Source organism: Melampsora larici-populina, assembly GCF_000204055.1.
Source record: "Melampsora larici-populina 98AG31 unplaced genomic scaffold MELLAscaffold_2, whole genome shotgun sequence".
Lineage (NCBI taxonomy): Eukaryota > Fungi > Basidiomycota > Pucciniomycetes > Pucciniales > Melampsoraceae > Melampsora > Melampsora laricis-populina.
In genome coordinates, this window is record NW_006768766.1 from 535,103 (window position 1) to 817,487 (window position 282,385).

Consider the following 282,385-nt stretch of genomic DNA (forward strand, 5'->3'; position numbering starts at 1 on the left):
CTGAAGATATATTTTGCTAACAACTTGGACAATATGTCGTCTACAGACTTTTTAAATTCAGTACGTCCAAAAGAAACAAAATTTTCAAACTTGCTGCTACTTGATCCATGAGATTGGACCTTTTAACAATCGGCAGAGTCTGCCTGAGATCTCCAGAAAATAAAACAACTTCAGTGCAATGGCCACTCGAGCAACTGCAGAGAAATACTAGAGAAAGTCGGCGTCCCTGTAATGATGTATGGATGCGACTTGTGTACAAAACTGGGCCATGGAAGTATTCTTGCTACCCCCAGAATCATCCTAGTTTGTAAGAATCTTGTCAATATCATTGAAAATGGCGATAGTAACGTTTATGAGGAATGTTATTGTTCTCTACCATAATGATTCTGCTATCATCAAAGAGAAACTTTTATATTGGAAATTTATTGAATAATGAAATATATATATTTTTTGTCTAATAATTTTAGATGAATGACCCTATGGGAACTAGGGAAATATATCATCCTAAACATCCATTTCTTTATGGTGACATCATTGATCTTTCATGATATGAATGGAATGATCCTCATCTGAAAGGAATGGACATGTCATTCCCGGCTACTTCATTATCCGACAACCCGTTCCCCTCATAGATCTACCGGTCTCTACGATAGAAAGGCCGGTGGCGCAGTCGGAAGATAGATTAAGATCGTAAGAAAAGCTTACATCAAATCTTGTAGCAGCTCTATCGAGTACACTCATAGCTCTTTGTCAGATCATGATTCTCTTCAAGAGATTCAACTTTTCCGAACAATCTTGTTCAAATAAATCTTCAATCTTGTTACCTTGTTTAAAATAGGAAATGAAAATAAGTTGATTCCTCTTTCATATAATAAAAGAGATAAATTAATAACCTAAGTTGATATAAATCAAGAGTTTGTTTGATTAACTTACTTCTCTAAACGCATCTTCACTTCCATGTTGAATTTCCAAAGTAAGATAAGTTTGCCAAAACTCTGGAGCAGTACGTGGATCACAAAATTGAGAAGCGTGTGTATAAACTAAAAAAAGGGGAAAAAAGACAATATATCAGGAATCTATCGAGACTATCTTTGGTATAACAGTGAAAGAACATGTTTCGAGTGAAACATATAGAGGTGTAAAAACTCACTAGCAGAGCTCTATCAATTTCACCTAATTTTATGAAGCAAATCTTACATCTTAGCTGTTTGATTATCAATTAGATTGAACAAGTAGATTGTAAGCCAAGTTTTCTGTAGCTTTTGCAATATAATACACAAACATCTAAAAAACAATCAAAACAAATCAGTATCTCAAATCTTGAGACAAGATTGTAAGAAAAGCTTACATCAAATCTTTCAGTTAAAGCAACTCTAGTAGTAGCTCTATCGAGTTGATTCTCCTAAAAACACTTGAAATGACCAAGGTTTATTGTACAGGTCAAGATTCATCATGAAAATCTTGTTCCAATCAACTGGTATCATTGTAGCTCTTTGCATCACCTTCAAAGCTTCTGTGTAATTCCTGAAGAATGATCATTTCACAGAGATACATGATCAGTTGGAGCAATTGGACCAAATGTCAGCCCTCGAGCTTTCGCGGAGCAAAAGCCAAGAGGACTTCAAATAAAAATATACATATAAAATCACAAAAATAAGTACATCACCTTGCGTCTAGTTTCAAAGACAAATTAATAGTAAAAGCTTTGGATTTACACCTTTATAGCACCTCGCGTCTAGATACCAAAAGAAGGATGTAAATACACATTAATTTTTATCTCCTACACTCTTATAAATACAAACACCTTGCGTCGAAGTGTCAAAGACGAAGTACAAATACCCAGATATCTAACAACCTTCAGAATTAGAAGAAATCGTGAAATATCTTTAGTGACCAATACAACTAAAGAAACAAACAGAGATTCCCAAAAGGGAAGTAACCATTCCTTGTCCAGATCCGTCTAAACCACAAACCGGCCCAAGACAACTGAATAAGTAACTTAGAGAACCACTAGATAATCATAATACGAGCAGAAGGAGAACATGGTAACCACAGGTCAGCCATCAAGACAGCACATCTATAAATAACAGAGTCTTATCCCGGATATCTAAAAGGACTCACTTCTTTACTAGCAACCATCTTATAAAGATAATAGAAGACATCCAACTATTGTTAGTAAACCATATGTTTGAAAGCTTTTTATAAAAGGATCTTCAGTAAGTTACTCATTTACTTCTGTCTTTCATCTTTTTTCTTAAAGCACTCCTCTTCAATATATCCTTGTGGGATTATAGCTTTGCTATAAAGTCTCGAACTATTCTCATTCCTGGGATAGTTATATCTTGGTCACGTACCACTGGTTCTGCAACGTAAAGTTGACAGAATCCCTGTGTCTAGTAACACAGGCGCTTTTGTTGGGATTTTTTACCATCAAAGGAAACTACCGGTTCAGAGCTTGACCATCTCCACGCTGTAACCCTACAGTGGACCGGGACAATCTCGTTGATAAATCTAATTATCTCCATAACATATTATTTACGCACTATTTGTTTCTCCCTGTTACAGAATATAAGTTAGTGCATCATCTTACGGAACCAGTAAGATACTTGTCAGGACTTTAAAGTGAGTAGTTAGCCATACTCACCTGCTTTAACTATAGCCACCCTGACACCAAACAAATAGAATATATGAAGAAAATGGAAAAAGATACTAACTCATTCCTTACTTTCATCTCTGCTCACTCAATCCATATTTCAGCCAAATCATCCACCCGTGGAAATGAACCTTGATTTCTAGCATTCACAAGATCAGAAAACCCTTCACCACCATCATCTGTCACCATATTAGCACTCTAACCAGATTCTTCAGACCGTTTAGCAAAATTTACAAGTATTTGATCAAAATTAGCCGTCGCTTTTTTAGGATTGATAGTCTTGATAGCTTTGACATAAGTTTCCACAGTTTTCTCATCTTGATCTTTATCATACAATACAATACGTTTTTGTACATCATTTGGATTTCTTTGTAAATCATGGAACAAAAACGGTTGTTGATGTTCAACTTCTTTCATCTTTAAATCTAATTCTTCTTCTTCTTCTTCATTGGAAATTAATTCCATGAGAGATGAAATATATCATTCTGAGAATTTGGCATATGCATCAAAGATTGTGGTGAAATCTCGAATGGTTAAAACTTTACTAATTCCTGTTTTGGATACTTCTTTAGCTTTTTCAAATTCGGTTATCTTAATTGAATAGGTAGCCAAGTTGAATCAGACCTAGTTGATCTTTATAAACATTGAAACCTTCTAATTTGGTGATTTTTTCAAAGAGTTTTTGAGGGTTTGAAGGATCGGTGTTGGGGTCATAGGCTTCTGTTCGATCTGCCTGTCTAGGGTCAGAATGTCGAGGCCTACAGCCTGGTGACCTTTGCTTGAAGTCTCGTTTGTTCCATTGTTTTCAAACTGATACCGAATTGATTAGGAGATGAACTCAATCTAGGGCCTCTTTCCATTGGGTGATTTGTATTTTCCTTTTCTAGCTTTTCTAACTAATCGTAAAAGTAATTTACCAGCAATTAAAGATTGATGAGGTCTCTTTGTACCAGATTCTGTGACACCTTGTTCATCTCCATCTTCTCATCTTTGTCATCCTCAATAGAATCAATTTGACATAATGAGCTGTTAAAAATATCTCCTCCATACTCTCACACAAGTTTCACCACCAGCCACTTTTTCTGACCATCTTAATTAAGGTTTCCAACTGGTTTTGTGTAAAAAGTTCTTGAGGCTCGATTGAAAGTATGGCGCGTATGACTGGGATGTAAAGGTGCAGGACAAGCTGGATGCGTCAAGAGAGTTATATAAGATCACCAACGCCTTGGCACTACACCAAATGACATCTTTACCCAGGGGTATAGAAAAGTAGTGTGGGCATAGAAAACTATGGTTAAAGTACTCTTCTATATCCATAGAGATAGTATCATCTATGCCTAGACAAACCATTCTGTTCTATACCCACAGATGAAAATATTCACATGACCACAAGGACTGTATATATAAATCGAGACTCAAAGCCCTTCTTGAGTCTTGTCCCATGGGAAAGCATGGTCCATCAGTCATATTGTACATATGTAGAGAGTGTCTGTCAATTTGTGTAAGATTGTGCATAAACTGCAAAGAGAATGAATTTTACAAGGTGAAAAATGATTGCATATGACCAAAATGATTTATAATGCAGAATTAATGCAGAATAATGCAGAATTAATGCAGAATTAATCATTTTGTAGATTAAATGTAATCTTTTTTCACCTTGGAAAACTACATTATCTTCACAGTGCATACATACTCATATACAATGCTGAACATGGTTGAAGATCTCTTGTATCAGCATAGAATTGTATTTTGGCGTAAAAATATCAAAAAACAGAAAATTGAGATTCTGTGCACTGTAACACTGCCTTTGGGTCCCAATACATACAGCTGAGTCAGCGCAAAGAAAATACTCAATTTCTCAATCTCAAATATTGTACATAGGTGTATCAAAAGCATTGTTCATTGGTATAGAAAAGTACCCTACCAATAGTTTTCTATGCCCACACTACTTTTCTATACCCCCGGGTAAAGATGTCATTTGTTGTAGTGTGGCATCTAGAGATCAAAAGGTGGTCAGCAATTCTGAGTGAATTGAATGAATGAGAAGAAGAACAAAAACAAACCTTTGGAAGCCAAATAAATGCACACTCGTGAGCACTTGCAAGTGCTTTCCATTCACACCAACCTAAATGACTATCTAACCATCCTTCCCATTGCCTATCACGTTCATTTTCTTCTAATCCTTTGTCTTTTTTCATTAAATGATCCAGTACGTTCTTCACCATTGGTCCCATCTGATCTTCTCTTTTTTGTAACCTTCACATTGAATGTATGCGTAGGTTGACCAAGATTGACACATCTGAAGATAATCCTTCCAAATTTGTAAAAATAAATCAAACATCACTCATAAACTGAAAGGAGAACAGATAGTAATTATTCGGCGGTCATATTCTTGACGCGGAGAAATGCTTAATTACTTACAAGTTTTTGGCAAGATGTTTTGGATTCAACCCAGCTTGATGCGGACCAGATGATTGAACAACACCAGTTTGCCCAATCAAGAGGCCACAAAGGCCTTTGTCCTTGCACCAGTCAAGTGACTAAACCTTTGTTTGCAAAAAGTTGACAAGGCGAGGTTTCAATCCAGCTTGATGCGGACCAGCTGATTGAACAACACCAGGTTGCCCAATCAAACTGGTCACCAAGGTCTTCGTCCTTGCACCAGTCAAGTGACTAAACCATGGCTTGCAAAAAGTCGACGGCATGTTGGTGGTGGTAGAAGACTCTGAGGTCGCGTCCACGGGATGAAATTATAACCAATAGTTTATAGAGATAGTTTGGGTTAAGCAGTTTGAGGTGAGAGAGCCGAAGTCGTTGGAGCTCTTGCTCAGGTGAACGGGCGACGAGAGGATGGATTGAAGCTGAAACTGTGTAAATCGAAACAATCCTCATTCAGTTCCTGGCCAGACAGGCACCAGCATGCAGCAAAAAAATGGGGAGCTGACCTTTTCATTTCAATCTCATTGCTCGCATACGATCTCAAGTTCAAACGGAAGAAATTCTGAGCTCTCTGCAGGATCCTGTAGGGGATTCACCAATGATCAAAAGACACCATGGTGATCTTGAGGTCAGTGAGGCGTGGCGAGATCAGAATGGGTGGTGTTGGTGGGTTGTGGTAATACGTGTCATGAGGGGAGCTGATGTGGTGTATGGCGTGTTGTGGCGTGTTGTGGCGCGTGGTCAGGAGATGTAGAAGTGCGCGATTGAGTGGGTGATGATGCCAATGCATGAACAATTTCAATCGATTCAGCCTGACACATATATGTTCAAGCCGTCACCCGGAACCAAAAATCCAACAGATATCCAACGGAGCAACCGTCGGACCCAGGTGACGGATGGGACCTTCCAACCATCCGGTGGCCGGATAACCGGTCAGTCCGGTAGTCAAATGAAGGGGCCAGAAAAGCTGATTTCAGCCGGATATCCGGCGGATATCAGTCAAAAAGGCAGGCATGTATTTCATATTGTTGTAGGTTAAAACATAATAAAAATTTGTAAAAAAAAACAAGCGGGGTGACCACAAATCAAGTACTATTTTCATCACCATCAAGTTCAATACAAGTAGGAATTTTCAAAGGCCCAAAAATTGGGTGCCAATCTTTTACGCATAAAAGTGTCTCAACATGCAGACTTGACAGGCTACTACGCTGAGGGCCCAAGATCCATTTAGTTTTATTAAATTGGCCCTCTGAAGGACAACTAGTTGCTGGAATAGCCAGATACTCCATCGCCATATTGGCCAAACCAGGATAGATGGACATGTGTTCTTTCCAAAATGTCAACACATGAGTGTCACGGCTTTCAAGCTTGTCGCCGAGGTATTGAGCAACCTCACTTTCTATTGAATGCTCTTGTGAATTGTCTCGAGTGCCAAAGATTGTGTCTTTGAAATATTGTGAGGTAGACATTGCAAGAGGTGATCGTTTGGTAGAAATCGATGTGGTAATCGATGCTTTGGTTTGAAATCTCCTGGCCTCGCCTTCAAAAGTTGACCTAAAGTCTGAAACATAGATGTCATACTCAAAGAGAATTGCTCGTTCCTTGTTCAATCAATATGTTGGTCAGTACAAATATGATGTAGAAAGATTAGATTGGTACTAACTTGGAAATAGTTTAACTTGAGACAAGGATCCAGTATGGTGGCACAGATCGGTGCCGGTTTGGTGAGCACTTTCTTGAAGTAATCTTCAAGTTTAGCAATCATGCTTTTGGATGCAGGTTTCAATTGATTGAAATCATATTGTCCAGCAACCTATTACAGCTGAACAAATTAGCAAAGGGCGATGTGAATTTGAGTTCAAAAAAATGGCTTACCGATTTGAGTCCTTGTAAAACTACAATATATATAGGGACTACTTGATGCATTGTTGGGAACTTTGATTTACAAAGTATCTCAGTAGCTTCACTGAGCGGTTCCAAGAATTCACACATCTGTTGGACATAATTCCACTCAAGAGGTAAGAGAGCATATTTTTTGAAATCTTGACCCTTGCAAAACTCATTGCATGAGTCTTTGAGACGTAGAAGCCTTCTAAACATGTGATAAGATGAATTCCATCTTGTTGGAACGTTGACCACAAGTCAAGTTACAACGTTAGTGTTTAATTGGCTGGAGCTTGCCAAACGTGATTGATTGTCGGATCTTCTAACATGTAGTCAATTGCATCCTGGTCCGCATCGTCCACAGAATTGGTAGGAGGTTTGACAGCACCGGTGGAGTTAGGCGCAGCTGCAGATGCCATTGCCACAGCGACCTTGTGTCGCATCTTGACAATGTTAGCAAACACTTGAGCATGTTGAGGACTTGAGCGGGTACACGTCACTAAACCATGGCATCAATTATAGATAGTCTTGAGATTAACTTGATACACATTGGGTGGGTCAATAAGATCGTGGATGTTTGAATTGGATGCAGCCTCATTGTCATTGAAAACCTCGCCAAACACCTTTCAGCCTTCTTTTGTGGCGAGGTTGATGACATGAGCTACACACCCATGTACCTGGGTGGTATGATCAAAGTCAATGCCTTCAGTCGAACCAATTTTGCGTCCGTTGCGGCATTTGTGCTGATGTTGTCCGCGGTCATTGCACTCAACTTCTTTGAGAGATTGTATTTGTTCAAATAATTGATGATGATACCAGCAAAGTTTTTTGCATTATGTGCACCTGGAAGTTGTTCATTCAATCAGTCAAATTGATTTGGCTGAATCAAAAGGAGTAAAAAACATACCTTTTATTTCTGCAATACCTAGGCTAAGATCCAATAATTCCCAGTTTTTGTTGATAAAGTGACCAGTGAGTGACATGAAGGGTACATTGTTTGGCGAAGTCCAGCCATCTTGAGTTATTGCAATCAATTTGCAAGGTCCAAAGTGAGCCTTCTTGATGAAGTCCTCGTAATAATAATAAATTCTACGCATATGATTAGCAGTTGCAGTCTGTTTGCCTAGCATCCCGGATACATGAGGGCTACAGAGTGCCAAGAGCCTTCAAAATTATGGTTTTTTGACTATTGAAAAGGGGAGATCACAATTGGCGATGAAACTTGTCTTGAGGCTTGTGGTGTTGAGTTTATTCTTACACAAGTTAAAAAGATTCTACATACTGCATTTGCATGAAAGCTTGTAAAAAAAAAAAAAAAATTTCTCTGAAAAGCATAAATTTGGCCCCGATTCAAATAACTACTCAAAGCCGGGTCAGCTAGATGGGGTCTGACTCAATACCCCATCCAGCATACCAGTGGTTTTCAGCTATACGGTATACCCCAGCCAATACCATCCACGATTCCTCGATTCCGCCACCCTCAATCAATCTCAATTGGCCACCAATCCACTACCTTGTCTTCACTCAACTCTGCAATGCCACCAGACATCAACCTCACACGTGGATTGACTGCAAGCAATGTTACCCCCCAATTTAGAAATCAAGGTGAGTTTGTTCTTCAGATTGTTCTCCTTTCTTTTCTTTGATTGTTCTCGTTTCTTTCATTCAATCGTTCTCATTTCTTTTATTCAATCGTTTTCGTTTCTTTTATTCAATCTTTCTTGTTTCTTTCATTCAATTGCCATTTGTAATGACAAACCAAATTTCTCCATTTCTTCTTCAGGTTATAGGACCACTACCATCCACAACCGATTGTACACAAGCTTTTGTATGTGATTGTACTTCAATCAGGGTAGGAAGAATCAGTTTCCTTTTGAATATGACATTTGTTTTGTCTTGTGTTTTGTATTTGAGTTGTTTCTTTTCTCTTATACATGCATTTCATTGTGTACTACTTTTTTTAATCAATCTCGTCTATAATTCTACATACTTTTTTCAAAGAGTTTACAGATATATCAACCTTAAGGCTTTTGTTTTCATTTGAAATATCTTGAGCTTCTTATTCTGTAGACATCAGTGAGTATTAAGGGACAAGTGAATCAAACATATGAGATAAGCATCTCTTTCTACTTGTGATTTGAGGGGTAAACAGTCATAATTTGCATGATAGATAAGATACATTTTTAATGAGAAGCATAAATAATGAATGAATGAATCAACAATGACAATACAAGACAGATGAGTTTTTAAAAGATGGTAAAGAGATTAAGAATGAGTCAAGAAGAATCAAAAACAATACAATTCCAAGACCAGAAAGATATCCAGTTGCTCAAAGTAAGAGAGAGTGAATTGGCCGCGGATTGAAATCGATCGAAGATGGTGGATGCGTGGATGGTGCTCAAAACCACTGGTATGCTGGATGGGGTATTGAGTCAGACCCCATCTAGCTGACCCGGCTTCAAGTAGTTATTTGAATCGGGGCCAAATTTGCGCTTTTCAGAGAAAAAAAAAATATTCTTTTACAAGCTTTCATGCAAATGCAGTAAGCATCAATAATGGTTTTTCTTTCAAAATAAGTACAACTCACAACATGTGCTGTTTTGGCTTTCTTGAAAGTGCCAATGATGTTACCTTGATCAGGTAACATGCCATCGCGGACACCGTGTTTGATTTCAAGGTGATTCTTCATAGATGATGTACTGCCCTTCTTATCACGGGCTAACTACTTCCCGCAGTTGTTTCCGTCCGCCATTTGAAAAAAACACTTATTGAAGTCTTTATCAGGTAGCTTTTTGAAATACCTCCAAACCCAGCTCGTATTCGGACGAGAAGTTGTATTTGATGTGTCTCCGAGATTGCATTGATCGGCTTGTGAGGCTGTGTCTGTAATGGTCCCTGGGCCTGAAGACATATTGATTTAAGTTCAATTTGAAGGTGATTAGGCAGTACGAGGTGGTTTTCAAATTGATTGATGACTCTGAATAACTATAATTGAGATGATTGAGCGGTAAATCGAGATTCAGTGAATGTCGATTCTTGATTCCCAGTTCAATTCAAAAAAAAAATTAAAAAAAATTTTAAGGTCTGAGTGAGGGCACTTCAGAAGATGGAAAAAGAAAAAAGCGAGATATGGCCCCGGGACGGCCAAAGAACTACCCGGGTAGCCCCGGTTTTGGGTTCAATTCCCAGCTACGGAGGTTTTTTTGACCCAATTGCCGGATATCCGCCGGATATTCGGCTCGGTTGTCGAATGGATATTTTTTGAAAAAAAAACCGTCCGGTTTTTTTCCGACGAGTCTGGATACTGTAAATATCCGTCGGGTCGGTTCTCGGAATGCCCAGAGGTCGCCGGATAGTCGCCGGTGTCAGGCTGAATCGATTGAAAAACAAGGCGCTCTAGCGTGCCCCTCTCGTAACTCTTTGTCAGCCAGTTTGACTTCATCACTTCTTCCCTTCACTGAGCTTGAACCTTGAGGCCTCTCCTCTCAATTTTTCTTACGTCACGCGATATCAGATGGCTTCGTCAGCAACACACACCTTGAAAGTACAACGACTGAGCCCTGATGCTACTATCCCGACCAAGGGAAGTTTGGCAGCGGCAGGCTACGATCTTTACGCGTCGGCAGATATGTTGATTGCCGCCGGTGGCCGAGCGGTGGTACCTACGGACCTCATCATCGCTGTGCCACCATCGACTTATGGTCGCGTTGCTCCTCGCTCGGGGTTGGCTGTCAAGCATGGTATCAACACCGGTGCAGGTGTGATTGATGAAGATTACCGCGGGCCAGTAGGCGTAGTACTGTTCAATCATAGTCAAGAAGACTTTCAAGGTGAGTGATCAGTCCACTTATGATTCGCACTAAGCTCGTGTTTTAATTGATTCTGTCGCTTTTACCCTCCATCAGTCCGAAAAGGAGATCGTGTTGCTCAACTGGTCATCGAACAAATTCTTACACCCGCCATGCAAGTGACATTTCTCTTTCAACATAACAGTCTTCAGAATATTCAGTAGCATGATGAGAAGTGAACTCTGATGCCCATGACATGTCTCAACAGTGTCGAAGTGCAGTCCATGGAAGAGACAGAACGTGGTTCTGGTGGGTTTGGCAGCACTGGGGGGTTCGGATCCAGCGTAGCTAAATGAGTTCATCGGAATTATGACTAGAATCTCGTCTGCATACTCTTAAACCCATCGCGCTTGATGATTGATTAAACAAATGCTCCAGTCAAGGATAGCAATGATCCCTATGATCCGCATAGACGACTTACTACCAGATTATTCAGTCAGCATGAGATTCGAGACTTGTAGACAGCTGTAGCCACAGCCCGGATCAAATTGTAGTATTTTCGATGTCGTCCAATCAGGCTTTAAAGATCTTCATCAAACCTCATTCAATATACCTCTGTAGGATATAGCATTTACGGTCTTACATATTTCATCGTTTGTCAAGTTCCCACACCCGATGTCTGGATGAATGTTACCATTGCTCACAACGCATTCGAGTGTGATGACCTGAACGCCTTCCAATGTCAGAACTTTTCAGTCTGATCTATCACGCGCTTTCCTGGCATGCTACAACAAGAATATGATGTCACATTCATCCTTCAGCCACTCCTGATTCGCCGCAAAGGACCCGCGCGACAGTGCCATTTTCTGTACTTGTTTGTATTTGGACTGGTCGACTCACGGTCCCAATAGGTCCCAATAGACTATTGCCAAGCTCGGATTCTCCATATCTCTGCATGAATTGAGGACTTATTTCAAGGGTGACAAACGAAGCCGGGAAGCAGAGTGAACAATATCTGCCGCAGTAACTCGGCTCAGTAACAGGATGACATTGAGGCATGTGTTGCCCAGATCTATCATTACATAGTCATTTCTTTGCTTTCATCATTCTTGCGAAGAGATTTCCGTCAAGGTATATACAAAATAATGGAAAATTTGTCGATTGGACAGTGGATTTGTTTTTCTAAAAGGGACAGCTTTTATATGCCAAGTGTATATGTCTGAGGTGTACGTGTGTAGTATATCCTGGCAACGCGTTTCTAAAATAAATTTAGTCCGTACCACCCACACCGACTTGAGTTTTATCAGGAATAACTCAATCTGGGAAAAAACATCAATGATTTTTTGATATTCATCCCTAAGAAGGTGGCCAAAAGCCATTCCCAGGTATTTCTAACAAAGTGCATACTTTACCATCGCACCCAGCTTGATAGATAGTATTTCCAACCTATTGAAAAATCGGTCCATTCATAATACTTTCTCAGTCTGAATATTCATTTATATTTATGGGATTAGATAATCTTTCTAGATCGGAAGAACTGACCCAGTCATACGTTTGTCCATTTAATTTGAATGCAATAACATATACTAAGCCAAAGATCGCTATACCGGCTGGTATCCCACTGCCAGCGACAATTGCATATTTCTCTAATGGATTTGAATCAGGGATTTTAATGACATGGAGTAAATATTTGGTATTCTGGGGTATATGATACTCCATGACTTACCATACCAACTCAAGTACCATCGCTTTAAGTAACCCTGAAAGAACAAAGCTAGTGCAAACATTGGGCTAGAGGATTCAGGAAACAGTCACAATCAGCATAATTCGAACATCTGTATGTGTCAGGGGTCCTTCTCTCAGCTTCATTGCACTTACGTGACGTTTGCCAGGCTGAGACCAGGGTAATAACGAGCTCCATGGAGAATGGCAGACTTTCGAAGACGTCACCTCACCATTCCGAAGAGTCATTTCACAATAAGTTTACTACAGACTCACTATTTTCATGTATCTCAAGCGAGAGTGAGGCCACTGCTTTGTGGCGAGCCAAGGGATGAAAGGTAGAATGACACCAACCCTAAGAACGGGGTATAATATAAATCATCAGAAAATCTATTACCGATTCAGGTAGCACCGAAGCCAAAAATTGATGACATGCGGTGGACAAGTGAAGGATCGACTTACAGAAACCCATAGAGACAATATCGATAAAGTGCCCCAGTTTGAGTGAATAAGCGCGCTGGTCCCACGGCGCCATAAATGATCGAAGCACTTTCTCAGAAAATGATGAGGAGAGAAGTCAACAAATCGTGAAAGCCGGGTAAAAATCATGGATATGAAAAGATACCTGAAGAAGAAAGAATAATCTAAAGAAAAGGATCAAATTGTCAGTTGATGTCATTGGCAACGTCGTAAGAATGGTCTTACTTCGGCAAACAAGATGCTGTGACTGAGACGATGAACAGAAGTCAGGGAAGGTTTCGATCTGCCAGTCGAGCACTGGGTAACCGACCCACACCCATCATCAGCACTATTCCGAAGTCATATTTGGTTGATACGATCTTGTAGTACCTGCAATAGCTAGGAGCATCGAGAATACCGTCGCAACTGTTTGACAGATAAAGACCGCCCGCGGAGGTAGCTTCAAGGCAAAGGATGATGAGTAAGTGTACAAATTGAAGTGATGCTTCAGGAAATCGAGCCCACTTTCATGTAATGGGCAAGCTGATCAAAAATGAAAAGAATCAACAATGAAATCATTATCCAAGAGTCGCGCAATGAAATGTTCTTACCTTCATATCTGCAGCAAACGAATGAGCTTGCATTACAGTCTGAGTGGTGTAAGTTTTGAAGAGCATGTTGCCAAGAGGCCTTTGTAATCAAAGAAATGCGATCAGCTCAGTGTAGTACATATGGTTATTGGTGGAACGGCACAGACTTACCGGCCAGGAAAAATATACCCGCCCACCAGCTCTGCCAGCACCTGCAATCAAGTGAGTCTTTCAGCAAGTCTTTATTGTCCTCAGGTAGCAAAATATCTAACATTAAGATGGACTGGTATATCTGCTCCGGCTCGAACTGTCACATTTGATATGGTCAGATCGGATCCTGAACTTGAAACCTCAACAGATCACGAGACTCACTTATTCCAGTAGGGATGACGAAGAGAAGTGAAATAAAAAGACTGAGGGCCTGTTAGGTAGGACATGAGATCAATTGCAGAGATCAGTTGAATAGTTCAATCCCTTTTGCGAAAACAAATCAACACTTACAAGACCCCAAATTGGTAACTTAGTGTCGCTAAAAACATCAAATTTCGATCAGTCCCGCAATTTAGTCCAGGGAAAACTCAACGCATAACTGACTAAAATTCGTTCATAAAGATTGCAAGAGCAATAGAAAATACACCAATCACCACAAACCAAGAATTAGGAGCTATATATAGGTACAAGAACAAATCAATGTAAGATATTCTGACACCATTCATTCCACTCAGACTTGAATAACTTACCTAGTGGATAGGATTGCATAAGTCGATAATGTATGTCATTCACATATCTTGGCTTTACTGCTGACTTTTGCTCGGAATCGCCTTTAAAGTTATTTTTACACAAGGCCCAATAGTGAGAGAGCCCTTCGGAGATGAACTTGCGATGATGAAGTAGTGATTCTATCACTACAGTGGGGTAGACCGCGAAATACCCGGCATAACTGGAAGTTTGTGCAGATCAATTGGTTCGTAGTCAGTAATCAGAGATCACTCATACCCGATTTAAATTTGGTAGTCTCACTATAAAGTCTGAGACGCAGACATGAAGGGTGGGCTGTATGCTTCGTACGCATTCTAGAAGAGGAAAGGGAGGTCAGAGACAATCACTAGACGGAGAAAATTCTTAAAAGTCTGGTCGAGCTACCTGATCGAATCCACCCATCGTATCAAGGAGTCTGCTGGCGTTGTAACGCTTCCTGGATACGAAAAAGGATTGGTAGTAGTCATTGACATAAGTATAAATGCGGATGTTGTAAGGTTTGCGCCTAAAACATACCCATGTCGGTCGAAAACCACTGGATACTCGTCAAGAAGCGAGTTAGAAGTCAGCCCGATTCACACCTGGAAAGAAGGTTGATATCTCACCACTAGTATTGATCGGTAGGTACGATGTAAACAGCCAATTCTTGAAGTATATCACACTGATAATCACCGAGGCACATAGAGTACCAATGTATGTATTGGTCTAGTAACCAGAGAGACTGAGATTCATCATCAATGTTATCTTTTGCAGATCAAAGCTTACAATTGTCCATAGTGGTTGTATGATAGGATCATCAAACATGATATTCCAGTCCAAGGTCGGAAATGGATTCATACCCAGCCCGCTGACTGTGCCGGTGATGAGGGCTAGCTTGACATTATCCGGCGCAATCCAGGTTGTCCAACTGAAAAACCAACAACCAAGAGTCAGTGTGTGCCCAACAAGGAGACAAGTCATGTACATACTTGAAGTAGGAGAGACTCTCGAAGAAGACACTTGGAAGTATGAAGTCTGGGGAAATTTTGAGCTAGTATCAATAACAGCGGAGAAATTGAGAAACATCGATTAAATTGAAATCTCGAGGTACTGACAAATTCCAGATGCAATCTGTGGGACATTCCGGCTCAGTTACATCAATCCATTTGAGTTAAGGACAATTTGACTTACTGTGCAAGCGAAGAAAAATTTCATAGGCGTTATCTTCCATCCATGGACTGGGGATCGACTACTTTTGACGTGTAAGGCTCGTATTATGGAGATCTGAGGAAGAATCTCCCACCAAACCTTGAAGTTAAAAGCAAATCAGATTGAGGCCTTCAATGAAAACAATAGCAACTGTAGAGCGCTGGCGTACCATTTCCCGATAATAGACTAGGAAGCTGGCGGTATATTGAGTCGATTCAGCACGCTTGCCGCGAGAATACTGACCATGCTATAAGATAAACTCACCTTCTTGTGACTCCAGCCAACGCATATCCCATCAGCTGTGTACTGACCAATAGAGATATTTGAAATCCCAGTTTGCTACCAAGAGTGGGATTATTGTAAAACCGTTTGAGTCTGAGTACAGCAATCATACTTGTTGCCTGTCTCAAGGCCAATCAGCTCTTGCTGGACCTCTTGCTGAAAGTAGAAAGGTCCATAATGCAAGTTAAGATTCCCGACTCACATAGGGTGTTCCGGACGTGTTCAGCATCTTGGTCCAATTCAATGAAACAATAAGTTTGAAGAGTTGCAGAGCGCGATATGGTGAGTTGAGCAGAACAGGACTCAACGATAGTGATCAACGCGTGTTCTTTGATGCTGAAAATTGAAACAATGTCAAAATCGTGCGAGCTTCCTCTGGATCATGACATGTATGTAGGACCTTACTTGAAGGGACCAGGATTCAAAGTGAAGGATCGTCGCCCGAAATGAAAGGATCGCGTCGGGATGATTTTTGCCATCAAAACTATTATAGATCAAGAGATTGATTAATGAACTTTGGACGGTTCTGACCAAGATTTTCTGTTCTGTCTACTTACTGCCCAGAGGAAAGGCGATCACCTGCATTACCGTCGCAGGCAGGTATAGTTCAGGTTCTCGAGCTTGAAAGAACTGATTGAAGACGGCGGTCACAGCTACTGATGCTGCTCCGATGATCCAAACTCTATGGTCGGTGACCGTCAGTAGTATACCGTTACGGCTATCATAATGAGATGGAAATAAACTTTACCTAAAAGTCATGGTCGGCATCGTAGGGTCATCAGACGCGTCCACACAAGCCCGGACCTGTCAAATTCGGCCAGATTAATATTTCATCGAGCGCAGAGATGGCAGACATCGGCTTTCTTACCTCAGGATAAGGAGAATTATCATCTGCTCGCTTGAGCTCAGCCCGAGTGGCTTCTGCAATTTCACATATGTCTTGAATTGGTATATCGGGTTGAAGAGCTCTAGCGGCCTTCAATAGAACACCACTCGGATAATTCAAATCCCCCGTCATGATGTCCCTGATTTCAGTGGGTAGCATGGAGGCATCAGTTCCGCATTTCGAGCTAAGCTTGAACCACATCGAAATGTCTTTGGGAGAACAGGGTGAAGGAAAACAGCGGGCTCACTCGGTCTCATCAACCACTTTCCTAAGGTATCGAATCACCCTCTCCACATTTTCTAGATCAAAGCTTTTCTCCGCCTCAACTTCTTGTGAAGACTGGCCGAAATTTTCATGCGAATAGGATGAAGACATAGTCATATCTCAGTGCGAGTCCGAGTGTTTAGGCTAGGAATCAAAGGCTATGCAAGGCTATGTTGAAGCTGTTCGGGTTCTTATGTGGATACGATCGAGATGAGAAAAATCTAATCTCACGACTTGCCTCCTTGCCTTCCCTATCACGTTTCAACAGGTTTCAATATCACATTCTCATCACCTGCCAAGACGTGCCATTCAGAACTGTCTTTCCACGGAAGCATACAGAGGCTTTGGAGGGCTTTGGATGCATGAACTTTGGGGATCCCGAACCTTGGGTATGATCGATGTGGAGAACGAGCCCGGACATGGTGAGCCGGACCGGCCTCGCGACAGTATTTGAGAATGTCTCACTCTCAAGACAAGATTCTCATTTCTAGAAAGACAATCACAAACCCGATTCATAGATGCGTCTTAATACCTGAGGCGTTCTTTGAAAATGATGTAGCCAACACAAGAACCCAGTTCAAATCAGTCTCAAGGAAGAACAATCACTATGAGATTCATTGAACTGACATTATCAAAACTGTCTGCAAAACTGAAATTCTTCATAAACCATGCCCACTAAAAACAACTGAGTCATAAATTGTGAAATACCTTTAACAGAAATCATTCATGTTCATACAAAAATCGTTTCCAAACCAAACCACAACCCCCCCAAACCAAACCACCTCATTCTTTTTTCTCTTTCAAAGAATTTTGTTTTAATTTTCTTCTACTAAAGAAACCTTTCAGTTCTTTTATCAAACAAACCAAAAGTGGAACAAAGATTGGACCGAATAAAGGAGTATAAATCGCATATTTATGTTCATCAGGAAAATAAAGTAATGATAACATGGTGGGATTGAAGACGGCTTTAGATGATAAACTTGATGAAAGATTGATGAGATAGATTGATGATGTTAGTTTGTTGATCATTGTGTTTTTGGTTTTTAATTCATCTTGTGCCTGGATCGAACAATTTGAATCAAAGGAAGTATTGATGAATAAAATCGTTCAATGTTCAATGATCTAGAATTCAAAGTGTAAAAGAACAAACCATTTGAAGCGCTTTTAATGAATCTCTTACTTGCTTTTGAACATCTGATCCAACACGCATATTACTTTGTTGATCAATCAGGTTAAAAATCACATCAAGATCATTAATTGAATCCAAACTGGTTTCTAAAATTCTACGTCTCATAATCGAATCAATTTCAATGGATGGAGATTTCAATCCGAATCCTTTATCAGAAATTCCAAGTAAATTTAAAAGATGTGATCTAAAGATTTGCATGGGTTGAGTCAATTCTTTGACAGATAAGATTGATGTTGAATGGTTCGGTTCATTTGTATTCCGTTCAGGGTTGTAAATTACCACACTACCCCATTGTGGTCGGATAAAACTTCCATCGCGATCGAGTGATCCTGAGATGTATTGTATGAATAAATTAGTAAATATTCGTGATTCATAAAAACTACATGACATGTACTGACCATCTTTACGTCTGATTTTGAAAGGACGATGTTCAACAGAAGGGATGTATAGCACAAAATGCAATACAGGGTCCATAGATACCGGTGATCCTATTGCATGGCATCATAGGGAATGAGTTTAGATAATTTCAAACTGACTTAATAAGAGAAAAAACAGTACCTAGACTCCAGTCAGCTTCATTGATGAAAGCTTTCAAATCGTCTTCCTCAATAATAAATAACTTTTGATTCTCTTTTGTAGGATTATCACTCATTTCATGAAGCTCAGTAGGTTGAGATGTGAGGGGTGAATAATGTGAGATTTGGGTCTCGAACGTAAAGTTGTGTAGTGATGAAAGGCTAGTCAAGACCGGCGAAAGATGATCTGCAAAGGAAGACGAGAGATAAGACTTGGTGGTCTGAATCACTCGAAAGGGAAAGAAAACTCACCTCGAATCGATTCTTTTATCTCCCAGCCAAGTATATCGTCAGATTTAGTGATATCTTCATTCATAAGACTGAAGATCAGTTTCAAATTTGCCGAGTATTTCACCACGCGTGAATCTTTGCCTTGAATTGAAACAGAAGATCTTGACAGAGGTGCAAGCTTTTTAAGGAGTTCTTTTGATGGGTTTTTAGCTACAATAAACACATGGCATAAGTTTTGTTTTCGGAAATCAAAGTTTGAATCATCAAAGGAAGAAACTCACATCTCAATCGAATAGGTATTCCGCCGGATCGTGACGAGGTTTGATGTGAATTCGATAAAGCTTCATGGTTATACGTTACAATATCTGAAAATGTAAAGGATTGGAATCAATATTGAGTCTTGGAAGAAATATCAGATGATAAAATACGCACGATCATGACTTGATGAATCAAGTTGATAATCTAAATCAAAATCAAAACAACGAGCCGTGATAATATCAATCTCATCTTGATACTTGTATTTTTGACTCTCAAGTTTAGAAGACAGTTTGTTTATTTCTTCATTTAATGATTGGATTGTAAGGTCTTTGGAATTAGAAGTTAAATGAATAGGAAATCGAATTGGACATGGCTATTCTAAATGTAAAAAGATTCAGAGAATTAGTATGATGTTCAAGTTTCTAGAATTGAAAAGAATGATACAATCAAACAGAAGAACTGACCTGAAGTGATTTCCAATGTTCTAATGTAGATTTTGGTAATGGTTTACGTTCGATCTTTGTAGTTTGCCACCAAACTGGTAAACTCAAGATAATCACTAACCAAAAGCTCAGTATGATTTTAATCCTAACATCAAATGTTTGTTGTAGATAGGGAAGATGATAAGTTGATGAAGGCTTTGATGTCATTTTGGCATTTGTTTGAGTAGTGTTGTTTGTTGATATGAGCTTGAAGCTGTCGATCGATGTCTTGGGTGTGTTGGCTCTTCCAACTCTGGGACCCAAGAAGCGTCCGTTTATCCGGTCCTGGGGAGACTCGAAGGCATTCAGAAACTGCTCGGGCTGGACAACGTATCTTAGGACTCAGGGCCAGGGGGGGTCAGGCTTGATTTTGGGCGCAAACAACATGCGGATTCTGGAAGGGGGATTTGTCTGTCCGCATTTTCAACACTTTTTTCAACGGACTCAAGGCAACTGATGGAAAATAAATTTGAGCATTCAAACCACGCAAAGACAATGAGAGGCATCAAAGAATCCAACATATGTAGATGTTATTTGATTTATAGCACCATTCCCTCATGATTTGAACCAACATCACAGAGACCTGTGGATATCTCTAAGGATGGGTTGTGTTGTCATCAAGCTATAGCAAGCACACTCAAGACAGTTTGATACACAAGGGGAAATGACCTTTTGGTTCGCTGCTTTAAGAGGGCTTATATAGCCCTGAAAACACACGAAAGATTCAGACTTGGCTAGCTATGTAGCTGATAAGCACCCATCTTGCAACAGATGCCAAATACGGGTAAGGAGCACAGTTCAAAGTCCTCCTGTTAGTTCTATAAGACCTGAGCAACAAGCACAGAAGAAAAGAAAAGAATGAAGATACCTAACACGATTGGGAGAGACCAAAGACATATATGGAAGGTTCACAGACCAGAAGCTAAGGGTGAATCAGACATGAGGGTAGCTGTAGAGTGAGTTCCCAGCTAACAGATACATCTAATTGGATATATTTTTGTATTTTATTTGAAAAAAGAAGCTGCCTAGATCTCCCAAAATATTTTCTCGAATCAATTTGGTGTTGTAATCTTTGCATTTTAAGAGAAACAAAAAAAGTGTTTTCACATTCAGCAAGGATGCTGTTCAATTGATCAATTTCTCCTTGATGAATGTGGTTCTTCCTTGTTTACAAAGTGGTGAGTTTGTGTTCCTATAAACATATTCAATAAATTCAACAACTGTAGGCTATGTAATCAGAACCAACCTCATGATCCACAAAAGAAGTCATCAAGTTGTTCACTTATTGTGTTTGCATGATGAGTGACCAACTTCCAATCAGAATTCTATAAGGATACAATTTACTGCTACTGCTTATCTTGAAAGACACACCCACATCTTGTCCACAATTTCAGGACCTGTCTTTTTGTCTGATTGCTTGAGGATTTTGTGGAACCTGTGGGTGCTTTGATTCTAAATCATGGGAGTTTGTCTTGACATGCAACATATTCTTGAATGCCACTGCAATTCATTTATTCAAGTCAGACCTATGACCCCTCACGTCATAGGAGGGGAACGGAGAGGCATCGAAATGAAACATCATGAGAATGAAGTGGACGATTCCTTCCGCAGTGACTGCGCCCGATCACGTGATCAGCAAATATCCTCGAACAATCTTCAGATCAACTTTTTTTGGGAAACCTCACCTAAAGAATTCTCAACGTCCAACTTCTTCAAAATGTTTAACAAATCTTTAATCTCATTATCACGTCAAGTTTTAAAATCAAAACCCGCTAGATTCACAAACCTTTATCAAGCATCATCATTTGCGCCTCAACTTAATCGACCTACTTATTTTTCTACTACATCTTTCAACAGATCAGCTGGTCAAGGTTCGAAACCTTTTTTTATCAATCCTAACGTTTTATTATCTCAAGCTGACGGTTTTTGATTGGGGTTGTTTTATTCAAAATAGCTGATACTGAACTTATTGGAAGGCTTGAATCGGAAATCGAATATGAAAAAGAAGTGGAATCAACTAAAGAACCTACATGGTTAAAAACCTTCAAAGCCGATCAAACGTTTACTGTATGTACATCACTTTCTCATTCAATCTTTTTGAAACCCATCTCAAATCATTCACGAGATGTTTTTTTCAAATGTAGATTAATGATGTTCCTGGATCAGATGAAGTATCACTCACAAGAACATTCGGAAACGAAAAGTGAGTCTCATTTCGGGTTTTTATTCAAAACTCAAACCTACTTAAGCATTTGATATTCATGTTTTCTCCTTGAATTATGAAGGATTCGAATCTTATTCTCTTGTTCAGATATCGAACGTATGGATGAAGATGAAGAAATTGAATTAGAATCAGAAGATGTAGAAAAAGAACAAATCCAAAATACTAGAGTTAGAACGGCTATTAGTATTGTAAAGACAGGTAAAGGAGGAATGGTCATCGATTCAACCACAGATGGTAAGTTCATTTCTCTTAGTGTAAGACTTTTCCGATTGTAAGGAATACCTAATTGACTATATTCCGGGTTTGAAATTCAATTTCTTGGTGAAATAGGTCTTTCATTCGAAATTGATAACGTATCATTTTATGATGATGAACATTTAGCATTAGATGAATCTTCTGAAAATGATTGGAAACGTAGAGGACTTTATATCGGTCCTACATTTCTTGATTTAGATGAAGAATTACAATCTGGTTTTACTCAATTTTTAGAAGAACGTGGAATCGGATCGGAATTAGCTATGGTGTATGTCATTCATTTCTCTCTCTCTCTCTTTTAAGTTTCTCTTTTTTGCAGATTTCTGATTTTTGGTTTGTTGGTTTCTTGTAGGGTTGCAAATCTTGCTGAACATAAAGAACAAAAGGAATATGTCAGTTGGTTAAGTAAGATGGGTCAATTCATTAAAGCTTGAAAGGTTGAATCAAAGAGTATACATACCCTACAAAAGTCAATCAAGTCTTCTTTTTACAACGTTCATTGGATAGACATCCAATATATATATATCACTATTTCTGTTTGATACATTTTTACCTCACCTTAAGTTATCATAAGATTGGTAGATCATATATTGTGAGCTACCATGATAGCTTGATGAGGCAATTGCTACGTGTCAATATCTCCACTCATGAAAATTATACTGGATCTAAAAGAGATCTCTCAGCTCGAATGCTGTGGTAAAATACCAATCAGAGAATGGCGGACAATATCTTGGTTTGATTTTGTAATCCGGCTACCATTCAACAAAATCACTGATGTTCTCAACCCAGCTACAAACCAGGGGTCTCATTGAATTTCTGGGATGGATGAAGTATGATTTTTTACATTAGATGCCATGGTATGCAGTAAGAATAGTCATTGTGATAGGATGTAAAAGAAGTATCAAGATTAAAACTCACCAATAAATGATGAAGTCATGCACTCAATTTATCTTGGCAGAAAGCTTGCTGTATGCAACTAAACCACATCTCATACTTCTGTTGTATCCCAATGACAAAACATAGATCTGACCTTGCTGTTTGTTGCTTCTGTTATCATAATCTAACCTTGTAAAGATGACATGAATTCTAACGCCTTCCAACCCCAGTGCACATTGTACATTCCATTGAATTTGAAAAGTAAAGAGACTTCCAAAGACAGTCTGATGATTTTGTGATTCACTGATAACATTGAGCAAGCAGGAGGGAGTAAAAGATCAAATCTCACTGATTTGGATTGATCATAAGTGGGAGAAACAGTTCATATAAATAATGACTTAGAAGGCCTTCAGTTCTTTGGAGTTTGAGATGGATAAACATTGTGGGAATCTTTCTGGTCATCATTGCTCAACAAGGGTAGTCATTGTATCAATGATTGTGCTGAAGAATTGTGTATGCTGAATACTAGATGTGCTTCTAAGGTCCAAGGTTTTTTATCTCTCATGACTCCACTGCTTTGAGCTTAGAAACTTTGAGAGATAACTTACCCTAACTTACCTCATTTGAATGATGTGATCATATGATATTCAACATGATTAATCAAGATTGTCACAGATAAAAAAATCACATCCAGTGTTTGACTGCAAGGACAAGCATGAAACACCAAGGGCCCAGTTGGTATACATGGTGATAAAAATTGACAAAATGATTTGTTGAATGTTTTCCCATTTCTGCTTAACTCAGGCTTCCAGTAGAAGGTACACAGCTTTGATTGAGATGATCATAAAAAGTGATATGTACACTGATCTGTTGAATGTCTTACCATTTTTGTATTCAGGTTTCCAGTATAAAGATTCAGATGTTGAAGTGTGCAAAATTTACTTCCACCAACCAATCACAGAAGTTGATTTGCTTCAACCCAGGTCCACTTTGAGGGATCCAAATTTCCATATACAACTTCACAATGGAGTTGGTTGGTATAAGTTGAATGTAGGTTGGATACCTTTGTCATTCTTGTTCAATGTTTTATTTTGCAGATTTCCATCTCTCGAGTCTCTAGAGTATTGGTTCCCCTCCTTTGCGATTCTATAGCTCATTGGTCCTTCAATTTTTTTGGACATCATCTTCAATAGTTTGTGTTTGACTTGGTCCGTTATATGGATTACTCTTTGAATTTCAAAGGTTTAACACTGGCTCGTAACGGGGACGTGATTCGTCCGAGTTTGATCCATACATATCATATCCACTGCATGTCTGCTTCTTCCTGATAGTCATTGATCCTTGTGGGTTGAAGGTTCATCCATTCTGATCGATGATCATACCTTCCGATCATCACCTCCTGGGCTTGATCCTGTTTGATCAGATGACCAGTGAATACATGATTCAAAACCCATTTCCTTCTTGACTGCTTTTGATGTATTTATCGCAGTCGATGTCGAATTGTAAGAAGGTGAGAAGATGATGTGAATGATGTAGAAAGTAATATGTAAATTCTTTCTCATCACCAAAAAGTTCAAACTTCGTCATATTGTTGTAGCGTTAAATTGTTTTTTTTTCTTTCCCATTTTGCTTTTGGTTAAAGTATTTTTACCATTTTAAGTCAATTATAAACTACAAAACTGCATTAAGTAAATATACATTCACCAATCGATTCCTACACCCCTCATAGCCTCACACCAACTTACACCACGTCCACCACAATCCTTCTCATCATCACATCTCAATACTCACAGTCAACTTGCTTAAAGTTCTTTCAGTCAGCTAACCTTTGAAGACAGTTGAATAGTTTCAGCTCAACATGGATCGTAATGTAATCAAGACTAATTCATGATCGCTTACCACTCTGTCTTCAATTCTGATCATCATTCTATTGCTATTCTATGTTCTATTTAGTTCAATGTGGGAACCGATTACACTGTTTTGGATGTAGTAGGCGAAGGTGCTTACGGTGTAGTATGGTGAGTCTTTTGATTCTTATGTTCTTGAAGGGTTATTAAAACTGATCGAATCCTTATCACTTTTCGCTCCAAGCTCTGCGGTTCATGAACCTTCGAAACAAAAGGTTGCGATCAAGAAGATCACACCCTTCGATCACTCAAGTTTGTCTCTCTTCCTACCTCTTACTTCCCTATGTATCCTACTGAACCTGATTTCGATCGATTTGATAGTGTTTTGTTTGAGAACGTTGAGAGAGATTAAACTCTTAAGATGGTTCTCACATGAAAATATTATAAGTATTTTAGATATCGTGAAACCTCCATCGATTGAAGAGTTTTCAGAAGTTTATTTGATTCAAGAATTAATGGAAACTGATATGCATCGAGTGATTCGGTATGTGATCTTACAAACCCACACCTGATTTTGTTCGTTTTGACCTTCCAATCTTAACTTATGTTTTTCTTCTTCATCGATCGATCGTCGTAGAACCCAAGATCTTTCTGATGATCATTCTCAGTACTTTATTTATCAAACCTTACGAGGTCTCAAGGCACTCCATTCAGCTGCGTATGTGTCTTCACCCTGACCTCTTCCAAGACGACTCAAAGCTCTTTCTAATCGCGTAATCTTACCATCCTTATTCCATTACGATCAGCGTACTACACCGGGACTTGAAGCCTTCGAATTTACTCCTTAACTCAAACTGTGATCTCAAGGTGAGCATGAGTGAAGATCGCGAAAATACGGAATCTGATCTGATCTGGTTTGTTTTGATTCATCAGATCTGTGATTTTGGATTGGCTAGATCAGCTTTCATGGGTGAACAGGAGGCTACCGGTTTCATGACAGAATATGTAGCTACTCGTTGGTATCGAGCTCCAGAGATCATGTTAACGTGAGTATCTTGGATTCGAACGATCTTTATCAGGAGGAGGTTTTCTTGAAGATGGTAAACTGAAGTTATTGATGTATAACAGCTTCAAGGAATACACCAAAGCTATTGATGTTTGGAGTGTGGGCTGTATCTTGGCGGAAATGTTGAATGGCAAACCACTTTTCCCAGGACGTGATTATCATCATCAACTTACGTTGATCTTGGATGTCTTAGGAACACCCTCACTAGATGATTTCTAGTAAGTTCCGCTTATGTAGACAATCATCAAGACGTCTATAACGATCAATGCATGTTAACTGTTCCTTGGGTTTGAACAGTGCGATCAGCTCGCATCGATCGAGAGATTATATCCGAGCTTTACCATTTAAGAAAAAGAAACCATTCTCTCAACTTTATCCGAATGCATCGAATCTAGCCGTCGATCTTTTAGAGAAATGTTTAACATTTAATCCCAAGAAACGAATCACATGTGAAGAAGCATTAAAACATCCTTATCTAGCGGCTTATCATGATCCAGATGATGAACCTGATTCGCCTCCACTCGATCCTTCTTTCTTTCATTTTGATAATGGTAAAGAACAATTAACTAGAGAACAATTAAAACAATTGATCTTTAATGAAGTGATGAATTAAACCTTTCGTCCGTCGAAAAAAAAAACTTCTTTTTCTCTTTGCTCTTTGAATTTTTCTTTTTTTCTTTTTCGTCTTTCATTTTTTTTCATCATGATGACTTCTTACTGAGGTTTGTCTCAAATATCGTTTTTTTTGACTTGGTGATATTAATCTATCGATTCTTTTCAATTTGATTGATCGTTTCCATTTTTCCAATTTCTTTTATACATATTCTCTCTCTCTCTGCGTGTCTTTCTGCCTTTCCCACTTTGTTATCTTCTCAATTGTGCTTTTATTATTTGATATACTTTTTTTTCAATTTCACTTTCTTTCTTCCATTATTTGAATACAATGAGAAGTTTGATGGTGTGTTTGTGTGCAGTGTGTCTGTCCGGAGATAAGGTTTTGATTGTAAATAGATTCATCTTGTGTTATTGGTTTTTTTCTATGTTTGAGTGATGATGATGCATATATGTTGTTTTGAAGAAGTTGGTTTCTTTTGCTGATTGTTGTTATTGTTCTCTTCTTTTTTTGGTGATGGTTGTTTTGATGATGATGGTTGTTGTTGTTGTTGTTGTTTTACTGATGATGCTGAGATTATTGTTGGGAAAGAAGGAAGTTTTTATGGAATCTTTTGATGTAAATACTTCCGCCTTGGGTAAAAAATTTGCACTGATCTGCGTTTGTGACTTTTACATTATGGTGAGAAGTTTTCACTGTGAATATGATGTATTTTTCCAAGGTGAAAAATGATTATATTCATTTTACAAGATGATTAAAAATGCACCCAGTCTGCATTAATTCTGCATTTTTCTGCATTAATTCTGCACTATGGATTAATCATTTTGTGCAGTAAACTCAATCATATTTTGCCTGAAAAAAACATTTTTTGTAGTGTTTCTCATTGTGATATGTAAAAAGACATGAAGCTGTATTGTGGGAAAACATTTGGTAAACTTGTCAAAGGTTCATGGTCCTCAAACCTGTACAAGACTAATGTGCAAGATCTGTGAAAGATTTCTTGCAGCCATCTTGCACATTGAATGGTTTGACAACCCCTGTTATTGTGTTCCAACTGGTCCAAAAACTGTGCAAGACCAACATGCAAGATCTGTGCAAGGTCTATTCATATCTTGCACAGAACTTGCACAAATCTTCCTCTTCTTACATCCCATCTTAACCATAATAAACTTCTAATATTCAAAATGTTTATGCTACTGCAAGTACCACTCTAAACTATTCAATTATTTCTTGGAACAACAGACCTTGTTTGAGGTTTTTAGCTGGGGTATTCTTCTGTACTGGGAATTAACTTGGATCAAGACTTTGGGAAACTTCTCTCTGAGGTTTAGAATCCAAGAATACCTTGGATCTTTCAATTGTAGGTAAAGATGTTGAGGGATTGGAGTTGATCTTGATATTGATTAGTGTAAAACTTTGGTCTAACCAGTTGTTGAGATTCTTGTGTCTCAGAGTGATTGAGAAAAGATACAGAAGGTAAGAAAGGATCAATGAAAGTGTTGAAACCTGGAAGGAAAGAATATGGAACCCAAGTTTATGTTGAGAAATGTACAAGTGTCCTCAAGAAATCAGGCACCTAATGTGAAGCTTATATTGATACTTTAGTCTTATATTGAGTTCTCAAGGGTGATGTGGTCTTTTCTTTGCTGGATATTTTGAATCAATGCATGAATTCCAGAAGAACTCCTGCAGATGGTTCTGGTCTGGGAAACAGGCAAAGTGCAGTTTTTTCTTTGAAGACCATCTGCAGGTGATCCAGAGATGGTCTTGGGGAAAGTAAGTCCTCCTTGATCACCCCCTGTAGGACTTCCACAGATATTTTTGGGGTAAGGAACAGGTGGTTTGCAGATGTTTTTCACAGACCATCTTAGGACCTTTGTACAGGCTGATTTCAGGCTGATACCATGCAACTTTATGACCTGACCATTCTGGAACCTCTTTAACCATCTTTGGGCCCAGACTCCCCCTATGGTGTAGGGGCCCAAGCTTTGGGCCAATTCAATCAACAGTGCTTCCAATGCATAGCCAGAGTCAGCAAAAGAAATGAGAGCTTTGAAGATGGCCTTGATCTGATTGTCCTTTGAAGAGCAATTGGATGGTGATTGATGTGTAGTACTTTTGGTAAGCCATGATGAGGGAGATTCTGTTGTTGGAGAAAGAGGAATCCAGTGGTGAATCAGTTGGTCAGTTAAGGGTCACCCAAATCATGCTGAGCCCACTCAGAATCTTGGGCTTTGAATACTGCTTGGGGTAGAATAATTTCCCACACCTTACATACTCAATTTTGTTTTCTACTTTGGCACCACTTCCAATTGAAGACACTCCACCACCAAGCTTGGGCCTCTAGTTTAAAAAAACTTTTGACACACATTTTTTAGAGCTGCTGTATGTATGTAATATACTTCTTTGATTGAAAGATTTGAGAAACTCTAGGAAATAGTCTAGGGAGTCCTAATATGAATTCCAAAGCTATCACTGTTTAGGTTTTTGATTAAATTGCTTTGGTGAAAGTTCTTTGGTTGACAAGGTTTAGAAAAACATGAGTTTATCCAAATTTTAAACAAAAAGTGAGCTCTTTTAGTAAGAGTTTAAGCCTGCTTAATTAATTATCAACAGAACATGATTGTTTAACTCTGTTCTGACCATTGCCTGCCTCAGCCATGATATCTGGCTTGTGTAAAACTTGTGTAGGAATGTAAAGTTTAAATGGGAGCAAGAACCTAAAAATCAACCACACTATGTGGTATGCTTTGTTCAAACATAGGAGGGTGTCAATACATGATAAACATCATTACAAGACTAAAAGTAAGGAACTGAATAAGCTATGTAATTATGTCCAGAAGAATACTTCAGACGATTATGCAAACAGTATATGCTGATTTTTGACTTTCCATTGTGATTGAATGTTATTGCATGAAATGAAAGATGATCATTCCAAATAACCCCAGAATTCCCCAGTCTCACATTCAAGTTGTGTCAATTCATGAATCATTGTGATTTGATGGATTTTGGGAGCATTATGGTAATTGTCCAATATAAACACTGCCTGATGACTTGAACCTGCAGTCTTCCCGTACATGACTTGATCCTGAACTTTCCCCTTTACCCCTATCTTCAATGTGCCAGGCCAGGGACCAGGGACAAAATCAGCTAACCATTTGTTGGAAATTTATGTCAGTTCTTATGTTTTCAAGCTTGAACAGCATTGTCTTTGAAAAGGCTGGCTGAATGTATGACTACACTGAATAGATTTCCATACCATGTATAATCTCTTGATCTAGGTCATTCATCACCTCTCGGAAAGGTGAAAGTTTGCCTGAATATACCAAATTGATAACAAAATATTGGAGTCAAAGGTATGGAAAAATTCAGTCAGAACCTGTGAATGAGTCAAGATTTTTGTGTTCAAAGGGAATTTTTCTTTGCTTCTTACGATGAATGAACTCCAAACCTCCGCTAGAAAGTCTGCGCATCACTTTAAAACTCTTGTTCAAGTGGCGAAATGGGGATCTATTGCTGGGGATGTGAGGGTTCCCTAGGCATTGATAGAACTCCAGGACTTCTTCCCAGGCATAATTTGTTTCTTTGTACAACAAAAAGATGTTGATGAGACTCTGAACCAACTGCCATTTATTCTGGAAAAAAACCAATGGTAACTCACCTTCATCTGAAAGGGTAGACCACTTGGTGATATCTTTGCTTTCAATAAATGTGGCATTTGATAATGAGGCCAAAAGAAAGAAGACACATAATGCAAAGAAAATGTATCTCTCCAACTTGAACACATCCATGATGGGTGCTTGGTGTTCTGGAAAGATTATGCAACTAAATTGGCCAGGGAACGGGTGAAAGGGGCAGCTAATTTATAGGCAAGAAACAGATTAGGAAAATACAAACAATGGTGGCAATCCATGCAGAATTTTCATTCAATATTTTGATGTCTTGTTTGATTGAATGTAAACACATACAGAACATTAGACAAGCACTCTATCACCTTTGTTTCACTTCAGCACAAACAAGGCTGCTATTGCATTGTGGGTGGCTCCAGAATCAATGAGGAACAGGGCATGTGGGATCTCAATGGTTGTGCCACAGGGAGAGTGAGGTGTGGATAGTGTAGTTTCAAGAAATAACCTGGGATTTTTTATTGCATATTACACATTCACTAGAACCTAATTCCAATAAATCCCACTTCTCCTTTTGCTCAGGATAGGCACAACCTTCAGTCCTGAGTGCCTCCATGCTTTGATATATCAGCTATATTACTAACCTCTCCTTTATCACTTGATTTATTCCCTTTACCAATCATGGCTGTCAATTTGACCTCTAATTCTGCAATCTTGTTTTTATAATGATAATTTCTTTCAAATGATTTGTTCACTTTCTTGTCAGGGTACTCATTTCATCTGTGTCCTTGCACACCTCACTTGAAAAATGAATCAGTCATTAATCTATTTGCATGTACAGTGTCAGATAATCTAGTTTATCCAGCTGATAAGTCCATGGCATTGGGATTAGCTGCTGAAGTAGTAATTATACTATACAAAGCTGTTCCAGAAATTTCTCACAAATTTTCCAGAGCAATTCTCCAAAAAGCCAGAAGGCCCGAAGATGTTCTGTCTTTCTGGACTTTGATTATATGCACCCCACATTCCACATCCCTGACAAGATTACCTCTTTGATTACCCCTCATTATTCAAACATTGATCTTGTCCAAAATTGAGGTTCTTCTTGTCAGACATTTTTCTATCAGTCCTTTTGAATAACCTTTGAGCTTTTTATATGTGCAAAAACAGTTTTCAATTATCCGATCAAGTGGCTCTTGATAGTTCCCACTATACAAAGCGGTCAAACGTGACTAAATAGGCAGTTGATTCATTGAATGATCCTTTTGGCATTGGCTGAGCCTAGCTGGTCGCAGGGTCGGTGAGGTAAGACGGAGCAAAGATCACCTTAGTCCAATCGGTAGGGAACAGATACGGATGAGCCATCAAGTAGAGTTGGGTTTGGCTCGCCAAAACTTCAGATGTCCCTCCAGTCCCGTTGAATGTACATATCTGGGGTCAAGACTTTAGGCCCTTTAGGCACGGTCGAAGTCTCAGGATGGGATTGGAGAGGTGGCGTCTTGGTTTTAGTCAAGGGATCTGATCGTAAAACCTGCATCAGCTGCATCTGAGCCGCACGGCGTTCTTCAGCCTTCGTTCTCAATTCACGCTCATCGTTATTTCGGTCAATTGACTCCGAATTGCCTTCATCTCTTCAGTTGTGAGGTTGGATGCGGTTTTGAGAGGATCGGCAGTGGTAGTTTTAACTTTTGATCGGTTGGGTTTGCAAGAAACCCTCATGAGTCATGACATCGTGCTATGTTGACAAGACGAACGAAACTGTCCGAAATGGGCAAAGGGTTTCTTGCTATGTAAACTGTTGAGTATAACATCTTTCTTCGGCATCGTTTTTGCAAAAATTATCAGTAACGAGCGATTTATAGAAGACTCTTCAACGACTATCGCTAATTGCAAACCAGTTCACAATAGGGCGGTTCAAGTAGACCGTTTACAGCCTGTCTTAGAGTTTTACGAGTTGCTTGGTGCCTTAAAATTATAAGTATTATTTTAATTTTCGTGAACCAGCTCTAGAGCTGGTTCACGCACTTGCGATCTCCTATTTAGCCTTTATAATTTTAGAGCTTTTCGTTATAAAAAAAAAGGTACACAGTGGCAGTTTTTTTTGGTTTTTTTTTTGGTTTCTTTTTTTTTCAGTGTGTGTACCTTAATAAACGCCTCTCTTGAAAGGTTTTGTTCGATTCTTTGGGTTTGAGAGGTGGGGTGTTATCCGGTTTTGCCTCGTACCCCAAATCCGACCTCACGGATCAGGCTGGATCCTGGCCTTTTGCCCTTTCACCACCCCTCTCGAGAGCACGCCAGCTCAGCATTCGCCGCCCAACGTTCGGTTTGGATTTGCCCTGTTTCTTGGATCACTGGAGGTAGCCTTTCAAAGACGGCATAGGTAGGTCCTTCGATCTCCTTTCGATACGTGTCCCATCATCACAATTTTTCGATTTCCTTATCTCCATCTTCAATTTCCACTCTTCCCTTTCCTCGTCACCCTTGTTTTCGCTTGAACAACCTTCCGTGATCTTTGAAAATCATGTCACCAACTCCCACCGCGCCATCCAAGGTCTGTGTTTTTATTCAACCATGTCTACTGAAACGGATAGTTGCTGACCTTGCAAAATCTCTGTTCCTCTAGAGAAATCGTCGCACTCGCGCTCAAATCAAAGAAGACCTGCTTGCATCCGGAATATCCTCCACCTCTCGAGCTACTCCTGCGGCAATCAAAAGGTCTCGAGTCGCTGCTCAGAAACGTGCTAGCAGTGTCTCCATGACTGCGCCCGCCAAACCGAACCGGGACAGCCCTCCTTTGGACATTGTCGATTACCAAACGATTGTCGCATACCTCAGTAAACCCAACATTTGCAACTCTATCTTTGGGGGCGGGAGCCAGACCAGAGTCTCTGGCATGCCAATGAATCCCTCCACCTAATGCAGCGACCCGGCCCGAAAAAATCGGGTCGATCCCGGGATCGGGACCGGGTCAGACCAATCCCGGCCAGGGGCAAGGGTAAAACTAGATCTACCCGGTCCGACCCGGAGAATGTTGGCACAGGGGAAGTTTGGGACATTGGGCTCTCAAAAGTTGACTAAGAAGCAGAAACTTTTTTTTTATTTCAAAATACGTGTTTTTTAAGTTTAAAATACTACCATACTTGTATATTTTGTTAAAACTTGGCAGTTTAAATAAAAAATATGAAACTTTGTAAAAAAGAAATGAATAAAGCAACCATTGATAATACCTTGTTCCAAGTCTTGAGGCATACAAGAGCTTCAAAAGTGTCTGGTTTGAGACTATGGCGATGTTTACTTAAAACGCGGCCACCAAGTGAAAAGGCCCGTTCCGAAGGAGTACTACTTGCTGGGACTGAAAGAAATATTCGGGCTAATTTTGCAAGAGAAGGATAAGCTCCTTCACTACGGCACCAATAATCCAACGGATTACGAGATCCGGGCTCTCGAGGTTCAGCTAGATAAGATACAAGTTCATCGGCCAATGAGCGTTTTTTGGGGGCTGGTATGAACGATCGAGGTCCGTCTTCAACCATCTGAATGATTGGCTCAGATGTATCATCATCGTCTAAAAGGAAACTAAATCGGTGAGCCTCTTTTAAGAAGAGGTCTTGCAAATCTGATTGATTGTAAACACCAGCTTTTTGAAAAGTGTCTGGAGAAAGCTCTTTATCCTTGCTTCGAGGGTCGAGTAGGTGGGCACAGATATAGACTGGCTTCGAAATTGCTTCATTGAAATAGGTGGACAGTTTTGTCTTCATTGGAGCAATGGCGAGTCAAATGGTATGGTTTTCAAATGAAGTCAAAGCCTTGTCAAAAGACACAAGATTAGCAAAAAGAAAGTAGAGTCGAATAAAAAAAGAAAGTGCTTTACCTTGTCAAGTTGATTTTCAAGCCACTCATAAACTGGTAAGACCGCATCGATACTCGTATAAGTCGACTGAGAAAGCATATTGGTTGCTTTTTCGAAGGGGTCAAGAAATTGAACGAGGCAGGCGATGATATCCCACTCAGCAGGGGTGAGAGAAAACTTGCTCATTGATGAGTCCCTTGAACATTTAAGATCAATCACATCTTTGAGTTCGAGTGCTCTTTTGAGAGCATTGAGATCTGAGTTCCATTGGGTTTCGACGTTTCATATAAGTCCAAGACGGCGTCCGAGTTCAGATTCCACAAGATTTTCGAACGATTTCCTACGGCTAGGAGTTTTCATCACAGCTGTGATGAAGGCCATGATACGAGTTAGAGCTCCAGGAGTATTGATTTGATCAAACGTATCATCTTCAAGAATATCAGCTAGGTTGACTGAAGAAGCCTCGCCAAGTTTTTTGGAAAAAACCGCCAAACCAGCCCGAGCAACTAAGTTGATTACATGCGCTACACATCCTAGTAGGTTTTGATCCTTTTGAAAAGATTTGATCTCACCTGCGACTTCCCGTGCCATAGCTCCGTTTGTTGATGCATTATCAGCAGTAATGCAATAAATCTTCTGATCAATGTTGAATTTCTTGAGACAATCCATGAAGTAAACTGCAAGGTTGGCTCCCGTCTTTGGTCCATCTATCTCTTGCATAGCTAGAATGACTTCTCGCATCTCGTATTGATCATCGATCCAGTGAGCCGTGATTCCTAGGATGGGAAGATCGTTGGGTGAAGACCATTCATCACACGTGATGTTGACAGCTAGAGTATTATCCAATACTTCCTTGAGAAGAGTACGACAGACACGGAACTGAGTCTTGACAGCCTCCATCACGCAATCAGAACCAACAAGGAGGGGCGTGATTTCTCGATTACAAAGCTTAAGAAGTTCTTTGAACTCGGGGCGATCAATAATCGTAGTTGGCATCTCAGCGTTAACAATGAGCTTGACGAGTTGAAATTTAAGACAATCGCGAGAAAGTTTTGGAATCTGATTATTGAGAAAGGATGAAAAGAATCGAACATGAAAAGAATGAAACAAGGAAAAAAGGGAAAAAGATTCAAAAAAAGATGAAGAATGAAAGAAGAATTGAAAACGATGACTTTTGTCAAAAACGAAAACGCTTCGACTTACCGATTCCATTTTGCCAGTTTGGAAATAAGACTTGATCACCCCTTGTTGAGGCTCGGAATCCGGTGTAATCTTGTGTTGACGCTGAAGATGTCGAGCTAATGACTTGGTGCTCTGAGTTTGATCAGGAGTCATAGCAGCTCCACAGATTTGATTGGTTCCAGCGGGTTTTGCAGCTTGACAGATATACTTGGCCGTCCCACGTACTGTTTGGGTCTTGAAATACTTCCAAACCCACGAGGTTTGGTTCTTCGTAACTTTGACGGATGACGTGCTTAAATCCGTTGATTTCGTGCGCTGGGAGTGTGGAGCAGTCGATTCGTTATCTGAGTCCAGTACAATGGCTGATATGGTAGGCGATGAGCGCCGAGGGCGTTTTGGCTGCTTAGTAAGAGCAGGCATTGTCGATCCTTGCCTCTGATGAACGGTGCAGTTGTCCTGGGAGAGCGGGGATGACTGTTTTTTTTTGGTTCTTCTGTATTTCCCCAATTTTTCTGATTTTGGAAAAATTGGGGCTACCGGACCGGGTCGACCCGGCCAAAAATTATTTGGGTCCCGGGCCGTTTTCAAATTCCCGGGTAAGGTCCGGGTCGCTGCATAGGCTCCACCATTTTGAACTCACTCGCGATCAAGTTGAACAACAACTACCACATAAGACACAACTCTACCGACATGCGTCTGAACGGAAGAGTTTTACAGCAACGTTTGAAACGCTATAAGTCGAAATATCATAGTACCAAGGCTTTCAGTAAGAATACGGGTAGTGGTTTGTCTGCCAAAAACGTGGCAGACGGGATTTGCACAATGGACCAGCTTTTGGAGTCCATGTGCCCATGTTTTAGCGAGATGGACGCTTTGTTTCGAGACAAGGGTAATGTCAACCCTTTTGGGATTCTCGACACTGGAATCGACCCAGTTGCGCTTTTCGCCGATGACGACGACGACAATGAAGTCAACATTGGAGTCAGAAACACCAACTCCAACGATGTTAACCACTTGCCTGACGCCAATAGCGACGGAGGAAGTACAACCAATGGGCATGATCACTCGATGGTACTAGACAACACCCGTGGTAACAAAACCACTTGTACGTTCATTGCTCATCTAAGAAGAAATCATAACTGCTCCAACTAATCCATGTGAATGCCTCCGAAGTCATCACTCCGCGCCCTAAAGATAGTCTACCACCGCCAAATGCCCCCAATCGTTTCTCAAGCCCTGATGCTGAAGAGTTGGAAGCGTATCAAGACCTATTCGAGTCCCAAATGGCTCAAGATCACCCAATCCCGACCCCGGAAGATGACCTAAATGCTCACTATCGCAATTTCATTGAGAACGACGTTGATTCACCACCACCAACCCCGAAATGCACTCAGTCGGCAAGCAAGTCATTGAAGAGAGCTGCAAACATAGATTCGACTGAGACGGCGGCTCCCCCAAAACCGCCTGCGTGCAAGGTCAGCAAACGTAAATATTCGAAGAAAGACACCTTGACCGCGGAAGAGCGTGTGATGGATTCCTCATCAGGAGACGAGAACACCCCTGGTAACGCAGCACCCATGACCACTGCAACTCAACGTCGTGGTTCAGCACGTCCCACTCTGGCTCGACGCGCTCTCGATCCCCTGCCTTCGATTGACCCGTCAACTGTACGAGGTAAAGACTATAAACACCCTGTGGCCACAGCAATGCAAGTTGGCAATGCGGCCAAGATTGACATGTTACGGTCTGCCAACGAGTGGCGCCAAGAATTTGAGGCCGCCAAACAACTGGCCGAGGCTGAAGCTCGACAGTCCGATCTCAGTTGGGCCAAGGAGAAGTTTTACTTGGAAAGAGAGGAAGAACGTAATCGAATGGCTCTCGCACGCGAAGAGGAACGCAATCGCATGGCTATCATTACCCGCAACGAGCGCAAAGCCTTTTGCGAAAAGCTGGTACTTGAGGGCAAGACTCCTCAAGAACTTGAGGCCTATCTTCGCCTGGTATACCCCGAGGTGGGGCCCATGTAAGCAATCTCTCATCTAGTGGCCAAAGTTTTAGATTGGGTGCTTATCTTTGCTCCTTGTTCTTGATGTGATAGCGCGAGCACCTCAGCGTGACTATGACATCTGTTTGTTTCCCCTCGGGCCTGTGACCTCTGTCTGTATCAAGACCGAACTGAAGTATTTGTACTCTCAATTGAATTTGGGAGAGATAACTTTTCTCTTTTTGTTATGTGAATGTATTTGGTTCTCGAATTTCAAATTTTGAGAAATTTTCTCCTCTTGTTATGTGATTTAGATTTAGAAATGAAATGTTATCAATAAGTTTTTGAAATGAAATCCAGTTCCAAATGTTCTCAAAAGTTGAAAAAGAAAAGTTTCATCAAAACAGAAAAGTGATGTTAAAAAGAAAAGTCACATTGAACTTTTTAAAAGCTCAATGTTCTCAAAAGTTGAAAAAGAAAAGTTTCATCAAAACCAAAAAGTGATGTCAAAAAGAAAAGTCACATTAAACTTTTTAAAAGCTCACAAACTACTAAACGATATCATTTTGAAATGAAGTCGAGTGTCAACTCCTCACTTTACTCTGCTATAAAATGCGCTATCCAAGAATACACTTGAGTACAGAAAGGCCATGTTTGATTGCAGAAATACATGACAAGAACAAAATAACCACATCGATTTATGCGACACCTTTAATCAAGCTAGCCAAAATCGACAGACATCAATCAAATCAAAAGGGCCAAGTTACAATCAAAGAGTCCTGAAGACTCTACTTCGAGGTACTGAACAATCAAAGAGTACTGAAGACTCTACTTCGAGATACTGAACAGAAAGATTAAGACTATTTCGAGATACTGAAAAGAAAGATTAAGACTATTTCGAGATACTGAAAAGAAAGATTAAGACTATTTCGAGATACTGAAAAGAAAGATTAAGATTACACAATTGGAAGACCACCGTTTTCCCAGTTGTACGCAACCGCGTAGTCTCGCACAGCCTCACGTCGAGCTCTTCCTCTTTCAACCATAGCAATATTACACTCTAACTCATGAAATCTATCTTGACCAGCCTCGCCTCGCTCAGCAATGATCAGTTCTTGTTCCTCGTCCTCCCATGTGTTTCCGAGTTGGGCCAGCATATTATGAAGAATGATGCAAACTCGAACCCATCGTAGAATATGATACATATCTTCTTTCTCATTTCATGCCAATCGTAATCCCTGAAGTGACGCCCATCTCGATTTCAGAATCCCAATGCAATGTTCATTGCGCACACGAGCCTTCGCCACACACCAGTTGAACTCTCTGTTGCGCTGAACGTCACCTGCCTGGCCTTTGTATGAGGGAACCACAGAGTCAGAAGGTATGTATGCAGAATCCGCGATTATGTATTCGCCTGACCAGAAACATGTCAGTACAGTCTTTGAATCACACGGGTGGTGAAAGGAAAACAAGATGAAAGGAAAACAAGACATACCTTTATCAAAATATTTGTTTTGAGCGTTAGCAACATCGGTTTTTGAATAAGCCGTGCTGTCACAGCATGAACCAGGCCATCCACCATAAGCATAAGTAATTCGGCGATCACAGTCACAGATGATCTGTATGTTGATCGAATAGCGGTGCTTTCTGTCGAAAAAGACTTCACCATCACGTCCTGGTCGCTGGAAGAGGGGAATCGTAGTTCCGTCAACAAACCCCACACAGCCAGGGAAACCATCCCGCTCCAGCACCTTAGAAATGGCCTTGCGTCTGTCTGAGTTTGGCCACGTGACGTAGTGAGACCCCGCTTGTAAGATAGCCGCGATTACGCGCCAAGTGCAGTTGACTACAGAACCGCGAGCGACTTTGTAGTTCCTTGCAAAACGACCAACTGAAGCTCCATTGCCGTTGCTGCCGAGGCGCTCGAGTGTAATGGCAAGTTGTTGTTCCACTGGAGGTTGCGGATTGTTGGTGTTCGACACAAAAATTGGATGTAAGTGAATCATGCCTAAAAGAGCTCCGAAACCCTCTGGAGTTGTTCTCATAGCTTGACGAAAGTCGGTTCGTCGAGAATGCAACATATCACGGAGATCGAAAGTATTAGCTGGTCGGACACGCATTCGAGGCTCCAGGTATCGGTTCGAGATGACCGTGGTTAGCATGTCTCCCCACATCTCTTCCTCGTCAAACAGTTCATCAAATAATGTCGCCATCAATGCATCTTCTGGGTAGGCAATTCGTCCATCGCTAGGGTCAAGTGGGTGGTGTCCATCGCCCGGATCGTTGGTAGCCGCATTCATATGAGCAAACATGCATAACATGGTGAGATCTCGTATCGCAGCTGCTCGGTCAGATACCCGAGGCATGATTGAGGTGAAAAAGTGGATTGGTGTTGAAGATGTGAACTGGATGATCGTTTGGAAGCAGGGGTCGAGATAACCGGTTGGAGGGTAGATGAAGAGGTCAGGAGATATGAAAAAAAAGTCATTCATGTTGTAAAAAAAGACCGTTTGATACAACGAAAGAGGAGTTAACTGAATTTTCCGGACGTTGGACCTGAAAAGAGAAGGTCATAAATCCTAAATTTACAGACGCTGTCACTCTGCGAACGCAAATTTTAAGGGTGTCACACCCCTAAAATTTAGGTTTGCCAATATCCGGCGAGCTGTTCGCAAAATCTGTCTTGAACCGCCCTAATGGAACGAGAACATCAAGGAAAAGATAAACCAGAAATTTCAATCGATCCAGCTCATTCACTTCAAGCTTTGATTGATCAGGTAATCGTCAACAAAACAGAAACATCAAAACCCAGAAAAGAAAACTAATGTTAGATAAATCAATCGACTTTGAATTCTCCTTAAAAACGAACCTAGCTTGGACCCGATTACCATGAACTTGACTTGGAAAACTCAAATTCAGCATTTTCAATTCGAACAGAAAAAGATAATGAAATCGTTCCACAAAATGATTTTTCAAGATTTTTATTAACATTCCAACAACCTACTTCCTCATCATCATCATCGTCATATCAGATCGACCAAAGTTTATTGAATTATTCTAATCAAGATTTAAATTTCAATCCGATTTCGATTTCAAAAACCAATCCAAATTCGAATCTCAGGACGTGTACCGCAAATTCTTCAAATTTAAATCAAACTGATTTTCACATAAATCCCGAGAATCAAAGAGATGATCGAGATCAAAATCAGGAAGAATCACATCTTCAAGATATACTCCAAGAAGGATTCGAAGGTGTTGAGAGAGAATTTCAAACTGATCATTCGGAATTTGAAGAAGAAGACAAGAACCGGTTGTGTTTTGATGATATATTTTTAGCTGAAGATGAAATCCAAGACGAAGACGATCAACCCACCCAGGTAGATATGATTTCATCAGATGATGATCAACAACATAAAGAAGCAGTTAGATTAGCCATGATGAATTTACCATCCGAAAAAGAAGAAGAGATCATTGATGATTCAAATGATGATGAGTTTCTTGATATTCCAAAAGATAAACCTGGTGTGGCCGGTAGAGCAATCAAAAGCTTCAATGAATTTGATCAACCTGTCTTGGTGAATGCTAAACAATATGATCGGATCATCCAAAGACGAGCTGCTAGAGCCAGATTAGAAGAATTAGGAAGGTTATCAAGAGAAAGAAAGGTTCGATCGTTTCTTTTGTGATCTGATTGCCAAGGCATTCTTTTCTAGTATATCTGACTCTGTACATTAATGTTTTCATTAGCCTTATCTTCATGAATCTCGTCATAAACATGCAATAAGCCGTCCTAGAGGAGCTAAAGGTCGGTTTATGACTAAAGTAAGTTCTATTGTGGTCATTTCACGTATGGTCAAGCTTCCTTCACTAATTCATGTGTGTAATGTAAATACAATTTTTAGGAAGAAATGTTGGCAAATGGAATTAATACTGTTGAGAATGCTACTTGAGCGCGTAGGACAAATTCCAAGAATGGACCAGAGGAAAGCCTTTTTTAGATAGGTCAGTAGTGAATTTTTTTGAGATGCTTGGAATGATTTCAAGTTCCTCTTCTATGAGGGAAAAGAAGTAGGTGTTTGATATGTATAACTATGATTTTGTTATTTGCTATCTTTATCTCTGCATTTTGGGTTTGATTTTGTTGTAGGAAGAGAAAATGACATTAGGGGGTGTCAAGTTCAATTTTTTTACGGTAAAAACTGTAAAAAACTTTCCCGTCCCAGCATAAATTTACGCAAAATTTACGAAAACGGGAAAGTTTTATCTATCCCGTTCTGGCATAAACGTAAACAGATAAGTTTACAACATAGCTTTGAAGACTTAAATTTGACCTTTTCACTCTTGGAAAGAGGCGTGCTTGATAGTGGATGCAAAGACAACCTTGCATCCTCTTACCAGCAGTTGTCTCATTACCGTGTGGAAGATCAAGGCGAAAAAGTAAAAAAGCCTTGATTGTGGTTTCCAAGTGATGATAAACACTCGGGAAAGTTTTTCTACAGTTAAAACATAAAAATTTTCCCTTCTCATAGTTTTTTTGTTGTAAAAATTCAAACTTGACACCCCTTATTGAATCATTCTACAGTCAACCCTGGGTCAGCTATTTTGAGCTGTGCAATGCCAGCAGGCTATTTTAATAGTGTGCAACTAAATTTCAATTGCTCTGTTGTTACTTTCAGGGAGCGTAGCATTCCAAACAAAGTGAAGTATGGATTCCTTGTAATAGGGGGTTTCAAGTTGAATATTTTTACACATTTTTACGCTACAACAACTTGCCCGTTGTTGTAAAATATGCGTAAAATTTTAAAGCAGGACACCTTTTTAGGTGTCCCGATTTAAAAATACGCTGGTTTTACGCACATTTTTTTTTCAAAAAACTTGCCTGAATTTTTAAAAAATATGCAAAAAAAATCCAAACTTGAAACCCCCTAATGGGGGTTTCAAGTTTGGTTTGCATATTTTTTTACAAATTCAGACAAGATGTTTATGATTTTTTTGTACAACAAATGTATTTTTAATCTGCCACACCTTTTTAGTTGTCCCACTTTTCAAAAAATGCATCTTTCACAACAATGGACAAGTTTCCAAAACATAAATACATAAAAAAACAAATTTGAAAGCCCTTGATGTAACACCCCTCACACAATGCAACACAAGCTACTGCAATGTCACACACTTAAAGCGGCCTAAAACAACAAGTGTCATAGTATCAGAAAGAAATATGTGAGAGAAATTAGTATTAGAAACAAAGATCACATAAAAAAAGAGTATTGAGTGACTAGGAAGAAAGATAGAATTAAAAAGAAAAGAAATAAACAAAGCAGGGATTTTGGAGCAAAAAACAATGAGCTGGTATTTTAATTCATTCAAATACCAAGCTTCTGAAAAGCAACCACCAATTCTGTGTATTTTTCACCCAAGTCCATGCCTTCCCTGAACCAGATCCAAAGCAAGGCTTCAATGGTTCAAGGGAGCAAACTACCTGGACAAGATGTGCATATGTCTTTTGCACAAGAAAAGATACTTTCAGCAGCCCATGAGGACACAGTCCAAGCCAGATAATCCCATGCCATAATGGCAAGAATTCTATATTTCTTTTTGTTCACCTACCGATAGACCAGATGTCAGCTTCTCAGGTGAGTTGGGTATATTGAGACAATAGAAATTTTACTTACCTGTCACCATCGTAAAGTTGAATGTGGAACCATGATATTGTACTCATAAAGTTTCATCTTATGTCCCATGTTATAAGTAATTGTCAAGGTTGGTGTCTCAGACTCAGTATCCACCTTTCCACCACTGCCCAGGTCAAAGATCACAAGTTCAATCTTTGGGGAAGAAGCCTTGGTATTGGCTGAGTTTTGAGATGTACAGAACAAAGTTTGTGTCTTGAGAGAGGCAGCTTGCCTGTATTTCCAATAGAGCATTTGTAGATTGGCTTTGGCATTGATGGTAAGGCTTGAAGTACTGCCAAACTACCTCTTGAAGAATTCAATCCAGAAGAACAGATTCAATATGTTGCCATGAACCAAGTCTGACACAATAGATCTTTGTTGAGGTACTCTTTGGTCTTCTCTCTCATCTTGTCAAGCATGGGATACATCATGATGGATGCTGGATTATTCTATCAAGAGTATTTCAAAGTTCCACATACTTTTAGATGACCATGCACCCAGTAGGACCATTTCCCAGAACCCCAGTATGCCCCTATAAAGGGTAGTGATCTAGAAATCTGACCCTTGAGATGCCATGGAAACTTGTCCCTGGCTGTACCCATAGCTCTAAGACAGGTTTGATCTTTTCAATCAGCTGTATAAAACTATTAGCAACTCTGAAATGGGCAGAAACCGGCAGAAATCATACAAGCAATGTATAATCCCATGTGTTATCAGCCCTGAGTACTAAACCAAAGTACCAATGGGGAACATACTGTAATAAAAACCCCAAAAATAGCAATTACAACTCAAGGCTCAGCTTCAAGAGCCAAGCTACATATGATTTAGCATATGTAACATGTGCAGAACTTACATCAAAGGGTGTGAACATACATAACACCATAGGAATCAATTAGTTCAAAACCTGATTGAACCAAATTTTGGTGTCCGGGTTCAAAGTTTCCTCAAATTGTGAATTTTGTTCACAACTTGTTTGCAATATGTTTGCCAATTTCCCTTGAGCAGTACTCTGCTTGCTACATGTATGTACAGCTACATCATACAACCACAACACCTTGCAACATTAGTCACCACAGAATCACCAATTGTACAGAGGATCAAGACTGACAATGCATGACAAAGGAAAGATGGTTGAATGGTTGGAATTGGGGTTGTTGTTGTATGATGAATTCGTACATACATACGTGGGGCCAACAGAGTACCACACAAGGGAGATTGGCAAAGATATTTCAAGCAAGTTGTGAATGAACTTCAGAATTTGAGGAAATTTCAAACCCGGACACCAAAATTTGGTTCAGTTGGGTTTTGAGCTAATTAGTTCCTGTGGTGTAACTTTGATGCAAACCAAAGCCACACATATTTCACAGTCGTAACACATATGTAACAAGTGAAATATACTTATAATAACCCAATAGTCTTACTGTAATTAACCTAACCATAGGACCACAATTTGTGCGCACTTGTGTCCAAAGATTTTCAAGGTTCAGACTGATACATAAACCATGAAAACCCAACCAAATTGAGAAGAATCACATTATCACATTATCATTCAACAACTCACAACTTTGCTTTTATTCATATTCCTAACTTAACTAAGTCCCATGTGCCTCTACATTTGAAGTTTGTGGCCAAGGCACGAGGGACTTATATCTAATGTGACTTTGCTTGGTGACAAGCACATCAGCCTTTTGGTGGGAGAATTGTATCCCATTGTAACTTTTTTTGTATGATTATGAAATTTCTTGAAATTAAGGTATGTTAAACTTCAGCATCTTGCGCTGTCAACCATCTTATTGGCTTCTCCTCTTTCCATTTGAGTCAAACGTTTCATAATAGCTGAAAAATCAAGTTTCTGAAATTTGGAGGCCAAATTGACTGTAAAAAGACACTTGTGTAACAAGTTTAGTGGCAGTTGGGTTCTGAAATTTCAAAAGACACTCTTTTGAGCTCATTGAAAACTTTTTTTTGTGATTATGAAGAAAAAGACGCACAAGGAAGGAGATGTGGAACAAGCTGGGATTCAACATAGTTGAACAACAGACAATTTTGTAATCACACAAAAAAAGTTACAATGGGATACAATTCTCCCACCAAAAGGCTGATGTGCTTGTCACCAAGAAAAGTCACATTAGATATAAGTCCCTTGTGCCTCGGCCACAAACTTCAAATGTGGAGGCACATGGGACTTAGTTAAGTTAGTTCATCTTCCTACAATCTTTAAACTTTGATTATCAATTATCCAACTTTAAAGGCCTGATTCTAAAAACCTTGAAACTCAAACCTTGTGTCTTGTTGCTTATTCTCTGTTATCATTCAACTTTGTTTCTGATTAGACTCCATAATCAACAATTCTTGTAATATCCATTTGGTGAAATTACTTGTAAGGAAGTAGTCCTTGAGTACTGCTTATATCAGAGTTGGGATTCATGTGGTATAAGAAACTTCAAATCTATGGGGAAATCTCTTTTAGTCAGAGTGTAAAGTTCCTGGTGTTATATTACACTTTAACACCACCTTCTTTGACCTTTCTTTGAATAAGAAGTGAATCAAATTAGGATTGAGAGCTGAATGTTAGTTGCTCTTATTTTTGATCATTGTAAAGACAGTAATTAAACAAAACTCCTTGGGCTAAAGCCTTTGCTTAATGGTCAAATAACTGGAGTCTTTACTTGTTTATTCCATGTAAAGCTCTTAGGCCCATGTCTCTACCCATGCATAACTGTAGATGTTGATCTATGCAACTTCAATAGAAGTTGTTGGACCTTCTACAAACTTTTTATTGACTCTACTAGCCTGAAAGACACTAGTAGGCTCACATGTATTGTATCCCCACAGGAGCTCAAAAGTCACAATTCTAGATCACTACCCCTTATAGGATCATACTGGGGTCCTCATTGCCCTCAATATTGCTAGTCATCTTGAGGAACAGCTGAGTTAATGAAAGATCAATGGAAATGGCAAATTGATTGAGGAATTGATTGATGCAGTTGATATAAAGAGAGGGAAATCAATAGGATGATAGAATGGAGATTGAGGGGAAGTTTGATCAATAAATGGAAATGGTTCAGATGAAGATATTTATGCATTGATTTAATAGATCAGTTAATGCAAAACACATACCTCAAACTTGTTGTTGACCTTGTGGACCTGGGCGCATTCACAAGACAACATCTCCATCTTGTGAAAGTATCCATAATATATGGTTTACTGGTTTTACCAGGGGGTTGGTTCTTGGTGTGAACAATGTCCAGATCATCTTTGTAAAGCTGATCTATTACCTAAAAGGCAAGGATCCATCATCGGATTGACAATCAAGGAGAGAGAGCGCAAAAAGCATACTTCTCTGGCCATCCAGGCCTGGTCTCAACTTTTTTATGTGATGTTTCAGCAAGATCTTTCAAACATGTGGCAATCCTATGATAGACAAATACACACAATTTATTGACTTGTCTCCAATGATTTTTCCATCAGTACATTAGATCTGACAAAACACTGGTATCATTGCCAACTCAACTATGACCTTTGTATAAAACATCCCATAAGCTTGTGTGTTTCTGATGCGCTTGGTGCCTATAAATTAGCCTGTTTTAACCATTTCCAGATCAATTCCTTTGCACATTTTCTCAAGAATACCTAACATCCATCATGATTGTCCTCAATTTGAACAAGTTCATCCACATTGTATTATGCTGTTTATCCATTTGGGCAGCAGTATCAACTGCCACATTTGGTCCAAGTCACAATATTAGGATGGAATATTATGTCCCAAATAATTTGAGTGAGTTCTGATACTTTTCATTCAAAGGGGCAGTTGGAACCTAGGCTCATCCACATCTTGCTTTAAGTTTCAGGGGGCCAAGCAGAGGCTGCTTGGACAAAGGTTTTAGACTTCTATGAAAAATTAGGGGATTCTGAGACCCATTCTAAAAATGGACCATTCAGCAGGTTGAGGGGTAGATTTCAAGTGATGGGAAGGGACACTGGTGGCAATCTAGAGAGAATTGATAGTAAGTTGCAAAAGAATCCTTTGAAAAGCTTTTTACAGGTTCTCATAGATTTTTGACATATTGCACTTCACAAATTTGGTGGGGAATCAATCTATATCTAGGTTACCTTCCACCTTTTAGGAAACCAATGGCTGGGTTGGATCAACATCTTACACATGGTATGTGATAATGTCCGCTTTAATCATTTATTCTGCCAAAATGGTCAATGTCAATTCTCCTTGAACCTGTGGTCAAATCTCTGACAATAAATTTGAATAATTTATCAGCTATATATGTGTTAGTGCTTGAGGATGAGAAGCCGGACACATTTGAAATACATGTGAGGGGTGAAGTTCCAGATCAAGTCAAGGGAGGAAAAGTTGAATGGTTAAGTCATCAGGCAGTATTCAGATTTTCCACATATTTTGATCGTATCAAATTTGAACAAATCACAATACTTCATGGATTATCCCAAGAGGAATGTAGGCATGGGGATTTCTTCACTCAAATAGGAGAATCATTGCTCAATGAAGCAACCACAGATGACTCTTGAAGTTTGCCAACACAACATTCGCATGAAATTGATGTATACATAGGTCTCTGTGGTCTTCTGATTGTTAGATGTACACAACTTCTGTTGATCACCTGTTGAAGAGTCTTGTAGTGATGTCTCTCCTAGATTTACAGAGTAATTTGTTAAAACCAATGAGCAGAACACATATGGTGATTTTCTTTTGAGTTAGTTTTAACAATCAAACTTCACATGCCTATCCAAACCACATATCTGACTGAATCAGGGAATGATAAAAAAGGGGTTTTATGAAGTGTGTTTTGACAATCAAGTGAGTGTGATCTCTGACTAAAGGAGGCCACATTACAGTTTTAAAATTTCTCATAACTGTCCCTTACCTTGAGCAAAAGCAACCAGTACCCAAGTAGCGCTCCACAAAGTCAACAGGTATAGTGTGTGGAGCCAAGTTTTTGTCAATTTGAAATTGAGTAAATACTCAATAAATTGCCCATTTGGCCCCGCTAAGTCAAATTTCAAACCCCTTTGATCAGATTGGAGTCTACTGTTTTCATCACAATCTTTTTCAATTGTTTGCTGCCCAATCAACCCAAGTTTGATTTACTGTCCCAAATCAAGGAGCTCTTGGTCCAATTGGTTGCAAACACACATAGATAGAAGCCAAGTTGGTGATCAAGACCAATCCTTAGGACAACCATAAAAGTCATTGTATTTCTGTAAAAAGATATGCAAGAAATGCTCTTGATGAGAGTAATTCAAAACTTGAAAAAAAATTAATAAGTTGCCATCTTGGTATGTATTTATTGTTTGAAAAAAACAGCAAGAAAAGATATGCATGGGATGCTCTCAATGAGAGCATTCCAGAACTTTGATCAGCTGGCTGTGACAAGAAAGTTTGTGGTCTAGCAATTGTTTCAGGCCTTGATTTCAAATTGTCAATGAATTGCCTCCACACACTATACAAAATTGTGATTAAACTTGATAATACCAATTCAATATATGTTGGACTTCAAGAAAAAATGAAGTTTTTTACTACCAGAGCAGATTAAACTTCAAAGGTTACCACTGAAAACAAAACAAAAAACAGTCTTTGCTGTGTTTAGATCCAGTTGAAGACCAAAATTTGACCTTTTCCATTCTTTATCAATGTCCAACGTAAAACAAAATAGCTATAATACCAAAAACTTAAGATAGTGCTATTCACAGAAGCAAAAATGGATGCTCATTGAAATTTTCTTGTTTTTTTCAATGTTTGTTCAATTTTACTTCCACATTTCTTCCCTTTTATTCCTGTTTTCTTCCTGCTTGTCAGCTGATTACACGATCAACAGGAAATGAGAGGACGAACTAGGCCTTCCTCAGGCTTCGTTCCTGGGCAAAGAAGCCTGAGGGAGGGCAGGCCCATCTCCTCACTTCATCTCAGCACCTCAGCTGATCCTCAGTGGCATGCCTTGGAGCCTGCTGGTTCAGGATTTTGGACAAGGTTCTGAGCTGTTCTGAGTGCTCATCTGAGATACTGATCTCCAAGAATGCTCATCCAAGACAGAAATGAGCATTCTCCAGCAATGTCCAGCAAAATTTGAGTAAAATAGCCTGATCACCTGAGCACTACCAAAATTGTCAATTGAAAGAATCTGAAAGAAAAACAATTTTCTTTGGAGCCCTCAGAAAAGTGTACAATTCTCACCTGTATGTAAGCATCAATTTTGGTCCCTGTAATTATTGTGACAAAGAAAACATGTATTGGAAAGGATTCATTTGTGGGATACAAAGTAGAATCCAGGCACGTGCCCGACTTTGTGCCTGTAATTATTTTGGCAGTAAAATTTGATTTTCTGGGCAAAAGTCCAGGCCCAGAATTCAAATTTACTGCCAAAAAAAATCTAGGCACAAAGCTGGGCATGTGCCCGGATTCTACTTTGTATCCCTTAATTGAAGCCAGATTTCAATACATCATCCTTTGAGATAGATTTGCACCATGATGTGGACCATTTCAAAAAACTCCTCAATACATGTCCTGTTGACAAATTCCATTCTTGTGTGAGTTATCAAAACCATTAAGACTCATCAAGACTCAAGTGAGTTAACACTCCACCCACTTATTGAACCTGGACCAATCCAGATGGAAGAAATACTGAAGATGAGATGAAGGTCTACAATTTGTTATGTGAATAGGTGGGTGGTAGAAGAAAATTTCTTCATTCTGATAGATGATCAGGGGTAGTTCCATTCAATATGTTGTGACTTGGTGTGTCTGTTCAAATTTTTGTGAAATGTTTTTTCTCTTATAACCCAATCTCTCCCTTTCTCCCTTTTTGATCTTTTTCCCCATTGAGGAATTCGATTTTTAAGGTGACATTTCAGTCAGACTCTTCTTTTATTAATTCAGAACTTCACTGAAACATTTTATTCTTTTGTTATACTTTTCTCTTTTATATCTTATACTCCATTGGCTTTACTTTACTTTACTTTCATCCTTGATCTTACATCCAGATTGGTCATGACTTTAGCACTTGTCCATTCATTTTGTTGTGAGCCAAGTGTCTTGTCAACACGGCTAAAAGTACTCTGTCATCTTTATAAAGGTTTTAACCATTGTCTTTGTAGAGCTTAAGAGATTGTGTTGCATTCAAATTCTCACAAGTCCATCTTTCAAAGTAAGCCTTTAAATAGTGGAAGACTTTGAAAGTAGACACTGGCTAAAATTTCATGATCAAGCTATGGAAGTTAGAATAATGATTAACAAACTGTATTCATTTTCAAGAAACATTTTGAAAAGTGTGTTGACAAAATATGCACTCATCACTGCATTGCTCTCAATTATGAAGAAAATGTGACTTTATTTATTTCAATCACACTCTCCTCCACTCAGATATCCTGATGGAAAATTAAGCCTGCAGCTAAGTATGTTAAAGGTGCAATTTTCAATGAAACTCAATCAACTTCTAGCAGTCCTGTTGTCCATAAACATCAGGCCATTCCTCCACCTTTTGATAGCCCCATTGTCAAGAAAATCGAACATCAAGACATGCCTTCACCTTTCAAATCCCAAGCCAAGCCTTTTCCTTGTCTCCCTCACAGTTTCTCTTCTCCTCCATCTGATTCACCCAACACTTGTCTCAAATCACCTCCTTCTGACACATCCAACTTACCTGAGCTTGGTTCCAAGCCAAAGGGAAACTTGAGTTCAGAGGACAAAGCTCCAGCGGAAAAGCAACACCACCAGTCCAAGCTTCTACTTCTATTGACACTGCAGCCCAACTGATTCAAGTTGAAAAGCCTTCCACCCATGGTCAAACTGTTTCTATCATTTACAAATTGACTCATGAATGCACTCAATGCTACACTGCTTTAGATTTATTTGCTGAAAAGCATGTGATGGCTGAAACATACATCAATAAACTCGCTTGTGAGTGTGATGATTGGCTCCAATACATCTTCAACAAGTAAAGTAAGTAATTTCTTTTCTTAACATTCATTTAATACCTACTGACTCATTGTTTCTATTAATCTTCTCATTCTCTATGATTGACGTTCAACATGAACATCAAAATATCATCAAGTACATCTGTATATATACAAAAGATATAGTGACTGTCTGATCTTGAATAAAAATTATTAAACCCTCAAATAAAACATAGTGACTGTTTGATCTTAAATAAATTGTGGTTGTTGATGACTGTGATGGATGGATTTGAAAATGTATTGATTGGTTTGTAAGTCTTAATTGAAATACTGAAATACTCTTTTCAATTCATCTTTACCAAACACTTGTCTGGTGATCAAGTGGTCAACAACAATCATTCTGATATTTTGTTGCCCATTTTGGTCCACTGGTCGGTAATTGAAATTCTGTTTTTGTGGTCAATTTTTGGGAAAAGCAGCCAAACGGGCCCTAAGCTTGTTGTGAATGTGAATAAATGAAATTATGTAGATGACCTTGTTTTGCTTGATTGGAGAATCAATGATTATGAAAAAAATCATGGCTATTTTAGCAGGTGTTAAAAGAAGTTCTGAGAGTACTAAGGGTCCGTTCAGCTGCACATCTGGTGACCATCTGACTGTCATCTGTCACCAAAAACGGGATGACCATCTCTTTGCCCAACCCCAACTGGGCAGAAGGTCAAGTTGGATGTCAGATGAGATGGTGCAGCCAAATGGACCCTAAGCTACCTAAGTATGATTATGTGTGCTGAAGAGATGGTAATCTATTGCTTGACAAGAGCTTCTTCTCACTACACTGTCTGATTTACCAACAATAAGTCATTGTACTTCAATCAACTCCAGTGTCAAAATCACTAATCAAAATCTCATATCTTACCCACTTCATCCACTCATTCCTCACCAATGACTATTCTTGTGACCGGACAGATTGATGCCTGTCAACTGCAGGTTTCACATGTTGAGCATGAGCAACAAGACTGCCTTGCTTGATTTCAGTAAATTCAATTGTGCAAGCTCACTTTTTTGAGAAAACAAGCTTGACATGATTTGGAGGGTTCAGAGGGTAGATCAACTGTTCATATGTTGGTATCTTGAGATCAGAGGGTAGTGGTCAAGTGGAAGTACTGGATGTAGAGCTGGATGGATGGCTGTTGACTGTTTTGATGTGACAAAAGTTTACAATAAATCAAGTCGTAGGCTTTTGTAGATTTGAACAAGCGGACTGCAAGACTTGACGCGGTCGTACGTACCACATGTCTAAAACAGGTCCATAGTGGACCTGTCTGGATTTTAGTGTTATTGTAATGCTAAATCACATTGTTAACGCACCCATAGTGGATGCTCTAAGCTACTTAAGTTTGATTGTCTGTGCTGTAGAGATGGATATATATTGCTTGATAAGAGCTTTTGCTCACTACACCATCTGATTTAGCAACAAGAAGTCATTGTACTTCAATCAACTCCACAGTGGCAAAATCACTAATCAAAATCTTATATCTTACCCAATTCACCCACTCATTCCTCACCAATGCCTGTTCTTGTGACTAGATAGATTGATATCTGTCAACTGCAGGTTTCATATTTTGAGCATGAACAACAAGACTGCCTTGCTTGAATCCAGTAAATTCAATTGTGTAAGCTCAATTGTGTTGGAAAAACAAGCTCAACATGATTTGGAAGATTCTGAGGGAAGATCAACTATTGATATGTTGGCATCTTGAGATCAGAGGGTAGTTGCCAATTGAAGGTCTTGGATGTAGAGCTGGATAGATGCCTGTTGACCATTTTGATGTGCCAAAAGTTTACAATAAATCAAGTGGTAGACTTTTGATCACGTTGTTAATGCAACCATAGTGGATGCTCCAAGTCTATCATACCTTGGAGACCCTCCCTCCAAAAAACCCAAGGCACAATTGGAGTTTTGCAAGTTTGGCTCAAACACTGCCAAGTGCACTTTTGATGCTCTATGTAATGTGCCAAGCATGACCATGAAACCACCATGAACCACTACATACTTTCAAAAGAAGTGGTAAGTTTCAACTAGATTTGTATGACAAGAATATCATTACCAAAAGCTTTAAAGAAGTTCCGATTGGTTTGAAGATCAAATGATTGAGGATGGCTTTTATAGCTAAAGGATTGGTTGTGATTTGGCTGCGGCGCCTGGTAAGCAAGATCTTGTCTTGAGAGCAGATCATCTTCAAAGAGACTATTGTTGTTCTTTTCTGTGCTTTTCAATCTTTTGCCCTTGTCAAAATCAAATGAACGTTTATTCGACAAGTATCGATGTCCTTTGTATCTTTGTTCTGAGCACCTCAATGGGTTACATAAGTTGTGTTCACTGGTTGTTTTTGACCGAGTGCTCCTATATTATTCTGCTTCGAGTGAGAGTGGATTGAGTTTGATCAGATGATGATGATCGAGGTTGAGTGGAGATCGATGAACAGAACAGAATCAGATCGAATCGGATTGGGACTTGAATTGATTCATTACGTAATCTTATAGTTATAGTTTACCATAGTAGTGTACTTAGTGTACCACTTAAGGCTTTTAAGCTCAGCTTATATTGGACTAAAGCCAATAAAGCTGAGACTTAAGGGGTTTTACAAAGTGATTAAATACTTAGCACTAATTAGACTTAGTTTGACTAAATCCATCCATTCATCAACCAAAGGAGAACACCACTTCACTTTCAACACCAACACCAACACTTCAACCAACACTATCAACCAGAACTATCAACACTATCACCTTCATCACCATCATCATCATCAGAAAGCAATTCAACTCTCCTCAATCACATTTCTCATTCTCATCAATCAATCAACCAAGCATTTCTATTCTTCACTAATTTCAATCTGACTGGATCAGAATCTTATCATCTGATTCAAGTCAATATCTTATGCATTCAAACCAAACTAAAGATGATCAGATCTCAATTCAAACTTCAATTCAAAAATATCAAAAACAACAACACCCTTCAATTCAACCTATCATCAGTTTACCTACCTTAATCAGGTCACTACTTCTCTCTTTATCTTCAATTCTTTTCAATCACTAACACTCTCACATCATCACTCACATAGAGAACCAACCGCATTCGAATCAATCACAAACACTCTTCATTCATTCTCTTTATCAGCCTTTTCTTCTCAATTCAGGCATTCACTTCCAGCTCATCTTCATCTACAACCACCACAACCACAACCACAACACAATCAAACACACTCTCTTCGATCTTATCCTCCTTCTCTTCTCTCTTCTACATCCAACTCATCATCTCAGCTCGATCATGTGGTCTCATCTCATTGGCACACCTATCAACACAAATCCTTACTTCTCATCCTTACCAAACTTGGTCTCAAGCTCTGGGATACACATGACCTCGAAGGTTTGGTGGAACTCTTTTACGTACGATGGGATCAAATTCACCGGCCAACCGACTTTTCCTCTTCCCACACTCCAAAACTTCATCATCTCGCCGGTCAACCTCTTCCAGTCCCATCATCTGCTTGGAATCAAACTCATCTCAATCAATTCGATCCAGTCTCAGCTTCAATTATTCCATCTCATCATACTTCTCGTGGTGATATCTATGTGGCTGTACTCTTTGCTTCAGCTTCTCAACGCTTATCGAGGCTTGAAATTTACTCGACTAAGACAGCTGAGTTGGTCACCTACATGGACATACCCGGCATTGGAGTACAAATCAAACTCAATCGCCAGCTAGTTGTTGTGGCTACTAAATCACCTTTGGCGCTCCATATCTTTACGCTCCACTCTCATCGTGAGGGCATCACACCGACTGGTCAATCTAGGCTCTCACTCAAAGAACTACCCTATTCTCCTATTCTTGATCTTACCCCTAAGCCCAAGACGGGTGAACCAATCTTTTGCTTGGGCCTCAATCGACTCTTAGCCTATGCTTCCAACAAGGCTCCTCACGAGCGGGAGCCGCCTATCGCTACTGGACAAGGATTCAGCTTCGCCACCACTCATCAAGAAGCCCGTTCACCCTCGAAGACGGACTCTTTTGGTAGTATGGGTTCTAGTGTGGGAACTGGCGATCTCTCGACTAGTAGTATCAATCGACACAATGCCAATGGAACTAGCTGGAAGCATTCTGTTAGTCATAATCTTGATACGATTGACGAAACCGCTCGGAAAGTAGGTGGGGGTTTACTCTCTGGAGCAAAGCTTCTTACGTCATGGGGTCAACATGTCTTGATGAATGGTAATACAAATGGTCGCTCACCAGACAAGACCAAGATTCATGCCAATCGACGAGACAGTCAATCCAACTTTTCAAAGAGTGCACCTTTACCTTACATGATGAATCCTCATGATCTCGATCATTCTCATAATTTTGGTCGTGAGATGGCTTTCTCTCCTAATTCGACAGATGACTCAATTCATTCATCTTCAAGTCGACTCGGCGCTCATCCCGAAAGTGAACGTCTAACTCCTCACGAACTTCAGACTAGTGGATCCACCTTACATGCTGAAAACCCCGTGAATTGTGGTAACGTCAAGGTGGTGGATTTACTACCATCATCTGATTCCAAGCCACAAAACCGCCACTATCAACCGATTTCGCATTTCAAGATCTCTACAGATCCGTTACTATTCCTATCCTTCAATCCTTCATCTACTATGCTTTTAACCTCATCAATTGATGCTCACTCCTTTCATATATTCGAACTTCGACCGTATTCACGCGTAGGTAAGTCTTGTATCAGTGGAAGAAGATCGACTGGATCACATCGTGAGGCTACAGTCTGGCATCGATACAAACTTGTCCGTGGTTATACATCGGCTGATGTGAGGGACGTAGTTTGGGCTTGGGACTCGAAGATTGTGACTGTAGTAACTGATCGTGGCACCCATCGTGAGTTTGGTTGAGATGAAGAAGGATATCAGTATTTGCTTTCCATGAATTGACTCTGAATTTTTGTTCTATGAAATTTAGATTTATTTGCGATCCATCCAGCTGGAGGTCACAATCATCCTACTAATGATAATCCACAGTATTCATCTGTTGGTACACCTGATTTACCATCCATTTTGACATTGGCAACATCCAATCCACTCGTTTTTCAACCACTTTCAATTACCATCTCTAGTTTTACGACCATCAAACCTAAACATATCCTAAGAAATCAAAACCAATCAAGCTCTACCAATGGGATGATTATTCCTATGATATCCAAAGATCAAATCGAATCAAATGAAACTCATGAATCTGAAACCGATCATCATCATCTTCATCATCATTCTCAAACTAGTTTTATCTTTCTTCAACCTAATGATGAACAAATGAATGAAGAAAGATCGAGCAGAAGAGAAGAATTTGAAAAAGTCTTGAATCCTTTACATAAGAGATTACCCAGTGGATTATTATTTGATCATCTTACCCAAAGTGTTGTACTTTATAATTTAGATGTTAAGAAGAAATTGATGTCATTGAGTAGTAGTCATCGAACAGTTTCGTCTCCAACTAAAGCTGCTATGATTAGTGAACATCATTCTAAACCAAGGAAGAAATCAGCTCCTTCTGGTTTATCTCAATTAATGCAACAACAAGCTGATCTTAATGAACCACATCATCATCATCAATCACATTCGGTGAATTGTACAGCAACAGTAATCTGGTCACTTCTTCCTAATCAACCACAAATGGAACAAACTAGATTATATGAAACAGAAGACAGCAACGGTTTGGTTGGTGGTATTCATCAAGTTAAAAAACTTAAAGGAGAAAGATGGACATCGTTTGTTGAATTGGATACGTTTAGTCATTCGATCAACATTTTACCTAAATCGATTTATACTTATCATCAATTTGATTTTTATCATTTCAAAGAAACATATGAACAAATTGAAGATTTAATGAAAGATTTATCTTTATCATCTTCTTCATTATCATCAAGTAGTCAACGAAGATTAAAGAAATTGATTGTTAGACAAGAAGTGATTATCGAACCTGGAGGCAATCCGAATGAAGTGCCAGGCGAGTTTATTAACCTAGGGTTTCAAGAAAGAAACCAAATGAATGCGATTCGATATGAAGAACCTATTAAGTCAGCGGTAGAAACGATTTTAGATACATCAGCTTATCATCCAACATTGACACGAAACTTTTTGATGAACCCTTCACCTGGTTTTCCGAATGGACAACCAGGCAAGAGAGGAGGACATCATCAATTTAAAGTTTTAAGTAGATTAAGTTTACAGAATGCAACTAAACGGATCTCTTCTAATTCTACTAATGGTTCTTCAAAAGCTAAAGAAGAAAAGATTTCCATCTCGTTTGATGATGGAGTGATTAAAGTTGATAGTTCAGAAGAAGATGAAGATGAGGATGAGGATGAGGTTTCACCTATATCTGATTTAGATGTTGAAGAAGAAGAAGAAAAGATTGGGTGGGATGCTTGGGCTATTGATGAAGAAGAGTTTGGTAAACAACCGATTCCTGTCCAAGTTCAAGTTCAAGTTGAGGTGGAGAAGAATGCTGGAGGAGGTGGTGGTGGGGCTAGTAGTTCTACTGAAGCTTTTTCGATCACTGATACAAATACTACTAGGACTACTGATTCTTCAACGTCTGATGGTACTGGTAGTGGTAGTGGGAGTGGAAGTGGAAGTGGACTTGGTGGTGGGAAAGTTAAAGGTGCACAGAAGTCTAAGGGTAGTAATGGTGCAAGGAATGGTAGAGGTCCAAGGAGATCTTAAAGTTTGATTGAAGTGAAAGGAGAAGAGAGAAGAGAGAAGAAAAGAAGGTTTACTTGATTTTTTTTGACTTTGATTTTGATTTATCTTTAGCTTTCTGGTTATCACATGTATCACCCCATCCCTCTTTTTAATTTTTTTTTTCATTTCAACTTTTTTTTGCTCATCACCTTTGGATTTTTATGTTTGTTGTTCTTATTGTTGTTGTTTTTGTTGTTGTTGTTCTTTGATCATTCAATCATGATTTGTGTAGGAGTAAAGAGCTTATGAAGAAGAGGTAAGCATCAGTAATGTATGTCTTGTGTGTTTTTTTCGTTGAGGAAGTGAATTTGAATTTGAGAGAAGAAGAAGAGAGGTGTACTTACGGTAAGAAATTTGTGAAGTTGTGAGATTGTTGAATCTGGAAAGTGGTCAACAGTTGTAGAATTTCATAAACTTGACAAAGTCCCTTGCAGGCAGTAAAACCCACGGTAACACCCAAAGCGTGTGTAGGGACTTGTGCTGGATGTGACCTTCCTGGTGTGAGAGGTTGTGAGATTTAGTAGAGGAAAATGGACCCAAAGAAGACCTTATCACTAGATTTAGATCCTACATATCTTGAATCATTCTCAAGTTTTCATTGTCATTGAAATCCTTTCTTTTCAATTCTTACCATACAATTGTGTCATATGTGTATTATGTTGCTTTGGTTTTTTGATAATCAAGAATCTGATTTTTTGGCCTTCCATAGAAACTTGAAAACAGATCAAAAATATGTTGGAATTGAGTGAAAATCTCTTACTTGGAAGCACTAGCAGGACTTTGGTTTCCCCAATGCAGTTTTTGGAAAACTCTGGGTCCATTTCCATCCCCCCGCCAAACTAAACCCCACATCTTCTTATACCAGGAAGGTCATATTTGGAAGTTCCTATGAAGGTTATACCAGCTGTGAGGGACTTTGGTAAGTTTGAGGATTTCAGTGGTATATATTAATAATTATTTCTTTAAGCTTTGGTGAGAAATCTTTACCCTTAAACTACTGATTTTTTGGGAGGTGGGTAGGTTCAAAGAAAGATAAATCATCAAGCAGGAAGCTTGAAATGAAAGAGAAAGATGTGATAGGATGAATTTAAAAGGTGAATTTTTTGGGTGAAGGAAAAGAGGTAAGGAAAGGAATTTTCCTATGACCTTCTCAAACTTCTTGTACACATTGGGGAATTCTTCCCTCTTGTTATGGATGTTTCCCGCTTTCACCCATAGTCCAATACCCAACCCTGTGTTGTGGAAATAGACGGTATTGTTTGCAGCTAGCAGAGGTATCTTTTGAGGGATTTTAGCAGACAGATCTGCTCATGTGTGAATTATGATTGATCATTGATGTGAAACAAATTAAGATGTGCTGCTGGTTTCACAGACTTATGCAAGTTTATCTTGGTATATGTACACCATATGTTTGAAAGGAATGTGATGATGTCTCTGAAGGATTTTGATGCTACTTTTTCAAAAGGAAAGAGATGAATGTAACAGATGGTTTCATATTTTGTTGGTTTTCAAAGATCTGTGTCCCAGAGTGATAAGCATCAAATATCTCTGTATGTACCAGAGATATCAATTATGTATACTGTTAAGCAGCAAGAGCCACCTACATAATTGTTGTTCCTCTAAAAAAATCACAAAGCTGCAGAACGGGATCAAAGAAAAAAGCAAGATCAATCTGGTATCCTGGTCTTGAGGCATATACAAAATGATGACTGTTATGGGTCATTTGGGCAATAAAGCTGTTGAAAGCATACCAAGCAATAGGAATTTGAATCACCAGATATTCTTCAAAACACAGGGTCACAAGTGGTTTATCAAGCCAACAAAAATCATTCATGGAATCTTGAATGAAGGACAATCAAGAGAGGAGGACTTTTCTGAGTTACTACAAGATGAAGCTCCCCAATGGAAAACCATAACTAATTATTGACATAAGGAATTTCAATATGAGAATAACTTGCTGGTTGTATAGGTGCCAGCTGGATTTCTTTGACATATGTAGACAGTGTATCTTGATCATCTGTTTAAGAGTGATATTGTACAGTCAAACCCGCGCAAATGCATACCCGCGCAGGTGCATAACCCTTGATAATGCATAGAAAAAATCTAGAATCTTGACGCTTTTTACTGCCAAATTTGACAACAGAAATGCATAACCCGTCAAAATGCATAGCAAAAGTCTTCCACCCAAATTATGCGTTTGCGCGGGTTTGACTGTAATGATGTATTTCAAGATTTTCATACTATCCTTTCCAAATTGAGGAACAGAGCAGATAAAGTGGCTTCATCATCAGTTTGTTTCCTCATTCACACTTTACAATTTAACCAAGCCAGATATCTGACTGAAGAAGTGGATGACCAGAAAGGGTGTTTAGCAAGGTATGTTTTGATAAGCAAGTATGCTTGAGCTCAGACTAAAGAAATTTCCTTTTGATTTTTAAAACCACAATGTCTCACAACTTCCAACTCTCTTGATCAAAATCCATCCATAAGGACTCTAATATCAAGTCAGACAAATTTGGGATATGACAAGGAAGATGGTAATAAACTCTTTACAACTTGCTGATGATAAAAAAATCAGCACATGGTTTTGTGGCAAGAACCACTTATGGAATTTTTTTCAACATAAGACTTCCAAAGTTGCAAAACTCATCCAAAATACAAAACAATTTTGGGGCCTTCTCATGAAGGGCTGTTCAAAATTATCCTTGGTGGACCATTTTCTTGTTTTTTTTACAGTTGCAACAGGAAGACTGATAAGTTTAGATTTTTGGTTGAAATTACAAAATACTCAAATAATCATATTTTTATGTGAGTCCCTATTTATGAAGCTTGTCACTCTGTGCCAGTGATAGGAAGACTTACATCACGGTTAGAAATCAAATACAATTTTCACAAAGTCAGCTAAAAGTTTGGTGGTTTTGTAGCAAACTTCAATCAAAAAAGCTCCAAATTTGTCTTTGAACATTCCTGAGTTTATTGCAGAGCCACAGATGACACACTTCATTTCAAAATGTATTCAAATATCGAATGCAGGGTACATTTTCAAATCACAACCATTCATGTAACACATCTAGGACCCTGATGAGTTGATTGCAAGTCGCATGATGCTTATCTTGATCACAGAGATGAAATCCTAGCTCATGTCAAAGATTCAGACACCAGATAATTGAGCCTCCCGGCTAGTCAAAGGCACATATCTAACGTTATAGAGTTCCTTGATGGTTACTTCTCCCTTCTCATCTTTATCCACTTGAAATACTGCTTGGGAATCGGTTCCAACCTAACAAACATAGAGATACATTTGATAAGATGGTCATCAGGGAGAGTTTGGGTAAAGAAAACTACCTACTGGTATGAACATCCTACCTGGAGAAGCTAGCTGATTAACAAGTGTTGATGGCATCTGAAAGAACAAGGCAGGTAGACCAATATCAGTACACACACTCATGCATGTCTTGCAGCATTTGAAATGAAAACTTCTCACGGTAGGGGCTGCAGCGCCGACATGTATAGCATCCCAAATTCCCCCAAACTCAGTGCTTGGGTCTCGAGCATCACCTGCAACCACCTTGATAAATCCTTTAGCAAGAGGTTCATCAAGTCCATCATTTTTCAAGTTTTCAATGGATTCTTTTGCCAATTCGGGGATATGTTCAATTCCTATGCAGTGGAATTTGGAAGACGATTTTGATAAATTTGAATTGTGTTTATGAGTATTCTTGTAGCTTACCAATAGCCAGTCCAGCTTGTTGTTGATTATGGCTAGCTTTGATCGCAACTGGACTTGACACCAAGTGATACAAACAAGCAAGAATATATCCGCTTCCACTACCCACGTCTCACCAAAAGTAAGCAAGTAGTATCAACCGATAAGAATATACCATATGCCTTTCGTAGGTTATGACAGCCTACCTAAGACACGGGCTCCGGGATTTAAAAATGGAAGTAGGTTTTCCAAAGCGCTAGCGTGCTAGAAGGATACGTGATTGATCTTTTGATGTGTCAAGTTGCAATTAAATGTAATGACTACTGACCATGTGAGGAGCAGATATAGTAGCACCGTGCCCAATAGGTCTGAGTTGAATGATCGTGATGATCAATTTTCTTTCAGGTGCCTTTGACAGTTGCTAATCAGACTTTACACTTACTGCGGTCTATCTTGATATGCCTCACTCAAAGAATTTCTCAAAACGTATTTTGCTCGATCAACCTTATTCATTGCCTCAAGAACTCTTGATTGTGCATCATAAATTCAATCGGATGAAGGTCAGATTGTACCACTATTATGTGTCCTAGAGCTGAATATAATGCTTGCCTCGAGCTCTGGATAAGACCAGCCGAGTGTAATTTCGAGATGAGCTGCACGATGTAGACCAATACGGTATCAGTGAAGCCGAAACTAAGCGACATACAAGTATTTCTCAAAAGCTCGACGGTTGGTTCATCATCCCTTTGGGAATAGAATACAGCAAGAAGAAATGAGCGAGACTGGGTGTAGGAGTTTTGAAAACCGCGAGTTTCATTGGTGATCTTACGGCATCACGATCAATTTTCGCATTTCCTTCATGACTTTGAGTCAGTGGTAGTAAGTCACACCTCCATTTCAAGGATCCAAGGGCCACAGACATGTCCACTTTGAGGATCCAAAGGGTACTGCCAGCTACTGCCACTTCCCACGTTCAAGATTTTGGGAAGCGATATGTAGGCCGTCCCATTCTTTCGAAATGAATCTTTATGACCACGGAGTGAATGTCTAATGGACCACTCATCTAATCGGATTGTTCAATACATTAAATGGATGTGACTAACTTCGGCATTTGTTGAACCGTGACACCTCCAAGCCATCAGGTTTAACGATGAGCAAGATTCGCTTATGATATGTTGGTAACCGATGTAGGAGGGATTGTGAGATAAGGGAGGAAAGGGAACTTGCGAAATATGAGCAGCGAAATCGAAGAGCTTCGCCTATGAGTCATGACTCGATCATGCGGGGCCAAATCGAAATTACCCGGTGATCGGGACTCGGATGTCGGATTTTAGGAAGGGTTCAGGCTTGAACAGTGAACTCGGCAGGTTGGGCGAGATTAAGAATCCAGCCAACCATCAACAGTCAAAAGTTTCAATGTTTCCCAAATATTATGGAGCACCACAAATTTCACCGAAACAGCTGCTCAAAAGATCTATCCTGACATCTTCCCACTGAGAAGCACATCGCAGAAAGGTTTCCCATGTCACCCTCTACTCTTGAAGAATCTGGAAAAGGAAGTTCATATAAAATCCGTCTTGAGAGATTACCATTTGATTTATTTTGCAAAGGCACCTAACAATCTTCAAAATGTGTTATTCATTGCGACATGGAGATTTTCTGATGCCAATCAATTGATTATCACGATGCTGTCCCAGGGATGTGAATGTGAATCAGGAAGATTTTCTGCTTTTCGAGTTCATTGAGCTAATAGAATTGTCGCACTCAGATAACCATTTACCAATATATGCATAAGTTAAGCGACGAAAGCTGTGTAGACCAGTGTGATGATGTGATTGCCCTTCAGACGATCAAGGCTCTGGTAAATCTGAATTTTGACAGCTTAAGGGCTTGTATTGAAACAAAACTAGAAAGCACTACTCAAAAACACTACAATTCAATCAAAAGAAAGGCTTACTACATCCACAGCAAAAACTACAACAACGTTATGATACAAAAAAGAAGCAGCTGAGATAAAAACCCATTCTACCATTGAAGATGGTGATTTATCTCAACTCAGGTCTTTTTGAGAGAAGCGCGACTAAGAAACACTAGACCAAAACAGTTTTCAACATATATATGTCTACTTTCCATTTCTAGCAAGCAAGAACAACACTTCAAGACTTCGTAGACCGGGTTGCCAGAGTTGAGTTGTCAGGGGTAGCTGTACCCCAATCGGAAAATCTGGATTGGAACGGGTATGCTGAATTGGAAGAGACGGTCGAAGTAGATTCCCGATGAGGTTGACTGATAGGTGAAGTTCTACTTGTGGCTTGTCCTCTGTGATCTAACGTACTCTGTGAAATTGAGCTAGATTCAGTTGATTGCGAACGACTGTCAAATGAGTCATATATGAGTGATAAGTTTGGATTATCACGAATCATCGCAGTAGGCAATGATTTTGGTGGCTCCGCATCGCTACAATGCTTCTTGGTCACCGCATCAATTATTGAAGGATTTTTCCCTCTTTTCTCGGAAGACGCCATGAGGTGGTAGGGACCAGTAGATAGACGAATAGAGCTTCGGGCCTCTTGGCTCTTGAGGGAAGTTGAAAGAACGGCGATCAGTGTAATCTAGGCCAGGTGAATGTCAGCATCAGACCACCATCTCGATATTTAGGTCTGGAGGAAACTCATTTACTTCGTAGAATCGTGGTAAAATGCTAATCGGCACGTACTGCCATCCCTTCTCGTGCAGAGTGAAATAGAGAATGATGGAAATAATCTGTACACTGCTGAGAAACACTCCAGATGTCACCATGACTAGTGCTAATGAACGCAAGGATGATACATAGCTTGTTTCCATAACAATTCTAGTTAGCTCATCGAGGTTTCCATATCAGATAAATGAAGAGAAATCTCCCAGAAGCCTGTATAAAGACTTACTCATTTCTGCTGTTACGAAGATTCGTGACTTGTTTTCGGATTCCGCCTAGATCGCAGATGGTACTCGAGCTGATCAGGACGTCAACAACCGCTGAAAGCATATACCAAATGGGTGTAATTGCTGTGACCCTTGCAGCTTTGTCATTTGATGAGCTTGAAGTGCCTATGAGAGCAATATTTTTATTATTCTCGAACGGTCCAATCTGTAATATATATTTATATCAGTTTTGAATTTTAGGTTCGGATAATCCCAATGTAAAATGAGACTAACGGCGTTCACGATAGCGGAAGCGAGCCCGGTGGCTGCACATACTGCAATCAGGCATTGAAGTGCTTTCCATCGCCAAATCGAGGAGCCTTGGTGCAAGTACTGCGAGTGGGTGATGAGCCGACGATTTCGAAGTGCGACGGCCCACTCCTTGATGTCATCATCACCCGTGCTGATCCCGATGGAGTGACTGTCCAAAGAGAGCGAGGCCGCACCATCTTCATCGCGTTCTGTGGCTAATGCCGCTGAGTAAGTGGCGATCCTGTCTAACTTCTGGGCCCGTCCAAGTAGTGATACTTGGACTAGCGTCTGGATCATCAATGTTACCAGGCTCGATGACAGCGCCATACCTGCACGACCAGAACCGATCTTTAGCAACGTTGGACAATGGTAGGTTAAATTTTGTAGCAAATCGAGTTCTTACCATAGGGTATCACATACGGGTCCAACGAAAGGTTCAAATGACTTTGAACAATCACTAGCTGCCAGAGAACATAGAAGCGGATGATTGTTTGAGATGAACCTGCCATGTGAGTGGCAAAAACCTATGAAGCAGAAACCATAACGACAAGTTAAGCTAGAGTGAAAATTGATGATCTTGTCTGTAAAGCAATTTTGAAGCTCGACTTACTGTAAAATTGCGGAATGCGTATTCTCCAGAAAAGAAACTCGGAGCTTTTATTTTTAACCTCGCGGTGAGAACTGGGATACATTGAGGATATGTTCTTTTCATATCCGGAGAGGGTTCGGTCGTCAACTTGCCGATGCGGGACATTGCTGAGAGGTATTGAAGCGACAGGCCAAGAAAAAGACCAAATACTACCAATGGCAAGATCAAAGATACACGTCAGACCATAAATCCATACTCTAGATCCATACTCTAGACAATTGGACGCGTCAAGAAAAACTTACATAGGGTGGACAGCAAAATACCAATCAGCAGCGGACCCAAAACCTCACTTGAGGAGCTGCTAGCGTTTAGATGTGGCGTCATTGGGTCAGGTAAACAAACGATGATATAGTTTGCGTTTGTTGGGAAGGTTACAACCGAAATCGGCTGCTTGAGAGTCGAGGTTATTAACAAGAGTCAACCTCCACAAAGATAGTTATAAGATAACTGGAATAGTAATAGCCGCAGTGAACGATGGAGAGGCAAGATGTCTCAAATTCGGCGCGTAGTATATATATGGATCGAAGTTCGCCAGAGTAAGGCAGTACATCAATGAATCCGACACTGATCCATACAAACGTTGAGCCTGGGGTTCTAGACTCTCGATCTCAGGATGGATGTGTGAATCGGTTCAGCTTTGCAAGGATTAAAGTGAGCCGGCGAGTGTGTCCCGTTGTGGGCCCAGACCCATTCTCTGTGGTGTTCAGAACAGGGGGAGACTGGACATCGACCTGACCTGCCAGCGCTACAAAGCGAAAACCGGTTGCCGGCTTCAACTACAGGATGTAATTCTACGGAGTCTAGACTCTTTCGTGTCGCATGGGATCCTGGACTGAAATTGGAGTTGGTAATGCTGGGTGATCAAGTTGCCACGAGTTGAAACGCATGACGACACGCAAGGCCTGTATCGAATTGTCTCTGTCTGCAGGAAAAGACACAAAGAAATTGATCGACAAGGGACTCAAGTGGTGGGCGCGGCACAACTCTGACGCCCCAGTCGTGGGCGCATGCAGGGTGCATGCAGGGTGCATATAGTCAGCAGGTTTCAGCTCTCTCTCACCTTCAGGCTTCAACTTATCTCAGCTGCATCCACATGTGTTATTTGTACCACCCCACACCATCTTCTTCAATCATGGGAGCATTTATAGTCTGGATTAAAAGGTACTACAGTAACAAAATCTTGGAATCCAATGATAGCAACACATCTTCATTACTACTAATGTTGATCTGGTTGATTTTTGCTGTCCTACATACTGCTGATAAAGTTGTACAGAGGGGATTCATGTGAGACCAGTGATTTTTCCTGGAATGCAGAAGATGTGGGTGATGAGATATTATTCAAAAGTGGACCCACCTTTGTCTATTTTTTTGCGCGTCTTGTGCCCTCTTGCGTCCCCAGCCAAAATAAGGCCGCGTCCTTGTTCTCACTCTCGCGCCCACCACATGAGAAGGGACACTCCCTTTGTTCATCTTTCCCTGAAATATCTCGTGCGCTGAGCAAGTAGAGGTCATGACATGCATGCAGAATTTGCATTTCAAATTCCTGTGTGTGCATCAGTTGTACCTACGGCGCAGCTATTGCAGTGCACAACAAGTATTCAGCATATGGATTGGCATTTATGCATGGCTCCAGAAAACGCAGGGTGCATGCTATGGATTGCCTGGCAGATGAAATGATGGGCATGGTGTGTCTGGTCCGCCAGCAGACGCGCAATACGAGGCGCATCGGGCGCGGCTAGCACTAGGTGTAGCTCGTTGAGGAACTGGCCAATCTGATCTTATGCTCTTGTGTAAGCAGGAGCGACATCTGAATATCTTGCGCAGGTAAAGGAAGTTTTGGTGACTAAATTCATGTAGATTTTGGAAATCACCGCAAGAGGCGACTGAGGATCAGTGGTTCAACTCGCAAAAAAAATCTAATTGACAAAAACAATGTCGTAATTGAATAGATATCAAAAATGATCATCTAGATTAACTAGATGAAATACATAAATCTGGATAATATCAGCAAACACACTTGCAAGTGGCACTTCTCCAGATATAATCATCTATAAAATATATGTTGATACTTTGATGTGACTAGTAAACATATCTAATTCAAGCTCTGTTTAGTTGATGACTTAGAAGTTAGATTCACTCCCAAATTGATGGTGGTGACCATGATTTGTGGACTTTCAGAGGACCTTTCAAGTTTCAGCTCAAATGCTAAAATGTCATATCATCAGAAAAAATCTACCTGTGTACTTGGCAATCATAGGTGTATTATCACAGTTCAAAGAACAACTGATACAAATATTGGATTACAAGAGCTCAAAGACTCTTCTATTGAAACAAATCTAGAATGCACAACTAAAAAACAACAAAATCTGATAAAAAAGAGAGAATCGATACATCTAGAGTGAGAGAATAAAAAACACTATAGTCCAAACTAAAGAGCTGCTTTACATACACCCCTTCTCCTTTTCAGCAATCAATTGAATTACATAACCGGAATTTTTATGAGAGACTTATGAAAGTAACCCAAAGTCTAAATATTTGTCAATTTATACTTATAAACATTTCTTTTCTTCGTGATCAATAAGTATTGATACTCCTTCAAGACATTGTTGATGTAGACCGAAAAGTTGCAGTTTCAGGGGTAGCCGAACCCCAATCTGAAAATCTAGAATGGAGTGGATATTCTGGTTTGGAATTGATAGTCGAAGCAGATAAACGAGATACTGAACTATTGGGTGACAGTCTATCTGGATCGGGACCTCTTTCTCCCCATGTACACCATGAAGTCAGGCTCGTTTCCGGTGATTGTGATGATACGCGTAGCTGTGGGGGAGCATCGTGAGAAGTTCTACTATAGTGAATGGACAGCACATTTTCGCAATCCAGATGAGTGTCAGATGAGTCATATGTAAGTGATAGGTTCGTATTTTCACGAATCATCGCAGCGGGCATTGATCTTGGGGGTCTTGTACTGCTACGTCCCTCGCTTCCTGGATTAGTTATGGAAGATTTTTGTAGTCTTTTGGTGGAAGAAGATTTGAGTGGGTAGGCATCGGGAGGTTTGCAGTTTCGGGATTCTTGACTCCTGAGAGAAGTTGTAAGAACGGTGATGAGGGTTATCTGCGATACACAATTGTCAATATCAGATTACAAGCTCGATGATGAGATCTGAAGGGAAATGAATTACTTCATAGAATCGTGGTAAAATGCTGATTGGCACGTACTGCCACCCCTTCTCGCGTAGAGAGAAGTACAGAATGGTGGAAACAATTTGCACACCACTCAGAAATACCCCCGATGTTAACATTACTACGGCTAAGGAACGTAAAGATGATACATAGCTTATTTCCACAAAAAGTTTAGTTAGTTGATGGAGGTCTTCGGAGCATGTGAAATGCCGAAAGAATTCAGGTGCCCACTTGAATACTTACTCGTTTCTGTTGTTACAAATATTCAACACTTGATTTCGGATTTTTCCTAGATCACGGATCGTACTTGCGCTGATCAAGACGTCAACGATCGCCGAAAGCATGTACCAAATGGGTGTGATTAGTGTCACACTTCCTGCTTTTTGGTTTACTAAGCTGGAAGTGTTACTGAGGGCAATCCCTTGATGTCTCTCGAACGGTCCTATCTGCAATATGTATTTGTTTCAGCATGGCCGTTTTGCTGTTTAAAAAATCAACAAATCATACGATTGACTAACAGTATTCAGAACCGCGGAAGCAACCCCAGTGGCTGCACATATTCCAATCAGGAGTTGAATTGATTTCCATCGCCAGGCAGAGGAACCTTGTTGCAAGTACAGCGAGTGGGTAATGAGCCGACGATGACGAAGAGCGAACAGCCATTCGTTGTCTTCTTCCTCGCCCGGTTCAATTCTGATGGAGTGAGTGTCTGAAGAGAGCGAGATCGCATGGTTTTGATCACGTTCCGTGGCTAATGCCGCTGAATAAGTCGCGATCCTGTCTAACTTCTGGGCCCGTTTCAGTAGTGATATTTGGACGATTGTCTGTATCATCAATGTCAACAGGTTCGATGATATCGCCACACCTGTGCGAACAGAACCGATTTTTAAGAACGCTGGACATCCGTAGGTTGAGAGTGTGTTTGGAAACAAAACCTTACCAAATGGTATCACGAATGGATTCAAAGAAAGGTCTAGATGACTTTGAACAATAGCGAGTTGCCAGAGTAAGTAAAATCGAATGATTGTTTGAGATAAACCTGCTAGGTGAAGAGCAAGAACCTATGAAGCCAAAAGCATGAAGGTAAATCAGGCCACATTCAATTCGACTAGTGAAGATTGATGATTTGTTGGCAAAGCACTGTTCAACCCCGACGTACTGTAAAAGTGCGGAAAGCATGTTCACCGAAAAAAAAACTCGGCACTTGTCTTTTCAGCCTCGCGTTTAGGATTGCAACCAATCGAGAGCGCGAGCTCTTCCTAGCTAAACATGACTCGGGTGCCAACTTGCTGCTTCGGGACACCGCTGAAAGGTATTGGAACGAAAGACCAAGAACAATACCAAATACTACCGATGACACGATCAAAGATACTCGTCAGACGACATAACCAAACTATGCACATATCTCGAACGGCTGCTGGACGCGTACAGAAAAACTTACGTAAGGTGGATAACAAAATGCCAATCAGCAGCGGACCCGAGATATCAGTTGGGGCAGTATCAGCGTTGGAATCTGATGCCATTGGTTCGGGTAAAACAATATTGAGATAGGATGCTCTCGTCAAGCAGATTATACCCACAAGCGGGCGCTTTTAAGTGAGCGTGATCAAAAATCAAATAAGTGGAATAGCGGCAATGCACGACGAAGAAAACCTGACAAGATATGTGAAGTTTAGCACGTCGGATCATATATTGATGTTCTCTTTCAGCGAGCGAGGCTTAAAGCTTCATCTTTATCTTCGGCATATTGATTGGCATACTAAGCAGGGTTGATCGCAGGAATGAGGAATTTCATCATTGAATCCGGCACTGCTCCACACGAACGTTGAACCTGGAATTCCAGACCTCTCGATCGATGATCCCAAGATGGCTTGGGGATAGTGTTCTTCGTTACAAGGATTTACATAAACCGGTGAGTGTCTTCCGTTATGGGCTTAGGATCAGTGTCCGCGGCGGACGATGTTGAGAACAGGGGAAGAGGAGTCTCAGCCTGATATGCGAGTGTTGTAAAGAGAAAGCCAACTTCATCTACAGGATGCCAATTTTGGCAGTCAAGCCTCTTCCGTCCGTCATGATGTCCTGAACTGAATTCCAATATCACTCTAAGTTTTAAGGTCTGCCATTCCTTAAGGTCCATTCGTCGATTGTGATAACGGTCATGACGATGAATGATCGCATCCGCCCAGGTTGAGCTGCGGATCCCTTCATCTGCTAAAATGATCACCGTCGAGCCGCACTCAGTCTCTGTTCACCATCAGCCACACCACCGCACCGCGGCCTCGGTGGGGTAGATGACCGTTCGGCAACTACGGTTGGATGCTGAACTTCATGAAGGTGGTCGACCACGTCCCTTTTTCCTTCACCCACACCTTGTTAGGTCTTCGTCTGACTTTGATTTGTACCAGAGTATTTGATTTCTACATCACTTCATTCTTGATATCGTCAGAGCACCTTCGCGCAATGATTAAAAATGACGAAAGTCAGTCAACACATCTGAAAAAAGTTCAAAAGCAACCGAATCGCGGTGCTGAATCTTGATCATCTTGAGGTGCACGCTTGGCTTTATCAGTAAGAACCGTTATGTTCGAATAGCTTGGGTGAGCAAACTGACTCACATCCCAATGAGCATGGATCGAGCCATCTTCTTCCTGACGCAATCTGCTCTCAATTCTTGCGGCGTATTTGCTGAATCGCGCTTCATGACGAGAACCCAGAAGTCGTCAATCCTACTTTATTTGTACCGTGATCATCGAATTCTTCGTCTGCAAACTTCAGACACTACCTCAACAAGCGGAAGACAGCATATGGGTACTCAGTGACAGCCTCTAGGTGGGATCATATCATTTTTGGCATAATTCTATGCACCAGATTCAAACTGCGCTGGGTCTTATGCTGGGGCTTGCAACTTTGTCATGAAGTTTTTCTTTGTTCAACCCAGCGTGGAGGGTAGCATATTTAGCCAGCGTTCAAATTTGGAGCCGGTCACATGGGTGTACTTGGACTATCTCTCTGATAATTTTTCATGGTCATCTAAATCAAAAGGCTGGGTGAAGTCCGAAAAGTTGAGGATTTGTGAAAGTTTTTCCTGATCAAATCTTCTCATGATTATTTTTCCCGGACCACGGATTTAAGCAGAGTTTTGGCCCCTCGGGTGATGTATTGGAGATGCCCCGACAGTTCGGACACAGGCTTCACGGTTCAGGGCCAGGCAGTGCATTCAGTTTTTGACAAGTTTGTAGAAAATGTTGTCATCCTCAACTCTTTGACATGGACACACCACATACTTCGACATCTTCAAAGCTTTTACCTCAACTTACCCAAGCACCACCACAATACAGTGCTTTGGATGACTCTAACGGTTTTGCTGATAGCTCATCGAACCTCTTGGCCTCCAATACGTCCGAGCTAGCTTCAAAACATCCGAAATATGCCCTCAATTCGACTGCGTCTGATGATCTTGAATCAGGTTTCCAAGACTCCTTACCCGATGGCCAACCACCAGAATTCTCCATGTATCGAGCGTCTTATAGCACCGATTCGCTTGGAAACATCACCAGGTCAGTGACCTGCTCAACCAGATTTTGCTGCTTGTCACTCATCATCGATCTCTTTCGAACTTGTCAGTCACGATCCACATTTGAACTCTGACGGTGAAGCACTTTGTCGATTTATATTGCTTCACTCTACTACCCCACCTGAACTATTCGTGAAATTGACCGGAACCCATGAGGAAGTGAGGATTGAGACCTTCACTGAGACTGAAGATGGTGAGCAAGTGTTATCTCTAGCCTCCGAGTCATTTACTCTAGGCTTGCCATGTAGAACACAATTCTAACATAATCGTTAAATAGGTCGCACAGTTTACAAAACCCGTGAACGTCGCGACACCGTTACGGATTTCTCCTTCACTGTTCCACTAGTCTCCCAGTCTGATCTTGAATCAGCTGTGCGCGTGATTCATGTCGTCAACGACGGAGAAGTAGTGTCTCGTGGTGCTTGCTGGCGCCAGCGTGCAGACTGGAAAGGAAAGGATTTACTGCTGTTCAACCGTGCAGCCGGTGGTACTCGCTGGTGCGACTCCTCAGCCGGTTCTCGGGCCGTTGGAGTATCCTGGAAAGAAAGAAGGGCGGCAGATCAAGTTTCAAAAGAGATCAAAATGCGTGGTTTACCACCTTTTATTCGTATGTCATCAACCCATATATCGTGATTTGATACAAGTACTCATAATGTATTTGTAGCTCCTTGGATGTTTCCAGATGGAACGTTTTCAAGAGCTCCACCTCGGCCACCCCCTGAGTTCACAGGCCCTGATGTTGAATCGAGCTGCCAGCGTGTTATTGACACATTCATACACCAGAATCATTACCACCATAACCCTCATCCTCAAGACCAGATTGTGATGGAACAAGAGCTTCGAAAATGGTGTGACATTTATTGTCAAAGTACTAAGCGCCTGAAACAGTTTCGGGTTGAGAAGCGGTGTTTTGGTTGGAACCTTGAGGCTATTCGACGTGGTACGTTTCAAGCTTTCTCACCTATCCAATACGTCACTTATCCTGAATGTTTTTTCTCCCAAAAATGAACTCAGAGCTTTATTCGACTATTCGTGCTCTTCCTAATCTACGGTCAACCCATATTACTTGTGATTTTCATTCAACTTCTTCTTCTATCACAATCCGACCTGTCAATATTTTCTCAAAAGTCTTCTCACTCAGTTGGTTTCCAAAATTCTTATTATCCATCACACTCATTTATCCAATTTTATGGTTAATTCGATATTTCATACTTGGAGCGGAATTAGGTGTCATAAGGATTGGATATCCAATGGTTTATTGGTCTGGAGAAAGATCAAATGGTATGGATCAGGAACAGATGTTAGTGTTGAAGGGTCAAAAAGATAGTGAATGGTTACAAGCCAATTTGCAAAGCATCAAATTCGCTTGTCTAAGCGGTAAGATTGGTTCGTTGTTAGCGGGGTGAATTCCTCGTAGGCTGTGTTTGTATAATTTATGACAATGTATTCAGTATCGATATGAGTTTAGCAAAATAATTTGTATGTACCTTTAAGCACAGTCGGCATTTATGGTTCATTTAACCTCATGTAGTATTTCTCTATCCTCACTTTAAATTTCTGAATTCATCAAAGGTTCAATTTGCGATCTATGTTTGTGCTTCAGTTCATGTCTTTTTGCTAGACTTGCACGATTTTCGAGGATAAAATCAAAGCATTCCTGTAGATTTGAGTACGTCTCTGATCAACTTCTCCATAATGCTCTCGCCTGAAAAGAGTGGTAATATGAGGAATAAGTCATAGTTGGCGTAAAGAGAACTTGGTCATCACATAAGCAAAAGATAGGTTGATTCACAATCTATGAAAGATAGATTGGTTCACAATGGCAGTCCATGTACCAAATTATTTCTCGGCGATATAGGTGATTTAGAGACATTTATGGTATACAAATATTGTTCTGGAAATTTCCAGAAGATTTTTCCAGAACATCAGAAAGAAAAATTATAATGGTATCTGGCATTCTGGTGTTCTGGAAGTTTGAATGCCCCAGCAGTCCAGAATACCAGAATCCTGAGTACATGACTGCGACACAAAGTGGAACCTTATTCACAGAAATATAGTTTTGCAGAACACCAGAAGGGTTCTGGCGTTCTGGCAAAAACCTTCTGGAAGTCTCCAGAACGATATTTGTATACCATAATTGTCAAGTCAACATCTCACATTTGAGACTGCAAAATGTAGAACCACATGCTCAAGTGTGCAAAAAGTACTGTTTAAGAAAGATCGAATGAATTTCTGAATGCAAATCAGAATGTTCTGTCTTACAAAGATACTATCCAAAAAAAGCAGCTCAAAGCAAGTCCGTTATAAGAGAAGAAAGAAAAGCCCGAAGATTCAAGGAGAAGATAAATCCCAAGTAGATATAAAAGATGAATATCCTAATAATTTGATCTGATGAGTATCAATAAGAAGACAGGAAATCACAAGTATCAAAGACCGTTGTTCACAGTATCGCATTCAGTGGTCCTTTCATCTCTGTAACATTGTGGATCTTTAGAGTTTTGTAAACTGATTTGAATCTAAAAAAACACAAGCCAGATAGGAAAAGCGAAATGGGTGTTATGAAGATCAGTTAAAGGCAATCATGATTAATGCATTATAATGCAAACAACTCACAGGAAATATTTTCTTTCCAGCAATACTTGTGATAGTATATTGACCTCCGTATTGAAGGTTGCGATCGTCTAGAGGACACACCCTACTTATGATATCCAAAAGAGTAACTACATCATTTGTAGTGAACTGGTTGTTCAAGATCCGATATTAGTACCAATCAATTAATCAATGAGACCTTGATACGAGAAACATACCCTAGGTATACTGATTGCTTTAGCCGAGTTTGCACTAAGAGTTCAGTTGAAGTCAGTATTGGCATATCTTAAACCAGGAGTGAATAAGATGACATACAAGGTAAGAGCGCAGTCTCTGTAACCCCACTCCACAGTCCATTCTAAGATAAGAGATCAATGTAAGAAGTGGTATCATAATCCGTCAGCTATGGAAAAAAATCATTTTGATTGTGTTGGGATTAACATACTGGGTAGAGGCTTGAATTCTTCAACCTTGGCACTATTTGTCAATCCCAGACAGTCGTCCTGAGAAATCAAAGCTCATCAATATTTCAAAACATCAGAATGACTTGAAAGATCTCAAACTTGTACTCACTACTGACATAGCATGATGATGTTTGCCTATGAAAGATTATGGAGAAGGACTAAATGTTCAGTGGTTTGAATTCCATGAAAGCACCAAAGGATGAAACATACCTGGTTTATAACATTTCACGTGTCCATCTAATAGATTGATCTTCAAAGGGCTCATGTTGACGACTGGTAATTGGTGGTTTGGCGTACTTGCTGAACTGACACCTGGTGGTTTCAATCGAGAGTAGGCATAAGTATTTGGAAAACATAAAGATAGGATTTGAATAGAATGTCAGATCAAAGTGTTGAGATTGCTCAACGTACCTGTGAGGAATTGGTAAACACAAATCGCGATCAGAGAAAGAAAGGTGTTGGAGTGCATGGCGATTCGAGTTATGAACAGATGTGTTGTAAGGTAAAAGCCAGCAGAAAACTATGATGAGATGGATCTGTCGGTCTATGTAAACAAAATAAGCAAATGTGGGAAAAGCGACAAAGTACAGAGGGTGTGCAAGGATATATATACGTACGATTTAGGAAACGCAGGAAATGAGATAGACACGCAGGAGAAGTGAAGGTTTAAGACAACTGTCGCTTGAAGCTTTCATCTTCTTTGCCAAGGTAAAAAGTATCTGTTCTGTATTTCAGGGTGCGTATCCGCCACTTCAGGATCATAAAATTGGCAAAGCCATCAAGGGATGCAAGTATGTATCCATTCGGTAGGTTGCCACCGGTATGGGTTCAGTTGCAATTCACTTGCGACTCTCGTGGTTCACAGTCCTTTTTGTCTGTTCGCAATTCTGTGCTTTGATAAGCAAAGAAGACAAGCCACTCCTTCACCCCCAGAGTGGAGTGGGTAACAATTTTTGCCAAGACACAAGCCGGACAACCGCCACAACCACTTCATTGTTTGTTGCGCCCTTAGAATTTCTTGGAAGAACACGAAAGCTGGGCGGACGAACCGGGCGGGGTTTTGTCTGATTTTCTAAAGAGTGATCAAAGAGTTTCAAGCTTGAACTTTGACTCTGAGGGAACGGTAACTCCACCTCTGATGAGATCCCCTCTGCCCAGCTCCCAACCTACCACATCCGGATACCAAAGTTATCACATCAAGCCAAGATGTGGGTTTTTTTGTTTTCAAAATTGAACATCCTCAAGTCTGCTGACCTCTTCTATCCGAAGTTCAGAAATCCAACCGGGTTTAAGTTTAGATGCCTGCAGACTGAGTGTGATTGTGACAAAGAATGTGTGTACTTTGACAACCCCAGTCCCATATCTTTGGTTGTTATCCTAGGGAGTTTATGAAATGTGTTCATTGCTTCTCTTGCAACCATCATTTGAAAACTTGGACACCAATCACAGGATTGTGATTAGGTTTACCAAAGTACACACCTTCCTTTCTCGATCACGGTCAGGGTAAGGCAGGTTGAAATGTGGCATTTTCCATCAAATAATGAGTGAGGAGAGAACTGAAGACTGCAGTATGCATGACATCCCTTGACACTAACTCAAACCTATCTCATCTTCTCTCAATGGTACACTGTCTTCCTTTTTTAATTGACCACCCCACACTAAAATTGACAGTATATTTGATTTTTTGGTACACTGTTAGTACTTCAGGTTTATGATTATGTTTATGATCAAAGGTATCACGTTGTCCAGGCAAGAGGGAGACAAACTTGAATCTAAGAAAGAAATGAGGAGAAAGAATAGACATGAATGGCAACAAACTGAGGTCCATGTTCAATAACATTGCTGATAAACATCCTTCATCAAAACATTGACTCTGGTGTTGCTCAATGCGTGTAACATGTCGTCTATTCATATTTAACAATGCAGCTCAGCCGGGTCTGGTATCTATTAATTCAGAAAGCCTTGGATCTTTGATTCCACCCTACTAATGAATTTATACTTCCCCTGCAAAGAGCAAACAGTTTGTCCAATTTCTGTGTGAGATGTTGAATTTAGTTTGGTCTGATAATATGCAATGCGTCTGCCAAGATCTCGGATTGAAGAATCAGACCTTGCAAGTTGGACAGAGATCCTTGCCAGGTTTTGATCCGAGTGAATATCTTGGTGCATACCCTTGCATACTGATACCTCGAGGCTCGGAGGGAAACCTTTGACTTGGTCCAAGGATTTGCATATTTGATGCCTTGGGGTTAACCTTATTTAGAGTCCTCAAGATGTTGCCCGTGATGGCTTACATATGGACATCAAATGACATCATTTGATTTTTTATACGCGTCTTGGTTCTTTACCACTTCATGATTAAGTAATCTTGCTTGAGTCTAAATTCACTATTTATAGTCGAGTTCCTTTCTTTACGAACGTAACCACTTTTTACTTTTCCTTACCAAATCCTAAACCGTTTACATATATCATCTTTAATCTTTCTAGGTAGATTGCCTGCTCTTCGATAGTCTCAGCTTCGATTCATAGTTGATCGAACTGAGCCTCAAATCAGATAACGACCTCTGTTTTCCTTGATACTCATTTTCAACGGCAATTATACCCCTCATCACAGTTCAACCATGACGGATATCTTGATGATTCATCCAACAGATTGGTATTCCTTTCACCATGATATGTATCAAGATTTCCATGATCAGATCGAGTCTCTGTACGAGGTTCAAGAAGCAAAGACCATAGACGAATCTCTTGCATCCCTCGATGCGCATCCTAAGCCTAAAGTGGTCCTTCTAGTCCATGGCGAGATTTGTGACAAGGAGCATTCTATGGTGATCAAGAAAGTCTCGACATTCGCCAAACAAGGTGGAACTGTGATCATGTGTTTCAACTTTGCGAGTTTCTTACCATTCCCGACAACCAAATGGATCTTTCAAAAACATCTTGGTCTTACATGGGAGCTTGGAGCCTACACGAGACAAGATTTCAAGATCAACAAGATTTTCAAAAACGTTTTCAAGATTCCCTTGGACACCAATTATAACGTAAAAGCTTTAAACATCACCAAAGTCTCCGAGCATTGTCAGATATATACTGTGACTGGAGCGGTCAAACATGAATCATCGGTCATATTTGAAAGGTACACCGATACAGGATTCATTGGCTACATTGGAGATGTGAACAATCAGACTGGAAGTCAAACTGTTCTGTTAGCTATGCTAGGTGAGTGTTCCACTACCATTTCCCACCATTCAATTTTGAAATTTTATCAACGGCAACCTCTTGGATCTTTCGTCTGCGCAGATAAGGCAATCAACATCAATATTCCACGCACGCACCCGAAACATAGCAAAGGCAAAGCTAAGAAGGTGCCGATAAAAGCCGAGATTGAATCACAAGATGATCAAGCAGGTCAATCAACTAGCCTACAGGGTAGAATGAGTCAACTTACTATTTCGGCTACACAACCCACACAAACGAAGTCTTCGCATGTCAACAAAAGACGCGAGAGGAGAAAACTTGGCGCTCAAAATGCTCAGTCTAGCCAGCCAATAGATCCTCAAGTTAACAGAAGTCAATCTACTGCACCGGCTACTTAACTATCTCGATCAAGTTTCACCAAGACAGAGGATGAAGGGACTGGCAACAAACCTAATCAAAAGTTTTATTTAATTTGAGGACTAATTTAACATGAGATTACGACTTGTAGTGATATATTGAGTATACTTATCTGATTCATCGTATCTAATGTTTTTGACCTCATAAAAATGGTGTGGAAATTCAGATTGGATCAATTCTTATTCTGAAAGAGGAGTTAAGTTTTGCTGTTCTGATTTTGTATCTTTCTTCACTATGACTAAGAGTAGGTGTTTGGTGTGTTTTTTTCCACCGGTGTCACATTCTCTTCTTGTGGTTGTTTATCAGAACCACGGGATGCATCTCTGGGACGCTATTTGAATGGTTATCAGACCCAATCAGACTCCCCTTGAGCCTACCACCTCAACCAGAACATCCACAAACAAATCCATTCCATCTTCACTACAACCAGTAGTATAGATAAAGATGGAGTGGTGAAGTGTATCAAGATTATCTTGTGCCAGAGATGTTCATTTGATTATCTTGCTTGAATTGATTCATGGAGAGTGATCTTGACAAGGCCTGGTGATTCACAAGTTTAGGCAATGAAGAAATCAAGATCAATCTCAACTTCTAACCATTTTTCTCCAGAAACCAAGGGGAAAGATCGATTTCGAGGTACACAATCATCTGGAGACACCTAATACCAAAATGAATGAGCTCAATTTCAAAAAGGGCTTATTGATTATTTACACAAATATTATGGCCTTTTTGACTTGATATTGAATTTTGAAACGACTGCCCAGAGAAAAATCCACTCCATGAATATATTATATACACAACAAAAAAGACAAAGTCACTTAATCCTCCGCTTGTGACTGTCAGAGCAAAATAAAATCAATTTGGATTGCGTCCAACTATTTGACAAGATAGATGATATCAGAATTAGTTTTTCTAGCGAGATATAATTATTCTGGATCTGTACATGATGGATTCTTGGTAAGCTTCAGCTTATTGATCACCAAAAACGCACAAAATCAGATTAGATGATTTACGCGAAATGATCAAGACAAAAAGTACTCACTAGAATCTCTGGTAGAATGAGTGTTTGATTCATTGGTAATTAGGTTTGAGAGCATGTCTTTAGTCTTTGTGGATGATACCAACTTCTTGTCAATTTCAACTGAATTTACGCTGGTCGATTCTGAAGAGGTTGGCAAGAGGTTTAAAACTCGTTGAGGCGAAGCATTGCTTCTGACCCCTATTTAAATAAAGGTGTAGCCACTTATCAATCTCTGATTTCAATTGTAAGTGATATGAAGACTGAAGCTCATACATACCTTGTCGTCCGCCGTCAATTTCATCCGTATCTATTCTCTCTGTTCTTCGTTTCAGTTTGGGCTGTGCATCAATGAATGACAAAGAAAGCCTATTGGGGTGCACAAGAACATTATCGCTTTGTGTTTCTCGCAATCCTGTCACAGTAAAGACTTTTCCTGCTTTCTCAGGACCACCCAACATCGGGAACGGTCCTACAGTTTGAACACTTTCTTCTCGTTTTTCAAGAACCGTCGTTTCATGTTCTTCTATAAAATTAATCAGAAGTTTTAGTAAGTTTTACTCAATTTGATCAAGAGTTATTTAAGCTTTGTTTACAGAGGATATAAAATTTAACTCACCAGACAATTGGGACACTATGAATGGACTGTCCTGTTGATCTCCAGATACATGGTTAGGAAGAGGTGTGGCACGAATGTTGCAAATGAGTATAAAGCAGTAAAAGCATGGAACTATAAATTGGATCGTAAGCATATCTTAATGGTTGGCCTTTATATTTGAAAGACAAAAAATGGAATCAAAATTCCAAATAATTCGACCAGCGACGTTTTTGGCGGCAAGGATTATTCACAGAACAGATTAGAGGTGAAGTATGATGGTTTCAGAGAAGACAAATAAGAGAAATCAATAGTAACTTACATCATCAATTGAACCATGTAACTGAGGTAATGACTTCTTCGAAGAAACGTTACACTGGAGCTTAGGAGAGCCGCAAGGTCCACGCGATTCGGCCACGAGAATAGATAAGGAGATCCAAGACCCAAGTAAGTGACGAACCCTTTGTGGCTCTACAACTGGTATTCAAAGTAAACCCAAGCGAAGCGGAATCCTGATTCTGATTGTTAGCGACCGAGTACGACGAGTCTATGGCCTCGACATGGGTTGTAAGTTTTTTACTGGACGATCGAAGCTCAAGATGGTATCTATCATCATTCTTGAAGTCTATGTCTCCAGTTCGTAGGTGCCATAGTGACCTTTTCAACGTTTCATGCGAAATCCACTTCTTCGATCAGACTGATCTCGCACTCAGATTCTTCAGGTGTACTGTCAATGATCAACAGACTCTTTGGCTGTGACATGATAATCAATGCTCCAATATACAAAATCATTGTGCCAAGAGGTAATGATATTTTAGCTGACTAGTTCTGATACAGACAACTTGGGACGTAAGCACACAAGGGTCAATTGGACAATTAATTTGAAATTTGTTTTTGCAGGGGCTTGCGCATATTGACCAAAAATGTGGCTGCAAAGCCTATGAAAATGAAATAACAATATCCTGCCTATATAGAGCTTACCTGCATCAATAGTAGACTGCAGATGGCCACAAGGAGTTGTCTGTTCAATCTGATAGATGATCATATCAAACACATGGTTTTTCTTACAAAACCTCACTACATCTTGATTAATTCAAGTGGCATCTTTGATAAGATGTCCTTAATACAGCCCAAGTTCAATGCCAGGTGGTCCTCATCAACTGTTCCACTGAAGAATTTATAAGTGTAGCATTAAAACACAGGTGCATTGAAAGATGAAGATTTTTACCGGTGTTTCTAAAAAAACTCATCAGGATTTAAAGTTGGTGATCACATCAAACAGCCAGTTTTGCTCACTTTGTCTGTGCAGTAGTGCAAGGGGGGCTCAAGGTGTCTTTTCTGCTTTGTGTCAGTGCGGAAAACCCAATTATTGTGTCATGCCGGCAACTTTAGTATAAGTTAATGGATCCCAAACATAGCCAGGAGCAGAGAAAGCTACAGAGGTTTGAGCCCCCAAAAATCCAGAAGCAAAACTTTATTGTGATCAAAAGATAGGAAGGGTTAATTTTAGCACTAAGTTGATATCTGCGTGTTAGCCTAGGTCTTCATACACATAAGCAGCACGAGGGAGCGAAGGCATAGCTCGATCTGGCTCACATTTTCACTACGAAGTGTATACATCGTTACCAAAAGACTTTATAAGCATTGCAAAAGCTGCTCCTTATATCGAAAACACGAGATGACTGCCTCAAGTGCTTATGAGATGTTGAAACTCATCGGACATTTAGCATAATCCATGGACCAAAATCTCACCTGAAAAAGCTCAATGGGAATAAAGATGAATATGAATGAAACTCCTAGCAAAAGTAGTTTTACAATGAGGGTATATTGATTTGGGTTTGCGTACAAGGAAAAGTATAACAGGATGAATGTAAGAGACACCAAATTGATCTTGAAAGGAGGCGGCTCTGTAAAAGATAACATGTTCGATGTTCATTGTGAGAAATGATCATGGTCAGTATGGAGTCTGATAGCGAAAGGAAATTATAAACAAGACGAAGAAAGATGGGAAGTCTGACTAGACTTACAATACTTGTAACGGGTTGAGTAATCTATGATCAAGAGTGCAAGAAAGCAGGTCGGACATCAGGATGCGAAATGAAGCGAGTGGATAAGTATGAGAAGTTTATAAAGGACGAACCTTTAGGGCTGACTACCAGACCTCTTCCTTTACTTGCACCACGATAAATTGTCTCAACTATATCTATAAGCTAAAAAATGAAATTTTGTAGATCAGCTTCGGAGAAATAGATACGAGATCTTGAATTTTTGATAATTTGAACTTGCCTCTTGCTTGTCGTCCATAGCCCAATTTATCTATGATGAAAAAATAAGTTTGATGATGAGTACTTTGATGACCGTTCTTTCCCATACCAGAATCTTGGGCCTTTCATACCTTGTTGTTGTTTCCTGTACCTAAATCGATCATAATATGCTTATTTCTGTAGAAAAACTTTGATTCAAAAAAAACATGAATAAGTATGTTGATGAATGATGTTGGAATCTTCACAATCCAAAAACCCGAGAGTCACTTACCATAACAGTACAAGGATCATACAATTCATACATCTACAATCGAGAGACTTATTTCAGTAACTTTGACTATAAACAGAATTTCTAAGCAGGGAAATCGAAGAGACTGACTTTTGTAAAATCAGGTACTTTGGTAATATCAACTAAATAAATCATAGCAAAGTTTTTAACTTTTTCTGATATACCATAAAGAGTTTCATCCATCCTCATACATTCTGAATCCTATTCTTATTACAAACCGAACGAAATCAAATTGATTTCCTTTAAAAATATCAGAAATTGAACATAAAGAGCTTACCCAATCATGACCAAATCGAATGATCACTACTCGATTTTCTTCTGCTAAAATCGCTTGATCTACATGCCAACCAGAAGGTAAATGAGGTAGAAAATATGACATTTCTTGATGCTTTCAATTGAGTGATTGATTTATATTGGGCTTTCCGTTTGATTCGAAATTTAAAGTGAGTATAAATCAGCAAGTTTGGTCGAATTGACTGTAAAGGTTCGAAGTTGAAACTTGTTGAGGTGTTGCCGGCCAAAACAGCGATGGTGGCAAAGTAAAGAGCCTGTTTAGAGCCATATGCTTATGCTTGAGTGAAGTCAGGGCTGTGACCCGGCCCTGGCACAGGCCTGCCTGACACATCTCCCAGTCGGGGCCCACTTGGCCGGAGCTTTTGTAGCCCTCATCTCCGCGGGCTCGGGTCCCCGAGTGTAATTCCGAGCTTAATGATCAATTCTCCAGGTTGGTTATTCGCACGTTCGGCATTTACCGCACCTGATTTAGCGTATATAGTTTGTGCAATAAGTGTTGGTCTTTTAACGGCACGCCCGAAAAAGCGAAATATTCAAGAAGATCGAAAAGAAAGAATCTGCCAATGAGTCTTCTTAGACAGAAGTTGCGAAGGAAATCGAACGTACTATGTTGTAACTAAGGTGAAGTTTGGCTGTAAATATGTATATATGCTTTACTTTAACCTCAATTAGTTTTGACGCTGTTTTAAGTCAACTCCTTTTAAATGGTATCTTGTGAGATTGCTATGATGTTGCCATGACTTCATTTTAGTGTGATATGTTTTGTTGGAGATGGGACTAACAAGTAAATACAAATTTCTCGTGAGATTTTGTTTAACGAATGGAGACATTGTGAATATCTACATACAAATTTTATTTCTCACATTTATTGACGAAAATGAAAGATCTTCAGAAACGAAAGGGAAAGGAGATCTCAAAAGATATTTAGACTTAGAAATCATATCATATCATATCAAATCAACTCACCTACAGCTATATATTCTTCAAACCAAATCAAAACCAACAAAACTGGATACATATCGATCTTGGTTCTTCCTTTTTGAATCTCACTTCAAAGTTAATCTTATCATACATACACTTCTTTGGCATTTTTAATTCCGATCACCCCGGGCGGTTTTCTCTCTCTCTTGAACTTCTCCTGCTAGAACAGGACTTCATCTTCTTTCTTTAATCTTGTTTCCTTTAAGATTTTATTGCTCAAATTTTCCAAACCCCGATCTCACTTGTCTACAAAATAACCAATTGATCATAATAATGGGCGAAGGAATTAAAAGACCAATGAAATTCAAGTAAGTCAAGAACCTTAACTGAAAGGATCCTCAATAAAAACGCTAACCAAATCGAATAAATCTTTGTGCTTTGTTAGAACAAGGATTTTCTTGAACTTATCCATCATTCTTGTTTCTATATCAGTTTTCATTTTGAATATTTTTACAATTTTAACATTACAAAATTTAAATAAAACAAAGCATTCGAATTCATTACCAGTAGGATCACAAGGAGCAGGAGCACAAGACGTAACAGAAGATTATAGTTTTGATGATTTGATTAGTATTTCATTAGCTTTAGTTGTAATCACAACTTTAACTTCAATAATCACCGTAAGTCAAACTCCTTCTCCATCTTTCTTTTCTTTCTGGTATCATACTTACATTGATTTTTTATTTTATTCTGTTTTAGATTATCAATTCGATTTATTTAATATTTTTTCCATTCAAAAGAGTTCATTCATTAAATCTTGTGTTTTCAGTAGTGTTTATAATCTTTTCTTTAGGATCAAATATAGGTTATTCAATCTTAAGCTTTACTAAAGGTCCAACAACCATTCACACCAATCTATTTTTTGATCTTCCTAGTAATAGTAATAGTACAACCATTGATAATTATTATGATTTACAATCTCATCAACCTGTGATTTCGAATCCATTTCTTTATATTACACTTTGGTGTGTAAAATCATTCTTGATATGCATTTGGACATTTTCAATCTTTTCATCTTCAAGGTAAGCAATTTCTCATTTTTCTTCAATAAAGAATCCCCCCAAAAAACCTCCAAGACTTAGGCTAATTTTTTTGATTTTGGTTTTCTTTTTTCTTGTAGTATTATTTTCGAATTCATGGCCAGTAAATCAATCAATGAAGAATTTGGTCAAAAAGTTATTATAATTTATGATCATTTTTCTAATTCGAATTTAACTTCAAAAGAAAGAAGATCAATACCAAGTACTGTACCCGAAAAATTCATTCATCAATCTTTTATTGAATTTTAAGTCTCAAAAATAAACAAAAAAATAAACAACACTTTCATTTTGTAAAAAATACTTTTGCATTCTGTACATAAGCAGAGCTGGATAATCGAATCTCTTGTATTAAAATGCTTAGGTTTTGTTTATAGGATGTAAACTTAAAGCATCATATAAATTGTCTGTTTTTTTATAATACTATGCATTTTTTTCTTGATATTTTGAAATTCGAGACAAACCTATAAAACAAATCAAAATCAACCAAAGAGATGAAAGAAAGAAAATAGAGACAGAAGAGAAAAGAAGCATTTTTTTCCTGATAATGTCTGAAGTGCGCCTTTTGTAAAATGCTTGTGATGCTTAGACAAAAGAAAACCGTTGAAACTAAGCTTTGAGAATATAGGTCTCGGAAGACGGAAACGGTTGTGAGATGAAGTGTTAGCTTGAGTTATGATCTGGTCTACCATGTATGATCCTATGTTGATAAGACTAGACAACGGAATATGAATTTGAATCTGCACTTGGATCATGATTCATGACTCATGAGCTGCTCGTGCTGCGAGAGATGAATTTGAATGAGATGATGAATGCAGTATTGTTGAAGTGCAGTTTGGAGAAAGTGTAGTTATGAATAATGTGGTTTTGCTGATATATAAGCTGGATATCATCGAAGACTTAAGGTAAATGACGATTGGCTTCCTTGTAGTCTTCTTGGTTTCTTAAAGTTCATTAACTCAATCTCACATTCTTATCTCCTGATTCGGATTCCTGACTCTGGTCTTTTTGATTTCCATATCCTCTTTACCAGTTTACCTTGATTACCGAACCTACTCAAGAACTTCTTACTTCTCTCTTCTTTATCTAAACCATTCATCTCATCTTCTCTATCATATCAGTTTACCGAAAGTATATCTTACCTCTTCACAATCTAACATCATGTCTGACGATAACAGCGATATTGATATGGAGTACGATAGCACGGGAGGTTACGATGATGATGACGATGGTAACTGATCTCGCTTATACCTTCTTCCAAATCACGCTTTCACTAACCTTCAATCATACTTTACAATAGTCATCGATCTAGATTCTAATAACCTTTCCTCAAACGAAGAAGAAGAAGGTTCAGATTTCAATTTAGTGTCTTCAAACCCTCAATCCAATAAGAAGTTATATGAAGTAGATTTCAAAGTATTAGATGAAGATGAATTGACCTTTCGTCAACACGAAGAAATCAAACACGTTGCTGGTATCATTGGTATCGAACCTAAAGATGCTGCTTTGGTACTTCGTTACTTTGGTTGGAACAAAGATTTACTCATGGACAAATATATGGTCAGTTATTTCATTGCTTTGGTTCTATAAGTTCGACTGTCAGCTGAAGATTATGCAACTTCTTTCTTTAATAGGATTCGCCTGAGAAGGTTTTCACCGATGCCGGAATTTATCAACCTCATTTACAGAACTCACCAGATTCATCATCTAAATCCACCAAACGAAGGACCACTCGTTCGACCCCAGCTTTTGTTTGCCAGATATGTTACAATGATTCACCAGATCAAGCTACAGTCTATTTACCAACATGTCCACCACTCCAATCATCCTCTACAACCTCTAGCTCTAAACCAACTTCAGTTCGTCACGAGTTTTGCGAAGACTGTTATGCACATTACGTGATTGGTAAAATCCGAGAAGGAGAAGCTAGAACGATTGAGTGTATGGAAACAGGTTGTAAACAAATTGTAGATGAGAATACGATTATCAACCTACTCAAATCTATAGGTCAAGATCATTATGAGTATACTTCTCTATTAGAAAGGTTTCAAACTTTATTGAATCGGACATTTGTGGAAGATAGTGCTTCATTAAAGTTTTGTCCTGCTCCGAATTGTGTGTATGCGATTGAATGTCATGTTTCAAAGAAAAGTTTGGATGCCGTAGTTCCGAGTGTCACTTGTGATTGTGGATATAGGTGAGCAGTTTTCTTGATTCAGACTCGGTAGATCTTTCATTTCGGGTTTTCTGATGCTTTTTTTTGAGTAGGTTTTGTTTTGGTTGTAGTTTACCAGATCATCAACCGTGTATTTGTCCAGTGGTTAAGATGTGGCATAAGAAATGTGCGGATGATAGTGAGACAGCTAATTGGATCTCAGCTCATACGAAAGAATGTGCGAAATGTCATTCAACAATCGAAAAGAATGGTGGTTGTAATGTAAGTTTGGTTTTCTAAGTTGTCTGATTTTCAGAAGATTAAAGACTGACTTGTGCGTTTTCGTTTGGTGTTGATGTGTAGCATATGACTTGTAAGAAGTGTAAATATGAGTTTTGTAGGGTTTGTCAAGGAGTGTGGTCGGATCATGGTACGGCTTGGTATAGTTGTAATCGATATGAAGAAAGAGCAGATGCAGGAAAAGATCAACAATCGAAATCAAGAGCATCTTTAGAACGATATTTACCATGTAAGTCTTTTTTTCATCTATCCAAACCTTTTTACTGAACCAAATTCCTAATGATATACCTTTTTATCGTAGTATTATAATCGATTTGCGAATCATGAACAATCATTAAAATTAGATAAAGAATTACATGCGAAAACAGAAAGAAAGATGGAAGAGATTCAAGATTTTTCAAATTTAAGTTGGATTGAAGTACAATTCTTAGAAAGAGCAGTTGAAACTTTATCGGTTTGTAGAACTACTCTTAAATGGACTTATGCTATGGCATTTTATCTTGAGAAAAATAATTTTACTGCTCTTTTTGAAGATAATCAACGGTAATTTCTTTTCCGAGTTTTTCTTTTTTTGATTTACTTGGGATTGAAGAGATATGCGGTTTTTTGATTCGATGGGCTCTTTGGTTTTTGTAGTGATCTTGAACAAGCTGTTGAGGAATTATCTGGGTTGTTGGAAGAACCTATTGAACCTGCTACGATTGCAGCCTTGAGACAAAAAGTCACAGATAAGACGGTAAGAAGCTCCCCATCTCACACTTATTTTCCATCAGACTCAGTATTGATTGAATGATCTTTTTGCTTTCTGGTGGGTTGATAATAGGTTTATGTACATAAACGAAATGAGATTATGTTGGAAGAAACTGCAAAGGATTATCAAGATGGAAGAGTAGTTTGGAACAGTTTAGTCTTCTTCTTTCATAATCATTTTGTGTGAATCTTTTTGAAAACTTATTTCACACTTTGCCTTTTTTTCTTAGCTACATTCAAATTATGAGTTGATCTCGACTCAAGGGATATAAGGTTTTAAGAGAGATATAAAGAGAAGAATAAGAGATTTTTTTTTCAATCGACTTTTCTGAAGAATTTTTTTTGTTTCTTCCTCTGTTTGTTTGTATAGATACCAGGGTGTTTTCTTATTCATTTCCATATATATTTTTTTCTGTTTTTTTCTTTGCTTCTTCTTTCCTTTTCTTTTCTTTTTTTTGGTATATTGTTTTATCACAAAAACTCTAAATTTAGTTTAAAGGTCAATCTGCAGTTTTTAAAATGTTTGTTAAATGTGATTGTGATTTGATGGGGATGATCATGTTTGAGAGGGTTTATGGTGAGAAATTGATTTTGTGTATTCCAGAAAGAAGTCTTGAAAGGTTTGAAACAAAAAAATGTGTATGAGACAGGAATCAGAAGAGGGAAAGCAGATTCATGGACTTTTTAATTATTCATTCTTGCATGGAAAGTCAGATGGTGGGCGCAAGGTTGACAAAGAGTTGTGTCCGCTTACAAAATCCTTTATGTGAGGCGCGCGGCAATCAAGGCTGTGATAGAACCTTGGACCTAACTGGGACTTTGAAAAGATATTTCAAGTAAAGATGATCATATTTTTGAAAGAACAATGTGACAAAAATTTGTTCAACAAATGCTTTAAAGGTCACATGGCTTTTCTTGAGCTTGGGGCTCATCCACAACATTATGACTTTCTATGTCTTCAAAATGAAATCAGTCATGACAATTGTATATGTAAATTTTCGTCTAGTTCATGATCATTAGGGTCAAGAAGAGCTTCTGATCTTTGGATATTTGAGTCTTGCATATGGGTACTCCACCCTCCATTCTTGGAATTGCTTGACATACCCTGCATAAGTCATGCAGATTGTCTGAATAGAAAGCTTTATTACCAGTAAGCTTTGTGGAACTTGAGTTAAGTCCCAAAGATCTTGTGATCAAAGATGAATGAGAATCCATCATGCACACTGCGGTCCAGGAAGTTAAGTGTGGACCTTACCAGTTCATTTCAAATTATGTTAATTAATCAATCTTCTTGTGATCAATGTGCTTCTCTTTGAGGTGAGGTGGATGGGTGTGTCTTTGAAGAAAAACAACCTGGTGTATTGACCAGCACAGAAACATGTTGTAAGTTGTGCCTTTGCTTCAATGGGGATAAAAGAATGAAAAACTTGTAACAGTGTAAGGGATCAAATCCCTGATCAGAAAACAAACAAACAAATACTCAGTCTAAAGGATATCAATAGGCGGACGCTGAAGTGATAGGATAGTGATGAGGTATTTGGTTTTGTATGAATAAAGCTTAATGAATTGCTAATCATGTTAAACATATGAAGCAAGAATGAAAACAAAGATCTGAATACTATCATACCTGATCAGAAAACAAACAAAACAAATACTCAGTCTAAAGGATATCAATAGGCGGATGCTGAAGTGATAGGATAGTGATGAGGTATTTGGTTTTGTATGAATAAAGCTTAATGAATAAAGAAAAGCTTTCTGAACAATCTGATCATAGAATATAAAGCAGTGTTACAAGTTATGGTTAGGTTAAATCTTGTGTGTATGAAAAAGGAGATAATACTTAAGTAAGACGTAACAAGACATGTGTAATTATAACAGTCATTATGAAATAAAGAAATATGAATAAATGTATATATCTCCAACACAGTGTTGAGCCAGTGTGTTTCTACAAGCATGTATTGTAAGTCAATGTCAAGTAATAGGGATATGGAGCAACACAAGGCATTGTACCTGAGTAAAAGAGTGCCTGGTGGGTTTCTCCTTGGGGGTTTCTCCTTGTTGGGTTGTGGTTGTGGTACTGTTATGTACCTGAAACACAGCCTTGTGGTACTTTTGCCGGGGTATATTCCAGTGATAGGGTAGGTTGCCGACTTGGGAAATGTGAATCTTGTACTGTATTCCTGGACCAGGGACTCTCCTAGCATCTAGATTGGATTGACCACTCACCCAACTTCTTGTATTGTCAACTCAATGAAACCATGGCCTAATTCAACATTTCTTGTGTATCATGCTAGATTTACTTGTTTAGGCCATGTTTGGCTGGAACCAAATGCAGTTTTTGGCCAAATACTCCACCAAAGCCACAAAGACCAGCATTTGGCAATGGTTTTTGATCAACACCAAAAACTGTTTTTGATCCAAAAAGTCTTCAATTTTGAAAAACAGCCCTGAGGCTGTTTGTGAGACCAAAAAGAGTTTTTGCCCTCATTTGCCCCTCCATTTCAATCTTTTGTTGACCTATTTGGTCGACTGTTTGGTAAACAAAAAAGCCAAATCTCAAGTTTTTCAATCTGCCCCTTGAAAAAGGGGCAGATTGAAAAATTGTTTTTGTGTAACAAATTTTTGGAAAACCAGCCAAATGGGCCCTTAGTCTTAAGACTGTAGAGGATCAGGGCCAGTTGATTTCAAGCTCACACAGCACAACCAGTTGATAAGTCACAAGTCCCTCTCCAGTTCACTATGGTTGCAAAGCTTAGAAAACCCCTGCAAGAATTTGGGACTTGTCTTAAATGAGTTGTTAGCTGCTAATTGGCTGCCACAGGTCTTTGGAATTGCTGCTGGCAGATGCCTCCTAAGGTCCAATTCCATACAGATTTATAAGGTCTAGACAGTGAAGGATGTTTAAATCCACATTCAGGGTTTCAAATTGTCTTTCAAGACGAACACTGCCTTACCCTGATTTTCAATCTATTTTCACTTTGGTCTTATCACTATTGTTCAAGTTACAAGTCAGAACAGAAAGCAACTACATCATGATTCAAACCTGGGACCTCAGTATTAGCTGAGACACATGCTAGAGTGCTGCCTTGACCACTAGCTCACTACATGCAAAGAGGTGATGCTGCGGGTGTGGGGTTGCGCTGACCCCACAACAACCCCCGCTCTTGCAAGGTGCAAACCCCCCTTGTGTTTTGTGTGGCATGACTGCAACCCCACATCCACTGGGTCAGCACTTTGCATATTGTGTAGGGTATCCAGTCTTGTATCAGATTCATGAAGACACTCTTTTGCAGGATGATGTCCTGACCGTCCTACATTGATACATTAGGCTGGCATCCCAAGTTGGGACATCATTGAGATGACCCAGAGGTTGGACATCCTCACTTCAGCCTTTGGATGCCATGGCGGTGTTGTCAGTCCAAGCACATCTTGGAACACTCTGTGATGGTCTCTGAGGGGGATATCTGTTGGACGCCTTGCAGGAGACTGTGTCAGGATATCTTGCCCTATGCAAGAGGACATCCTAAATGTATCCAAGTGTCTTTGTGGTGTATGTGTACAGAGAGTACTGAACTGGGATTTGGCCAGTCAGAGTGATGAGGTCACGTGTGGGCAGCTACATGGCATGGACCAGTTAAAAATGATACATCAACCACTATGAGTCATGAAATTTGCGGATTTGACTCTGGTCATTGTGCTTTTTTCAACACCAATAGCCTCATCAAACTTTTGTGTCTGTTTTTTCTGGTTGAATGACTTGCCACCTAGGAATGGCATGCAGATGTGTCAGTGATATGTAATGATGCTTCTTCTCTGTCCCCTCCTTCCTTCTTTTTGATGATTACCAGATTATCATGATTAGGCATCACAGATCTAAGAGTACCAACAATAGATTATGGCCGGCCCATGGAGATAATCACTGTCATGTTGTGGGTGTGGCACAAAAAAGTGCAAAAAAGTTGTGCCTGGGAATCAGATCATTTAGGGGATACAAAGTTAAAACTGGGAGTTTTTTCCCAGTTTCCCAGTTTCCCAAATACAGCCAAAAACACAAACTGGGAAACTGGGAGAACGTGGGAAAGTTCCAAACACAGCCAAAAACAAAAACTGGGAAACTGGAAAAAAAATCCCAGTTTTAACTTTGTATCCCCTAATGGTAATATGGAGATATTTGTCCAACAGTATTCCTTGCTCCAAGCTGCTGTCACTTCAAAGAATCTTTTATAAAAGATGTGTGCCTTGGGCATCACTTGTTATGTTAAACCTCCGCACGAGGGACTTTGTTAAGTTAATCATAGACTAGAATTTTTTGTTGGTAACTATGTATCTGTTGGCACTCTGATACTGCTGGTGTAGAAGATTATTTTGCTTTTTATTCTACTTGTTATTGGAAAAGGGCGCGCCTGAAGCGCCCCAGTGGTGCATGCGCCCTTAAGCTTTTTTGTGCCTGGGTGCGCCCCTTTGTAAAAGCACGCACCCACAACATAAATTGAAGTTGGAACGCGTTTTACAGCGCTTCAAGAATCCTTCGGTTTATTTGGTGGTCTTTTTTTCAAAGTTTTGGACAAAACTCGGAAAAAGCTCATTTGGACAGTTCAAATTTGACAGATTCTAGTACAAAATCAGTTTCACCGAGGGTTTTAGCGAGGGTTTTGGACATTTATTTCGTTTTCATGCGTTAAAAAAAACCGAAGGATTCTTGAAGCGCTGTAACATAGGGGAATAGGTGATGGGATAGGTTTCGTTTGTGTAATCCAGAAATTGGCTTATTAGTTTCTTTCACTTTACATTGTTACTATGACGTATTGGTAAAGAGCACATTGTAACGGTTTTCAAGAAACCTTGATCTTTATAGTTCTCAAATCTGGTTTTCAGCTATTCGTGTTCTCTTCCCTTTTACCATCTGATTTTACATCCGTTTGTATTCATCATACTATTATCCGCCAAACACTATTAGTCTTACCGTCGTATTTCTCAGCTAGTTTTTTGTTTCCCACCATCCCGCCCATTGTTGTAGCGTGGTTATTCTTATTGTAGTGATAGACCGCCCCTCGGGTCTCGGAGCTTTTTTATCTCTCACTGCAATTCGCTCAGGCCCTCCGGGGTCGTCTAGCGTTTTAGCAGATCTCTCTTAAAAAACAAAAAACTATTCAACTTTCGTTTGAAACAAACTACCGTGTCACTGTACCTCTTCCCTCACTGTTCACGGGCAGATTAAGTATTCGCTCTCAAACTGGCGGTTCTGTTGTACCACCATTTTAAGTATCATATATTAATTCCCTCCTGATATCCATGACTGAACAAGGTGCCTGTTGACTTGTTTTTGATATTTACTGAATTCCAGGAGCATGTCAATTTGGATGGAATCTTGGATTCGGATGGAAACACAATCCTGATCCCTGGAAGATATAATGTCAAGCCAAGGGTTGTAAAAACCCCTGGATGTGCAGAGACTCTGGTTTGCCCATTGGGGCAATCTTGACACGGGAAACAAAGAGACATTTTCCTGTGGGAAGACTAACTACATTTAAAGCAGTTTCTGAACCAAAACACAGTGATCATGCAGAAATAAGGCCAAAATATTACATTTTAGCTCATCGACTGAGTCCGTGTTAAATACAATGGGGTTTCCCACCGGAAAATCACATCTTTTTTCCTGTGTGAATCGTGATGTTAACCTTTGTGAAGATTCAAGACATTGGAATTTGAAACATCACTCCTCACCTCGATTAACCGACCACCAAGACCTGATGTTGATTGGACAGACAAAAAACATCGACGTCTCGTGATCGGAATCCGTTTTGTCACCTTATGATTGTAAAGCGGCAAAACTTATCACCTTGTACACGCGTGTTTGAGTCTTTGTAAGCATTTGAATAAATAGAGAGTTTGGATATGAACAAAGACATTGCATATGATAACATATAAATGACCCAAAACACAGGAAAAAGGTTGAGATCTTGATGACCAACCCATCATTTGGTAAAGATGGGATCAGGCGTGAGACTATTTTTATTCAAGGTGACTTTCGAAGTCTTTGGGGTCTGTAAAAAATTGAGAAACGGCTGTGAGCGCATCTACGCAAGATCTCTACCTCTGAAGCAATCACGCCATGTGATTATGTCCAATCACCTCAGAAAATGGATTGGCCTCTGAGGTCAGATTTTAGTAGAAGTGAGGATGACGATTAATTTCCCATCGGATGATGATCAAGATGATTATGATATCAAACGGAATGACTGCAGATCTTCTCTGAGTAGAATATTTGAAGGCGATCAAACTGGTGTCAAGGTCCAGTCAAACTGTTTACCCCGCAACAACTTCCTTATCATTTGCAAGTTCACATTTTGGTTTGCTAACTCGATCAATAACAGCAAAGATGCCTCACGCTGATCAAACAATTGACATCATTGGTTAGTTCCTCTGGCTTCTCTATATGTTTCCTTGAGGGTTGCAGTTACTTAAATACGTGATCAATTTTTACTAGTGTATGGTGCAACCGGTTATACTGGCAAACTGGTTTGCACTTACTTCAAAACCCAATATTTAGATCACAATGGTTCTTCAGATGAGACGCTCAAAATCGGTATAGGTGGTCGATCGAAGGAAAAACTTGAGAAAGTGAAATCTGAATTAGATTTACCTTCTTCTTTACCGACCTTTGTGGTCGATTCATTCGATGCTGATGGTTTAGTTAATATGTGTAAACAAACCAAAGCCGTTATTACATTGGTGAGTCTTGAGATATTCTTTCCTGATTGTCATATATCTTGATTACCGACCTAATATTGAATTCTTGACTTAGGTTGGACCATATGCATTATACGGTGATGCACTAATTTCAGCATGTGCAGAAACTGGAACACATTACTTTGATTTGACAGGTGAACCATTATGGGTATCAAACCAAATCTCAATTCTAAACAAAAAAGCTCGACAAACACAATCGATCATAATTCCAAGTTGTGGTTGGGATTCAGTTCCAAGTGATTTGAATACAATGATTGCATCCAAAGAATTAAAAGAGATCATTGGACAAGAGATGAGTGTTGGTAGAGTTACTTCTGGTGTTGAACTTAAATCTGGTTCGGCTAGTTTTGGTACTACGGCTAGTTTATTGGGTATGTTTGATGGTGGAATTCCTGCATTGAGAAAGGTTATGGATTGTTATCTTTTGAGTCCAAGTATGTATGCGTTCTTTTTGTTGAAAGAATCGTGTTTGGCGGTCCTTCTTGACTAAGTCTGATTCGTTTTTGAATTATTGTAGTTGAGGGTATTCAAAAGGGAACTGGAGATTGGATTACTCGTGAAGATTCCCTTGTGGGTGGATTCTTCGTCATGGTCAGTAGAACAGATCTTTCACCTAAAAAATTATAATTCCAAAGACTCGAAAACTCATGAGATTTTTTAATCATAGGCTCCGCATAATGGAGCGATTATACGCAGAACATGGGGTCTACTAGAATCCGCAGAAGAATACGTACCAAATCATACAAAATATGGACCTCAATTTACTTACGAAGAATATTTAATCACACCAGGAATAATTACAGCTTTTCTATTAACTTTAGTTTGTAGAATTCTTGTAATCATTTTTCTTCTTCCTCAAATAAGATATTTAGTCAAAAGAGTTGGTCATCAGAGTGGTGAAGGTCCTTCAGAAAAGTAAGTCTTGATTGAAACTTGTTTTTTGAGGTTTGTTTGATCTGATTTTTTTTGGTTATTGGATGTGATTAATGTGATTAGAGAAAGAGAAGCTGGTTGGTTTAAGTTGATCACCATTGCTCATTCACCAGATGATGATGTACAAGTTAGAGTGAAAATGAGTGGAAATAAAGACCCAGTAAGTTCATTCAAGTTACTATCATCCATCTTTTTTTATATTTCAGTCTAGTCTTCAGATGTTGATGATGTGGTATGTTTGGTTTGAACAGGGATATGGTTGGACATCAATGTGTATTGCAGAATGTGCAGTAACAGTCATCAAATCTTATGACCAACTACCACCTCTTGCTAAATCTGGAGGGATTCTAACACCTGGTATGTTCATGGAACAAATCAAATTGAAAAATTTTGCAATTCATATTGACTGAAACCTTTTTTGGTGGAATTCTTTTTATCAAAGCTACTGGAATGGGTGATGCACTTCTTCGTCGACTTCTGTCGGGAAAAATCATTGAACTTGAAACTCAAGTTATCAAGAATGAAAAGAAAAAGATAAATTAGACATTTTGTACATTCAATTATCTTTTCAAATGCTTTGAGCTTAATTTGTACAGATATCTTTATCATCACATCAATGTAATTAAACAAAATAGGTGATCTAGAATACATGTCATGCCCAATTTTATTGCTTGTGGCTAACACAGACTGTAGCTATGGATATCATTCCAACTTGGACTAGATTATTCAAGTAAAAGCAAGAGAAACTTTTATTCTATCCCATTTGTGAATTTTCCATCAGATGTGTGAGTTCATTGAATTTCAGATCTTTACCAAAAAAAAATGAAAAGGATGAAGGATTCCAAGGAAACAAAATTGGCTAGCAAGTCACTAAAAAAGGAATAAACTTGTAGAGATTATAATCTACCAAGTTTAGGTATGGGAAAACAAGATTTCAAGACTGTACTTGCAACAGACAAGTACAGTCAAGTGCAAAAAGAATGAAATCTGAATGACAAACATTTGGGTTGGTGGTCCGTGCGCGCGGCGTATGTAGGCGCATCTGGACAGCCACATCATCCCAGTATGCCCTGTATCCTGGGTCACGTTACGAAGACTAGAATTTTTTTTTCCGGCTCCATCCGTCGTTTCTTCCTGGACTTCATCAACATTCCAACCACAAGTGAACCACTGATGGATTTCATGATGGATTTCATAGAAATCCCATTCGGTTCGATCGGACGGGGGTCTGAATTCCGTCACACCACCAAAGCACTTGCTTCATCACTTTTCGAAACCTGTTCTTTTGACTGCTCCTTGTCAAACGTCCACGCCTACTCCTTCGCCGACACAACCAGCCCCGTTATCATCATGAATCACAGTGCCTCCCCTAAAGTCCAACCTGGCCTCGAGTCTTTGTTTCAACCCCTTCAATTGTGAGTTCTTTCACATTCTTCACTCTATGTTATCCTGGCTAACCAATGCAATGTTTTCCTGGTTTAGCCAAGGGCTTACTGTCCCTTACAACCTTCCGTATGGAGATCAGTCCGATGGCTCACTGCCCGACCCTAACCTCGGCCTGCTTGACACCGAACCGAAGCTCGAATCAAGTGCAACCCCGATGAAGGAACCGGAGGTCAACTTGCCCTCCAGTGGTAAGGCGATTGTGATCAACTTGTGCATGAGCAAGCAAGACGATACGTATGAGTATGTCGAGGAAAGTCCTTCCAAAACCCCAGGTACGTCGCCATTCTCAATTAACCCATCATGTCTTCAAGTCGGCATCCTCATTGTTTTCCCTTCCCACTCACACCTTGTGGTTGCAATCTAGGCTCTCACAAGGAAGGTCTCATGCGGTTGCTCAGTGTATCATACACTTTCTACCTACTCAAAGGCACTGAAATCACCAAGGGAACTAGTTCGAAGAAAAAACCGGTTTACAGTTCCATCCCCCTCCCTACGACCAAGGTCTTATTTGACATGTCATCCGACAAGTTCACCGCATTGAAGATGCAACTGTTCATGTTATCCAGCGAGATCAACAAGAGTGACGACGACGCCAAGGGGAATGCCGCGATCCTGAAAGCCGCCGATGCGTGTAATAAAGTGGTAATTACCGCTTTCATCGTGAAACATGACACTTACGGAAAAGGCCTCAAGAGGGCTTTGAGCTCGGATCACGATGTTGGCAGGTTCTATGCCGCGGTCAAAGGGTCTCCTGGTGCTGATGCTGGATTCACCATTGTTATGGAGAATCCAGCCAAAGCAGCCCAAGAGGCAGCCAACGTAAGTTTTGTTCCAGTATCTTGTGCTTGACCTTTGTGTCGATTCCGCCCCTGAATTTTTTTGTTTTCTCTATTTGGATTGATGCAGAGTCTTACCAAAAAACAAGGCCAACTTCGAGCTCAGAACAGCATTGACAATGTGGCCACCACCTCGACTGCGCTCGCTCGCTTGACTCCGATCGAACCGCACAAAGAGTGGCTCCAGGCTTTACAGCTTCACCTGGGATTGTTCAAGAACCACAACAACGAGGGCTGGAGGGTTTTCAACCCGGACGATCTCAGTCAAAAAATGGAGTTGACTTTCAAGAACCTGATCGAATGGTCCAGAGAATTGGTAAGCGTCACCTGCAACCAGCACGATCAAGCTCATTGTTTAATGACCTCATGCTATCGCACAGGCTGCGGGGACCCCAGGTGTCACGTTGAAGAAACCGCCGGTTCACCCTGACTTTGTCTGGAAAGACATGGAACGACCTCCCCCCCTCGCCTCACCCGTTCCGGATGTTAAACGAGCCAAGGTCGAGGAGAAGGCACCCGCTTTCCCCCTGGGCAGCTATGCTGAAATGCAAGGGACCAACATCAATGTCGACTACGATTTCATCCGAAGAATCTATCCCCAAATGACTTTGTTTGACTACCTGAACTTTTGTGATTTCGGACACGCTACCATCGCGGAAATCACCAAGATCTTGTTGGCCAATGGAATCACTAGTTTTCACCAGTTCCTCTTCCCCGCGGTGTTGAATGCCGAGATCATTGCGACTTGGGGGATTTCATGGGGTAATGCCATGGAACTCATGACTCACCCTCGTCGTTTTTATCAAGAAGCCCAATTGGCTGATGACATCCCTTCAAAAGGAAAAGGCAAGGCGATCAATCAAGAGTTATGATGTTGATGGGGACTTATCATTTGGATCGAGCTCTCTTTGTTCAATTTCATGTCATGCCCACCTAACGTCGCTTATAAGACCACACATGATGTTTTAGATTGAAGACTTATGATAATTTGTATTGTTCTCTCATGACGACTTGATGTTTTTGTCTAGAAATATGTTCTCGAATGATCACCTGATGTTTTCCTGTTCCTCACTCAACGTCGCTTAGAAATAATCCGTAAGCGACATCATTTTTGACACTGCTTTTGAGTATTGGTCCCCATGAGATTGCACTAGATGAACTTTGCCCCCACTTCATCCAATCCAACCTCTGACGCTCGCCCCTTTGAGTGATTTTTTTTTTTACGTGAGAGCGTTCTTTGCGTGAGCCAAAGATCCATTCACGTGAGAGCCTTCTTGGCGTTATCACACCAAAGGGCCTGTAGTGTGTTAACCTCTAGAGGGATCTCTTTATCAAGGTCTTTATCGCGGAACTTCTCAAATTTGAGCGATAAAGTCAATCTCACTTCAATCTCACTGTTGGGCTTGGAGTTGGTCAAAAACCGAAGCTTTGCAAACCACCATATGACAAACTCAGCTCCTTAACAGATGAGAGTCTTGAGACAAACAAGCGTTGCAAAATAGAGGAAATCACAATATTTGTAAACTATAGTATGGATTTCAACCAAAAGGAGTATGATGGTGAACCTGAGGACAACAACCAAAGAAAATCCCGATGAAAACCAATCCTAGGTCAAAACAAGTTGATGATTTTCTATGTTCAACTTCAATCGTCAAAGTTAGCGTTGAATTGTTCCCAATACTCCGATGTGGCGTAGCCACTGAAAGAAATCAGGGGTTGTAACAGGGGACGAGTCATCACCTTTGCAGCCACCAACAGAAGATAATCACCACGGTCGTCGACCTCAAACCACATCTGTTCCCGACGCAATTGGGATTTCATGGAGTGGAAAGAATTCTCTATTGGGGTTAAGAACTGGAGAGTATGGCGGCAAATACACTAATAACACCCCAGCGTCCGAGCATAGTTTTTCAATCTGGCCACCATGGTGTATACGTGCGTTGTCCAAAACAAGGACGGAATTGACAGCAGGGTATCTGTTCATGACGGGTAGCTAAAGAACAAAACATTCTGATTAATGTTTGCAGATAGACTCATAGCGGCGGGGACGCTGCTTACCAAGTCCCTTTCCAAAAACAATTCCACATGTGTCCTCTCAACCGGGCCTTCGATGACCACCCCAGCAATCATACCCTGTTCACAGACGGCAGGAAGTATAGTCCAATGGTTGACCTCGGTGTGGGTCTTATGTTGGACGCTTCGGGTGCCTTTTGGTGCCCAACCCTTCTTTCAAACGCAGTCGCGCCCTCTCACACCGGACTCATCTACACAATAGGGAAAGCCAGTGAGTCGATGGGAAACAATCACATGACCTAGAGAGTAAGATGGGAAATGACTTGAGAAAGTCTTAGAACACAGTCTAAGTTGGGGGAAACAAACAGGTTCAGAGCCTAATCTTGGGTCTAACAAAGATAATGACTGGGAAGTCTTCTTTTCATAGATAAGGAAAGTAAGTACCTAAGTTGGGGGAAACAAACAGGTTCAGAGCCTAATCTTGGGTCTAACAAAGATAATGACTGGGACTAGAATAAGATAGCATAAATCAGAAGAGGTCACAAAGATCGAGAAAAAAGAATAAAGAAATAAGTTCACTTACAGTCTTCTTTTCATAGATGAGGAAAAGAAGACTGATGAAGGTTGTTGTATATATATGTAAGAAGATTGGGGTGATTCTGCTATAAGCATAATCTAGACTTGTATGCTTGTGTTGATTGAACCTCAACATGACTTACCAATCCAAACCAGGTATTCAGGAGGAATACGACCAATCCTCATCATAAACTCGGTTCAAGCCTGGATGGATTGCGCAGAATGAACCCCTCGAGCGACCAGGTGGGAGAGTCCCAATTGCTGGTGCAACTCGCGACCAATGGTAGATTGCGATACGGCAACTCCGGTGAGTTGAAAGAGTTGGCGTTGGATTTCGTCAATGTAAACAGAAGGGTTTCCGGAAACAAGCTTGTGGAGCAGGGCAAGATGCAGGTCCGACAAAATGTGTGGCCGGCCGCGGGTCTGGTATTGAGCAGGATCAACAATGACATTGTTGGTTCAAACGTAGAGGGATTTCCATCGCCAAAGTGTACTTGGTGATATGGAGGTTCGTAGGGTGGTGTTGATGGTGTCGAGATCGGCGCCTTCCATAGCCATTTGGACAGCTAAGAGTTTCATGTCCTTCGAGTAGGACTGAAAGCCCATATCAGTAGCAAGGATTGAGGATGTTGCAATCGACGTCGGAGGAAGGGAATGGGGTTTCCGATGGGGATTGGGGGAACGATCAGAAACGATGAGCATTGTGGATTTTTTTTGGGGTCATTTCGACAGTCCAGTATTTGCCTGTATGAGAAATTTGTGTCTATGGAGACGCAAATTTCTGAGAGATGAGGCGAATATGTGGCGGTTCATATCCGCCTGCTCACGCCACGGGCACGGTCCATCTAGCCTGAAATTTGCGATCGAGATTTCATTCTTTTTGCACTTGACTGTGCATACTACAATTAAAGAACCGTTGAAGAAAAGCTTTTTGGGGGAACTAGTATTTTAGTAAGGATTATGCACTGATTCTTCAGTGACTTCCCTTAATCAATTATCTTTCTAGCTAGAAATTGGTTGATGAAGAACAACAAACTCTTGCATAGTGTTTAGTACTTTAAACTCTGACTAATACAGGTACTACACAGGTTTGAAGCTTCTTGATCTGACCAAATACTAATCAGATCAATCAGCACGTAAGGACTATTTCCTAAATAAGTTGATTCCACAAATGGTAATCAATAACTATGAAAATATTCTGTTCAAGAACAACACCAATATTAGAGTGAAATGGAAACCATGAGAACAAGATAACTGAATCACAAATAAGACAGTAAAGATCACTTTACTGGAAGCATATGATCTAGTTGGTAATAAGGATTTTTTGAGTGAATAAAAAGTATTAAATTGTAATGTGATGATGATTACAAGGTTTGCATATTCAGAGTTCTTATAGTCTGAAGTTTGAAATTCCTATGCACACATTTTGTGGTGTCAAGGTTAGATTTTATTACATGTAAGTTATAAACATTTCTACTTTGTTACATACATTTTACAGCTGTGAAATGTATGTAATCTTGGGACTATAAAGGCTGTGTAGGTACCAAACTTAACTAAGTCCACCCCTGACCTGTACTGGCCATACAGGTCAGGGGGGGACTTGATTAAGTTTGTGTAGGTACACAGTCTTTTACATAAGTTGTACACATGTTACACATGTTAATTCATATGTAATTTGACTCTTGAAACTGAGTCTGAGTTGTAATTATTGTTTTTGAGGGTTTTCTTGTTATTATGTGTCATCCCTTGGTACCATGGCTTAGTACTCAGGGCCAACATGAGATATGTGAGAAGGAGTATGATATAGTTATCAGGAGATTCACATCATACACCAAGCAAGGTGGGACTGTCATCATGTGCCTTAGCTGTTGATTTTTCAAAAGGATCTTGGACTCAAATGGAGGCTTGGAACATATAGCCATTTCAAGAAAGACTGGCCACTTTTTTTTTGAGAAAGTTGTTGCCATAGCAAACAAAACAAGACAAAAGTCTTGTTTGTAGGGTTTATTTTTTCTGTCTTCTACAGATTAGCAGAGATGCAAAAACAATTGAGAGACCCAGGTTTTGCACTGTGATAAGATTTTCCAAAATAATCAATCTTTGTTGAAACAGCTGTATATGCACCTAGATTATATCCTTAACATGGTTGTTAGCAATGTCATCAAATTTGCCTTGGATCCTCCTTATAATGTGAAAGTCCTGCACATCAGCAAAGTCTCAGAGCAGTGTCAAATATTCATGGCGGTCAACAGGTTGGAACACAAATTGCTGGTCATATTTGAAATGTACACTAAAAAGGGGTTTATCAGCTATATTGGGGATGTGAACAATGAGACTGGAAGTCAGACTGTTCTTGGAGCTATGCTACGCGAGTCTTCCGTAACCTTTCTGCACCATCAGCTTTCACTTTTTGATCAGTTGCGCTCTCTTGGGGTGTTCCTCTACATTGATGAGGCAATTGACAACAATTCTCAATGTGCGCACCTGAAACCTGACAGACTAAACAGTAGAAATGTCACTGCCAGGCTACCACAGAATGCTGAGTCAGGACAGGCATCCAACCCAAAAAGTGACAGTCCTACTGTGCTGGCGCGGTCAGCCAAGCAATCCTCAAGGCCAAGAAGATCAACCTACCACCCTTGCTACTCAAGCTGAGCACTCAAATCCTACCAATGCCAATGAAAATGTGACTAACAACAGTCCCAAATCTCAGAGTGTCATTGTCAAGTATAGCCAGCCATGCAATCCACAAAGTGAGGAACTCAAATTGGGCACTTTGTTTGACTTTCACCTGATATTCACCAACAGACCATTTTTATGCACTCATTTGGATGTCCGTAACATGGTTTCAAACACCACTTCTAATCTTAACCCCAAAATTACAAGGTTTGACCCAAAAAGCCCCAACAAAGGCGGCCCACTTCAATGTTGTACCAGATGCAAGACTGTCAACTATTGCTCAACAGAATATCAGACAACTTCTTGGCTTAATCACAGGCAAATCTGCGCTGGAAGAACAAGCCCCTTAGAAAAACTCACAATCTAATAATCCAACTTCACCGTCTGAAGAAGCAGCTGCACAAAGAACAACTCATGGTCAGTTGAAAAAAGATGCAGCTTTAAGACGCACAATGCAAGAGCAGCTCAATACGCTCATGAGACAAGTCAATAGTTGTCTACCCCAGAAAGTATAACCCCTGAGTCCCACATCTAACTAGTAGCATAATTGAGTATTAGCATAGGTATGGGATTACAATAGATTGCAATTACATCGATATATAAACATCAAAATGGAATTTTTCTCTCCTTTCTTCAAAAAATCTTGGAGGAAACATCATGGTGGCACGCGTTTTCACCTACAGAAAAAGGAAGTGGGCAAATTGACTTTGGTCAGATGATCTAAGTTGTGATAATCACGTCTCCCAAGTTTTTGGAAAGTGAACTTGGTAACACACGGTATTCAGTACAGCAGTCTCTCACGGGTAGTTCTTTACCTTTTGTTGAAAACTATTCTAGTGTTGTCATCTTCTCTCTTTCTGTATGTACATACAGCCATTCCGATATTGCTTGTCGCACCTGTTTGAAAAAGAAAAAGTTTGTGAGCTTGAAACCTAAGTTTTAACCGGCTAAAACCTGGAATTTGGCTGTATTGCCTTGAATTACAGCCAAGTTTGAAGTTTTATTGAGTAAAAACAGGTAAAAACTTAGGTTTCACTTTTTCTTTTTCAAACCGGAGCGACAAGCAATATCGGAATGGCTGTACAGTCAAACCGGAAAAGCTTGCCACCGATTCCCCGCTAATTTGCTCGAGTTTTGCGGGCAAAATCGGTCAAGCTTTTCCGGTTTGACTGTACATAACTTTTATCATCTCTAAGTGACCGGACTTTTGGTTGCAGCAATTTTGGGTCAGACCCTCTGGGGCCTTCTTGCGTCATTTAAGATCATTCAACAGTATTATCAAATCTTGAGTCGTACCCAAGTCCCACGTGCCAAAAACTATTCCTTGATTATAATGTAAGTGGGTAGAAAATGAATTATATTAACAAATATCAAACACTAACGTGAACCTTAAGAATTGTTTGAGTGCTCAGAGCTGCTCAGATTAATGGCTGTGAACTTGGAGAAAGATAAAAGTTTTTTTTCAGAGTTATGATTTTTCTGGTGAGGGTGGGTGGAAAGAAAAATAAAACGACTTGAACTGAAACTAGAAGTGGGATTTGGTTGGAAATTTCTGCGTGCATGGATTGAGAAGTTGAGAAAGACAGAAAAGAACAGATGAGTGTCGGAATAGGATTCTTTTGATCGGGAATCTGCAATCATCAGGGCTCGGAGAAGAATGATTTTGTTCTGCAATCGACAGTTAATTGGAACACAAGCTACACGAGGAAACACGCAAATAGATACTGCACAATATCAACGGCAAAAGTGTCTTTGTGTGATGTAAATCGATGTGGATCGTGCATTGCGCCCACTATAGGCACATGGCATTACAAATCATCGAAAAAAATTACGCGAGATGAGTTTCCCTTGGGTATTAGAAATCAGTACTGACTTCATCAGTTTTTGAAATTTTCAAGATTAAGAGGAAATGTTATCTTCCTATTTTGGTAACTGATTAGTTTACCTTCTGATCGTTGAACTGCTGTTAATTGCCTTTTTTGAACACATTTTCAAGAAAAGGTAACATCACTTCCTATTTTTTTCAACTTCATCACTCCATATCTGATACTTTTAATTGCTATCAATTTTCTTTTGAAGGTAATAATTTGATTGCAAGTATTTCATCTTTGTATCAACCTGTAGACTATAGTTCATTTCCTGTTTATTATAAGTGAAGATGTCATTCAACACTGATAGAGAGCTTGATATAATCGGTACGTTCTTCTGAAACCTACAATCAACTTAGAAATCCGTATTAACTAACCCCACCCAATCTCATTTCATTTCAGTTTACGGTGCAACATCTTACGTAGGAAAACTAGTTTGTGAACATTTGAAAAATAATTATTTAAACAAATATGATGTAACATCAAAAGAATCAATTAAGATTGGAATGGGTGGTAGATCAAAAGAAAAATTAGAAAAAGTTAAAGATGAATTAGGTTTACCTATTGATTTACCTATCTTTGTGGTTGATTCATTTGATGTGAACGGATTAGAAAATATGTGTAAAGTCACTAAAGCTGTGATCACCTTGGTAAGCCTTTGAACTAATCTGATGCGTCTCAGTGCGCGTCTCAGTAAAAAGAAGAACTGATTTATCTTTCTTGATTCGTGATATAGGTTGGACCTTACGCAAAATTTGGTGATGGATTAATCAAAGCATGCGCTGAAAAAGGAACTCATTATTTTGATTTGACAGGAGAAACATTATGGGTATCAAACCAAATCACAAACTTGAACATAAAATCAAAACTATCTAAATCAATCATAGTTCCAAGTTGTGGATTTGATTCAGTTCCAAGCGATTTGAATACGATGATTGCTTCTCAAACTTTGAAAAAACTCGTGGGCAAGGATGTTGGTGTGGGTAGAGTGACTTCAGGTGTTGATGCTCGTGGTGGGGTTAGTGGTGGTACACTTCTTAGTCTTTTAGGGACCTTTGATGATGGGTTTAAGGCTTTTAGTAAAGCTATGGAATCTTATGTTTTGAGTCCAAGTATGATTCTTCCCATTCGGTTTCATTTCTCATGACGCACTGATAATTGATTTATTTATCATTATCATGTATGATCGTAAAATTAGTTAAAGGTATCCAAAAAGATACAGGAGATTGGATTATTAGGGAACCTTCTATCGTTGGAGGACTATTCGTAATGGTAAGTAACTTGAAATCCAACCACCAATTCAAAAATTAAAAAACCCACATCTAAGTTGTCTTTTCTCTTGACATACAGGCACCACACAATGGAGCCATAGTACGTTATAGCTGGGGATTACTAGAATCAAATAATCAAATCATCCCACAAGAATTGAAATATGGACCTGAATTCACTTACGATGAATTTATGATCACACCTACAACAATCTTAGCATTTATATTAACTTTGACTTTAAAAGTTTTAATCATTTTATTATTTATTCCTCAAATTAGACAATTAATTAAAATTTTAGGACCTAAGAGTGGTGGAGGTCCTTCAGAAAAGTAAGTTTTTTTTCGCTTGACAGAGTTTTTTCGCTTGAGATGAATCGGAATTGGTTTTGAATTTTTTTGGTTTATCTTGGTTGATGGGATTAGAGAACGTGAATCTGGTTGGTTTAAAATGATTACTACCGCTCATTCTGTGAATGATGATGTACACGTTCGAGTCACTATGAAAGGAAATAAAGACCCAGTAAGTTTCTTTACTAGTGTTTGATCTGGAATTTTCTCATCCGGCTTGAAATAGCTTAGTCAAAGAGAGTCTGAAGCTTTTTTGGGGGTTTACATTATAGGGATACGGTTTTACTTCCGTTTGTATTGCAGAATGTGCAATAACTGTGATCAAATCTTTTGATGATTTACCACCATTAGCTAAATTCGGAGGTGTACTGACTCCAGGTTTGTTTATTTTTTCCATATAATTGACTTGTCATTTTTGTTGAGAAAAACTAATGCAAGAAAAATCCTTTGAATTTTGTTATTTTTTTTAAAAAGTTACGGCTTTAGGTGAAGCTCTTAGACGTAGATTAGAATCAAATCAAATCATAAAAATTGAAACAGAAATTATAAAAGACAAAAGAAGTAGAAAGAAATTATTTTATGTTGATGATCAAGTTAATGAAAAGGTTTCATTATATCCTGATGAAAACTTCAAGGTTGTTACAAGTAAATTATCCAACAAATTAGAATCTGATCAAATGCTTTAATATTTTTACAAACAAAAATCACTCTCTCTTGCTCTTTCATTTTTTCGTGTTGCTCTTGGGCAGATATTGTCTTTCTCAAGTAATTTTGTAGCAGATTGTGTCATTCTTATCATTCTTTTTCAATTTTTATACAGTTCTTCTGTGACCTGAGTGTAATGCATGCAAAGATCATTTGCAGTTCTCCTATACCTTGACTTTACCAGTAGAGATTCAATACATTTTCCTGCCGCATCTATTTCTGGAGTCTTTCATGTATGTAGTCTCCCTTTGACTTTGGTCAAAGTAGAGCGTGGGGCTTTGGACAAGCTTGCTACTATGTCATCTTTGCTCTTTTCAAGTTTCAACACCAACTTAGAGTTAGTTATTAGTTAGGGCAAAAGCAAGACTGTTGTCCACTGTCCACTGTCTTATTCTAACCATTCTTTTCCTCTTTGTTCAACATATTTTGTAGCCTTGATGTATTTCATCCACAGATCGTCTTGACCATTTTCCCCTATGCCTTGACTTTATGTGCACAGAGGTTAAAACATTCTCGTCAAGTGGTCTGGAGACGATTTGAAACTTTGACTGTGAGCTTTGATTGAGAATTCAGCACGGAGATCAGGTGCGATCGGATAATTGATAGTGGATGGATCCGAGATATGACGGAGTAAAAGGTACCGCGTGCTATGACTTGAGATTGTGTGATTGGAGTGATATGTATATAGTTGACAGGTTGGGTGAAAGTGATAGTGACAGATCATGAATGTAGTTTTGAATGGGGTTTTAATGAAAATATCCAATTAGCTGGCTTACTTAATCCTTGTTGACTATTTTCCTCTTGACCTTACCCTCATTCTCAATAGTTCCTCAATCCTCAGCCCACATTCTCACTTCATTTCCATTCCAATCTGATCATCCATCCATCATGCCTCAAATCAATAATGAAACACTACCGCCAACAAGCAAGAAAACAACATCATCTACTGCTACTGCTGCAACAACGACAGCAAAACCAAAAGCCAATCCAGGAAAACTTTCACAACAACATAAATCACCACCTAGAAAGATCCGAAAACCAATCTATGAAGGAGAAACAGAAGAAACAATAGATCCAAGTCAAATCTTAACAGATCAAGCTGGAAAATTTATTTATCTTACACGTGGTTGTTTATTAGGTGAAGGTGGATTTGCAAGAGTTTATGCAATGAGAGATGAAACAACAAAACAATTAGGTGCATTGAAGGTTGTCAGTAAAAATCAATTGAAGAGTTCAAAGAATAAATCAAAACTTTATGCTGAGATTAAATTACATCGAGCAATGAATCATCCTCATATCGTTAAATTTCATTCTTGTTTTGAGGATCAACAAAACGTTTATCTTCAAATGGAATTATGTGAACACGGTGTAAGTACATACTTTCTTTTCGTATCCATCAGACAATTGAAATTTGGAATTTGAAGCTGATTCCTTTTTCTTTTTATCTTTGATATTAAAATTTCAATTTAAAATCCGATACTTTCATCATCACCGCGTTCTTCGAACCAATCAAAAACATCTAGTCACTGCTTGACTTACTCAGGCTTCGAAAATCATACAGTGAACCTGAAGCGCGATTACTCATGTTTCAACTCATCTCAGCCTGTGTTTACATGCACGCCTCCTCTGTAATTCATCGTGATCTGAAGCCTGGAAACTTGTTCTTTGCATCCGAAAATTCGTCTCTCTACGGTCAAGATGGTCACGATGAACCTGATCATGAACAAGGCTTAGCAGTCAAAGTTGGTGATTTTGGTTTGGCTGCATTGGTCAAATTTAAAGGAGATCGAAGGAAAACTATCTGTGGAACACCTAATTATATCGCGCCTGAGATTCTCTTTGATCAGACTAATGGTCATTCTTTTGAGGTAGATATTTGGAGTGTCGGTGTAATCTTGTGAGTAGATGATAACTACTTTATAAAGAAAAGTACTCGCTTGAATCATAACTGAACCATCTTTGTACTTCTATAGGTATGCATTATTGATCGGCAAACCGCCTTTTTACACAAAGGACGTCAATCAAATTTATCGAAATATCAAAGCTAATGCATACGCCTTCCCAAGTCCATCTCCCATCTCTGCTTCCGCGACAGCGCTCATTTCTCAAATCTTGAATCAAAACCCAAACGAACGACCTTCCTTACACGCAGTTGTCTTTCATCCTTGGTTCTCAGACGGACCATTTCCATTTATGATTCCGATGAGCGCATTAGAGTTTTGTCCGGATTTTTCTAATTTAACGGAACTTCAATCACGTCGATTTAGAAATGATTATATACGTAAATTAGATTTAGATTCAGTTTTACAAGATGAAGCAGCTGCAAATGCCAACTTATCACGCAGTCAGCGTACATTAGTGGGTAGTGTTGAAGAAGAACCAGAAGAGGAAGAGAACCAAATTGAAGATCGCAGATTAGATGGAATTGTAGAAGAGGAAGAAGATGAAGAGATGAAAGCTGTATCGAAGAAGATGTCAAAGGCTAAATTAACTTCGGAGATTCCTGTTGATCCAACACAACCTACTAAATCTAAGAGAGCACTTGCAGCATCAGCCTCAAGGAGTGATCGACCTCATCAACAGAAGAGAGTTGTTTCGTCAACTGCTGTGAGTGTTACACTGTCTGATCCGGTTAAAGCTTCGAAAGAAAGAAGACGAGTCGAACGTGAAGCACAAAGCGCACTCAATCCTGGTAGTCCAATCTCTGAATTACTCAAGAGTGCTCGTAAACCGCTCTACGTGTCACCACGTCATAATCAACCGAATACGTTTTCAAACAATGGAGTTGCTGAAGGAGGAACCCAATTATTTCAACAACTTATCAATGCAAAACAGAATGGATATAATAACAGTAAACAAGATCAAGAAAGACAAATCCTACCTAGTTCAACTACATCTACAACAACCCAACAAGATTTCAATCAAGTAGATGAAAACGTACCATCTAATGCAGAAGGACTTGGACAAAGTACAAGAGCAGAACGTAAAGCGAAACGAACGACCTTACCTAATCGAATCAAAGATGAAAATGATTTAGGTAAACAGAAAGCAAGGATCGCGAGTGGGATGTTAGATTTTGGAAACGGCAATCAACCTCATAGAAGACATAGATATACTTCTAATGAAGAAGAAGAGATTGGAGATGAACAGATTGGAGATGAAGTTGAAGAAGGAGGAGCTGAAGAGGTGGATTTGGTTTCTCATCCTGCACATAGACAACTACAAGCTCCTTCTTCTAAACCTCTATCTAAATCCACATCTCAGCAAAGTAAGTCTTGTTTTCTTTTTAAGTGATGTGTTCCAGAGACACCCAAAAGAGCTTTAAAAGTTTGATTGTGTTTTGATTTTGATTTTGATTGATCCTCTCAGGTCGCTCTTCACAACATGCACCAGTTGCTTCCTCATCGTCTAATCCAGCAACCGAAACTTTCCCACTAGGAATGAGTAAAACAAGAACAGCAGCATCATTCAATCCCACCATTGCACTTTACGAAGCATGTTATCAAACTTTATTATCAGCTTTAGGAGCTACCTCACCAGAAGCCTTAATGAAATTACCGTTTTATAATGGTACAGGAGGCAGAGAAGAACGTGAAAGCCAAGAGAATGATCAACCACCTGGTGTCTTTATTCAATCTTGGGTAGATTATACTCATAAGTATGGTACGGCTTATGCTCTGACTGATGGATCTTCTGGATTATATTTTAACGATGGTACTACTATGGTTATGGCACCAGATCGAAAGTGAGTAAACAAAAGAAATCTTTATTATAGGATTGTTTTTTTCTAAAAAGAATAATAAGTGAAAATAATTGATTGTTTTGTTTTGTTATGTTTGATTTTTTCCTCAGTCATTTTGATTATATTTTTAATAGAACAGGTATGATTTATCAAAGGAAGAATTATACATTGAAACCTAAAAATTATCCAATTGAATTATCTAGAAAAACATATTTATTAGAATATTTTGAAGATTATATGTTTCGTACACTTAAAAGGAATGTGAAATGGGCATATCGAGATTTAAGTAGAACCAAACATTTAGATTTTGTGGTCAAGTATTATAGAATGAATAGTGCGATTGTTTTTAAGATGAGTAATGATTTAATTCAGGTTAGTTTTAGTTTCTCTTTAATTCTATTTCAAGAAACAAAATGCGTTTTTTCTGACTTTATTTGAGTGTTTTTTTGTGATAGATTAATTTTTGGGATCATCAAAAATTGTTATTAACAGATGAAGGACGAAAGATTACATTGATTGAACCTGATTTAAACTTAAAGAGCTATTACATTGGTGAATTATTTAAAGAAGCTTTCGAATTAGGTTTATTTAAAGCTAAGAATAAGAAAAACAAAAAGAAAGAACTAGGTGATGAGGATGAAGAAGAGGAAAGAGAAAGGGAAAGAGATGATGAAGATGTTGGGAAGAGTGAGGAATGGATTGCTCATCGTGATAAAATTGCATTTGTTTTATCTAAGTTAGAGTGTAAGTTTCAATTTTTTGCTTGTTTTATTTGCAGGGGGAAACTTGACTGAGATTTTCGCTTTTGTTTGGGGGATGGTTTGTACAGATGCTAGAAGTGTTCTGAAGTCTTTGGTTCATAGAGCTTGTAAAGATAGAGATCATGAACAAGCAAAAGAAAAAGAACAAGAAAAGGATCAAAAAGAAAAAGGAAGATCTGAGAACCATTAATAGATAGTTTTAATCTTTCTTTTTCTTTCTTTCTATCTTACATTTGAATTTGAATTTGTTTTTGTTTTTGTTCTTTCTGTCTTTTTGTTGAGTCTGAGATCTGTTTTTGTTTTTGTTACTTGTTATTGTTATTGAGGAAAATTTACATTTGATTTTTCTTTTTCTTTTTCATTCGATTTTTCTCTTTACTAGTTTTTTTCTTTTCTTTCTGTATCAGATTTAATTTTACTTTTTCTCTACATTTTATGAAGCTTTTTTTTCTCAAGATTTTATAATATGATGATGATGGCACAATTCAAGTTCTCTTTTTTTCCCTTTTGTTTTCGTTTCTCTATTTTTTATGCATGTTTTTTTTGGAATTTAGTTGAGAAGTGGGATTTTTTTGTTTAGTATCCGGTTTTCTTTTTTTATTGGAACATACAATACAATAAGAATTTGAGAAGATTTAGGATTTTAAAATGAGAGAAAAGCGGACACATTACACGTAAGATGCAAAGTTGAAAGAATTTTGAGCGGGTTACTGGTGACTTTGAATTTTCTGCAGACTGGCACTACTACTAGGTAGCACCGAGTAACTTCATCCTCAAAAGTTCGAGGTCCACTTTGATTTCCCTTTGGAGTTGTGTGAGGTACCTACACCCACGCCGACCTCGAGCTGGTGCAAGCGCTGATCACGTTGGATAAATGCTATAAATGAGATGAATGGCTGAGTATCAAGACCTGTGACTTTCCACAGTCAAACTATTGATAAGGTTATGAAAGCACCGTCAGCTATTATCGGCTCCCCCAGGGATGGGTCTTCTCTTTGCTGTTGTTCAGTGAAGCTACATAGTCTAAAGTTATTATCCATCTTGAGTTTTTCAAAGCCTATGTTCTTATTTCGTCAATTCACACCATTCCCCTCCCAAAATCCAACAGTCATACTTTGTTCCTCCCAATCATGAGATTCACCAATTTGGCGATTATCCTCTTTCTAACACTGATGGCCTCATCCAAAGCCTATGCCTACTTTTGCTACAACTATCCTCCAAGTGATGTCGAACACGCAGGTCAGTGGAATATCCTAGCTGGTTCTTTTACCTTATCTTTTTCCTTTTTCTTACTGACTATCAGATGATCATGTGGTATAAATCATCAATCTAGGATACCCTTCTGTAGAAAACAAATGTACTACACCAGTGGAATTTCGACAGACATATTGCCTTTTCCTTTGTGACTATGCGTTAAGCAAGCCCAATCAATTTTTCATTCCATCCTGATCTTCATTGTTGAGCGATGTTCCTGCTGGCTTGTTTTTGTGAATTACAGAGGGAAAATTATATGTCCGGAGCACAGGTTAAAGGACTTTATAATACTGTCAAGGCTTTTAACCCAGAGATGTGAAGCTCAAAATTCTACCGTTTGGCCTTCAGAGGGATCTTGGTGCAAACTTTGTGGAGTTTTCACACATTGAATTCGTAACACTACTTCCCAGCTTCAATACTCCACAACCATCATAACTTGATCTTGCTGGAATTGATGAGAAACATCGCCGTACTGTGAATGAAGACCATTATGTCACCTTTATGCTGGTAGAGTGGCAAAGCTTTTGCAATTCTTATAAGCCTGAGAATGCATCTGAATGCATGCTTGTCACAAATGCATGCCTAACAATGCTATTGAGCATGCTGCGGCAATCGACGCAGATCGGATCGGGTCCTCTGTCACGGTACCTTGAAAGCATCGAGATCAGCAACGTGGAGATCGGGCTTGCTGAGCTCTCTGGTTCGCTCGTACTCCTTTTTATCCTCAATTTTGAGCCAAGCCGACAAGCAAAATGTGAACTAAATGAACCTACAAGATTCACATACGAACGACTATAAGACATGAATGAGGATCATCGGAGCTTGAACGACCTCATGGAGGATGTGATCTGATTGATGAAACAGCTTTGTGTTGTGGTATTTCACACTTTCCCTCCTGGCAAGTCAACTCGAACGTATCAAAAGTAGACGCGCTTCACCTCAGTACGATGGCTATGATTGATCATTCCTCAACCTCATGATGCGATGTTCCTGACAAGGATTTAACTCGGTGGATACACGGTCGTGGGCCTTGTTCGCGACTTCAGAACGTATTTGCCTGCCATTAGGAAATCACGATTTTCGGAGAACATCATCATCGGGATCCTATCTGTTCGATTCCAAATCATTGCATCCTGGAATCCCAATTGTTCTTCATGATATCTATATGTTGCCTCATCAAATTTACCGCACCATCAACTCCTGAAATCAATTGTGATATTATTCGAGACTTTGTATCTCCCAACATCATTATGGGTGGTCCAACTATCATGTAATGGGAACTTACAAGGATCTGAATTTTTTATCAATTACAAGCCACTGGTTTGCATCAAAGCAACACCCTTGTCAATTCTTTGAGACTGAATTGTCTGTTTTGAATCACGAGGAAGCTACTGTCCTGTTCATAGAGATCGAGCAAAGACTAAAAGCAAAAGCTTTGGAGTTGAATATGCAACCACACAAGGATCTGTTTTGTTTATCAATCAGAAGCCACTCGTTCGCATCAAATCGTAACCCTTGTCAACTCTTTGAGACTAAGATCTCTGCTTTGGATTGCGAAGAGGTTACTACTCTGTTCATGGAGATCGAGCAAAGACCAAAAGCAATATGACTTGAATGGACGTATTGATAATAAAGACTGAGTGAATGCCCACTATTGCGATGAAGCCATCTCACCTGCACAGCTATCAGGAGAAATGTGAAATCAGAAGTTGACAAGAAAAGTAAGTCTTTCTTTCTCTCTGAGAGCTGTAGCTTGTACTCGCGTTCACCGGTATCAACACAATCGATCTAGAACGACCTGGACACATGTTGATCTTCATTATAAGCTTCAGGGTGCCGTAGTAATTAAAAAATCACACTTTTGCAAAAGGTCATCTCTCTATGTTGTGCGTTTCATATATTTGAGAAGTTATCTGGTATTTGAGTTTTCTTGTGTGTCTCAATTGCATGTAGCCCGCAAGCGATTTCGCTGAGCCTGTCAATCTATAGACACGAGGACTTAACTGAACTTGTTTGATTGATTTAAGATGATAAATTACAGAGCTTCCAAGCACAATCAAACCACTTGGAAAGACGTCATAAGCAGACATACCATCCTTTTCCATAGTGAGTAGATCCAGAGACCAAAAGTAGAGGTTTTTGCGTCTCATCGTCGTCACGAGTTGAAAGGACATAGTGACAATAAACACCAACTAAGGGGTCAATGTCACAAAGGAAATCATCTCATCTGTACAGTAATCCTGGCGGATAGGTGATCTGGAGTAGACAAGACTTGTAGCACAAGACTGTGTCTCTTGGAAATATGAGGGACTTTGTCCCATATTCACTGTTATCTGAACAGTCATTCGGTTTATTAGTGGTATGTGCTGTGAAATAACTTGAATACATGGTTATCATCATGAAATACTTCACGCTGTTGTATTACTATAAATTGAAAAATTGCATCTGTAAATAACATTACCACTCTATGCCATACTTTTGCACTTTCAGATACCTAAAAGGTCGTTATGCAGGAGCGTTTGTACCAATGAGAGAATAAAAGCAAATGGACGTCGAGAATTTGATATTTCAGTTGGAATGATATACGCATCTAAAGATAGATTGATAGGCATTCCTTCACCACCAGGATCTTTGGCGTAGAAATCTTGCTTGTCCATAAATGAACAAGCAAGGATAGAAAGATTTGCAATTTGAGCCGATTGTATGACAATAAAAGCAATGATACATATAGAGAAGATAACTTGAATCTGAAAGAAAACACCTCGCAGAACTTCTTCTCTCAAATTGATCAGGTCGAAGAAGGATGAATATATGATGACTTGTTATCGAAATGGCAGATGAGAAAATTCAGTCAAAAATTCGAGGATATTATCAATTCAAGGACAAGGGGAAGGTAGAAAGACACACAACGGTTGTTACATATTCATCCAATTGTTCGGTGACTTTGATCAACTTGAATGGTTCTGGATATTCTCGCAGGCGTGGTTGAAATTGAGTTTGAAGGAAGAATGGATGTTGTGCGTCTATAAGATCTGGAAATCTTGAGAGGCTTGTTTTGGGAGCGACAAGCAGAAATCCAGGATAAGAATTTTATGAAACCAAAGAAGAAAGGAAATAGAAAAGTGAAGGAGACAGCTGAGAAAATAAGATCGGAAACAGGAACCTTCAACAAAGGAGCATCTGAAAGAAACTCGAAGTGACCGAACTTGAACAAAACGAAGTGAAGAGATCAAACCGTTGTAAAATACAATGGAATTCCTATCATTCATCGATACAGATTGATCTTTTAAATTGGGCAGAAGTCTTATCGGATATCAGAAAAGGTGATCAAGCTGAAAAGTGTCAAGGGTTGAGATGGATTGAAGAATTGTTCATCAGAAGTTAAGGATCAAGAATGTGAATTTGTATAAATCTAAACAAGTGGAATACTCTGGGCAACACTCGCGATGATAATCAGCTCAGTCGGCAAAATAAGGTTTTGAGATACATACAGTGAACAAACAAATATGAAACAATTGGACTTTGTTGAGCAAGTCCCGTGATCACAAAAAAACAGAAGTGACCGCGGCAAGTCTTCCCCAAATACAAGATTTTTAGCTGATCCGAATATCCTTCAAAGCTGATCGCCCAATCATAAAATTTGTCGACTTCATTTCTTTCGATACAGAATTAACCTTTCTCACTACCACCACTTCCAACCACATTCCATCCGATTCATTCATATCATCCCAACCATACATTAACAGTAACTTAGATAACGCGATCACCTTCTTGTTTTCACCTCAACCAACCCTTACTAGTAATTTCAAATCACCGTATTTCTCTCGGCTTTTACTCTTCTCTGAATCACTAGTCTCTTGTACGATGGAATATCTCCCGTCTCCGCTTTCTGGTGACGCGTATAGTCCTCGTTATCATAAGACTTTCAACACCTCCATTCCCGAGGTTATCAGGCAACAGATTCGGACCAAGTGCTCAAAACGTTCATCTGCCAGGTCATACCCAGAGTATGTCTTATAGTTCTTTGATCTTGATCCACTTCATTCATGGCTGACTTTATGGTTTATCCTGTTCTCATCACATAGTCGCAAGTTTCGATCCTTGGCCAAACTCCTTCTCGCAAGACATCCTCATCTGAAGTACAAACTCTTGAAACCTGGGAATTGCGCTGGTCTTGGACCTTCCTCGACTACCGTAACTCTCGCTCCTAGGGTCGCAGGATATCACCCTGTTACTATGTTCTCTCCTCAAACCCGACTCGTCATCGAACGCGCGAAATATGTTGCACCCGGCTTGAGTTCTCTACTGATCCCACTAGAAGATCTTTCTCCAGAAAAAATAACTCAAATTGAAGAACTCAATCCTCGTATCAAAAGGAAAATCGGAAAGGAATTTCAAGAGATTCTCGGGATCGAAATGACACCATTGTCGAACAAGACTATATTTCGATTATTAATTCAATTCTTCAGATTTTGGGTTCAAGATCATCGCTGTAGTACTCAATCAAGGTATGTAATCTTTTTTTTTCAATTCATGGAGTGTTGCTTTGTATAGTTCTGACTCTGTATTTTTCAATTTGTCAATGTTCTAGGGACTTCATTCGAGAATATCTACATGATTCAGATGTCCTCTCATTAATGGAGGAATTCGATCTTTAGATCATATCGTCATTCACTCAATCACATCTCAATTGGATCCCCTCAATCGACTGCTTCTCTTCTTGTTTGTTTTGTTAAAATTTCGGGTATTACTTCATCATGTCTCATTATATATCTATATCATCTACTTCACATACTCTCTTTTTCTTTATTCTTACAGGATCCTTCCATCCTTGCTTCTCCACTTATGGAAGAGCAAGATGTCTACTCCATATCTCCTGGTGGTGAAGGAATGCACCAGGATTATAGATGTTTACTCAATCTATCTCCAGATGATTATATCAACTGAAGATGTGATGATATCAACTGCTTTATACACACTCCTTGTATTCAAAATTATACCTTTATCTTCTCTTCTTGTTTGTTTTGTTAAAATTTCGGACATCACTTCATCATGTATCATTATATATCTATATCATCTACTTCACATACTCTCTTTTTCTTTATTCTTAGAGGATCCTTCCATCCTTGCTTCTCCACTTATGGAAGAGCAAGATGTCTACTCCATATCTCCTGGTGGTGAAGGAATGCACCAGGATTATAGATGTTTACTCAATCTATCTCCAAATAATGATATCAGCTGAAAATGTGATGATATTAACTGCTTTATAAACACTCCTTGTATTCAAAATTATACCTTTATGTAAAACACCTTCCATCTTCTTTCAACTGTCCATCACTTATAAATACTTGTATCGGAATTCTCTTATCCATTTTGGGTCATCTTTATCAAAGATTTGGGATATAAATGTTCATACTTGAGTCTCGACAACCTTGTATGTTAAATGATTTTCCCAGTTAAGCTTTGTCTGGTTAGGATTCTCCTAGCACTAAACTGGCCCAAGTAAACCCCTATATGAGAAGTTCACTGCCAATAGTGGATGTGTTCTTCCGCGCCCAGATGCATATTCATTACAAGCGCAAATAACACACTGAGAAGCTATAACCAACTGTGTATCGAAATGAATATGAGTCAATCTCCAAAGTTTTCAGTTGCATATTGAAATTATTGTGCGTTTCAATACTTGTGAGTTCTCCTTCACCATCCATTTGGATCAACAGATCAAATGATGATATCTTCCGCCAGTCACCTACTATTCATATCTTCCTTGTTTTGTTTTAACAACATGGGTAGCAAAATTTGATTCTTGCAGTAGCCCCCAATGGTCATACACTACATTTTTGGATTGCAATGGACTTTTTGGTGTTTCTGCTTTACCCATCAACTATGCAGGACAAAGATACAGTGCAAAAGTGGTCCTCAAATACAAACTTTGGTATATCATGACACATGCAATTTGCATGTAGGATCCAAAGCAGAAAATTGATTCTAGATGTAATGCGACAAGTCAATGGATGTCTGATTATATTTTGCAGATGTGGAGCCTACTTTGGTAGAGCCTTCCAATCTTTTACGCCTTTTGCCATTGTATTTACTCGGAGAGACTTGGTGATTGGACTGATTGATGATTGAGCATATCAAATTGATATTTCTAGTAGTAAGGTCTTGAAGAAAAAAAATGGACCAGACAAAGGCTTAACAATTTCCTGGGAAGATCATGCCTATGATTTCAGGTCCACTTCAAGATCATTTGGGTACATGTATATGTACTCAGGGCTGACAATGATGTATAGAATTTGTACACATTTCACCTTAGTTCTAGATCCCTTAGGTGCCCATCCTAAAAGTCCCAAACCAATGAAAACAAAAATAAACAATGACATCAGCTGGCGTATGAATCTTCATTGACCTTTTATCTCAGATTGAGGACATGTGATAAGCATTATTGATGATGTTTGGATTCACTGTCATCACCTCAGTGTACGTCTCAGTTTGTACCTCACCTTTTGAACCAAATTATGCCTTAGCTCCTGCCAGATCTGTGGTATATAAACCAGCTTCAGCTGGACTCAATTTCTCAGCTCAAATCACTTGATCCCGTTTTGGTGAAGCTTTGTATCTTCAAATCACAATTTCTCCACTGTTTTCTTGCCTTACTACCTTTACAATCTTCAACAATCTATCAGCTTTTATAACCAACTAAAAATCTTTAAACACTTTCTATTCAATCCCTATTTTGTCAAACTATGCTTCTTCCCCTGTTTGCTTGCCTTACTACCTTTTCAATCTTCAACAATCTGTTAGCCTCTTTGAGCAACTCAAACTATCTAGCTACCTTCTATCCAAGCCTCATACCTTCTACCTACCTTTCTTCTCCTGTTTGGTGGTGTTCAATCTACATCAAAGAATCAAAGGTCAATTTCTAGTACTTTCTACATTGTAAACTGAAAATTCAAAGATCATCCTTGAGAGTTTACTAGAAAGCAAAAGATTTATCTCCCAAACCACACTATTAAAATAAATGAAGAGAATTAACAATCAAACAAGTAAATTATTCAGTTTCTCTATGACTTTCAAAGATCAATTGAAGTTTATCAACTTGTTTGATCAAGTAACCAAGAAAAACTTCACAATCTTTATTTATCTCTCATCCATCAAGAGATTCTTTTTAAAGATCTTTTCAAGTTTGTAGTCAAGATTCATCCTTCACAACAAGTCAGGAACTGAATAGTTATCTTCTTTTTTCAATCAAACTTACCAAGTGAATAATTTAAAATAGGACAACCATGTTCTTAACTCTTTAAGTCAATCATAAAGTACTGATAAGATTTTTTTTGAATGTTTTGTTCTGGAAATTAGTTACAAAGACTATAAAATTCAAACAAATATGCAGAGATATTTTTTGTCACCCTTTTTTATAAATTCATCAATTAATTTGAACCTTATTAAAATAAATCAAATCTTTCATCACTACCAAAATATGAATCAATGCTTTGTCTTTGTCAAAATTTATGATTTCTTTGCTTTTGCTATGCACTATCCAGATATGATATTAAATCTTTAATTTGGAATGAGTTGTATGATTGGATGTCATCCTTCTGAAAAACCAGAAAGAGATCTGTGCAAACAGATCATCAAGATATTTGGTATAATTAATCAACTTGAATTCTAAATCACCATGCACATGATTAAAGGGACAGAAATTCATACCTAAATAGAGCATGAGACTTCCACCTTCTATTTATGAGACATAGCTAGTCAAGAGAAAACCTTAACCTTAGCTAAGAAAACTCCACATGTTTTATTCTAAAGAGATCAGAAATCCAGGAATTTATAAAATTGAGAGTTAAATCAAGTGAGTTTTATTGTTCTTGTTTTAGTTTATACACAACAAAATGGGAAATTCTAAAATTCAAAGGTGTTAAATAAATCCAACAAAAATAAACAAACACTATTATTCATACAAAAACCAAAAAAACCAAAAAAAACTAATGCAAAAAACACACACACATCAAAAATGAAACCTTTAAAAAACTTCAACCAGAAAAAGAGATTGATTTTGATTTGATTTCAAACTGCACCACCTTCTAATTTAGGATCACAATCTTTTGGTAAAGGTACATTTGGATCAATTTTAGGTAAAATCACCGTACCAACTTTAGGATACTTTGGAGAATTTTCAAAAAACCCACTCCAATGATCTAAAGCCTAATATCAAAAAACCCAAAACCCCCCAAACCCAATCATGAGAATGTTAAATGAAATTTGATCAAAAGATAAGAAATTGACTTACTTTTTTCTGTTGATCATTAAACCCTCTTGTATCATAAGTTAAACCCGATTTAAAACAACCCGTCACAAAAGCTCTAGAAGCGTCTTTACCAGCAAAATGATGATAAGTACCACCAGGACCATAGATAGCTTTATTAGCATTCATATTATAAACGTTTCCATTGATAGCTAATAAGATAGGTTTAGTTGGATCTTTGATTCCATCGTAATTTGATAATTCTTTTAAAGTATAAACCGTTTTATCTTTCTGCAGAGATCAGTAAATTTCAATTAGTTAGTTTGGGATGAATTGGATAGGTTGGTATTTGTAACTGACTGGTAAATAATAATTTAATTGAACATATTTTCCTTCGTAACCCCAAAACCAATGTTCCATAATCATTCGACTAAGTCCAAAACTCAATAAGAGCATTAAGATTGAATATTTCAAAGTAGAACCGATGAAAGAATGATTTGAAGTTTTTGATGATGATGAATGAGATTGAGCTCGTTGATCTGATTTTTGTTTCATGATTTTATAATTTTGATGTACAAAGTAAGGTGAGTTTGATTTTTTGAGTAAGACTGATTTACCTTTGAATTGAACTCTTTTGATTCCGATTAGTTCTGATGGTGAAGGTGGTGAAGGTGTTGGTAACATTTATCAATTCAGAACTCATCGATCTTCAACTTGGATTGCTGAACATGGATTTAGAACGGTGGATACTTAGGATTAAGTTAAAAGTCTTAAATGTTAAGGTCAACTTAAGTGTTATGTACCTTAACCTACTCCCAATTCGATCGATCAACCAATTCCAATTCCTTTTTCAACCAACTAACCAACTATCATAGCAATACCAATCAAACAGTCACCATCAACATCAGAATCAAGCTCAAAATGAATCATACATTGGCTCCAAATAGTGCAGATTGGGATTCAGTGGGTGATACTTATTATAGAAAACAAGAAATCTATAAAATGTCATGGTCGGTTTCCGATCTATCTTCTTATAGAGTAGTGGGGGCTTCACTTGGTGGTCCACTCGGTGTGCCCAAGAGCAATTCAATCTAAACCAAAGAAAAGATCTAACCAAAACTAATCAAAATCTGATGTTTACTTTTTGATTTTTGACAGCTATCACTTTAGATACTTCAAAACCCATTGCATTGATTGGTGATAATATTAATATTTCTTCAACTAGTAAACCTAAACTGTTTATTCATTCTTCTTCTGGAAATTTATTATTTACTATCACTTGGGATCATCCTTCTCGATTGGTTTCATTTGGGTTTACTAAATCAGAATCTTTGGTGACTTTATCATCAGATGGGTTTTATAGAATTTATCCAATCAATTCAACTTCAACTACTTCAACTTCAACTTCAACTAATTCTGATTTAGTTAGTTTTACTCAACATAGTTTAGGTTCAGTAACAGAAGAACTGGGTGTGATTGATGGTCAGATTTGGTCAGATGGAATGTTAGTCATGAGATTAGATTTAAGTTTTGTTCAAGTTAAAGGATGGCCAGAAGAAATTGAAAGTTTTGAAGAAGATTCAATTAATTTTCAATCTAATTTAACTTCATTTAATGATCCTTGGATGGGTTCTAAAGATTCTCAAATCCCTTCTTTGGTAGGTGATTCTACAAGGTTACCTATTGATCAAGGTGGTGGTAGGTTAGATTCAATCGAATCTGGTGGTTTAATCGATCGACCCAATAGTTGGGCAGTCATCCCACCTAAATCAAGTAACACCGGCGTAGTCCAAATCTTAGTTTCTAGATCAGATTCAATAGTAGTAATAGATCCTATGGATTCAACCGATCAAAGATTATCATCTAAAGGACCCTACGAAAGAATCTTACCTTCACCTAATGGTAAATTTGTAGCACTCTTAACTTCGGCTTCTAGTCCTTCTCCTTTTACAGTTTGGGTTGTTTCTTCGGATTTCAGTCGAGAATTGAGTGAATATTCTTTACAAGATCAACATTCAGATGATTTATTGATGGATGGACCTCCTACTCAGATGGTTTGGTGTGGTGGTGATACAGTGATTGTGGGTTGGGAGAAAAGTTTAGTCATGATCGGACCTTTTGGTGCTTCATTTAGGTAAATTCATCAATCAAACTCTTCATCAAACATTCAAGTCAACTTACTTGAATGATTTGATCTGAATTTGAATCCGATTTGGTACAGGTATTCTTTCACCGATCCGATTCATTTAGTTGGAGAAATCGATGGAGTTAGAATCATTACATCTCATACATGTGAATTTTTATCAAAAGTAGGACCATCAACTATATCAGTTTTCAGACCAGGATCGACTTCACCTGCAGCGATTTTATTTGATGCATTAGATCATTTTGATAAAAAATCAGCCAGAGTATCAGATGAACATTTGAGAAATATAAAGAAAAATTTAAAAGAAGCCGTTAATATGTGTATCAAAGCAGCAGGTGATGAAATTGAAATCAAATGGCAAGAAAGGTTATTGAAATCGGCTAGTTTTGGGAAATCGTTTTTAGATGTTTACAATCCTGAAGGATTTGTTAGGATGGCTAAGACTTTGAGAGTTTTAAATGCGGTTAGACATTATGAGATTGGGATTCCTTTAACTTATGAACAGTAAGTTTTATTAACAAGTTCTTTTGTCGAAGTGGAGTCTTTAACCCAAACTTTTTTTGATTCATTAGGTATATAGCACATCATCCAAGTCATTTAATTTATCGATTAACAGCACGTGCACATTACCTTTTAGCATTGAGAATTACAGAATTCTTAGGATTATCACCAGCACCAGTCTTAAAACAATGGGCTCGATCATTAATCATGAATACACATCCTAATTATGAAACTAATACTAATAAATCATTATGTGAAAAGATAGTGAAGAAATTAAAAGGAAAAAAAGGAATTGGAGCATCAGATATAGCAGAGATTGCATGGAATTTAGGTAAAATCAAATTATCAATTCAATTACTTTCATATGAAATCTTACCTATTAAACAAATCCCATTATTAATGAAAATGAATCAATTTGAAGAAGGATTAAAACAATCGATCAAAAGTTTAGATCCGAATTTATTATCATCTGTTTTATGGGAAATCAAATCAAAGAAATCTTTAGCTGAATTCTTAGGATTTGTTGAAGGGAAAGAAGAAGCTGTGAGTTGTATTAGAATTTGGGCTAAGAATGATATTGATAGAAAATTAAATTCGAATTTGAATGAAAAAGGAAAATTGATGATAATTAAACCGGGGAATGATTGGGATGTGTTTAGAGATTTTTGTTTTCAGGATGATAGAAGAACTGAAAGTGGTTGTTTATCATTAGAGGAAAGTTATTTAAATGGATGTGGATTTTTATCTTCCGCTCCTTCAACCAGTTTACAATTACCTAGTAATTGGAATGAGTTTTGGAATTTAAAGATTTCGAAAATTAAGATTGGATTGAATTTTTTTAAAGAAGATTCTAATCGAATCTTTGAAGAAAAAATCTTAAAAGAATCCATCAGATTGATCGAATTTCAAAAAACTTTAATAGAAGATTTAATTAAATCGATTAACTCATCATCATCTTTGGAAGAAAGAAGTTTGAATGTAAAGAAAAGTTTTATAATTTCAATGTTATTTAAAGATGGAAAGATTATGAAATCGTTAAATGAAACTATTAAAGAATTAATTAAATTAGGATTAAAGAAACAAGCTGAGAAGTTAAGTATAGATTTTAAAGTGAATGAAAAAAGGTATTGGTATTTAAAATTAAAAGCTTTAGTTGAGATTAAAGATTGGGTTGAATTAGAAAATTGGTCAAGTAAAAAATCACCTATAGGATATGAAGTAAGTGATTCTCATTCCTTTACAAACTTTTAATTTCAAAAATCAAGAAACTGATGTGTATTTGTATTGAATTGGGATTTTGGAAAACTTATTAGCCATTCGTACATCAACTTTTATTAATGGGTTGTAATCGAGAAGCATTAAAGTATATTAAAAGATGTGAAACTAAGAATCGAATCGAATTATATATTAAATGTGGTGAATGGATCATTGCAGGAGAAGAATGTGCAGATCGAGGTGAAACTAAGAAATTGATGGAATTAAAACAAAGGTGTCCGAATCCATTGATTTCAAATAGTTTAGGAAAAATGATTGATGAGTTAACGGTTTAAGGGATTCTCTTTCATTTGGAAGGGAAGAAGATTGAATTGGTTTTTTTGGGGGATTTTTATTGAAGATTAGGTTTTGGAAAGGGAAGGGAAAAGGGGTTTGGAGATAGGATTGGGTTTAGATTTGTATGATAGATTATTATTTTTTGGGTTTCTTTTATTGTAATACGAGGTACTGGGCGGCCAGCCGCCCATTTTGAATTGCAACCTTGGCCTATGTCATCCCCATTGGCGTATGAATTACTACTACTATGCAGTTCGGGCTCTGTGTGCTGCTACTAACCAATCCTTGACACAGCACTCCTTCAACCAAAATATACTGTCACACACTCTGGGAGCACCAGAGGATCCGGGGTTTCGTCCTGGGAATCTGGGACTGGGAAAATCGTGGGACCGTGGGAATACAGTAACCCCACTATAAGCATGCGAGTAAGCATATTACATGTGATGATACAAATGTCCAAAACCCACGTACTTTTGACACTACCCAAAAGTACCAAAGTGTCACAAGAGCTACTGACCGCCAACCTTTCCGCAACATCTCCTACCACACCTTTGCCTCATGACCAAAGCGGACGAACTCAACTATCATCCAATCCACCCAAGTGTATCATCAACCCAAAAGGGACAACGCGACATGGCAATTGTTATTATCACACGTAAAACGAACATGATCGATTCAAGGTGGCAAATTTTTTGTGATCGGATTGTCAGCGCCAACGAACACGACTTCGAACATGGTTGTCGAGACACTCATCCACGAAAGGTACCAACTCATCAGCAACGGGATTAGTTCTCGGACCGGGTGAAGCGACGAGCGCTGACCTTCACCTTTGCCTCATGACCAAAGCGGACGAACTCAACTATCATCCAATCCACCCAAGTGTATCATCAACCCAAAAGGGACAACGCGACATGGCAATTGTTATTATCACACGTAAAACGAACATGATCGATTCAAGGTGGCAAATTTTTTGTGATCGGATTGTCAGCGCCAACGAACACGACTTCGAACATGGTTGTCGAGACACTCATCCACGAAAGGTACCAACTCATCAGCAACGGGCATCTGCCAGAGCCGAAGAAAGGCGGCCTAGTCGGCATTCTCTGTCCAGAATGCCGAACACCTCTCCGTTTTCACTCGGCCAAAGAAGATGCATGGCTCATTCATGTCGGCTGCCTTCAATCTTTCTCTCATCTCTCACGGGTGCAAACTAACCGTTGTTTTCCCCTTCGCCAGTGTCCACAACGCCCAAAGAATCGACACAACTGGCGTACGTGGCGATGTGATCAATACAATCACGAACGGGCCTTGATCAACGCCGGAGCCGCCCGACCCATCCTCTCGACTGCAGCCGACTGGGGCCCCCGAATATCACCCTCTGGGGTCATCCTTCCTCCAAAACGGATTGATGCAGACATTGATCCCAGTCTCAATCTACCACACCCTATTCGCGATGACCATCCGTTCTTGGGGCGAGTTGAACAGCAATTCATGCCCTTCGCAAACCAAGTCGACTCACTTGCCGGACCCCACTGAACCAAAGTCACTTACCCGTGTCAGCGAACCTCACGTGGGCCAGTGGCCCGAACTCACCGGACGACAGGCAACAAAGGGTGTCCCCATCAGTACTGTCAAGCGGTTTGTTTAGTTGTTACTCATATCATCATCAAAAAAATGAAATCTGTTGAACAATTTATCCCCACTATCTGTAATAGTGTTGCCTCGAATACGGTTTAGGCCCGTGTCCCAAGCACCCCCGTCGCGACCAACCTGCTGCAGTCGTAATTCAAACAGCTCTCCAGCTCCCTACTGCGAGCACATCCACTCACGCACCAGCACCACCACCTCCTGCTAGGCCAACACCTTTCCAGCTGCCCACACCGAGCTCGTCTGCTTTAGCCCCTCATGCTAGGCCACCTTGTCTCCATCAGTGGGCTCAAAGTGTTAACTCACTGGGACACCGCCTGGGTCCGGAGGCGGTGTCAGCCATCCAAATCGACCGACGCAAACGTTACGAAGAGTTAGAACGGGCCAAAGCGGACAAATACGACGAGAAGAAAGTCGTAACTATATACTTGTGGCTTGATGTGTGTTGGGTCAATTCCTATTACATACTCCAATAGCTTTTACTGACCAACTACCACAATCGCTATAGGCAGTAGAACCAAAGGTTATATCTGCCCATATGGATCAATGGCCTAAAGGAAGGCTGGACGAATCGCCGCTACTTATCCAAGCTTGCACGAAGAAATTCGGAGTAAGTTGGAACCGCGCTCTTTGTATTTGGGATGGAAAGATCAACACTTGGGTCAGTTCTAATCTATAACTGATTGATTATAAGGGCTCGTTTATTTAACGCAAAAAACGCTCACATCCTTTGGATTTTCAGCGCGAGACCATGGTGAATCTGCCGCATAGATTCCCTGCCCATCCAAACGAGATTGTAGTTCGGTCGCCAAATGTTGATCCCCGGACACCTGGCCTGCCAACGTCCAAGGCCAACTCATCAAACAGCACAGGCCACTACCATCAGGGAGCTCTCACACCTCTCCCACCAAACTCGTCACCTGATTCTGAACCCGATGTGATCGTTGTAAACGGGAACAGTACCCATCCCCTTCAACGTCTTAAACGTGAGGTCTCTGCGCAGCCCACCAAACCCAAATCGACCACAGTTCCTGAATCCAATGATTCAGGAACTGACGATCACATGGATTCCGATTCAGATTCCGACCTACCCGAATTCAATCCATTTGATGATCGGTCACACCCAGCCGAACCTTCACAATCCGGAACAGCTGACCAAGCTAAAGAAATAGTCAGTCCAGGGTACCCACATGATAACACCATTGAGACTGATTTTGTTAAATGGTGTGCAACAGATAGTTAACACACCAACACCATCTCCTGTGTTGACCAATCCAAACGCCCCCCCTCAAGAAAAAAGGGTGGCCGTCGTCCACTATACTTATATCAGATCTTCTTGCGTGCTTTAAGGATTGTGAGACTCGCCCTGCTCCGGAGGCATGGAATCTAGCATTTGGCTACGAGTGGCGTTATGCTAGTTCCACAATGTATAGGTACAAGAAATGGATCGAAGAAGTAGAATATGAGCGATTTAGAGAAGAATACATTGACTCTCCGCGTGCAAATGTGGGTGCAGCACGAATCCGCTTCAAGGAGGAATTCAAAACGGTTGCAAACCTCTGAATGAAAATGATGTACACCCTGTTGGCTTCATGATTATACTTAATATCAAAACTATAAAGCAATCAGTATATAACTTTCACATGCAATCCATCACGTTTGGAGGACATTGTCCCTCCTTGTTGACTGTGTTTCTAAACTGAAGGTTACACGGTTTCAAACCTTTGAGGACCCTGTCCCAAAAAAATTTATATGTTGACAAAACACGAGGAAGTCCATCAAATTCCTCACGTTTTCAACACATTCTTAGAAGTGGAGACCCTTAGATGATTTGACCCTGCCTACACCTACACGTCTCAAACATCATTCTTGTGGTGGTGTTCATCTCAGAATGTACAAATATCAGCTGTTCCCTTGCGATGATGGTTGGTGAGCAAGCGCACCAACCATCACCATCATGGCTACTCCGGATCTTACCGCAACCATCAATGCCATACTCACAACCACTAGCGATGTACTACTTCCCATTTTCTTCAATTGTTTACCTTTTGACACCTCTTTTTCCTAACGTTTCCCTTACTTCCTTCCTCAGACGACTTTATTGCGCGCCATCTTGGCCGATGGCGGCGTAGCTTGGCACAAGACCGACGCAGTGCTCATTTTGAACGGTGTCGGAGGGCAGCACGTAACCTGGCCACTCAAAGCTTTCGGTTACCTCATGGCCAATGACGTACTCACCTGGGATTGGACCTATAATATACATGGTGATTTTGGTCAAGATTCCGAAAGCGGCAATGCTTTTATCAAGCACAGCAGCCTTACTCAAAGTTTGGTAGCAACTGTCGCTCCTCAACCTCAAGAACTCGCGGGCAAAGCGATGATCAGTGGAATAGGCAAGGTTGTTAAAGTTAACATTGACCTGACCAAAGAAGACGACGGAGTATGGCACCTTACCGTTCATGCTGAACATGAGGTGTTTGACCCGGAAGTGAGTGCACCCCTGCCTGAGGTGTATATTGAATGCCACGCTGATCTCATTCTTGACTCCGGCAAGAAAAAAGAAGCAATTCGAGATCATTTATCGCTTCGGAAATTTCTCTCCTGAGTTATCCGAAATGAAGGACATCCAATTGGATTCTCTGATGTATTTTCAAGGTACTGTCCATTCAAAAGATGAGGAGTCTAAACATATCATTGTCCAGGTGTGTACTCTCATTTATAGGATCTCTATATGATAGAGAATTGACTTACTTTTCATCCAAAAATGTCTATCAGGTATTACACCATACTGTCGTATTAGTATAAAAAGGAGCAGTGGCTTAAGGCAGTGATGATGAGATAACTTGTATCTACTTGCGTGAAACACCCATCACATTACATTCTTTTCAAGCGATGAAATGCAATTGATACATTTTACATTTTCATAACTTCATTTTTACAGAAGCTGCTCAGCTCTAGTGAAAATGAAAGAAATGTTTATACTTTGAAACATGTCATCAACTTGTATTTTCGTGTTTTCGTTTTGCAAAAGCAACAAAAAGCAACAGAGAAATTACAGAGTAAACATAAAGATTGTTATGTCGTTAAGATGATCAAAATTGATTCTCAGTTCAGTTCAGACAAACACTCCATCTAAATATTACCAATTCCCAAAAACTCCATCCCCGGGCGTTTGCTCAATTTCTTTGTGAGCCACATGTTCCTCAAATAAACCATCTCTTCCAGAAAAAAATTATATCGAAGGGAGTGCATGTTACGGCACATTGACGCAAAACCTCCGTACCAAATGTTTGTAAGCTCGGCAGCAGAAGCGTTGAATATCCACTGTCCATTTTCTTGTATATCCGGGAAGAGTTTCGGGTCGGTGAAGAGCTTGCAGAATTGGTCACTTTCGGCGTGGGAACGGTGGTGGAAAGGATCAACCGGTATGACAGTTCCTTGGAAGCGTTGTGTTTCCCCAGATCCGTGGTATATATGTTCGGTGAGTCGACAAGCGTTGTCGTAAAACACTACCTCCGGCATACCTTGAGGAAAGGTATCCTCCAGGAAATGCTGCATGAAGAATGAATGAAGATTCATTAGTCATTAGCAATGTCGAACCAAACCAAGAAATAGCTCAAACCTCACCTTCACTGCACTTACAGACTCTGCGTGATAGAATGTTTTACGTGCTAAAATAATTCCGCAACACCCGACTACGAGTTGGTCGTTGTGTGTCCGACACCTTGAAGTTACCAATTTCTTTCCTTGGCCACCATCACGGGCGCCCTCATGGGCTCGATTCGACTCGTCAGCTTCGCGTACTCCTTCCAAGTCAATGAACTCGCCAGTTTCGGCGTCCAGGTGGACTGTTGGATCAGAGGGCAAATTGGATCCAGGGCGATTCAGGATAGCGGAGAGTGAAAAGTTCGATTTAACTCGTTCGGTGAATTTGGCCCATGCTTCTATGTGGGATGCATCGCCGCAAGTTTTTGAGTCTGAAAGCGAATCACTCCGGCACGGCTGTACGTGGCAACGATTCCCCAGACTCTTTTTGTGATAGGCACAAAAACGATCGTTAATATTTTCTAGTCGATTGGTGCAAGGGCCTTCAGGTGGAGGATTGCCAGAAGCGGTGACCAGCTCTGTGAGCTGTTCCGTGGAAGCGCTGCAGCGCCAGTGACCGATGGTCAATCCATTGGTAACCACGGCTCGGATTCCTGAATCAAATCAAAGATTAATGATTTTGGATTTGGGTATCTATCCATGGAAATATGGTATGCACCAGTACGCCAGTACATACCTATCAAAAGTTCTTCCCCTGTCTCAGGATCGACACCACCGGATTTGACGCGTACACATGAGCTGCAGTAGTGATCTCGAAACCGTGTCCCTTCAACATCGAGTCTGTCCAGGTGAGAGTCAATCGCCTCTTCAAAACGCACATTGTCGGTGCCGCTTGCAGGAACTGAAAGTTGCATATGTCGCCGATCCTCGTGAGCTATCAATGCGCGCAGTTCGAGACCGTCAAAGCACACAGCCTCCGACATGGCGGGTCCGAATCCCTGTTTTGGATCAAACACGGGAACAGACGAATCTTCCACATACATCTTGTTGTACCAATTGGTCAAGTTGAAGTGACTAACACTGAAATGACAATCACTTCAGCTTGATGGTACGGGAAAGCAGACTGTCATTGATGAACTGACTGAGCGAGCATCTGAATCACACGGAACAGGTGGGCTAAACGGTTTGTGATGTAATAGTGACAGTGAACATGGAGTATCTCCTTGTCACGTCCCATCTCCGGAGTGTAATAGTGTCGGATCTGACTGTGGGTGTAATAGCTCGGCCAATATGAGGCTCCACACCCTGTTGTATATACGATAGTCAGCTGCTGCGATTTTGTTAAATGGATTCATGGATAAATAGAACGGATCCTTCACCTGGGCAATCCAAGATGATGGTCTGAACTGGATGCACACCATCCGTGTCATAAAGGTACCCGTTAAGCCGGCTATGAACGTGTAAATTGTGGGTTTTCGGGCAAACAACACATTGTGAAACAGGAGCGCGTAAGAAAAGTTCAGGAAGTTTCGTTTTCAAGTTGGGATCGAGTCCCAAGGTCCTGATGGTGGCCACAGGGTCGAATCGTGTTGAGGGTAAGTACGGAAAGCATAAGGTCCATAGATCATTGATTAGGTGTTCGGGAAACTTGGGTGAGAGGGCAGTGGTGAAGAAAGATATTACTGTTGGTCGGTTGGGAGGTGGTGGCTTTGGAGTGAGACGCAAGGCGGCTCCAGCGCGATGTTGCACCTCGGAGGCTAGGGAGATAAACTGAATGAAATCGTCCAAGGTGAGTGTTGCGCTGAGATGTGGACTGGTGGCGGAGATGTTGGCTACAAAGTCGTGGAGTAGCATTGCAGGATGATTTCAGAGTGAGTGTTGACATTAGGCATGCGATCGGCAGAAGGTAAGAGGTAAGGATATGGGGGAGATGGGTAGAGGGCGACGTGCTATCACACGCCTGTCGAAGGGTGTGTTAGATGAAGGACAGGGGCGGTGACACACCAATCACGGACAACAGGGACGCTTACCCTATGTCGAAAACTTGTAAGTCATAATTGATGTGGCCGGTTATGTGGTGAGTATTACGTACGCGCAAACCCATATACTCATGGGTTACGACCGGTTTTTCCCAGAGTCCCAGAGTCCCAGAGGAGTCTCAGGCTACCCCCAGATCCTCTAGGCTACCGCACACTCTGGGTCTTGAGAGTACATTGAAATTCATTCATGTATATCTCAGCCATGCACTGCTACATACACATCTATCCTTCTCCAGGTCTTCCGCACCTTGGAAGTTGGCGGCACCACAATCTGCGCTACACTTTAAACATTAATTACATAAGACACTCACATACACTGTGTGTCACCACTGGTGTTCCTCTTGAAGATAGGAATGTACTGTCCTTTTCAGCTACATCTTGAGACTTTTGATCTCAAGCCAAATCTGCCAGATAATTGAATTCCAATTGAAGTGTTCTACTAATAATATTCTGGTGAACAAAAAGAAGAATGTGAGTATCCATTTGCCATTTATTGAAGGGGCAGAAGTATCAATGAACTCATGTGGAATATGAACCACTGAAACCATCATTATCTTGATCAGCTTTTGCTTTACCCAGTTTACGGTTGTTCACAAAACTAAGGGATTCAAGTAGGCTATCTTCCAACCAATCTGGATGTTAATTCAATTCATCTAATCCCTTTTGCTCACCACCAACAAAGTTCCTTGGGGTGGAAAATCTGAGGTATCCTCAGATGGCAATAGCCTTGGGCACAGTGTCTGAGGAATTGATTCAAGGCAATCTTTGTGGGCAAAGAAACCCTTGCATTAATTCCATGGACCCACAGTCCAAAGCAATCTATATCCAAGGATACCCTGGATTTTACAATCCAAGGTATTTTTACTGGCAGTGACTAATCATATCAAAACTTGCAATGATCAACTTACAGTATCAAATAGTCAAGAGTCAAGTATCTATATCAATAGATTTATCAAGATTAAGTCAATTTCTATCAGTAAGATGATAGCCCAAAGAAAGTCCACCCAAGACCCTTATATTGGTTTCAAAGACATTGAAATCCCCATCAGTATCAAATCTTATCCCATTCTTGATGTACTCTCTTGGTCAAGCATTTATTTTGCAAAATTTATTCTTCTGAAATCAGTCTCCCTATCATTTAATGAACTCATAATTACTTCCAAAACTTGTTTTTGTTGTTTTAAAATAATTGGATCTCTTGTTCAACAAAAATAGCTAGAATATATAAAACTTTCATAAAAACTTCAAAAGTCAAAGACTCAATTTGTACTGAAATATTCCTTGATCATTCAAATATCAATCAGTTGTTGAGGCAAAAGAAATAAAAGAGAGATGTATAAGTGTTTGGTTTTTTGAATATGAAAAATCTGATTCTGGAAGGTACATGATCTTGAGGTCACAAAGATGGGAAATATGTGAAAACCAATAGAAGATCACTGAAATTTTGTAAAGTAATTTGTTGCTCAGATTTCAAACTATCCCACCTCATCAAAGCTGATTGATTGGATTTTTCTGATTTGATCTTCATGTTATCCTCACATGTCTATCAATATAAGATCTCATTTCAAGAATAAGTTTTGTAACAAACAAATCACTTCATGTAAAACTGTATGAAGAATTGTTTGCAAAGTAACAAAAAGATATATTGAAGTAAAAGAAGAGGGTTTGTTGTGTAAATGAAAAAAGGAAGAAGAAAAGGCAGAACTTACCCAGATGATTCAGGTTGTTTGATAGTGCACTCATCTTTATTCTTTACTCAATGATGTTCATCTAATAATGACCTTAATTCAAATCCTTCTTGTTTTTCTTTGATCTAAAATCATCGTCAGGGATTCGAAGAGACACAAAGATACTCAAAAAAAGAAAGAAAACCCTTGAACAGAATTACATTAAGATCAAGATCTTCAACATATTTTCAAAGTTTTTTAGACAAAATTGAATAAACCTACACCTTGAAATGAATCTACACAAATGAATCAGTTTCAATCGACTTTGTCAAAATAGGTAAAGCTTGAAAGGGTTATAACTGGGCCAAGTATTTTGAATGTGGTGAAGAAGAAGTGGAAGTAAGATTGGCAGTTTTATTGTCATTTTCATTCCCGAATTTGTTTCGTTCAATGATCGAAAGTCGTGGTGAATATTTAAAATTTGAAGTCAAACGATAAGGTGAGAATAAAGTAGATTGTATTGGATGTCGATGATTTCGTGAAGAAGATGAGAAGAAAGGGATTGAATCGGATTCTGATGAGTATATGAAAAATTGGGTGTATCTTCATCCGAGCATCGTCAGAAGGAGTACAGTCATATTGTGTCAAGCAGTGTTTCAAATCCATTTGCCTCAAGAACTCAGGGCCTCATTTGATGCCGTGGCGTGTAAGCGTACCACGGAATTCGTTATTTCTGCAATCACTACATGACTCCAAATGTTCTTTTGTGAACTCGGCATTGTGAAATCGACCTTCAAAGACTAACAGAGCTCGTCCTAGCTTCGCAAAGGGTTTGGGTGGTTTTGCGGATGATTGCGGACAAAGTAGGAGTGACCTACGAATGGTTCTGGATCCTTTGAGCTGGCCAGTACAGCTCGCGAGGGACTCGTTAAGTTTGGGTCTGGGTGGTTCCACAGACAAAGCGAGGTTAACTGAGAGCCTTGCGGATCAACCCAGGATCCTTGGTTGGCTATTGAGTGCAGCATGGAATGAGGATGAGGTAATGGGGTTCGGCCATGGCATACGAAACACTGCTTGGTTGTCAAGCCTCGTGCCTTTATATTATAGATTTAAGTTTTTTTTATAATTTGATCAATTGAAATAATCATAACACTATATTTGACAAAATTAGTGTTTTGTTTTTGTTTTTATGAGTTTTTATAGAATTGTGCATTCTATGAAAACCCCAAGGATCAGATGGGTTTTTTAGATGGGTTGAAATTGGCTAGATCTAATCACGTGTTTGAAAAAAATTGTTGGGTTTGACATAGACTCAACTAACCCTTCCTCACCAACACAACACATCCAGTTGAACAAAACACTCCCATGATAATATGTGAGTGATATCCAATATTATTGTCTGATTTGTTGTTGTTGCCATTATCATTGTCTTCCTCATTGGAATCATGAAGGACACCATCATTAAGCATGCAATTAAATTTGGATGGAAAGTTGAGGTAGTGGGTGAAGTCATGGTTGAGTTAGATGCAAGAAGAGAGATGTGAAATAAAATAAGGTATCAAGATATGGTATGAGCTTGCTGTGGGCTGAGAGTCTAGTCATACTTTAGGATGGGACAGGACACTCAAACCTTTCTAGGACAACAAAAAAACTGCATATGTTCAAATTTTATACATACTACATAGTACAGTGGATCAAGCCAAGAATGTGTAAGAATATTTCCAAAGACCCAAATCCCACAATTGTGTCTTTGATTTGGAGTTAACAAGATCTAAGCTCCAAATGAAAGACTGGGTACACAGTCTTAGCTGTAGTGTGGAGCCAAGCTACATGTACCATGGGAGGGTTTTGTGCCCAAAAATGGCCAGACAGATCCCAGAAAAGTTGGGCTGTACATATTAGCCTGTTGATTGCCTGAAAGCAGTGCCTGACACTGCAGGGATGATGTATCTTTTCATGATGAAAAATGATTGACAAAAGATTGTTTCTGAAATTGAGAGTTCAGTTTTGGTCTAAACTTCAGAAAAAAAATCTAGGGAGACACACAATGCCCTTTGTCCTGCAGCATTTTTTTGCAATTACTTGAGGCATTTTACTCAGTATTAACTCCGTAAGAAATTTCTGATCTTTTTGATAACTTGCAGGAGCTCAAGTCACTTATTTTAATTCTCTGTCAAATTTGTCCTACCAGAATAAAGGTTGCTTTGAAAGATTTCTGGGCACATCAGACTAGCCTCAGGAATGTAAGCTTTGGATCTTTAGTTCTCCAAGATGTCCTCCACTTACCCAAATTGACTGGGAATCTGATTCCAATTTGCCAGATCTGTGATAATGGGTATTGTGTGTCATTCAACATAAATATTGGCACTATCACTGACTAATCAGGCATTGAAGTCTTACAACTGAGTTGAAGCTCAACAACCAATAGCCTCTGGCTGCCTGAATGTGCTATCAATTATCCTTTGGTTTTGTTTTCATACACCAATCAATAAAAGCTTGCTATGACATGGCATCAGCATTTAGGACATTCACATCCTGAAGGTGTTATTCAGTTTCTTTGTTGACAAAAAATCCTTTTACTTTCTGAGCAACATTTTGTTGCTTGTGATTCCTGCTCAATGCAAAAGCTTACTCATTCTCCAGCCACATCTTCTTTCCACCAATCACCACAATCATTCAACCTTGTACATAGTGAACTTCTTGGTCTTATATCTCCTGTCTCCAAATCTGCAATGAAATATGGCCTTTTTTTTATTATCATTCCCGTTATACTAGTCTTTATCTTCTGAAATCAAAAGATCAAACATTTTCTGATTTCAAACAGTATCAATCATTGATGGAGAAGAAGTATGGCAACAAGATCATGAGACTTAAATCTGATTGTGGAGGAGAGTATTTTTGAAAGAATTCAAGAATTTTCTTAAGGAGGAAGGGATTGAAGAAGTGAAAGGTCCAGCAAATATGGCCAATTCAGTTTTGGGACATTATTTTCAAACACCACTAGGAAAGACTTGTGCTCAACTTCTTGAGAGCGGTCTTCCTCTATCTCTTTGGGGGGATGAGTGACATATTGCTCAATTCAGATCAATTGCTCATCTTATGTGACCCTCCAAAAAAATCCCCAATTGAAAATTTGAGTCACTGCTTCCAAATCCTGGTCACACTCATCTGTTTGATGTGGACATTCCAAAACCATTTGGATGCTTATGCTTTGCTATGGATTGTAAATGCACATCCAAAGTTTCTCCAGTAGCAAGACAGTTTGTTTGTGTTGATATTGAAGACAGTGCCTGTGCATCACAGTTTTGGGAAAAGCAAAGAAGTAGTATTTTCATTACTGGTGAGGTTGCTTATTGAGAGGATGTATTCACATATCATCATCCTACTCTATTTCCAGATGTGGTCCACGACTTAATCACCCCCAAATACACTGATCAACTTGTTGGAAGCAATCCTCCCCCTTCAAATCCTGACAACATACCATTGAGCAAGTCTAATCAATGAGAACAAGCTCCTTTGCCAACAGCAGAGGTCATTGAGTCACAGCCTCAGTCTTTTCATCCCAAGGTCCTCATCCCACTTTCTGCATCCATACATTATCTGCAAAGGGACAATGGTACATTAAATGTTGATGGATCATTCCAGGTAAAGAATATGCTGATAGCAATGAAACTAATTAATTGAAGGCATTAACAAATTCTCCTGATCTTTTTATTTTCATCAGTCTGGGTGATTGATTGATGATCTAACTGCTTGGAATATGTAAAGGAACTTTCTGAAATTTTTGATGAAGGCTTATTGGGTCTTTTTCTACTCTATTTTTCTGTTTGATTTAGCAAAGTGAAGGGGAAGAGTGGAGGGTGTGACATTACTGTATGATAGGTTTTTCCATTATTTTGTTTTTTATTGTATATTTGAATTAAACACAAACGTTAAAAAATGGACAAAACGTCCTGAAACTACTCCTTTTATGTATCATCAGAATCATTTTACTCTGATAAATTTGCCTAAATCAGCTTGCCAGTATCAAGGTACCCTATGCTTCCAAAGTGAAGTATTTGATCAAGTATACCCCGGGCAAATTTTCCGTTTCTAGAAATTTGGACAGTCAAAATTCACTCAATACACAAGGTTTCCGTTGGGAAGTTGCACACAACATGACAGATAACATTTGCCTGTGTCCAAGTGGTGTGGTGTCAAAAGAACTATAGCTTCAATCAACCAAAAGTGCTCAAACCCACAAGAACTTCAACAGCTTTTATTCCCAATACTTTGGCCCAAAGCCATCATCAGGTACATCCATCAAGGCACAACCTTTGTTGTCACATCCATTTTTATAAATTGTGTTCCCGGCCTGTTGAAATCATGTGAGGGTTTGTTCTTCCTTAGTAATGGTATATTCAAATAAGTAAGGTAAAACTGACCCAGTTATATTCCTGTCCATTCATCTTGAAAGCAAAAAAGTATACCAGTCCAAAAATTGCAATACCAGCGGGTATTGCAGATGCTAGCACTACGGCATATTTTGCTATCAATTTTGAATCAGAAATCTATCCCATCACTATATCTTTCCTTGTGTTTCAGGTATAAGACTTGTTGCGACTTACCATACCAAAGCATGTACCATCTCTTCAGGTACCCTTGGAAAAACAAGGATAATATAAAAGTGGGGCTAAAATCAACACAAGGGTGAAATCAAAGATTAGTAATTAAAAATCACAATGCTTCCAAGTCTTTGCTTTTTCGAATTTATCAAACTTACGTTATGTATGCAAGATTGAGAGCCGGAAAGTAAAAACACCCAGACAGGATCACAGGCTATCATGATATGTCATGTAAGGATACTGGCAAGCTATTGATACAAGATAATTATGGTCAGAAGACTCACTATTTGCACGTATCGCCAACTAGAGTGGGGCCATCTTTTGGCGGCGATCCAGGGTAGAAAAGGAAGGATGGCTCCAATCCTGGATAGATAGATTTACTTTCACTAAACTGAAACCCTTAAAACACGTCAAGTTCATCACTTACAAGAATCCGTAGAGACACCCTTTGTAAAGTGCTCCTGGCTGGCTGAACAATCGGGCTGGACCTACAGCACCATACATGATTGAAGAGCTAGCCCCCCCAAAAAACTAGGTATCAGATGATGAGAGATAAGAGGTTCTGAAAGGTGTGTAGAGCGAATGGAATTGATACCTGAAAAACTGAGAATACGCTAAAATGCTCAAAGGTCAAGATCACAGTCAGTGTGTGTTCCAAACGTTAATCAGATGAGCTTACTTCGACAAATGAGATGTTGCGGCTGATTGCGTTCGCAAAGATCAGGGAATGTTGTGATTTGCCAGTCAAGGACTGAGTAATCCAAAGAAGTCAGAAACAAAATCAAACTTTTGAGGTATGATAGACGTGAGCTCAACAAACCACCAATGGAGATCAATGAGTGAAGGACAGTTGCAATTATTTGACAAACAAAAACCGCTTGAGGAGGTATCTGAAAGTCGAAATCATTGGTAATTTGTTGAAAGCCAACCCGATAAACTAAATAATGCAGCTAACCTTCATATAATGAGCAAACTAAGAGAGTATAATCCATCAATTGATTGTAAGTTTCTAAAATCAGGAAGAACGCACCTACTTTCATATCTGCCGATATTATAAGAGCTTTTGTTACGGTAAAGTGACTGTACGTTTTGAAGAGCATATTGCAGAGGGGTCTATCTCAAGAACCCAATCATCAGCCAGAGAGACTTTTTTGTCTACCTTGACGAATATACTCACCGACCAGCAAAAGCGTATCCACCCACCAGCTCACCCAGAACCTGAAACAAATCTAATCAGCAATCAAGCCTTATTTTCTAGTCATGTATAAGGTCTAACATTGAGGGGTACTTGAACATAGGCAACTGCTCGCACTGTGAAATGAGATACAAATTTACATGAGATTTGTGATTGAATTCTCATGTTTTGAAAAAAAAATGACACACTTATCCCTGCAGGAATAATGAACAGAAGAGAGATAGTAAGGCAGACAAACTGTTAGCAGATACGTAGCATGGTTAGAAATCTGATCACAACATATTTTACTACTAGACAAGATACGGAACGTACGAGACCCCACATAGCCAACTGAGTCTGGCTTAAAAAAGAAGCAGACATTCTGTCAGAAGAGGCGATTCGATATATGGAGGAAAATTTTCAAGCTTACTAGATTTCATTCATGAAGATTGCAAGAATGATAGAAAAAATGCCAATGACGACGAACCAAGAATTAGGCACTAAAGTGATCACACAAACCACGTAAGCCTCAGTGTTCTAGAGCTGATATTCATACATGCACTTTGATACTTGCCTCCTGGATAAGCTGTCATGAGTCGGTAGTGAATATCTGTGGCATGGTAGAGCTCTCCTGAGTTACACTGCCTGTTGCTCTTGAAACTAGGTGTCCACGATGCTATATAGTGAGAGATCCCTCCAACAAGATGTTTTCTGTAGTAAATCATAGAATATACAATTACGCTACTATAAAGGGCAAGGTTACAAGTGTAACTAGGTTTTCGATTCGGGTTTTGAGGTCTCCATGAGCTGATCGCCAAAAACGTGCAAGATTGATGTAGCAGGTCTTGCTTACAATACAATCAAAGCGGCCGACATGAAAGGTAGGCTATATGATTTGTACTTGGTCTGAATGAGATGTGATCGAAGTCAGATATAAAGGACTAAGAGAAATTTTAGTCGCTTGAATAAACGTACCTGATCAAATCTACCAAGTTGATCAAGGACTCTGCTTGCATTGTAATGATTTCTAGATAGGATGACATCACTTATCAGTTTGCACCTTCGTATCTGCACTAAAAATTCCTCTGCTCACGTACCCATGTCTATCGTACAGACCTATAATGGTACAGGGAAGGAAGATGAGATATATATCAATATCGCCCTTTTGATGTGATCACGAATAAAACAAATCCCACCGCCACTATTGATAGGTATATATGCTATAAAGAGGAAATTTTTGAAGTATATCACACAGATAGCCACCAGGGCGCCCAATGCACCTATATACTCATTGCTCTGATAAAACAAGATATCAGAATGCATCAAGAACAGATATGTACTGAAAAGAACGCACTATAGACCACAATGGAGTGAAAATAGGACCTTGCATCATAAAGTTCCAGTCTAAGGTAGGCATCGGATTGAGACCCAGGCCGGTTACTGTTCCAGTGATTAGGGCTAGCTTGACGTTATTCGGGTCAATCCAGGTTGTCCAGCTGCGCGGCAGTTTTGTCAGTACGACTACTGACACTATCTCAGAATACGGAATGAAGGGTTTGCACCCACTTGAAAAATGAGAGACTCTCGAAGAATACACCCGGCAGGATAAAGTCTGAGTATAGGTATGGATATCATCATCTTGAGCTTGTGGTAGTAAAGTATACATTCTTGAAGCAACTCACAAATCCCGGAAGCAATCTGTGGAATGAGAAATGTCAGTATTAAACACATTTGAATCGCAGATCAGCCAACTCACTGCGCATATGATGAGGAATCTCGTTTGTGTTATCTTCCAGCCGCGTATAGGTGGTAAATGGTCTTTGCCATGTAACGCTCGTAGAACAGTGATTTGAGGAAGGACCTCCCACCAAACCTGCATTCATATCATGTGAGACCGGAAACTGATTCGGAGAGCTTCAGAGACCTCTTACCATTTCGCGATGATGGATCAGGAAGCTGATGGAAATAAAGAGCAATTCAACAGAGTTCCAAAGGAAAAGACTGTAGAGTGTTAATCACTTCACCTTCTGGTTACCCCAGCCAAAGCAAATCCCATCAGTTGCGTACTTGTCACAAATGCAAGTTGGAAGCCAATCTTGGTCGAAAAACGTGTATCGTTGTAAAACGTTTTAGCTCTCAGTGCACCAATTACTCCTGTTGCCTGTTGTGTGGTTCGTGAGCTTTGGTAAAAATAAGGAATGCATGAGCATTTACACAGCTTACATAAGGTGAGGGAGAAGCATTGGCCATCTTGATATTATAGAGACCATAAACAGCCATGTTTGCAGTATGAGCATTGACTCCCGTGCCATCAGAACATTCAAAAATAACACTCAACGATACTGATCAAGACGTGTTCTTTGATACTATAGATTTACAAAGAAATCAATCTCAGGACGCATGAATCTATCACAATCGCGCAAAACGAACTGACTTGAATGGACCAGGATTGAAAGTGAATGATCGCTTGCCAAAATAGAAGACTCTGGTCGGTAAGACTTTGGCAAAGAAACCTTTGTGCAAGGAAAGAAATTAATTTTCATCACTTGATCCATAACACAAGCAGGATCAAAGAATCACACTGACGACCAATCGGATACGCCACTACTTGTACCACAGTATGGTCCAATACCATACCAGGGCTTCGGGCCAGGAAGAATTGATTGAAGGCGGCGGCCAGTGCTCCTAATGATAGTCCAATGATCCACATCCTGCCGTGGTACGTCGTGGATGCCAAATCATTTGGAAATGTGACAGTGAGATGGAAACGAAGACTTACCGAAAAGTCATGGCTGGAAGTGCAGTATCATCAAAAGCGTCCACACAAGCCCGGACCTGCAAATACAAACATCAGCCGTTGACCTGACTCTTTGCGCATGTTGTACTAGACGCGGAGCTCACCCACCTCAGCATAAGGAGAATTGTCTTCCACTAGCTTCAGATCCGCTTCAGTCGCTTTTGCGATGGCTACTACTTCTTGGTCCGGCAATCCGGGCTGAAGCGCTTTGGCTGCCTTGAGAAGAATCTCACTCGGATAATTGGGATCCCCCATCATGACATCCCTGATAGGAGATGAGGTTGAACATCATCAGCTAGAGCCCCATCAAGGTGTATAAATATAGCACTAAGATGTCGGATGGTGATGGCGACCAGATCACGAGAGAAGAAATGAACTCACTCGGTATCATCAACCACCTGACGCAAATATCGAATCACTCTATCCACATCTTCCCAATCGATCTTGGTCTCCTGTCCAGGTACTTGTTCGCTGTTTTCCATATTTTCTTTCGAATATGTACATACGAGGACTTGGTTTACTTCGAACGTTCATCCAGCAAAGCAAAACCAATCTCTCTGTACTGTACGTACTTAATCCCAAAATAAAATATCGATGTGAGTCTTGAAGGATATCAGGCCCGCTCACATTTATCGAAGAAGCACGTGCATACATCAAAGCACAGCCCTTGCACAGCCTTGCCTTTATCCCCTCACAGAAATGGCAATGTATCTAAAGATTGAATTACCATCCCGAAATATGTATATACTTTTCTGCTTCAAATTTTCTGGTTTCAAATCTGTATACCAATTTCTATGACTATAAAAAATTCGTTCCGTTCTTTCAAGTCTTTTGAAAGTAAAATTTCAAAATCCCATCCACATGAAAGGTTTGTATATCCTTCTTTCGAAAAAAACAATTATACTACACAAAGTTCTTCTGAAACTTTTCCACAAAGGTTCCAGAACAACTTTTCCACGAAGCCAGAAATCCAGAATACGTTCTGGCTTTCTGGACTTTGGGACATCCACCATCACAGCATGCCTGACAAGCTTCACCTCAAGTACCCCTTCAAGTAAATTTATCAACCACAAAACAATCCCACAACTTTTCTCAAATTACTTCATTCAACCCCAAGATTCATCTGAAGAAATCCGAATCACTATTAATCAACTAATTCAACTTTTTAACAATCATCTTTGAATTTAATCCATTTAATTCATAAACTTGCTCAACAATTAACATCATAAATTGACTTAGATAGATATTGATCTTGTTTAAGATACAAGAGCTTTTTTTGTATCATTGGATAGAACTTGTTCCTATCAATCTTTTGAATGTAATTGATTTAATTCTTCAACTGAGTCCGCAATTAACATCAGAGATCGATTCAAATCGATATCGATCTCGTTCAAGATCCAAGAGCTGATTCTATCTTTTTTGTACATATCATCAAATTGAACTTGTTCCTATCGATCTTTGAATGTGATCGATTTAATTCTTGAACTCGGTCCACAGTTATCATCGGAAATTGATTCAAATACATAGGTATCGATCTTGTTCAAGATTCAAAAGGTTATTTCAATCTTTTTGTGTATCATCGGATAGAACATTTTCCTATTGATCTTCAACAACAGCTAATCTCATTTGGATCATCGTCAGTTGAAGGATCAGACATTGATCTTGTTCAAAACGAGGATGTTCTTTCAAAAGATGTTCCTATCGATTTGTTTCTATTGATATTTTCATACACAAAAAAATATCAATATATTCATTCATCCTTTTCAGGCCATCGTGTGGTTTATGAGGACAGAGGTGTGGAAGTGAGGTGAAGAATGAGAGGTGGTTGAGGGGGGAGATGTAGAGGCCTCGATCAGCAGCTGCAGAGTTGAATGACGCTGTCTTTTGGATCCTAGGGGCAAAGGGCATTCAAATTAGTTTTTTTTCCACAAGTCCACGAAGCCAGAACACAGCCAAAATTTTCTTTTCTGGCTTCGTGGAAAATCATTCTGGAACCTTCGTGGAAAAGTTCCAGGAGAACTTTGTGTAGGACAAATCTACTCATTCTGGTTATGATTTTCTTTGCCATCGTTATCTTACTTTACATATATATATAATAGGTCTATTAGGTATATACATCTTTCATTCATTCGTTCCAATCAGACTCTAAATAGAACGTTTCAGTTAATCTTGAGTTTGGCTTTACTAGATTTCCAAAGATCATTTTCATTTTCATTTTTGCATTCAAGTGGGTTTAGTTTTTTGATTTGAAACAATTAAGCTCTTGTAAGCACTAACATCCCCGTAGCTGAAAAAAAAACAAAAAAACACATTAGCGATGATTTATTGATTTTCAACAGAAAAAGCATCAAAAATCACTAACAATTTCTCAGCTTTTTGATTTGCAACCACCCAAAGTTCTTTACAAACAGTATGAATAAATCGACTATCGTGAGAAACGACAATAACCCCACCATTCCATTTAGAAAGTGCATCCATTAAAGCATCAAGACCTTCGATATCTAAATGATTAGTAGGTTCATCAAGTACCAAGATATGAGGTTGTTGTAAACTTAATAAAGCAAAAGCCACTCTAGATTTCTGACCACCTGATAAAGTAGAGATTTGTTGAAGTCCAGTCAAACCTGTCAAACCGAAACTACCTAGATGTGATCTGTACTCTTGATCTGATTTGCCTGGCATCCTTGAAGCTAAGAATGAAACCGGTGAAAGATTTAAATCTAATTGATCTACATGATGTTGTGCAAAATAACTGATCCTTAATCGACTATTCCGATTCTGTTGTCCACTTGTAGGTTGTAGTTCTCCAATGAGTAATTTCAAAAGTGTAGATTTACCTGGTTTGATGATTTTTCATTAGATCTTCTTTTCGTATGATATCAATCTCAAGAGTAAAATGACAAACCAGCTCCATTAGGACCAATCAAACCTAATCGACTTTCCATCGTCACTGAAAAAGAAACAGATTCATTAAAACTTAATTCCAAGAAAAAAAACTCAAAACACCCCATCATGAATACCTACCATCAATATTCACATCTTTCAAAATCATCGGTCTATCATCCGAATATCCAAATGCACAATCATTCAATTGAAGTAAAGGAGGTGTTAATTTATCAGTCGAAGCAAATTTGAAATGAACCACATCATCATCTTCAGGTGGTTCAAGTTCAGGTAATTTTTCTAAAATCTTAATTTTACTTTGAGCCTGTGCTGCTCGATTCGCATTATAACGCCATCTATCAATAAACGCTTGGAGATGTGCTTTATATTGTTCTTGAGCTTCGAATTCTCTTCTTTGGTTCTTGGCTCTTTCTGATTTAGTTGCATAGAATTGAGTAAAGTTACCCTTATAGTCTAGAGGAGAAAAATAATGTCAGATTTGATCAACTTTCGATTTGATGATTTGTGACGTTAGGTTCAAAAACTTACAATCCAGACGCTGAGAATGTTGATGAATGATATCTGTAGCCACTGCATCCAAAAATGCTCTGTCGTGAGAAACCACAAGTAAAGATCCAGGCCAAGTTTGAAGATAATCTTCTAACCAAGCCAAAGCGTTCAAATCCAAATTGTTCGACGCTATCAAAAGGTATCCCATAAAGATCAGCCTTATAACTCACTCTGTTACTGAACAAGTTTTGTTGTGAATAGATACTGACGTTCATCAAGTAATAGTAAATCTGGTCGACAGAACAAAGCACGTGCAAGACTCAATCTCATCCTCCAACCACCAGAGAAAGTTTTGGTAGGACGACCTTGATCGTCAGCTGAAAACCCTAATCCAGCCAAAAGTCTAGAAAAAAAATCATCAACAGATGTAAGGCATAGATAGTACTATCTTCTGAGTGAGTGAGAGGTAGACTTACTCAGCAGCTCGACTTGGTCCAGTTTCTGCATCGATATCAATCAACAATTGATGAACTTCTCCTAATCTCACAGCCGCCAATTCTCGTTCTCTACTTGCAGCCCTAGCTTCTGCACTATCAGCTCCACCTGGAAGATCAGGAGCAGATAAAGTAGCGTTTAATTCGGTTTCTTCTGTTAACAGCCTTTCTCGCCAAACATCAGCTTTTAGAACTGAATCGATAGCAGATGTTTCATCTCCTAATACTTCTTGTTCGACATATAAAATCGTGATATGTGTACTTCAGTCATCGATTAGAAAAAGTATAATTAGTTTGTATAACAATCAAGTAAAGGGTTAAAAGATATAAACCAACGGAATTGCCACTTCTCGTAATGCCATGTTTCGAAGTAAAGTCGATTTTCCAATACCATTACGACCAATCAAACCATATCTTCTTCCATATGCCAAATCAAGTTTAGCATTAGATAAGATCTTGTTGGAACCAAAGTTAACACTTGAATAGGAAACCAAAAATCGGATCAGTGATGATTAAATCAAATTGCGGGTTTTATGTTGAAATTTTTTGATACGTACTCAATGTTATCAACATGAACATCTTTACTTTTTCCTTTAGCAAGAGCAGCTGCATTAAGAGGATTAACTATTCCACAAAAAGAAAAAAGTTTAATCAATAATCTCAAAAATAAGAATTTTGTTTATATGAAAGAAGAGAGAGAGAAAGAAAAATACCTTCTAAGAACAATTCTTCATAACTCTTTTGAGCGTCTCTTGCTTTAACTAATCTACTCTCTTCAAATTCCACAAACTTATCTTTCTTTTTTTCTCTTTTAGCTCGAAGTTTAGCTTCAGCTTTAGCTAATTTAGTTACATCTACACGTGAATCTCGGGCTTTGACTGTACTTTCGATATCTACTGTTGTACCCATGAGAGCTGTCTGATCCAAAGAAGAAGAAAAAATTCACAAGTTAGAAAGATCCATCTTCATGAGGAAATGAAAAAGGGGTTTTGAGAGGGTATGATGAGGTACTAACTTTTGACATGGCGATTTGAGATCTCATATGAACTGCCTGTAACCAAAACGTAAAAAAACCAACAACATCATCAATATGAACTCAGAAACCATAAATGTGTATCTCAAAAAACCGTATGAAATCTTCTATACCTGATCCAAAGTTTTAGGTCCATCATGAATAGATTTATGAACTCCACGTTCGTTAAGGATCAATTGATTAATGTTTTTACAAATCTCTTGAATTTGATGTTCTTCAATCCCTTCGGTTTCTAGCAAAGGTTTTATAAAACTTTCTACTGGATCTTCGTCTTCTTCTAAATAACCTTTTAAATAATCTATAATTACGTCGTCTAAGTTCGGGATTACGTTGGTGATTAGGTTACATGCCATTTTTGAGTTATCTTGAGGGTTGTTTTGGGTTGTGTGGTTTGTCGATGGATCGAAATGACTGATCAATGGTGTTTGGAAGTTAGAAATTGGTTGGAGGCTAGCAAATTACACAAGAGTTTACACTACCGCGGACATCAGTACCACTCGGGCTTCTAGCTGGTTCGCTGTCCCTCGAGTCGGATCGTTGAAAGAAAACCAGCTTTGAGATCCTTCTTGAGCATTTTCATCTCATTTGTCTCCTCTTCATCTTTTGCCATGGAACCTCTAGAAAATAATATACCCATTCTCTCTTTTGTTAGAAATCTATTCAGGAATGGATTACTTGAAAATTTAGTGATCAAATCATACAAAGAATGAAAATCCTCTGGGTCAATATGACACAAGTATCTGTGATGAAGTTGATCTGTTCAGACAAAGATGTAGGTGCTCGGATTTATCAAACCATCAAGGCTCTGGAATCTTTTGAGGGATGTACTAGTTAAATATTCTTTGCATCATTGAGCATGACCCACCAGAGGAAGCTAAACTCTGGTTCCAATGATACTGACAAGATATCCTTTGATTGGAGCAACTTACTCCATTAATCACTTTGCGCTATATTTTATAAAACTGCTCTTCATAATATATGTGTATAGTTAGTAAAGAATGTCCAAGATTGCAGCATGAGTTGTTCACTGATTTTTGAAGTTCATGATCTATTTTTTCTTTGAAATTGTAATGAACATTTTGGACTTGAAGTTTGGATGTGGTAGATTTTTGTTTGATAATTATTTTTTTTTGGATGTGTTGTAGTTCCAGTGGGATAAGAAATGAATGATGTTGGAAGGAATCAAGTTATGAATCATTGAATGAAGTACTGTTGATAAGGAAGAAGGAAGCAAAACATGTACACAAATGAAGTTGATAAATAGCAAGTTGGTTTATTTTTTTATTTTATTTTTTGAAAATTTGGAAATTTGAAATTTGACCAATCAACCTCAACTCAGCATCTGAAACTATCAAACCATCAAACCATCCAAAGCAAAAGAAAACAAAAGAAAACAAACCATCCAAGGAAAGAAAAGAAAGAAAACATCAAGATAACTGAATGAACAATCAAATCAAATCATCATAAATCACATTCAAAATTCAACAAAACAATATCACCACTACCACCAACAATACTATGAATGGAAATACAAATGGGATCAATAGCGAAACCAATTCACCTGCCTCAAATTCAATTCTTCGATCAAGTCGATCAGCTTCACTTTCATTCGAACCCTTTCAATCTCCTCGTACTCCTCCTTCTTTCATTCAAGATCTTTCTTCATCACCTCCTTCAAATTCTTCTATCGGTCCACATGCTGCTTTTGTCTTATTGGCTGAATTCGATATTGATACTGGTTCTGGTCTTAAACATCAATATCCACGTCCTACTGGAACTTCAGAACAGTAAGTAATTTAAATCATAAATCATTCTTATTATCAAACTAAATTATTTGAAAAAACATATGGGATCATTTTAGTATGTTGGCAGATTTGATGTTACCAGATGGAGCTCATGATCGAACAGAAGATTGGACAGTTTTCTTTCTAAATCAAACTCCAAGATTAACCATTGAAAACGATTTATCTACATCCAAAGAAGAAATCTTAATCACCGATCCTGATAAACCAGACGAATCTGAAACTCATCTTTCACCTAAGAAATCATCGATACTTAATGATCCATCTACTCCTAATCTTGATTCAAAAAAACCGGATCATGATGATGATGATGATGAAAAGAATGATGATCTTGAAACAAATGAGAGTAAGTTACTTTATGTGATTAGTTTGGTACGTACTAAGAAAGATAACACAGTACGCAGGTGAGTGTTTCTTTGGTTTTCACTTTATCAGTTTGATTTGATGGGTTCTTTTGCTGATGTTGTCTTTTCTTGTTCTCATATACAGAGGTGCTATTTGTAAAGCAATGGCAGTCTGTTCTCCTCACCCTTATATTCAAATCTTCAAGGTAAGTAGCTCATCAGTTTCTAAGCTAGATCCCATCAGAGCTGATATCGAAGGATTCCTTTTCAGCCGATTCTTTTGCTTGCTCTCGAAGATTACTTTGTCAATCCATCTATCGATTGTCTTGCGAAACTCTATGATGCACTTAATACGATGGACATCAGTGGCATGCCTCGACTCTCTCATTTCGAACGTATGATCCTAAGGTGTTCAGAGCGACCTGATATGTTTGAAGAAAAGTTTTCATTCCCTACCCTCGATTCGAGTGAAGTCTCACCCCACTTTGCATCTAATCGAAATAGTCATGCGAACCTTGGTTCACTTTCATCACCTCCTTTGCCTTCGAGTGCTAGTATGAACAAACGACTCAGTGGTCCTCTTTCTCCTCATCCTCAACCCATGCCATCTTCCTCTTCGTTCATGTCTTCTGATCGGAAATCACTCTACTCCACTCGTACTCGTAAACGTTCTTCCTCATCTGGTTCTTCCTTCGAAACCGGTCAAGAAACCTATCCAACTACGAACCCTCATAGTCGAACGCCTAGTAATATTATACCCATCATCTCTGACGAAATGAATGTTCGAGCACCACCGTATGCGCACGCTCTCGTTTCTAATCACCCTTTAACCGATCTTCTGTCTGATCCATGCAACCCTCTCGTTTCTAGTCTCTCCAATCCTTTGGTGTCTCATGCTTTAGTTTCTAATCCTTCTAGTTCTTCAACAGCTCCTAAACGTCCAAAAGATACCCATTTCTATGATACCAAGATTAATTATTCGGGTAAAAGTATTCCGGTTCGAATCCCACTTCAAACCTTTCCTGAAGAAGTTGGAGAAGTGAGATCCTTTTCATCTCTCTCTAATCCTTTATTACACAGACTGATGCTTCTTGATGATCGTAGTATTCTTTAATCCAACTCGTTCAAACGTTTTCTTCTCCTAATGCACTCAACTATAACGGTCCCTTACATCCTCATTTACATACTAGTGGTGTTCTCACCCATCCTATCATTCTCCTCTTCAACGCACTCGTCACTCAAAAACGTATCATGTTCTTAGGACACGGTTTACCTGCTGGGGTAGTCGCTCAGATGGTCTTGGCGGCTTGTGCGCTGGGGAGTGGATGTGGTGGTGTTTTGGAAGGTTATGCAAGAAGAGCGTTTCCTTATTCTAATCTAACGATTTATGAAGATTTCAAAGCTGTGTAAGTTTGAAAGAAAAACCTCTCTGAGAAAAAGGTTTTCTTGCAAATCAAAAATGGTTAATCTTGATATTCAAAAAATTGACTTCTTTCTCTTTCCTTTCCTTTTTCTTCTTGATCTAGTCCTGGTTATATAGCTGGTGTTACAAATCCGATTTTCGAATTACACACAGAAGCATGGGACGTGTTTTGTAATATTGAGACAGGCAAGATTACGATTTCGAAAGATATTACAATGTCTTCTCAACCCATGAGATCATTTTCGCCTATCCCACCTGAAAGATCTTTAACTGAAATGACCTTAACTACTGGAGTTGCATCTACTAATTTGGCTAATAGTACCACTAAAAGCGGTGGTGGTGGTGGTGGTGGGGTGGGTTTAGAAGATGGCTCGAAGAATACGCCTGTGATTGGTGGGGTCGTGCTTTCTCATGCTACTCTTACTGGTGCTAAGAATGAGTTGGTCAGAGACTCAGTGGATCATAGTTTTATGGATGATGTATGTATTTTTTTATGATTTGAAGTGGGATGATCTTATTCCAAGGGAGGAGATACCATGAATGACTCACATGGGTTTGGTTGGATGTGTTATTTTTTTTCTTCAGATTATCTCAGCTATTACTTCACATTTAGGTGAACCGATCATCCGAGCAAGGTTTACAGATTATGTGAGTAGGTTTGTAAGAGTAGCCTCTAGATGGGAAGAAGATCATTTGGGTACATCTTCAATTGCACCGAATACGAAACTGTTTACGATCCCATCGACTTATTTGAATACCAACACTTTGGAAGAGAAGATTGAGATGTTGGGGTCGGGACCGGTCTTTGCGGATGAAGTGTTGATGAAACGTGAGCTGAGTGCTAATTCGGCTAGGATCGAAGGGTGGAGAGAGACTAGATCTTATCAATTACATTGTCAGGTTAGTGGATTCTTTTTCATCAGAAATACATATGGTTCTGGTTCAAACCTTTTTTTGTTGGATTACTTTTGTGTTTTTTCTTCAGAGACGTGCACGTGGAACAAATACGAATTTTGGGTTTGATGCTCATCATCAGTTAAGTCGATTAAGGATGTCACAAAGGATATCGGAAGTTGAAGTTCAAGCTATGCATGAAGTCTTGGTAGCAAAAGTTCAAACTCATCAAGAAATCATTGAGGTGAGTTTCAAAAGAAAGAAAAAACATATGATTGAAACAGGTAACCCCCCCCCGCAAAAAGAAGAATCACTGATCTTTGTACGATGTGTGTGACGTAACACATTCTTTTTATTCTTCAAAATCTAGATTCTTTCATATGCACCGCATTACCTAGGAGGACTTTCACCCTTCACATATGGATTATTTCATTCATCTGAAATCATTAGATCATTATGCGTTGAATTCATTAGAAGAATCGAATCACATCCGACTGGACAAAAGTTTTTTCAAGGATTAAATACGTTTCATAAGTTAGCTTATCAAAGGTTAGCTCATTATATGTATAAACGAATCTCAGGTAGTTTTTTGGTCAATTCCAATACCAATACCAATACCAATGGGAATTCAAATGGGGTCTTGTCGAATTATGGATCTCCTAATCTTTTACAACAGTCACAGATGGGGAATGGGACTGGAGGTGGGGGTAATGAGTATGAGGTTCAAGATCAAAGTGAGGTGATGGAACAAAGTTTATTTGATAAAAGACATAGTGGTAGTTATGTGATTTTTGAAGATTGAATATAAAATTTGGGAAATGAGAAGGATTGGGTTTTTTTTTTAAGAAATTGCTTTTTTGTTTAAAATTGAAGATTGGATAGTATAGAAACTTTTGGTATATGTTTTTGTTTTCAAAAAAAAAAGAGTTTGAAACTTATACAGGTTTGGGTTACGGTTTAGGTTTGTTGTGATTAGTGTATGTATAGTGTAATTATATACGAAAGAATCAATTTTTTTCTCTTTTTTTCTTTTTTTTTTCAACCAAAAAAATCAAAAAATCATTTATCACTTTTGTCTCTTCTTCGATTTCAAATCTTGTTGTAAACAAACAAAATGCATTTCCTCTTTTTTTCTACATATTGAATCGTTTTATATATTTTTTGCATTTGCATTGGTTTAATTATGATTCAAAGATTTTTGAATCATATATTTAAATTGAAAGAAAATTCACAGTAAAAAATATGTTTTTTAAGATATAAAATTTGCACCAGACTTGTTGCATAAGTCTTGTTTGATCTTGTTTGATCTGGTTCATTTTGCATCAGGGTAGTTTTGATGCTTTTTTTCAAGTTCAGTTTGTGATTTTTATGTTTTGGTTTTCTTTGTATTTGAGTTACCAAGTCTGTGATCATATTATGGTCTGTTATTGCACAAGGGTGTGTTTCTCACCTCTTGGACAAGAAAGGAAACCACATCATCCACCTATTTTCTCCCCAATACTTTTCAAAAACATTTGAAATGTCCTTATCAAAACTCTCAGGTGATCAAAACAACAATCTCCTTCTCATTTGGAATCCTTGGATGAGGATGTATTCTCAAAACTCTCCTTTATTCAGTGAGGGTCTTTCAACATTGGGTAGTGACATTGGCTAATTATCTTGCTGGGTATGTGGTTTTACAGAAGGTAAAACATACTTCTACATATACAATTATCTTGAAAGAGATGATTTGCATTATTGATCTTAACATGGCAAAGATGTATGGATCTTTAACAGAAGAGGTCCCAAGAAGTGCCTAATACAATGCCCTTGGACTTCCAGAGTTCTTGGTTTGGAAACAGTTTGAAAGCTGAAATTTGGTCAAAGGGATTCTCTTCAGTTTCTACAAATAAAATTATCACCTTTGAGCTTGGGTAATACAATTAGTAATGATAAGGGAATACCTTTGGTAATGATAAAAGTTGAAAGTTTTGACAGCTTGTTTGATATTTTGTGGTGTAAATTGCCTGTCATTTCATCTCTGGTAGACAGATAAAATAAGAGTTGTGAAAGATTTTTAAAACTTGTAAAGTAGTGGAAATAGTCACATTCAGGACCAGGCCATGTAGTCAGATGAGGTAAATCTGGGAGTGAAGATCAATCACACTTGAGGTGGACGTTCAAGAGGTTATCTTCTGGTAGAGGTTGGGAAAGGTGACCAAATTTGAAGTCCAGATGAGTGAGACAAGGCACCCAAGAGATCAGGAGACTTAAAGGGCTGTGGAAGCAATGAGGCGGCTCTCAAAATGAGAGTCTGATCCGGCACAGTCATATGCATTAGATTTTATCATTTACAGTACTTTTATCACAATTTTTTTGGTACACCAAGGGCCTAAGGGCCCGTTCGGCTGGATTTCGAAAAAATCGTTACACAAAAACGATTTTTCAATCTGCCCCTTTTTCGAGGGGCGGATTGAAAAACTCGGAATTCGGCTTTTACGTTGACCAAACAGTCGACCAAATAGGTCAACGAAAGATCGAGATGGAGGGGCAAACAGGGCAAAAACACTTTTTGGTCTCAAAAACAGCCTCAGGGCTGTTTTTCAAAATTGAAGATTTTTTGATCAAAAACCGTTTTTGGTTTTGATCAAAGACCGTTGCCGAACATACGGAAGCCGTGACGTGAAGTGACCGCCACCGTTTTTTCAAAACTTCGGTTTTCGGTTTTCGGTTTTTGGTTTTCGGTTTTCGGTTTTTGGAATTTGGGCATTTCCTTCAATTTTTTTGAAAAGCAACCATGCCTCCCTCTCAATTTACAGTGAGTCGGTCAAACTGCTCGACCGATTCAACTCTTGTGCCTTCAAATATCCAGACTTTGACTCAATCAAACCACATCTCAAATCTTATCAACTTCAATCGTATCAATCAATACCAAAGTATTGTAGTTCAAATTAAACTAATAGATCCTACTACACATCACAGTCGAATTGGCGAGCTCTTATCTCAACACCTGTTGTGTTAACCTTTTAAATTTCTTTGTCAACTTCATATCGAACCACTAATGTTTAAACTACCCATTGCATCAAAAAGCTCCATCGGCTTGCTCTTATCTCAACAAAAAATTGATCCACTCGATCCTACTACACATCACAACTAACTCTGAAAGCTCTTATCTCAACACTCATTGTGTTCACCTTTGAAGTTTCTTCTTTAACTTCTTATTGATCCATTAATTCTTACACTAACTACACATCAAAATGCTGAATTGGCTGGCCCTCATCTGAACAAAAAATTTACATAAGTATCTTCGAATTGCAAAGAGTATAATCACAAATCATGGTGATTACAATCTGGAACCTGATCATTTCACAGAGTTTGTATCACTTACTTATTGATTGTTTTACACAACTTACAACATTTCAATCATGAGGCTGTTTTAAAAAATGTATGCCAAGTATTTTTGATTATTCTGAGTTCTCAAACAATTGAGGTTGATCTTGACAATCACCTCCTCAAAATTCAACCTATTTGGAAAACCAACAGTTTCTTTGATCAGAAAGGTTGTTGATTGATTGAGGGGTAAGGTGATTTGTGACTGTAAATGATACCAAGTTGATTACAAGTTTATTGACTGTGAATGATACCAAGTTGATTACAAGTTTATTGACTGTAAATGATACCAAGTTGATTGAGTGAGTGATAATTGAAACAAGTCTGGACTTTGATAAAAGATACTCAAGCTGGGTGGTGGTGGTGATAGCTAGATTGGTGAAAAGACAAGTGTGAAAAGATAGCTCGGTGGTGGGTGGTGATGTTCGTACATAGCTAGCTGGTGGTGAAAAGACAGATGTGGAAAAAATGCTCGGTGGTGGGTGCTGAGTGAAAATACGAGTGTGGAATAAACCCTTGGTGGTGGTGATGGTGTCAGTTGGTGTTCTCGGTGATGGTAGCCCGTGGTGTGTATCAAAAATTGAAGGACATGCCCAAATTCCAAAAACCGAAAACCGAAAACCGAAAACCGAAGTTTTGAAAAAACGGTGGCGGTCACTTCACGTCACGGCTTCCGTACGAACACCTGTGTTTTTCATGAAAATCAAAAACCGTTTTGACCCAAAAACGGTTTTTGGCTTTGGTGGTGTTTTTGACCAAAAACCGTTTTTGGGTTCCAGCCGAACAGGCCCTAAGCTGGTTAAGCACTTTCAATCACAATTGGATTCCAAATCAACCTGAGCCCACATAGCTTTGAATACTGCTTGTAGAGCATGCTTGTACACACCCTTCTTGCTTATTCTTCTGAATCTAGTTTTGCTTTTTCACCACTTTCAATTACAGATGCTTAACCACCAGGCTTTGGCTCTGCCTTGACAAAACAATTGTAACAAACATTTTTAAAACTACAGTACAATGCCTTTACCACATCCAAATGTGACAACCCTTGTCCAAATCCACTTGCACACCTACACAACCCAACCTCTGTTTTTCTCATCTATCTGTCCATGTGTATTATATCCAATCTTAATCATTTTACCAAAATTCATCCATCCACAATATCACATTTCACTTATCCATTCATGACCACATAGCATCTGCCATGCTTGGCAAAGAATTGATGGCCCAGCTCTCAATGCTGGATCCCAAATCACACAAGACGTGAACATTGAGTCAGCTGACAAAGTTCACCAAGACATTTGTCTACTGTGTCACACCTGGTAATGTCACACTGTGTCTATGTTGTTTGTGTTGTTCTGGTGTCATGGGTAGTCCTCAATGAGGGTACCCAGATGGGCAATGACTTTTGGGTACAACAGCTTGTACCGTCCTACTTGTTACATTTTGGGTGTGTGAAAGATTATTGCCTTGTATGACAACCAGTCTAAGCTTAACTAAACCCCTCTGTTCCAACACTGTCATGTCTGCTCTCGAAGAGGGGCTTATGACTGACTAAAACATTTGGCCTGAGCACAGCAGGATTTTCACATGCTTTTGCTTGAAACCTCATTTTGAGAGCTCTAAACAATGTGCAACCTCACAAAAAATTGAACACATGCTTGTGATAAGCCTCTTACACATGTTTGTGCCACCTTTAGCACATGTTTTATTTGATCAAAGTGACACAGTTGAACTTGAGCTTGTGCACTTGAACCTTTCAAAATCACTTTAAACTTACAGTTCAATTTCACTGGAAATCCACCACTTGAGACATACAAAGAGTGGTGCTAGGAGACACATAAAACCTTGGAAGAAGCTCCTCTTGAGATTCTTGTGAGGTTGCAAGCAAAACTGCTTCAAAATCGGCTGCACTCAGGCCAAACCCGTGGTTTTAGTCAAAAACCCCTCTTTGGTCATGGCTGCTTTGGAAGGGAAGCTTAGTTAAGCTTAGAACTAGGCTGTCTGCCTCTGCAACCCTTCAAATGCCCTCAGAACATCAAAGCAGAGAAAAGTAGTGGTAGAGAAGCAATGAAAACGTCTGCATAATTTTTTAAACTTCAATAAGAGGAATCTAACTCACCTGTCAAATGATAGATCTACGAATAAAATAAAATCTTTTGATTCACAACAGAAAAAGATCAAAAACTAGTGAGAATTAGGAGATTTAGGAGTCTAGAGTTGATCATAAAAAGATCTTGTCCTGATCCATATTTCGTGATGGACTACAAAGTTTTCAGTTTACGATTTTGTTTAGCTTCTGATAGACCAGGATGATCAATAAAAAAGGTACAAGTACAAGAATCAAAAGAAGAACTTTGGCTACGTAATCATCCACTAATCTGATCTTCATGAGTCTTGGACGAAGTTTTAGTTCTAGGAAGTGAGTCTGAGCGATCAGTAAAAACTCTTCGAAATTCGTCTTCATTTACACCTGAGGTTCATTGCACAAGATCATTCAATTGTATCCTTCATCATCATCATCAAAACTTCAATTCGATTTATCCCAAGACCAATTCCTAAACCAATCCAAATCCAAAAACCCATTCACCAAATCCACAATTTCATAATTTCATAAGTTGGTTCAAAACGATATCACAATACCACACACACATAAATTTATTCATTTTTTGAGACTTTCAAATCGAGTTTTTTGTTGTTTTGAAAAATAAAACAGAATTATTCAAATCATAAACACCTTGAAGTTGCAGGGAAAAAACAAAAAAAAACGAGATAATCAAATCAACCAAACATATCAAAAAAAATACCAACAAATTTTATCATTTTCATCATCTCATCATGTTTTTCCCCACTTGCACCGCTTCTTCAATTCCTCGATTGTTTTTCCTTAACAAACCCTAATTTAATCCGATTCAAAACTTCCAATCTATGCATCCATAAACTTTGATCGTTTCCATCCATCTTCTTCTGATGATCATCATTCTTCAATAAATTCAAATTCGATAAACTTTTAATCAAATATGAAATATCGGCTTGTAAAGTTAAACTGATCTTATTAATCTTATGATTTTCGATTTGTTTAGATTTCGATTTTAACTCGAATTCTTCACTAATCATGATCGCTCGTTTCACAATCTCATCCGGTATTCCTCCCATCTTAGCTACATGTGGTCCATATGATTTAGGTGAAACTCTATTTATAAAATCAAATCAAATCATCAATAGAAATTTCAATGATGATCAAAAGATGACAAAACTCTTGATGAAAAACTTACCCATTTGTAAGTTTATAAAGAAACAAAACCTCTCTTGTTTCTTCATCTACCTTTGTTAACATATACTTTGAAGCAATATTAGGATGATGAGCGAAATCTTCATTAAGAGCCGAATAATGAGTCGCAAAGAATCCTAAACAACTACAATGAGTTGCCAATCGATGACTTCATCCATCCATCCACAAATCAGTTCTGATCCCAAAAAACTTTCATCAAACAGGATTTTTTCCATCACTCACAGTACTGCAAAAGCTATGGCATGTCCATCAAAGGTACTTGTACCCCTTCCAAGCTCATCAAGGATCATCAGCGACTTGGGTGTAGCTTCGCTGAGAATCTTTTTAGCATCATCCATCTCGACTGAGAAAGGAAATCATGATCAGATTCGTCCATCAATCACTCCTAAGACCTCAACCTGATCGCAATCGAAAGATATGATCACCTTTAAAAGTACTCGCATGCGCAAAGATGTGATCACTACAAAACCATCAAAACCATCAATCTCAGTCATATCCCCTCTAAACATAAATCTACATCTAAGAGGAAGACAAACCTTGCGCCCATCCTGGTGCAAATCCTATCAACAGGTGAGATCCGAGCACTCGTAGCTGGAACATAACATCCTAACTGAGCCATGATGACAGCTACACAAGTCATCCTCAAGAGTGTTGATTTTCCAGCCCTAATGAAACCCAAACCCATTCAAGTTAACTCTTCAATCATCTATTCATAAAAATTTCCCAAATTACGCTCACATGTTAGGTCCGGTTAAAAGGATCATTCTACATTCATCACCTCCTACAATCACATCATTCGCAATAAAATCAGATTCATCACGTCCCACTGCACATGGATGTCTTAAAGATTCAAATCCAAGTTCAGCTTGTGGTAAGTCTAGAATCTCAGGACGACAACTCGGTTCTCCAATCGCCATTGAAGCTTGTGCTAACGAAATCAAACAATCGATCTCGGCTACGGTTTTGACGGTCAAAAGCCAATCGGGATAACTTTGGTCAAAAAGTGCAAAGACCTTTTTAACAAGTTTTCGAATCAGAAGGATTAGTCCAGATTTCTTTCAATCTTCCAATTCACATTCAATCTAGAATCTAAACTTACTCTCAGATGAAAATCTTTCAAAGCCGAAGTTTTCTTTTCTCTAGCTTGTTTTAATTTTTTAACCAGTTGAGCAGATTGAGGACTATAATACCTTGCACAATCTTTCGTACCTGACATCTTAGTCCAATTAGATGGTGCTTTGATTTTACCAGGTACTTGAATTTGATAAATATCTTTAATTCCAATATGTTTATATACCACATCTTTTGATCTATATTCGAATGCAAAAAAAATCTAAGTCTTGGTTTTTTGGAATTCTAGATGAAACATAGTGAGGAAAAATCTACAAACTTGAGAAGTTTTTTCGCTGCTTCTAATTCATCATCTAAACTTCCTTCAGCTTCTCTTTCTTCTTCAATGGCTGCATCATATAATTCATCTTTACCTTCTAATGGAAGTAAATCTTTCTTTTCTTCATCTAATGTAAACATTTCTTCAATATCAATGATCAATTGAGCCACATCAGGTACTTTTTTAATAAGTTCTTCAAGAATCTTAGGTGGATCATCTCCAATCGTCGTTTTTAAAGTTTCAAGTGTAGTTTGAATCTTTGAAAACGATTTTAAGACTTTTAAAAAGTTTTTCACCGTACATGATCCTGCATGAATTCGACTGATTAACCTTTCAAGATCTGGTAATCCAGTTAGGGTACCAAATTGATCCACAAAGTCTGGATGTTCAATCAAATATGTAACAGAGTCTAATCTCATTTCGATCGCACTAGCACTTTGAAGAGGTGAGCATAACCAATGTCGAAAGAGTCTTTTACCTATATGATAAGATCAACGACAGACGAGATAAGGATGAGTGTTTTATTTGATTAGGATGGATAAAGTTCAAAATTGAGCATACCGAAAGGAGTGATACATCGATTGAGAAGTTTCAAAAGACGGCTATCTTCTCCAAGGTCACCTTGAAGTAGTTCAAGATCCGAGATCGTTTTACCATCGAGTTGCATAGTTTCCGTTGGTCGAAAGACATCCAGTACTTTCCTGTTGGGGAAAAAACAAATGATCATAAGACATTGGATTTACATAGACAATCATCCAGATTTAACCACTCACACATTATCACAGCTAAGCAACTCTTTATCCAAATTAAGTTGTCCAAGATACCATAACAAACCTCCCAAAGCCATCATAGTTTCAGGTTTCGAATGAAAAGCAGAAATAGCCTCGGGAATCGGTTTGTTAACTTCTCCAAACAATTCAGAAAGTTTCTCCATACATTCATCAATTTGTAAAAATTCATTGGATTTCAAAATGGTCCAAGTACAATCTGAAGATGCAATGTTTTTTAATACTCTAATGGTAGAAGTCGTTAATCCGGATTTCTCATGAACGATTTCTTTAGGTCGAAATCGACTCATGATCGTTTCTAGATGAGTTCGATTGGCTGAATCGTCAAAGTATGATAAGTTGAATTCAGCAGTTGAAGCATCCAAGATGACCACACCAAATCTATCAAAAGATTAGTTCAAATAAAGAAAAAAAGATCATCAAATGAGCTTAGTTGTGAGTTGATGAGCTCTTTCTCGACCAATTTTTTATCTTACATTGGTAAGCCAGATTCTCCTATGGTCTCCTATAAGATGCAAGATGAAAATACGGTAAGATTGGATACTTCAAAAAAGACGATAAATAAATCTCTAAATACTAACTTTGATGGCCATAAGACAAGTAGCAGCATCATCAGTCAAGATATTCCCATCCACAATCGTACCCGAAGTCACCACACTTCTCAATTCTCTTCGTACGATTTCCTTGGCACCAGGTTTAGGTTTAGGTTGTGATTTAGCAGATTTCGAACTCGGAAGACTTCCTTTGTTCCTCATTTCGGCTCCTAGAGCCGTTTCACATTGATCTACTTTACCTACCTTCGAAATTGAATTCGAAAGTTAAAGTTCTCCATATGACTTGGAAAGATTGATTGATCACATACTTTGTATCCCTTTGCAAGAAATTTAGCGATCCAGAAATCTACGGATGTTTCAGGTACTCCCACCATAGACTGGTCAAATGAAAAAAGAGGTGATCATGTGAAGCTTATTAGTCAGCTGATCAGTTTATTCAGACTTGAGATCAGAGTCCTACCATCTTGACACGTTTGGTGATCTTCAGATCAAATTCTCGATGACCAATCATCGCATCACCTTCATAAAGTTCGGAAAATTTCCCTTTATAAAACAAAAAGAAAACGCTCAATTTGGATTCATCTTTGGAATTGGGTCTTATTGGATGTTTTGTAAGAAGATACGAACCTTTCTGGAAAAAGAGAACAGTATCAAAGTGCCCTAAAAAGGTGATCTGATTAATGAAATTACCCTAAAAAGTGGATAAAAATGAGCTAAAGGATGAATGAGATGAGGTAGACTGACTTTGTTTGATTTCCCAAAATTGGGTTTCAAAAGGTGTCATCGCTTTCCAATCTTCTTTTGAAATATAAAGAGTCCTTGGATCATATTCAGGTGATCCAACAGGATTTTGATCTGCCTAGAGAGAAAAAAAGCAACACGTCAAATTAAGAATTGATGGATTTCAGAAGACAGTTTGGTCTTGGAAAAGTCAAAAGTATGTATCCTTACATCTCGTATATCTCTAAGAAATTTCCAAGGAGCTTGTTTCGATTCGTTTTCTGATTTCTCTTGTTGTTTTTTCTTCTCAGCTGTTGTCCAAAGTGAACTGGAAGATGATTTGGTGTTTGAAGTTTTGTTTGATTTAGCTTTAGAGACTCGTTTGACTGAAACTTCTTGATCGGATTCTTGATCTTCAAATGAAGCGTCCGCTAAAGAACATGATTGGTATTAGAATTCTGATAGGTTTGAGAAATCTGGTATGGAAGACAAACTATCTAGATCGTCCAAGTTACTAGAAACTTCTGTGTGACTGTAATCTTCAGATTGAGAAGTGGCTGATGCGTTAGATCCACGAGAGTAACGTGGTTTTTTGGCAACATTTGACGTTTTCTTAGCTTTAGGAAAAGAAAATCGATCGATTTGACAAATCAGATAATTAGTAATGAGCTGATTGGTTTGAAAAAGATGTTCAATTTGAAGAGGAATACATACAATTGGTAGGTTCGTCAATTTCAGAAGAGTTAGGTGAGTGATTCATGACTACACTTTTTCGTTTGTTAGGCTTTCTTGTAGTCATCATTGGCATCTCTTCATCTTCATCTTCATCCATGACGGATGGAGGGATTGATGTAGTTTCGCTGACTTGATCGCTTACTACTGGATCAGATTTGGTATCTGGTTTAGATTTGACCGTCGTACTAGAACTCGGTGTAGACTTTGGTTGAAAGAAGGACTGTTTAGGATCAGAAAGAACAAATGAGTTAGCTGAAAAGTCAATGATGTTCATGATAGGGAACAAGACAGTCAACTGACGCCTAAAGTAACTTGTTTCATCTTGGCCTTTTGAGTTGAGCTAGAATCCCCTTTATTATTGCTGTTTGTAGGATGATTTCGACTTTGAGAGTTTAGATTACTTTTAGGTGTTGGTGGCATTTTGATTTGATGATGATGGATTTCTTGTGAATCTGATTGGTTTGATGTTCGAAATGGTAAACAGACTCAAGTCATCAACCAAGATTCAAGAAATTGGAAAACCGACAAATCTTCAATTGACCATCAACCTGTAAACCTTGATCCAGTTCATATTTCACGGTCATTACAAGCACACTCAATCCACTTCGTCATCAAAGGAATATCATAGCCTATCGTCAATGATTACCAGGCTTATGTCCTTTTCGAATCAGCTTCCAGTAAACCAACTTCAACCAAATGGAAACATCAAAACCAAGGATGGTTTCTTGAAAGAAGGGAGGAAGAGGCACGTGTGATATAAGGATATGTATGCGAAAAGTGAGTGAGATTGGTGTGATCACGTGACAGGGTTGAAGTCGCGTCAAACTATTTCAGAGAGAGACTTGGGTCGCGTTATGTTTCTGAAGTTGACCATCATCATGAGCTCACTAAACCATTCAGCAAGAACATCAACTTCACAAGAAATCTCAACATTAACTCAAACTTGTATTCGAATCATATCTCAATTCATCTTAAACATCATCACTGAAAAACAAAATCAACTTCAACTTCAATTTGATCTAATCTTTAATTTCATATTTGATCACAATCAACATCAACCCAAGATCACTTCAGAACAATTCAAACCAATCATTCAATCTATCTTAACAACCATCAATCATAATCAGAACTCTCATCATCATCATCAATTACCATTTCCACTCTATGCTTCTATTTTGAAAACTTATCAAGATTTGACTATCTTTGATTTACAAAATACATCCAACTTGAACCGACTACCATATTCGGATCTAGTCTTAAAGGATGAAACCAAATTCAACATCTTATTCAATCTAAATCCAAACCCAACCTTACCTTTAAATTTACTTACTATTTTGAATTTAAGTTGGTATACTACATTTTCAGATCAAGATTTAAATATCATTCACTCATCATTGAAACATTCATTAATTATTCTTAGATTGGATTACACTTCGATCACTGATTTAGGTATCTTTAATTTATCTCGTGAAGTCAATTTAAACAAACTTGAACCATTCGGATCTGGCCTTGAAGAAAATGATTTAAATTATCTAAGAATGGATGAACGATCGAATTGGAACAAACTGACTGTTTTGAGTCTTAAAGGTTTAAAATTAATCACCGATAAAGCTTTGGTTTATTTATCTAGGTTTCCAAACTTAGGAATCATTGATTTAAACTCGACCTCTTGTACTCTTGCTTCTTGTCAAATCTTGAACAAATCTATCATGAAAACGTACCAAAAACTTCATCCGCATCCACCATCTACTTCTCATTCGTCTGTCGTCTTAAAACAATTTCATCATCCGACATCTAAATTCCAACTTGATTTCTTTTCAGGTCAATTCACTTTATCTGAAAAGTTTTTCCGGTTTATGAAGTGGTTAGAACCTGATGGGTTTGATGATCATCGGTATGAAGTTTTTCAAATTAATTGGATAGATCAGGATGATCGACCAACAAATCGATTCCAATCCACTTATCAATCTGCTAAACTACATGAACATAAATCGTTTTTTCATAAATCTATTCAACTTAAACCTTTGGACACTTTAATTGATCCTTCACTTTGTTTGATCATTGATTATCCATTTAAATCAATTCAATTGAATCATACTGAAGTTTCTGAAACTACTTCAAGACATGTTGATCATCAAGTTAAAGTTAAAAGAAATTTAAAGGCTTTGGATAGGTTGGGTCTGGATGATGATTTATCTTTACTTGAATCTTATAAATCTAAAAAAACTAAAACAATTCATCATCCCTAAGCTTCTTAGTTTCTTTTCATATCATTCATGTGTGTATTTCTAAATGATCAAGTGTACAAAAAAATGTCTCATTCTTGTACAAACTGACAAGGTCAACTAAGCTCCTCTTCCTTCTGATATGGCCATGTCTGCTCTTGTAGAAGAGCTTATACCCCAACTCTGGCCTGAGACCAGCAAGAATTTCAAGAACTTTTGATTGAGCTTCCTTTTTTGATCAGGGCTCTAAATGTCATGAAACCTTGCAATAAATTTGGTAGCAGAGCTTCTTCAAGCTCTTCTGCTTCTCCTCATACTATCTTCAGCTTGTTACCACTTGATCAAGTATAAGGGCACCTTCACTTAAGCAATTTCTGGTGAGAAATCACATTCTGCAAAATTTAAAGTGTTTATTTGGTGGTGCATGGTTCATTTTTGCATTAAAAAAATTAAAGAGTGTGATTTGTGGTCAGAAATTCCTTTGGAGGTGAAATCATCAATTTTCACCACATCAGATGTTACAAATTTGAAGTTTTGAAGTTTTGATTTTTTAAATTCTTGAACTTGACCTTCACATTTAAAGGTCAGATCCAACAACTTCTTGTAGATCCCCCTGTCTGGTTAACTCTATTCCCTTTTCACATCTTTTGATTCATTTGATCTTATCAAGAAAAAAGCTCTTCAAAGATATCATTTGAAGTTCAAAATTCTTGTTTATCAAGGTGGATCAACATAGGAGGAGTGTTTTTGGCTTTTGTTTGTTCTTTAGTTATGTTTTTTTTTAAATTACATCAAATTAAAATTGAAGTTCCACCACAATCCTGAGATCTGATTTCTTAACACTACTGCTTGAGAGAGAAAGCACTAGCTGCCAAACCCCTGACCCTTGGGGTGGCTACAAGTTAGAGTTATCAAGATACAAAAACCTATAATACATATGACTTTAAGCCTTTTTGGGAGGGACAGAGGGTTTCACAAAAAAAATTCACTATTAATAGAATTGGAATGATACTGTATTGATAGAAAAGATTTTTTGTTGATGATGGAAATAGATGAACTAATTAATACAATGATTATGTTAGGGACCAAAGACTTGACTGGTACAAGTACTGTAGATAACTAGCATACTTCCCTTTTGCTCCATTATCTCATGTCTTGTCAATCTCCTAAGAGATGAACCCTGTCTCTTGCCCAGTTTAATTACTGGGCAAGCAAGGATATTATGTGGGCTAGAAGCTCTCTCAAATCATGAGATCATTTGAGAGGGCCAGTTTCCAAGAGGAAGCTGTTCTTCATGTTTGCCAAGAAGGGTTTTTCTGCCTTCCACCAAACATAGAGGAATGGGTCCTCTTATAAAGACAAGAGCAAGGAGAGCCAGAGTCTCCCAACAGGACACTGTGCCCGTGGAGAGCGCCCCAGACGTCGGGGGCTCCAACAAGTACAAAGGCTTCCCTCTGTACTCTTGAGGGCCCCTGACGTCTAGGGCGCCCTCCACGGGCACAGTGGGAGACTGGTGCTCTCCTGTTATTATATAGGGAGGGCAGGTTGGAGAAAAATTATCTTGTTAGCTAGTTGCTAAAGAGTTCTTGTTAACTCTAGAAGTAGGGGATCCTTACAAAACTAAGATATGGATAATTTCAGTTGTGCTTGTTATGATTAGTTAGTGGAAGTGAAAGATGTAAAGTGAAACGGTTGGGAAAAGGAATGAAATATATTATGCTCAGCATGGAGCTTTATACATCACCTACTAAGTGTATGTGCCACAACTGTAGAGTTCTAATGATGTAAGACACTCTAATATTTCCCGTAAGACCGCAGTCAAGAGTGGGAATTTGATATGTCTCTTTTGGGAAATAAACGGACAGGCCATTCTTTTCCTCTTTTCCATTTTATCATCCTCTGTCTTCACGGTGCATGCCTTCATGGACTTGTTCCACACATTGTGCCTTGTGTAAATTCCTACGTACTGCACATCTTCTCAGACTGGATCTTGTGGTATGTCTTTTTACATCTCCTTCTGATTTTCAGATGAATGTCTTAACCTCACTTCTGCCTACTCAATATCCTCAAGTCTCAACCATGTCCTAGCCCTGTGCCAGGCCCGCCCCCAAGACCCAATTGTTTTCCTTCTAGTATATAATGCCAAATCAATTTTTGGGTGTTGTTTTTGAGTTTTTTTCAAAAGAAATACTTCAGTGAGATCCTCAAAGTACTTGATATCAAAGTGCCCTACTGTCAGACTCCTAAGTCTTTGACCCAAAGATGATGTTCACTATAAAGAAAATCTGGATCAGATATGAGTGACCAAATTGTTTCTCAAAGCAAGACTCTATTATTAGACCAAACATGATGACTTATTACAATCCATTTATCAACAGGTTTTTGTTTGATAAAACTATGTTTTTTAAGATTGGCTACGATTGAGACTAGACTTGAGCAACTGTACCCTCTAATTATGTCATGAGCCAATGAAACCACTCACCATCATTGCCAGTTCAATCATGTATCACTTTCTGGATGCAAAAATATAAATACTTGCTCAAGTAATCTGAAGAGCCATCATTCTTCTTGTCAGGAATCTCTACAGAGACAACATAGAATTTCTAAAGAGTTTCTCTCTCTTGATCAAGATTTTGAATCAATAGCATTTTTTGACTGCATATTAACAATCTTGTCCTTTTGAAAGCAAAGTGTGTGTGATTTCTTTCCTTTTCCTCCGCTTCCCAAAAATTTGCTAGGTTGGTAAGATTCAAGAACAAGGATTGTCCCCTGATCAAAAGATCTGTGATGATGCTAAATTTGATTTTTTATAGTTGATAGGTCCTGTTGTCTAGGATTTGACACCCAAAGAACATTTCCTTGAGATTTGGTTTCTCAATTACACCTTTTTTCTACTTCTCCAATCCTTTATTTCATCTTTTCCATTAATTACTGCTTCTAATTAGAGAAACGTCAGACTGACCAACTCTCACAATTGATTTTGTTTCAAGTCTTCAATATATAGAAGGTTATCTGTTGTGGAAGATTTATCACCAATCACAAGCTTTTTGGAAGTATCTTTTCAGGTAAGTTTTCAGAAACTTGAGAATCATCCATTGATGAGGCTCTATCCAATTTGAAGTAGTCCATTCAAATACTGATCCACGAAATAATGTGAGCTTATAGGGATGTTTTACAAACCTTATGCTACATTCATTATCTTGATGGTCATGCATAACATCACAATGGGATCTGACCCTCCAGTGGAGGATTGTCACTGTGGTTTTCCCCGAACATTTCTTGACTATTACCCACACCAATGTGATCAACTTCTTAGGTGTACCTGTGATCCACCTCGAGTTACTAAAACAACTAGTTGTGAAGCAGATATCATCATAAAGGAATTTTCTTGCTCAAACCCAAGGTGTGGTAGTTTATACAACCAGAGCAATTGTCAATCAAACCATATAAGTGCCGATATTGAGTTTGAAAAAAATCTTTACTGGCCTCATCTTGTATCAGAAAAAATGAACAAAAGATTTCCATAAACTATTTTCAGATTCATTGGTGAATTCTTACAAGAAACTTTTCACTAGCCAAAGTACTTATCTAGGATAAATGAAAAGTAATTCAATCAATTCAAAATGCATTATTACCACTAAATTGGTTTTGTTTTATAGAGATTAGATCAATTCAACTTTGACACTTGAGGGATATATATTCAACCATGATGAACAATACTACAGGCACTTATATGGTTTGATTGACAATTGCTCTGGTTGTATAAACTACCACACCTTGGGTTTGAGCAAGAAAATTCCTTTATGATGATATCTGCTTCACAACTAGTTGTTTTAGTAACTCGAGGTGGATCACAGGTACACCTAAGAAGTTGATCACATTGGTGTGGGTAATAGTCAAGAAATGTTCGGGGAAAACCACAGTGACAATCCTCCACTGGAGGGTCAGATCCCATTGTGATGTTATGCATGACCATCAAGATAATGAATGTAGCATAAGGTTTGTAAAACATCCCTATAAGCTCACATTATTTTGTGGATCAGTATTTGAATGGACTACTTCAAATTGGATAGAGCCTCATCAATGGATGATTCTCAAGTTTCTGAAAACTTACCTGAAAAGATACTTCCAAAAAGCTTGTGATTGGTGATAAATCTTCCACAACAGATAACCTTCTATATATTGAAGACTTGAAACAAAATCAATTGTGAGAGTTGGTCAGTCTGATGTTTCTCTAATTAGAAGCAGTAATTAATGGAAAAGATGAAATAAAGGATTGGAGAAGTAGAAAAAAGGTGTAATTGAGAAACCAAATCTCAAGGAAATGTTCTTTGGGTGTCAAATCCTAGACAACAGGACCTATCAACTATAAAAAATCAAATTTAGCATCATCACAGATCTTTTGATCAGGGGACAATCCTTGTTCTTGAATCTTACCAACCTAGCAAATTTTTGGGAAGCGGAGGAAAAGGAAAGAAATCACACACACTTTGCTTTCAAAAGGACAAGATTGTTAATATGCAGTCAAAAAATGCTATTGATTCAAAATCTTGATCAAGAGAGAGAAACTCTTTAGAAATTCTATGTTGTCTCTGTAGAGATTCCTGACAAGAAGAATGATGGCTCTTCAGATTACTTGAGCAAGTATTTATATTTTTGCATCCAGAAAGTGATACATGATTGAACTGGCAATGATGGTGAGTGGTTTCATTGGCTCATGACATAATTAGAGGGTACAGTTGCTCAAGTCTAGTCTCAATCGTAGCCAATCTTAAAAAACATAGTTTTATCAAACAAAAACCTGTTGATAAATGGATTGTAATAAGTCATCATGTTTGGTCTAATAATAGAGTCTTGCTTTGAGAAACAATTTGGTCACTCATATCTGATCCAGATTTTCTTTATAGTGAACATCATCTTTGGGTCAAAGACTTAGGAGTCTGACAGTAGGGCACTTTGATATCAAGTACTTTGAGGATCTCACTGAAGTATTTCTTTTGAAAAAAACTCAAAAACAACACCCAAAAATTGATTTGGCATTATATACTAGAAGGAAAACAATTGGGTCTTGGGGGCGGGCCTGGCACAGGGCTAGGACATGGTTGAGACTTGAGACTAGTGTACCCTCTAATAATCATGTAATGAGGTGTGTTGTGATGTTCATATGTCTATTAATACCTAACATTCCCCACCATTATAAAATTGTACAATTCCTGTGCAGTTGTTTTATATTTACTTATCTCTTCATTTTGAACACAATGTTTCACAATTGGGCCCTATTTCAAATGTACATAACTGGGGGTAGTGTGAGGCGTCAGCAAGCATTGGGCTATCTCTTCACTAAAGGTTTGAAGTGATGACAATACACAGGGGGAATAATAGAAGCTCACATAGAGGTGAGAGTAATGAGTTTCACAGTGTCATTTTACTAGTCAGTGGCAGGCCAGTGAGTTCCATTCACCTCAATCCAATCTCAATTCAATGTCAGTTCAATATAATTTTGACCTCCAATTCTGTTTGAGTGGGGGATATGCATGGGCTGCATAATCACTCAAACCTTCCAGACATTCTGACACCTTCATGTGTGGACATGCAACCAAACTTTATTTCAGTTCATTCTGGAAAGTTGTTTGTCTGCTACTCTTGGCCAAACATTGAGATTGGATTGATATTGAACTGACATGGATTTAAGATTGGATTGAGATTGGATTGAGGTGGTTGTCCAGTGAGTAGTAAAATGACACTGTTTGAAGGTTTCTCCAAGCTTTCTTCTGGTTTGTTTCCAGATTTCTTGCTGTTTTTCTCCTGTTTTCTCCCAGTTCATCAGCTGATTAATTGGTCAACATGGCTTGAGAAGATGAGCCAGGCTTACCTCAGGCTTTATCCACTAGCCAAGAAGAAACCTGAGGGAGGAGGACAAGCAGCAAAAATTGTCACAAGGTCCTCAAAGTTATGGACTTTAGGGCAAAATGTTGGCTATTTTTCCCCTTCCAGAAAAATAGCCAACTTGACCAAATCCCTCTTGGATGAACAAGTATTCAAGAGAGGTACTTGTACCTCATACCACGACTTTGGTGTATGAGCCGGATTTTTTTTGCTGGGAACCTCATCAATCCTCCATATCTCCGTAGCCTGCATACAAATATCCTCTGGACCAAAGAAAATCCTCTGCGCTTGATCATCCTATGCACACATGTCTTGTCAAATCTCTCCCTTGCTGCCAGGAAAGCACTTAAAAACAGAAGAATAGCTTTTTGTGTAACATTTCAGTGCATTTGACGTGAGCTTTTGACAGCACTATCAACATATTTACCTCATATCAAAACATGCAAGGTATCCTTGGATCCCAACCCTTGAACAGAATCTTTTCAAGGTTTTGATCTGAGGTAATTCTCAGTGCAAAAGAATACCTTGGATCAAAACCTTGGACAAAGTCTGTCCAAGGATTTGCCTCTGATGATGCCTCAGATTTTTCAACCATGTTGGCATTGCAGGTTGGTCAGCTTTCTGCCTGATTTGGGTGTTTTTTGCAAACTTCACAATTGCATTGATCTGTAAGTTTTGAATCAGATGAGAAGTAGGATGGCAGACGGTACCCAAAGGCACAACGGTACCGTCATTTTCCACAACACGGGGCGATATCAGGCTATGGGTGCATTGGAAGTGTCCTGGTAGCAAGGGTACTCTTCCAGACGTGTACAGGAAGGGAAACTTAGAAAGTGAAAAATTTTCATTCCATTTATTTTCCTTCCGCACATCAAATTTCCCATCCTCAACTATCCCACGCGGCTTCTGGAAAATACTCAATCTCTCTCTTTCTCTCTTGATTCAAGCTCAGTAGCTAGAATAATCTTTTTTGGAATTGATTAAATCATACTTCATTCATCAAGTAATAATTCATAAGAATAAAAGAGCTCAAAGGAATAAAATTGCAAAATGTCAAATAACAAAAAATTGACGAATACTGAAAACTTTAGATAAATGATGAAGAGATCTAGTAGTAGGTTGAGGGGTGGGTCTGTCCCGCCACCAGACTCAGAACCCGTTGTACCACAACCAAATATCAGAAGCCAGTTTGGCAGAGGTAGAGGATGAGGTGGTCAAACTGGAACAAGCTCAAACAGAACAGGCGCAAATTTGGAACCATTGTCAGAAAAACCCCTGGCTGTTACGCTCACCACTCCAAAAGAATCTAACAATTCATTGCTAGCACCACCTTCTGGTTTAGAACAAGAGAACACCTCAACCTCTTCTCCAACAAGCAATTTGATTGAACCAAGCTCCGCTGTTACTGGTAGTGAACGCTCTGGAACGTCTGTTGTATATTTGGGACGATTAATTTTCAGAGATGATGTGATTGCTGAGCCAAATTGTAAGCCTCAATGTTTAAGATTGTTCCACATGTACAGTCAACTCCCTCTAATCACATACAGTTTGGCGGGTGGTTTTTTCATGCACTTAAAGGAATATGCACCTATAGACCTCATTTTGGCTGGCAAACCCCATTTTGGCAGCAAAAAATCCTATGCACATAGAGAATTATGCACTTACAGGGATATCAAGTTAGAGGGAGTTGAATGTAGTGATGCCACTTCGCAACGTACGAGTTGATATCCACTGAGGTGATGCCACGTGAAGTGAAGCCTTGCCTAGAGTAGAAATGTTCACGTAACTGAAGTTTGTTGGACTTTCCTTTCTTCAAATTATGAAGTCAATTCCCCTGCTTGCAGAAAGACAACCTCAGCAGTTGGAGAAAGCCCCCCAAAAGGTTTCCATTCTTGGTTGTTGGCCAATGGTTTATTGGTGGTAAATAATACAGGTTCATCAGCTTCTACGGTTCAGAGTTTGACGTCAGCATTAACTCAGAAGGGTCAAGGAACATCACCATTAGACTCAACTACGAAAGAAAAGACGCAAACATCTGGCAACAAAGCTACATCTACTGCACACAAGACCAAGAAAGTAGTCGACCTGACCAAAGAGGATTCTGATGAAAAGAAGAAGGTTGAAGTGGGTGAAGCCGGGATCACAAAAGGCCTAGTTGGCTTATCAAAGTACTTTGAAGATAAGATGCAAGCAATGAAGGGTTATGTTCCATTGTCCATTTTTAATGTCATGTGGTCAAAACAAGGTCTCATCCATCAGTCAAATGGCACCAATAATAAAAAGAGTAAGGATGAAAATTGCTACAATGGCTTACTGGTTCCAGACAAATGGAGAATGACTTTTGGAGAGTGGGTGACTGTGTCTGACCTCTTTGTGGCCTATGTGCAATACTATGGACATGGACCCACCACCAATAAATTTGTGATTCATAAACAAAAAGTCTTTGCTATATGTGCCAAACAGATGTCCTGGCCCATGGCTTTCCGCTACGACCAAGCAATTTGAACCTCCGTGATGACCTTTCAGAACCCTGATGGCAAACTCGCCAACCCAGCGGTGCAAGACAAAACCATTCAGCGCAATGCCAGACTCAAAACTGAATGTCTTGGCAATTTCCAACCACGGTTTGCGGATGAGAACCCTTACACTGAAGGACAATCCAAAGCACACATTCACCCTATTACAGGAGAGACCAACTACACCATGAGTCAAAACGCCTGGACCCAAGGTGCTCATCAGACACTCAACTCCTCCATGCACCATACCAGCCACCCAAGTAAACCCAATTCCAGATCTTGGGAGTTCACGAATCAACCGGCTTACAACGGACCTGGTAGTGCTAGCTCCTAAAGTTACAATGATAGAAGAGGCGGAGGTCATGGAGGAGGTTGGACGGGTTATGGAGGTGCAAATCATGATGCCGGCCCATCAAGTTGTAGAGGAAACGACTATTATGATTCTTGCAGAGGCAAGGGAAGTGGAAGTTGGAATAATGATAGAAGAGATGATCGTAAAAACAAAGATTGTGAAGGAAATGGTCCAAAATATGGTCGAGGAGGGAAGGCGAAGTGATCCTCTAGGATACTTGTTGTTCCTTACGATATCATAAAAAAATGGTTCCTTTAAAAAGCACACCTTAGTATCTGGTGTTTTCTGTACCTGCTTGATTTGTATTGTGCTGTCAGGTCATCCCTAGTGTTGAGATTGTTTTCTACTCTTCTTTTGTTGTTGGGTTCTGCTCTAACATAGAATATGGACAAGTGAAATATATGCCAATGGCATTGGTTTGATCTACTTCTAACTTATGTTTGTTACCTTGTCCCATTCACGACACGTGTAGGTTTGGCTGGCAAGAAGAAGCAAGAGGTCATAGGTTGGTTCCACAACTAAGAGTCACACACAATTGTGATCCTGTGAGAGAACAGCTTGTCCATTATAAAAATTCAGGTGGAGACTTTGACAATCAGTGGCCTCCTGAGAAGGCGGTCTGTGATTTGAACTTGGCAAAATGGGAATCTCTAGTTGCATTGAATAAGATTGAAGGAGATGATACTGAGGTGATAGAAGGGTGATGAATTGGTTTTCATCAAGGTATCCCGGATTGTACCTTGGGTTGACGGAGATGGTTCACTCCAGAAAATCATGCTTCAGCAAAATTAGCGGCTGAGAAAATTGAAAATACGCTTGCAAAGGAGAGGCGTGCAAACCAGATCTTTGGGCCGTTCAGTCACAAGGAGGTGTTCCAGACGATTGGCTTTTTTTCCTCAAGCCCAATGGGTAGCATGATAAATGCAGATGGATCATTCCGGATTATCAATGACCTGTCGTTCCCGCAAGATGATTTATACACACCATCAGTAAATAGTTTTGTAGACAAGAAAGAATATGCCACAACATGGGATGAATTCAAGATTATCCCGGGATTCTTAAGAGATAACAAAGGAAGCTACTTACTTGCCATCTTTGATTGGGAGAAGGCGTATAGGCAAATACCTATACACCCATCTCAGTGGCGTTATCTCTTTATTCTAGACCTACGAAATCGGCTATGGTTGGACTCTTGAATTCAATTTGGAGGTGTTGCTGGTTGTGGTGTGTTTGGAAGGCCCGCAGACCTGTGGAAGAAGATTGAGGCTGAAATGTTTAAGTTAGCAGCTGCCTTTTGTTGGGTAGACAATAACCTATTGATAAAGGATGTTACAAACAAGACTTTGATTGGAGATATTGTAAAACTTAGCGATGAGATGGGGGTAGCTTCAAACGTAGAAAAAGTCCATGAGTTTGCAGAAGAACAGCGCTATATTGGATTCATTTTGAATTCCAAAGAAAGACCTGTACGCTTACCAATTAAAAAATTTGAAGAGCGACGTCAACAGGTGGATGACTTTCTAGTTCCCAATGCCTCGTTTGATCTAAAGATGGTTGAAAAGTTTGTCGGCCGGTTGGTACACACAACACATATTGTTCCTCACTTGAGGTGTTATTTATCAAGCCTTTATAGATGGGAGCATAAATGGCAAGTACCATCAGCTAGAAGGAAGATACCAGAAGACGTTAAAGAAGACTTACTAGAATGGCAGTCAGTGATGAAGACGTTAAAACCCAGAAGAATTATACCAGACTAGGTACTGGTTGACCTGGAATGGGTAGGAGATGTGTTGATGAAAGGTATAGGTATCTTGGTAGGAACTAACTGGGGACAATTTGACTTGTTGGAAGGTAGGAATACAATGGTCACATTAAGAGGGAAACAGAATATTGCATGGGCAGAAACTGTTGCAATTTGTCTAGGATTGATTCTGATCAGTGAATTTCATGAGGTAAAAGGGAAGTCATTTCTGGTACTTGCGGATAATACCACGTCTCAATCAACAGTGGACAAGAAAAAGTCCAAAGATAAAATGGTTAACGAAGAATGGAAACACTTACAGAAACTTTTAGAAAACTTATATTGTGATGTGGTGGCTCACAGGGTGAAAACAGATGACAATTTAGCTGACCTTTTGTCAAGAGGGAAGGACAAATGGTCAAGCAAAGATATGGTTGTGATAGAGGTCCCAGTAGATTTAAGATTGGTGGTGAAACAAGTGTTGTGAAATGTGGTGAAACAAGTGTTGTGAAATGTGGTGAAACAAGTGTTGTGAAATGTGGTGAAACAAGTGTAGCAAAATAAAAAATTGTTGATTTGTCCCGTGCCTGTACGTCCCGGTACCTGAACAAATGAGAGTTGCCCCAAAAACATTGGGATGTGAGGGAAAAATTTAAAACATTTTCAAAACGGTCATCCACCTTGACATAACTTCATCTTGTATTGACCTCGTGATTGGGTAACTTCTGCTGGGAATTTGATTGTTAGTAAGAGATGGAATTCTTAAAAGGAGAAGATGGACTTGACACAACCAAGGCTGATTTAGTAAAGACTTACATGAAAAGTGGGAGTTGGTCGACTGCAATAATTAAACATTAAAACACTGAGGTTTCCAAATTAGTGGTGTTTGCAACAGAGAAGGGTATACCTTGTACTTCATTGTTGCCAATTGATCCCAACGTGTTGTACTACTTTGTTGTTTGGGCTGTACTTTAATTACCTGATGTTGTTCTCAATCAAAATCCAATACCTACCAAATCAAATACAATACGGACGTACTTATTGGGAGTAAAAGCATGGCATCTTTTTCATAATTCCAAATACCCCCATAATGTCACCCCACAAATTGAGGCAATCTTAACTGCTGCAAAGAAAATTGAACTATTGTCGGAAGAATCAGTAAAGAGCTGATTGGTTTTAAACAGAAGATGTTCAAGTTGAAGAGCAAGACATACCATTGGTAGGTTCATCAATTTCAGAAGAGTTAGGTGAGTGATTCATGACTACACTTTTTTGTTTGTTAGGCTTTTTTGTAGTCATCATTGGCATCTCTTCATCTTCATCTTCATCGATGACAGATGGAGGGATTGATGTAGTTTCTCTGACTTGATCGCTTGCTACTGGATCAGATTTGGTATCTGGTTTAGATTTGACCGTCGTACTAGAACTTGAGGTAGAAGACTTTGATTGAAAAAAGGACTGTTTAGGATCAGAAAAAAGAAATGAGTTAGCTGAAAAGTAAATGATGTTGATGATAGGAAACAAGACAGTCAACTGACGCCTAGGGTGACTTGCTTCATCTTGGCTTTTTGAGTTGAGCTAGAATCCCCTTTATTGTTGCTGTTTGTAGGATTATTTCGACTTTGAGAGTTTAGATTACTTTTAGGTGTTGGTGGCATTTTGATTTGTTGGTGATGGATTGGTTGTGAATCTGATGGGTTTGATGTTTGAAATGGTAAACAGACTCAAGTCATCAACCAAGATTCAAGAAATTAGAAAACTTTGACAAATCTTGGATTGATCAACCTGTAAACCTTGACCCAATTCAAATTTCACGGTCAATACAACCACACTAAATCACTCAATCCACTTCATCATCAAAGGAATATCATAGGCTACCTTCAATGATTATCAGAATTAGATCTGGTTTAATTAGCTTCCAGTACGCAAACTTGAACCAAATGGAAACATCAAGGCCAAGGCTGGTATTGTGAATGAAGTGAAGGGATACGTGTGATACAAGGATATGTATGCAAAGAGTGAGTGATATTGGTGTGGTCACGTGACAGGGTTGAAGTCGCGTCAAACTATTTTAGAGAGTCACTTGGGTTGCGTTATGTTTCTGAACTTGACCATCATCATGAGCTCACTAACTCATTCAGCAAGACCTTCAACTTCACAAGAAATCTCAAGACTAACTCAAACTTTAATGGAATCAGAGATTCCTAAGCAATCAAATAAACAACGCTATCAGTCAAATATCCGTAAAGGATGATCAAGGAGAGTCCGGAGAGATGTTTGTGATGATAGTAGGTTGTTTTGTGAGAAAAACTTTAATGATGAATGAAGAAAAACATTAAAGCTATCTCAAGAGAAATTTGATAAACTAGGTGTGACGGTACAAGTCATGGTTAGGTTTGAGACAAAAGGTTTTGAGTGAAACAAGAGTGGTACAAATCACTATGTCTATATAAGTTTTAGTACGCACAAAAACAAAGAAAAGAAGTACAGCTGTTTCAACAAAGATTGTTTTTTTTTGAAAATCTCGCCAATGTGCAAAAGCTGGGTTTTGTCCTGTTTTGTCCCTCACTCAATTTTGTCTCTCCGCTAATTGGAAGAATACAGAAAAGAATAAACCTGTAAATCAAGTTTTGTCTCTGGTTTTACCCGCTGCGGAGACAACTTTCTCCAAAAAAAGTTGTCAACCTTTCTTGAAACGGCTGTAATAAAATAGAAATACTGCATAAAGCAAACACGTCTGTGATTTGGTTCCAACAAACTTGTATTTGAATCATATCTCAATTCATCTTAAACATCATCACTGCAAAACAAAATCAACTTCAACTTCAATTTGATTTAATCTTTAATTTCATATTTGATTCTAATCAACATCAACCCAAGATCACTTCAAATCAATTCAAACCAATCATTCAATCTATCTTACAAACTATCAATCATCATCATAACACTCACCATCGTCATCAATTACCATTTCCACTCTATGCTTCTATTTTGAAAACTTATCAAGATTTGACTATCTTTGATTTACAAAATACATCCAACTTGAACCAACTACCATATTCGGATCTAGTCTTAAAGGATGAAACCAAATTCAACATCTTATTCAATCTAAATCCAAACCCAACCTTACCTTTAAATTTACTTACTATTTTGAATTTAAGTTGGTATACTACATTTTCAGATCAAGATTTAAATATCATTCACTTGTCATTAAAACATTCATTAATTATTCTTAGATTGGATTACACTTCGATCACTGATTTAGGTATCTTTAATTTATCTCGTGAAGTCAATTTAAACAAACTTGAACCATTCGGATCTGGCCTTGAAGAAAATGATTTAAATTATCTAAGAATGGATGAACGATCGAATTGGAACAAACTGACTTTTTTGAGTCTTAAAGGTTTAAAATCCATTACCGATAAAGCTTTGGTTTATTTATCTAGGTTTCCAAACTTAGGATTCATTGATTTAAACTCGACCTCTTGTACTCTTGCTTCTTGTCAAATCTTGAACAAATCTATCATGAAAACGTACCAAAAACTTCATCCGCATCCACCATCTACTTCTCATTCGTCTATCGTCTTAAAACAATTCCATCACCCAAACTCTAATTTCCAGCTTGATTTCTTTTCAAGTCAATTCACTTTATCTGAAAAGTTTTTCCAGTTTATGAAGTGGTTAGAACCTGATGGGTTTGATGATCATTGGTATGAAGTTTTTCAAATTAATTGGATAGATCAAGATGATCGACCGACAAATCAATTCCAATCCACTTATCAATCTGCTAAACTACATGAACATAAATTGTTTTTTCATAAATCTATTCAACTTGAACCTTTGGACACTACAATTGATCCTTCACTTTGTTTAATCATTGATTATCCATTTAAACCAATTTGATGGAACCCTACTGAAGTTTCTAAAACAACTTCAAGCCATGTTGATCATCAAGTTAAAGTTAAAAGAAATTGAAAGTCTTTGGATAGGTTGGGTTTGAATGATGATTTATCTTTACTTGAATCTTATAAATCTAAAAAAACTAAAACAATTCATCATCCCTAAGCTTCTTAGTTTATTTTCATATCATTCATGTGTGTATTTCTAAATGATCAAGTGTACAAAAAAATGTCTCATTCTTGTACGGATTGTTAAGGGCGTGTTCACTTAAGCAATTTCTGGTGAGAAATCACATTCTGCAAAATTTAAAGTGTTTATTTGGTGGTGCATGTTTCATTTTTGCATTAAAAAAATTACAGAATGTGATTTCTGGTCAGAAATTCCTTAAGTGAACGTGTCCTAAGCTTTACTAAGCCCCTTTTCTGATATGGCCATGTCTGCTCTGAAAGAGGGGCTTAGGGATTACTTATATGCCAACTCTGAGCTCAGACCAGCAGGACTTCCAAGCACTTTTGTTGGAGATCCCTTGTTGATCAGGGCTCTAAGGGCGGGTTCACTTGAGCAATTTCTGGTCAGAAATCACATTCTGTCAATTTTTTAATGCAAAAAAGAACCATGCACCACAAAATAGAAACTTTAAATTTTGCAGAATGTGATTTCTCAACAGAAATTGCTTACAGCTGTTGTGAGAACTATTGGTAACTTTTCAGGTGATGTGTGTTGCCAAGTTTTAACTCGTCAGGCAAAAACTGGTTCAAAACTTGACTTTGGACTCAAACTTTGCTGACAGTCATTGCGTACAAAAGCCAGCTGTATTGACAGCTGTCAAACTCCCAACTGAACTGGCCCAAGCTTTGTCTCGCACGCTCTCATATGTTCTCAATGTGGGCTCTGAGTATATAATTCTTCTTAGAGTGTGTTTTCAAGCTTATGTTGTACTGTGGTTAGCACCTACGGTTGCAATGTATACGCACTGCTTGCAGACTCTTGTGTTTGAGTCCGGGTGACCATTGTTTTTAAAGACTCTTTCCCTTGATTTTAATCCAAAGTCCAAGTCATCATATATTTTAGTTTTGATATGGTTGTGCTTTTGTTTGGGGCGTGAAGAAGACATTTTGAACTTGTTTACCACTGCGTCAAAAATTGTCTTATGAAAACAGTTGCAACATCAAAACTTAAAAAATGTTGCATTAGAGGTTTGAACCCCAATATAGTCAGAGGTCTCAACATGGAAGTCAACACGCTCTGCAGCAAGACAAGCTAATTGGTTGTGAGAGCAGGGCATTTAGAAGTATATGATCTGTTAAAAACTTAGCATCATGCGGGCCAAAGGGCTGGCATGTTCAACTCAAAGTTTGACAGCTGTCAACATACTGGCATGAGTATCAACAAAGTTTAAGTCAAAAACTGGGTTTTGCAAAGTAATGAACTCAAAGAAGTTCAAGGCTGAGCTGTTTGTAAGAAATGCCAACCTGGGGTAATCAGGTGCAGTGTAAGCAAAACGGCGACAAGCCTTTGAGCTTCAAAGAGCTACTAAAAGTCAACACACACCTGGGGTAATCAGGTGCAGCGTAAGCAACACGGCAACAAGCCTTCAAGCTTCAAAGAGATACTAAAAATCAACACACACCTGTGCTCGAAGCAAGAGGATAAAGGTAGGCCGGTAATTGGAACGGAAATGTGAGTAAAATAATCAAACTAAGAGCGTAGAGTTATGTTAGACAAAGATTCATTATACAAGTTGATGGATGAATTGAAACACTTACAGTATCTTTCCGATGAGGAAAGAACTGAGTGAAACAAAGGTAGAGAGATATATATGAAAAAGAAAAAACACACAGAAAAACATTTGAACAGAAAAAGAAACGTAAGTCACAGACAAATCATTCCCAAAGTGTCCCACTATTCTCACTACAATCCTAACACAACCTCAGCACCGTACTCTACACTTCCAATACATAATTAATTACCTTCCATTAGATCATAAATCACTTCTTCAATTTTGATATAAGTCATGTCTTGTCACGTACGAACAGAAGTCCTTGACAAAAAGAATCCACAGTTTCACACATACATAAAGTAAGAGAAAATTGTAGAAAGGTTAACAGCGTGGTCATTGAGTACCATGACAGATTTTGAACCAGTTTTTGCACACCAAGTTAAAATTGGACGCAACACACATCATATGACAAGTTACCAATAGTTCTCACAGCAGCTGTAAGTGAACATGCCCTTAAGGTGCTGGTTTGGTGAAGTATGTTTCATCTTTGCATTTTAAAATTTACATAATGCAATTTCTCTTCAGAAATTGCTTCAAGTGAACATGCCCTAAATCTCATGAAACCTTGCAATGAATTCAGAGGTAGAGATTCTTCAAGCTCTTCTGCTTCTCCTCATACTTTTTTGAGCCTGTCACCACTTCTAGTGTAAAGAAACTTTGGATTCCAATGTAATGGATCTTTGGCTCTTGATACTGGATTCATGCTCAATGGCCACAGAGGCTGCTTTATTAGCATAGGGGAAATCAGAGATAACAAAAAGCCACAAAACTTTAGTGAAAAAAGTGCAAGTTCAACAGGTGCTGTTTCTTATGTCTGACATGGTAAACTTTCTACAACATTATTTGTACCAGTACATGCCTTGTACATAAGTGTCAGGGTAGGGTAGATGGTTCAAGATTTTTTTAGTACAAAAAAATGCTATAGAAACTCTTTTGGATAAATAATATAGGAATGGATATAATTTTTTCAATATGATAAATTTGGTTTTTGATAATGATAAAAAAATGGAAATTGAAAGTTCTAGACAAACCCAATTTCTTCCTTCATACTTTTTGAGGTACACAGAAAATAGTGTTGACTAATTATCTTATTATTGATGATTTTGGTCTGTAAGGAATGGATTTCATTGTGTTTGTGTACCTGACTATGATGATCCAAAAACCCTCTTTGACCAATTCCTCTTTGTCAATACATCTTCCAACCAAGTGAGTTTGCAAACTTGATTAAGTTTTGTGATTTTGATGGGTTCAGCATGTATGTAGGCCTACACATGCTGAGGATGAACTAGATTTAAAAGTTAACTCAAGATCTCAAAATTGGTTGCTTTGCTGAAGTAAAGTGGTGATAAAAGTGGCACAAGGCTTATTAAGAAGCTCTAGTGATTTTTTGTGAGGTTTCACAATGTAATTTGAAACCCCCCCAAAAAAGGATGTCAAGTAAAATTACTTGAAAATCATGCTGGTCTCAGACCAAAGTTGGGGTACTTATAACCCTAATTTGTCCCTCTGCAAGAGCCAACATGGCCACATTGGAAGGAAGAGGGGCTTTGTTAAGCTTAAAACATTGTGGACTTGTTTTCTTAGGCCGCGTTCACTTAAGTGCTTTTTCGTGAAAATTCGCATTCTTGAATGTTGAGAAATCGCATTCTGTGAAATGCATTTGATTTCTTATTTACAAGCATTCTAGAAATCACAGAATGCTTATAAAAAGACTTTTTTCATCGCTTTTCAAGAATGCACTACAAGTGCATTCTTATCGATCAAAATCACATTCTGTGATCGCTTTTCTTTTCTTTATCCTTTTTTCAGTTTTGAACAAGTCACCATTCACCGTACGGAATTCATCAAAACTTGACCAAGTCACTGTTCACCGTACGGAATCCCACACACTCCTCAAAGCCAACTTCCGCCACCCCCAAAGACCATCACTACCCTTTTCATTTCATTATGAATTGGCCCAACAACTCAACTTGACTTTTCAACTTTTGCTCCTCAAGACTCGCCTCAAACAACACCTCAATCAATTTCAACACCGCTGCACTCGATCTCACTGCAATCTTGTCTGGACCATTTCTGAGTTGCTTGGGTTGGTTTAAATGCATCTAGTACGTCGTATTTTCCTATCTCTTTTCAGAATGATGCTGATGAGGTTGCTTTTTTTATTTGATCACCTGTTTTCTAATAACTCTAGACAACTTTTGCTTCCACCCATCCTTATCTATTCATCGTTCGACCTAAATTGTTGTGTGGTATTGTGTCTCAACTTCTGTTTGACAGAATCTGTAAGTACGTTCTTATCTAAGGTTTCTTCTTAAGATCAAGTTTCTGGTGTGTTTGTATTAACTATCATTGATGAAATAGACAAGTACTCGGCCTTTCTCCTGTCATCATCTTCATCTCGATCTTGTCAATCAAAGCCAATCTTTACTAATCTTGCCTTTCTGATGTTAGATTGAATTATGGTGTTACTATGGATTAGGATACTGTTCTATTCTGAGTAGCTTATTGATGCAAGGGTCTTCTCTTGAAGGGATTTTGAGTCTTATGTTTATTGTATTCTTTATTTGTGAAATGTGTAATTTGTGTTTGCTTTTCATTTTTCTGACTCAAAAATGAAAAGCGTTTGGATGTGAGTAGTTCATAAAGCGAGAGATGCCAAAAGTAAGATTGAGGTGTCAAATGGGATCATAGAAAAGTGATCATATGATCGCTTCACTTTTCTATGATCGTGTGCTTAATGGTCATTTAAGCAAACACTTTATTGCTTTTTTTTCATAAATTCTTACAAAATGTGAAAATTCAGATTTTTGAAAGAAAACACTTTTCTACATGTAGAAAAGTGCTCAAGCAGAATGCAATTTCTTGAAATCCGGCTTAAGTGAACGCGGCCTTAATCTAGACTTGAGATTCATCAGATTTATATATGTTTATAAGGAACCCGCTAAATTCATTGATTGTATTCCAGATATTGAGTTTGAAAAAAATCTTTACTGGTCTCATCTTGTATCAGAAAAAATGAACAAAAGATTTCCATAAACTATTTTCAGATTCATTGGTGAACTCTTACAAGAAACTTTTCACTAGCCAAAGTACTTATGTAGGGTAAATGAAAAGTAATTCAATCAATTCAAAATGCATTTTACCACTAAATTGGTTTTGTTTTATAGAGATTAGATCAATTCAACTTTGACACTTGAGGGATATATATTCAACCATGATGAACAATACTACAGGTGCTTATATGGTTTGATTGACAACTGCTCTGGTTGTATAAACTAGAACACCGTGGGTCTGAGCACACATACTCCTTCATGATGATATCTGCTTCACAAGTGGTTGTTTTAGTAAATTGAGGTGGATCACAGTTACACCTAAGAAGTTTGTCACATTGGTCTGTGTAACATTCAAGAAATGTTCGGGGAGAACCACAGTGACAATCCTCCACTGGAGGGTCAGATCCCATTGTGATGTGATGCATGATCATCATGATGATGAAAGTAGCATGAGGTTTGTAAAACATCCCTATAAGTGTACATTGATTTATGAATCAGTTTTTCAATGGACTACTTCAGATTAGATAGAGCCTCATCAATGGATGATTCTCAAGTTGCTGAAAACTTACCTGAAAAGATACTTCTGGATGGTTTCAAGTGAATTTTCCAAGGCTCTTTCCAAAGAGCTTGTGATTGGTTAAAGATCTTTCACAACAGATAACTTTCTATATATTGAAGACTGGAAACAAAATCAATAGTGAGAGTTGGTTAGTCTGACTTTTCTCTAATTAGAAAAATTTCTAGCTTTAATTGAAAAGATGAAATAAAGGACTAGAGAAGTAGGAGAAGGGTGAAATTGAGACACCAAAAATTAAAGAAATCTTTTTTGGAAGTTAAATCCTAGACAACAGAGCCTATCAATTATGAAAAATGAGATTGAGATAAATACACAGGAAATGGGCCATCATCACAGATGTCATGATCAGGAAACATTCCTTGTCCTCCAATCTTACCAACCTAGCAAATTTTTGGGAAGCAGAGGAAAAGGAAATAAATCACACACACTTTGTTTTCAAGAGGACAAGATTGTTAATATGGAGTCAAAAAATGCTATTGAACCAAGATCTTGATCAAGAGAGAGAAACTCTTTAGAAATTCTATGTTGTCTCTGTAGAGATTCCTGACAAGAAGAATCATGGCTCTTCAGATTACTTGAGCAAGTATTTATATTTTTGCATCCAGAAAATGATACCTGATTCAACTGGCAATGATGGTGAGTGGTTTCATTGGCTCACGACATAATTAGAGGGTACAGTTGCTCAAGTCTAGTCTCAATTGTAGCCAATCTTCAAAAAGATAGTCTTATCAAACAAAAACCTGTTGATAAATGGATTGTAGTAAGTCATCATGTTTGGTCTAATAATAGAGTCTTGCTTTCACTCATATCTGATCCAGATTTTTTTATACTGAACATCATCTTTGGGTCCAAAGACTTAGGAGTCTGACATTAGGGCACTTTGATATCAAGTACATTGAGGATCTCACTTGTGTATTTCTTGTAAAAAAACCTCACAAACACCACTCAAAAATTGATTTGGCATTATATACTAGAATGTGTAGGCAAACAATTTGGGTCTTGGGGCCTGGCTCAGGGCTAGGAAATGGTTGAGACTTGAGACTAGACTGGAGCAACTGCACCCTCTGATAATCATGTAATGAGGTTTGTTGTGATGTTCATATGTCTATTAATACCTGAAATTTCCCACCATTATAGAATTGTACAATTGCTGTGCAGTTGTTTTATATTTACTTATCTCTTCATTTTTAACGCAATGTTTCACAATTGGGCCCTATTTCAAATGTACATAGCTGGTGGTAGTGTGAGGGGTCAGCAACTCTTGGGCTGTCTCTTCACTAAAAGTTTGAAGTGATGACAATACATAGGGGAAAAAATAGAAGCTCACATAGAGGTGAGCATAATGAGTTTCACAGGCTCATTTTACTAGTCACTGGCAGGCCAGTGAGTTCCATTCACCTCAATCTTCAATGTCAGTTCAATATCAGTTTGAACTCCAATGCTGTTTGAGTGGGGGATATGCATGGGTTGCATAATCACTCAAACCTTCCAGGCATTTTGACACCTTCATGTGTGGACATGCAACCAAACTTTATTCCAGTTCATTCTGAAAGGTTGTTTGTCCACTACTCCAGGCCAAACATTGAGATTGGATTGATATTGAACTGACATTTTTTTGAGATTGGATTGAGATTGGAATGAGGTGGTTGTACTCACTGGTCTGCCCTGGCCTGCCAGTGAGTAGTAAAATGACACTGTTTGGAGGTTTCTCCAAGCTTTCTTCTGGTTTATTTCCAGATATCTTCCAGTTTTTCTACTGTTTTCTCCCAGTTCATCAGCTGATTAAATGGTCAACATGGCCTGAGCAGATGAGCTAGGCCTACCTCAGGCTTTATCCCTTAGCCAAAGAGAAGTCTGAGGGAGGCAGACAAACAGCAAAACTTGTCACAGGCTTCTCAAAGCTATGGACTTTGGGGCAACCAGAAAAAATGTAAGATTCTATCAAAGAAACTCAGAATCTACCTTTGAATTGTGAGTACCATATTAATGCAAGGTAGTCCAATCTAGAACCAAGTCCCAAACTTCAAGATCCATCTGATACCTTATAATTTTCTTCAGACACTTGATACCATTGATCTATATATTTTATAAGCTCAAAAATTCAATCAATAAAGGTATCAATAATGTAAATGATAATAAAATCATATATTTCCTTTCTCAAGAGTTCTTGATCAAAAAAGAAAGTCGATCATAATTAAGAACCAATCAATCCTAAAACTTTTCATTACTTCATTCAAACCTTCTTAGTTCTCCTACTCGTTCGATCTCCATTATTTTGCCCCGTCCCAGACTTTCCTTTTTTGCCACTCTTACTGGTAGTAGTCACAACAACCCTTTCATGATTCCCAAGTTGATCAGCTTCTTCTCCATCACTATCCCATTCTCTATCTCCTTGAGAAAGAGTATGAGAATGTAATCTAGTAGACCTTCTAGGTGTCATAGGTTCATATGCTTGAGAAGTACTACTCGTAGGTTTCCCAATCGATTGGTTTCCTACTAATTTCTTTCTAGGGGTTCTTCCAATCGGTTTCAATGATGTAATCACATCTTCATTCTCTGTTCTATTTTTTGTTTCACTAATCTTTCGTTGAGATGGTTTTGATTGTTGTGATTCTTTTGGTTCATTTGATTGATTAGAAACGATCGGTTCATCAAAATTCGTTCCATCATGCATATCATGATCATCAAAACTTCCAGGTAAAACAAATGGTGATCTTTCCGGTTTAGAAGTAGATAGAAAAAGATCATTAGAATTATTCTCGATTCTTGAGTTTTGTGGAGGATTGATGGCTGTAGTACGTCTTGAAGGGACAGTCTTATTATTGATTTGATCTGTTGATACAGGTACATCGTTTATTCTACTTTTCTTTTTCACCGGTCCACTACGATGTGCCATACGTGTAGATGAAGTGTTCTTAGAAGTCGATTTCGTTGTCAAAGCCAAAGGATCTGGAGATCCCTCATCTTCACTACTTTCTTCGAGATTGGGTATGGAAGGATTAACCATCTGAGGAGCAGCTGCTACTGAACGACGATGAGGATGCGAAACAGGCACAGTTCGTCTAGACTCTCGATCTCTATCTAATTCTGATTTTCGAGATACAACAGGACGACGAGGTGTAAAGGCGATTCGAGTTGGGAATCTTTCTTGGACAACTGGTTGAGAAGAACTACTAGTAAGATTATTGGATTGAGAGGGTTGTGAGCTAGATACCATTCTATGAAATGGACTGGCGTCATGTTTAGACCTCGGTACTATCGCAGGGGTAGAGCCTGTGGATGCCTTGGTCGAAGGTAAACGAGCAGGTCCGACAAAGTGCTTGAATCGAGGCGTACTGCGCGGGTCAAGCTCTTCGGGATCTTTTGGAACCGGTTGCGACGGGGAGGTCATCATGGTGTCCGTAGTTGTTTGTGCTTGATCTGAGGTATCTTCAATGACCATCGCCGATGTGAGCACTTGACTTGATAATTTGGAAGGCGTGTTCTGGACTGGATGTAAAGCAAGTGCAGTAAGAAGAGTTTTTTGGGATTCACTACGACCGTGAGTAGAACTTGGGGGCAGAACACGCCGCAAGTAAGGCGAAGCCGACAAAGGTAAAGAATGTGATTCTTCAGTCGTTTGGGAAGTCTTGTTTCGTATCTCTTGTTGTTGTCTAGCCTCAGCTAAGGAAGTTGGAGCAGGTAGATCAGGAGTCTTGATCGGAGAGTCCCATGCCAGTTTACCAATGTCATAATGTTGAGAAGTTCCAGGTTTCTTCCCGGTCGTAGGAACGTTTGCTCGTGCTTTTGAAGAGTTGAGTTCATCGAGTTCGAGTTCTAATAAAGTCCTTTGGACCTCAGGTAACATGTCCTTGATTCCCTTGATCACCCGATCAACATCTGGATCATTTTGAATCGAGTTTGAACCCATCAATCCTTGTTCAAATCGAATAGCTTCAATATATCTAGCCTCGCCGGTGAGTTTATTAAGATAAAAGTGAATAGCCACCATGGCATGGTTTTGAGACAAGATAACCGGTGAAGATCTACAGAATTGTTCCAAGATCGAGTCTTCTAATGGGTCAAAAGGAAAGCTAGACAAGATTTGTAATGAAGCCGAGTAAGGTTTAGCATGATCATTGAGTCCGAAACAAGCTTCAAGGATGGTATGAATCAGTTGATCTCGATCGGGACGTTGAAAGGTACGTTGAAGAGCCCAAGCAGTACGAATTTGACCTGAGGCGCTCATAGCGCGTAAGACGAGTATAGCAGTGTGAAGATCGAGAGTTGGATTGACAAGTTGATAAAACCTAAGCAAATGTTTGGCTCGTTGCTTGATCGGAGGAAGGGTAGCGAGAGATAACATGATATCTGGAACGAAATCGGGTGAAACAGTGGGAGTCGCAAAACAATGTATAGCCAGCTATGATCAAAAAGTAGAGTTTTATTGGTCAACCAAAGGTATGTTGAGGATACTAAAAGAGATTAATAACTTACTTGCCACATTGAATGATCGAGTGCCCATAAACCATCTATTCCAGTTGTAAAGTGAGACGGTATCAGTTTATCAGATGCGAACGCGTCTTCCCTTTTATCTCCATACTCCTTTAGGAGATAATAAATTAAACAATTCTTTTCTAAACAAACAAGAACGAAAGATCGAGTCAAAGATCAAAATAGTTGAAATAAAGATTTATAAAGTAAAACTGAAACTTACTCAATGAATCAAATGGACAAGTATCGATTGAATCTAATAAAGATTTCAAGACGTTAAGATTGGTAGGAGGATATAATTTTTTATGATTTGAGATTGAAGCTAAAAGTAATAATCGATCGAAGAATAAAAGGTTTCCAGGCATTTGATTTCTTGATCTAGAAGTTGATTTGAGGTCATTTAGATCGATTGAGATGACTTGATTGCTTGATTGAGAGATGAATGGCCAATCGTGAGTAGTGAAGAGGTTTGCAATAGAATCCATTTGATTGGTGATGGATGATGGATGATGGATGATGGATGATGTCCTTTAAATCTGAAAATCACTGGACTCGACTCTCGACACATTCGAGAATCGATCTGATTCGACACCATTTGAAGTTCGACTAACCTCTCTTAAACCATACCTCACTTTCCATTTCCATCAAATCACATTCAAACTCAACTTATCATCATCAACTCCAGAGCCAGTGGCCACCCTACGATCTTGAACACCGCTTCTCCAAGCGCACGGCTACGTTTCCATCTCCTAATGTCTTGTTGCGTTTCCCGATCATTTTACCTAGCACAATTCACCGCTAGGAAATTGTATATAGGAAGAGACAATTTGGCGAACGACCTGAGACATTTCTCCTCTAGCCCCAAGTCTAACAGCTACACCTGCTTAGATGTTGCATCTTAGCATCTCTTAAAATAGAAATGCCGATCAATGGTCAAGTCTCAAGCTTACGAGGTCTTTGACAGAAGTATCGGGTGCGTTGCTTCATGAGGTTAGATGAAAATTAGCATCCTATATACAATTATTTTAAATAATCCCGCTAGTATTTCTTTTCATCAAAGAAGAATTTCCTCAAGAAAAAATATACCTGAATGTCTTCATCTTTGTTTCATACGCTGGTCTTTTTCATGCTCCTCTATAGTTCTGTTAACTGTGGCAGTCTTTCAAAACGAGAGTTGAAACGTTTGTGTCCAATCTACCTCTTCAAATCATTCTTCTCAATACTGACCCCAATCTGGATTGCCGTTGATATATATCAGGTCCTGGACTAGTGATGGGAAAGGTTCACTCTTATGTAGGGTCCAACATGGGCGAAGCGTATGCTATTGACAAAACCCTCCACCATGTCCCTTTTCGAGACCTTCGGTCTATGAATAAAATACCGAATTTGAAGACTTGGGGATTTACTTATGTTACCGGAAGGCGCGTTAAAGGGATCGAAAACTTGGAAGAATTATCTGACAAGAATCAAGCTGCTTTACAAGCTGATTCTGTTGAACTTGTGAAAGAGTTGTAAGGAAATCCTCAAGAGAATTGTTTCTGGATACACCTTAAAGTGGCTCATTGATCTCGATACTTTAGGACAGGTGCGAAAACCGTATACGCCTTGGGAGGTGGCTATCGAGATCACTCTTCATTAGCATCAGTCAAATCAGTTCAAAATATCCACTCTGACATGTCACCAGAGGGTGCCGAATGGTTTAAACTCAGAGCACAAAATCAACTATTGCGTTCAATGGATCCAAGCGAAGTGGCATTTGGAAAGCATCTCTCGCAAGGTAAAGATGTCGTGATTTACAATGTTTGGAGGCCTCTTCATACGGTTCAAGACAACCATCTTGGTTTTTGCAAATGGGATTCAGGTTTGAAAGAAGATGCCCTGACATCGAACCCCCAGGTAACAAATTCTAAAAATGCACTTCAGCCATGGAGGTATAGCGAGGCTCAAAGATGGTATTATTTAAGTGAACAGAAAAAGGAGGATGTTTTTGTCTTCATGCAACACGACGCTAGGGCATCCGATGGTCACGGGATCAATGTTCCGCATACTGCCTTTAATTTTGAAGGTTTCCAAGGACCGGATACACGAAAGAGCTATGAGATCAGAGTCATTGCAATTATTGAACCATCCTTCAAAAGAAAGCTTTTACACCTACGGGAACGTATCAAATCAGTTTTTAACAAATTCAAGTGGAATTCATCAAGAAATCTCGAAAGAAAAATCTCAGCTAAAATATAGAGTCTTATATCGTTTGAAACCACGGACGTCTATTCAACCTGTACCATCACATGAAACTCTAATATTGATTCATTTGTTACCTAGGCTTCAAGTACAATACAATTACAATCACAATATTCCAAACAATGTCCTTTCAACCTGAGTATAAATGACGAGGCGGAGCTTAGCAATGAGAGCGATCGATTCAATGATATCTGTAAAACCTTTATTAAATCGTACTGCAGTAGGAATGGACTGGGTAGAGTTCTGATTGCAGAACCAACTTTGGCTTTTCCTTGTGGTCAAGCTGCGCCTTGATTGGGACCGCTTTGTAGTAGGCTTTATGTAGCAAGTATGGGCCATAACACTCATTCCTACGTCATCCTAATCTAGAATTCAGTGAGGACTGAAAACACAAGTAGTGAATTCAAGAAATCAAGGCGGGGAAATTCAAGTTAGAAAAGGCGTAGAATGAGATAAGCAGTGATGAGGGAGAAAGAAGTGTAAGAAGGTGTTAAAGCAAACTTGAAGAACTTTAGTCAAACAGCTACCTGAATATTTATCCAGGATTGTTTATGTTTATGTTTATGTGCAAGGTAGGGTTGTGATTTTTCTATTACATTTCCCCTACATTGCTTGGAGGATCAATAATGGAGCCTTTATAATGATTGAGAGGGGCTGGGCAGTCATATGTAGTCAGTACGTGTTTACCTTATGGGAACGTGTGATCACAAAGCGGCTACTGACCCTGGGCGGCCAGCCGCCTTTTGAGCATGGACTTTACCCTGACCTCCACATCCAGGTAAAAGAGTGTTTCTTTGCGTGAATTGATAATTGCTTATCATAGCTCTGTAGATTCAGCACACATTGTACGTGCAAAAGCCCTCTGAGTTGCATACCACCTTCAGGAAACGACGCGCTATGAGCATCGAAGTTACGAACATAGACTACCATTTATGAGGAGCAAACATTGAAATGAGAGCAGAGTGAAAGATTTTTTTGGGATGATGTGTTTTGAGAAATGGGGCAGGTTATGAAAATGTGAAAAAAATGAGATCCTCAACCCAAGCACGAGTTGAACACCGTGGAATGTGATCTCCTATAAACCCATACCTCACTTTCCTTCATTCACATTCAAACTCAACTCATCATCCCCAAACTCAAGACTCAATCAAATCTTGAAATATATCAACTGATTCATACAAAACTTATCAAGACTCTCGCCTGATGGATTGCGAAGAATGTATGGATCCCAGGTGTACTGGATTGAATTGGAATGAGATTAGAAATCGTATGAAACAAGTGAAACAAAAAATCAGGGAGCAGATTGTTCGATTTCTGTCTCCAAGACTTCGATGGTGTACTAGAAATGGACAAACCCAATCTTAAAATCTCTTTTCTGCATCAATATCCTTGTGCTGCTACAAGCGCAAGGCTACACCTCTGTCTCATGGGTTGTGAGGTCTCTCAATCATACGCAGCACGATTCACCCCTAGGAAGAGACGGATTTGCGAGTGACCTGAGACCATTTCTCCTCTAGCCCCAAGTCTATCAGCTACACATACCCAACTGTCACATCCTAGCAGTTCTACTAATAGAGATGCCGATCAAGGATCAAGTCTCATCACGAGGTCTGTTGTGACAGAAGCAGCGGGTTATCTTGCTTCATGATAGTGATGATTTTAAATAGTCAGTGTCGAATTGGGATCTCTCTCTACTCTGTTTCTGTTCATCAAATAAGAAACTCCTCAACATAAAAATACCGGAATGTCTTTGTTTCAGACACTGGTCTTTTTCATTCTCGTTTATCGTTCTGTTAACTGCAGCAGTCTTTCAAAACGAGAGTTAAAACGTTCGTGTTTATCTACGTTGAGCTTCAGATCACTGTTCTCGATACTGACCCAGATCACGATTTACTTTGATGGTCTTCAGGTCCTGGAACAATTGTGGGAGAGGTTCACTCTTATGTAGGGTCCGACATTGGCGAAGCGTATCTAATTGACAAAACCCGTCACCACGTCCCTCTTCGAGACCTTCGAACTATTAATGAAGCACCGGATTTGAAAACTTGGGGATTTACATATGTTTCCGGAAGGCATGTTGGAGGAATTGAAAACTTGGAAGAATTATCTGATAAGAACCAAGCTGCTTTAAAAGCTGATTCTGTTGAACTTGTGAAAAAGTTGTAAGGAAGTCTTCTTTGAAATTGTCTCTAGAGATATTTCTCCAAGTGGCTCATTTCTCTCGATATCTAGGACAGGGGCAACAACAGTGTATGCCTTGCAAGGTGGCTATCGGTATTACGAACCATCAGGATCAGTCAGATCAGTTCCAATCATCCACTCTGATTGGACACTAGAGGGTGCCAAATGGTTTAAAACCAGAGCACGAAAGGAACTATTGGCGTCAGAGAATCCAACCGAAGTTAAGTTTGGAAAGTATGTTGTGGAAGGCAAAGATGTCGTTATCTACAATGTTTGGAGGCCTCTTCATACGGTTCAAGACAATCATCTTGGTTTGTGCAGATGGGATTCACGTTTAAAGGAAGACGCTTTGACATCGATACCTAAAGTAACAAATCTCAAAAATGCACTTCAGCCATGGAGGTATAGCGAGGCTCAAAAATGGTATTATCTACGTGAACAAAAAGCCGAAGATGTTTTTGTCTTCATGCAGCACGACGCTAGGGCACCCGATGGTCACGGTATCAATGTTCCGCATGCTGCCTTCAAGTTGGAAGGTTCCCAAGGACCGGATACACGAAAGAGTTATGAGATCAGAGTCATTGCATTTATTGAACCTTCAATCAAAAGAAGGCTTTTACGATTGAAGGATCGCATCAAATCAACTTCTCCCAAATTCAAGTGGAATTCATCAAGAAATCTCGAAAAAAGAAAGCCTAGCTAGAGTTTTGAGACTACATATCGGAAGCTTTATGAGATTTTGATGGATTGAAACACCATATGTTTAGTATCCTTGTACCATTTCCGAACCCCTAATTCACTTTCATTTATTCATTCATTTGTCACCTGCATTAATGAAAATTTCCAAAAGACACTTCATTCGAGCACAGTATAGGTGATGAGGTGAAGCTTAGCAATGAGATGCATTTATTTGATAAGATCTGCGAAAACCATATTACACCTTACTGCAGTAAGAAGGAGCTGGACAGAGTTCTAATCGGAGCACGAACTTTGGCTTTTCCTTGTGGTCAAAGTGATTGGGACCACTTTGTAGTAGGCTTCATGGAGGAAGTAATTATTGACCCCAACACTCACATCTACCTCCTACTTATCTAGGGTTGAGTGAGAACTGAAAACCCAAGCGACAAAGTAAAGAAATCAAGGTGAAAAATGCGAGTCAGGAATTTAGGAAAACACTAAAATCAAATTAAGAGTGATGAGGGAGGGAGAAATGCAAGGTATTTGTGTGTGGAAAGAAAACAAATCTGAAGAACTTTCGTCGGCTTGATTACGTTGATGTCTCTGTGCAGGGTGTGATTGTGATTTTTAAACCATTTTCCCGCTCATTGCTTAAAGTGTAATTGAGCCTTTATGATATTGAGCTGTGCTGGGCGCTTCTGTGGAGGACGTGTGTCCCCGATAGGGAGGCCAGACGCCTTTCGAGGCTTGCCATATTCTAGACATCGAGGTCAAAGCTTCAAAGTGTTTATCTGCGTGATAACCTACTGAACCCATCAAAACTCTCTCCTCACGGATTGAAAAGAATGCAAGGATTTGAGGTGGATTGATTTGAATTTGAATTTGAATGAAATGAAATTAAAAATCATATGAAACAAGCGAGAGAAAAACAATATGATTTTCTGAAAAAAGTCATCACAACTGTAAACAAAACTTTAAATCACAAAACAATACATTTGATCAACCTCAAAGAATAAAAGAACCTTTTGATGTATGGTGAGACCTTTTTGGGTGTAGCCCAAAATGAAGTTTAAGAGTGAAGAGTTTGTAAGTTAAAAATAAGCATTTAAGCTAAAAGCATCTTACGAGGACTAGAGATGATAATATCACAAGCAAAAGCTTTGTTAGTATTCGATTTCATATCGAGAATCAAGAAGGATAGAGCTTACTCTTCAATATATTGTTTAACTCTGACTAAAAACGTCACAGCTTCTCGACCATCAAGGATACGGTGCTAAAAAAGAAAAAGAAGAAACTCGTGAGATTAAACCAGGCTCTCTAGAAGAAACAGGAGCTACTGACATCATAAGTAAGTGCGACGATCATGATCGGTCGAATGACGATTTGACCATTGCGGACTACTGGAGTATCCTTGATGGTGTGCATTCCCAAGACAGCTGATTGAGGAAGATTGATGATAGGCTAAAAGGTAAAGTTGGAAGAAACGTTAGCATAAGCGTGAGTAGCTCATCATTCTAATGTAAAGGACGTACCGTGCCGTATAAGGAGCCAAAAACACCTCCATTAGAGATTGTAAAAGTACCACCAGCCATATCTTCTAATGATAATTTGTTATCTCTAGCCTTTACCCCAAGACGAGCGATCTCTTCTTCGATTTCAACAAAACTAAGACTCTCAGCATTTCTAACCACAGGTGTAACCAAACCTTTGGGAGTAGCCACAGCTACACTTAAATCAACATAATCTCGATACACAATCTGTTCACCTGCACCAGGACCTTCGATTGATGCATTCGCTCCTGGAATCTCTTTCAATGCAAGACACGAAGCTTTTGCAAAGGCTGACATAAAACCTAATTTCACTCCTTTCTGTTTTAAGATATCATCTTTGTATAATTTTCGCATTTCCATCAAAGATGACATATCGATTTCATTGAAAGTTGTGAGTGCTGCTGCTGTGTTTTGGGATTGTTTGAGTCGCTCTGAAATTCTGACTCTCATCCTGTTCATTTTAACCTTTAAATTAACGCACACTTTCGTTAGAAAAATAGATCATCATATGTAAAAAAAACGCTGGAATAGATTGATTACCTTTCGTTCAGTTCGATCCAAGGGGTTAGCTTTCTCAGCCTCAGATTTGCTTTCAGAAGATTTTTCACCATAATCCTTTCTTCCGACCGGTTGTTTGGTTTCAGTCAATTGAGGTTCAGGACGTGAAGGTTGTGCTTCTTTTTTCTCTACATCAACATCCGTCCAACGTTTACGATCGTGAGATGAAGGTTTTTGAGAAGCTTGTTCAGGTTCAGCTGCATCAGCTTTAACTTGTGGTTTCTTATCAGTCTGTTCTGCGAGTTTTTTGGCTTCTCCTTCGTCTTTGGCGCCTGATGGCACATCGGATTTAGAAGAAGAGCTACTTCCTTCTGGTTCTTCTCCTGGTTCTAATTTAAATAAATCTTGACCAACTGTTACAGTATCTTCTTCATTCGCAAGAGTCTCAGTGATAGTACCCGATTTTGGAGCATTCACACTGACGTCGATCTTATCAGTCTCGATCGTGGCCACTTCTTCGTCCGCTTTAACATGATCACCGGTTTTCTTCAACCATTGCTTGAGAGTACCTTCTGATATCGATTCGGCCATCTGAGGAACCTTTACAGTTTCAGCTAAAGATCGGAGCATGGATTGTGATATAAATTGTAAGTCATTTGCTTATGAAGGTCCAATGAATTCAAAAGAACAACGTACCCCGATGCGAGGTTGATGAGCTGAATAGTCGGAGTCTATGCGCGGTAAGAGATAATACTAGTCAGCTTTCGCTCTGATGGTCAAGACAAACCAAAAGATACTTATGCTTAAGAAAGGTCATGACTTACGAATTAGAAGACCATCTATGCGTGAGGGCATATCGAGAAGATTCGATAGAAGGGGATTGACGACTTTGAACTTTGGATTCACAAGATTGTGATTGAGAGTGAGGTAGATGAGCTTGAGTTTGGATGAACGCCACTTGTGCTCTTCCAAGATTCACGGATTTGACTCGCTTGATTAGAGGATGGGATAAGCGTTGAGAAGTTGGTCTAATCATCATGACAGATAACCAATGATTGATCAAGATGATGGTAAAGAGATTGATAGGAATGAGTTCTTTGGTTTTTGAGCTTGGATGGTTTTGAGTGGTGATCGAACATCCAGATCATCAAACTTCCCGACGCAGTATCACCCGGCTTCACCCGATCCGATCCGATCCGATCCGACTTACCACACGATTGAAATGTCAATCCACATTTCTTGTGTGTGATTGAATGCTGAGATTTCTTCCTTGTTTGTTCATCACCACATCTTTTTTACTGACATCAATAAAAGATCATCTAACTTACACACTAAAGTGATTTCAGGGTGATCTTGTGTTTCCTGCCGCCTCTTTGCTACACTGTATTTAAGGGTGCAAAAAGATGTGTTACAAGGCAGAAAAGAGCTTTATAAGGAGTCTGCAAACAACGTTCTGATGGTGGAGCTTATAGCGTAAATTCATTGCAAAAATAAAATCTTGTGGAATTACCGCTGGCCATCATCTCAGAGGAGTAAATTGTTGGAGCAAGTTTGATTTGATATGGCTTGGAAGCATTGGACACAATGGGTTTATTGACAAAAAAAGATGTCTGGTCAAACTTAATAATAGCCACAGTTCCTCAAAACTCATGCTCTGGAATAATGCCAAACTATCAGGTTCTGTAATTCTATATTCCTACTTGGCTGTGTGTCAAATTTTCCAGTAAGTGGTTTTTGATCAAATGAGCTCTGAGGGGTAAAAAAAGGTTATCTGTGGGTTCCATTGTGATTGAGAATGTGATGTGGAAAGGTCTCAGAGAGTTTGATGAAGGAAACTCATTCAGTGTGAAATGTTACTGAACATGAAAACAGAATTGTCCTAAATTTGATTGGATAAGTATGAGAAACAATGAATTATTTTGTATTCTATACAAGGTCAATTCTTTGGTCTCAACCACTATCTCATTCATGATGTCTTACCAAATGCCAACCCTATGTTTATCATAGGTGAAATATGATGCTCAGAAAAGCAATCAAGAGTTTTCAACAGGTGTTTGCTTGTTAGCAAAAGAAACACAAAGTCTTCTTCATGAAGTAGGTTAGTTTTCTTATAAAGCACAAAAACATCAAGGTGCCCAGTACATATATCTTGCCAATTAAGCTGCTAATCAAGCCACGGCTAGTAGGATCATCATAGACTGAAATTTGGAGTGAAGAGACAAATTCATACGTGACAGATCTGCAATTGATGAACAATATAGGGGTTAGACATAGCAATGTGGTCCCCATTCAGCAAGTCTTTCATGCGAATTAGGCTTTGCGTATTTCCACTTATTATAAGATCCCAGCAGATGATGGCACTGGTACCAACAGTAAGATACATAGTAGACTTCTCTTGGCAAATCCCAGTCAGTGGAAACCCGTGATCAGGTCAAAACTTGTTTAATTATCTGTTGCCAATAGAGGGGCAGAATTTGAAAAAGAACGGTGAAATATAACTCTGTCTGCAGCAAGATGATGTATACAAATCTTCAAGCGTCAAGAAAGAAATGAGAAAGCCGCAGCTGAGAAACTTATGCTTGGCCTGAGGGTTTTGTAAATCTTAAGTTTTACACTGCTGAGAAGCACATGAGGTTTTACGAAGGATTTGGGCATCTTGAGTCGCCAGAATCGTTGTAAAGATCACATAGACAAATGAATATAAGACTGGTTTATCATAACAAATTCCTCCTTATATCACATCACCTCTCTGTATCCAAACACCGAGATAAACAATATACAGATGCTACGTATTAAAGAGACTTGAAGTACTTGATAAAACAATCTTTATATAAACAGCATGTTGATGCAAAATTGATTAAGTTGGATGCAAAAGGAGACACATTACGATTGGAGAGGTTATTGAATTTGAGTTTGTTGAGAAACGGAAGAAAGTTGGAATGATTTTTAGTCATTCGATTTCGCGCCACACATCGGTTGAGGATGCGGTAGCAGTCTTTTTGCGAAACCGATCTTCTAAAGATCGTAAACGAGATCGGTAATCATCTCCGTTAATATATCCACCACATAGGCGTCTAGAACCTGTGAAGCCAGATCGACCATGTAAAACACGTTGATTATCGAAAACTGGAAAGAACGAGACAAGTGTTAGATTTTAATTTGGTAGAATGATATCTCAAGATGCCTCAAAACATTAAAAAATCATCTCACTCAAGGCTTGACCTTGCTTCATTTGCATCCAAAACTCCATTTCAGAACTTTTGAGGATTTTCTCCCACTCACGAACTGCGCAATACCAACGTTTGAGCTCTTCACCATCTCTTGTTTGTAATGGACGTCGATCGTCTGGGTTCCAGCGTATGATGACTAGCTCTCCGGATCGCGGATGATGTGTAAGAACGGGGCTTGGAAGGAGTGGACGTAAGGCAACACCTTCTCCTCCTGAGGCGTGTGAGTCGACTTGAACCTGAGAAAGGGTTTCGTAGGCCCATGGGTGAAGTTCTTTCAAGCGAGAGGCTACGGCAAATCCGTCGACAAGTAAAGACATCCCTCCGGTATGAGAATCGACTGGTGATAAGAGATGAAACAATTGCAAGCCTGCTGGCTGAAAGACATATCAGGGTCACTGGTCAGTTGGTTGTTCTGTGATTTGATTGATCACAGCAGATCTCACGTCTGAAAAATAAGTCGTGTCGGTATGAGCACCGAGCGGCAGGTTTGTATAAGCGGTGTCCCCGTGCTCCATATCCGCAGTAAACTGAATTTCATGGAGAAGTCTGATCAACAAAACATCAAAGGTGAGAAAGACAAGGTGTAACGCACGTCCCAAAACGCTCCATAATGAGTCTCACGTATAAAGGCACTGAAAGAATCTCCGATTAGTGTGGATAGGACATTTAGAACAAGAGTCTCGAAAGACTGACATACGACACAATAGCTTCTCCGTCATAACGGGCTCTAGTGGAACGCCGTCGACAAGACAAAACCCGAATCGGTCCTTTCATAGCATATACCATGAGTAAACTTAGAAAATATGGAGGTAGAGGTACGTAAAAAATTCTTACAATATTCCGAAGCCATTCCAAGACCGCTCTCTTACCGGCCTCGCCTTGTAGAAAGAGAGACTCAAACTGAACGGAAGGTGTGGACGTTTCTATGGATCGATCCCATAAGGTTCGTTCCGATTGATTGACAGTGTTATGATCGTCTTTTGTGGGTGGGTCGTAAGAATATTGTTTCAAGAAGGAAAGTGGGATGACTGTAATGTGACCGTCTAACCCTGTAGTGTATAAGGTTCAAATGAGCCCTAAGGTGAAGATGAGGCTTGAAAACAAGAAGATTAAAGTTTTACTTGCATTCAATCTGGAGCTTTTCCTCCTTCAGCGCTTCTACGTTCTTGGGAGAGAGATCCAATGGGATCTGATGTGTGATGTCATCATTCGTCAATCAAGGGAAAGATACAGAAGTTGGTCAACGACAACTGACCTGGAATGTGTCTAATAGTCGCTGTTTGGTGTATGGATGAAAACATTCTGAACAACGACAATTGTCGCGCAACCAGAGGTAGTGACTATTGAAGATTAACGCTTGTAAGTCAATTTGCCGTACGTAATAGACAGGACTTGAATATTGTACTAACAAATTGGATATTTGCCCATCACCAAACTTAACTCGGAGATGATCCGAGTGCCGGGTAAAACTAAAGGCAGTGTTCTGAAGCGGTATCCGGGAGGAAGAGAGTTTACCTTGAAGTACAGATGGTGTTGAAGAGGTAGGATGAAATGATTGTTCAGTTTGTGCGGCGGAAAGTACGGTAGTGGGTCTAGAACTATAATTGCAATGCGGGTGTGCGCTTGTGAACCCAGCAGGATTGGTGGACAAGGAAGTAGACAACGAGAATGTGGAGTGTATTCCCTGTCCCCGATGTTGGAGAGCAAGGCGATTTGGTGGAGCTATTGCAGAGGAGACATAGCGCTTGAAGGAGATTGGAAACCGATTGAGAATCGACATTATTATCAAATCAAATCAATCAAATCAAATCGAATGATGTTAAGATGGGGATACTATGTAATGTAGATTGATGTGATGAACGATGAGGCTCTAGAAGATCATTGATACGGATATCAATTATATATCATAGGAATAGTTTCAGAGTGCAAATAAAAGTAAACTCGTGTTGAAAGCGATCGGAGTGACGATGGATTTGGAAGATGATGAATGACCAAGTAGGCTCACCGCCTCTCGTGGGTCACCAGCTCATCTTGGACAAATTACACACTTGATACAACTCACAGATTAAGCGTCATAGAGTCGCTCTTGTCAGAAAAGGGTCATTATGGACCATCTCAGCTGAAAGGGTGGGTTTGAGATATCTGTCTGTGCTGTCGTCTACAATCGAATGGGTCGATGGCTTTTCGCAATTCCCCGAGAATAAATCGTGCCTACATAGTATCCTTTCTCAATTGGTCTGAGCCCACCCTCCGGATCTTTTTTTTTGGACTTCTTAAAAAACTCTATACCAAGCCAAACGCTGTGCGTGATTGAGAAATTTGAAAACCGTGTAGGTATCATGCCCTGCCCTAGTATAAATCTTCCCTAGCCGGCGTTTGTCGTCACAATGGCTCTCGATCACATCAAGACATGTCGAGAAAGAATACAAAGTGAGGAACATCAAGCATAGACCGTAAGACAGCGCAGGCACGTGGCGAAACAAAGTTGACGGTCTTCTTTTTTAGGACCCTCGGTCTGCCGTCGTGTGCCAAAATGAAGGTCAACTTCGGTTTCGTAACATTCTAGCCGCAGCGGCTGAGCATCAAACCCCGGTGAAGAGGAAAGCCGAAGCTGGTCGGTTGACAAAGCTAGTCTGCAGCCTTTATCCAGAGATCATAAATGAGTTCATCTTCTTATAAATGCAGACGCCTTGGAGAAGAATGCCCCACAAGCGACAAGTGGGGGATTTCTTCGGTAGCACCCTCTGAAAGCATCGGACAAATATGGCGGATTAGACTTGATAGGCGAAGACAGGAGTGATCGGGTCGTCCGTCGTACCTAGATCCCGTCGCACTTGCTCGTACATATATCTTAGAGATCTTTTATGAGTGGCGTATTTCTCCTCGTTGATTGAGATGGGGGTAGTGTACCCACAATTTATTTCGCTCCTGATCGTATCAACACCGGGTCATTCCCCATTTGTGGGCTGAACCAGAAAGAAGGGAGTACACTTTGAGGCGAACGGTCTGCTACCCGGCTCTGCAGTGCAGTGTCGTGGAAACCCACTGTGTCGAAACCACCGCTCGTAGATCTCCACAGAGCCCCTTACAAAGATTCCATTATCGCGCTATCTATGTAATCCCAAGCGGCGCCGGGCGACATATGAGAACGTTTTATCTAGCAGCTTTCCCTAGTTTTTTTGCTGTAAGATAAATGTGCAAGTCACTTGGACACGCTGATTCTTACCGGGCTTCCAGGAATCCAGGTTAGAATCTAGTCGAGAAGAAAAAACGTCATAGAAGTTCTGAACTTCTGGAGTTCTGGAACGTGGGTCAAGGCTAAGCCTCATGAGTCATGATGGGGTTGAAGCAGATCCGAAGGCGTGCAGCGATACCATCTTACACTGGGTCCTCTTGTCACTCTGGTGGTGAAGAAAGGATGACCCTTCTAGCCTAAACTTGTTGACTTAGCGCGAAGTATTGAACCAGAGATGCGACCTGAAGCCGAATACGCGTAAGATAAGTGAGGAAATTTAACACACGAATCAAGGATTGAAAGTGACCTTTAAGGCCAACTCAACCAAGTCCCTCTCGGACGAGCGGGTAGCCTTTCTTGACTGCTCGCTTGTCCGGGAGGGACTTGGTTCCTTTAAGGCAAACTGATCAAAGTCCCATGCTGACGACTCACGAGTGGACTCCTTCAAGCTCCTCGTTCCAAGGACCAACACCGCCACACCCTGCCAGGCTGCAGTAACCGAACCTGATTCTAATATTATAGTTGTAGTTGTATATATATAGCATCCTTGTGACAGGACCCAGGCATGCTCTATGGTATGTTACTCCCCACTTAGGGCGGAATTTTGGGCCAAAACAGGCAAAATGATACTCCCCAAAATAGGACGGAAATTCACATGAGACAAAAAATGATAGTCCCCACCAAAAAAAATTTGGCAGGATCATAGTCCACGCAAAGGGCGGTTTTTGAAAGTCCAACAAGGTCAGAAGGCTGTCCGGAAGTGATAGGGTCTTAGGCTAAATAAGGGTTAGAGCATCTCCTATCGTCTCGGTAAACGGCTTCGGTACGGTAAATTTTACCGTACCGAGGGTCAAAACTCCCAATCGTGTCAAAATCATGCATCGGTACCCACAGAATCTGTAGAAATTCTGTAGAGGTCCAGTAAATTTGCTGGACCTCTACCGATTCTGCAGAGGTCGGTATCTGCAAATCTGCTCGACTTCTACCGAGCCGATCCTACAACTCATCCTCAAATCAGTCCCACTCTATCCCACTACACCTGTATCACCATCAAACACCAATTTCATCTTGTAAATTCTCCGTTTTCTGTGATCAATGGTTTTCAAATGGTCATATAGATAACTTGGCTGTTCTCTAATTGATCTTTTTCTAATTGATCTTTTTCTAATCGATCGTTTTTTGATTGACTTTTTTCAATCGTTTGTTTTCAGCTCGATTGATTTCAGCTCGATTGTTTTCAGCTCGATTGTTTTCAAGTCAATTGTTGTGAAGTCAATCATCTTGTTTTCAAAGTGATTGTTCTGAAATCAATTGTCATCAGATCAATTGTCTTTGCAAACTGATTGTGCTCGGATGGATTGTTGCGTGATAGAACATGAGATTTGCAGTTTTTTTTACCGAACATACGATAGTGGCAATGAGGTGTTTCTGTACAGTATGTACTGTACTTTGTTTGATATAATGCAACGATAGTGGATTTCCACCGTTCTGTATCAAGTGATACCGTACCGAGTCAGTATGTACAGAAAATTTACTCGAACGATAGGAGATGCTCTTACAGATTTCTAAATGCCAGCGAGAATCTATTGAATTCCCATGAAATTCAGTAAAATCTAGTAAAATAGAGTAAAATCTCACAAAATGCTGTAGAATGCAGCAAAATGCATTAAAATCTGGTTTGAAAAAAACTTCAACACACAAATCTCAAATTATTAAAATTGCTTCAAGAAATCAATCCACAGTCTATCTAATCTACATAAAAACTCATCATTCCAAGCGTGTAAAATGCTTCCTAAAACCAAAGGCCCCAGCACTATTCAAGCCCTCATGGCACGTTGCCCAGCCAACACACCAACTTCTCAATGTACCCGTTGTCAATTTGAGCCTATCAATGGAGATAAACTATTTTACTGTCACTGTGGTGCTCGTGGAATCAAGATGTCACAAGGCCGTACGGAGCCTGTGAATGATCACTGGAAAAGTGGTGAGTTTCTCTTTATATCATCACACTTGAAAGATACAAACAATATGTGACAAACACTGATGAAGACATGTGACCTCCATCAGACAAATGTATCACAATAACAAACGCACCAAAAAATACCAGACCACTAACTGACTTCTTCAAAAAGAGACCAGCAGAAGACGCGGTTCCCACAGCAAACCCTTGTCCAAAGCCAAAGAGTCAAATCCAAGGTGTTCCATGTGCCGGAATGAATGATGATACGTGGGTTCGACCGGATACTGATTTCCTTATTATCGACTGCATCCTTGGGTCACCCTCAGAATACCATGGTAGCCGTCCAAGATGGGTAGTCTGTGAAGAGCTATTTAAGACTAGAGAAGAAAGCAAACTCACCACTAAGCAAGTCACTCAGCTACAAAGTGTTCTTCAAGCTGAAGCGACCTGGAGAATCGATCGAAAAGGTGAACTGAAAACTATACATTCCACCCAATGCACGAAATTTGTTCCCACCTCGAATGCAAGACATGCCACTGTTTGTAATCCGTGTTGGGAGTTGCGTAAGGACAAATCATTTAGAAAAGCAGTCAGTAGAAAGTATGCCGAAGGCAATGCCGTGAAGCACATACGAGACACCTTGATGCAAAGTACTGGCTTTGATCCTTGGATGCAACAGTACAAAGAGTTACGCGACCTCAATCTATCCTTAGAAACTCTCTCAAACTCAGGCGATCCACGATTCTGGTCAACTCTGGGTACCCACGGTTCAGCTGGATTGTTCAAGAACATGGATGTTTTTGAAGGACTTGTTAAAGCAGTTGCATCACGAGCCACACGCGAAAAGGACGGAAAATCACTTCGCGGATTGAGGGTTCAACAACCATGGGACGACTTTACAATGACTCTATGGGCAATCAGCCCCGCCGCTGGTCGTTTCGTACGAGCAAATCTACACTCACGAGATGCTCGAAGCTTGCGGGAAACACGGCGATTAAGTGGAATGCAGTTGGCCGATGGGCTCAACCTCTCAAACTTTGTACGCATCTCTGAACAGATCAAAAAGCTGGGCTACAATGGTCCACTTGCATTGGGGTCCGATCAGACAGTATGTGTAAAGACTCTCCGCGTCTATAATGGCTGTATAGTAGGAGCTCAAGGGGGTGATGTTGCGTTCAGCGGTGCCAAGGACTTACAAGCCAAAGTCAAATCAATATTGGAAAATGATTCTTTATGCACCAAGGTACGTACAAATCTCTTATTGATAGTCCCTTTGTCCCTTTTTGATCTCAATGGTTCTCAAATATTGAACAGGTACGAGCATACACCATCCAGGTTCCACTCCCAAACGTACCAACCTTTGTAGTGGCAATGCTGGCAAGCTATAACAATGAGAAGAGTGAAGATATCCTGACTTTACATGACACAGCCATCTCACTGGCCCAGAAGGCCGGTCTTAATATTCTCTCAATTGGCTCAGATGGCGCAGCCAACGAATTGTCGGCCCAAGCGATGCTTGCAAATCTAGCAAATGAAACACTCTCGTTTTCTTTTGTTGGCCTAGGAGTCAAGATTCACGTGCCCTTGATTGGTCAGCCACCTAGACCAATTGTGGCTGTTCAAGATCCCAAGCATGCTCGAAAAACTGCAGCCAACCAGATCTTGTCAGGTGCTTGATGTCTTGCATTTGGTCGATTCTACTTTGGAATTGGTCAACTGACTGAAATTCTGACATCTGAAAACTCGCCACTTTACCAACACGATGTACACAACTCGGATAAGCAAGACGACGGACGGGCATATCGGACGTTTTCTTCCGAAACAGTCAAAGCTGCCTCGAACCTTTCTGATGGAACTGGTCTTGCAGTTTATCTTTTTGTGTGCGGCGAGCTATGTGATGCCTGGTTAAATCGTCACATGGGACACAGTGAACGTGTTAGATCAGCATGGACTGCGGCATTCTTTCTTCGTAAATGGAACAGCTATCTTCAAAAGCGAAAGCAGGAGACTGGCTCAATGATGTCCCCCGAAAAGAACGGAATTTCGCCTCAGAGTTTGAAAATTTTCACCCAGCTTGCCGAATCACTGATAGCACTTATAATATCACACCGAGAATACTATCCCGAATTCCCGCTCCTCCCATGGAAACATGGCACTGAGATGTGTGAACACCTCTTCGGTTGGCTACGTATCATTTCACCCAATTTCACAGTTTTGGATGCCCGTCAGCTTGTGCCCAAGCTCTTTGCGATCATCAAGGGAATCATGACCGGGACATTCAAAGTTCCTAGTTCTGAACATATACACGCGGGATACAAGCACTGTTTTGAAGACGAGGGTGACAAACCCACTGGCGATCTTGGTTACTTTCCTTCAGACCACGAGTTACGCGAAGACCTTTCAGTTGCTGAACAGCGAGCAACCCACCTCGCACGTCTTTGTGGTATGGATGTACCAACTGATGCCATAGATGACTCAGTTGATCTTCCCACCGACTTGGAAATTTTCGACAATGACACACAACCCGACCCATCTCAAACTGAAGGTATTTCTGAGTGTACTATCTGTGGTTCGTGTTCTTCCCATCACAGCTGACATCTTTCTGTGCATCTCAGACATTTCTGAAAGTCGTTCAAGGGACATTGAAGTAGTGTATCGTTTTGACCCGTCCGAGACCGACGAAAGCGAAGTTTTTGAGACTGCAGCCGCAATGATGGGGGAGCGACAAAAATTGGATGTGCAACTCACTGAGATCGACGAGAATGCGGTGGTGGAAACTCATCTCAATCGAGCACGCCTCACTTTGTCCGATCTTTTGAACACCCCATGTATGTTCAATTCCTCTTCACCCAATACCATACCATTCACTGATTACTGGCCATCTTTTACTTGTAGTGCCCGATGAGCAAACTCACAAAGAAGCTGATAAGCGAGCGACTGACGCATTGTGTAGACTCACCAACAGCGCTGGAACTGCTTTAAACATCTCGTCCATTGTCGAGATTCGTCAAAAGCATGATAGTGAAGTAAAAAAGAAACACGGAAACGAACGAAAGAGAAAGCATTTGAACGATGTCATTGGGTCTGTATCCAGCACTGATACCTTATCGCCAAGCGAGTGTAGCAAGCTTGTTGCTGTGCTAGTCAAAGATTCCAACACAGCAACTGATTCGTCAATTTCCCGCATGCATCGCTGGAACATTCATGTCAAGCTGAGCTTGGCTGATGTTCAAAGGAATACTACAACCAGTCGCGATATGAGCTGGTTGGTTGGAAATGGTGTGATCTCTGTCACAAATCCCATCAAGCCAATGAAATTCTTCCTGGCAATATGTAACAATGTGAGTTTATGTCGATCAATTTTCAAATGATATAACATTAACATGTTTGGTTCAGAAACTTTACATTGGTGAAGTTTTGGCAGTCTATGAATATATCAATGATAAACATTGATGGGTCGCAAGTGCTACGAAGCGAGACAAGCTCTCCTACATCTCAGCCCAACTTTACTCGCACCAACCAGACATGCCCATTGCTATGTCATATGTTTCTGGAAAGCCTCACGAGTACATGTTTGCTCATCTCGAAGCTTCAAAAATTCACTATCTTTTCCCTGAAACAAGAGGTTCCAACTTAGATGAGCCGCGCTCGGGGATGGTTTCGTTGCCAGAAAGTATAAGTCAGATGGTAGATGCAATGGCATCTTCAGATTATATCAAAACCTTTAATTGTAACCTTGCTAGTCAACGTAGCAAGAAAAAATAGATTGTATATAAATTGTAGATACATAATACATCTGTTTGTGACCTGCTGGTATAGAAAGAAATGATAGTCACAAATTTGGTCGGATTTTTTTTTTAGTATACATATGAGACTCCCCAAATCGGTTGGAATCCGGCCTGGAGCACGTCGGAATTTGGCTTTTTTTGGGCCAATTTTGGGGACTATGTTCATGTAGTGCATGCCTGGGTCCTCTTGTGACAACATGAACTAGCATTAAGCTTAAATAGCATGAGATTCTAAACGGGGGTGGTTCACGAGGGTTCACGTGAGGGGTGGTGGAGGTGGTGGAATCTCACCGGGGAGAAAATGTACAGTCACATCGACGTGTGAGGGATACACTACGGATCAAAAGATTTGTAATCGTGACATGTTTTCCATCACCTGTTTCCAGCATGTTGTCCTCACACCGCGGGAATCATTAAGTGTGAAACCAGATTGAGCAAAGTTGCGGTGTCCGGGTCCGCGACTTCCTTCAATCACGGATCTTGTTTGCCATGGGTTTGCCATAGGTTTGCAAGCTTGTCTCGAGCTGCCCTCTACATAGTCATCCACTCAGGCTGTAGTATGGACTAATGGAGGTACCATATGTCTAGACTCTTGTAACATATACATGATAAAGCTCATGACTCATACATGATCTTGAGTGGTCTGAGGATATTGAAAGGAATTACATGCATAACATGTACTGCAGCTCAGGCGGACAACTCAAGGGCAGCTCGATGCAAGCTAGCAAACCTATAGCAAACCTATGGCAAACAAGATCCGCAATTGAAGAAAGTCGCGGACCCGGACATCGCGACTTTGCTCAATCCGGTTTCACACTTAATGATTCCTGCAGTGTCATATGTTGAAAACATCCCCAGTAAAAATGTAACGTAAACATACATGATTAAGTTTCAAATATGTATGTTGTACATCAGGGAATCGTTGTGGAAATGTTTTTCTTACATTATAAAACCTTGACTGAACATACACTCAGTTCAAAAAGGAGTCGATCCGATGGGGTTATTTTTTTGAAAAATTGGTTACTGCACCCGCCTGCACGTTGGGGAACTGGGCTCGTCACGAGTTTGGGCTCAAGAACTCATCAAGGTGAGATGGTGATGAGGATGCATTACATCTTTGCATGCAAGGGAAGTGAGTGTACATACAACTTGTGGAGATCACAAACGAGACAAGAAATGAACCACAGCTTTTTATGGATCGGTGTATATAAAGGAGGCAGACTGAAAGGGTATCAATGAATGGAAGCTTGATTCGCTAGCAATTGCGACGCGATTGATCGATTGATCCGATTCTAGGTGACTAAAAAATCAAAAATTGAAGTGATACTTAGAACTTCTATGTATGAGGTCGAGCTGAAGCAGGAGACAAGGTTTATTGACCAAAAGCAAACCAAACGCTGCAAACGAGAGCGATGGAAATGATTGAGCGAGATGGGAAATGCGAAATGGGGGACATGTCAGCATCCAATATTTCATGACTTCATCGACTTAACACAGGTCTGAATATGTGGAGAATGGTGATGAAGAGAAAGAGAGGTCTTACCTGAAGTCGTATAGAAAGAAAAAGGAGTCAAAGAGTGAACAGATGTGAAAAGCAAGCTATGACTTTGCTGAAAGGTTAGTGATGCGAATTCAGCAAAGGTTTTCATCACTTGGTTTTTCAAAGTCAAGCCTCAGGTCTTGGTGCAGGCTTTTCAATCCGTTGGGGCAGTTTATGTTCTGGTGAGGTATTGAGATACCTCAAGAATATATGTTTTCAAATTATGATAAGAAATACATCAGCCTTACATATTTTCTACAAAAACACAAAATCCACATCATGATTACAAAACAGATTTGTCACTGCTAAGTAAGTCCCATGTTTCTCAAATGTCATTACTGGAGGTGTTTTGAAGACATATTTGCCCTTAAAGTTTGGACCGTAGTGTATGCTGCCACTGGGATATGTTGATCAGTGTCAGGGTGCACACACGACCGCAGAGTCACTGCGGCTGTGTGTGCGCACTGTGCACTGCGTGACTCTGATCAACGCATCTCTCACATATCAAAATGTGACTAAATTCTCTCCCTGGTGTCTGGTGGTTCATGGAGAAGTGGAAAACTTTGTAAGCATATGTAGGTTCTAAAGGACCAGAAAGGATCCCGGAACACTCCGCCAGACCCCAGTTGCGTGTGAATTGAGGTATGAATTTTTGAGATTCTGTCGATGTGGGGGTCTAACACTTATGAATTTCGCAGACTCCAAAATCTGTGAAATTTAACCTAGATGTCACGAGTGTATGAATTCTGCTTATATGTGTTGAAAATCGAGAAAAAATGAAAAAGTTCAATCTTTGATCTCTAACTAAATCTAAACACAGCAAACACTATCCTTGGGTTCTCAGTGGTAACTTTTGAAGTTTAGGGACCATTTGGCTGGTTTAGCCAAAAAGTGTTACACAAAAATGCTTTTTCAATCTGCCCCTTTTTCATGGGGCGGAATGTAAAAGTTGAAATTTAGTTATACAATCACCAAACACTCAGCCAAAGCGCTTATCAGAAGATTGAAATAGAGGGGCAAATGGGGGCAAAAACTCTTGTTGGTTTAAGAAACAGCCTCAGGGCTGTTTTTGATAATTGAAGACTTTTTGATCAAATGAAGTTAATGAACACCGGTGTTTTTGATGAAAACCAAAAACTGTTTTGACCCAAAAACAGTTTTTGGGTTCCAGCCAAACGGGCCCTTAATCTTCTTTAAGGTAGTAAAAAACTTGATCATTTTGTCTTGATGTCCAACATGTAATGAAATGATTGTACCCCGGAGGAAACCAAAGGAAACCAGATTCATCCCCTGAAGACCCACACCAAACTTCTTATTGTGCACTCATACCAAGATTGAAAAACAGAGGTTTTGCATGTATCAAGAAACTGTGGCTATTTATAGACTGATACTGAGTCATTGAGAAATGTTGCACATTCACTATGTGTTTCCTAACCAATGTAATTGTACAATACAAAGTAGAAACCCGGGTTTGTGCCCAGTTTTCCAACTTGGATGAGTTCCAGGTGTCTATTTTGTATCCCATAAATGAATATCACCAAACCTCAACCCCATTGTGCCTGGCTACCACAGAAGGTATGGGAGATGTTGCAAGAGATGAATTGGCCAGCAGATATCCAAGGGGTAAAAGAAGCCTTGGTCCAGATATGTGGCCAGAAGAAAGCACAACTCTAAACAAACAATGATGGTACTCAAAGTTGAAAGGTAGATTCTACCTTTTTTGAAAACCTAGATACAAAAACTAGGCACTGCCGGGAAAAGTGAGATTTGGGTTCTCCAGCACCGAAACACACTTCAACCTCACAGAATGATGAAAAGGAATAAACCGGTGAGTGAATCGACCGATTATTCACTCACCAATTGAATGGAATCAACTTATTAAATGAGTGAACCCACTGATTTGAATCAATCAAATCAAATTCAATCGATTCAAATCAGATGACACACAGTTTCACTTTTTGACCAACTGATATCACTGGTGACTGATATTAACAAAACTATTGAGGTTGTATTTCAAATTCAAAAGGTATTTAAATAACTTGATCTACTCGGACCCATGATCTCTGAGGTACAATGATAAAAGGACCTATTTGACAATCCAAATTATACTGAATCACATCTTGAGTTGTGAAGGCATGACTGAGGGACAGAACCAAGAGGATAGATGGCTGCAGCAGTTGCTATCATCTTGAGTTGAAGGTGAACATATGAATATGAAAAGGGGTTTTTGAAGTGAAGTCAATGACAGATGAGAATTATAAGCACGGGGGCCTCAAAGTGAGGGCTTCATATCAGTTTTTTTCCCCGCCAAAAAAAACTAGTATTCTAGGTTTTGAAAAAGGCAGAATCTACCTTTCAACTTTGAGTACCCTTAATGATGAGTAGTAGTTGCATGATCTTGTATGATTGAAACAAAAACTTAACTCTAGTGGTACAGCATATATCACCTTTGAGTGCATGAAATAAGACAGCAATCATTTCTGATCTTGTTGTGTCAAACTGTTCACATCAGAGCTCAACTTCCATGTTCTTTCAACATTTATGGGATACAAAGTTAAATATGGGATAATTAGGGGATACAAAGTAGAAAGCCGGGCACGTGCCCGGGCATGTGCCCACAAGTCCAGATCCCAAATTTTGGCTGTAAAATCGGGATCTGGACTTGTGGACACGTAGCCGGGCATGTGCCCGGAAGTCCACATCCCGAATTTTGGCTGTAAAATTGGGATCTGGACTTGTGGGCACATGCCTGGGCACGTGCCCGGCTTTCTACTTTGTATCCCCTAATTTTCCCCAGTTTCGCAGTTTTTGTTTTTGGCTGTGTTTGGAACTTTCCCACGTTCTCCCAGTTTCCCAGTGTGCTTTTTGGCTGTATTTGGGAAACTGGGAAAAAACTCCCAGATTCAACTTTGTATCCCATAATTATCTTACCAAACAAAATTAATTTTTACTTTCCTCAGAATACCCAAAAACATGTTCTTAAATGTGGGGTCTGGGAGGTATGAGTACCAAATTTTGGTTGACCACACCCTCAACCCCCCCGGATGTGGGTGTGAAAAAATTATGAAACCCACAATTTTTAGAAAAGTCTGTGTTACTTTGGGTATGAAAAAGGCCAAAAAAACCAATTTTGACAGCCCCCTGCCTGGAATTTTGCCAGGGTCCTATACACCACAGGCCTGATTTACCAGTGGGCCTTTGGTCATCTATTTTATACATGTGCTTCATGAACAACCAAGTCAGTGATTCACCACAGTTTGTATTGAAATGAAGGTGGCATCAGTGTCCTGTGGATTTCACATGGACCACTCACAGATGCTCACCATGATTGATTTATGAGTGTTTATCAAGTGCAGTTCACAACAAAACACCATGTATCAACAATATGAAATCACCATGATCAAGTAATGATGATCACTTGGTGATTGTCATTATGAGATCACCAGGGGTGATTCATGAGGATCACTCATGGATTCCTATGGACAACTATCATAGAAAACCATGACAAGTATCCAAGGATTCCTCTGAGTCATAGACACTCAATATTGTAAATGATCCATGGTGGCTTGTCATGAAAATGCTTTGATATTCAAAACACTTTATTCATGATCTTGGAAAGGCAAATAAAAAATGATAACTTGTGCAAGATTTAAAAGGATTAGATAAAACTATGTATATGAGTAGATATGTAGATGAAATCAATATCTTGATACTCAAACATTTTGATTCTCAGTTTATATACGAAAAATGAAGATAGTGAAAAATAACAAAGAGATAGTTTCCTGTGGGAAGACTGATCAAAACACCAAAATAATGCAGAAATGTTTCCAAAATGATACATTTTGGCTCATCAACTGACAATGGGTTTTCCCACAGGAGAATTGACTCTTGCTTCCCATGTGATTACTTTGGAAAAATGACTGATCTGAAACACCAAGTAGGCACAAGTCAACATGATACAAAAGAAAGGGTCACTTCAAAATGAAATAGATGATGTGCTACATACCTTCAAAAAATGAAGACTCAAAGTCCCAATACTGGGTCTGAAATGTTTATAGAGGCGCTAAAGCCATCAGAGTAATGATATATCATGGTTGATAAATTATGTGCTGGTTACTGCTATTATGGAGACAAACAGCAGACTCCTGCATGAATACTGTAGAGCCAAGGTGTGGTATTTGAACTGTGAAAACGGTGCAGATTTTGAAGCAAAATTGACTCTACTATTGGTTTCACCATGTCAACGTCTCAATAATTGCCAGCTTTGGACAAGAATTGGGTGTCTGATCTGATATAAAACATATTGTCAAAATCTGGAAAAATATGTGAGATGATGAGGGAACACAGCAGGATGGATGCAAGCATGGTTTTCTCATTTATTTCTGAGCCCTACTGGCCTCTGTATATTTTTCTAAGTTTTCCCACTTTTCTGTGTGAGCACCAACCAAGGTACAACCTGGTGTGGAGTTCCATGTCTTAAGAGAGTTGTGTATAGATGTACAGGTTATGCTTGTAGCCAGGGAACTTGGAATAATGAAGTTCTAAGCAAGAAGGAAAAATAGAAACAATTTCTCCTGACTTCGTGCTCCCATGCACCAAGCAAATACCACTAGACAAAGTAAATATGTGAGATGATGAGAAAACACAGCAGGATGGATGCTACCATGATGTTCTCATTTATTTCTGAGCACTACTGGCTTCTGTATAATTTTCTAAACTCAACACTAAATTTACAATCTGGTGTAATGGTTGATGTATTGTAATGTATAAATGCAAATACAAAAATCTACTTTACCTTTGGCAGTTGGCTTTGGATTTGGTTTAGCTTCCTCCAAAACTTTTTTCTTGCATTTCTGGTCACAGGAGGCAGATTTAGGTGTTGCACATTGATGATAAATAGGTGCTATTGATTTATACCCACTAATGAGCAATAAGGCAACACAATAAGTCACATGAGACTCTTTGTGGAATCACAAAGACTGGCTGCATAAAAGCTGGGCTTGCTAGCCAAAGTGATCTACTAGTTGATTAAGACCTTGAACGTTTACACACAACATGAAGTGTAATTTAATTTGGACTTGGAATTTGCACTGAATTTTTGGGGAGCCCCACGGTACACCCAAAATAAAGGTATATATGTTGAATTGATTGTACAAAACTTTCTTGCTTCAAAGAAAATCAAAAAATCAAGACATAAGTTTCACTTACTTAATATATTGTCAAATATCTATTGGACACAGACCACAAGTCAGCCAATTTGAAGTGTTTGTACAGAGACTGTCATCTAATATTTGAAGAAGTGTCCAACTGCCACCACAACCATTCCAATTTTGATTGAGATCAGTTATAGATGTGTTGTGATCACATGCTGAGTGATGTAAATTGTACCCAAGCCATTGGTAAAATTCAACCCCTGGGTAAGGGGAATTTTGCTGCTATATATAAGGGAGGAAATCTTTCTCCGGCCCATTGTGCATCAATCACTGAACAATAAGAAATGTCTGGACCACTGTGCAATTGTGATTTTCAGTGCCACAGTTTTGGTATCAATCATTATCCACCATAGGTTCAACAGCAAGGAGTTTGAGAGGAAACAAAGTAAATGGTGGTGGTTCAAGTTTATAAGCTTTAATTTTGAGTTCCATTACCTCCAAATAGAGAAAATTTAATAAATTTTGAGCCCAGATGACAATCACATGAAGCAATATGTGGTATGTACCAGTTCAAGGGCCCCAGCTTCTTTTTCTGGGAGCCAGTTAGAGGGCTGTCCTGATCACAGCTCTATATTTACCTGGAATAAACATGAGTACTTGTATTGGCCAGCTGATTGTGTCTCCCGGCCTGTCAACCCACATTTGCGGGATACAAAGTAGAATCCGGGCATGTGCCCGGCTTTGTGCCCAGAATTATTTTGGCAGTAAATTTTGATTTCCTGGGCAAAAGTCCGGGCCCAGAATTCAAATTTACTGCCAAAAACATTTGTGCTAATTGTACTCCTTATTTTTCAAAAGGTCTTCAGTGGTTCCTCCCACATCTATCTTTGCAGCTACCCTTTCTGACAAAAATATTTTGCTCCAACCTACTTGTTCTGATTTTTGTGTACACTGTACCAGTACCAATGATGGTATATCACATTGTCAACTGATGTTTCCTTTTCAGTGCTGCAAACATTCTGTCTTGATTTTCATTAGTGTGTGTTTCATAATCCTTTGGGCATACCAAGTTGGTCCAAGCCAAATCCTGTGAAAGAGAAAATAGTAGATAATGTGTTGTATGGAGATGGGTTAAGATTATTGATATGGTGAAACCATCTTTCTCATCTATGTGTTCAAGGGGAGAGGGGAAGATTTTCCCACCAATGCAGATATTTATGATAGCCATCCTTGCTGCTAGGGTTTGGGACAACTATTCACCACAAGCTCAAAGAACAACAATCTTCCTCTTGGGTCCTTTCTCATGAAGAAGTTTGAGCCTCACAGGTCATATATCATTATGGGTACCAGATATTTCATTTTTTACTACTAGAAATCTTGTGTTTGTTGTGTTACTTCATCCTATATATGAGAGCGCAATATCAAGTGAACATGTAAAATTGGATACCCCTGATATTATCAGATACAAAGAGGATAGAAAACAGAATCAAAAGTAGAAATGACAAGAATTCATTCATCATTTGGTGGATATTCATCTTGTGGTACATCATATTCTTCTTCTGGATGAAGACCTGCACATTCCAATTGATGACTAACTCTAGGGCAGATGGTTCTATGTTGGTATTGACATTGTAGACAGTACCAACTTGTTCTCCTAGTTTCTCCTTGACATAAGTGAAATTTTTGGTTACATCTACAAGTGATGCAAATTTTACAAGGGGCACCTGCTCCTTCCTGTACAAAACTTGCAACACGGCCACATTGACAATCCAGAGTAGAGTACTGATGTATAACCACAGTTGATATAAAAAATATGGATGTCAAGAATTTCAAAGTCATATATTTTTTTAGCAAGCATACCTGAAGACAGTTACTGATGAGCCCATATATTCTCATGTTTTTTGTGTTAAGAAAATTATTTATAAAATATTAAAGAGTAACTCTGATATCAACTAACTAAAGAGATGGCTGTCATGATTATCTATTTTGTCCGCCAAGACCTTAAGGAGTCTCTCAGTGGGAATTGACTCCAACTTGTAAGATCCTAATTAAAGCAATAGAATGAGTGTGGCAAATTATTAGTTCCCTGGTATGTCTCTATCAGGATTCAGGGATTTCTTCTTGGTGGCTTTTGAGAATAACGTTAAGGAAAGAAAGGAACCAGACATTGGAGGGGTATAATAATCTTGAACAAAAACAGTCCCTAGGTCCTGTAATTAAAATAAAAGAGTGAGGGACAAATGAGTCAAAACTTACTTTAAAAGGTGACTTTGATGTCTGAGTGAAGCACACGTATTATCTAAGGTTGAAAAATTCAACTCAAACCAGTCTCAAGTATGATGTTGACTTTTCAGAATCTGATGGAAAGAACAGAAGTTTATCTGGGAAGAAGGTGGGTGAGTATTTCTACTGATCATGATTGCCAGCCCAGTGCCAGATTTTTTGGGTCACAATAAACATGTCTGCTCATGTCTGGTCTCACTTGTAGTTTGTTAAATTATGGGGTGCACCCTTGTGATGAGGGAGAGGTGTAGCATCCTGAAAGCCAGTATATCTGCAAGATTTTGTGTAGTTCTCACAATACCTGGTTTCAACTTTGTTTGATTACATAAAATAGGTTGACCCACAAGATGAGTGGGTGGGCATCATCCTGAAAGCCAGTATTTATCAATTATTTCAAGTCCATATCAAGCTCTGACGTGGTTTCACTGTTCATTACATAATTGAGGGTCAATACTTGTGATGTGTGTGTGGGTAGCATCATGAAACTGAAAGGCAGTATATTTGTAAGATTAGGGGTCCTTATCAATATATATGGTTTCAATTCTGGTTCATCATTAAATAGTCAAGGGTGGACCACTGAGATGGGTGGGTTGGTAGCATCCTAAATTCCAGTATAGGGGCAGTTTTGTACAGATTTCTGATGCTGGATGACGTCATCTCAATTTTGGTGGTATCATAGGTGTAGGTCACTTGTTATTTACTGATTGAAATTTCAAAAATAACAGGTACTATGTGAACTGTCTGTACCAACGGGTTGGTCTTTGAAACCTGATATTTCATATCACAAATGGTTTGAAAACATTGGCTATTGACCATTGTTACCAATTTCATTTACCATTATTTTCTTCTTCATCATTCATAACATTCTTTCTTCTCATCTCTCTATCCAAAGTTTATAGTCATCATATATTTAAGAAACCCACCCTTCACTCCCTGGTTTGTCAGTAAGGAGTTAAGTTGTTATGTGGCAACAACAATAGAAAAAAATTGTTCTACATTTTTTTGTCAGAAGTCGTGTTTTTAAATTTTGTTGTTCAAAAAAATAAGTAAAAGATAATCTTTGTACCTGTGTTCATTTATCTGAGAATTTTTATGTTATGTTGGTTATATTCCTTTTCAGATAGTGGGTATTATTTGTTGCATGATGTGTTTATTATTTAGACTGCTAGCCACCCTGTAGGGTGTTTGTTTGTTTTAGACATGAAGTGAATTTATCCTCCTTGGCTTTTTAGGAAAAAGGGACTTGGCATAGTACTAATTTAGTCTGTTGTCCTCTGATTTCAGTGATTACCATGGTGGCATTTCCATATCTTTTGGTAACTGACCCATAACATCTTGAGAGCAGACACGTGTTATTTTGAAAACATATTGGAATTATTGAAAACATTACATGGGGCACACTGGGATGCCAGTGACCAGTAGTAGAGGGCTGTGAATGTGTATAAGACATAAAAGTGGTTGGTGAAAAAAACAACCCCACTGCTCAGTGAAATAATTGATTGGTCTTCATGCCTTCAAAATGGTCTTAGATCTTTCAAAATGATTCATGATTCATGTCATGCAACAATTACATCTGATTGTGAGCACAGGACAATCTTCACTACCTTCAACCTTGGATTGAAATTGAATTCAAGCTCATATAATCTTTGTATAATGTCAGCTAATTGTTGTGTTTCCAAAGTGAGTGGAACTTTTGATTCTATTCATTCAAACAATCCCTTTGGTCATGTTATACTGATTTTATTGAGATACTTTTTGCCTTCTTTTTCAATTTTTCTTTGATTTTAGGAATATGCTGATTTACAAAGTAATCCAATGGATAACATAGAAATGGAGCCAGATGAGAATAATTTTTTACATTGGTCAGGAAAATATTGAAACTCACTTTTCTCAAACCCCCAAGAACTCATGACTTTTATAAAGAAAAAGAATCATTCTTTGTTGATTGTGTCGGTTTCATTAATGGACCTGTAAGCTGTCAACTTCTGACTTAATCCAAATTTCATACTTTATCATCTGACATTGAATATTTCATGAAGACAGATTCTATCTTCCATGGTTTGTAATCTTACTCAAATCCATTCACTCAGTTTGAAATCACTATATGTCAATCCCAAAACTTGATTGATTTATGGGTGGACATTTTACAATTGACCCTACTTTTCCATTACAATACATATCCATTCAAAGCACCCGTTTGTATACCAAACCCAACAAATTCATAATCTCTGTATAAATCTCATACCTATGTACACATCACAATTATTGACAAATATTCTATGTTTTACTTTGTGCTCTAGCCAATCAAAGCTAGCACTTGAATTTATCATCCAAGAATTAATCAAGAAGGTTTGTCTGTGTAGGAATTCTAAAAGCAGATGCTTGGCAACCTTCTGTAGGAATTAAACATGGTTTGTGTATAAATCAATGTCAAATCAAATTACTTTGTTTGCTTCAAAGTAAGGGAGTTGACTGTTTCTGCAAATTCCCAGCATTCCCATGTCTAAAACAGTACTTAGGACACTTGTCAACTTACATGTCAAAACAAATTGTACACAAAAGTTAAACCCATGAAGTTCTGATAATGTTGTTGAAGTTGATCACTTGTTATTAACAAATATGAATGTTAGACAACAGGACTTTTTACATTGAAATTTGCGCTCAACAGGTCAGATTTCTTCACCTGCTTCAAAGTTGATTTCCATTGATGACATAGGCTGTTTACCACATTGTCTTTCTTCTATCCTTTTCTATCTCATTATCATCAATCCTCACTTGCAAAACTTTCCTAGTTATTGCTTTGTCGATTTTTTGCTTTCCCACCCGCTCCTCCCTTTTTAATCTGGAAGAGTATCTTTGGTATTGGTTTCTATTTAAGTCAAACTGAGCTCTCCATGTGCTATTTGTGATTAAGAAATGTTTACTGGTTTATTTCTTTATGATTTGGGCACATACATATTATTAATTCTGAACATATTATGAGGTGTTGTTCTGCACTTTGTTCGCACTGTGTTTAGTTATCATTCTTAGAATGATTCTTTACAAGTTTGTAGTCCTGTCCGCCAGCCCCCCCATGGGGTGTTTGGTTTAGGATGATTGAAATTTATTGTCCATTGGTTGCAGACTAAGGGTTAGGGTTAGGGGCTGCTGAGGGTTTTTTACAAGGATGCAGAGGGGGCTCCAGAATATCCCAAGGCCAATTCATGAGATGAGAGAAGATGAGCATCATACTTCCTTCCTGGACTTCCCCACAGATTGGAGGCTCTGATAGGTACAAAGGCTTGGTCTTGTACCTTGTTTCCATTTTTGAAGACTGTGACAATAGACAAATCTGCACAAATTTGTTTATATGGGGTCCAGTGAGCATTAAAGTGTTGTTTTGCCTTTGAGTACTACAGGTATGACTCTAGATGTGCCATACCAACTACCCTCAAGTGTTTGATTATCACTCAGCACATGCTGAGGCATGAACACAAACTGAAAAGATGCAACACATAGTGGGTTGACTTTCTGAAATTGATGTAGGTCTTCCTTCCACAAATTTAGGGTGAAGGTTTTGATTTCAAGGATGTAATGTACCTCAAAGCCCCCCAAAGTTTACTTGAAGTTCCCTGCCTTGGTGACCACTATCTGATTGTCAACATATGGTCCTTTAGACAAGACTGCCAACACAGTTACATAGGATTGGAATATACAAAGTGTTTTTGGATGTTGCCCCTCTTTGCAAGGTTTTGATCTGAGGTATTTCTTGGCTTATAATGATGCCTTGGAGGGAAATTTGGACATGGTCTGGCCATGGATTGGCATCAGATTCTGCCTTGGAGTCCTCAACCCTCTATGTTGACAGTATGGCTACTATGTTCAAATGTTACTCCAATTCACATTCTTGTGTTGTACTTCTTGGTTGTACAAGAATTATTCAGAGATGTGAGAAAATGAAATCAACAATGGATGCAGAAGATAAATCTCAAATCTTACAGCTGAATCTTCATGCACTGTGCTTGTTGAGGACACCCTAGACATTGCTTCCTTCCTTTTCAAAAATTGGATATTAGCCATAAGTACCTCTCTCAAAGCTTGAAGTTGTGAGGCCAGGCACAAAGGACGAGTGTGTTGAGTTGAACAAAATTTATCATGGTTGAGCCTGGATTCACAGAAAATGCAAGCAGGCTGAAGGTCCTCCCAAAGTAGAGAAATGTCATGAATTCTTAGACAAAGTAGACTGAACAATTCTAGGGAGTAAGTAATTGGAGGGCTCGAGCTTCCTTCGGGAAATGATCTTGCAAAGCAGAGTAGAACTTGAAGCCATCGTTGGTGAGCTCAGAATGACTGATTAAAGTAGTCTAGTAAGTAGGATATTTGACAAGTATAATGAGGCAAGCGCTTCTCTGTTTCCCGCTAAACAAGAATCCACAGCTACAAAGCACCTTGTTTTAGGATGAAGTTGTTGATGAGGTTTGATTCGAGGGTTTAAAAAGATCAGGATAGGATGTGAAGTTGAATTGAACACAGCCCAGAATGTGTATTACAGTTTAACACGTCGTCATGTTACTGTACTGAAATTCGATTTCTTGTTTACTTCGATCGATTCTCTTTCTTTCATGAACTCTACATGTAAACCAAACTTAACTAAGTCCCGACCTGGACCTAACCACCAACTCCAGGGAGGGACTTACGCCCAATCCACGATTTCAAGCGTGAGATCGGTCGGGGTGTTTGGCCAAATTCTCTGATCTCAATTTCTCACGAGCTCTGCATATGAAGGCTCATTGACCCCTTAATGAGAAATGACCGCCGACAATACGCGCACATTTCTATACGCTCGGCTGGTCCTCATCCCGTTCCCTCAAAATGTTATCCCAAAAAAAGGATTTGGGGTAAATCACGGGGCCACAGATGACTGCGGCTCCCCTAAGTCGCGTAAGCCGACATATCCTTGAATATGATTGACGAAACTGTCAATATGTTTCAGCCAAACTGCAGTTTGGCCCATGCCGGCGTGAAATTCACCAAGTCCTCCGTATTACCACACCCACATGTGCAAACCTTTGACGTTCATTACCATCGATGCTACGACGGAGCCAATCGGCTGCCAACGAAGCCTTGTTAAACCAGTCCGAAGATACACGCCGGCTCAAATCATTAACTGCACGCCCACAATTCAAATCAGTGTACCTTAACGCTTCTGAAGATACCCAAGCAGCTGCTGGAAGATTCGCGTTTCAGTCCAAGCACGCCTACCCTGCAAGGCCTCAGCAGGTCGATTCGCTAGTAGATCTGCTGAATAATCATACGACCTTTCTACTGGCGGGAACCGGGTTCGGGAAGAGCCGTGTGCCCGAAATGTTCTACGACGCCTATGACGAAGGCTATGCCCCCATAATACTCAGTATTAACCCTTTGGACTCGCTTGGGGATGACCAGGCAAGCCTTACCCTCGAGCGCATGTATCTTAACAAAGCAACTCACACACCCGCGACACATGTACACTATTACAGGTTTTGGAAAAAGCCAATGTCAACATCAGTGCGATCAATTTGACCGGGCCCAATTGCACGGCCGACGCGTGTGAGGCTATCTTGCTAGGGAAATACCCTTTCGTCTACGTGGTACGTATATGTGGCAAATGGACCCCTTTCTCTTCATGGCCGACACGTTAAAACTGACTAAGCTCTACCTCCTCCGGATACCGTCAGAGTCCCGAGGTGGCCTTGACCAGCACCATCTTTGACAGGATGTGGCGGGACGCGCGCTTCCAGGCTAGACTGACACTGCTTGTGGTAGACGAGGCTCACATGATATATTCATGGGGCCTCGTTGCAAGCGGTCAGGCGAAGAGGTTAGCGAGTCATGTTCGAGTCCACGACGGCGGAGTGTTCCGACCGTCTTACGGAGACCTTACTCGCAGATTTTTATCAACAAGCAACATTCCTTTGCTTTTGATGTCAGCGACGTGTACACCGCAAGCCATTAAGGCAATTTTACTAAACCTCAAACTCGAATCGCATCACGTTCGATTCCACCGAGCCGAACTAACCCGCCCTGAACTTCGACTGATTCGGAGGTCATTCAAGCGGCCGCTGAAAGCTGCCCTACGCGGTTTATTTACTCACCACACCATTGTGGCAAATGAATCCATTCCACCTACACTGATCTACTCTGGGACACAAAACGCCACTTTAGACACCTTACAAATAATATGTGCTTCTCGAGGTCAACCTCACGAGGCGGCGAATGGCCATTCCCAATTTGCTCGTAGGTACCATGCAACCACGGGGCCCCAAGGCAAGCTTGACGCTGTGGCCTCTTTCATCGCTGGCTCACTCGCAGTGCTTTGCTGCACACTCGCTTTGGGCCTAGGCCAAAACTGGCACCGAGTACGACGAGTAATTGTTGTTGGGCGTCAAGACCCTTGCAGTTTCATTCAAATGTCGGGGCGATGTGGACGAGATGGAAGAAGGGGTCTTGGGTTTCTCTTGGTCGAACACAAACGCACCAACGGTAAAAATTCTATTGCCAATTTTACGTCACCTCGGGAGATGACCGACGACGACCGGATGGATGCACTAGCAATCACTCCAGTCTGCCTTCGCGTAGCCCTGGCGGTCGACCTGAGGTGAGTTCTCTCAAAACTTCTCAAGCTACATCGGTTGGCGTGATAGTGCATCAAGCTGACCTACCTCGCTAGTCACGGTTACATTCCCCTCGATGTCGAGGATTTAACAGCCACGACCGAGTGCGCCCGGCAGGCAGCTGCAGGCATGCCTGCCTGCGACTGCTCGAACTGCCTCCCTGAAGCAGCGGAGGCCTTATGGCTGGCCCAGTTAGCCTTAACCAACGCCAACTTTGATGGGACATTCAGCTTATCGCCTGGCGACTTGATGGATCTGGTTCGAGAACTACCAATGCCTCCTTTTGTTCCGCCTTCTGATATACGACGTGTCGCACTTCGCTGTTCTCGAGAAGACCCCATCTTCCAATTGCCCACATTGGAAACCTTGGTGGCCGATCTGACTTCTGCTTTCAAAAAAATGTTTGATATCGCATTTCCAACCGGTTCAGACCTGGGCCCTGAAGATTACTTTGGTCGTGAACTAGCATGGGACATCGCCAAAAATATAGATATCTTAAGGGTTCCCCAGGATTTATGTGTCATCCTTGGAAGTGAATCGCTTACCGGCCAATTTGATGTGATATTCAAATCGTTTCTCAAGTGGCAAGAGGAATCTGATTCACCTTCGGCAATCACATCAGCGGCCGAACGCCGGCGTAAAGCGTGTCGTACTCCTGCCACGCCCAAGGTGCACCAATCCGTGGAAGGAGCGACAATGGCCAAAGAACGTGCTGAGACCGACAAGGCCGAGCTCATCCGCACGCGTGAGCTAGCTAAAGAGCAGAATGCATTGCAAAAGGCCGCGACTCGCGCGAAACGTGCACAAGACAAGCGTGATGCGGACGCGCAACACCGCGCGAGGAAGGACGCGAGCTTGGCAGCGAAGTCTCGTCGCTCAGGGGTGCCTCCACCTCAGCTGGTTTCCCCAGATTCTTCGATCTCACAACATCAGGGTTCTACGTCTTCAAAACGCCCGGTAGAAGATACATCTTTGGCACCCAAAACGACCAAAAGACATCAGCATGAGGTAAGCAGGTGATAGTGGTGGCTCAGTTCGACATTTGGCTGACATGTGTTGCATTTACACCTCTTCCTGACCTTCGTCATTCTCCCATGACGATAACACGTCAGCCGCCCCCCATCGGAAACGGGATGATCGACCCGCGTCTCTGTCCGCAGTAATCATCTTGATCATCGACTGATGACCAATTCGCCAACAGTTGGTCACAGGGGCTGGACCGTGTGGGTGGTCCTTCGCGCATAAGTGATCCTCAGCGTATTTGAGGAAAACCGCCATTGATGTATCCGTAATGGCATGGAGGTTGGGCTGGTACACCAGCTTATGTCCCGACATGGCTTTCAGGAGTTGCATTAGCTTGCGCAGCTATGTGGAGGCGCGTTATTGTTTTGTCAGTTACCCAACGGAATCAAAAAACCAAGACAATAAATATACACATATAAGTTCGCACTGACGAGAGGTATATTGTTGGATAACCGATAAGTGAGTCTCTCAATGTCTGTGCCATGCCCCTAAAGAGGGCACATCACGGGGTCAGTCATCAATAAACCATGCAAATCGTTTGACGCATGAAACAAAGTCTTTGACCTACTGTGTTATTATACAAATGTTTAAGCCAATAAATATGTACTTCAAGAAATTCATCAATCGGCATCCAGTGGTCGTCGCGTCCATTCGATGGAATGAGAAGGGAGTGTTTGATCGCGTGCGCGAGCTCCTTAGGTAAATCCTCCTCTAATAACATCACCAAGCGTGGAATGTGTCTCGCATAATGAGACAGCCCAGGTAAACCTTGACCCATGATGGCCCAGCGCTTCCAGATTGACATCAGGCGGCCGATATCACCGGCGCGGGTGGCGTCGTGTGCTTCGACCACTGTCGCGAAATCCCGGAGGCGTAACAATAGGTTGTAATGGGTATGATTTTCGCTCTCTTTAGCTGCCGTGAGTGCGGAATGATCGAAATAGTTCTGCCAGACCTCTTCAAAAAGGTCCTCGCACGCCTCCTTTGAGGTTAGGTCGATTCCAGATTTCAGATCTATGATCTGCCTAGAAGATTCCCGTTTGCACCTCATTCAATTGGTCAGCCCGTGTCATTATTCAACTCCTATTAAAAGCGCAACATACTGACTTGAGGATGAATACCATATTGGCTTTATGCACCTGTTGCAGAGAGCGCATGATGGAGTTGAAATCCTGAGATGCTGGAGGCTTCTTGCAATCCCCGCCCAAAGCAAACGATGACCGCCAGACACCGGTATTATCTTTGTCGTCCGAGTTTCCCCAGTGCATTCCCCAAATGGCCTTCGCCACGTTCCAGGTGGTGTGAGCGCCTCCAAAAACAGAAAGGACCCATTCAAATCCTTCGATGTGATTAATGGGTGGAAACCGCTTCACTCGCAAGCTTTCCACGAGAAGATTCGAGCCGACGTCGCCCCCGGCAACTAATAGTTTCTCAGCGTAAGTGTCATCATCGACAGCAATTTGTGCCTTGATCTGGTCTAACACCCGTGTGACGCCCTCGGCAGAAGAGTCGGGGGCGTCCATCATTCGCAAAAAGTGAATGTTGGGCTGGTGCATTGGAATAGGATCGACCGCCGGAGGTCGGGTCGCACAAGGCGCTAATTTATGTCGGTCTGGAGCAGCCTCTATGTGGGTCGAATATTCTATCAAAGCCTTGGCCAGCTGTGCCTTTATGACGAATTTCCAATGTGCTGCCTCTGCTGGGCCAGGTGAGAAGAGGGACATATTGACAGGTTTTCGATCCGCCTCGCCCATAGCCACCAAAAACGCCGCCAGACCGTCTGCCTCCTCAGAGCACTTCACCTGCAGGCATGCCCGGACGACGTTGAAGAATCCCCAGGTACCATGGAACAGTCGGGACGACGTATCAATGCGTGTGTTGTGGATCCTCAAATGTATATCGATGTTGTCGTAGCACAAAAGTGGCATGATCTTGTGATTCAATTTGAATATCTGGATTAGTCGATCATCTTGGATTTTGCGTAGGTGTTCCATTGCCCGCAGCGAGGTATTCCTTGAAGCTGAAATACCCAAAGAATTTAGCCACTCATTCACCCGACAAGATACCCCACCAGCGAATGCAACCAGCCCATTCGCCATGGCGATTGCATTGCTCCGGCGGTTGCACACGCCGGCTATCATCGAGCAGACCATTACGGGCACCTATCCAGGCCAAAGAAGTGAGTTAATGAATAGCGTACGCTTCGGTGACAAAGACGTGGCTATCACCATGAACTCACGGTTGCGAGTTTATGGGCAGCGTTATCTGCCGGAGTCGACTTTACATATACCATGTTTTCAAGTGACAATACCGTGGTGTCATCGAGGGCACCTTCAATCTCGAGGGTCTCAGTTGGCGTGGAGTCGGCGGAAGAGGGTGGCAAGTCTAGAACTTCGTCGTGGTCGTCAGGTTCTATGACCGTTTGTTTGAGGGCCGCGGCGATTTTGCTGTGTATCAGGCGGTACAGAAATCTCATCCCGGTGCGCACTTGTTCGTTTCGAATCTTTTCAGCGCTCTCTCCGAAAAAGTCGGGTGTGATCCTACTTGAGCTGACATACGCTCCAGCAGGAAAATGCCCACGCGGCACTTCCTGCGCGTTGACAATGATGCTTGCCTTTGTTCACAAACGTGAAGAGTATGTGTGAGTCGTGCCCCCTGGAAGCGCTTCACATGGCATATCACTGACCTCCTCAAAAACTAACTCTTCCCACGTGCCTTTCCCTTGATCGCTGGTATTTGTCAATCTCCCTAGGTTCTTGACGATCGAACGGGTTTGCTTGGCGCCGAGGCCAACTTTCATTAGGCGTCTCCGCGAATTGAGGTCGGGATTGTCCGCAGACAAGAAGGTGACCATAAACTCCTTGGGCGAGAAACCCAAGGAGTTTATGTAGTTACATATTTTGATGGTATTGGCCACGGTTGTAGGAATTGGTGAAATTGCAGACATGCTGGCAACCGCCTGTGCTATACCCAGGAGGAGTCGATGCAAGTATTTTCGCGATTGGGGGCAAAAGGGATAGCTGGCCATGACCTTGACCATGATATTGCAATAAACTAATAACACTGGTCATACAATGTTATCGTGTGCAAAAGTCCCCAAAGTGTTTCAAATATGAACACCACGCGAGCTAGTGTTCCACACCGAGGGCCAGGTTGCGACCCATACATCAGTCGCCCACACGGAGGGTCCATAAATCCCCTCGTTTGTGCACCAGTACGCATTAAATTTCATGCTGACCTCCTGGAGTTGCCATTAGATCATGACCCGCCCGTGCAAACATTCCCAAATGTGGAGTACTTTTATTGTCGCTCATCCCAAAGCGTTGATGGCATTTCATCGTCTCGCGACTGATACGTGCCGGAGCGGTCAGTCTCAGTTGATCAAATCCTAAGAATCCCAATCGGGCCATGGGCTTTCCTCTAAGTCTCTTACTCATCCTGTCTCCGGCATATTGAACCATCCATAGGCGTCTGAAGTCTAGAGATGCTCCCCCGAGCGCCGGAACAAGCACACCGAAAGTCGGAATGAAGAAATGTATATATACCACTAACGTTGGGTCCCTCTCATGGCTAATGAGGCACCTTCCGCATTAGCCATGGAATCACAAACGAGTGATCTGCCGAATAGTGAACATAGCGTCGCTATTTCAAATATCTTAGGGGCCATCCGAGCCGAAGGCCTGACAGTCTCGTCTTTCCTATTCTTGCTGGACTCATCTTCACCGCGACCGCCCGACTACGAACCTCCCTCGCTCATCGATAGGACTTATCACATATTTCATTTCATGCAAATCCAAGAGTTGTCTGTCTTCCAGTTTCTTCATACATTCCTTGACCTCCAGAATCTCGAGTTCAGGAATCATCGGGTCCAATGGCGTGGTGCAAACGCCGAATCACAAACGCCGATTCGCATGCTCCTGAACCGGATGAAGAGGCTTCTCTACACGGATGGCATGGGCCGCCGCTTTTGGACGGAGTACATTGAGGGCCAGGTGAGGCCTCCCACATCTAACATTTTTGAATCATATATGCTGCATTAACTGACGGAAAGATCACCACCTCCCTCGAGCCAGATGCACGCTCTAGGAATTCACAGTGCCCCTTTTTGATTGGTCGGCGTTCGACTTGCCTGCTTCGCACGTAAGCATCATCCAAAGATTCTCCGTTCTCCGTGCGTAAGCGTAAACCAGGTTGTTTACGCTCAATGCTTCGCCTTGTGCAGGTTATATTTGGTGTCGCGCTGAATCAGTAGGGTGGTTGGGGGTCATAATGCATTATTATTCAGCTGTTTGCCCAGCTCCATCTGCTGTTTAATCTCGTGCCATTTTAGTTAGACCAAAACCAATCGCACGCGCAGCATGCCTTTTGCTACCACGCTCTGTGGCCCCGTGATTTACCCCAAATCCTTTTTTTGGGATAACATTTTGAGGGAACGGGATGAGGACCAGCCGAGCGTATAGAAATGTGCGCGTATTGTCGGCGGTCATTTCTCATTAAGGGGTCAATGAGCCTTCATATGCAGAGCTCGTGAGAAATTGAGATCAGAGAATTTGGCCAAACACCCCGACCGATCTCACGCTTGAAATCGTGGATTGGGCGTAAGTCCCTCCCTGGAGTTGGTGGTTAGGTCCAGGTCGGGACTTAGTTAAGTTTGCATGTAAACCATTATCTTAACTTCATATCTCATCATTTTCTATCTTCAACACAACTCTTGGTCTTATCAACTGCGACTCTCAATCTCAATCCCACTCGGCCATCTCGATCGCACCTGCTTCATTTCTCGACGAAGCCTTTGACTTTACAAGCAAGCATCTATGCAACACAACCAGATGAACCAAGGCCCACCACTTCCACCTGGATGGGTATCACAATGGTCTGTCTATATGGAATTTATTCATATCAAACTGTCACTTATGTTGAAACTTTGAAATCATTAGGGATGCTGCTTCCGGACGCCCCGTTTTCGTTGGTGAGTGATATCTATTTACCACTTGAACATCGTCACATCCTTCTCAAGCTGACATTTCATCCTACTTTCAGAAACGGCTACCGGTCATGTTCAAGCCCATCTTCCGACCGAAAGTCAAGCCTATCAACAGATGCCTCCTTCTCAGATGGGTTTTGCACCACAAGGCCAACCCATGAATGGTGCACCCAATCTACCAATGTCACCTCCTCCAGGTACCAATGACGGAGCTGGCAATCATCCACGAAGCAAACGAGTCTATGCTTCTAACCAGGCTCAGGCCTATTATGGCGATGCTGGGGGTGCTGGTCCACCGGGAGGCCCACAATATCAATCAACAGCTGGGCCGCCCTCTCAATATCCTCCAGGCGATGGTTTCTTTGCTCCTGGGGAAGCTCAAGCTCAGCCTTTACCGTACGGTCAACCTGCACCTCCATACTCACAGCCAGGTTATGGTGCCGCCCCGCAGCAGCTTCAGCAACCTTACCCAGGCCCAAATAACGATGCTATGGGCGACGTGACTCAACAGTTTCAAAGTATGGGAATGAACCAAAAATCTGTCAGTCATCGTTTTCGAGCCGACCCCCTGCTTTTTCACTAACATTTGCTGTACATAACGTAGTATCCATTTTCAACATGTAACTTGATCGGTGCTCCGCTTAATCCGCAACTGCTCACGTCTCCTCCACCTGCTATCCGCTTACCCCCAGGTGTAAGTGAATGTCAATCTCCACCACATTTCATCTCCCACAGAGGCTAAACTGAAGAATCGATCGATCGCCGTTATAGGTTTGCGTCAGTCAACATCCATTAGCCAACGCCGATCCATCGTACAAACGCTGCACTCTCAATGCTATCCCTACATCTGAAAGCTTATTGAAGAAATCAAAAATCCCACTGGCATTAATCATAACGCCATATCGATCAGTTCAATCAGGCGAACCTGAAGTTCCAGTTGTTACGGATACTGTGATCGCTCGTTGCCGACGCTGTCGAACTTATATCAATCCATACGTGACGTTTATTGAAGGTGGCACTCGCTGGAAATGTTGCATGTGCAATCTAAGTAATGAGGTTCCACAACTATTTGACTATGATCGAACAAAGAACGAGCCGGTTGATCGTTGGCAAAGGGCCGAACTTAACCATAGTGTCGTCGAATTCGTGGCACCTACGGAGTACATGGAAAGTTGAAGGTATCATCTGAATACGGGTCTTTTCACCACGCCTGACATATGTTTCTTCACTCCATCAGGTTAGGCCACCGCAGGCTCCAACCTACGTCTTTCTGATCGACGTATCCTATCCAGCCGTCTCGTCTGGGATGGTTGCTACTGCGGCTCGAACATTATTGGAAACCCTTGATCGAATTCCGAATGAAGAAAATCGTACCCGTATCTCAATCATTGCGGTTGATACCTCGCTTCACTTTTTTTCTCTGACGGTACGTCACTTTGACGTACTTCACGAATCTGAGAATACAACAGACTCATCATGTGTGATTTGTCTAGCCGGGAAGTTCCGAACCCAGCATGTTGGTGGTAGGGGATGTTGAAGATGTCTTTCTTCCCACTGCTTCGGACTTGCTAGTAAACTTAACAGAAGCTAGGCCTGCTATAGAATCCTTGGTTACTCGCTTGAATGATATGTTCAAAGACACTCATGTTGTCGGGAATGCGATGGGACCTGCGCTACAAGCGGCTTACAAGTTGGTAGTCAGTCGCCATATCTGATCAATGCTTCAAATTCCACTGTATAGGCTGACATACGCGTATCATTAAGTCCCATATTGGTGGTAAAATCATGGTTCTTAGTGCAAGTTTACCCAGTGTTGGCGCAGGTGCTTTAAAAAGTCGAGAGGATGCAAAAATTCTAGGAACAGCAAAAGAGTCTTCACTATTACAAGCTGCAACTGGATTCTATAAGACGTTCGCAATTGATTGCTCAAGATCACAAGTCTCAGTCGACATGTGGCTCTTCTCTTCGGTATATGCCGATGTTGCATCCCTGAGTTGCTTGCCTCGATACACAGGCGGAAACACTTATTTCTATCCTGCGTTCAACGCGGCTCGAGCTGAAGATGCGTTGAAGTTTGCTCACGAATTCGGTCAGGTTCTTGCCAGTCCGATCTGCTTGGAGGCTGTTATGCGAGTGCGGGCCTCACGTGGTTTGTTTGGCTCTACGTTATTTGCCTGGATTATGACTGAAGAGATCCTGATTGCTTTAAATCCATTAGGTATCCGACTCTCCGCGTTCCACGGTAACTTTTTTGTACGGTCAACGGACTTGCTTGCTCTCCCTGCTGTACCGGTTGACCAATCATATGCTATTGAGCTTCAAATGTGATTCCGTTTTCTAAAAGCATTTCTGAACGTAAAACTGACATTTGACATACCTTTCGAATCATCAGTGAAGACCCGATCAACATGCCCTTTGTGGTTTTCCAGACTGGAGTGCTCCATACCACTTCTTCGGGGGAGAGGCGGATACGTGTGATCACCCTGGCACTTCCCACCACAAGCAGTATCGCAGATCTTTATGCAACCGCAGATCAAGTTGCGATTGCGACCCTTTTGGCCAACAAAGCTGTGGAACGATCTATGCAAGCCAAGCTAGAAGACGCCCGAGATGCAGTGACGAACAAGATTGTGGATATACTTGGAAGTGAGTGGCTGACGATCTGGTCTGAAGCTTTGCGAGATTTAACAACAATTTCATTCTACAGCCTACAAATCTACAATGACAGCTGCTGGAAGTGGGCCTACCCCTCAGCTGGTCATAAGCGAAAATTTGAAGATGCTTCCGATGCTGCTGTTAGGCTTGTTGAAACATGTGCGTCTAGTGTTGGGCGATTTTTAAAAAGTGATGACAACTGATGTACAAATCATTTTTCATCATCAGGTTGGATTACGTCAATCTTCCCAGATTCCATCTGACATGCGATCCTACGCACAAGCTCTTCTCACGACCTTGCCTTCTCAACTTCTCGTGCCTTATCTTTACCCAACATTCTATTCGCTGCATAACATGCCAAAAGAGGTGCGAGGTCTTTAAACATATATGTCGTGTATTCAGAGACTGAGTAGGACCGCCGATTTGACAGTGTGGCACCGTAGGTGACTTTGGTGTGATACTACCACCGCAATTAAACGCTACAAGCGAGAGACTAGAAAGGCACGGATTATTCTTGATAGAAGATTCACAAAACATTTTCCTTTGGGTTGGACGTGATGCAGTACCACAATTGATCTCGGATGTATTTGATTTACCCAGCTACCAAGACCTGCGCGGAGGCAAGGTAAGAATACGAAAACTGCCCACTTCAATCGCATTTATACTCACACTGAATTGTATGTTTTATATTAATATAGACCACATTACCAGTTCTAGACAACCCATTTTCTCAGCGGGTCACAGCTATAGTAGGTAAAATTCGAGAATATCGAAGAGGACCATATTATCCTCATTTGTATGTAGTCAAAGAAGATGGAGAACCATCATTGAGGATGTGGGCCTTAAGCTTATTGGTAGAAGATCGACAAGATGCTTTACCTAGTTATCATCAATATGTGACATCATTGAAAGATAAGGTCAGTGATAGTTTTGAGAAAAATAAGATTCTGAAAGGATACTGATGCTTCTATCACTCCTCTTTGGTACTCTGTAGGTCAATAATAGTTCGTTTTGAATAAAATGATATAAAAAGTGAAGCTTTATCTTCTTTTTTGTGGATATACATAACTTTACAGCAGTAAGATGAGCTTTGGGTGTGAGAGTTATTATTTTTTTTAGTTTAAGATGATTGGATGTTGAGATGCAGATGAATATATGTTTTCATGAAGCTTGTTTTGAAATTTTTGAAAAAATCGCATGCAATATCCAATTAAATTTGGGGTGTGTAAGCTTTATGTTTGATGAAAGTCTTATCGCAGAACTCTCTAACATAGGTTGACAAAAGGTTATGATGAAAGAAATTTTTGACTGTAATGTGAGATTTTTTATCCCTTCATCTTTCACGTCCTTTAAAGGAGACTTGGTAAAACTGCTCATCGGCATCGTAAACTCACTTTGACTTGACATCAAGTTCAGAAATCTTGAGACTAAAATTTTCCAACCAGTTGCCATTGTTTATCTTTCAGCAAAAGATAATTGAGAAACTCAACGCGATCTCACACGTATAATTGTTCAAGTTGAAATCTTGCACAGGAAATAGATAGAGAGTCAAGACATTGTGAAAACTTGCGCAAACCTTATCGGTTATCATAGATTGGGTCAATTGACTTTGCAAGCATTCAGCTGTGCCTTTCCATACATAGAACTCATTGAAAGCAGGTTTTTTGTTTCAGAACTGACGTCTATGTAGCTGTTGATTAGGATCTTCGCAGTCATTGATAAATCCACGTGAGAGTGTTGAAAAGTACTTAGTGAAGTCATCCATGAAGTGCTTCAAGTGGCGAGATGTCACTGTTGCCGAGTTTAGTGAGCTGTAAATAGGAATAGTTTGATTGAGTTAAGTTTAAATTGAAGTTGTATGTATGCATGCTAATTGTATTGAGCTGTATTGAGAATCGCTGTCTCTCTCTCTCTCTCTCTTTCTCTCTCTCTCTCTCTCTGGGTTGTTTGAGTTTCTTCTTCCGCTCTTGACTCACTCCATTCGTCCACGCGGGGTCAGCTTCACTTTACATTTCGCTTTTCCACTTCGCGCTTTCTCGGTTTAACTTCAGCATCAATCAACTTTCAAATAACCAACTTCATTCACGACATGGCCTCTCATCATCCTCATCCATCTCACCCTCACTATGCTCTTCGTCCCGTTGTCGGTCCTCCCGTCGGTGCTGCTCCCGCTCCTCCTCCACAGAGGATCACTGAATTATTAGATTGCGTTAAACAAGAATATGATAGTCTTCAAACTGAAGCTCAACACCTCAAATCTCAAACCCAAGAGTTCGAATCACATGGTAAGTTCTATCTAAATCATCTCATCATAATCAGCTTTCATAGATCTAATTGTTTCTTTTGGTTCGATCATCCTAGTGGGTACATGCACCTCGGATCTTACTCAACTTAGGGAACAACTTTATCAACTAGAACGAGAACATCAAAAACTCAAAACTCAGTGAGCTTTCAAGTCACCCGATTCCTGATCAGATTTTCTAAAGTATTTTCTTTAATATCATATTTAGATACGATGAAGAGCTACGTCGACTTCATCTTGAACTCGAGCAACGCGGCACGTCAGGTCCTGCTGGCCCTATCTCTCACGATTCTCGCGGACCTCCCAATCTTCCCAGTTCAGCTACTGCGCCACCACCCTCAAATTCCTTTGGTGGCATTGTAAACGCTAGTGGTCCTGTCAGCACTCCCACCGGTACTCATGGTAGCCACGTCTCCTCCATTCCTAATAACTCTAATCCATCCGGACCGATCATGCATATCGAGGGAAACTTCCCTTCTAGAGAAAGAGAAGGACTCTATGCTAATGGATCTTCTCAACGTGAAGGAATCCTTTCAGAACATCCTAATAAACGAATTCGTACTGAACGTGATCGGGAAAATGAAATCGATCCTCGTCATCCTGGTTCAGCGATTTGTCATGTCCCATCAGGTGGAGTGGCTAGCCCACCTGTGTTACCCAATGCAGCTGCACGTGCTCCTGATCCGAAACCCAAACTTAAAACCAACGAAGGTAAGTCGAAGTTTAGGCATCTTATCGAATTTCATCGTCGTACTGATTTGATGGATTCCATTTTTTTGCTTCTTTAGCTCCATACTCGAAGTTGAGCGTTTCTACTCCGCCACACATGTATGGCAATTCTTATCACCAACGTGGCGAAGGACATCCTCCCAGTGCCTCTCATCATCTCTCCGGTCCATCTGCTTTACCTCCACCAGTTGGTGCCTCCAACCCACCACCTTCTACGGCTCCTTCGGGTACACCAGGGCCACCACCTACGCCTGGGGGCAATGCAAACGTCTTGCTAGATCTCGATCCCGATACGCTTCCTAGTAGTATGAAGAAGGAAGGTGGCGATTGGATGACAATGTTCAATCCTAAAGTCAAGCGAGTTTTGGATGTAGGATTAGTACATACTTTAGTACACGATAGGTTGGAGATTTTATCGATTATCATATCTTTTTCAATGATATTGTTAGTCTGAAATTTATTGTTGTCATTAGTGTGGTTTGTTGTGTCAAGTTTTCTCCGGATGGACTTATCTTGGCTACAGGTTGCAATCGACATACAACGCTATACAGTACACGTACAGGTTCTAAGATTTGGTGAGCGTTTTTTCCTCCTTTACAAGCTTTTATGACGTTTTGACCTGATTAGGGTTTTTCAAAAAGTACACTTTTGGATGAGAGTCATAATACCAAGGCAGATAATTATATTCGGAGTGCTTCATTTAGTCCAGATGGAAAATACCTTGCCACTGGATCTGAAGATCGCATCATTCGAGTATGTATCATTCGATCATTTCTTTTTTCTTCACCTCGCTAACTTTGTCATTCGATCTCAATCATTGTGTTGTTTGGATCAGATTTGGGAAGTAGCCAAACGAAGGATTGTGAATCGATTTCAAGGTCACAAATCCGAAATTTACTCACTTGCCTTCTCGCCTGATGGGTCAATATTGGTATCCGGTTCAGGTGATAAGACTGCACGAATTTGGGATATGGAACAAGGATTATGTACATTTCATTTATTAATTGAAGATATCACTGTGACTGAGAATGGACCAGTAGATGCAGGAGTGACATCAGTTTGTGTATCACCAGATGGAACACTTTTAGCAGCTGGATCATTAGATACAGTCGTTAGACTTTGGGATACATCAACAGGACATTTATTAGATAAATTAAAAGGACATAAAGATAGTGTTTATAGTGTTGCGTTTTCACCAGATGGGAAATTTTTGGTTTCAGGTAGTTTAGATAAAACTTTAAAATTATGGGATTTAGCTACACTTAATCGAAATAACATGGTAAATGCTTCATTAGTAAAAAGAGAAGATGGTGAGAATGGTGAAAAAGTTACAACAGATAGAGGGTTTGATTCTTCTAGAGCTTCTACTGTTTGTACTACAACACTTACTGGTCATAAAGTTGAGTTGGTTCTTAGGATTTGAAAGAAAAAAAATCGTCTTAGATCATTTCATTGATTGAATATTGACATTTGATTACATTTTTTTCTGCTTAGGATTATGTTTTATCAGTAGCTGTTTCGCCTGATGGAGCTTGGATCATGTCAGGTTCTAAAGATAGAGGTGTACAAGTTTGGGATCCCAAGACTGGGATGGCACAATTTATGTTACAAGGACATCGTAATTCAGGTTCGTATTCTTTTAGGTTTTTCTCATTAAAAGAAACTAGAGATTTGATGAAACTCATCCGAATGACATGTTTATGATGATTTTTTTTATTAGTGATCTCAATTGCAGTTTCTGAAGTTGGTGGACTCTTGGCAACTGGTAGTGGGGATTGGAATGCAAGGATTTGGTCGTATGAAGCTATTGCAGATCGAGAATGTGTGTAAGAGAAAGAAAGAATGTAGAAAAGGATTAGATTATAATAAAGCAGATCAAGAATCAGAATCAGAATCCAAAAAAAATAAATCATCATCATCATCATCATCATTGATTGTCTTGTGTGTGTTTTTTGTTTGATTTGAATAAGTTTGTGTGTGTGTATGGGGTGGAGGATTCGAGTTGAAAAAAGTGGTTGATTTTTTTCTTTGGAAATGATGATGATAATTTTGGAATGTTTTTGTTTTTGTTTTTTTCTTTTGGTGGATTGATTGATTGATTGTTGAATGGTTTGGGTTTTAGATAGAGATACTTTGATCTGATTGAGTTTGGTATACATACATAAGCAAATTTTTTTATTATTTGATTTCTTGCTTGCTAGTATAATTTAAGTGATGGGTTTTATTTTGATTCAGGTTATTTGAGTATATACTGATTGAAAAGAAAAAGATTGTTTAAAGAAAGAAATCATTTGGTTACGTATTTATCATGTGGATGGCCTTATGCTGAGAAGCGTTAGAAAAGGGGTTTTTGATCCTACTGATTATTCAATTAATCAAATTCGATTCATAAATGTTTATTTTGAAAAGGTCTTTGTTAGACTTTTTGACTTTGATTGGTTTTACATTTTAATTCCTCAAAAGTTCAACATATGAGAATTGTACAGCTGTTTAACTTGATAAGAGTGTTCAAGGAAATTTAACTCAAAAAACTTGATGATCAGTTTGTATTCCTTTGTTAGGTTTTAAAAGTGGTGATGGAAAGTGGTGATGACGCTGTAAAGGGTTTGGTAATGTATCATTGATACTTGACTTGGTTTGGGATCACATTCACATTCACGTTCTGAGCTAAACTAAGCCCCTCACGAGCGCGTTCGCAGTTCCTCTGCCAAAAAACCCAAGTCTGTCATAAGCCCCTCTTGGTGCTTACAGGGCACGGCGAACGCGCCGGTGAGGGGCTTAGTTGAGCTTATTCACATTCACAATTGTATGAGACAAATCCTTGTCTTTAGATTCAAATCATGATCATGTGATTACAAATATGGTTTTCTTAATTACACATTATTTTAAAGGAAGTTACTAAATCCAGCCTGAACCGCCCGGATCTCGTCTGCATTTACATCTCACGCTATCCTATCATCTATGTGGCTTCAGCTTGACATTCCGGGCGGTCTTTTTGTCAATTTCATGTTGTGACCGCCCGCTTGAATTTTTGTTGATTTGAGTCCATGTGAGGGGCCTCAAGCGTTTGTATGTGGGAAGGAGTGCGTTATAACTTATTAGGGTGAGTCCTAAGATTTTAGTTGGGATTGGTCGAGTCGCTTGTGCGTGTCGATCATGATCCAGCAACAGACACCACCTACTACATACCAAGTACCATTGCAAGTGATGAGCAAAATCAAAAACAGTACCCAGGAAAAGGAGCAGCTTTGACAGAAAGAGACATAAAAGTACATCTCTCGCTTGACAACAAGAGATCAAAGAGATGCACCCAGCAAACCTCAACAATGGGTGTGTGATCTCTATGATGTACAAGATAGCTTACGATGCAAACACACAGCGCGCGGCGGACGCACAAGAACATATGTACAATACAAGTACCTAATCTCTTGGAGTCTTGACCGAGCTTAACCTGAGGAGGGCAAATGTCAAAGGTGTGCTGAAAGCAACAAAACTTTAGCGTATGTTGATATCTTCACAAAGATATAGTAAACATCATGAACTAGACGTGAAATGTGTTGTATCAAATTGACAAAAATTTAGCGGGCGGTCATAAGACCAGATCGATGCAATTGTGTCGGGGAGACAGACAGGATGGGGTTGAATTGAGAATAGAAACAGATCAAATTTCGGGCGGTCATGGAGTTGCAAACACCGGGTAGGATTTGGTATTTTCCATTTTGAATACCAGAAAGCTTGGCCGAGTTTGATGAAGCGTATGATTTGTAAACTTTCTAAGAGGGTTTTTGGATTGATTTGATTTGATTGATTGATTGAGAAAGAAAGTCATGATGATTTTTAATTTTGGAATGTGATTGAAGAAGATAAATTGGAATGAAATCTGATCATTGCTGTTGATGATGATCTGATTTCACAAGTGATAATTTATGTGAAGTAGATTGTAGGTTCGGTTGTTGAGTGTTTGACTGGTTCTCTAAGCTCTTGACTGGTTGTTTTGAAAGCTGTACAATCCAAAGTTGAACTGTTTTTCTAACATTTTAAAAGTCTGTATTTAGTTAAGTTAAGTGTTTGTTTAAGTGTGAAGAGTAATTTGGATTGGATGACTTAAAATTAAAAGTTCAATGCTCTCTTGATGACTTTCTCTTTATCTTTGATTGAATCGTATTGAATCTTTGAATCTCTGATTGGGTTGATACTGAATCTGATAGTAGAATTACAATTTAGAATTTAAATTGAACTTTGATCCCCCGCTTTCATTTATTATTCTTTTTTAATTCTCTTTCTTTCTTTCTATTTCTTTCTACAATCTTACCCTTCTTCCTTTACAAGTTGCTTGTCTCTTTACTTTATTCATCATCATCAACTTCAACTTTATATTTTAAGAAATCCGTTCAAAGTACTCAACTCCATTCTCTTATCTCCTCAACTCGATTCATCAATTCGAAACTGTCTTGATTCTATTCAGTCTCATGCAAGCATTCGTACTTCCAACGGTTTATCGAGATTCTGATGATCCTCACTACCCTCACTCAGCCTTCAAGTCTGGCTTACCATCTGATCAACTCATGAGTCTCTCGGCTTCTCATCCTACGAACCTCAACTCATCTCATAAAAGTCCAGCAGCCAGCCTCGCTTCTTCTTCAACTGGTCATGAGCCCACTCTCACCTCTGCTTCCAGTTTCTCATCTCATCATCAAGCTGCTCAACGCAATCCTTGGCCTTCCTCTGCACACACCTCCTCAGCACGAAATCAACCATCAGATCGTAACAATCATGTAGACGGCTCAAGGGATCATTTTCATCAGCTCAATCAAGTCGAGAATCTCAATTGCTCAAGATCTTCGTCTACCTCTAACCCATCACGCAGATCAGGATCAGAAAATGATGATGAACTGCGCATCCCTCGTCAACTGGCTCCCTCGAGTCCTACTCTTCCATCTGTTGACGTAAGCTCATTTCTAATCACTTGTCACCCCATACTTGTCTGCTAACATAACCACTCATTTCAGGAGGATCCACAAACACCTCCACCTCTCTCTCAGGACACAAACATCAATCAATCTACTCAAATCACCTCGACCTTACATCCCACAGCATATCCCGTCGATCCGACTCGTTCTACTGCTGAAAGTCATCGTTTACAATCCTCCATTTCCTCAACTTTCTCAAACGCTCCCGCCGAAATCGCACTGCCCCCAGCTGTACATCAAGTGACCAACGCACCAATACAGCGCTCTGTTTCATATGAGCTTGCGCCTCCGGTCGTAGCTGCGCGCTCCTTGCGGAAAGCACCGGCTCAACCCCCTATGGCTAAACTCTCCCCAGCTAGGCCAGATGAACCACGACCGAATGCTTCTATGAGAGACGACTTTGAAGACGAAGTTGCAAGACAAGCTGAGGTGATGAGGCAAGAGCGACTCTCGCGGCGCATCACGCATGCTCAAGACTCGATTGGTACTTCTGGTTCCAGTCGGCCAACCGAAGCAGGTCCCTCTGTGATATCAAACGTGCCGGAACCGAACTCAAAGGATAAAGGGAAAAGGCGAGCTAGTGGGGCGGCAACTGATAGTCAGCCTGGTGTTTTGATTGGTAATTTGATAAGCGAAGGTCATGCAAACTATGTATTGATGTACAACATGCTCACTGGTATTCGGATAGGTGTAAGTGTAACAAGTGACATTCTCTCCATCTATCCTGATCTTTGCTCACACCACCATTCGTATTCAGGTGTCACGCTGCCAAGCGAAACTGAAACGTCCTCTGACACCGGAAGACTACACAGCTCGCCATAAGTTTTCTTTCGACATGTATGTTCCGTTTTATTCCGAATATACGCTTGTTTCAGATCCTAACTTATGAAACGTGCATCTCAGAGTCGGTAATGAACTGACGCCCTCAGCAAAGTATGACTTCAAGTTCAAAGACTATGCTCCATGGGTCTTTCGTGAATTACGGGAATACTTTCACCTCGATCCTGCGGATTATCTTTTATCATTGACGGCTAAATACATTCTATCCGAGATTGGTTCACCTGGAAAATCCGGTTCTTTCTTTTACTTTAGCAGAGACTATCGGTTCATCATCAAGACCATTCATCATGCTGAGCATAAGTTTTTACGTGGAATTCTGCAACGATATCATGAACATGTCAAGGCGAACCCACACACATTACTTAGTCGATTCTATGGGCTTCATCGAGTCAAACTCCCTCGCGGTCGGAAAATCCATTTCGTGATCATGAATAATTTGTTTCCTCCGCATCGTGACATCCACGAAACTTATGATTTGAAGGTAAGCTTGGTTATCTTCTTCAACACTTGATGACTCTCTAATCTTCCTTGCCTCACTAGGGATCTGCTATCGGTCGTGAATACCCGGAAGACAAAGCCAAAGCCGGTGCAGTTTTGAAAGACTTGAACTGGATCCACAGATCCAAAGCAATTGACTTGGGACCCACGAAGCGCACTGTATTTGAGGACCAGCTTAAACGCGATACAAAGCTTCTACAGGCTCTTGGTATCATGGACTACAGTTTGTTGATCGGACTACACGATATGACGAGAGGCAATCGAGATCGCTTGCGGGATGATCAATTACGCGTCTTCCAAGTAAGTCATTCATGCCCACAATTAAATCTTTGGGGCACGTCATCCTCATCTCATTTTTTTTGATTGAAGCCTGTGACAACCGGTGTCAATCGTCAGCCTACTCAGATTCGCCGCGAACAAGAATTGGCTGCCTCAGCCTTACGCAAAGCTGTACAGCAATCAGATCCTCAAGCCTTCTCTGAGGTCAACAGACTACCGTTGAAGGATCATTCCGAGCGTAGACATTTCACCTTTTATCAAGATGAGGGTGGGTTCCAGGCGACGGATGGCGATAACAACTCCATGCCCATGATCTATTATCTTGGCATCATTGACATACTGTAAGCTACCTATCGTTTACGTTTTTCCTGTTTGAGCTAGAGCTCATGATGTTTTTCTCTTCCAACAGAACCCCATACTCTTCTGTCAAACGATTTGAACACTTTTGGAAGGGGCTATCACATGACAAAGTAAGCTTATCTCCAAGCAATCTACCTTTTACCTCAACATTAACGTGTTTTTACTCCAGCACATGATATCAGCCGTGCCACCTGAAGAATATGGCAACCGATTCCTCAACTTCTTGCTCTCTATCATTCGTGGTGGAGATGTTTCGATAAGACCCAGAATGGAATAGTTGACTTTCTTTCCACCCCATCAACATCTTAACTTTCACATATTATCTTATGCCTTGTGTCATTCTTCCTTTCACAATACATTCATTTATTTTTTGCGAATTGACTTTTTTCTTAGATTTCTTTGATTTTGGTGTCAGTGTTTTGGGTCTTTTTTTATGTCCTAGAGGCTAGGAGTTTTTTTTATGATGTACACCTTTCTTCCTATCGTTTTGGTTTTTTTTTCGATACTTCTTACCTTCATTTACCACTATAAATATACATATATACATATGTATATATATACTCTAACATTACTTTTCATCGATCTCTTGTTCTTCTCTTTATAAACAAACACTCATTTGAAACTCTTGTTTCTTTTAAACCTCTTGACCTTTTATTATCATTTACATTTTTATATTTTTCCTTTGAACCAAATACCCACCTCTTTTCTTTTGATCATTGTAGTATGTGGTTTCTGTATATTACACATTTACAAGGTTTGGTTTATATATTTTTTTCCTAATATTGAAGATATGAAAATTCATTTTTCTTTGATCTTGGGATTATCATTCACCTTGAATTTCAAACCATTCTTGATAGTTGATATTTGTTTTGTATATTTCTTTTTGGGTACAGAGAGTTGTTCAAGTATGTGATTTGAAAATTGAGAAGTCTGAGTCACTGTTTACACCTGAAGCAATGAACTACACCATGGAGTGGTTCTTGGTCAGGAAAGGTGTTGGTACTAAAAGTGGCCAGATACTTGCCTGAAAATTGCCTGTAAGCTAACTTAACTAAGTCCCTCTTGGACAAACCAGTAGTTGAGAGAGGGACTTATACCTTATATCAAGACTCTGATGTATGAGCTGGAAAAGTTTGGCTGGGCACTTTTCAATCCTCCATATCTCCATAGCCTGCATACAAATACCCTCTGCACCAAAGAAAAGTCTTCTGCACCTGATCATTCTACACACATCTTTTCAGATCCCTCCCTTGTTGCTAGGAAGGCCCTTGAAAACAGACTTGAAGAATTGGTTTTTGTGTAACATTTCAGTGGGTTTGGTATGAGATTTTGACAGGTTGGTCAGCTTTCTGCCTGATTTTGATGTTTTTTTGTAAAACTTCACAATTGCATTGCCATTCAAGTTTTGAATCAAATTGGAACTAGGCTACATACATGTGTGTAGATTAAGAAGGCACAAAGCTCTTTTCCTGGGTCCCAAGGATATTTGTTTGCAGGATATACAGACACTACATGCAATTTGCTGATGTGCATGTGGTGCACATTAACGTGACTTGCCTTGGCCCCGTGAGGTACATAGCTGACACAGCGGCTGACATGCCGACACTGCCAAATATCTTTACTGTGCACATACATACATGATATGATTATGTATGTACATACTTGCTGACCTTTTGATCACCCTCCCTCATGTCCCACCACCCCAGACCCTCACCATCATCCTGTCCAAATAACTCATTGCACATTAACATCACATCTGCTTGATTCACTCCTTTTGTAAGCATGGCACCAACTCAGAACATTGTCTGTGTCTGTTCTTCATGCCAAATTTTGTTGTTTATTGATCCTGCCAGAAACACTCATCCTGGTGTGGTGAGATTTCACTGCCCGCACGGTTGCCTTGGCAACAAACCTCCAAGGATTCCTTGGATGGCCCCCCAAGGAAAAAGGCACCCAAGGAATACCTCCAAGGCAAATTTTGGCCATTGCCATTGCCTTGGATCGGATCCTTGATGGGAGCTTCCCTTGGAGTTGGAATCCAAGAACTCCTTGGATTTTTGCATCCAAGCCAAATATGCTGGCTGTGTTTATATGATTGATCAAATTTAATTAAATGTTTTTTTTATTGTTTCAAATTGGCACACTATATTTTTCTCTTGGGTCATTCTTTTATGAGTCTTTCTTTAAATAATTTAATCATATAAATTTCTTTTTTTACTTAGTTACTGAAGATCTCATTTGACATTATTATTTGGGTGGACGTTTCATTTGTTTATCAAAACTCAAAAATAAGTATACAAATTATCAAAGAGAAGATAAAATTAAGATTCAAAATATCTTTTTTCCGCACTCACAGCCAGATAACAGAAATTTTAGTTTAGTTAGGTTAACATTATCAAAAGGTATTAGAAGACTGTGGAGAGAGAAAGTAACAAGGTTGTAGTTGAGAAGATCAAGAAAGAATATATTATTGAAAGAAAAGAGAGATGATTTAGAATAAAGGAAAACTGTGAGGGTAGTGACTCTTTTGAAGGAGGCTACACTCACTAAAAGGTGGTATTGGGACTAGATATGTAGTGAAGTATAATGAGTATTATTATATTTCAGATTATTACTAGTTACAAGAGAAGAGGAGGATGAGAGGAAGGTAAGAGGAAAGATGAGATGAGGATGAGATGAGTAGATGATAGTCAAACAACTAAGAGTCTGCTGGGACAAATCCTGGCAGACTACAGTTAGTTGACTCTTAAAGAAGAGATTCGATTTACTATTATGTAAGGGATGAGAACAGGATCCCAATGTTCTCCAATATCCTTCTTGGTAATTGGATAAAGAGTGATTATGAAGATCACTATCTTGGTTATCTCTTAGAGGTCACCAACCTGTTTGGTTATTATCTTGGAGGTTGCCAACCTATTGGTTATTATCTCAGAGGTCTCCAACCTAGTATAGAAACTACTTAGGGGAAGTAGAGGATCCAGAAGGGAAGTGTATAACTTACTTGGATCTAGTCAGGAATAATCAAGGTAGTATAGAATGAATCACTAGTATTATTATTTGTAATACTCTTGATTTTTATTCTATTGGAACTCTTGATGGTTTTTTGAAATAGGTATGTATAAACTTAGTTTTGGTTTATATATTCAGCTCTCTAAACCTAATATTGTAATATACACAAGTGTTACAATATTAGGTTTATAATTATTATTTTTATAATTAATTACACTTAATGTTATGTTCAGTAATCATTAAGTGTTTTATGTGATATAAGCATTTTGAACTCTTGATACTGAGTTATGAGCTGTTACTATCACGGCAAACAAGAGGTGATTTTCCAGTGGGACAACCCATTGTATTTAACACAGGCGATGAGCCAAAATGTATGATTTTGGCATTATTTCTGCGTTGCTTCTGTGTTTTGGCTCAGAAACTGCATTGAATGTAATCAGTCTTCCCACGGGAAAATCATATCTTGTTCCCCGTGTATTGTTCTTGTATGTAATCGTATATGTTACATATTAGTTCTTGAGTACGTATATATGTAATTAGTGTTTTATACATATGTCATTACATGTTACATATGTTTCTAAGATATATGTACATGTAATTGAGTTTAATAAGTAATAGTTATATTTACAAGTTAGTCTCTGGGTGCATGTGTATGTACCCAGGGCTGACAAAAACTCAGTAATAAAAAGAAGACAGAGACTGGAGATCAATCCACCTGTGTGTACTTGAATCTTACAAACCTATTGGTGTATACAAGAACCTGTATGATCCCATGGAATCCGAAATGTAGCGTGTAGATGTAGTTATAATGTGTAGAAGCATCTAATGCTGATCCGATTTTGGACAAGTCCAAAATCATCACTGCTCACTACCAACACCCCACCATCACACCACACCACCACACCACACCACACCACACCACACCACCCCACACCACACTACTTCACCAATCACCACACCACACCACCGCTCACCACCCCACACCACACTACTTCACAAATCATCACACCACACCACCGCTCACCATCGTTCACCACCGCTCACCACCGCTCACCACCGTTCACCACCGCTCACCATCGTTCACCACCGTTCACCACCGCTCACCATCGTTCACCACCGCTAACCACCTTTCACCACCGCTAACCACCGCCACCACCGCTCACCACTGCTAGTTGATGTTAAACCTAACACCACACCTCACTACTACAACTCCGAGCTCAATCAGCAGTACTGACTGTCAAATCTCACCTACCCTTTGAACTCCACATCTATTCCCACCTACCCTTCAACCTCTTAATCTTACTTAAAATCATTAAACAAGATGTCCACCAATGATGAAAATATACCAGCACCACCAGAAATCTCTATTCAAGGAACTCGCAACCCCATGGATCCCAAAACACGAGAAAAAATGGATCAATATGTGAAATCATTTGCCGCTGAACATGGGTACTTGATATCGGTTGGGAAGTCCTACGTTTTAAAGGGGAGATGTACATATCACTGTCATTGAGGCGGCCTTTGCAAGACTTTGAAGGACTCTTCCAAGGCAAGCAAGTCATTGAAGATCAACTGCCCATTTGCAATGAAGGCCAAGCTGGACACCAAACATCGATATTGGACGCTCTCCCACATCAACACCAGCCACAACCACCCTCCCAACTTTGACCTCGAATATATACCCCCTGATGACAAAAGTTCGAACTCAACCGGTGACAAAATAGACACCTTTCTGTACTTTCTATCACAACGTCTCCAACTGCTTGACTCCACTACTCAAAACACTGTTCTTGATGAAATTAAGCGAATTGTTGAAAAACAAGATGAAATAAGTCAATCTCTTATTCAACCATTGGTAAGTTTTCCACATCTTTCTTTCTCAAGAGCAGAGCCCTGAAATAACTCCCCATCACCTGAACGCCAGACATCCAAAGTGGTTGTAGAGTTCCAAGGTACAAAATCGACCCATCAGGCCAACTCAACCCTGCTTGATATTGAGGATGAAGAATCTGATCATCCGCAATCACCAAAAGTAAGCACTCTATCTATTTTACGTTTAACACATCATTATCATCATGATCCTTACCTGGAAACTGTATTTGTCTCGTCTAGTTGCAGAGTCTTCCGCACGCAAGCTCAAATGCAGAACCACCCAATCCGATGCTTCCAGTTCATCTTGAGGAGGAAAACCACCCAGCCGATTCAGACAATACACCACCTGATCTTTTTGATAATTCACCGACTGGTCTTCTTAACAGTACAACGAGTGACATGGACATTACACCAAACGGAGTTGCTAACAATCCTGCAACAACTAATACACCAAATGACTTAAACAATACACCAAGTGCTGTTCTAACCGATAAACTGGCTGATCTTTGTCATGATGACAAACCCAAAGACGGAACTCCACAACTCCCATCTGGATCCTCAGCAAAGGACATACAACCACCCAAAACCCATACCGACCTTACAAAAGGCACCCAAAACACAACTAAGAAGACTTGTAGCCTAATCCCCGTCAGCACCTTGGAACAGCGTCCTCACACACGCAAACGAGTACGTGAGCAGGTACAAGACTGCCCCAAGGCTGTAACCCGTACAAGGAAATTAAAGCAATGAATGTACTACACTAACGCTCAAGCTTGGTCATCCGGATCTTTTCTTTAAATTTACCAACTTATTCTATTCTTTTACAAAGTTCAAAAGTTCAATGAATGTAATATTTTTATCCAAGTCGATGTTGTTTTTAAACCGACTTAAACTCTCAAAGATTGTCAAGAAATGTTCTCATATCAACAATAGTTTTGTGTAAATAGTACACGCTAACTTTGATTCAGTGTAAATAGTGCAAGATCCAACACTTATTACTAGAGTTATTACATGAAGAGCAATATCAGTTGATTTCTTACAATTGAGAAGAGACCTGCTTGTGCTTCAGCCAAGAGCTTTTCAGTCAAGTTTTGATGTCTTTATAACACCATTTCAAAGTGTGAAGTTAATAGTCAAATTACAATCCAAGTTTGAGTCGGCAGTACTAATTTAAAACACATCCGCAACATCTGCAACATCTTCAAGAACATCTTCATCTTCCTCCGCGGCCTCTGCAATCAAACTTGGTAAATTTACTATTGCTGCCCACTCCATTGCGCTCTTCAAACACATCTCCTCCCATTGAGTTAGAAGGGCCACATCCACAATATGACTGTCCGCAAAGTACATTGATGTGCTTTCAAGCATGCTCCTTAAACCATTGCTCCATGTCATCCATAACCGACCCAATGATAGCACTAGACCCAAGTACAAGAGCCTTGACTCGGCTTGCACATCGCCTGAATTGTGTAGACAGAATAGTCAGCCTTACAATGTCAAATTACGTGAAAACATACCGACTTGGAACCTCACCTTGGTCCTCCTCCCACTTTGTCTTGATCATGTCAATGCGATCTTGATACATAATTGACCACTTCATCAGCTGTCGAATTTCTTGTCCAATTCGCCAAAGCTCTTCTTCTGCTCCTCTTTTGAGTAGAAAAGCCCTGATTCCGTTCCTGGTGGCTCGGTCCGTTGCCCACGCTTCGTTAGGATATGTTAAGCCTCCAATATCCCAAAAGGGGTCAGTTATGTCCATTGACTCCACTTTTTCAAACGTAGGATCTGGAATCGGGTTGGCTGGATTGTGTTTCCGGTTGTAGTTTGATGCATGTCAATGGTAAGTTTGATACTTCTTCCTTAAGAGTAATTTCTTTTTGTTTCGGCGTTTGTTTAACCACGCCTGGCACGTAGTTCCTACAACAATCTCTGTTCAGTTCCATGTGTTTCTCTTGCTTCTTGCATTGGTCATAACAATATACATACCTGTATTTAAAGCTGCTCGTCTCTGGTTTTCAATAACCCCCACCTTGGCCTTGTAAAGCTTTGACTTTGACAAGCGCACCGTCAGTAAGAGCTTGGACTGGGAATCTGACAATCAAAACAATCAAATGTCAGATTTCCGGTTTTGTATGGTCAGATTAGCGTAGGAAGTACCTGATGTCCCTGTGAGGTGTAAGAACTCATCAGATCCTAGTTCTTCCGCCAAGTCCTGCACTTTCTGCTTGAGTGCAATCAATGTTTGGGGGAGATCAAGCAGCTCTGCCCGCTCAGCGCCTGTCCGCATTCGGGGTCGCTTTGCAGATATGGCTTCCACTCTGCAACTGCATTACATCTGATTTTCTCAGCTCAGTGCAACCAAGGAGAGAAGATCATAACACCTACTAAGCCTCTAGCATGTCCTCTTCAAGCTCAATCAATACTAGGATTTGCTCCTGTTTATCTTCAGCGGTCTCACTGATAATTCGCGCCTGCATTTCTTTTTGTCTAGCCCACTGGTTTTTCATGTATTCCAAGTTGAGAGCTGGGCTTTGTGTCTCAATATTAGCCAAGTCTTTCTGTGCCTCTTCAAGCCTTTCCAGCACAACTTTGAATCGACTTGTCATAGAACCAACTGTAAGGATACATACATCATGTGTCAATTTATTGTTGACAGTAACAGTTAACACAAGAACTCAAAAGCATACCTGCATTTGCTCGCAACATCTTGTTGTGATGTAACAATCGTATATTGATATTGATCAACCTACGTTGGCTGGTGGCATACCTGTTCGGACGCACTAGAGGTGACAGGAACGACCATATCCTTTCCATCCCCTCGCCATCTGATAAGCCCCATCCTTCGTTCAATCGTGGGTTGTAGTCCAATTGGCATCCCCATTCATGCACATATGCATGAAAGACGCTGGTCCCAAACTTGAGACGGTTCAGTTCGCGTTCAATCGCAAACAAGTCGCGCTAGTATCAGATATATTACATTAGCTAGGTGCAAATAACCAATTAGTTTTTTCCGGAACTGACTTTGATTATAACTTTTTCTAGGTTGCAGCCTATGTCATATAGGATGCCCAGCTTCTCAATCTTACCCTCACAATCTGCATTGGATACTACCTTCAAAATCCATTCAATCAAGGCAAGAGCAAAATATGACCTAATGAAGATGTTTGACTTAGTTACATCTATGATTTACCTTATCCATTCTTAACCCACTGACTTTTCTCCACTTTGTATGATATTGATAAACCGTAGACAATGATCATGTCTACATGCCATGCCCAATAAACCGGTATCATCGCTTCCGCCCCAGTGAGACTTACCTCGAACATCATTGGCTGCTGTGTGTTGCTCACTACAAGGATGCTATAACCAATAGAGTCAGTCAAAATCTACATATAACCTTATTGCCAAAGGACTACCATGTCAATGTCGTCTTCATCAGCCGGATCATCCACACTCGCACCCATTTTCAAAGCCATCGGTTCCCACTCAATCTTCGGCAGGAAAAGTTCAGGAGTTGGTGGGGAATAACCTGGAATGGGTGCACTTGCCGCCTTGTGCCTTCGATGCTGAAAGTTGCCATCGAGGCACACAATGATATCAGGCTCGCAAGCCTCGGTAGTGGACACACGGGGACCAAAACACCGCGGGCAGTTTTCCGCAAGCCGTTCTATTTCAGAAAGCTGAAGGATATCCAATTCTTTATACCGTACCATAGTGACAAGTGTTCGATAGGCGTCATAAGCTGCACTGAAAGGAGCTCGCCAGTCGCAAGGCTCTGAGTGTTGGAGTCAGTGTTGTGTCATTAAATCTCATTTAAATGAGTGATAGGCCGCATCTCACCTGTTGACTCTTGGCGGTTAGTATTAGAGGATTATGAGCATCAAGATACTCGTCCAAAGCACGAACAAAGGCCTGCGTACGGACTGCACCGTGTTTCCATATGCAATGGAATAGACGCAGCAAGCGTATTGGAAAAGCTGTTCTTGGATGAATTGGCGAGCCTCCGATGTATCCCATCTCAACCAATCGGACTGGATCAGAATTGCATTCACAAAATTCGATTTTTACCTTTTTGCGGGCTGGAGATAAGAGTGGACCTTGAATATTGATCAAAACAAGGTATAATATAATCAGAGACTTACTCAAGATGTCCACCAGGTCGACCCAAACATATCTCTTGCGACTTTGATAACATATACATTCTCTTTTATGGTCGGAGTCCCACTTCAAGATATCACCCCATTCTGAGGTTAGTTGACGACCACACAAGAAGAACGGTAGCATTTTTTCACATTGGTTAAGCCATTGTTTTTGCTTTTCTAAACGTTTTGCATGATATTGAGCCCTAGCAATGCGCTCCAGAAGTTCAACCTTGTCTTTGTCCATTGCGTTGAAATGAGGTTCTGGTGGATGATCATCAAATTCGTCTTCCTCGTCCATAGGAATATTGACCCATTCTGGTCGATATTCAACAGGTAGCCTCGGGTTGCCAGCGTTCCCTTGAAAAAAGGCTTGAGAGGCTTGGCCAGCTTGAGCACGATTTTTGGCCTGCTGGGCGATAAATGCTTCCTGCAGAGGGGTTGCTGGCTTGTGTTTCCGGCGAAGTCTGTTCAAACGGCAAGCATATGGGTTGGGAGACATCTGAAACAAAAGAGAGTGTTACATATTAGCATAAGACATTGTATTTAGAGTACAAAGAAGGAAAACCACACATGTCACCCATGTGTGTCACATATAGGACCTACAATACCCTTTGGTATCTTGTGACATTTGCAACACAAGCTTTGTCCTATCAACTGGAATAAGGACGTTGGATATTTCACACCTTCTGGATATGGTGTCGCTATAGGTTTGTTTTGCTCTTTGAGCAATTATAATCCAAATATTAATTATAATATATTCGAGACAACTAACTGTTGAGTGAAGGTTTGTTTTGATCAGCGCCATTGAGTAATGCAATGCAGTTTTCAAACTGGATTATATCTGATTTGAGAAAACTAACTGTTAAGTGATAGGACTGATTCTTAGGCATCCAGATCAAGTCTAATGTTAGGCGTAAAGATTTGTTCAAATCTTTAGGTGAGGTGATTGTTTCGAAAAAACAGTTTATTATCAATGGTGATTGTTTCAAAAAACCAGTTTATGATCAACCATCGGTCCTGTTGGCCAAAAATCTTAATAATCTTAAGTAATGAGTAACAGAAGTCAGACAAAATGTTTGGTTTGTTAATTTAACTGTGATTATGATTAAACTTATTGATGAACTAACGTACGCACATCCACAATTGAGCAAAAGCCTGGTGTAACATCTTTTGACTGATATCTAAACCGGGTAATTTATCTTGTAGAGTAACTATTAGAATGTAACATCTTCCAACTTATATCAAATTTGGGTAAATTATATTATAGAGTAACTATTAGAAAATGATGATATTGCATCAGTATCTTCCTTAATTTCGATCATTTGATGATTTTGATGTACATTTGAAGAACATGAAGTTGGTAGAGAGTAACTGTTGCAGTTATGATGATGCTTTTGTGTCCTTGTAGTACGTATTTCTGTTGATAATTGACTATTGAATAGTTAGAAGACCTACAATCCATTCAAAAATTCATTGACCTTAGTGCTTGTTTACTTGATGAACGGTTTTATTGTGTCATAAATGTGACAGTGAAAAGTAAATATCTAGATTATAGCACTAATAATTTTATAGATAGTGACCTACAATCCACTCAAATAAACATTGAACTGTGTCCTTGTTCCAAGATGATACCAAAAGGAAGTTGCCTACTAAGCCTACAACACGTTAACTGGAAGGATAAAGATAAGAGCAATGTTTGGTTTCAATCACAAAAAAAGGGTGTGAATATTGAAAGGTCAGTCTATATGATCAATACATCTGTTGATGTGAAAATAACCACACCTACCTAACTTTAAACATAATCTTTTTGGTGAACAATATTGATACGAGGTGGCATCGAAATGTGAGTTACTTGCACTCAATAACAATGGATGTCCGGAAGTTGTTGCAAATCAGCAACTTCAGAAGACATATGACAAGATTATTCAAGAAATGAATAGAGTAATGAAAGTGCTTACTTTGATTAAGTCGAAATAACGACACTAATCTCATTAAGCACCAGCGATTTTTCCTGAGAGAAAGTTATCCACACTCGATAATATTGAATTTGTTCAGCAGGTCGGAATTGAGGTTGGTAGTACTAGGGTACGCTTATGATGTTCAATATTGGACATATGATCCATATGAAAAAGATTTCGAACATATCAAATATAATAGCAAGATGGTGATGACTTGCACTCAAAGTTGAAGAACAGCCCACCCTACATAAACAAGTTGTCCTGGTGAAAGATGGTGATGTTGAAAGTTTGAAGCAGATAAGTTATTCGTAAAGTGCAGGTTATGGTACTGGTGATTAGATCCTTGAATAAGATTCTAATAATAGGAATCAGGACCACAAACCAATAAGATTTGTTTGTGCTTTACAAAAATGTGCGTTTATCTAAATGTGTATTGTCTTTGTTCATGGGCACAAAAGTATAAATATCCAACATCCATTCAGTCATCAGAGGCGGAGATCAAGGAATTTATGCGGTGAAGCAAGCAGCCACCGCATAAATGATAGGATAAACATCCTGGTACCAATTGAAACTGGACAGACGGGACCAGCAAAGGCATATACAAATGCGTTTAATTAAACACAGTAGACTTTGCGACTATGTCCTCACTTACATATGGGGAGGATTTGTCACAATAATGATGAGTAAAGAAATTACTCTCACTTCATAAGTAACACAAAAATGAAACCAAAAGCAATAGAGTAATCACTCAAATCATACAAATTCAACAATAAAAAAGATTGATTTGATTATCTTTAAATAGTCAATTAATGAATAAGAAACACAAATATAAAATGCAAAAATCAACGCAAAAATACTTGATAGATCAAATGGCTAAAACACTTTGATTGGATTATCTTTAATTTTTTCCTTTGTTAACCATACTGGAAGATAAGCAACAGCTAAATCAAAGCCAAAAAAATTGAGTAATCACTCAAATCATAAAACCATAATTCAAAGAAAATATTTAAAGATATGATTATCTTTAGACATATCCTTACTTAATAAGAAACACAAAAATCAAACTCAAAAAGATTTGATAGAACAGGTTTTCAATGATAAAGCAAATTATTTGGATTAAGTTTAATTGTTTCCTTCCTTAACAATACTGGAGCTTAAGAAACACAAAACAATAATCAAACCGGAAAATATTTGATAGTATAGTATTACATAGATGAGTCTCATGATGATTCACTCAAATCATACAAGAATCCAATGATAATTGTATGATTTGATTATCTTTAAATATTTCCTTATTTCATTCTACTTGGCAAATGAATACTTATTGTAAAAGGCTTCTAGTTACCTGTGATGTATAATTAATATAATTGTTGCTTATTTAAACATCGCATAAGATATGCAAAGTTCATTTTAAATAAATCTTTCCAGGAATCATAAGACATTTGTATTTGCTGTAAACTCCACATGACTATTTCAAAAGCAGGAATACAGACTATTTCACAACATCATAAGCATCACAACATACATACTATTACTAAATCACACAAATGTTGTCAAAATATATTATAGTGTATTTGAAATCACAACATATACAATTACAAGATCACAAAAATATCGCCTCATGGAGTATCATCACTCACTGGTGATGTGAATGAATCTTTCGCCATTTATTCTCTTCTTTCCGCAAAATCTTACAACATACATCAATTGAAAAATCTGCCGGCGGAAACGGTAGCCACATTTTGGGGTTGCTGAAAGATGCCTTACTATTACCAAGACGGGCAGCTGATACCCTAGCTGCCCCTGAATACACATCAGCATGTGAGTAAAGTGCAAGAGATATCACTGTGAAAATTAATCAACTTCCACAAGCGGAAAATGCATCCCCCCAGGGAAAACAATCAATAAAAATCCCCAGGTTGGAAAATGAATGGAAAACAATCCATGATGTCCCAAAATTGAAGATCATACTGAGCCACTGAGCGCTTCTAAAAATTAAGTCAGGGCCAGAGTTTCAATGCGGGGTTCATCTGCCACCATGTATGCACCCTCAACAAGCACTTGACACCATATACGTAATCTAAGCAACAATTTAAACTACATTTGTAGATTCAATAGCACTATATATACAGGCTAGATGGATATATATGACTACATGTGTAGCCTGAACAAACATGTGGCAAAATATATCTGATTCAGGAAACTATCACAGATTACATATGTATGTAGCCTCTACACACACTTGAAACTACATATGTAATTCAGCAAACACACCCAATATTACATGCATAGTGAAAAAAATATTTGATTACACAGAGATAAGATCAGCAAGCCCCCAATATTACATGTGTAGTGTAAGAAAAAACTTTACAGTACATATGTAACATCTACAAACACATGATATTAAATGTGTACAATTTAAACTACATTTGTAGATTCAATAGCACTATATATGCAGGCTAGATGGATATATATGACTACATGTGTAGCCTGAACAAACATGTGGCAAAATATATCTGATTCAGGAAACTATCACAGATTACATATGTATGTAGCCTCTACACACACTTGAAACTACATATGTAATTCAGCAAACACACAATATTACATGCATAGTGAAAAAAAATTGATTACACAGAGATAAAATCAGCAAGCCCCCAATATTACATGTGTAGTGACAGAAAAAACTTTACAGTACATATGTAACATCTACAAACACATGATATTCAATGTGTAGTGACAGAGAAAAATTCCACCAGGAATGTTTATTGTCAAAAGACAAATGATTTTCTATATGGTGTTACTTTCCCCTGGGTGGGTGGGGTACCTGGGATAAGTTCCAGTGACAAGGCAGAGGTCACCGTGAGCCTAGTCACGCAGTATCAGGGGTGTAGCACATTGATGATGTCATGTTTAGAAGGAATCCCTGGCGGTTTGTCTCCAATTTTTTCACGCATCCTGGACTCTTTCTGCCTGAACCCATGATATTTCAGATTGTTGGGCCAATTTGTGCTTACTATCACATACATTTGAGGGCTGAGATATGCGTGCCAAACTCACTAGCATCCAGGTGATTCAGTGGTCTCACATACTATATGTCTACTATCTAGGTGTTTGTATTCAATGTGTTATGCCTGCCAGCCTTTTTCTGGCTGAAACCGTGCTCTCCCAGATTGTTGGTCCCATTTGCTCTTAACTATCACATACATATGAGAGCTGGGATATGCATCTTTTATTGAGTCATTTTTCACTCAGTGCCTGTACCACAATACATTTACAGATAAGAACCCCTGACAACTGCAAAATCCACACCTCTCATCAGTTGTTCTGTCCCAAAACCTTAAGGCTAAGGATAGTTTCTAGCTTGCAAATTGGATTCATGTGCACTTCAACATACCATCCCATGAGATAGCCCTTGTAGCCTTTTTTATGCAGGGGTGTTTCACATAATTTCCCTCAGAATTATAAATTCATATTTGAATACCTGAAGTTGCTATGATCTGACTTATCCACACAAAGTTGAAATATCAAATCAAAGCCCCATTTCATATTTATGCGGGGTGATGTTTCATCTTGTTGGACTGTGAAAAATAATACCACAAACCATACTGACAAAGAATCAATCAGTCCAAATGCCCTTGACTGCAGAATGGGCTTTGTCATGTGACATAATGTACCCAGTGTGGAAAGCCGAATAACTCACTGGTCCCAGGTCCTTGGTTTCAAAAATCTTGAATAAGAGATCCTTAGCAATGTGTTCACGGTAAGAGATTTCAATTTTTTGTGGTGTTGCTATGCCTGTGGTTTGATCAAGAGTAATTAGGGTTGCCATGGATTTTTTTATCTCATAGTTGGCCAGAGTGCCTTCCTTCAATTAAGTACACATTAATTGAACTGTTGAATTGAACACTAATATCAGGAATTTAAATCCAAATATATGTATTTAGAAGTTTATCTGTAGTGAAGGCCTACAATTGGCACAAAATTAATGGCATAAAAATTTAGAAATAACATACAAACAAAAAATCAAAAAAGAAGAAAAATTACTAGAGACACTATGAACTAAATAGAAGATTGAATCTGTCCCCATATATAAAGGTTCAAACAGATATGAGCAACATACAAAAAGAGAAATGAATAAACTAGGGTCTCTTGGTGGTTGATTTGGCCATGCTTTTTACCTGGCTGTGGAGCCATTCCCACCTGACATTGTCATCCAATTCTTCCACAAATTCTGCACCAAGATTCTGGGTACGAAGATACTTAGCTGCCTTCTTTTTCTCCTCCGGTGAATGTAGGTAAGGACCTGAGTAAGTCGAGATGAGATACAAAGCTTCCCGAAGCTGTCGAAATTCAGAACGCCTCTTGTTCTGTATTGATGCCTTGACCTTGCGTTGTGCTTGATCCAGCTGGGACTTCCTGCGGTGGGTCATTAATCTGCCTTGAGGATCCAATCCCAGACGTTTTTGACTTCTTGAAGAAGGTGGCGTAGTTTTAGGAGTATGTATGAGCCTGATCGGGTTGGTTTTAGGAGTAGACATGGGGCTGCTGAATGAGTTACAGAGCCAACAGACTATAAAAGTCATAGTACATTTTGTAAGCTCGTGTAACATTGCGATCAACCAATATACTAACCTTCATTTGCTAACTCGTCTTGAATCTTGTCAGGGCACACGAAAGAGTAGATTGAGTTGGGGCTGGACATCTTGTCTGAGTGAATCTTGGTATTGAAACGTGTAAAGATAAAGCTTGAACGTGTAAATATATATGGTTTCTACAATAATAAAAACCACCAGTGGTATACAAATCAGACGTTGAATTGTGAAATTGGATGAGGAAGATATTTATTGATGAGATGAGAACAATTGGTTGATTAGGAGGTCATTACAAATCTCTAATTATCTATATATACATATATCCTGAGTCGTTGAACTTGGAGGGTTTCAGTCCACAGTTCTTTGTTCGATTTTTTATGAGTCTTCTAGCTCATCTGAATATCTAAACCAGAAGAACGATTGAACAGCTGAGCATACTTAGACTACTGAGTACGCAGATAGCGCAAATCAAAGGGGGAAAATCTCAAAAGTGATAGGCAGATCGGGACAGCTCAGTCTTACTCAGTAAACCATGATCTATAACCATCTCCATGCACAATTGATGATAAGTTTTGAAGACGCTGTAGAACTCTTTCAGTACACAGCTGAAAGCAGAGCCAAGAAGGGGAGGAATGAAGACACAAATCAACAAACACACACAATCAAAAGAGAAATAAGTCTTGAGATGGTGAATTGAAAGACTTCAATCAAAGAAAGAAATGCCCTTCTTAAACAGGGACTTTGATTATCAATGAATTAAATTTAAGACCTTCAAGTCTTTGGATTAATAAGAACCAGGCTGAAATAGGACAATAACTTCAAAAATAGCACAATCTAGGCGCACTCAGGCACCTTCCAAATGAGCAAATGAGCTTACAACTCAACAAGAAATTAATTAAAAGATGAATAAGGGTCTTATTATTATAAAATTCCAACTCTCATTAGTTGTTTACCTGAATGATAATAATAAAAGATAAAAGCTTATTCTAAAAATCTAGTAATTATTTTTGCTAACTAAAAGGCTCCCAAAGGGGAAGAAAAGAGACCCTTGACTATATCAAAATTGAAACACACACAAAAAAAGAAAGTAAGACAAAAACAACCCTCAAACTCGAAATCCACCTTCAAACAACTTTTTCACACACAATTCATTGAACAACCCCCAAATTAAAATTGATAAACATCTTCAACTCACCCACATGTATCATTCACAAATTTTCAAGCACACATTTATCATCAAAACTGAGCTGTTTACCACAAAAACTGAAAAATCCGCCAATTTACCCTTAAAACCTGAAAAAAGATAAGAAATAGGGACTGTATCAAAAATCTGAATAGACAGAAAAAAAGGTCTGCTTCCGCTCTACAACTTTGCTCAGCCAAGCTAAACTCTAACTCTATTGGTTGTACCCTTAAAATGAAATTCGATTTTATGTGAAAATACTCGAAATTGAATTTACCCAGTTTACCACCTGATATTACCACTGATAATGCTGTATATGGTTTATAATTGATTTTTCATGCTCAGATGCGCCCATATGATGCCTTCCACATGATTTACCCTCTAAAAAACTGATGTAGTACATTTGAAATAAAGTCTCATGATTGAAAATGGAGCCTTTTATGGAATTTTGAAAGCCATTTTCGAGTTTCAAAATCATCCTTTTCATTTGTGATTTTGTATTTGCCAATATTGGTGTTTGATAATCTGATGAATTTATAATTTCACACCGATCCCTACTTGCTTTTTCAGTTTACCACCCCAGTTTACCACCACCCCAGTTTACCACCATCTGTCTGAGTTGCTGGATTTTCGAAATTCAGCCTTATTTAAACCCATACCTCAAAACCATGATTCCTCTACACATAACTTGTTAAAACCATACACATCTGTAACCATGACTTTTTAAACCCATAAAATTCGAAATTTCAAGTTTAAGCCTGTACACCCTATGTAACCCATACAACATTCAACTACACATAACCTCTAAACCCATAAATTCGAAATTTGACTTCATTTTACACTACACCTCATCCATCAAACTACATAACCCATAAAAAGAAAAATAGAGAAATAAAAATATAACACTTCACATAATAAAACTTGACATATATGATCAAACTAAATAAGATAAAAAATAAAAAATGAAAATTGAAAATTGAAATTAAGTAAAGAGAGAAAGAAAATGAAAAAAAAAGAAATGAACTAAATAAAGAACTAATTTAAAAACACATTATTGATGTAATGTTCTAAAAAATGTAGTTTCTCGTATTTTAAAATGAAAGTTAATAAAATAATGGGGTTACCCCAATTCTGATTTCCACAGCCTCCCCCAAAACCCAGCGATGTCCCCATCGCAGGAGACTTGTCTTTCAGGAAACACTTCGATGCCATACTTGTAAGTTGCAGTTGAAATTTCTTCTTAATATTCATGTCTTGTTTTTTATTTTCAACTTTGATCTAAAGGCCTAACAATTTATTTTCACGCGATCGATCTATTTAAATTCTAGTTGCTTAGCGATGTTATATTTATATATCCAGATGGACGATACCAAGTCAAGACTCCAGGAATTCCAGTCAGCCTTCTTTTCCAACAATACCGATCGAATCAAAAACTTTCCACACTACTACATTGTTGAAAACCGTAAATACTTCTAATTTTTTTTTTTTTTTTTTTTTTAGTGTTTGACTCTTTACTTCTATTTATTTTTGTTTCCTACTTGGTAATTGTCTTTGAACGTTTGATCGATTCAAAACATTCAATTTCTTTTGATTTCAATCGTTCTTTTCATATACTGACAACTTGTTTTTTTTTTTTTTTTTTTTATGTGTTCTTCTTTTATTTGAATGACTCAATCTATCTAGATATAATGGACATGAGCGGAGTTCCCATCGCACCTCGCAAACAACGCAAAGCCGAACTTAAGCAAATGGCCGCTAAACGACACGCCAAGAAACAAAACAAAACGTTCGATCGACCACCTAATCCCAACGTTTCTTCTCCCAATCACTCAAGTTTCAAACGCATCCCTTCTACTCCTAAGAAAACTCATCGTGATCAAGATTCAGAAGAAGACAATTTGATGACTCCTCCTCACGCTCGATCCCCAAACACTATCACCACTGTACCTGTTGTTATTGTACCTTCAGTCACTCCAGCTCCAGCTCGAGCTCAAACTCCTCAATTAGTCAACTTAGGCCCATATTGATCTCCACCATCAGCTACTTCTCCCAGTCCTAAACGCAACAGACTCAACAACTCGCTTCCAGATCCTTCCCAGCTTGTTATCGACCCGAACCGATCAAAACACTTCGCTAATGACCCCGTTTTAGATGTTTCACCGCCTACTAATTCCAACAGAAAAGCTTCAAGAACCCATAAGAACTCGTCTAAGTCTTTAATTACTCCAGTTGAAGAAGAAGTTGGTCCTACTTTCATATTCAAGACTCCCTTATCAGTTGATGAATATAAAAATTTACTTGGTCCTAAGGTAATCCTCAACAGGGAAGCTGTATATCCTTCTGATGAAGTCGAATTGTGTATTTCTTCAATGTATTCAGAAGTCTTCAAGCACTTCAAAGGTCGCATAGCTGTGAATGAAGAAGAATTTGATGATCGAGCTAAGGTTCTTAGGAAATTACACTTCATAGGTAGAAAAGGATTGGAAAAGCGAAGTTCTCCATGTATAATTCCTGGTCTAGAACTGTAAGAGTTCCTTCTTTACTTTGAATTGTTCTATTTTTCGATTTTTCAACCTTCTCCATCAGATTAATGTTAATCTCTGATACTAATACCTATTCTATTATGTTGTTATTTGTAGGAACGACTCTGAGGATTCTTCTACTGGATCTTCTTCAAAAGGAAAAGGTCGTGCTTAACCAACAACACCACCCCCTCTTTTCCTTATTTTAAGTTTTCAAAATTTCTAGTTCAACCTAGAACTCTTAACTCACAACTGAGAATTACTTAGACTTAGAACTATCTTAGATCCTACTTAATTCCTTAATAGTTGACTTTTAATGTTGATTTCTTCTTATTTTATACATGTACTTGATTTTAATCTTGAAATACAAAGATAAGCTATGTTGAATGTGCCTTAGTTTAACTTGCCCACTCCCCCAAAACCAATGGGTTTTGCCTGCACCTGCCCTAATGAATTCATGTGATGGATTATGAGAATTTGATGAGTTGAGTCAAATGAGAAATGAGTGTAACATAATGAACCGTGACTAAGCCTGTATAGTAATAAAAAAAATCTTTTGCGCCAAGTGCAAACTTTGAATGTATGAACTTGAATTCACTAACTTATAAGTTATTTTTGTTTTCTTCAAACTTGATCTGAAGCAAAGTGTTTGTTATAGTTGTAAGATTATTCTTGTAATTATAGCATGATTATAAAAAATTTACCCCTTACGTAAAGATGAGTAAGGGTCCTTTTTCCACGTCTTCCAAACTTCCCACCACGCCTCTCACATCTTTCAGTGAGGACCTTTCCCAAAACCAAAATGAAACATAAGAAAAATAAGATAAAAAGAAACATAACCAATAAATTCTGCACTCAAAACCTGTAACCTTGTGTGAATAATTCTGCCCAAAAAAATGAATAAGATGTACCCGCTGCCGTTGAATGTAATGTATCTGATGTATTGCGCCCTGATGTAATTGATTAATTTGTAAAATGATTCTGCCTTAAATATAAATGAAAGAAAAGATGAAAAACAAGAGAAAATGAAACTAAGAAAATAAGAAAGAGGTGAAGAACCCACCACAGCTTATGTTTTGTTGTTCCCTCTTCACCATTGATTTCATACCCCTAAAATTAATTGATTTATAATTTTAATTTTGATTGTAAACTCCGCGCCCAAAAATAAAAAAAATTGAAATATAAGAAAAAATTGAAACATAACCAAAGAAACATAACCAAAGACTCTATGTTAATGAAATATAACCGTAACTTGAAAGTGTGAGAATTAATTGAAACCCGCCTCTATGATGTTTAAATGTGTAATGAACCCATGACCACCTTGAATGATAATTAAAGTAAGTGAAATAGTAAAAATGAAATAATAAAATGAAATGATAGAATAAAATAAAATAAAGAAACATAACCATTGATTTTAATTAAAACCTTCACGCCAAATTTGATTGATTTGTACATGCCGCTAATAAAATTTTGTATTGTAAATTTTGTATGACCATTTTTGACTTGTATGACTTTTGTTAAAATAATTTTAACTTCAATAATTCTTTTGAAGTAATTTTAGCACCTGTAATTTTTAAAGAACCATAAATGAAATAGAATAAAAAAAAAAAAAAAAAAAAAAAAAATAAAGAAACCTCTGCCACCTAAATTTATAAGACCCCAAAATAACCAAAGAAAAAATTAAGACTATAAAAAAAAACTGATGAAATAAATTGATAAGTGAAGAACCCGCCACTACTGTGTGTTTTTATTCCCTCTTCACTAATATGATTTAAATACCCTCTTGACTGAATAATTGTTTGAATGAAATAAGAAAAATAAAATGAAATGAAAGAAACATAACCATAATCTAAGAAAATTGAAAATTAACCCGCAACTAAATTTTAAAGTAAAGAAATCCTCCTCTATATTGTTTGATAAAGTAACCCGTAACCATGATTTAATAAAGAAAACATAACCTAAAAAAGAAAAGAAAAATATAAAGAAACACAACTCAAAAGAAACATAACCATAAAATTTTGAAAATAATTTTCAAAAAAAAAAAAAAAGGAACCGCAATCTATAGTGTATTTTTATTTAATTTTTGTAATCTTAATTTAAACATCAAACTCCTCATCACTTCCTTCCCATCTTGAATCTTCATCCATAAAATCTTCACCACTTTGTTGTTCATTTAAATCTTCTTCATCTGTACTTTCTTCTACTTCATTTGTGCCTCTTGCATAAAATTTCTTGACATGAGAAGCCGCATACCTTCGCCGTAATTCAGTACCATCTAATTCTTCTAAAATAAAAGATCCCATATGTAATTGTTCTTTGACTTTATAAGGTCCATTCCATCTGTTTTCAAATAATTTACCCCATTGACTTTCTAAAGATGCATTATAAACTAAAACCATATCAGCAACTTCCAAAAGACTTTTCCTTAATTTGTGCACATTTTTCTTATCCCAATACCTAACACTTTCTTCTCTAACTCTCATCATTTTACTATAAGCATTATCCATCATTTCTTCTCTTCTTAATAACTGTTTAGTTCTTGCTTCTAATAATTCAGCTCTTGTATGTACTTCTTCCCAATTAACTCCTAAGAAAGTTCCAGCCTCAACATCAACAGGTAAGACCGCTCTTTGACCAAAAACCATCTCATAAGGTGAAATTCCTGTAGTTCTTTTTGTTGAAATTCTATCTGCAAATAAAACCATTGGTAAAGTTTTCCGCCAAGCACTTGGATTTGTACTACACATTTTGACTAAAGTATCCTTGATTGGCTTGTGTCCTCTCTCAACCATTCCAGCTGCCTGTGGATAATAAGGTGTAACAATTCTAAGTTTTGCTCCACAACTTTCAACCGCCTTGACTAATTCATCTTTAAATTCACCACCTCCATCAACTGTAACCATTTTAATTGCACCATACCTAAATATCCATTCTTTTTCTAAAAATTCAGCAACCTTATCCGCCTTTAAATTTACCAAAGGTACCGCTTCAACCCATCCTGATAAATCATCTCTAGCAACCACTAAATATTTATGTTGTCCAACTTTAATATGAACAGCATCCATACTAATTCTACCAAATAAAGTAGCTTCACCTGTAGCATGACCTAATTCTTTAGGTGTTAAAGAACTCCGCTTTTGACAAGCTTCACAACTTTGAACCCATTCCCGCACAGACTTCTTCAAACTTGGCCACCAAAACCTAAGTACTATTCTTCTGTAAGTTTCTTCAACTCCTCTATGACCTAAACCTTCATGTAATTGTTCTAAAATCCAATCTTGACCTTCAACATTTGTAACTACAACCTGAGCCATAGGATTTTGCCGCCGCATTAACCTTCCATTATCCAAATAAAACTTATCACTCTTCCTCTTAATTGATTTAAATTCTTCATCACTAATATCTTCTGGTCTGATTAAATTTTCTAAGTAATTGACTAAGTGTTTCCAGAATCCAACTTGTCCCCATCTTGCGTCACCATCAAGTAAATCTTCATTGATAATTAAATCTCCACAATAAATTCCAAAATCATAATCACTGTTTGCAACATCAATAAGTTTCTTCTCTTCATTAAATTCCTCAGCATCACTATCTAAATCACTATCTCGAGGTCTGCGTGATAAACCATCTGGCATAGTAAAAGTCTTACCTGCTTTATGAACCAAGTCAAAAGAAAATAATTGAATAAAAGAAACCCATCTTGTCATAGGAGCATTAGGTAAGTCAGGGGTATTAATCATTTGAATCAAAGCTTTAGCATCTACTTGTAACTCAAAATGTTGACCCCATAAATGAACTTGTAATTTCTTCAAAATCTTTGCAACTCCACATAATTCTAATTTTGGTTGTGAGTACCTTGATTCAACTTCAGTAAATGTAACAGATTCATACAACACTGGTCTATCTTTCTTAATTTTATCTTCTTGAGTTAATACCGCACCAGCCGCAATATAACTTGAATCAACTGCTAATTTTAATTTACCCGCACCTTCACCATAAGTAATACTCTTCAAAGTAATTTCTCTACCTACAATTTCCTTCAATTGTTCAAAAACATCTTGACATACACTATCCCAATCCCAATCAACTCCCTTCCTTGTTAATCTTCTTAAAGGAGATGATAACTCAGAGAAACCTTCAATAAACATTCTTACATAAACACATACACCTAAAAAGCCTCTAATTTGTCCTGGATCTTTTGGTACTGGCCAAGTTTGAATTTTGTTCCTCTTCTTAACTGAAATAGTGCGCCCATGAAAACCAACTACATGTCCTACAATTTCTAATTCAGGTACACATGCAGCAAACTTCTTTCCTGAAACCGCAAGTCCAGCTTCCTCAATTCTGAATAAAATTCTTTCCAATGTAACCGCATACTCATAAATAAATCTTCTTATACCTTCATTTTCAAATAAAACTTCATTGTCATAATCATCTCTGGGACCCATAATTCCACCATCATCAATAAATACACCCGCATGTTCAGGAATCTCATCTTGTAAAATCCACATCATTTGAGCTTGATAAACTGCAACTGAATTTGTTGCACCTTGAGGAAGTCTAGTTAATTGAAATCTACCTAAGGGAGTCTCAAAAGTAGTCAAAGGTCTTGACTCAACCACCAATTCCCTCTCATCATAACCACCCATAATATCACCAAGTCCATAACATGACCTTCCTGCAAAAGCTTCAACAAATTCTTCTGGAGCCGGTGGTACACCTGCATCCTTAATTGTAACTTTATTTAACTCTTGTAAATCATGAACTACTCTAAGTTTTCCATCATGCTTAATTACACAAAATACTGGGCTTGAATAACTTGAAGTACTTTGCTCGTATAAACCAGTTCTCAATCTTTGTCTGACTAATTCAATATATTCATGTCTTTTAGCTTTAGGAATTGGAATAACTTTCTTCTGCCAAGGTTCATGATCAACAACAGGAATAATATAAGGTAATCCATATTCATGTCTTAAAACACCTCTTTCACTTTCATTAAATGCAATTGATTTTTCTCTTAAGACAATAACATGTAAAATTAATTTCATTTCTTCACTACTTAACCAACCAGGCGGACCAAAATTAACCATCTTAAGTCTTTCTTCAGTAACCTTTTCAGTTTCAATAAATTCAGGAGGAGTCTTGAGAACAGGAGTTTCATAAGGATCCCTCGACAGAGATGGTCTTTGAAGTGGAGGATTAAGATATTGAGGCATTGGTTCATTCACTGGCCTGATCTTCTTAGCCACTGGTTTGTACTTAGTTGCTCCAACAATAAATCCACCTTCTTTAAAGTCCTTACATACCAATTCTTGTTCCTTCATACCCAATCCACTTGCCAAATAAGATAATGAAATCAATTCTTCTTTTTCAAATAAACCATCTTCAATCTTGAACCGTAATAATCTTCTCTTTCCACGTCTTGAACCCCTTCTTCTTGCTTTACATTTACCGCTATTCAAACATTTACCACCATAAAAATTATTAAACTCATCATCATTTGAAATAAAATTAAATTGAGAAAAATAAGAAATTGAATAAGAGTCAAAAGAAAAGTTTTGATCTTGAATATAAGATAAGTCAGAGAAATAATTGAAAGTACAATGAAAATTATTATGATGCAAATAGTTAGATGAACCAGGGGTGTTTTGCTGCACCTTGACAATTTCCCCATGTAAAGATTCACCTACAAACCTTTTAAATGCCTTTGACCGTCATCAGCATCTTCTCTAACTAATTTCCAAACTTTCTTCCCACTATTTGCATATCTATGCCTTCTTGAAGATTGATTTACTCTTGAATCTTCATGTTCATAAACTTGAGGAGGCCAGTCCATACCCGGAATACTCCTTTGAAACTCACTACCTTTCCCATCACAAGTTGAAAACCTTGCAACCATTCCTCTATCATCAACCATTGAAATTCTTTCACCATACTTCTCTGAAAACTGACAATTTGCTTCAAAATCAACTAAGAATGGACGTCCTAAAATCACTGGTGCATCACCGGTAGTTAAAAAGAAATGAACTTTTCCTTGAACATGATTACCAAGTAAAAGTGGAACATTTTCAACAATACCAACTAATTCAGCTTCATTATTCACAATACCACGTAATGACATCTTGATTTTAACATGAGATTCTAAACCCATACTATACGCAAAATCAACATTCATAACATTAATTTGAGAACCTGAATCAATAAGACATCTTGTAGTAATTTCATGATCTCCAAGTTCAACATTGAGAAAACCCAAAGGACATGAATACAACCAATCTTTCTGTCTACCCCAAATTGATTTTAATTTACCAAAATCCAAGTTTTCCAAATCCATATGATCCATATTACCAATATCTTCTTCCTTTATAATTTCATTACTACGCCTAATACTACCACTTGAACTTAAATTGACCTTCTTACTAAAACCATTTCCAACATTACCACCTTTAGCTTTCAAACCATCAACTAAATCCGGCACCAAATTAATTAATTCCTCCATTGTAAGTTGAGGCACCTTCATTTCTTTACACTTATCAATTAAACCTTCCAAAGCGCCATTCTTCTTACTTGAAACAATACCAGGTGACTTTGATCTTGGTTCTTCTTTCTTGACATTCTTTAAAGGTGAAATATAAGTAGGTTTTCTTGAAGTTCTTCCATCTTCAATTGAAATGTCCCTCAAAACCTTATGTCTTTGATCTGGAGTATTTGGATAACTTCCAGGTAAAATTTCTAAATCTGAATCAGTACTTAAATCTTCAATTCTAGTACCTCTCTTTAAAATTTTCTTGGGAGTAATTTGAGGTGTACTTGAAGCAGGTACATCTCTTGAATTTTCCACAACTCCATCCCAACCAGGTGTTGAAAACCTTTCTGAATTCTCACGTCTAAATTCTTCAGCTTGTTCATCAGTAATAATAATTTCTTCTTTTCTTCCTTCATCATTTCTTGAAGTTGATTCATTAATTTGATCTTGATTATCTTGATCCAAATTAGCAAAACGTGGTGAAGTCCTCTTCTTGATTAAAGGATCCACTTTCCTCCTTGCCGCATCTGATTCAAAAATAACTCTTCTTTGACTTGAAATAGAAGGAATGTTCCATTTACTTAAAGCTCCACAGCTTGATTTAACAGCTTCCTTTTCTTTATCTTCATCCTTCTCAACTTTGACTTTGTTTTCAGTAACCTTTGTTGAATTTTCAATTACTAATTTTCTATACGGTTTCTGATCCCAAGGAATTCTGTCTCCATTAAGAAGAAAGAAAGATTTACCATCAAACTTGACCAAATTATCATCCACATCCTGCTTGACATATCTGCAATCATGAATTGAATGACCTTCTCTATCACAATACCAACACATGTAAACAGACCTGCTACCACCTTCATTCCTCTTAAAATCATCATTTTCATTCCTGTTACCATAATTATTCCTTGAATAATTATTTTCTCTATTACCACCATAATTACCACGAGTAGAATTACCATTACCACTGCTACCATAAGTCCTTCCACCTGTAGCACCACCTTTCTTCAAAGTTTCATTCTCTTTCTCAACCATTTCCAATTTCTTCTTCAACTGATCCAATAAATTACTTGTACCACCTGAACCACCTGAAATACCCAATGAAGTTTGTCTTTGAGTCCTAAAACTTTCCATCACTGAAGCAACATTTTCCTTCTTAAATGAAGACCTTTCTTCTTCATTCTTAGTTAAATCTCCAAAAGCCATATGCATCCGCATTACTCTACTAACGTAATTTTCCAACATACTTAAATGAACCATTACATAATTATGACCAACCTTCTTCAACTGCCCTTCACTATCCATTAAAATTTTAATTTGATGTTGAATAGGTGCTGAAAAAGCCTTGAAGTAATACCTTGCCATCTGTCTTGAATCACCTGAATCAATTTGACCTGAACTCTTCAAATAAATTAACATGGTCTTGAATTTATTTTCAAACTTCACATAAGCATCATTTGTTGAAATACCACCAGCTCTAGCCAAATCATCACATAATTTATACAAGTCCTCATCCGTATACAAAGGTTGAGTACCTGCACCCCATAATTCATTCATCTCATTCTTCAATAACCTCCATCTTTGAGTCCTGTAACCAGCCATAGCTTCAATAACAGTCGTCATTTCATCATCTTTAATAAAAAATTTGACTTGAAGACACTTATCTCTATCACTTGCATTATCAATCAAAGCAGCATCTTCAAAATCTCTCAAAAACCTTTCCATATCACCACCTGATTTAAATGATAAACTTTTGTCAACTGGTTGAATTTTACAGAGAACAAAAATTTAAAGCTACTGTGAAATATTTTGAAATTCTAGCCAACCAATACACAATCCATGGCGACAACATTAAGACTGGAAGTGTGGAGAATCAATAAGTTAACTAGCTGTAGTTTGTTGGTTGAAAGGATAGTTGAAAATGAAACTCACCTCTCAGAAAGTGAAACGACCCTCAACTTTCAGCTCCTCCATCGGAAATATGTCATAATGGACACCTTGGCAGAGGCTAGGCTCATCAATTTCCAAACAAATTAAGTTGTAGAGAGCAAGCAGAATTGGTTTGCTTGTGGCTACGTTGAGAGGAATCCACAATTGCGGGCACCAGACTTGCAGGGTTTGTCGAATGCTATCCCGATCCTTCTTTGACATTTCTTCTTGGGAGAGTAGATAAGGCCGCCGAAGATCACCAGGTTTAATCGCTGAGCGTCCCATACCCTTTCCTGTAATTTCTGCTGCATGTGCTTGAAGTTTCACAAGCGCGCCTTTGCTGAAACCGTGAGAGAGAAATTTGTTCACACTTTTCTTCAGAACCTCGCAAAGATCTTCCACTTTTGAATTTTGCCTTCCTTTTTGAACCAGAGCTGGGAGATCTTCAGTCGAAGAGTTAGGGGTAGAATTGGAGTCGGCTATTGCAGATGTTGAGAACTCTGGCAAAGGATTTGTATCAATAGACATTCGTACACGTCCATTTACATTCAATCGGGACTGGTTGGATGTGGAAGCCACTGGCTGAAGAGATTTTGAAGTCGAGTTCTTATTGAGGAAAAGAACAAATTTATCAACCACTGGGGCCGCATTTTTTCTGTAGTGTTTCACCACCGCATCTTTTTTAGATCTTGCTGTGAGATTTTCTTGGTTTATTCCTAAGATATCCATCATCTCGCGTAGCTTACCCATGCTACATAGGCGTTTCCTGTAATTAATATCCTCATCCAGGGAGATAAGAAAACCAAGACATTCTGATTTCCTTGCCTCATCCAGCTTACTGAATAGTTGGTTAACATCGTAATTAATTGGAGGAGTAAGTTGAGTGTCTGGCATGATTTATTCAATAACGATTTATCAAACTGGAACAAATCCTAATAAAAGAAACAATAAGTGAAAAGATAAATTTGAATTTGATGGAGATAAGAAGTTTGAAAAATAATATAAAGAAGTCTTTTTACGCTGGAAAGGAAAATTATTGTTCCTAAATCTCTTCGACTAGGCCTTAATATTGGTTTTTTGTCTTTCTTAGTCGACCGTCATTACTCCCTAAGCTTGAAGAACTCATACTGAGAACTCGGACTGAGTGCAATAGAGATCCAGAATCCTCAGGCCTGTAAGCCGGGAGATTTTCACTTTCACTCTCTTGTTGTTGAAATCCAGGATGCTGGGTCAGGGCTAAACTGTTCAGCTAATTCTAAACTTCTCAGCTGATTGCTCCGTTTGCTTACATTCCTCATTTATGTTGCTGGATATGGGAGGAAAACTGTAAGCCGACAAAAACGTTGAAGTCAAGGTTGTTTGAAACTGTCCCTCAGCAGTTGACGGTATGCCTGGCTTCCGTGAACACCTCAATTGCATCCAAAGCAATCCGAGACAGTGTGTAACCGTGAACTAACTTGCTTTTGTAAGTTCACGGTTCTTGGACCTCCCAGGAACCGGGTCAAGGACCGGCGGCCCGGTCCTGATTGGACAACCCACCTGACTTCACCCCAAGCTTCAATTTTCTTGTTTTCTGTGGGAACTCTCAGATCATCAGCTAGAAAAGGCTTTTTCAGTCTATATTGAAGCATGCCGATTGGAATAAGCTGCACAGCTCTAACAACAAACCATTGGAGTCTGTCAAAGTCTCTATGGAGTCGACTTCTCCAGATCAGCCAAACATGGAGGATCGAGATATTTCTACATCAGCCACAACCAATACAATCAGCAAAATCAACACCAATCAAAATCAGCTAGATACCTCCACTGTTGAAATTTCCAAAGCTCTATCACCTAACATCAAATCAATGTCTTCTGATAAAACAAACACTCAAAATCGGCTTGAACCTATGTCATCCACAACCAATACAACTAGCGAAGTCACCTTAGATGAAGGGAATCCCAACGATTCTACCATCCGATCCTCTGGAGCTCTTCATGATATCATAGAATTGAACCCTGAAAAAAACAAGAATGCAGATAATATCAAATCAGCAATTCCCAATACAACTTTGGAAGAGGATCCCGCATTCATATGCGACCAGCTTGCTTTGCAGAGCGCTTTGAAAGCGCAGGAGACTCTCTGTACTCTTGATTCTTCTGTCTTTCAAACCGAAGACACCAGGTCTGTTCCTTTCCAGGATTCCTCTTCTCAGACTGCCAACCTCGCAGTCACCAATGTCCGATCAGCCCGTTTGGAAGAGAAAAATCAGCCTGTAATTGATGGTTCAACTCAACAAGTGTTACAACCAGCTCCTGAGTTTGCCTCAGATAATTCATTGATTTCCCCTACCTCGGCTTCAACAGATTCTTTGTCATATACAAGTGCAATGATTTCTATATCTCAAGCTTGTACAAGTGACTAGAATTTAGGCGGGCTTGCCCGCCCTTACACTCAATAAATAATGCTATATTCCTTACAATTGAATAAATTTAAAGCTGAAGTCAGAGTCAAGCAAAGAGAAAAGATTATCTATCAGGTCAATGACAAACACACACATTTCCTCAATTGACTGCATTAGCTTCAATTGAACTGGCACTGCGTAGCAGGCAAGTGGATATTAGGTCAGCGGTAAATGTAATAGATAGGCATAGAAAGAAAGTTCTAAAAACCATTGTTTATACTACACAGGTGAAGCAGCTCCAAACTTATCTTTATGTGCTTCACAACCTAAGGTTGAACACATCAGGTGTTGAAACCTAACTATTTACAGGATAAAACTTCAAAATTTATGGCGTTCAAACATGTGTAAGAAATTTGCAAAACCAATGTGCAAGATCCGTGCAAGATCTGTGCAAGAAATCTTGCACGGATCTTGCACATCGGTTTTTTCACAACCCCCTGCTGTATGTATCTCACCAAGGGCAAACTGAGTCCTCGAAGCGGGGAAGCCTAGGTTCACACATAACTTTCTTAAGTCTGCAAGTTTTGTGGAAGTTCTATGCAAGATGTTTAAAAGAACTTGCACAGAACTTTCTCGCAACTTGCAAATTTCTCGCGCATGTTTGAACGCCATAATTGTACGTAGAATTCCATGATTTTACCACAGGGAATGATCTTAGACACATTTTCAAGGTTTTGTCCTGTAGCAAATCGGTTTCAACTTCTTAAATTTGACCTTGGATGTGACAGGATTCTTAGGAATGTCTGTAGTTATACAGGATATTTGAAACTGAGCTCATGTAGTTTGATGTCTATGCATCATTCTTTACTCAACAATTGCTTTACATCTTTCATGGGAACAATTCTTTGGTGCCAAATCTTCACTCGTGATACTTTGACATGAGCATGCCCTCACTTTTGATCTTCTCTGTATAATCATTGTGCCTCATCTAGTTACATTAAAGGCAACTTCAGTACACATATAATCATCTATGGTAAAAATAATTCACTTTGATATCCATCTACGTTTGAGGCATTGAACTCCAAGAAACTTGTGACAGAATGGCCCTCAAGATTACCATGCTTTTGTAATCATAAGCTACATGATGGACAATTTGAACCTTGACCTACACCCACTTTTTTATGGTAAGACAGCATCGGTGGATAAATCCAGCAAGAAATTTAAGCCATAAATATTTTTTGGGAGGAGATCAAGTTCAATTAGGTGAATACAAGGTAGCTTTTGAATCAGACATAGCATGTGGATAGATATTAAGGATATACTAATGGCATGTTCTGAGCATCCAATGTAAAGAACAGTAAGCAGATTAAACAAAACCAATAATAAAGCTTCGAGTGGTGACATGAGAAAAATTGGACATTTGAGAAAGAAAAGCAGAACTTTAGCTTGAGGAGAAGCAAGAATATACACTGAAAATCATGAGGGTCTAGATATTGTATAGGTTGTAGCCGGACAAAGAGATGAAGGACCAATAATAAGAAGATGGGACAGTCCAAAATACCCGTGGAATGAATTGTCATTCAAAAGTAATGACTCTATTGTATATCAGCTTATGCGGTTGACATCAGACTAAACAGAATGAGGAGTGGAAAAGTGATTGTCCAGTGGATAGGAGGATTGGCTATGATTTATGCACCCAATGGGCTTATTGAAATGACATTTTGGAAATGATTGTGTGAGCCAGCGGCTGAAACTATGCAGCATTTGTGACATTTATTTGCAACTGATGGCACACATGAACATTACAAGCAGACTGGATGAACAAAGACAAATCTCATTTGAGTGTATATTGGCTTATGTTGTTGAAATATTTCTACAGAGAATGAGGAGTGGAAAAAGGAACACCCAGTGGATGCAACAGTTAGCTATGAATTGCACAACTGATGAGCTTACTGAAGTTACAGAGTGGAAGATATATACAGAGTGTATTGAAATGGAAGTTAGTATGTTATTAGAGGAAACATGAGCTAAATTTAAGATAAAGTTGAGATGAATAAGTCAGTACTGCTAGGAAACAAAAGCACTACAGGCATGGTGACTGGACAAGCAAGATTGTTAGTTAAGTGGTGTGTATATCCTTTATGGATAGCACTGGTCTTCAAATGATTATTTTAGATTAGGTAGCAGGTGAAAAGCAACCATGTGAGATTCAGCACAAACCTTTGTGTTGAGCTTCTTTTGGCAATGAATTATACTGAAGCAGCAAGCTGGATATACATATGAGACAACGGGTTGGGTAAGACAGCAGAAAATGAGAAGAGAGGTAACACTTTTGCACAGGTAAACAGTAGCGTCATCGATTGCTTGAAGTTTGTATGTAATAACTGTTGTCCAAATCAGGTTGTGAAGATATAAAACATAAAGGTGTGACCTTGTAAAAACCTAATTTCAAGTGTGATCTCAGAGCTTTATGTACTTGAATCTATGGCATAAACACTGAGTTTTTGCTTGAAGCTGGGGTTTCTATGAATATAGATTTATTTAATATCTCACACTATGAATAAATTATAAGTTACCATTGTCTATGTACCCTGTTTGGTATCATACCCATCTTACTCACATAGGACAAAGGTACCCTAGATGCCTTTGTTGTTCCTTGACAAATTGCTCAATAAAACTGGTCATGTGACATAGGTTCCATATATCCTTCAGGAACTTTGGGATCATAGCAAAAAGAAATGTGTTTAGCTGAAACACAATTTTGTACAAAAAAAGTCTCACTGCAAAATTCTTTAAATGAAGGCAAAAGGATCCCTTATGATAATGAGATATGTACTATTGAAGATTTTCACTTATACAAAGTCAGTACCTTAAGAGAAAAGATGATATAGTTTGATATAACCCCTCCTTCAATCAAGATAAAACCTCCCAAACTTTGATTGGTAAACCAAGGTTCAAAACAGACTACCAAAAAACAAAGAGGTTGAAATTTCAAAATAAACAAAAGCTCATCATTGAAGTATCCTATTCCACTATTTCCTCCAAGTAGCAGCAACAAATAAAGGGGAGACTAAAGTAGCAACAGCCAAGACCTAAGAAAACCAAACACATCACAGTTAGGCAATTGATTTATAAACAACATCAATTGATATATAAAAGGTGACTAACTTGGACACTGTCTGAATCCATTTTAAACTTTCCCCAACTGATTGCTTCATTGGGTCCAACACCAGAATCAGATCCATCTAATTCTTGACCCAGGTTAACATACAAAGCATATTCCACTCCATTCTTCTACGTACCTGTCCCCAAGAGAAAATTAATGATAAAACAAAATGAATCAGCAATGAGTGAGAGAAATTTAGAAAAGGTTAAACCCACTTACATGTGACGTAAGATTGCATCAGCAATTTGATGTTTACAAACACCATCGCCTAAAATGATCGTACTGGCTATTTTAGGGGATCTACGGGATCCATCTTAATTAAACAAAACAAATCACCAAAATATAAAGAGTTGAATAATTGTCAATCAGATTGATCAATACTTTTCTTATAATTTAGGGCGGAATGAGGATCAAGATTTCAATTCCAAGTCTTTCAATCGTTTTAGAAGGAGTCAAATTGATCTTTTTGATTTCGCTTCTCTCCTTTGGTTTAGAATTGGCATAAACCAAGCTTCAAATTGACAATAGTTTTCATTGGGGACAAATAAATTTTGTATACAAATTGAACCTGATCTATGTGGATTTGACCTCGAGTTTGAATCAAAAGATGATAGATAAGTTGGACCTACACATTTGACAATGTCATCTTGTATACCTCCTGCTGTGAGTACAATTAATGATATGTATGACAGTTCAGTTGAAAACTCCAGAATTTCTTGTAATCCTGATGACATTTAATTTGAGGTGAGACCTAAGAAGAATTTCGTTTCTTCATCTTCAGTTGAATTTGGAGTTATGGTAGGCTTGTCATCTAATAAAATCCATTGACACTAAAAACAATATCGAATCGAAGATCGGTCAGATATCAAACCTTTTTTGATCTATTTGATTGTGACTTGAACGCTTTCCCAATACTTACCATTTTGTTAATGGTTTTGATTGATTGATATAAAGTTGTAGAAATCCATTTTTTGACCAGATGACATTAATTGATTTAAATCCAATCTATGATTAGAATCTTGATCATTGATCAAAATCAATTTGGCTGCGATAGGTATTACTATTGATTGAAGGAAGCTTCTTTCCTTAGCTTGATTGGATCTGTCCCGATTATCTTTGGTTTGAATCGATTTCATGATTCTTCAAGTGATGATTTCAGCTTTAGTTGTCAAAATTAGTTAGTGAATTATAAAAGTTAAATGTTCATTTGATGGTATTATGAATTCATGATTATATGATCTTATATGATAGCTTCAGTTTCCAGATTGGTTTGCAGATTCTTATCAGAGTTGGAGATTTTCAAAATCGATTCTGAGTGAAACTGTATCATTTAATTATCCTTTTTCCTTGATTGGCATTAGACTCATCAAAAAGTACAATCGAAATAAGAAGTCAACTTTTGAGGCTTGGCTTGCAACAATGGATTATACTGGAGCAGGATATACTGCTAAGAGAACGGGTTAGGTAAGATGGCACGAAAAGATAAGAGAGTATGAACTTGAGCCGAGGTAAATGGTAGTGTTGATGATTGCTTGAGGTTTGTATGTGATAGATGTTGTCCAAAAACGGAATGAGAAGATATATACCAATATGGAACTAAATATTGTGAGCAGAGCATAAGGAATATGACCAACATATGGTATAGCAATTAGTGCTGGCAGGTGCAGTAACACTGCATGCATACTATATTTGGCTGGAAGTGGGAGAAAAGTACTTGCATTGAATGAAAGCTTGTTGAATTGGAGCATGAAGAGACTTTATTTGGTAAGCAGCTTTTGCAGCATGGTAGAGGTTGAAAATTAAATAGAGTGGCAGTGGAATACAAAAATGCCTGTGAAAGGCTTGAAAGCCGGATAACGGGGTAGCTGAATATGGCAAGAGGGCTTTGGAGCGGAGTATGCATGTCCGTATTTAGCATTTGATGTGGAGTAAGCAGGTCCGTAATTAGGATCATGACACCGTGAAATTTGATAACAAGTTGAGCTTGTGCTGGATTTAGCAAAATACGGGAAGTCTTTCAAGAATTTAACTGTGCCAAGCGAAATCAATGAAAAAGAGGTGAAATGTTTTGGAATATAAAAGGAGGCCAACTTGGAGGCAAGAAATTATCAATCCACGCGCACCTCGCGAGCAAATCAAGGTTTCAAAAGATTCCTGATGGCTGAAACTGAGGTGTGCCGTGGATAGATGTAAACTTGTAAATTCTCCTTTTCAAGCATTGGCAAAGCCTTAGGCATAAATGCCGAGTTTTTGCTTGAAAGGGGGGATTTATGAATTTACATTTATTTAATCAGCCTGATTCAGCTTGTACAATAAGTGAAGCAGAGCAAGATATAGAAAGAGAAAATCCACAATTTTCGAAAAATTCAACCATTCAACTTCCTCAAAAGAGAAGCTTGTCTCCAGAAACTCCTAGCGACTTGAGACATATCCGAGGAAAACTCAAGACTTCCTCTACTTTCTCAACTTATCAGGCAGAAGATGCGAATCCACTTCAGATTACTTCAAAAAGGACTCTCTCTCCTGGAACCTCTAGCGGGACGAGGAATGTTTGATCTTGATTACAAACTCCTGATACTGCAAATCACAAAGAGATTACAACGGATACTAAGCCCTTGCATGCTTCAAAGGCTCTACCTGTTTATTCAAGACTTATCGCGGCGCTTGAAGAAGCAAGAAAGTCAGATTGCTTGACAGAACCGATGGAAGATGAACTCAAAAAGTTGACTTACAGATGTAAACAGACAGGAAACGGTACATTCATTTTCAAATCTCCTTGCTTTATCCTCTATATGTACTAACTTCTTTTGGAACCAGCTATCATACAAGGGAAAACTCTACCACCGGAAGACAAGGTTATCATTGTACTGGATGACAGTGATGAAGATTTGCATGCAAAATACAAATTCCCACTTGAAACCTCCACAACACACGAAAACGGTTTCAAGACAAACCAACCTTGCAGCCCTCTACCTGGAACGAGCCACGATGATCTTCACACCAAAAAGGATGACATTCAGCTCATCAATACTTGTATTGTTAACCCAAACAGTATTGATTCACAGCCTTCTCATCTACAAAGTGATGTGGACAAGAGAGAGGATAGCAACATTGCACAATTGCCTGCTCCCCTCCACGTTCCTGAAGAAGCGGGAGGTGGTAAAGCTTCTGATTCTCACGATGATGAGCGTGAATCAATTACTAATGTAGCCCAATTCGGTCAGTCTGAAGATCCATCCAACAAACCACGGTCTGCTCCTAGCCCTAGTGAATCTGCTCGATCTCAAAACGGAATTACGAACCAGTCTGCTCCTAGCCTCAGTTGATCTGATCAATCTCAAAACGGAACCAGGAACCAGTCTGCTCCTAGCCTCAGTCAATCTGATCAATTTCAAAATGGAACCGAGAACCAGTCCACTACTAGCCTCATTCGATCTTCTCAATCTCAAAATGCGATGGACTCTCAGTCTGCTTTGACCGTAGTTCAGTCTGAAGATGTTACTTGTGCCGTACATCAGACCCCAGCCTCTCCAACTGTTATCAACAAAACCAATTCAGCCCAGGAAATGATAAATGAGGAGTCGGCTTCAACTCGTATCATTGATAAAACATCTGGGTCTGCAAATATAGGCGAACATCCCCAGACTATCCAGGATCCTATTAAACCAACAGGAAATACAAATAGTCCCAGGAATTTGAGGACAAGGAAACAAACAAATATAGCAGTTGTGATACCGAAGTATCCTGATTGTAATAAGAAGTCTCAGCCTTCGAAACCGTATGAATTGCAAAAGAAAGTACAAGATTTCAAAAAAAGCAGTCAGAAAGCGATTGAATTTGAAGCCAAAGGCAACAATTGTAAGCTTCAACAATTAATTTCACCACATATCCTGCTGACTGTTGTTGCCTACTTAGTCAAGTTTTTTTTAGGATCGGATCAAATGGAAAAGGAGTTGACTGAAATCTTGCTACCATATAGCGGCAATCAAACAAGTAGAACTGCAAAGCTTGCTGCGTGGAAAGCTTTGACTGCTTTATTAGAACGAAGGCAAGTGGGGGAACCATTGGATCAGGTCTTCTTGGACTCTTTTGATTGTGGGACAGACCATGTGGTGATCAGGACACAATTCAATGCTCAAAAATGGTTTGAAGCAATACAACATAACAGTAAGTCTCTTCATTAGGTTGGTTATAGGTCAGTATCAAATTAACCTTCTGATATTCGATCCATGTAGTGCCTAGACTTTTCAACTCTCACCCTGGGGAGCCTGCATACTCAGATGGCTTCTTCAACACCTCCGTATTGATAAACAAAACATTGGCAGATAAAGTTCCTAAGAGTGTATTACCAGTTTGGCATCACACCTGGCGATCGATGCGGATGTCGGTTTGCCCTTCAGCAAAGAAAGTGACCGTTTTCCTGAAGATATTATTGGATTGTGTTCTCCTCACTGGAAAAGCTTTCCTCAAACGGCCTCCTCGATCTGAAACAGAGAAGGCTATGACTGGGGTGGAAGCGGTCTGCCAGGCAATTCAATGGCTGAATTCACAAAAGACTTCAAAAGTAAACAACAATAAAATCACACCACTTCTCGATGCAAACAACCTTGAGCTCTTAGTTGACGTTGGTCTGATTCAAGAGTGGCAGGATGTCTTTCTCAAGGTGCTTGATTCTTATGTCGTCCAATACTTTGAAGCCAAGTACATTCTGAATGAAGACGCAAGATCTGAAGATAGAGAAATCGCAATCCGCTTCAAGAAAGAATAGAAGGGCGATAATGTCAAAACTCCAACACTCAGCTATCTTACAATGTTTGCCTGTTGTGGCATTCACGGTTTGATTTGCTGCTCAGGTGATGTAAATATAGCTCCAGCCGGACAAATGATGAGCTTCACAGTCCTTTCAGAGTGGCTATGTAAGCAGAGGCCTGAGTTTAAGGTGAAAGAGCCAATCTTCAAACGGAGCAACCAGTTGCTCATGCGGCTTATTGATGGTCCCTTTGATAAGGATGGCCGCTTCATCGAACCAGAGATCACATGGTATGATCTTGCCAAAAATCTTTGTTTTGACTACTTATCACATTGGTTTCTAGAGGCTGGAGATCTGGCAGAAGGTGGAAGTCTGGTTTTTCCCAAGTCCGGTGTTTTTTCTGGAAAGGATCAAGTCATCAAATTTAAGAACTAGTTTAATCTTCCCTCTTTGTAATTGTTGCTCAGAAAGTTTTGTAATACACGGCTCTGAAATGCTTGACTTTTTCAAAAAAAACTACTGTAGGTTTGTCAGATGATCCTTCCAAACTAAATAGGATGAAAATTGAAGCCCAGAGAAATTGTATACAGATAAACAGGTTCCAAAGATACTTCAATCTCCTGAGACAAGGGACGCAATCCTTGAATAATTAGTGAAATTTACAATCTTTCACAAAGAAGCT

The 282,385-nt window shown here is 39.3% G+C and overlaps 59 protein-coding genes across 59 annotated transcripts; 33 read left to right on the forward strand and 26 right to left on the reverse strand.

The window, feature by feature from the left end:
• Positions 1 to 924: 924 nt before the first annotated feature.
• On the reverse strand, positions 925 to 1,499 carry MELLADRAFT_88946 (uncharacterized protein; the record flags this gene model as incomplete). Its single annotated transcript, XM_007404793.1, has 4 exons — positions 925 to 1,040; positions 1,151 to 1,160; positions 1,349 to 1,402; positions 1,476 to 1,499. 4 exons carry the CDS (start codon positions 1,497 to 1,499, stop codon positions 925 to 927), a joined length of 204 nt encoding a protein of 67 aa, XP_007404855.1.
• A 1,352-nt stretch (positions 1,500 to 2,851) lies between these two features.
• Positions 2,852 to 4,887, reverse strand: MELLADRAFT_101602 (uncharacterized protein; the record flags this gene model as incomplete). Its single annotated transcript, XM_007404792.1, has 4 exons — positions 2,852 to 3,096; positions 3,278 to 3,390; positions 3,416 to 3,549; positions 4,717 to 4,887. 4 exons carry the CDS (start codon positions 4,885 to 4,887, stop codon positions 2,852 to 2,854), a joined length of 663 nt encoding a protein of 220 aa, XP_007404854.1.
• A 5,520-nt stretch (positions 4,888 to 10,407) lies between these two features.
• MELLADRAFT_54621 (uncharacterized protein) lies at positions 10,408 to 11,148 on the forward strand (the record flags this gene model as incomplete). Its single annotated transcript, XM_007404172.1, has 1 exon — positions 10,408 to 11,148. The coding sequence occupies one exon, from the start codon at positions 10,491 to 10,493 to the stop codon at positions 10,812 to 10,814; it is 324 nt and encodes a 107-aa protein (XP_007404234.1).
• Positions 11,149 to 12,172: 1,024 nt separating this feature from the next.
• Positions 12,173 to 16,851, reverse strand: MELLADRAFT_88948 (putative oligopeptide transporter; the record flags this gene model as incomplete). The annotated part of the gene is made up of 30 exons (XM_007404791.1): positions 12,173 to 12,238; positions 12,307 to 12,410; positions 12,491 to 12,555; positions 12,643 to 12,679; positions 12,763 to 12,798; positions 12,949 to 13,039; positions 13,192 to 13,213; positions 13,323 to 13,405; positions 13,471 to 13,488; positions 13,557 to 13,635; positions 13,707 to 13,747; positions 13,808 to 13,885; positions 14,037 to 14,064; positions 14,130 to 14,199; positions 14,276 to 14,475; positions 14,556 to 14,608; positions 14,679 to 14,730; positions 14,811 to 14,829; positions 14,900 to 14,999; positions 15,060 to 15,201; positions 15,263 to 15,324; positions 15,465 to 15,581; positions 15,652 to 15,676; positions 15,747 to 15,883; positions 15,967 to 15,993; positions 16,073 to 16,100; positions 16,170 to 16,248; positions 16,322 to 16,446; positions 16,513 to 16,568; positions 16,633 to 16,851. The coding sequence occupies 30 exons, from the start codon at positions 16,849 to 16,851 to the stop codon at positions 12,173 to 12,175; spliced, it is 2,259 nt and encodes a 752-aa protein (XP_007404853.1).
• A 765-nt stretch (positions 16,852 to 17,616) lies between these two features.
• Positions 17,617 to 19,871, reverse strand: MELLADRAFT_76444 (uncharacterized protein; the record flags this gene model as incomplete). The annotated part of the gene is made up of 8 exons (XM_007404790.1): positions 17,617 to 17,973; positions 18,065 to 18,432; positions 18,502 to 18,591; positions 18,662 to 18,865; positions 18,931 to 19,119; positions 19,191 to 19,274; positions 19,342 to 19,540; positions 19,632 to 19,871. 8 exons carry the CDS (start codon positions 19,815 to 19,817, stop codon positions 17,698 to 17,700), a joined length of 1,596 nt encoding a protein of 531 aa, XP_007404852.1.
• Positions 19,872 to 21,366: 1,495 nt separating this feature from the next.
• MELLADRAFT_101606 (uncharacterized protein) lies at positions 21,367 to 22,562 on the forward strand (the record flags this gene model as incomplete). Its single annotated transcript, XM_007404173.1, has 6 exons — positions 21,367 to 21,520; positions 21,604 to 21,716; positions 21,794 to 21,852; positions 21,935 to 22,107; positions 22,204 to 22,396; positions 22,481 to 22,562. The coding sequence occupies 6 exons, from the start codon at positions 21,367 to 21,369 to the stop codon at positions 22,560 to 22,562; spliced, it is 774 nt and encodes a 257-aa protein (XP_007404235.1).
• A 2,130-nt stretch (positions 22,563 to 24,692) lies between these two features.
• MELLADRAFT_41634 (uncharacterized protein) lies at positions 24,693 to 27,169 on the forward strand (the record flags this gene model as incomplete). The annotated part of the gene is made up of 9 exons (XM_007404174.1): positions 24,693 to 24,874; positions 24,958 to 25,022; positions 25,096 to 25,163; positions 25,233 to 25,395; positions 25,489 to 25,569; positions 25,658 to 25,718; positions 25,785 to 25,897; positions 25,980 to 26,135; positions 26,215 to 27,169. 9 exons carry the CDS (start codon positions 24,863 to 24,865, stop codon positions 26,528 to 26,530), a joined length of 1,035 nt encoding a protein of 344 aa, XP_007404236.1.
• A 2,290-nt stretch (positions 27,170 to 29,459) lies between these two features.
• On the reverse strand, positions 29,460 to 30,321 carry MELLADRAFT_101608 (uncharacterized protein; the record flags this gene model as incomplete). Its single annotated transcript, XM_007404789.1, has 4 exons — positions 29,460 to 29,680; positions 29,790 to 29,846; positions 29,964 to 30,113; positions 30,192 to 30,321. 4 exons carry the CDS (start codon positions 30,319 to 30,321, stop codon positions 29,460 to 29,462), a joined length of 558 nt encoding a protein of 185 aa, XP_007404851.1.
• Positions 30,322 to 36,256: 5,935 nt separating this feature from the next.
• MELLADRAFT_101609 (uncharacterized protein) lies at positions 36,257 to 37,520 on the forward strand (the record flags this gene model as incomplete). The annotated part of the gene is made up of 3 exons (XM_007404175.1): positions 36,257 to 36,293; positions 36,362 to 37,211; positions 37,487 to 37,520. The coding sequence occupies 3 exons, from the start codon at positions 36,257 to 36,259 to the stop codon at positions 37,518 to 37,520; spliced, it is 921 nt and encodes a 306-aa protein (XP_007404237.1).
• A 3,035-nt stretch (positions 37,521 to 40,555) lies between these two features.
• Positions 40,556 to 41,122, forward strand: MELLADRAFT_88952 (uncharacterized protein; the record flags this gene model as incomplete). The annotated part of the gene is made up of 3 exons (XM_007404176.1): positions 40,556 to 40,837; positions 40,920 to 40,994; positions 41,075 to 41,122. 3 exons carry the CDS (start codon positions 40,556 to 40,558, stop codon positions 41,120 to 41,122), a joined length of 405 nt encoding a protein of 134 aa, XP_007404238.1.
• A 5,367-nt stretch (positions 41,123 to 46,489) lies between these two features.
• MELLADRAFT_101611 (uncharacterized protein) lies at positions 46,490 to 47,383 on the forward strand (the record flags this gene model as incomplete). Its single annotated transcript, XM_007404177.1, has 4 exons — positions 46,490 to 46,622; positions 46,696 to 46,851; positions 46,953 to 47,009; positions 47,118 to 47,383. The coding sequence occupies 4 exons, from the start codon at positions 46,490 to 46,492 to the stop codon at positions 47,381 to 47,383; spliced, it is 612 nt and encodes a 203-aa protein (XP_007404239.1).
• A 5,538-nt stretch (positions 47,384 to 52,921) lies between these two features.
• MELLADRAFT_115017 (uncharacterized protein) lies at positions 52,922 to 57,842 on the forward strand (the record flags this gene model as incomplete). The annotated part of the gene is made up of 3 exons (XM_007404178.1): positions 52,922 to 52,969; positions 54,170 to 55,691; positions 55,773 to 57,842. 3 exons carry the CDS (start codon positions 52,922 to 52,924, stop codon positions 57,530 to 57,532), a joined length of 3,330 nt encoding a protein of 1,109 aa, XP_007404240.1.
• A 2,714-nt stretch (positions 57,843 to 60,556) lies between these two features.
• Positions 60,557 to 62,438, reverse strand: MELLADRAFT_115018 (uncharacterized protein; the record flags this gene model as incomplete). Its single annotated transcript, XM_007404788.1, has 9 exons — positions 60,557 to 60,830; positions 60,900 to 60,953; positions 61,035 to 61,210; positions 61,281 to 61,388; positions 61,463 to 61,520; positions 61,585 to 61,624; positions 61,699 to 61,782; positions 61,866 to 61,909; positions 62,360 to 62,438. The coding sequence occupies 9 exons, from the start codon at positions 62,393 to 62,395 to the stop codon at positions 60,702 to 60,704; spliced, it is 729 nt and encodes a 242-aa protein (XP_007404850.1).
• Positions 62,439 to 63,412: 974 nt separating this feature from the next.
• Positions 63,413 to 65,223, reverse strand: MELLADRAFT_58919 (uncharacterized protein; the record flags this gene model as incomplete). Its single annotated transcript, XM_007404787.1, has 6 exons — positions 63,413 to 63,868; positions 63,973 to 64,063; positions 64,181 to 64,383; positions 64,494 to 64,798; positions 64,873 to 64,993; positions 65,080 to 65,223. The coding sequence occupies 6 exons, from the start codon at positions 65,221 to 65,223 to the stop codon at positions 63,413 to 63,415; spliced, it is 1,320 nt and encodes a 439-aa protein (XP_007404849.1).
• A 2,490-nt stretch (positions 65,224 to 67,713) lies between these two features.
• On the reverse strand, positions 67,714 to 69,826 carry MELLADRAFT_101615 (uncharacterized protein; the record flags this gene model as incomplete). The annotated part of the gene is made up of 6 exons (XM_007404786.1): positions 67,714 to 68,235; positions 68,340 to 68,430; positions 68,547 to 68,749; positions 68,822 to 69,364; positions 69,463 to 69,650; positions 69,745 to 69,826. 6 exons carry the CDS (start codon positions 69,824 to 69,826, stop codon positions 67,714 to 67,716), a joined length of 1,629 nt encoding a protein of 542 aa, XP_007404848.1.
• Positions 69,827 to 71,570: 1,744 nt separating this feature from the next.
• On the forward strand, positions 71,571 to 73,464 carry MELLADRAFT_76448 (uncharacterized protein; the record flags this gene model as incomplete). The annotated part of the gene is made up of 5 exons (XM_007404179.1): positions 71,571 to 71,860; positions 71,928 to 72,070; positions 72,155 to 72,484; positions 72,542 to 72,817; positions 72,892 to 73,464. 5 exons carry the CDS (start codon positions 71,571 to 71,573, stop codon positions 73,281 to 73,283), a joined length of 1,431 nt encoding a protein of 476 aa, XP_007404241.1.
• An 839-nt stretch (positions 73,465 to 74,303) lies between these two features.
• MELLADRAFT_101617 (uncharacterized protein) lies at positions 74,304 to 75,399 on the reverse strand (the record flags this gene model as incomplete). Its single annotated transcript, XM_007404785.1, has 8 exons — positions 74,304 to 74,393; positions 74,491 to 74,616; positions 74,685 to 74,718; positions 74,782 to 74,824; positions 74,912 to 74,969; positions 75,040 to 75,065; positions 75,141 to 75,242; positions 75,342 to 75,399. 8 exons carry the CDS (start codon positions 75,397 to 75,399, stop codon positions 74,304 to 74,306), a joined length of 537 nt encoding a protein of 178 aa, XP_007404847.1.
• A 454-nt stretch (positions 75,400 to 75,853) lies between these two features.
• Positions 75,854 to 76,457, reverse strand: MELLADRAFT_101618 (uncharacterized protein; the record flags this gene model as incomplete). Its single annotated transcript, XM_007404784.1, has 3 exons — positions 75,854 to 76,096; positions 76,185 to 76,307; positions 76,410 to 76,457. The coding sequence occupies 3 exons, from the start codon at positions 76,455 to 76,457 to the stop codon at positions 75,854 to 75,856; spliced, it is 414 nt and encodes a 137-aa protein (XP_007404846.1).
• An 826-nt stretch (positions 76,458 to 77,283) lies between these two features.
• On the forward strand, positions 77,284 to 78,526 carry MELLADRAFT_115020 (uncharacterized protein; the record flags this gene model as incomplete). The annotated part of the gene is made up of 2 exons (XM_007404180.1): positions 77,284 to 78,149; positions 78,231 to 78,526. 2 exons carry the CDS (start codon positions 77,552 to 77,554, stop codon positions 78,524 to 78,526), a joined length of 894 nt encoding a protein of 297 aa, XP_007404242.1.
• Positions 78,527 to 79,400: 874 nt separating this feature from the next.
• MELLADRAFT_101620 (uncharacterized protein) lies at positions 79,401 to 80,920 on the reverse strand (the record flags this gene model as incomplete). Its single annotated transcript, XM_007404783.1, has 4 exons — positions 79,401 to 79,420; positions 79,588 to 79,764; positions 79,844 to 80,089; positions 80,887 to 80,920. 4 exons carry the CDS (start codon positions 80,918 to 80,920, stop codon positions 79,401 to 79,403), a joined length of 477 nt encoding a protein of 158 aa, XP_007404845.1.
• Positions 80,921 to 82,141: 1,221 nt separating this feature from the next.
• MELLADRAFT_32802 (uncharacterized protein) lies at positions 82,142 to 83,090 on the reverse strand (the record flags this gene model as incomplete). Its single annotated transcript, XM_007404782.1, has 7 exons — positions 82,142 to 82,209; positions 82,299 to 82,361; positions 82,441 to 82,474; positions 82,554 to 82,610; positions 82,694 to 82,726; positions 82,802 to 82,912; positions 82,989 to 83,090. The coding sequence occupies 7 exons, from the start codon at positions 83,088 to 83,090 to the stop codon at positions 82,142 to 82,144; spliced, it is 468 nt and encodes a 155-aa protein (XP_007404844.1).
• Positions 83,091 to 83,986: 896 nt separating this feature from the next.
• Positions 83,987 to 85,464, forward strand: MELLADRAFT_115021 (uncharacterized protein; the record flags this gene model as incomplete). Its single annotated transcript, XM_007404181.1, has 4 exons — positions 83,987 to 84,294; positions 84,372 to 84,606; positions 84,686 to 85,008; positions 85,107 to 85,464. The coding sequence occupies 4 exons, from the start codon at positions 84,260 to 84,262 to the stop codon at positions 85,273 to 85,275; spliced, it is 762 nt and encodes a 253-aa protein (XP_007404243.1).
• Positions 85,465 to 86,184: 720 nt separating this feature from the next.
• MELLADRAFT_88961 (uncharacterized protein) lies at positions 86,185 to 88,475 on the forward strand (the record flags this gene model as incomplete). The annotated part of the gene is made up of 10 exons (XM_007404182.1): positions 86,185 to 86,254; positions 86,324 to 86,583; positions 86,658 to 87,220; positions 87,292 to 87,460; positions 87,542 to 87,592; positions 87,693 to 87,707; positions 87,780 to 88,021; positions 88,115 to 88,214; positions 88,302 to 88,380; positions 88,459 to 88,475. 10 exons carry the CDS (start codon positions 86,185 to 86,187, stop codon positions 88,473 to 88,475), a joined length of 1,566 nt encoding a protein of 521 aa, XP_007404244.1.
• Positions 88,476 to 94,607: 6,132 nt separating this feature from the next.
• On the forward strand, positions 94,608 to 96,454 carry MELLADRAFT_101624 (uncharacterized protein; the record flags this gene model as incomplete). The annotated part of the gene is given in 9 exon segments (XM_007404183.1): positions 94,608 to 94,641; positions 94,716 to 94,960; positions 95,034 to 95,412; positions 95,496 to 95,569; positions 95,646 to 95,893; positions 95,975 to 96,071; positions 96,123 to 96,143; positions 96,163 to 96,268; positions 96,354 to 96,454. 9 exon segments carry the CDS (start codon positions 94,608 to 94,610, stop codon positions 96,452 to 96,454), a joined length of 1,305 nt encoding a protein of 434 aa, XP_007404245.1.
• Positions 96,455 to 96,976: 522 nt separating this feature from the next.
• Positions 96,977 to 99,065, forward strand: MELLADRAFT_58929 (uncharacterized protein; the record flags this gene model as incomplete). The annotated part of the gene is made up of 5 exons (XM_007404184.1): positions 96,977 to 97,326; positions 97,394 to 97,629; positions 97,722 to 98,176; positions 98,264 to 98,509; positions 98,574 to 99,065. The coding sequence occupies 5 exons, from the start codon at positions 96,977 to 96,979 to the stop codon at positions 99,063 to 99,065; spliced, it is 1,779 nt and encodes a 592-aa protein (XP_007404246.1).
• Positions 99,066 to 103,065: 4,000 nt separating this feature from the next.
• MELLADRAFT_58930 (uncharacterized protein) lies at positions 103,066 to 103,811 on the forward strand (the record flags this gene model as incomplete). The annotated part of the gene is made up of 3 exons (XM_007404185.1): positions 103,066 to 103,258; positions 103,290 to 103,535; positions 103,591 to 103,811. 3 exons carry the CDS (start codon positions 103,066 to 103,068, stop codon positions 103,809 to 103,811), a joined length of 660 nt encoding a protein of 219 aa, XP_007404247.1.
• Positions 103,812 to 105,619: 1,808 nt separating this feature from the next.
• Positions 105,620 to 107,631, forward strand: MELLADRAFT_101626 (uncharacterized protein; the record flags this gene model as incomplete). Its single annotated transcript, XM_007404186.1, has 8 exons — positions 105,620 to 105,656; positions 105,732 to 105,979; positions 106,066 to 106,441; positions 106,528 to 106,601; positions 106,680 to 106,927; positions 107,021 to 107,117; positions 107,218 to 107,323; positions 107,420 to 107,631. The coding sequence occupies 8 exons, from the start codon at positions 105,620 to 105,622 to the stop codon at positions 107,629 to 107,631; spliced, it is 1,398 nt and encodes a 465-aa protein (XP_007404248.1).
• A 907-nt stretch (positions 107,632 to 108,538) lies between these two features.
• On the forward strand, positions 108,539 to 112,239 carry MELLADRAFT_88965 (uncharacterized protein; the record flags this gene model as incomplete). Its single annotated transcript, XM_007404187.1, has 7 exons — positions 108,539 to 109,018; positions 109,174 to 109,547; positions 109,624 to 110,918; positions 111,020 to 111,395; positions 111,503 to 111,764; positions 111,848 to 112,136; positions 112,232 to 112,239. The coding sequence occupies 7 exons, from the start codon at positions 108,539 to 108,541 to the stop codon at positions 112,237 to 112,239; spliced, it is 3,084 nt and encodes a 1,027-aa protein (XP_007404249.1).
• Positions 112,240 to 116,237: 3,998 nt separating this feature from the next.
• Positions 116,238 to 118,065, forward strand: MELLADRAFT_101628 (uncharacterized protein; the record flags this gene model as incomplete). The annotated part of the gene is made up of 5 exons (XM_007404188.1): positions 116,238 to 116,300; positions 116,387 to 116,424; positions 117,154 to 117,414; positions 117,493 to 117,915; positions 117,999 to 118,065. The coding sequence occupies 5 exons, from the start codon at positions 116,238 to 116,240 to the stop codon at positions 118,063 to 118,065; spliced, it is 852 nt and encodes a 283-aa protein (XP_007404250.1).
• Positions 118,066 to 121,187: 3,122 nt separating this feature from the next.
• MELLADRAFT_70605 (uncharacterized protein) lies at positions 121,188 to 121,912 on the reverse strand (the record flags this gene model as incomplete). Its single annotated transcript, XM_007404781.1, has 2 exons — positions 121,188 to 121,615; positions 121,701 to 121,912. The coding sequence occupies 2 exons, from the start codon at positions 121,842 to 121,844 to the stop codon at positions 121,478 to 121,480; spliced, it is 282 nt and encodes a 93-aa protein (XP_007404843.1).
• Positions 121,913 to 122,576: 664 nt separating this feature from the next.
• Positions 122,577 to 125,852, forward strand: MELLADRAFT_32963 (uncharacterized protein; the record flags this gene model as incomplete). Its single annotated transcript, XM_007404189.1, has 8 exons — positions 122,577 to 122,724; positions 122,814 to 123,221; positions 123,348 to 123,789; positions 123,877 to 124,305; positions 124,374 to 124,824; positions 124,873 to 125,272; positions 125,357 to 125,520; positions 125,616 to 125,852. 8 exons carry the CDS (start codon positions 122,577 to 122,579, stop codon positions 125,850 to 125,852), a joined length of 2,679 nt encoding a protein of 892 aa, XP_007404251.1.
• A 1,012-nt stretch (positions 125,853 to 126,864) lies between these two features.
• MELLADRAFT_88968 (uncharacterized protein) lies at positions 126,865 to 129,063 on the forward strand (the record flags this gene model as incomplete). Its single annotated transcript, XM_007404190.1, has 7 exons — positions 126,865 to 127,020; positions 127,090 to 127,362; positions 127,414 to 127,491; positions 127,569 to 127,940; positions 128,009 to 128,161; positions 128,243 to 128,671; positions 128,794 to 129,063. 7 exons carry the CDS (start codon positions 126,865 to 126,867, stop codon positions 129,061 to 129,063), a joined length of 1,731 nt encoding a protein of 576 aa, XP_007404252.1.
• Positions 129,064 to 129,457: 394 nt separating this feature from the next.
• MELLADRAFT_88969 (uncharacterized protein) lies at positions 129,458 to 130,305 on the forward strand (the record flags this gene model as incomplete). The annotated part of the gene is made up of 4 exons (XM_007404191.1): positions 129,458 to 129,514; positions 129,593 to 129,988; positions 130,062 to 130,202; positions 130,276 to 130,305. The coding sequence occupies 4 exons, from the start codon at positions 129,458 to 129,460 to the stop codon at positions 130,303 to 130,305; spliced, it is 624 nt and encodes a 207-aa protein (XP_007404253.1).
• A 50-nt stretch (positions 130,306 to 130,355) lies between these two features.
• On the reverse strand, positions 130,356 to 132,024 carry MELLADRAFT_70606 (uncharacterized protein; the record flags this gene model as incomplete). Its single annotated transcript, XM_007404780.1, has 3 exons — positions 130,356 to 131,052; positions 131,128 to 131,699; positions 131,783 to 132,024. 3 exons carry the CDS (start codon positions 131,958 to 131,960, stop codon positions 130,633 to 130,635), a joined length of 1,170 nt encoding a protein of 389 aa, XP_007404842.1.
• A 646-nt stretch (positions 132,025 to 132,670) lies between these two features.
• Positions 132,671 to 132,931, reverse strand: MELLADRAFT_88970 (uncharacterized protein; the record flags this gene model as incomplete). The annotated part of the gene is made up of 1 exon (XM_007404779.1): positions 132,671 to 132,931. One exon carries the CDS (start codon positions 132,929 to 132,931, stop codon positions 132,671 to 132,673), a length of 261 nt encoding a protein of 86 aa, XP_007404841.1.
• A 5,795-nt stretch (positions 132,932 to 138,726) lies between these two features.
• On the reverse strand, positions 138,727 to 143,878 carry MELLADRAFT_115025 (putative oligopeptide transporter; the record flags this gene model as incomplete). Its single annotated transcript, XM_007404778.1, has 26 exons — positions 138,727 to 139,106; positions 139,177 to 139,280; positions 139,360 to 139,424; positions 139,641 to 139,755; positions 139,784 to 139,844; positions 140,036 to 140,107; positions 140,312 to 140,329; positions 140,391 to 140,436; positions 140,534 to 140,574; positions 140,864 to 140,891; positions 141,050 to 141,337; positions 141,384 to 141,436; positions 141,506 to 141,557; positions 141,624 to 141,646; positions 141,885 to 142,026; positions 142,213 to 142,228; positions 142,287 to 142,431; positions 142,462 to 142,486; positions 142,555 to 142,691; positions 142,754 to 142,780; positions 142,869 to 142,896; positions 142,965 to 143,043; positions 143,117 to 143,241; positions 143,310 to 143,365; positions 143,436 to 143,592; positions 143,709 to 143,878. 26 exons carry the CDS (start codon positions 143,807 to 143,809, stop codon positions 139,011 to 139,013), a joined length of 2,100 nt encoding a protein of 699 aa, XP_007404840.1.
• Positions 143,879 to 145,649: 1,771 nt separating this feature from the next.
• Positions 145,650 to 148,150, reverse strand: MELLADRAFT_32830 (uncharacterized protein; the record flags this gene model as incomplete). Its single annotated transcript, XM_007404777.1, has 9 exons — positions 145,650 to 146,164; positions 146,233 to 146,277; positions 146,352 to 146,684; positions 146,760 to 146,909; positions 146,990 to 147,123; positions 147,197 to 147,475; positions 147,551 to 147,691; positions 147,772 to 147,838; positions 147,928 to 148,150. Coding segments are annotated over 9 exons (1,887 nt in total), but the record flags the coding sequence as incomplete, so codon positions are not given.
• Positions 148,151 to 149,765: 1,615 nt separating this feature from the next.
• On the forward strand, positions 149,766 to 153,512 carry MELLADRAFT_32967 (uncharacterized protein; the record flags this gene model as incomplete). The annotated part of the gene is made up of 11 exons (XM_007404192.1): positions 149,766 to 150,034; positions 150,109 to 150,453; positions 150,539 to 150,599; positions 150,665 to 151,017; positions 151,264 to 151,432; positions 151,498 to 151,799; positions 151,920 to 152,149; positions 152,267 to 152,295; positions 152,402 to 152,716; positions 152,802 to 152,954; positions 153,081 to 153,512. 11 exons carry the CDS (start codon positions 149,766 to 149,768, stop codon positions 153,510 to 153,512), a joined length of 2,658 nt encoding a protein of 885 aa, XP_007404254.1.
• Positions 153,513 to 158,941: 5,429 nt separating this feature from the next.
• Positions 158,942 to 162,959, reverse strand: MELLADRAFT_46541 (uncharacterized protein; the record flags this gene model as incomplete). The annotated part of the gene is made up of 16 exons (XM_007404776.1): positions 158,942 to 159,269; positions 159,352 to 159,516; positions 159,591 to 159,711; positions 159,794 to 159,828; positions 159,905 to 160,033; positions 160,107 to 160,381; positions 160,468 to 160,678; positions 160,759 to 161,236; positions 161,320 to 161,459; positions 161,532 to 161,927; positions 162,023 to 162,051; positions 162,128 to 162,339; positions 162,405 to 162,477; positions 162,561 to 162,643; positions 162,728 to 162,760; positions 162,845 to 162,959. 16 exons carry the CDS (start codon positions 162,882 to 162,884, stop codon positions 158,942 to 158,944), a joined length of 2,748 nt encoding a protein of 915 aa, XP_007404838.1.
• Positions 162,960 to 164,433: 1,474 nt separating this feature from the next.
• Positions 164,434 to 165,804, forward strand: MELLADRAFT_101637 (uncharacterized protein; the record flags this gene model as incomplete). The annotated part of the gene is made up of 1 exon (XM_007404193.1): positions 164,434 to 165,804. One exon carries the CDS (start codon positions 164,434 to 164,436, stop codon positions 165,802 to 165,804), a length of 1,371 nt encoding a protein of 456 aa, XP_007404255.1.
• Positions 165,805 to 187,818: 22,014 nt separating this feature from the next.
• On the reverse strand, positions 187,819 to 190,543 carry MELLADRAFT_101638 (uncharacterized protein; the record flags this gene model as incomplete). The annotated part of the gene is made up of 3 exons (XM_007404775.1): positions 187,819 to 189,987; positions 190,062 to 190,201; positions 190,282 to 190,543. The coding sequence occupies 3 exons, from the start codon at positions 190,541 to 190,543 to the stop codon at positions 187,819 to 187,821; spliced, it is 2,571 nt and encodes an 856-aa protein (XP_007404837.1).
• Positions 190,544 to 191,363: 820 nt separating this feature from the next.
• On the forward strand, positions 191,364 to 192,296 carry MELLADRAFT_58945 (uncharacterized protein; the record flags this gene model as incomplete). The annotated part of the gene is made up of 2 exons (XM_007404194.1): positions 191,364 to 191,569; positions 191,639 to 192,296. The coding sequence occupies 2 exons, from the start codon at positions 191,364 to 191,366 to the stop codon at positions 192,294 to 192,296; spliced, it is 864 nt and encodes a 287-aa protein (XP_007404256.1).
• A 1,580-nt stretch (positions 192,297 to 193,876) lies between these two features.
• On the forward strand, positions 193,877 to 195,183 carry MELLADRAFT_58946 (uncharacterized protein; the record flags this gene model as incomplete). The annotated part of the gene is made up of 3 exons (XM_007404195.1): positions 193,877 to 193,907; positions 194,209 to 194,461; positions 194,532 to 195,183. The coding sequence occupies 3 exons, from the start codon at positions 193,877 to 193,879 to the stop codon at positions 195,181 to 195,183; spliced, it is 936 nt and encodes a 311-aa protein (XP_007404257.1).
• Positions 195,184 to 196,015: 832 nt separating this feature from the next.
• Positions 196,016 to 198,318, reverse strand: MELLADRAFT_73918 (uncharacterized protein; the record flags this gene model as incomplete). Its single annotated transcript, XM_007404774.1, has 8 exons — positions 196,016 to 196,288; positions 196,367 to 196,431; positions 196,500 to 196,619; positions 196,691 to 197,173; positions 197,249 to 197,394; positions 197,422 to 197,820; positions 197,903 to 197,937; positions 198,031 to 198,318. 8 exons carry the CDS (start codon positions 198,243 to 198,245, stop codon positions 196,264 to 196,266), a joined length of 1,488 nt encoding a protein of 495 aa, XP_007404836.1.
• Positions 198,319 to 199,631: 1,313 nt separating this feature from the next.
• On the reverse strand, positions 199,632 to 202,382 carry MELLADRAFT_70609 (uncharacterized protein; the record flags this gene model as incomplete). Its single annotated transcript, XM_007404773.1, has 9 exons — positions 199,632 to 200,332; positions 200,417 to 200,810; positions 200,880 to 200,963; positions 201,029 to 201,068; positions 201,130 to 201,203; positions 201,271 to 201,485; positions 201,562 to 201,625; positions 201,692 to 201,776; positions 201,846 to 202,382. 9 exons carry the CDS (start codon positions 202,214 to 202,216, stop codon positions 200,157 to 200,159), a joined length of 1,503 nt encoding a protein of 500 aa, XP_007404835.1.
• Positions 202,383 to 206,301: 3,919 nt separating this feature from the next.
• On the forward strand, positions 206,302 to 208,536 carry MELLADRAFT_88981 (uncharacterized protein; the record flags this gene model as incomplete). Its single annotated transcript, XM_007404196.1, has 4 exons — positions 206,302 to 206,874; positions 206,946 to 207,300; positions 207,418 to 208,200; positions 208,247 to 208,536. 4 exons carry the CDS (start codon positions 206,302 to 206,304, stop codon positions 208,534 to 208,536), a joined length of 2,001 nt encoding a protein of 666 aa, XP_007404258.1.
• A 14,926-nt stretch (positions 208,537 to 223,462) lies between these two features.
• Positions 223,463 to 226,292, forward strand: MELLADRAFT_101644 (uncharacterized protein; the record flags this gene model as incomplete). The annotated part of the gene is made up of 4 exons (XM_007404197.1): positions 223,463 to 223,666; positions 223,894 to 224,004; positions 225,058 to 226,035; positions 226,239 to 226,292. The coding sequence occupies 4 exons, from the start codon at positions 223,463 to 223,465 to the stop codon at positions 226,290 to 226,292; spliced, it is 1,347 nt and encodes a 448-aa protein (XP_007404259.1).
• Positions 226,293 to 227,009: 717 nt separating this feature from the next.
• Positions 227,010 to 229,913, reverse strand: MELLADRAFT_101645 (uncharacterized protein; the record flags this gene model as incomplete). The annotated part of the gene is made up of 8 exons (XM_007404772.1): positions 227,010 to 227,075; positions 227,154 to 227,852; positions 228,105 to 228,212; positions 228,290 to 228,664; positions 228,737 to 229,113; positions 229,289 to 229,438; positions 229,603 to 229,667; positions 229,795 to 229,913. 8 exons carry the CDS (start codon positions 229,911 to 229,913, stop codon positions 227,010 to 227,012), a joined length of 1,959 nt encoding a protein of 652 aa, XP_007404834.1.
• A 951-nt stretch (positions 229,914 to 230,864) lies between these two features.
• Positions 230,865 to 234,704, forward strand: MELLADRAFT_88983 (uncharacterized protein; the record flags this gene model as incomplete). The annotated part of the gene is made up of 15 exons (XM_007404198.1): positions 230,865 to 230,923; positions 230,988 to 231,019; positions 231,091 to 231,575; positions 231,639 to 231,728; positions 231,806 to 232,194; positions 232,277 to 232,460; positions 232,528 to 232,731; positions 232,799 to 233,183; positions 233,253 to 233,358; positions 233,427 to 233,680; positions 233,742 to 233,848; positions 233,918 to 234,055; positions 234,120 to 234,314; positions 234,388 to 234,606; positions 234,684 to 234,704. The coding sequence occupies 15 exons, from the start codon at positions 230,865 to 230,867 to the stop codon at positions 234,702 to 234,704; spliced, it is 2,868 nt and encodes a 955-aa protein (XP_007404260.1).
• A 1,041-nt stretch (positions 234,705 to 235,745) lies between these two features.
• On the forward strand, positions 235,746 to 239,026 carry MELLADRAFT_115030 (uncharacterized protein; the record flags this gene model as incomplete). The annotated part of the gene is made up of 9 exons (XM_007404199.1): positions 235,746 to 235,974; positions 236,051 to 236,132; positions 236,200 to 236,702; positions 236,780 to 237,122; positions 237,194 to 237,295; positions 237,362 to 237,473; positions 237,556 to 238,119; positions 238,215 to 238,347; positions 238,441 to 239,026. 9 exons carry the CDS (start codon positions 235,779 to 235,781, stop codon positions 238,548 to 238,550), a joined length of 2,145 nt encoding a protein of 714 aa, XP_007404261.1.
• Positions 239,027 to 241,940: 2,914 nt separating this feature from the next.
• Positions 241,941 to 244,527, forward strand: MELLADRAFT_46552 (uncharacterized protein; the record flags this gene model as incomplete). Its single annotated transcript, XM_007404200.1, has 7 exons — positions 241,941 to 242,380; positions 242,448 to 242,527; positions 242,594 to 243,011; positions 243,071 to 243,328; positions 243,398 to 243,648; positions 243,717 to 243,777; positions 243,837 to 244,527. 7 exons carry the CDS (start codon positions 242,027 to 242,029, stop codon positions 243,942 to 243,944), a joined length of 1,530 nt encoding a protein of 509 aa, XP_007404262.1.
• A 3,734-nt stretch (positions 244,528 to 248,261) lies between these two features.
• On the forward strand, positions 248,262 to 249,298 carry MELLADRAFT_101649 (uncharacterized protein; the record flags this gene model as incomplete). The annotated part of the gene is made up of 3 exons (XM_007404201.1): positions 248,262 to 248,531; positions 248,601 to 248,708; positions 248,789 to 249,298. The coding sequence occupies 3 exons, from the start codon at positions 248,262 to 248,264 to the stop codon at positions 249,296 to 249,298; spliced, it is 888 nt and encodes a 295-aa protein (XP_007404263.1).
• A 420-nt stretch (positions 249,299 to 249,718) lies between these two features.
• On the reverse strand, positions 249,719 to 253,189 carry MELLADRAFT_101650 (uncharacterized protein; the record flags this gene model as incomplete). Its single annotated transcript, XM_007404771.1, has 5 exons — positions 249,719 to 250,008; positions 250,535 to 250,639; positions 250,706 to 250,872; positions 250,934 to 251,162; positions 252,748 to 253,189. The coding sequence occupies 5 exons, from the start codon at positions 253,187 to 253,189 to the stop codon at positions 249,719 to 249,721; spliced, it is 1,233 nt and encodes a 410-aa protein (XP_007404833.1).
• A 5,078-nt stretch (positions 253,190 to 258,267) lies between these two features.
• Positions 258,268 to 259,353, reverse strand: MELLADRAFT_101651 (uncharacterized protein; the record flags this gene model as incomplete). The annotated part of the gene is made up of 3 exons (XM_007404770.1): positions 258,268 to 258,516; positions 258,830 to 259,221; positions 259,284 to 259,353. The coding sequence occupies 3 exons, from the start codon at positions 259,351 to 259,353 to the stop codon at positions 258,268 to 258,270; spliced, it is 711 nt and encodes a 236-aa protein (XP_007404832.1).
• Positions 259,354 to 261,631: 2,278 nt separating this feature from the next.
• MELLADRAFT_88988 (uncharacterized protein) lies at positions 261,632 to 263,123 on the forward strand (the record flags this gene model as incomplete). The annotated part of the gene is made up of 5 exons (XM_007404202.1): positions 261,632 to 261,642; positions 261,755 to 261,888; positions 262,110 to 262,432; positions 262,526 to 262,950; positions 263,066 to 263,123. 5 exons carry the CDS (start codon positions 261,632 to 261,634, stop codon positions 263,121 to 263,123), a joined length of 951 nt encoding a protein of 316 aa, XP_007404264.1.
• An 8,286-nt stretch (positions 263,124 to 271,409) lies between these two features.
• On the reverse strand, positions 271,410 to 272,297 carry MELLADRAFT_58958 (uncharacterized protein; the record flags this gene model as incomplete). The annotated part of the gene is made up of 1 exon (XM_007404769.1): positions 271,410 to 272,297. One exon carries the CDS (start codon positions 272,295 to 272,297, stop codon positions 271,410 to 271,412), a length of 888 nt encoding a protein of 295 aa, XP_007404831.1.
• A 797-nt stretch (positions 272,298 to 273,094) lies between these two features.
• MELLADRAFT_88989 (uncharacterized protein) lies at positions 273,095 to 273,808 on the forward strand (the record flags this gene model as incomplete). The annotated part of the gene is made up of 1 exon (XM_007404203.1): positions 273,095 to 273,808. The coding sequence occupies one exon, from the start codon at positions 273,095 to 273,097 to the stop codon at positions 273,806 to 273,808; it is 714 nt and encodes a 237-aa protein (XP_007404265.1).
• A 3,011-nt stretch (positions 273,809 to 276,819) lies between these two features.
• On the reverse strand, positions 276,820 to 277,687 carry MELLADRAFT_88990 (uncharacterized protein; the record flags this gene model as incomplete). The annotated part of the gene is made up of 4 exons (XM_007404768.1): positions 276,820 to 276,879; positions 276,956 to 277,081; positions 277,214 to 277,266; positions 277,513 to 277,687. 4 exons carry the CDS (start codon positions 277,685 to 277,687, stop codon positions 276,820 to 276,822), a joined length of 414 nt encoding a protein of 137 aa, XP_007404830.1.
• A 1,968-nt stretch (positions 277,688 to 279,655) lies between these two features.
• MELLADRAFT_88991 (uncharacterized protein) lies at positions 279,656 to 281,721 on the forward strand (the record flags this gene model as incomplete). Its single annotated transcript, XM_007404204.1, has 5 exons — positions 279,656 to 279,707; positions 279,771 to 280,257; positions 280,306 to 280,811; positions 280,869 to 281,120; positions 281,189 to 281,721. The coding sequence occupies 5 exons, from the start codon at positions 279,656 to 279,658 to the stop codon at positions 281,719 to 281,721; spliced, it is 1,830 nt and encodes a 609-aa protein (XP_007404266.1).
• Between the last annotated feature and the right edge of the window lie 664 nt (positions 281,722 to 282,385).